The 288,358-nt window shown below is 42.8% G+C and overlaps 5 protein-coding genes, 2 long non-coding RNA genes and 1 pseudogene across 11 annotated transcripts; 5 read left to right on the forward strand and 3 right to left on the reverse strand.

Annotated features, from left to right (window-relative positions):
- The first annotated feature begins 30,480 nt into the window (after positions 1-30,480).
- On the forward strand, positions 30,481-109,418 carry UBE2E1 (ubiquitin conjugating enzyme E2 E1). 2 transcript variants are annotated; one of them, XM_021071421.2, is made up of 6 exons: positions 30,481-30,612; positions 31,690-31,874; positions 35,892-35,942; positions 105,497-105,629; positions 107,486-107,633; positions 108,632-109,418. In XM_021071421.2, the coding sequence occupies exons 2-6, from the start codon at positions 31,723-31,725 to the stop codon at positions 108,727-108,729; spliced, it is 582 nt and encodes a 193-aa protein (XP_020927080.1). In that variant the 5' UTR covers positions 30,481-30,612; positions 31,690-31,722; the 3' UTR covers positions 108,730-109,418. The 2 variants fall into 2 exon arrangements, with proteins under 2 accessions (XP_020927080.1, XP_084843353.1); XM_084987227.1 differs by lacking the exons at positions 105,497-105,629; positions 107,486-107,633; positions 108,632-109,418 and adding an exon at positions 83,159-83,418.
- LOC146397214 (uncharacterized) lies at positions 30,694-31,657 on the forward strand. Its single transcript, XM_084987226.1, has one exon. The coding sequence runs from the start codon at positions 30,779-30,781 to the stop codon at positions 31,508-31,510; it is 732 nt and encodes a 243-aa protein (XP_084843352.1). The 5' UTR covers positions 30,694-30,778; the 3' UTR covers positions 31,511-31,657.
- On the reverse strand, positions 45,084-48,974 carry LOC146397215 (uncharacterized). Its single transcript, XR_014822513.1, has 2 exons — positions 47,995-48,974; positions 45,084-47,840 (listed from the first exon to the last, which is right to left on the reverse strand). It is a non-coding gene; the product is annotated as an uncharacterized LOC146397215 (long non-coding RNA).
- LOC146397216 (uncharacterized) lies at positions 61,079-69,414 on the forward strand. The gene is made up of 3 exons (XR_014822512.1): positions 61,079-64,086; positions 64,368-67,402; positions 68,217-69,414. It is a non-coding gene; the product is annotated as an uncharacterized LOC146397216 (long non-coding RNA).
- Positions 109,419-112,108: 2,690 nt separating the features above from the next.
- Positions 112,109-140,965, reverse strand: NKIRAS1 (NFKB inhibitor interacting Ras like 1). 2 transcript variants are annotated; one of them, XM_021071422.2, is made up of 5 exons: positions 140,863-140,965; positions 135,580-135,684; positions 133,694-133,804; positions 125,921-126,162; positions 112,109-112,618 (listed from the first exon to the last, which is right to left on the reverse strand). In XM_021071422.2, the coding sequence occupies exons 3-5, from the start codon at positions 133,785-133,787 to the stop codon at positions 112,376-112,378; spliced, it is 579 nt and encodes a 192-aa protein (XP_020927081.1). In that variant the 5' UTR covers positions 133,788-133,804; positions 135,580-135,684; positions 140,863-140,965; the 3' UTR covers positions 112,109-112,375. The 2 variants fall into 2 exon arrangements, with proteins under 2 accessions (XP_020927081.1, XP_005669355.1); XM_005669298.4 differs by lacking the exon at positions 135,580-135,684.
- Positions 140,966-141,218: 253 nt separating this feature from the next.
- Positions 141,219-144,835, forward strand: RPL15 (ribosomal protein L15). 2 transcript variants are annotated; one of them, XM_084986847.1, is made up of 4 exons: positions 141,219-141,339; positions 141,829-142,010; positions 142,208-142,344; positions 142,966-144,835. In XM_084986847.1, exons 2-4 carry the CDS (start codon positions 141,839-141,841, stop codon positions 143,269-143,271), a joined length of 615 nt encoding a protein of 204 aa, XP_084842973.1. In that variant the 5' UTR covers positions 141,219-141,339; positions 141,829-141,838; the 3' UTR covers positions 143,272-144,835.
- A 38,765-nt stretch (positions 144,836-183,600) lies between these two features.
- Positions 183,601-217,873, forward strand: NR1D2 (nuclear receptor subfamily 1 group D member 2). 2 transcript variants are annotated; one of them, XM_021071423.2, is made up of 8 exons: positions 183,601-183,902; positions 192,550-192,813; positions 194,352-194,440; positions 196,587-196,731; positions 199,691-200,316; positions 202,614-202,799; positions 204,913-205,123; positions 214,498-217,873. In XM_021071423.2, exons 1-8 carry the CDS (start codon positions 183,887-183,889, stop codon positions 214,692-214,694), a joined length of 1,734 nt encoding a protein of 577 aa, XP_020927082.1. In that variant the 5' UTR covers positions 183,601-183,886; the 3' UTR covers positions 214,695-217,873. The 2 variants fall into 2 exon arrangements, with proteins under 2 accessions (XP_020927082.1, XP_084843350.1); XM_084987224.1 differs by having other exon boundaries at positions 199,691-199,941.
- A 38,923-nt stretch (positions 217,874-256,796) lies between these two features.
- LOC100156011 (glutaredoxin-1 pseudogene) lies at positions 256,797-257,376 on the reverse strand (annotated as a pseudogene).
- Positions 257,377-288,358: the final 30,982 nt, after the last annotated feature.

The following is a 288,358-nucleotide window of genomic DNA, read 5'->3' on the forward strand; positions in this document are numbered from 1 at the left end:
CATCCATGCACAATTATGCTACCAAAATCAGAAATCGCAAGAAGAGGAGGGTACGAATCCAGGACACTGGAGATGCACTTGCAATTAAGAGATCAAGAACTTCAAAAGATCTCGTATGTATATAGACTCATATCAAAACTTCAGAATACCTGCAAACCAAAAATCTACAATTGATACACAAATAAATAAGAAAAATCAACTCAAATACAACACTAAAGATAGTCATCAAACCACAAGAGGAGAGAACAAGAGAAGAAGGGAAGAAAAAAGAGCAACCAAAACAAATCCAAAGCAATTAATAAAATGGCAATAAGAACATACATATCAATAATTACCTTAAATGTTAATGGACTAAACGCCCCAACCAAAAGGCAAAGACTGGCTGAGTGGATATGAAAATAAGATCCATATATATGCTGTCTTCAAAAGACCAACTTCAGTTCTAGGGTCACATACAAATTGAAAGTGAGAGGATGGAAGAAAATATTCCATGCAAACAGGAATCAAAAGAAAGCTGGAGTAGCAATACTCATATCAGACAAAATAGGCTTTAAAATGAAGAATATTTTAAAGGAGAAGGAAGGTCACTACCTAATGATCAAAGGATCAATCCAAGAAGAAGATATAACAATTTTAAATATCTACACACCCAACATAGGTTCACCACAATATATAAGGCAACTGCTAACAACCTTAAAAGGACAAATCAACAATAACACAATAATAGTGGGGGACTTTAACACCCCACTTACAGCAATAGACAGATCATCCAGACAGAAAATCAGTAAGGAAACACAGGCCCTGAATGAAGCATTAGACCAGATGGACTTAACAGACATTTATAGGACATTCCATCCAAAAGCAACAGAATACACATTCTTCTTGTTTTATCTTGGGCCTGGTTAGTATTTGGAAGGGAGAATACACATTCTTCTCAAGTGCACATGGAACAGTCTCTAAAATTGATCACATCCTGGGCTACAAATCAAACCTCAGTAACTTTAAGAAAATTGAAATCATATCAAGCATCTTTTCCAACAACAACACTATACGACTGGAAATCAACAACAAGAAAAAAACTGCAAAAAACACAAACACGTGGAGACTCAACAACATGCTACTAAATAACCAATGCATCATTGAAGAAATCAAAGAGGAAATTAAAAAATACCTAGAAGCAAATGACAACACAGATACGACACTCCAAAACCTATGGGTTGCAGCAAAAGCCATTTTAAGAGGAAAGTTTATAGCAATGCAAGCCCACCTCCAGGAAACAAGAAAAAGCTCAAATAAACAAGCTAACTTTACATCTAAAGCAGCTAGAGAGAGAAGGACAGACAAGAGCTAGAGTTAATAGAAGGAAAGAAATCATAAAGATCAGAGCAAATCAATGAAATAGAAATGAAGAAAACCATAGAAAAGAGCAATGAAACGAAAAGCTGGTTCTTTGAAAAGATCAACAAAATTGATAAACCCTTAGCCAGACTTATCAAGAAAAAAAAGAGAGAGGATTCAAATCAATCAAATTAGAAATGAAAAAGGAAAAAAAAAAGAAATGAAAAAGGAGAAGTAACAACAGACATCACAGAAATACAAAGGATCATAAGAGACTACCATATGCAACTATATACCAATAAAATGGACAACCTAGAAGAAATGGACAAATTCTTAGAAAAGTACAATCTTCCAAGACTAAACCAAGATGTAGAAAAAGATGAATGGACCAATCACAAGAACTGAAATTGAAACTGTGATTAAAAAACTTCCAACAAACAAAAGTCCAGGACCAGATGGCTTCACAGGCAAATTCTATCAAACATTTAGAGAAGAGCTAACATCTACCCTTCTGAAAATATTTCAAAAAATTGCAAAGGAAGAGACACTCCCAAACTCATTCTATGAGGCCATCATCACCCTGATACCAAAACCAGACAGAGATACCACAAAAAAAGAAAACTACAGGCCAATTTCACTGATGAATATAGGTGCAAAAATCCTCAACAAAATACTAGCAAACCGCATCCAACAATACATTAAAAGGACTGTACATCATGATCAAGTGGGATTTATCCCAGTGATACAAGGGTTCTTCAACATCTGCAAATCATTCAGTGTGATACACCACATTAACAAACTTAAGAATAAAAACCATATGATCCTCTCAATAGACACAGGTAAAGCCTTTGACAAAATCCAACACCCATTTCTGATAAAACTCTTCAGAGAGTGGGCATAGAGGGAACCTACCTCAACATGATAAAGGCCATATATGACAAACCCACAGCGAACATCATTCTCAATGGTGAAAAGCTGAAAGAATTCGTGCTGAGATCAGGAACAAGACAATGATGTCTGCTCTCACCACTACCCTTCAACATAGTTTTGGAAGTCCTAGCCACAGCAATCAGAGAAGTAAAAGAGATAAAAGGAATCAAATTGGAAAGGAATAAGTAAAACTACGACTATTTGCAGATGACATGATACTACACCTACTGAATCCTAAAGACTCTACCAGAAAACTGTTAGAGCTTATCCATGAATTTGGCAAAGTTGCAGGATACGAAATTAATACACAGAAATCGATGGCATTTCTATATGCTAACAACGAAAGATCAGAACGAGAAATTAGGGAAGTGATCCCATTTACCATTTCATCCAAAAGAATAATGCATCTAGGAGTAAACCTACCTAAAGAGACAAAAGACCTGTACTTGAAAACTATAAGACGCTGATGAAAGAAATCAAAGATGACACAAATAGATAGAAAAACATACCATGCTCTTGGATTGGAAGAGTCAATATTATCAAAATGTCTATTTTACCAAAGACAATCTACAGATTCAATGCAATCCCTATCAAATTACCAAGGACATTTTTCACAGAACTCGAACAAAATATTTTAAAGTTTGCTTGAAAGCACGAAAGACCCAGAAGAGCCAAAGACATCCTGAAAAAGAAAAATGGAGCTGGAGGAATCAGGCTCCCGGACTTCAGACTATACTGCAAAGCAACTGTCATCAAAACTGTATGGTACTGGCACAAAGACAGAAATAGAGATCAGTGGAACAGGATAGAAAGCCCAGAATTCAACCCATGCACTTACAGCCAACTCATCTATGACAAAGGAGGCAAGACTATACAATGGAGAAAGGACAGCTTGTTCAATAAGTGGTGCTGGGAAAACTGGACAGCCACATGGAAAAGAATGAAATTAGAACACTCCCTAACACCATACACAAAAATAAACTTCAAATGGATGAAAGACCTAGATATAAGACCAGACACTATAAAATCTGTTAGAGAAAAACATAGGCCAAACACTATCTGACATAAATGACAGCAACATCTTCTCAGATCCGCCTCTTAGAGTAGTGACAGTAAAAAGAAAAATAAACAAATGGGACCTAATCAAACTTAACAGTTTCTGCATAGCAAAGGAAACCCTAAACAAGACAAAAAGACAACCCACAGAATGGGAGAAAATCTTTGCAAATGAGTTGACTGACAAGGGATACATCTCCAAAATTTATAAACACCTCCTACTGCTCAATACCAAAAAAACAAACTACCCCATCAAAAAGTGGGCAGAAGATCTGAACAGACGATTCTCCAAAGAAGACATGCAGATGGCCAAAAAACACATGAAAAGATGTTCAGCATCTCTCATTATTAGAGAAATAGCAAATCAAAACCACAATGAGGTACCACCTTATATCAGCCAGAATGGCCATCAACAAAAAGTCTACAAACAATAAGTGCTGGAGAGGGTGTGGAGAAAAAGGAACCCTAGTACACTGTTGGTGGGACTCTCAATTGGTGCAACCACTGTGGAAAACAGTATGGAGATTCCTCAGAAAACTAAACATAGAAGTACCATTGGATCCAGCAATCCCACTCCTGGGCACCTATCCAGAGAAAACCACGACTCGCAAAGACACATGTACTCCGATGTTCATTGCAGCACTATTTACAATAGCCAAGACATGGAAACAACCTAAATGTCCATGGACAGAGGAGTGGATCAAGAAGAAGTGGTACATATACACAATGGAATATTACTCAGCCATTAAAAGGAACGAAATACTGGCATTTTTAGCAACATGGATGGACCTAGAAATTATCATGCTGAGTGAAATGAGTCAGACAATGAGACACCAACATCAAATGCTTTCACTGACATGTGGAAAAAAGGTCAGACTGAACTTTTTTGCAGAACAGATGCTGACTCACAGACATTGAAAAAGTTATGGTTTCCAAAGGAGACAGTTTGGGGGGTGGGGGGATGAGCTGGGTTGTGGAATGGAAATCCTGTGAAATTGGATTGTGATGATCATTGTACAACTATAAATGTAGTAAATTCATTGAGAAATAAAAAATAATAATCAAATTAAATTGAATTTTAAAAAAAGGCTACTGTGAGGATTAAATCAGATCATATAGAAAAAAGTATCCCATCCAGGAGTTCACTGATGGCCTAGTGGGTTAAGCATCTGGCACTGTCATTGCTGTGGCTCTAGTTATAGCTGTGGTGCATGAACTTCCGCATGCCAAGGGTGTGGCTAAAAAAAAAAAAAAAGAAAGAAAAAGAAAGAAAATGAAAAGAAACCCAACTACACTGGAAAAAAATAAAAATCATTTAGGAATGTTAAAAAAGTCAAAATTATAAAAAAAATTTATTTACGAAAAAAAAAAGAAAAGAAAAGAAAGAAAAAACATCCAATCCAATTAAGTAAAAGTAATTGAAGCACTGCAAGCTGAGGCATGCCACTTCTTGGTAATAATGACCACTTCTTTTAAAATATATTTATTTATTTATTTATTTTTGCTTTTTAGGGCCACACCCTCGGCATATGGAGGCTCCCAGGCTAGGGGTCAGATTGGAGCTAGAGCTACTGGCCTACACCACAGCCATAGCAACGCAGGATTCAAGCCACATCTCCTGTCTATACCACAGCTCACGGCATTGCCAGATCCTTAACCCACTGAGCAAGGCCAGGGTTCGAACCCGAAACCTCATCGTTCCTAGTCAGATTCATTTCTGCTGCGCCACAATGGGAACTCCCCTATGACCACTTCTTAATGTTCCCACACTAGGGGGCTAACTCAGCACTGTCCAAGAAAGAGAATGCAAACCACATGTATAAGAAAAATGTCTAGCAACATTAAAAAAATTAAAAAGAAACAGGTAGAACCCACTTTAGGAACGTATTTTTAACCAAATATTATCTACATATAATCAGTACCAAAAATTATTGAGATAGCTTACAATCTTTTTTTCCAAAGGAACCTTCTAAAACCTGGTATGTATTTTATACTAAGAGCATGTCCCAGCTCAGACCAGACATGCGTGGCTGTCGTGCTGGACAGCTTTGGTCCAACATGTATATTTTATTTCTCCACTCTGCAAGATGAAGACTATTACCGCTCCCATTTTACAAATGAGGAAAGTAAGAGCTGTTTAGTAACTTGTCAAAGTGATTAGCAGTGATCAGTGGCTTGATCATTAAACAGGATCCCGTTTGAATTCTGGCTCTGCCACTCCTGATTTCCCTGACCTCTGGTAGCCTGCTTTACGGGTCTCAGCCTCAATTTCCCCATAAATAAAGGCAAAAGGGAAAAAATAACACCTATTATTAGATTTGAAGAGCTAGTTATCTCATATAAGGAGGACTTTCAAGTAGCTGGCACATTAAAAAAATGTTTAATGAATATTGGCTATTTTTTTTTTTTTTTTTTTGGCTGCAGCATGTAGCAGCTTGATGTGGATTGAACCTGGGCTGCAGTGCTGAAGGTGCCGAATCCCAACCATTGGACCACCAGGGAACTTCTGAATGTTGGTTATTCTGATAGAAAGAACCAGGCAGAACATCCCCACTCTGGGAAGTGAGTAACTGCTTCCCTGGGGTCTGTAAGCTGAAAATGGCCACCTCCCCCTCTGTCAATCTTTCCTCTGTGCCCAGAGCCCTCAGCACCCTCATGTACCCACTTGCCTGCTGCAGACCCAGACTGCCCCGCCCACTGGTACCTGCCTCCCAGTCAGTCCCCCATTCCTCTCAGAGGACCCAGGAATCTCTCCCCAACCCTGTCTGTTTTCCTGTGAAACTGGCTTTCTACTGGGTAACCTAATGGAATCTCAATATGTCTAGTCTCATTATGCATTACTGCATAAAAACAATATAAACTTAGTAGCTTAAAACAACATTTATTATGCTCACAAATATGCAACCTGGGCATAAATTCAGCTGCCAAATTCGAGAGGTGTTTGTGTGCCCATTTGATGTCAGGCACTCTGCAGATTCTGTGGACATGGCAATGAGTCGAGTCCCTGCCTCTCCTCTCTGCAGCCAGGAATCTAGCAGAAGGCCTCCCCCAGAGGTGCCTGCCCACATCCCTCTGGTGAGGGCACAGATCAGGAATTCTGAGTCCATTTGTGGGGTGGTGTTTTTAATCCAGGTAGCAGGTGTGTCTGCACTTCTAGAGACTTGAGCCCAGAGTGAGGCGCAAAGCACTGCAGTGTAGAGAGGGTTCAGGTGGGACATCATTTCAGAAATGTACCAAAAGGAATTCCCACTAAGTAATTTCATTTGAATCTCGAAGCTGTGTTTTTGTTTTTGTTTTTTAATGTTTGTTGAAATATAACTGAGGGAGTTCCCTGGTGGCCTTGTGGTTAAGGACTCAGTGTTGTCCCTGCTGTAGCATGTTTGTTTTATTTTGTTTTGTTTTTGTCTTTTTAGGGCTGCACCTGTGGCATATGGAAGTTCCCAGGCTAGGAGTCGAATCGGAGCTGCAGCTGCCAGCCTACACCACAGCCACAGCAATTCGGGGATCTGAGCTGCATCTGCGACCCACAGCACAGCTCAGAGAAACCCTGGATCCTTAACCCACTGAGCAAGGCCAGGGATCAAAACTATGTCCTCATAGATACTAGTCAGGTGAGCCACAGTGGGTTTGAAGCATGGGTTTGATCCCTATACTCGGAACTTCCCCATGCCGCAGGCAGTGCCGAAGTGGCAGGTGCAGGGGATATATGTATACCAAATTATATACATATAGTTGGCAGAGGAGTCCCTATATATATGCATATTCCCAATATATGTAGTTGTAAATCATCTATATATATATATATATGTAGTTGATTTATAATACTGTGTTGTTTTCAGAAGTATAGCAAATATATACATTTTTTCAGTTTTTATATATATATAAATACAAATACTCTTTTTTGCATTCTCTTCCATTATAGGTTATTACAATATATTGAGTATAGTTCCCTGAGCTATATGGTAAGTCCTTGTTGTTTATCTATTGTATATATAGTAGTGTGTATATGTTAATCCCAAACTCCTCATCAACCCCTATCCCTTCCCCCTCCCCTTTCCCCTTTGGTAACCATAGGTTTGTTTTCTATGTCCGTGAGTCTATTTCTATTTTGTAAATAAGTTCAGTTGTTTAGCTGGGATTTTTTTGTTTTAACTTGAGAAATTTTCACTGTGTTTTTGAAAGAGTAAATCCTGAGTGTTCTCATCCCAAATAAAATGATACATAATAAGACAATGACAGATTGTGATGAACTCTGTGAAAGAATAATGAGGGTGGTGAGGAGTTCCCGTCGTGGCTCAGTGATTAACGAATCCGACTAGGAACGATGAGGTTGTGGGTTCGATCCCTGGCCTCCTCCTCAGTGGCTTAAGGATCCGGCGTTGCCGTGAGCTGTGGTGTAGGTGGCAGACGTGGCTCGGATCCCGCGTTGCTGTGGCTCTGGTGTAGGCTGGCAGCTACAGCTCCAATTAGACCCCTAGCCTGGGAACCTCCATATGCCGCGGGAGCGGCCCAAGAAATGGCAAAAAGACAAAAAGACAAAAAATTTTAAAAAAAGAATAATGAGGGTGGTGAAAGAGAGTAACGGAAAGGAAGGCTTCCCGGAAAGTGACATTTTTAAGAGACACTGAAGCAAAGGATAATCCAGTAAAGTGGGGAGCTCTAAGAAGATCCTCTTGGACGAAGAAAAAAAAGCTCAAACACCTGAACATCTGGAGGAGGGAAAGGGCTCAGTATGTCCAAGGAAGAGAAAAAAGCAGCAGAGTAAAAGAAAGCTGGACCAGAGGACCAGAGACGTTGGTCTGAGAGCAGAGTGTCTGAGGTTGACGTTTGATACCTTGACTGGTGTTGCCAAGTCAAAGGGAGGATGGATACTGGGGAGGGGGGACAAGTTACTGGCAGGCTGGGATACTGAGGGACCCTGACGTGGAAATTGACATTACCGGGAATGGGGATGGGGGTCAAAGGAAGAGTAAGACAGGAAACTGAGAGGTTAAATTCTCAACAAATAAAGTTCAGCAGGAAGGCTGCTGGTTGACGGCTGCATGGAGCCATGCCAAGGAGCAGAGTGTGCTGTGAAGACCTTGCAAAGTCATTTAGGGCTTTGAGAGAGAAAAGAGGTGGAATGGAGAGCAAAGTGTACATCTATTCCCCTTCCTGGCCAAAATGGACTTTTTTTTTTTTGTCCTTTTGAGGCTGCACCCGGGGCACATGGAAGTTTCCAGGCTAGGGGTCCAATAGGAGCTATAGCCCCCAGCCTATGCCACAGCCACAGCAACTCAGGACCCAAGCCGCATCTGCAACCTACACCACAGCTCACAGCAATGCCAGATCCTTAACCTACTGAGCAAGGCCAGGATTCGAACCCATGTTCTCATGGATACTAGTCCGGTTCATTAACTTCTGAGCCACAATGGGAATTCCAGGACATTTTTCTTCAGTGCATAAAAAAGGGTCTGGAATGACATGTGCTCACCTGGAAGCAGGGTACTCTGTGTGTGGACCTAGACTAGGGAGGGGATAGGGAGATTTTCTCTTTTGACTCATATACTTGTGTTTCATTTGTTTTGAACAAGGAAGGTATGTGCATGTTTTGTACATTTTTAAAACAATGAAGACAGAAGAGAGGATTAATGAGGAGATTCCGACATAAATATTACACCGCCCCCATCACAACTCTTTTTTTTTTTTTTTTTTTTTTTCCTGCTTTTTAGGGCCACATGTGCAGCATATGGAAGTTCCCAGGCTAGGGGTCGAATCAGAGGTGCAGCCACCAGCCTACACCCCAACCACAGCAATGCTAGATCTGAGCTGCATCTGAGACCTACACTGTAGCTCACAGCAACTCTGGATCTTTAACCCACTGGGCCAGACCAGGGATTGAACCTTCATCCTCATCGATACTAGTCAGGTTCTCAACCCACTGAACCACAACGGGAACTCCCCATCACAACTTAAACGTTTTCCCAGACAATAACAGGTCTCAGGGTACTGGGGTTGGCAATCCTGGTTCCCCAGGTCCTATGAAATCAGCCCCTAGCCATCTCTGATGAGGGAATCTGTGCTTATCTTTGGGTCACTGTTCGAATACCAAGAGTGAGCAGTAAGAAACCATAATGGGTCCAGAGGGGCCACTCTAATTGATTGGGTAGTTCAAGATAGTCTCAAATTTTCAAAGGAGATGTTACTATAAATCTATCATCTGAAAGCTTATCTTAACAACTTTAGCAATTATCTTTGGATAATCTCATAGTATTTTTGGGGGGCTGGAGGGAATGTGGAAGTTCTCCCCCCCCCCAACCACTGGGCCAGGGATCAAACCCATGCCGCAGAAATAACCAGAGCCACAGCACTGGCAATGCCATATCCTTAACCCACTGACCCACAGAACTCCCTTGATAATTTCAAAAGCGAGTTTGCACAACATGAGATGCTTTAATAGTCTTTTTAAAGAGCAGTGTCTTTAAAGTGAGTGTTTGCCTCTCCTAAGTCCCCTATCTTCCCTTCTTTCTGAGGAGAATCCTTTGTTGGGTCCCAGGAGAACATTCAAGAGTTTGTCTCACCTCCAAATCTCTAAGGACCCCACTCTGAGTGGAGTGGTTTAGGGCAATACGGTCCTTGCCTGCAGGTGGTTCACAATCTCTCTGGAGGAGGTGGTATCTCACTCCCAGGGCACTGGCTTTACAAGGTCTCCCTCAGCTTTGCCCCAAATGTAAGGGATCAAAGTCACGGTGGGTGGCACCTGGGAATCCACGAATCTTAAGATTCCCTAGCTGATTCTTCTGCAAAGGAAAGTTTGAGAAATACTGGAGTAGGGGTTTGGCAGAGGTTGTGAAGGGTAATTTCAGAGGCATAACATCAGTTCATGAAATGCCTTCTCTTCTTCTTGAGCTTATAGCTTTACAGATGCCAGTTCTGAAGTTAAATTATATACTTAGTAAATGCAGGGAGTTCCCATCGTGGCCTGGCAGAAATGAATCCGAACTAGTATCCATGAGGATGTGGGTTTGATCCCAGGTCTCAATCAGTGGGTTAAGGATCCAGTGTTGCCGTGAGCTCTGGTGTAGGTCCTAGATTCGGCTCAGATCCTGCATTTCTGTGGCTGTAGTATAGACCTGCAGCTGTAGCTGCAGCTCCAACTCTTAGCCTGGGAACTTCCATAAGCCACAGGTGAGGCCCTAAAAAGAAGAAAAGAAAGAAAAAGAGAGAGAGAGAGAGGAAGGGAGGGAGGGAGGAAGGAAAGTCATCTCTCAAACCCCTGAATGTTTTGAACCCTGGCATTTAAACTTTGGTCCTCACGCACTGTCCTAAAGTCCCGTGGCTAAACCTGAAAAACAATGCCAGATCCTCTCCTGTACACAAACTCAGGATATTTGGTCCTCTTCAAAATTAACCAGGAAACCCAGGCTCAAGGAGCAGAATCAGATCCCTGCTCTTACATACTCTTGTTTGTGGAGCAAATGGAAAAAAAATCATTGCATGTTTTATTACACTTTAGAACCTATTTACAACTGCCTACTCATTCTGAGTTTGGATTTTCCTTTGAAATAAAAAGCACTGTAATTAAAAAATAATAGAGAAGGATACTGAATTGGAAGAATGGTAATGGAACTATAAAAAAAATCATACCATTGTTGTTCTTTAAGATTCATTCAATACTCATTAAAAGAAAAAAAATTTGGGGGATCTAGGCATTGGACCACAGCAATAAAAGAAAATTAAACAAGCATTCTTGTTTTCTGTATTTTGTTTTGTTTTGTTTTGTTTTTATCTTTATAGGGCTGAAATTGCAGTATATGGAAGTTCCCAGGCTAGGGGTCAAATACGAGCTGCAGCCGCTGGCCGGCACCACAGCCACAGCAATAACAGATCCAACCCTAGTCTGCAACCCACACCACTGCTTGTGGCAACGCCAGATCCTTTGACCCACAGAACAAGGCCAGGGATTGAACCTGCATCCTCATGGACACTAGTCAGGTTCTTAACCTTGTTTTCACAGAGCTTTTATTCTAGTTGCAAAGGAGATAAATATATAGCATGTCGTGTGGTGAGAGATGCTATAAAGAAATATAAAGCAGAATTGGGGGTAGAGAGGGAGCAGGGTTGTTTTTTTTTTTTTAGGAGGGGTTACTATTTTTAGGTGGGCCCAGCAGGGCATTTGAGCAGAGCCCTGAAGGAAGTGAGGGAGTGAAGCCAAGCCGAGGGGAATTGGGTGGCCGGGAGGGAGCAGGATGGGTCTGTTCAGGCAACCACTCAGCAAGGCAAGGCCCTGAGGCAGAAGTGTGCTTGGAGCAGCCCAGAGACCAGTGTGGCTGCAGTAGACTGCTCAAGGGGAAAAGCAGCAGGAAATGAGATCAGAAAGGTGGCTGAGAGGGTGTTTCCTGGTGGTTCAGCGAGTTAAGAATCTGGCATTGCCACTGCTGCGGTGTGGGTTCCAACCTTGGCCTGAAAATTTCCACGTGCCATGGGTGCAGCCAGAAAAAAATGTATATATACAGAATGATCCCTACTTGGTAAAAACAGTAATGTTTAATCACAAACACATATATGGAGAGAAAATACGGGGGGAAAAAATGTAACTAAATGTTTCCATGGTTATCTCAGGATAGTAGATTTATGGGAGAATTTTTATGTTGTCTGTATCTTCGTTTTCTTCAGATCTCCTATACTGTGTATTACTTCTACTATCATTCAAAAGTAACTTTTTGAAAATCAGGTTTTAGTGATTGCTATCATTTATGGAGTACCATTGACTCAAAGTTCAAAAAACTCCATAGAGAACTTTAGAAAAATCTTGAGCCCATCTTTTGTTGTTGTTGTTTTAGGGCTGCACCCTTAACATATGGAAATTCCCAGCCTAGGGGTCAAATCAGAGCTGCATCTGAGGGCCTATACCACAGCCACAGCAACGCCGGATCCTTAACCCACTGAGCGAGGCCAGGGATCAAACCTGCATCCTCATGGATACCAGTCAGTTTCATTACTGCTCAACCACAAAGGGAAGTCTTTTTTTTTTTTTGGCTGGGACTATGGCATGCAGAAGTTCCCAGGCCAGGGATTGAATCCTCACCACAGCAGTAACCAGAGCCACAGCAGAGACAATGCCAGATCCTTAAGCCACTGAGTCACCAGGGAACGCCTAAGCCCACCTTCATTTTAGAGATGAGCAACTGAGCCCCAGAAAGGTAAGAAGCAGGGCCCATGAGGGTCAGAATAAGAACTTGTGCCCATGGCTGCCCTGGAAGGTGTACGCAGATTGCCCTGAGATCGCCCTGGGAGGCTTGTGCACATGCAGATGGCAAACACCACTGGTCCAGGGACCCTACACGGGCAGCGGGGCTGGGGTCAGAGACCTCTATCAGGATCCTGGCTCTGAGACTGATGAGCTGGGAGTCTCAGGATCCCTCCTCCTCCCTCTGTGTCTCGGTTTCCTCATTTGTAAATCAGGAATATTCATTTCTACCTAGTCGGGTTGTTATAAAGGTAAAATGAGAAGATGCTGTCTATAGGGCATTTCACACAGTGTGAAGCACCCGTGTGCACTAGATAAATGTGGGATGTTTTTGCAGATCCAGTGCTCCCTGTCCGGGTTACACCATACCCACTTTTCAATACCCGCCGGCCTTACTGGAATCTATCAATGCCTCTCTTATTCCAAGTGTCCCGAGCACAGTCTCGACTCACCCACACGTAGATGTAAATATTGTCTAAGGGGCCTCTGTTTGCGAGAAGGCCCAGGAAAATACTAGGTCTTTTCTCTGCTAGAGGAACTTATTTTACCCTTTTTTAAAAAGGTAAGAGATCTTTGGTTGAAATGTTGGCTTGGGGGATGAGAATTAAAATTTCTGTTCCTGAACTCACCAAAAGAATTTTCTGTGACAATTTCAGTTTTAAAAATTCCTGCAGAGAAACTTGGAGGAAGAAAAGAAGAAAGCTTTGTGGTTTTGTTTGTTTCACAAACGCTTCAAGGTTTGTGCTTCAAAAGACCTCTTATACTGATAGAAGCAAAGGGGGGTGACAGGGAGCAGCACGGGTAGGGGGCGGGTGGGTGAAGGGGGTAAAGAAGGCCCGCCCCTGGGGGAGGCACCAAAAGGCTGTCTCATGTGCTCAGGCAAATCCCAGCCAGCCAGGAGGAAAACAAGTTAGGGTGGGCCAAAGATAATTCCCTTGAGTTTCATTCCCCCCCTTTACGCACTCGTAAAGAAGGATGGGGAGGGGAAGGTGGGACACCGCCTCCTCCAGATTCCTGGACCGCCCTCTTGGGCAGGTGCTGGGCTCAAGCCCAGCATTTCAGTGATGGCTGTCTCCACGGTGATTGCATGGCTTAATTACACAATCGGGTTGTTGGTGATCTGTATAGACAGCCAGGGTGGTTATGGCTGACATGGAGATAAGGAAGATCATGGGGACTCTGGAAGACTCTGGAGCTTCCAGGAGTAGTTTTCTGGATTTCTTCCAGGTGTGAACTGGCTGCTGGCCTTCCTTGCTTCACCGGTCCATGCACGGAGCCCAGCTTCATGAAAGCCCTTGTCTGGTTATAGTGTGTTTTGTTCCAGTAAATGATATCAGGACCCCTGAATTCTCTCTGCAGCACCTCCCTCCTGGTGCACTGCAGAAAAGGTTCCCCACCCCCACCCTCCCACCTAAGGACAAAGGCTGCAAAGAGCAGGGGTCCAGGAAATGAAAAATGATGACAGCATCAGAGCATCACCCCAGTGATCTTATTATATTTTTTTGGCTGTGCCCACGGAATGCAGAAGTTCCTGGGCCAGGGATCAAACCCGCACCACAGCAGTGACAACTCTGGATCTTTAACCCACTGAGTCACCAGGGAACTCCCCTTCAGTTACCTTATTTGATCCTTAGAACAACCCGGGAAAGATAATTTAATGGCAACATTTTATAACTGAGAGAACAAGAATGAGAGATGAAGTGTCTGGATCAACTGCACAGTAAGCGAAGTGTAGAATAATATTGAGGCAGCCAAGTATGAAATGTGAAGTAAATAATATGATGTGGGATAGGGAATAAATAAATGTTCCCCAACTTCATAGGAAGTTTGGTGAAATTTATACTCTGGTCAGGCTGAAGCTCTTTTAGGCCAACAGCTTACTATTTATGTACCTCTATGTACTTTTCCATTCCAAACTGGTTTGACAGCTGTTCATTCATTCACTCGTTTATTCATTCATTCAACAAATTTTGGTTGATTGGCTGCTAGGTGAAACTCCCAGAGGATGGGAAAGGAAGATACCCTGCCCATCTGAGCTTTGAGGTGGAGGCAGGAGGGACACCAACACCAGGTGGCCCTGAATCCTCAGGGAGGAAGCCCATCCCACCCCCACCCCTGGGAGTGCTGAGAATCCTCTGCAGGAAATACGCATCAGACTCCAGCTTCTAAAGCTTTGTCTTAGGACTCAATCCTTGTGTGCAGTTGTTCTCGGTTGCAGCACAAGGCACTCTGCTACAGGATGACTTTGCACCTTCCTAGGGGTTGAAATTTAGTTGATGAAAATGGCAGTCATTGGAGTTCCCGTCATGGCACAGTGGTTAACGAATCCGACTAGGAACCGCGAGGCTGCAGGTTCGATCCCTGGCCTTGCTCAGGGGGTTAAGGATCTGGCGTTGCCGTGAGCTGTGGTGTAGGTCGCAGGTGTGGCTCAGATCTCACGTTGCTGTGGCTCTGGCGTAGGCCGGCAGCTACAGCTCTGATTAGACCCCTAGCCTGTGAAGCTCCATATGCCGTAGGAGCAGCTCAAGAAAAGACCAAAAAAAAAAAAAAAAAAATGGCAGTCATTAACTATCGTCAGGTATAGGTGGCAGGGAGGTTGGGTTCTGGAGTCAGTCTTGAGTTTGAATTCTGGCTCTACCACCTAACTCTGTTCTTTGTCTCCCTAAGCTTCAAAATTCTCACCTGTAAACTGAGGATGATAAATGCAGCTGCCTTAAAGGGCTGTTGGAAAGACTAAGTGAAATAAAGCAGTAAATTGCTTAGGACATAATAAGTAGTACTTCCCAGCTAATACTAATAACACTGTACAACAACCCCTCCCCCCCCAAAAGATCATGTTTAGTAGCTGTAGAGTGGAAATAGGCTATGTGAAATTTACAAGAAACCAAGATATTCAGAGTTCCTGTTGTGGCTCAGCGGAAATGAATCTGACTAGGATCCACGAGGATGCAGGTTCAATCCCTGGCCTTGCTCAGTGAGCTAGGGATCTGGCATTGCCGTGAGCTGGGGTGTAGGCTGCAGATGCAGCTTGGATCTGGCGTCGCTGTGGCTATGCTATAAGCCAGTAGCTACAGCTCTGATTCGACCCCTGAGAATCTCCATATGCCTTGGGTGTGGTCCTAAAAAGACAAGAAAGAAAGAAAGAAAGAAAGAAAGAAAGAAAGAAAGAAAGAAAGAAAGAAAGAAAGAAAGGGAGAGAGAGAGAAAGAAAGAAAGAAAGAAAGAAAAGAAAGGAAGGAAGGAAGGAAGGAAGGAAGGAAGGAAGGAAGGAAGAAACTGAGTTTTTCCTTCTATAACCATCCAGGCATGATCAATGATAATTTTTCAGTTTTGTGTTGCAGTTACCTTCCCACAGCTTGCTGAGATTTTTGATGTCCTCTCATACTAGTTTGGTGTATATATATTTTAAATCTATTTCAAAGATCATACTGGCTTTTATATGTTATAGTAGGTATTTCCAGAATTAGGCTATTAGGATTATTACAGTTACCAAAGTAAACATGTTTTCTTTCTTTCCTTTTTTTTTTGGCAGTGCCATGGCACATGGCAGTTCCTGAGCCAGGGATTGAACCTGAGCCACAACAGTGACAACGCCAGATCCTTAACCCGCTGAGCCACCAGGGAACATTTGTGTTTCTTTTTTTTTTTTTTTTTTTTTTTTTTTGTCTTTTCGCTATTTCTTGGGCCGCTCCCGCGGCATATGGAGGTTCCCAGGCTAGGGGTCAAATCGGAGCTGTAGCCACCGGCCTACGCCAGAGCCACAGCAACGCGGGATCCGAGCCGAGTCTGCAACCTACACCACAGCTCACGGCAACGCTGGATCGTTAACCCACTGAGCAAGGGCAGGGATCGAACCCGCAACCTCATGGTTCCTAGTCGGATTCGTTAACCACTGCGCCACGACGGGAACTCCCCATTTGTGTTTCTGATATGTGAGGCAGAGTGAAAAGGCTGTGGGGAAAATAATCTCTTATTAACTACAGTGGCAAAGATCTTTTGAGGAATGCGTACTGTTTTCACAGCTCTCTTTACTGTATGTGGACATGAAATGTGCTGGCTCTGGCTGAGGGCTCTGGGGGTTTAGATGCCACTTGCCAAGCATGATTTCTCACCTTGGGAAGGACGGGCGCTCATCTGAGAGGTTTAACCCAGAGGACCCACGGTTGGCCGTGCCTCTTTAGATGGCCTTAACCACAACCTTTAAAAAAGAAATTGCTTGGTCGTCGTGTTTGGGTATAACTGACCAATGAATTCTCTTGATTCGAAACTCCTGGGGGGAAAAAACCCAAAACATCTCTTACGGAAACAGCAGAACAGATCCTTCTGGAAACCACATGGTCTGCTGATATTGTTTTAGGACCGAGCGAAGCTATTTGGAAATCAATATTTAAACATTTTTAGGAAGTGAGCCATATGTCAAATGAAACAGGACAAAAGGAGGAGAATTGTAAAGAAGAAAATACAGAGTATCTGTTTATGGCATCACTTCATATGTCTCTTTTCCTCTAGGCAAAGTTTTTTTTTATTATTCTTGATGTGATTCCTTTTATTCTGTTGTTGGTACCATGAGAGCAGGTAAGTAATAAATGATTCTTGTTGGTATTTTATATCCGTGTTGTAAGTCTTCCTCTGTAAATACCTATTCATTTTGTGGTTATTAAAGTAACAGAAAAACATCAGTGAAAGTCTGGAAAAAAAAAAAAAAAAGAAGGAAAAACAGAAAAACATCCTCTCCACCCCTTAATGCAACACCTGGTATTTCTGTGTCAATGCTTTGCTCTTGCAGGATGCTATGTCTGTGATTGCCTGTCTGGGCTGCTTGAGTTTCCGTTGTGACGCTCCTTCTCACCAGCTGTTTGACCTCACCAGATTACTTAAACTTGTTATGGGTTTCTCACCTGTACAATGGAGATGCTAAGAACTAGTGCCTGTCTCTCCTGGTGAGCTGAGGATGAACTGGAGCAGTGAATGGAGAGCTCTGGCATAGGGCTTGACATAGCAATTGCTCAAAGAATGGTTGTTATTGCTGCTACTGTTATTTCTTCCAGTGGTCCTTACCACACCCCCGTGAAGTTACAGAGGTTAGTACAGTCTCCCTTGGCATCCAAAGATTTTGAATCCCGGGAGTCAATCAATCACAGAACAGAAATATCAGGGTGGTGGTGGAGGGTGGGTGTGAGGGAGGATTTCAGAAATTTCTAAAAAGTCAAACTTGAATTTGCTGCATCCTAGCAATTATTTACATAATGCTGACATAGCATTTGCAACATAGTATTTACATTTTATTAGGCATTATAACTGATGATTTCAAGGATATGGGAAGATGTGTAGGTTATATGCATATACTATGACATTTGGCATAAGGGACTTGAACATCTTGGGTTTTGGGGTCCGTGGGGATCCTGGAACCAATCTCACAGACATACCAAGGGCCATTTGTATTGGTTTTGTCTCTTTTTTTTTTTTTTTTTTTTGCCTTTTTGCTATTTCTTGGGCTGCTCTCGCGGCATATGGAGGTTCCCAGGCTAGGGGTCGAATCAGAGCTGTAGCCGCCGGCCTATGCCAGAGCCACAGCAACGAGGGATCCAAGCCGCGTCTGCAACCTACACCACAGCTCACGGCAACGCCGGATCGTTAACCCACTGAGCAAGGGCAGGGACCGAACCCGCAACCTCATGGTTCCTAGTCGGATTCGTTAAACCACTGCGCCACGACGGGAACTCCTGGTTTTGTCTCTTGTAAGAGAACTGAAGATTGCAGAGGCTAAAATCACATTCACAGTTCTGAATTCAGGTTCAGTGGTTGTTTTTTTTTTTTTTTTTTTTTTTTTGTCTTGTTGCCATTTCTTGGGCCGCTCCCGCGGCATATGGAGATTCCCAGACTAGGGGTTCAATCAGAGCTATAGCCGCCGGCCTACGCCAGAGCCACAGCAACGCGGGATCCGAGCCGCGTCTGCGACCTACACCACAGCTCACGGCAACGCTGGATCCTTAACCCACTGAGCAAGGCCAGAGATCAAACCCACAACCTCATCGTTCCTAGTCGGATTCGTTAACCACTGAGCCACGATGGGAACTCCCTGTTTTTTTAAGACACATGGGAAATGGCACTTGCTTCTGCTTCTCAAGAAAAGCCTTGGGAATTTCCTGGTGGCATAGCGGTTAAGGATCATTGCTACTGCTGTGGCTCAGGTTCAGTCCCTGGCCTGGGAACTTCTACATGTCAAGGGCATGGCCAAAAAAAAAGAGACAGAGAGAGAAGATTTTGAGGGAGATGTCATTGCCTCCTGAGGTGATGTAATAAGGAGTGCACAGTGTCACCTAGGACTGGACCATCTTGCCCCAAATGTTTAACTGCCACGAATTAGACCTTTCTATGAAACCTCAAATTTACCGGACATGGAAGAGATGGAGGGTCACATAAACAGTACCATGAAATAAAATAATCAAGCAAATCTAGAACATAGGACATTCTGCCATATAAACTGGCCATGTGTTCTCGATAAATCAGTGCCTCAATTAAAGATAGATAGGAGAGGTGGAACAGCTGGGCCTTGTTCTGGGTTAAAAGAGACAAAACAAATAAAATGCACATGGTCTTTAATAGGATTCTGATTTGAAACTGAAGGAAAATTGGAGAATCAAATACATATGGATTTTTTTAGACAATACTAGGAAATTATTGCTAGTTTTTTCAGGTGTGATGATGGTGTGTGGTTATTTTTTGAAGAAGCACATTGAGAGTTCCCTGGTGGCTCAGCAGGTTAAGGATCTGGTGTTGTCAGTACTGTGGCTCAGGTTGCTACTATGGCAAGGGTTCTATCCCCGGCTCAGGAAATTCCACATCCCAACCAAGGGTGCAGCCAGAAAAAAAGAGAGAGAGAAAAGCATGTTGATGAATTTAGGGATAAATTATCTTGCTATTGGTTTACTTTCAAAGGTTTTACCAGGGAGTTCCTGTTGTGGCACAGCGGAAACAAATCCCACTAGTATCCATGAGGATGCAAGTTCGATCCCTGGCCTTGCTCATTGAGTTAGGTATCCAGCGTTGCCGTGAGCAGCAGTCTGTTTCTCACATGGTTCGGATCCCACGTAGCTGTGGCTGTGGTGTAGGCTGGCAGCCACAGCTCCGATTGGACCCATAGCCTGGGAACTTCCATATGCCGTGGGTGCAGCCCTAAGAAGCAAAAATAAAAATAAAATGTTTTAGCAAGTAAAAATATGACAAATATTCTCAATTCTGGAATGTAGGTGGTAAGGGGAGTTTATAGGGATTCTTGTACTATTCTTTCTACTTTAATGAATGTTTGAAATTTTTCATAATAAAAGACAAACAAAAAAAGAAACTTTGGAAAGCAGAAGCTGTGAACTAAAGTTGTTCTAGAGGTAGTTTAGCACAGAATGCGTCCAGATGTCCACTCAGTGATGGTGACACGCAGCACATGTCTGCCTTACACATCTTCCACGTCATGTCTATGTCATAAGGAAAGGATGCAAAAGTCTCATTTAAAAAACAAAACTACACTAATACACTCTATGCTCCCAAGAAAAACCTCTCTAGCCATTCCTATAAGGGGCCAAACTTAAATTATCTGTGTAGCCTTTAGATGTACAATAAATAAATGATGGGGTGGTATCAATAATAATATTTTTGGCCAAACCTGAGACATGCAGAAGTTCTTTGGGCCTGGGCTCAAACTCGCACCACAGCAGTGACAACGCAAGATCCTTAACCCACTAGGCCACCAGGGAACTCCAGATAATATGCATTTGTAATATAAACATATTGGAGTGCCAAGCAATTTAAAAAAAAAAAAAATAAGAGGGTAGTTGATGATTTCAGTAAAGATTGATCCATAAGCAGAGACAGAGCTAGGAAAAATCTGTAGCATTTAAGCTCCACATTTGGGGCTCTGCTCTAAGCCATTCATTTACAAGTGAGAAAGTTTGAGCAGAGTAAATGTATTCACTTCCAAGTTCATAAAATCTTTATTTTACTTTCGAGCCAAGTTCAAGGAAAATCACAAGTTTTCATTTCATTCTCTAGCAGTTTCCAAAAATAACATCTTAAATACATACCTCTTAGACCAATCCACCATCACAAGGATTTATTTTAAGCTGAGACACAACTGGAACTAAATAAACTCTAAATATTGGAACGTAAATCTCAGTCTTAGAAAGGATCCTTCTAATTTTCCTGCCTCTATCACTCAAGGACAGAGCAGTGCCAAGGAGTGACCCAGAGTTTTGGGTAACTAGCTTTTCCACTGCTGGAGGGTTTCTGAATATAAATATGTACTTTATATAATTATATGAAAAAAATTGTTTTCAAAGAAAAGTTATGGCTCTCAACCTCTGAATATGGCAAATATTAGAACTCTAAGAGGGAAAATATTCCCCTCAATTACCCAGTTTTCTATCTCTTTTTGAGGAGTTCCCGTTGTGGCTCAGTGGTAACAAACCTGACTAGTATCCACGAGGACACAGGTTCGATCCCCGGCCTCAATCAGTGAGTTAAGGATCTGGCCATGCCATGAGCTGTGGTGTAGGTCACAGTTGAGGATGGGATCTGGTGTTGCTGAGGCTGTGGTGTAGGCAGGCAGCTACAGCTCCGATTAGACCACTAGCCTAGGAACTTCCATAATGCTGCAGGTGTGGCCCTAAAAAAGACCAAAAAAAAAAAAAAATCTCTCCCAGATTGGATAGAGCCTAAACAGCTCATAGATGTTGCAAAAAAAAAACAAAAAACAAAAAAACCCACTTTTCAAGCTAAAAGTGCTGATTATTATAGTTTTATTGCCCCTGGGAATCCAATGTGAAAATCTTATAGGTGAGAAAAAGCATGGTAAGGAACTTTTAAACATTTTCACCAACATCTTCCACACTTGTCCATACTGTGATTGACAGACTTCCCATAGAAGTCCTACGCATTTTAAACTTTTTTGAATATTCCAGCTTGCCCACCTCCAGCTTCCTTTCAGACCTCTTGATTGCACACTTTTAAGAGGCTGGACTAGCATGCCATCCAAAGAGAGAGAGGATGAATTCCGTGTAATAGACACAAATCCTCTGAAATGATCCTTCACCTGACAGTTCTGCAAACAATTTAAGCGAGATCATCACACACTTGGGCCATTGTGACTCACTCATGGAGAGAGGAATATTTCTGGGCAAAGCCGGATGATTTCTGACTTTGCCTGTTTGTTCAGGCTTTCAGAGGTTCTTGTCACTGTAACAAACAATCGGCAGTGGCCACTGGGCTCCCTGGGCCTGGCATTGGGCTGGAGTTAGAATGGGATAGGAGTCCCCCCTCAGAATTTTCCCAGCAACAGGACAGAATGCAAAATAGTATACAAGGGGGAGTTCCTGTTGTGGCTCAACAGGTTACAAACCTGACTAGTATCGGTGAGGATGTGGTTAGATCCCTGGCCTTGCTCATTGGGTTAAGGATCTGGCATTGCCGTGAGCTCTGGTGTAGGTAGCAGACCTGGCTTAGATCCTGTGTTGCTGTGGCTGTGGCGTAGGCCCGTGGCTGTGGTGTAGGCCTGCAGCTGCAGCTCCAATTTGAACCCTAGCCTGGGAATTTCCTATGCCATGGGTGTGATCCTAAAAAGCAAAAAAAAAAAAACAAGAAACAAAATAGTATACACGGAAAGGGTTGGCTGCATGTGTGCATCTAATTTATTAACCCTAGAACAGCCAAAGAAACTCCAAGGTCACTGGATTAAGTCTTGAAAAATACTGATTAGATCAGGACAATATTTTGGATTCAACTGATGATAGCTTGGGGCATGCCAGGCCCTGAACTAAGCAGTTTACAAACATTTCTCAATTAACCTTCACAAAATCTTACTTATGAAATGAGTATTCTTAATTTGGGCCATGTAGAAATTTGGGACCAGGGATCGATCCCAAGCCACTGATCCACCAGGGAACTCCCAAAATTAGTTTAATTATCCCACTTTTACCTATGCAGAAGCAAAGGTTCAGCACTTTGAAGAACTTTCCCAAGTTCACTGCTAGTCAGAGGCAGTGTGTGTCTGGAACCAAGTCTGCTCGTCTCCTCACTGCCCTGCCCTGTGCTCTGCACTAAGGTAAAGGAGTCCAGAAGACAAGGTGGTGGGAAAACCGGGCAGGGATCTTTCCCAGAGTTCAGGCCCTCAGAATCTGTGGGGATCCCGCTGGTGATGTGCATGTCCCCAGCTGTAAAGCTGAAGTGGTTATGGCCCATCATTTTCCTGTTTTTCTACCTTACCAAGATGGTCTAAAGAGACCTCTCTCTCTCTCTCTTTTTTTTGCCTTGCCTGCAGCATGCAGCAGTTCCTGGCCCAGGGATCCAACCCACGTTACAGCAGCGATGGAAGCCCCTCAGTGACAACACTGGATCCTTAATCTACTGCACCACCAGGGAACTCCTAAAGAAACTTCTTAAGGTGACTAAGTCAGGAATGAGGGTGGGCATGTGGAATCTTTGTGTCTATCCTCAGTCATGTGGGCATTTATGTGTCCCCACTTAATCGTGAGATTAAGGATTGCCTTCAATTCAGTGAGTGTAATTAAGGTGGCAAGGGTTGTGAGTGTGTATGCGTGTGTGTGTGTGCTGGAGAGGGAATCTGTGTCCAGCCTGATGTCCACTACTGAGAGGATGTGGAAGACCATGCTGTAGCCCAGCTCCAGGGTAGACAGAACAAGGGCACACTCGCTTCCTTGGAGGTCCCCTCTGGCTGCTATAGTCCCTGCTGCCACTCCATGTTTGAGGTGTGGAGATGTGGATTCCACAGGTCCCCAGAGTCCACTTTGATTCCTCCAAGGGCAAGGTCTTGGTTCTGCTGCTATCTGGTCACCTGACCTCAGAAACCTCACCTTGCACAGGGACCTGAGCTTCCTCGTCTGTTAATAAAACAGGGCACATTCGATGATAATCTGTAGGGCTCTTCCAATTTGGAACTCTCCAACACCAATGTCAAGGCTGGGATTCCCTTCTATGTTGCAGGGCTAGGAGCGGCTTCCAGCCTCATCCTGGGGTCATTCATGCTTGCCCTGGGGACAGTAACACAGACCCCACATGTCCCTCATCAATGGCTCGATGATGTATCATGCACAGGTGAATGATGTGGGAAAGGGGAAAATGGCACGGTTGAACACAAGAATGATGTCATTCCTTGCCTTCTTTAATCGTTTATTGCATGCCTGCTCAATGCCAAGCACTGTTGTAGTTCTCGAAGAGGTCTAAGCAGACATGTTCTCTGCTATCACGGGATTTAAATTCCCAGCGCTTCAGCATTACACAGTGATTCATTAAAATGAGCGTGGAGAATTAGGAATTAGGAACTGCTTCCCTAAGCCCAGACTCCTCCAGTGGCTTCCTCCTGGCTTCCTGACTTCTTCCTCTCTTTCCCAGCTTTCCTATCAAACTAATCTTCTGAAAATACCCCGTAGGCTAAAATGCCTCTAATGTCTTTTTCTTGTACTTTTATCCTGTAATGAAATCCAGGCTTCTCAGCCCTCTGCAAACTCAAGATGCCCACTTTCCCCACGTCCAGCTGCTACTCGCTTTTCTTAGTCCTTCAAACAAATTCATCTATGCCTGGTCTCTCTAATCACTTCTTGCTTCCATATTTTTGTTGCTTGTTCTTTACAGCTTTAGCGGTTAGATTTTTAAAACATAATCAGGGAAGGCACAGGTGTTTTAAGAAGTGAAACAATGCAGAGACAGGCGATGGGTTCACACTGCCTCCTCCATCTCCTCCGTTTCACTCCCTCTGAGTCACCACACGTTTTTCCTCCAAATGTACAGGAAAGTCACAGGAATGACTGATGTAGCCAACATCCATCCATCCATCCTTTACCCAGATTCACCATTTGTAACATATAGGCACATTCCTTATCTTCCTTTCCCTCTTTCCCTCCCTCTCCCCACCCCCACATATTGTTAGCTATTTCTCTGAGCTATTACAATAGTCAGATATCATGCCTCTTTACCCCTTAATGTTTTTCATGGTGTATGTCCTAAAAACAAGAATATCCTCAGAACAGTTGTCAACCTCAGGACATTGAACATAGTAGATACAATACATTTATCTAATCTATCACCCATACTCTAATTTTTTCAATTGACCCAATTAATGTCTTTATAATTTTTTTTTTCTCATCCAGTGCAAGATCTGTTCCAGGATCATATATTATTACATTTAGTTCTTGTGCTTCTGTAGTAGCCTTTAATCTGGAATCTCCATTTGTCTTTGTCTTTCATGCCAGTGACATTTTTGAAGAACAAAGCCCAGTTTCTTTCTTTTATTTTTTATTTATTTATTTTTTTTGGCCACACCTGTGGCATGTGGAAATTTCCAGGTCAGGGATCAAACCCTCGCCACAGCAGTGACCCAAACCACAATGGTTACAACGCTGGGTCCTTAACTGCTAAGCCACCAGGGAAATCCTCTTAATTTTTAGCAAAATAAAAAGATTTTAATAAACAAAATTTCTGTTTGTTAACACATATATTTATTTATTTATTTATTTTGTTTATTTGTCTTTTGTCTTTTTAGGTCCATACCTGAGGCATATAGAGGTTCCCAGGCTAGGGGCTGAATTGGAGCTGTAGCTGCTGGCCTACACCACAGCCACAGCAACACCAGATGCGTAACCCACTGAGCAAGGCCGGGGAGCAAACCCAGGGCCTCATGGATTCTAGTCAGGTTTGTTAACCACTGAGCCACAACAGGAACTCCTACACATATATTTATGTTTTAAAATAATAGTAATAAATAAAATGCCTGACATTTTCAATATCTTTTAAAATGTCATTTCAATGCCTTATAAAGCTTTTCCTTCAATCCAAATCCTACTTGTTTGAGGCTCAGCTATATAACCTCCTCTCCCCTGACCTTTGCTGGAGGCCAGAGAGTACGCCTCAGACTTTACTTCTGCCACAGCACCCCGCACTGTGCTTAGTATACACAGTACACTTAATACATATTTGTTGATTAATTACTTTGGGGCTGAGACAAGAGTACTATCTGCTGCAAAGACAGAACTCATCAAGTAGGCTTAGCAAGTTGAGAATGGTCTCATTCCTGCCCATTGCTTCTGGGGTTTGCAATTATGGAGGTGAATTTTGGATTCGAAACTGAATCCTCAACTATAGATTTGTCACATCATGGAACTGTGGGAAGTTGATACTTTTTTTTTCAAGTTTCCCAATAGATAATTAAGAGTCTGAAAAAGGAGTTTTCATGTGGCTTAGCAGGTTGCTGATCTGGTGTTGTCACTGCTGTGGCTTGCTATGATGAGGGTTCAATCCCTGGCCCTGGAATTTCTGTGTACTGTAAGTGCAGCTAAAAAAAAAAAAAGCGTGAAATAAAAGTAATTTTCCCTACTATTTCATTCCTCCCAATTTCAGTAACCTGAAAAAGTGTTAAGTTCAAGAAAAGTTTTCGGATGAATTCCCTGGTGGCCTAGGGGTTAAGGACCCAGAGCTGTTACTGCTTCGGCTGGGGTTCAATCCCTGGCCCTAGGAACTTCCGCATGCAGAAGGTGTGGCCAAAAAGAAAGAAAGAAAAAGTTTCGGAGACAATGAACCAAACTACTCAAGCTGCAATCTATTATTTGAATGCAGTTTTGTCCTTTTGTTATCAATGTATAGGAGGCTGAAGGCTAGTTTAGAGAATAGGCCCCTCAGAGGAGATGCTGATTTACAAATGGAGAATGCTTTCCTCCATGTGTTGACATCAAACCACCTTTTTGCCCTTGCCGGAGAGAAAGCTTTAGACTCTTATCACATCTTGGTAAATTTTGAAAATCACATGGTTGTTCAATGCCTCCATGTGGTAGAAAAAATAAGTTAGCTCTGTCCTAGCTTCGTGATAGCAACATTCAGAACCAAAACAGTCTGACAATGCTTAGGGTCCTTCAAAGGGATCAATGTTTTTTGTTTTTCTATTTTTTTGTTTGTTGGAAAAACCACCTGAATTGAAGATCAAAGCCCCAGATCTCATTAGGCTTCATGGAATTGCCCCTTCTTTGTTAAACCTTCCTTATCCTTCTGTATAAGGAATGGCTTTTTCAGGCAAAGGCGCATCGTAAAATAAAACAAGTGGACTGAAATCCACAGTGAGCCCATCTTTTCAGAAAAGCTTTATAGAAATTCTTTCTACATTCCAAACTTAAGGGTCAAAAAAAAAAAAAAAAAAAAAGGAATTCCTTTCTATCCAGCCGTAAGGTAACTTTTTAAAAACCGAATTAACAAATGTTCGTTTGCTTGACAATTCTTTGGATGTGAACTTGGCCAAAGAGAATGGCCACCCTTACGAAATATTTGAAGTGCAGTGTAAGCAACAGGCCAAAAAATTGGGTGCTCAAAGTTTAGACGGGGTCTCTTTCTCTTCAATCAACTGTGTCATTTCACCTCCTAGGAACAGGTCAACACCTTGATCTTCGAGAGCTTTTACTGAAATGTACTTGATATTTTAAAGAGGGCTTGAGGGAGAAAATTGGATCATCCAGCAAGTCAGGAATAGGCATTAACCCAAACTGGAGCCCACGGGTGGGTTCCGAAGCCCAGGGAAGTCACAGTGTCGCGTCACATGGGCTGGGTGGCTGAAAGTGTCTTTTAAATGTAGATTGAACATTCCTATCAAAGCAGCCACTATATATGCGCATTTGCTTGTCCTCTACCACAGAGTTGGGGGAGGGGCAGAGGGCTATTTTCGTGGCTTACACTTGGGTTTCTTCAGGATAATGTAGTGCCAGAATGTATTACGTACTTAAAATAGACCCATAAATATGAAATAATAAGAATTATTTTCAGAATGGGGAGTAGAAAACTTCAATAGTGGTCATTAAGTGGTTCAAGTAAATGCTACAAAATCAGTGATTTCTTTCACTTGCTTCCGTTTTCTCCACTTTTCTGTCTTGATTGTTAAAATGCTCTTGAAAACATTACCAGAGTTCTTTTCTATTTAACATATTTTCTTCAGTGTAACTGAGATTTTTCCCCATACCCCGATAAATCTCAAACTGGCAAAATCCTCTGTGGGCATCATGGGCCACAGCTACAGTTCTGCCACTGACTTACTGCTTGACCTTGGACAAGACACACTGGCTTTCTTTATTTATCTTTTTTATTTTTTGTCTTTTGGGCCAAACCCTCGGCATATGAAATTTCCAGGGCTAGAGGGTCGAATTGGAGCTACTGCTGCCGGCCTACACCACAGCCACAGCAACTCGGGATCCCAGCCCCAGCCACATCTGTGACCTACACCACAGCTCTTGGCAACGCTAGATCCTTAACCCACTGAGCAAGGCCAGAGATCAAACCTGAGTCCTCATGGATACTAGTCGGGTTCGTTAACCTGCTGAGCAGAGATGGGAACTCCCACAGTGGCTTTCTTTGCCTTAATTTTTTCACCTGTAAAATGAGGCATTTGATATCTTAGGCCCTTTCTAGTAACTAAAATCCTTTGATTCTTTGACCCTATCTTTCTCTTAGGAGGCTTCTTATATTGTCCTCAATTCTAGCCATAAACATGCTGTGTCCTAATAAAATTCCTGAGAATTGGGATCAGGGTGGGATGATTAATACTTGACTTTGCATAACAGTTAATAAACCATATTATAGATATACATTTGATCCTCCTTAAAACCGGCCAGTCAGCGCAGGTATTGCCCTTCACAGATGAGGAAAGTGAGGCTTAGGTCAGTTTAGCTCCTTAGGCCTTGTAGCTAATAACCAGAAGAAGATTAGAAAGGAATTATTATTTCTTTATAACTGAGACAACTGTATATTTAAAATAATCTGACATAAGGAATAGTCTTTTGAGAGCAGTGGATGCTTTTCTAAACATTTTGAAGTTTTTATTTCCCCTTCAGTAGGTCATTCCCAAACCATAAAGCACTAACCAGGGTTAGAGATAAGAAAGAACTAGTACACAAAAGAGGGGTAGTGTCCCTCCAGACTGGTGGTTGGGAAAGCACTTCCCTATAGAGGGGGAGCCCTTGCCTCGTGTGATTTATTTCTTCAGGGACCAGTCCAATCCAAGCATCAAGGATGAAACACAACATACTATGTTCAATTTTTAAAAAAGATTTATTTTAATTAGTATCCAAGTGTACGATTTATGCAAACCAAAATTAAAGAAAAAAATTCGCCCACCGTCCCAGTCACATCAGCAAATTTAACCTTTTATTTTCCTGTATTCTCTGCCAGCTCTTGTCTTCATCATACATGAATTTTTCCTGGTTGTGCTCATCCTGTAGAAAAGTATTTGTAAGTATCAGGAACCCAAATTTTTGTAAGAGGAAGTCTCCATTTTTATAACAGTCTTTAGATTATTTTTGTCGTCCCATCTGAGTTTATTTCAGGCTTGCTTGTTGTTTTCTCTTGAATTTATGTCTTTATCATCAGAAGGACAAAAAGTATACAACCTGGTTTAAGGAGGTTTTTTTTGTTTGTTTTGTATTGTCTACCAGGATTCTTGAAATCAAACTCTCACCTCCAGGATCTTTTCAAAATTTCTAGACATTTGAGTGATTGAGGGATAGCTCTGTCTGGAGGTAGGAGGCTGGAGGCTGAAATGATGACTGAAGTGGTTTTTTCCCAGTTTTTGGACCCCTCAGGTCTATGACAATTTCTGCAAGTAGACAGATACAGGTTTCCCGGAAAGGACTGAGCAAGAAGTCTGCACGATTACTTTATGACTCTTAAAAAAGTTGGAGTTTCATGTTGAGGACTAGAAGAGGTTTAGGTGGGTGGTAAGAATGCTTGTTTTCCTGGTTAGTTGGATATGCCACTGGCTTTATGTCTTCTGTTGTCCGGTGGTAAATGAAGCCACACTGTTGCTATGGAAAAGGATGGCAGTTTGGGATAATTTAGAGTGGCCCAGGGAAATCTGGGCAGTTGCTTAGTGTACCACACCTAGTATATGTTACACTACACATATCTCTTCAGTTTCCTGCAACTGAAATGACAAATAAGTGAGAAACTGAATTGTAATTTGATGGCTTAACTAAAAAAAATTAATCTTGGTAAACACGATAAATAAAGAAGAGTTCCGAAGAATTAGAGGGATTATTATTAAAATCTTATGATTTGAATAGCATTTATATTGTCGCTGAAGAAGCTGCAGCCGTCCTCAAAACTTTTAATATAATTTCCGACAGCAAAAATTCTAAATCCAGTCTAATTCAGTAGTAGAGGGTTTATTCCCATTGATTTCTCACATTAGAAAGCCTCTTAGACGTTGGTTGGTTTTACCTGTCACGAAATCCACTGTATCACTTTTATAAAACACTTCTTTCTATAAAAAGTGACTGGAAGAATCGAAAATTGTAAAATTGCACGTGCCTGAGCAGAAAACTCCAATCTTGGGATTTTCTCACAGGCGTGCCTAAACCGACCTCTGCTCCTAGCAGGTAAATTGCCAGAGGGGGAAGCCAGGGTCAGCCCAAAGGAAACCCTGTTGTGGGATTTCTTTCTTTCTCCCTTAAACTGATCACTTTTTAGGAGGAGTTCCCTCGGTATTCACTAGTCCAAAGTCCTGGCACCAGATTACCATCTTTTTTACCAAACTGCCCCCGCTTTCCCAAAGCCCTTTTGGTAAGAACTTCCCCTCGCGGTCGCCCTATTCCCGACAGTTCCCAGCGCCCCCAGTCTCGGGACGGCTTCCCCTCTTCAGCCCAGGATCCAGGGGTCCCCCAGACTCCTCCGGAGAAAATTCACAGCCCTTGCCCCCTGGCCCCGCGTCCCGACGAGGCGCCGGGGTGGGGGTGGGGCGGGGAGGGGCCGGGCTTCCCGGGGTCCCCGGGTGCTCCTGGCGCCCCCCCGGAGGTGTGCCCGGGGAGGGGAGCGCGGGTGGGTGGGACCGGCCGGACGGGGTGGGGGAGGGGGAGGAGGAGTGTGTGTGCGAGCGTGTGTGGCTGGGGGAAGCCATTGCCTGTTTAATAGTTGCTGTTGCTGCACTTCCGCTTCTCTCCCAGCGAGAGAGACACGAGTGGCCAGGCCCAGCCGCAGCCGCAGCAGCAGCCGCCGCGGCGGCACGGAGCAGCCAGACACAAAGAGAGGTACGGGGATCCCCCCCGCCGCCTGCCGCCCCCCGGCCGCGCCGCCGGGCTTCGGGGACACCCCTCGCCGCCGCCCCCGACCCGCGCCGCCCGGGCCGCCGGGCACGGGGCCGGGGGCGCGGAGAGGGGCTAGGGAGCTCCGGGGGTCCGGGCCCGCCCGCGGGGGATGGGCAGGGCCCCCGGGCCGCGTGGGGTGCGGGGCCGCCCGCGTCGGGGGCGGGGGGGCACTAGGGCTCGAACTGTCAGCGCTGCCCCGGGAGCCCCCCGCTGGCCGCCGAGGGGCCGGGAACGGGGGAGGGGAGGCGGGGAGCCCCGTTTTCCCCTGGGGCGGGGGCCCGTGGGGATTAACCCCTCCGGGGCGCACGGGCTCATTGTTATTCCTCAGCAGAGGAGGCCGAGTCCCCCCCTCACCCCCGCCCCCACCCGGGGTGCCGATCGGGCGTGTGCCTGGGACCCCCGCCCGGGCCGCGCAGACCCGACCCGCACGGTCCGGGGGCTGGCTGGCAAGGGGCGTCGGGGCGCGGCGGGGGCCTCGGGCCTCGTCGCTCCTACCCCCCTCCGGCCTCTCCCTTCCCCCACGCGGGCCCCCGCTGCCCGCCTCCGTCCCCCCGTTTCGGCTTCCTCTCTTACTCCTCTCCGCCCTCCTCTCCTCCTGACCTCGCCAAACTCGGCGGCTGGCCCCCAGCTCCCCTACGACCCCCGGAAAGCCGCCGAAAACAGCCCGAGGCCGGCTGGCCGCCGGGACCTTCCCTGCCCGCCCCGGCCGGGCGCCCCGCACCCCCGCCCGCCGGCTGCTCCTCTCCCCGCCCGGAGGGGAGCCCCGGGGGGCGAGGGAGGGGCTGCTCTCTGCCCTCCCAACCGTTTTCCCACCACGTCCCCCACATGGGGCCCCGAATAAACAAACAAGCCGCGTCCAATTTGCAAAAGCCATGATGGGCCCGAAGACTTTGAAAAGCGAGTGGAGGGCGGTGGGCGGCTGGGTGCACCCCCGGCCGAAGCCCTCCTGACAGCGCCCGAGTTCCTTATTTACACTGGCTGCATGGTTTGTGTTTCTGTTTTGTTTCCCTCCCCCTGCAGGGGCTGTTTGCGGGGTGGGGTGGGGGGTTCGCTATGTCGGATGACGATTCGAGGGCCAGCACCAGCTCCTCCTCATCTTCGTCCTCCAACCAGCAAACCGAGAAAGAAACAAACACCCCCAAGAAGAAGGAGAGTAAAGTCAGCATGAGCAAAAACTCCAAACTCCTCTCCACCAGCGCCAAGAGGTACGGTACCCCCTCCCCACCCCCACCCCCAGCAGGCTTCCTATTTCCCAAACTGCCTCTTGCTGCATTTGGTCTGCCTCCATGAGGGTAGCTTAACCGCTCCTCATGGTTTATATGTTCTTAAAGAGGAGAAAAGGGGCCTTGGAGGCCCTAATTGTTTTTCTCGGTGCCTTCTTCTGTTTTTTCTTTTAATCACTGTCCACATGCAGCTGTTGTGGCTTGCCTCTCCCATATCTTGCTGAAGTTTGTAAGAATTTTCATTACTATTATTAGTGACCACCGAATCTGATTTCACATTACTTGTCCTGTTAATCACTAATCTGTGACCCTTCTCAAGGCTGTCATCCCACTTCTTACTAATACCTACCCAGACAGTTCTATCACAATGAATTCTATTACCGTCTTACTTCTCACCTGTTGCACTTATGAACTGTTTTGAATAGAGCTTTCTCCACAGATTGCATGAGGAATAAATAACTCATTTTGGCAGAGTAAAAACTCTAATGGGTAGAGATAGATGTTTTCGGATGGAATTTAAAGAGATTTTTTAGATTTAGAGAGTTGAGGCAAGTGAATGAATCAATAGGTGATGTAAAATGGCTATTCTAGGCTATTTTGGGGATTCTTTGTTGTTCTCTTTGAGAACCTCAATTTACCAAATTTCAGGGAAACTCAAATTTTTTTCATGGTATTTCATTGTTGATTTTTAAGTTGAATTCAAGCAGTGGTTCTTTTTCTTTGCTCTCTTCCTCTTATGTCTCTGGAAGAAGCTACTTTTTAACCTCCATTATCCTTCAGTAGTGTCCTCTGATTCCCATGACCCTTAAAGTAATCTATAGTAGATTCCTGGGAACCCCTATAGTTTATAAATCCTGCTGTCGGTTGTAGAGTCATTAAACTTTAAGGTGGCAAACCAGAAAGACAGTAAGGAATCCAAATGGTGGGTTAGCTGGAGATACCTTTCTTTTTTTCTTTTTACTGTTCTTTCTTTTTTTTTTTTTTAGGGCCCCACCCTTGGCATATGGAGGTTCCTAGGCTAGGGGTCCATTCACCATAGCCACAGGAAGGAGGGAACGGAGCAGGTCCTTAATGAACTGAAGGAGGCCAGGGATTAGACCTGTGTCCTCATGGATGCTAGTCAGATATGATTCCGCTGAGCCCCTGAGGGGAACGCCGAGATACCTTTATTAAAACAATGTAAAGTAAAAGGGAACTTGATGCTTTAAATCTCTTCACTGAGTAGTGTGCCAAATAGAGTTTGAAAGTTTGTCCTGTTACTCTCCCTGACTTGAAATTTGGAAGGTTGGTACGGTGTTTTGGTGACCTCACCCTAGGAGGATGAAGGGATGACTTGCGCTTATTTTAAATAGTGGAGAGGTGTAGAGTTAAGTGGCAAGATCCTTTGGTAAGATTGTTCTTGGTTTCAGGGGTTAGTTTGATTGCACCTCAACTTTATGGAAGTCCTAACTGGTCCTTTTTGTTTAGCCCTGTGCTGTGTCTTTCAGAACCTGGCATCTACTCCTGCCCACTTTGGATGGGGCCTTCCTTAATCTTCCTCCCAACTCCTTCCCAGCATCTAAACTCCTTATCCAAGCTGACCTAAGGTGGAATATTTGCTTTTAGGTCATTAGTATTTTTATATTTTGCTGGATATCTCTGGTGTACATGAATATATTTGGGGATGATGCACAGGTGTCAAATATTAGTCTGCTTTGTGTCAGCAAATTACAGAGGGGGATTTATCATTAGATACAATTTGTCCATTTACTCTAGGGGGGTTAAAAACTCATTTGGAAATGCAGGGGAAAGAGATGGTAGGTGGAAAAAAAAAAAGGTGAGAAGCTGCCGACCGACCGTAATTGTACCTATAAAGTTAACATCAGCTTTACTTTCCTGGGAATCTGAAAGAGTGGCTGTTAATGTAAAGTTAGTGTAATGGTTAATAGTGAGGTGAAAAATGGAGAGGGATGGTGTATCCTGGAATGAATAAGGGGAAAAGGGATCCTACCGACCCTGCTCTGGGAATTAGACTGATTTGGAAGGTAGGCGTTCCCCATAGAATTTGAAAAGGCACATGTTTCAGGAGATGGGATGAAAAAGAAGCCTCAGCTGGCAGATGGAAGATTACCTAACTGCATATTGGAAACTGCATATTGGTTTCTAGTCCATGGGTAGAGGAAAGCCACTTTTGTGGGTGGTCTGGACAAGGATTACTCTGTGGAACATATGTGTGGGTTACTCTTAAAAATTTTGTACCAGTTCTCTAGAAATGCAAATCTTAGTTGTAGAGATGAAGTGGATAAAGCTCTCTGGTATTACACTTTTTAGGTATTAAAGAAGCAACTACCTTTACAGTGAACACTTTATAGGAGAGCTTGGGTTAAGAAGGAGACGTGAAGTCAGTATGTATTTTTATACAGGTTGCTCAGGGGGAGGATATTTTTGCCCATGTAGGTACATAGGTCTTAACATACAAAGTCATTCTAGTAGGTGCAGGTTAAGTATCAGGAAACCAGTGTCCAAACTTTTAGTCTAACACACAGTAATGAGGTGAACAGTAGGGATTCGAATATTTCAGACTGAAAATAGAATTGAGCAGGACATAGATAAGTAGATGTCAGTGAGCAAACCCCATTCTAAAGTTGACCAGGTTTGTATGGGACAGGAGATGTCCTCTGATACGAAAGTTTAAAGAGCTTCCTGAATCACTACCGCAATCTTAGTAAATTTATCTTAAAAATGGAAAAAACAGTGCCTCCTAAAACCTATTCCCCATCCTATCCTGTCAGCCTGTCTTCCTAATCCAGAAAACCTTTGGAAAGAGAAAAGCTTCCATTGCGATCGATTGCTTTTAGGATGTATGTGTGTACGTGATGGTTTTTTTTTTTTTTTTTTTTTAAACTACCGTGCTGCCTCTGTGAGATTTTTAAGTTGTAACATAGCCCTTTAGGGCTTAATATGATAAGAGCAGGAAAGGTTATAAAAATAGAAGGCACCGTTTAGAAGGTGGAAGAGGTTTAAAGGCCTCAAACTTTGTCGTATTAATCGATGCTCTAAGCGCCTAGGTAAGCTGAAGACAAAGGCCAGGGCTTGGTGTGAACTGCCTGGTGGCGTCGGCCTAGGGGTGGGGGATGGGCGCTTTGTGAAGCCGTGGGTTGGTGCGGAGATAGGAAATGGGGAGGGGGGTGGATCCCGCGTTCTGTGTCAGTGTGGGGTGCAGAAGGCTGGGGCAGACCCGAGGGAAGAGAGAGGGGGTGCTGGAGAGAGCAGGTCGGGCAGGTGGGCCGGGAGTCCGAGCCGAGCGGGCGGCTGGTGCACCTGTGCGGGCCGCTGGCGCGGGTGTCCGGGCCGGACGCGGAGGGGCTGGCTGCGGGGTCCGGGTCCCGGAGCCGGCCTGCTGGAAACTTCGGCGCGGGGTGGGGCGGGGGCCAGATGGCGGCCCGGGGCGACCCGCCTGCTCCGCTCCTACTCCGACGGCGGCAGATCCTCAGCGTCCGCGGGGCCCCGCGGGGAGCGGCCATGTTGGCTTCGTCCCCCGGGACGCGGGCTGCCGGTGGGGGGGGGTACTCTTCGCGGGGGGTGCGGACGGACGTCCAAGGTAGCGGGGTGGCCTGGGGAAGGGCTCGGCCGTGGGGGGTGTGGCGGGAGCGGACAACCCTAGGTGCGGGGGTGGGGCTGGGGAGGGTGCGACTTCCCCACCCCAGGTTCTGAGTCCTCCGTACGAGGTGGACGGCGCGCGCCCCACCCTTCTGATACAATTTGGGAAACTAGCGGCGAGTGAGGAGCTTCAAAATGATTTGCTCAATGGAAAACTTAGAGAAACACCAGTGCCCTCATGTGCGAGTCGGGATTCGAACCTATGCCTGGAGGTTGACGAGGCCCAGGGCGGGAGGCGGGACTCTTCCTGGGTGGGGTAGTGGGAAGGTTCTTTCTTCCTGGTTGCGGGCGGCTGGGCTCATCTGCCTGCGGGTGGAGGCCGCCCACGTCTTAATGTCTTTCCCTGTCCTCTCTCTGCAGGATTCAGAAGGAATTGGCAGACATCACTTTAGACCCGCCTCCTAACTGCAGGTGAGGTCCCTTTCCTTTTTTTTTTTTTTTTTTTTCCTTTCTTTTTAAACTTTTAGTGTTTTTCTTATTATAAACTTTGGTTTTTGTTCTTCGGTTAATGCTTGTTTGGGTGCTAACGTAAGTTAACAGCTGACGTTTGATAACTTGAGTATGGTGTTTTGCTGAGCCTCTGACCATTTCAGTAATGTGTTGGAGAGAAGTAATGGATTTTATTTGGAGTGGACACTTTTACATACACGAAACAAAACTATAAAATGAATTCAAAGGTGTATCCCCCCTAGTCATGGATCTTTGATAGGACATTAAGCATAATGTTAAAACCTTTTAAAAGATACTTAGGCACGTTTTAGTTTAGAAAGTTGCTTCATTAACTTAATCTGTTATTCAGGCTCTCTACTAAACTAGTAGAGCATAGAGTCAAACATATTTTGTATATATTTTGTGTTGGACTTTGGGCAGACCAGTTCAGGAAATAATTTGTGGTTTTGATAAAAAGGTTTTGCTTTAGATTATTTTACAGATTTATGCTCTTCCATAGGGATGTTTCTCCTTGAAATTGCTTTACTCAGACTGTATACACACGTGTGTTTCAGCTTCAGAATAAATTGATACCAACGTTTGAAAGATTTGTTGATGATTTTATTTAATTGGCTGCTGTTGAGTCAAGGTGGAAAACTTGATGATTTTACTAAATCAACAATGAAGTGAGGATGGACTTGTATGTTACAATAGAGCCTTTTGCTAGAGATTAATTGTTCAGTTCTATTACTCCCATAGTTGTACAATAGTTAACCTAATTCTCACTTCTCAGGATTGACATTGGAATGGGATGTGAGATTTTAGAAGTGAACTAAACTTAGAAGTAGAGGTAGAAGTTCTTAGTGACAAAAGGGTATTCATTCAGTGGTTATACCCAGAATTTAAAATGAGCCTGTGGAAATACTCAGGTTGAAAAGCTAAATGAAATATTTTGCTTATTAACACTGAACTTTCAAAACTTTTGAAACTTTAATATTGCCGTCTTAATGTCGGTCAGTTGTGGGATGCTCTTTGGTAAAGTTTTGTCCTGCTTGTAAAAAAAAGTCAATCATTTTTCGTTTGAAATGCTCTTAAACCGTAGTTAGTAACCACTTAATCATTCTGGAGGATTTCTCTCATGGATGCTAAGAATCTTTTCAGATTGTTTTTCTGGGCAGTGGAGAAATGACTAAGGCTTAGGGCTGTGATGTTTTCCTTTTTTATTTTAGTGGAGTCATGGTTCTGATGGAGGCCTGTTCTTCCCCTGGTTGGTTGTGTAGAGGGCATGGGTCCTCCCTGGGGTAGATCTGTGTGCTGTGTAGTTGTTGCCCCGTTCACTGTAGTGTCTCTTCTATGTGAGTCTCTTGTGAGTTCAGGCATCTTTAGCTTATCAAATTACCAAGTTTTTTTGTTTTTTGTTTTTTGTCTTTTTGTGTTTTCTAGGGCCACACCCACGGCATATGGAGATTCCTAGGCTAGGGGTCTAATTGGAGCTGTAGCCCCTGGCCTATACCACAACCACAGCAACGTGGCATCTGAGCTGCTTCTGCAACCTTACACCACAGCTCACGGCAACGCGGGATCCTGACCCACTGAGCAAAGCCAGGGATCGAACCGCAATCTCATGGTTCCTAGTTGGATTCGTTAACCACTGAGCCACAACAGGAACTCCTCAAATTACCAAGTTTTTAAAGCACAGTTTCAAAACTAATAACATTGATCAAAACATAACTGCCTTATTTGTAAGTGCAGTCAAATTTAAAATTGTAAACAATTTGGAGGTTTTCATGGGATTAATCACTTTTTAAAAATCAGATAAGTACACTTTGCTTTCATACCATTTTAGCCGAGTTCATGTGTCACAGATTTGTGTTGCTGAACATGTAGAACTTCTTATTCCTGAAAAATCCCGTGGGTCAGGTGAAGCGCTAACCTGGATGGATACTGAGTGGTTGGTGGTAGGGAGACAAACTTGGACATACTTAAAACATTTTGAAAAAATACATCAATTTCAGAGGAAACACCAGGCATTTTTATCTTCCATGAGGAATGTATATCATATTGGCTTTTAAAAGAAAAATCTGCTTTATTTTCTAAAGGCAATTTTTTTTTTCAGTAGAGCTGCTTAAGTAGTACAACCTGCAGTTTCTACTTTTGGCTGGCTTACTAGTGTTACTGACAGTAGCCGCAGTATTGAGCTAACTTAAATGAGTTTAATGTTTTGTGTTGGTACCTTATAGGAGTGGATTTTTTAATATTTTAATGTGTATTATCATTTGAGATGGAAATGGATAATTTGGGGATACTTTTTAAAGTTAGCTTCCAATTAAAATGTGTAAATTAAATGATATATTGAATGTATGCATGTTTACTTTTAATAATTTTTTAATGTTACCAGCATGAAAGCGTGATAGCTTGGTTCTTATGAAATTGTAATTTCATTAACTATAAATTATGTTTTGAGTTAAATAATTGTCTTTCGGAGATCCTTTCGTGGCACAGTGGTTAATGAATCCGACTAGGAACCATGAGGTTTTGGGTTCGATCCCTGGCCTCACTCAGTGGGTTAAGGATCCGGCGATGCTGTGGCTGTGGTGTAGGCCGGCGACTACAGCTCCAATTAGACCCCTAGCCTGGGAACCTCCATGTGCCATGGGTGCAGCCTTAGAAAAGACAAGGAAACAAAGAAATTGGCTTTCAATTAATGTATCTTAAGTATTAATATTTTGTAGAACTGCCTTCAATCAGTATTCAGTGTGTAGTTTTAAATTTAAACACATTATTTTATTAAAATAGAGCAGTTGACACATAGTAACCTCTCACATCATTGATTATTGAAAATCAGTGGGGGAATTGCTTCTCTTGAAGGCTCACTGGGTGTGTTCAGTAATTTTAGTGCTTGGCAAAATATTTGAATTTGAAGTTATTGAACTTCATAGTTTGTGTGAAATTCAATTGCTCAGTTAGAATGTATGAGCACATCAAGTTAAATCCTTAGTGTTTTATGTTTTTTGAGCAGACTTTTTTAGGACAAAGGCAGAATACATTCAATAACCAGGTCAAAAGTATTTTAAGTGAATTTTAAAAGTTGCTTTATATTGCCATTTAAATTAAATTTCTTGGTATCTCTGAATTCTTTGGTTGTATACAGATGAAATAATCTCCTAACTCACGCACTGTGCGGGCATTTGGTTAGGCTTTTCCCTTTCATTTTGTCTTTTATTTAGGAAAAAGTGCTGTCTTAACTATTGTAATGATTTCCTAAAGCATTGGATTGTAAAATTATGTCTTTTAGATAGCTGGTGAGCTCTGGGCCACTAGAGTCAGTTTTGTAGCTGTTATTTATAGCCTGAGGCTCAAGCTTAGCTAAATTGACTAGTTATAGCTATATAACTAACCCGTACCCATAAATGTCTGTAGGCAGTATGTCTGCATGTAATAAATGACATATTTTGCCCAAGTCCTTTAAACTTCAGATTTTACTTAATAGATATGTTGGAATTATGAGTAGATACTCATTTAGTCCCTTGAAACATAAAAATTAAGGTTTTTTTTGGCGGGGGTGCTCTTTTAGGACGAAATGTCTTTGAGAAGTCATTAGACAATCCAAATATGGTGGAGAATAATAAAAGTAAAATTTCCTTTTATATGACTTTACTACATCTTGACCATTTTTTTTGTTTCCTAAATATGTAAATCCAACTTAGTGAATGCTTTTTATTTTGGGGGGAGAACTATTATGTAATCAGATATAGTGGATTGTAAAGTTTTATAGCCAAATCTCACTTTCTTGAAGATGATATATATCAAGGCTAACATGAAGAGAGCATTATAAAGAATGAAATGCAGTTATCTAAGAGGTTTTCTCAACCTTCTTTTCTTTTTTTTTTTTTAATCTTTTTGTCTTTGTTGTTGTTGTTGTTGTTGTTGCTATTTCTTGGGCCGCTCCCGCGGCATATGGAGGTTCCCAGGCTAGGGGTTGAATCGGAGCTGTAGCCACCGGCCTACGCCAGAGCCACAGCAACGCGGGATCCGAGCCGCGTCTGCAACCTACACCACAGCTCACGGCAACGCCGGATCCTCAACCCACTGAGCAAGGGCGGGGATCGAACCCGCAACCTCATGGTTCCTAGTCGGATTCGTTAACCACTGCGCCACGACGGGAACTCCTCAACCTTCTTTTCTTCATTTACTAAAATGCCTACCTCATAGTGTTGTAAAGTTCAAGCGAGATTAGAGTTCTCTGATTGTGTTAGATGGTGATATTATTAGAACTGCCTGTGTAGCTCCTTTTAATAGCTTATCTTTTTTCCTTACCTGGCCTTTTATTGCTTTATTTTAAATACAATTTTAGGCCATTACACAATTACATAAGGATGCATATTTTTGAAAAGTATTTGAAATGCAGGAGTTGAATAAAAAGTAAAAATATCCTCCTCCTGACTTCTTCTGATCCTGCCCTTTGCACTGAGGTGCTCCAAGTTAGAAATGTTCCAAGTTAGCACACATCATTTCTCTGAATTTACATTGTTGTATTTTGTAGTTTTATAAGACCTCTTGGCATTGGGGGTAATAATGTCAGTTTAGAAATCCCAGGCTGCTAACCTTGGAATGAAAAGAGATCCTTCCCTTACAACAGTAAAGGCTTATACATCTTGTCCAAGTTTAGCATGCTTTAAATGTTCGTCTGGGTTTAAGAAATGGGTTCAGGAGAAGTCATCCTTTATAAAAACCCTTTATCATCTTACCTGTTCAAAAATACCCTTCCTCTTATGTAACTTTCACTCATCTGATGTTATTAGATACATTAAGAATATGAATGTGACTTCAATATCTGAATGATGTTTATTTTCATCATAATGTTCATTTGGAGAGTTACTACTACAGGGTACTTGCCTTTATGTGGAAAAAATAGCGTGGAAAAATTGTGAGAACTGGGAAACTGGAGTGCCAGGACAGTCAAAGTAGCACCCAAACCAGAGTCAGGTTCCTCGAAATAAGGTGATCACTTGGGGTGTGAGTACCCCAAGGAAGGAAATCTCTCCAAAAGTGAATTGTTTCCTAAATGCATAGGAACTCTTGTGGCTGTTGTGCATACCAGAAGACCACATATGTGGACTGTAAAACTATACTGCTGTTGTTTCTCATTAAACATAAGGATGTTCATATGACCCAGCAGTTCTCCTTTTGGGTGTAGTCTCAAAAGGATTGAAAACAAGGACTCAAACAAAAATCAAGTCAGTGTTCCAAAAAGCGGAAACAGCCATGTGTCCATCAGCACATGAATAGATAAACAGGATATGGTCAATACAAACAATGGAATATTATTCAGCCCTGAAAAGGAATGAAGTTCTGATACATGGTACACCATGAATGAACTTGAAAATGCTAAGAAAAATGAGCTAGACACAAAAGGACAAATATAGTAGAATTCCACATACATGAAATATCTAGAATAGACAAATTCATAGAGACAGAAAGATTAGAGGTTTCCAGGGTCTGGAGAGGGAGCAGAGAATAGGTAGTTATTTCTCAATGGGTACAGCGTTTCTGTTTGGGGAGATGAAAATTTTGCAGTGTTGCACAACATTGTCAGTATAATGAATAGCACTATATTTTACACTCTAAAATGGTTGAAAATGGGAGTTCCCGTCACGCCTCAGTAGTTAATGAATCTGACTAGGAGCCATGAGGTTTCGGGTTCGATCCCTGGCCTTGCTCAGTGGGTTAAGGATCCGGCATTGCCGTGAGCTGTGGTATAGGTTGCAGACGCAGCTTGGATCCCATGTTGCTGTGGCTCTGGCGTAGGTCCAATTAGACCCCTAGCCTGGGAACCTCCATATGCCGTGGGAGGCGGCCCTGGAAAAGGCAAAAAGACAAAAAAAAAAAAAAAGGTTAAAAATGGCAAAATTTATGTTATATGCTTTACCACACCAAAAAAAAAAAAAAAAAAAGCTTAAAAAAAATAAGACTATACCACTGTTAAAACATTACTAGTATTTTGAGGGAAAATTGCTTATAGTTTAGGAGGCACCACTTCAGTCATCAGGGATTTCTGTAAAGGAGTGAGTACGCCCTGTGGCGGAAGAGTAAGAGAGAGGGAGAATGAACAACGTGTGTTCCCCAGTGTTGGGCCTTGGCTTTGAATATGTTTTACAGATAATGGAGAATTATTGAAATGCTTTTGCTTGTAGTATAATTCAGTTAGAGCTGAGTCTCTGGGCTCCTTGGGCACCAGGAGACTTGGAGGTAGTTCACTCCAGGTGGGAGGCCAAGTGGGCCTTTTTGGGAACAGGGGGTAGCCAACAAAGTGGAAAGGTGAGAGAGGAGGGAAGCAGTGGAAGATGGTGGTGCCTGTGACAGAAGTAACCGAGGCAGGAAAAAAAAAATAAAAATTAAAAAAAAAAAAAAAAGAGTTCCCATTGTGGTATAGCAGAAATGAACCTGACTAGGAACCATGAAGTTTCTCGGGTTGATCCCTGGCCTCGCTCAGTGGGTTAAGGACCTGGTGTTGCCGTGAGCTGTGGTGTAGGTCGCAGACATAGCTCAGATCTGGTGTTGCTATGGCTGTGGCGTAGGCCAGCAGCTACAGCTCCGATTCGACCCCTGGGACCCTGGGAACCTCCATATGCCACGGGTGTGGCCCTAAAAAAAAAAAAAAAAGTAACTGAGGCAGGTATATAGACTGGATGGACTGGCTTGAGTGAGATGGGGTCCTGCTTCCAAGGTTTAATGTTCTGCTTTGTTAACCACATACGGTGCCTAACATATTGCTACCACTTAGTAGGCCCTCAGTAAATATTTGCATTTTGATTACACAGTTAAGCTGATTATTAATGCCATTGAACTCTCAGAGCTACCCAGCCAACTTTTAGATTAGACAAATTAGATTATAAACTCCCTAAAAGCCACGGACCATTATTTCTGTCTTTGATTCTGATCCTACATTGTTTTTTCCTTCCAACAATTTTTTTTTCTTTTCTTTTTATGGCGTCACCTGTGGCATATGGAAGTTCCCAGGCCAGGGGTTGAATCAAAGCCGTAGCTGCAGGCCTAGACCACAGCCACAGCGATGTTGGATCTGAGCCGCATCTGCATCTGTGACCTACACCACAGCTTATGGCAACACCTGATCCTTAACCTCCTGATCAAGGCCAGGGATGGAACCTGAGTCTTCATGGATACTGGTCAGATTCATTACCGCTGAGCCCCAACAGAAACTCCTCTCCCAACAACTTTTTGTTTATTTGTTTTCTTTTTTTGGCTGCCCCATTGCACATGAAGTTCCTCGGCCAGGGATCAGATCCGAGCTGCAGTTGCAGACCTCCCCACACACAGCTGCAGCAATGCTGGATCCTTAACCCACTGTGCTGAGGGTTAAGCTTTGTCCCAGTGCTGCAGAGATGCCACCAATCCCATTGTGCCACAGTGGGAACTCCTGTTTGAAAATTTTCAAACTACAGAGGAAGTGAAAGAATACAACAGGGACCTCCTAGCCTTCGCCTTGATTCATCAGCTGTTAAAGTTTCATCATGTTTGCTTTGTCTGTCTTATCTTATATGTTTACTTTGTGGAACCATTTGAAAGTGTGCTTCAGGTGTCATGACGCTCATGTGTTTAGGTTTCTACACATTGAGTCAGAGCTGGTCTGGCAGGGTCCTGAGGCTGGAATTGGCCTTGAGTGTCTCTGTTAGATTGGAAAGTGGGTGATAAAGTACACCCCATTGGTGAGGGGAAGGGAATTGACAGTTGTGCTCTGAGGATGCTACAGATGAAGCCTGGGAAAGCTGAGAGGACCTAGAAAAAGACACAAAGTGGGAGGAGAGTGGCAAGCCCTAGGGAGAGTCAAGGGAGTTTTTCCTGTGGGCTTTAAAGTGTAAAGTTAAGAGTGCTTGTAGACTGAGAGGAAACAAGTGGAAAGGCAAGAAAGGGAGATGTGTTTTTTGAACATGGTTGTAGAGAAAGGTGATAGAGCTGAGGTCCTAAGTGGAGTGCGTGCATTTTGGAAGCCTGGTAGCCTGAACTTGACGATGGAATGAACAGTTTCTAGAAGATTGGAGTCATTTGTGGTCCTTGAGTAACACTCCAGCTACTTGAAAAGAAGCAGCATCTGTCCCCAGTGTCCTTCGGTTTGTTCTTTCTGGGTAGACTTTAAGTTCCTTGAGAGCAGGGATTATGTCTTGCATCTCTACCTTGTCCAAGAGACGGGAGATAAACAATACATGTGTGTTAAAATACAAACACAGAAACCTAATTTGGTTTGCTAGTTTAACAGAACATCCTCATTACCCTCTTCAGAAAAAAAATGGAAAGAGCTGAGGCAGTTTCTGTTGCATTTTAGGGCTGTCCATTGCTGGCGGTCTTTCTGAGTTGTTGCCCAAGCGCATTTGGCAATTTTTACCTTCCTGGAGTCATAGCGAAGCTCTGGACTGCAGTATGATACAAAAGAGTGCTGCGGGCAAGACTGAGAAGATGTATACAGAACATAGCAATGCTTTCGAATCACGTGTTTTGGCTTTCTAAGATTATTGTTTGCCCACAATTGGTAGTGGATCCGGGGGCACTAAGTAAATTGGGTTTCCTGGAGATGTTCCCCCACATCCCAGAGCTGTTCCAGAGAGGGGGTTATGTTGGTGATGCTGGCACCCGCCTGAGACATCTGACACATTCCCCATCACCAGTGGAGTGAAGCTGGCTTTCATAATAAGCCCATTCTTATTCAGCCTCCCTTACACAGCCATGCTCTAAAGTGAAACAAAACCCCTAGTAACTGGTGTCAGAATATGCTTCTAATCCTTTGGGAAACTTCCTGCCCTATAGGCTGAGAAGCTCATCAAAGCTCCTTGTCTGAGCTCTGTAATCCAGGAACTGCTGTATGCTAATGGCTCCTTTCTTGAAAAGTACATGCAAGTGATTCTGGATTGTGTAGCGTGCATGCCACACAGCATAGATGATATACTTGTGGGAAGACCACGGTGACGGCTCACTCGGGAAAGTCCTACAAGGCCAAAGTTTCATATGCCAAACACAATTAAAAGTTATCACCTGGTTTTACTACCTGGAGCAATATACTGCTCCCTAATACTTTTTTGTTTTTTAGGGCCGCATTCTAGGCATATGGAGGTTCCCAGGCTAGGGGTCGAATCAGAGCTACAGCTGCTGGCCTGTGCCATGGCCACAGCAATGCTATGCAGGATCCAAGCCACATCTGTGACTACACCTTAACCCACTGAGCGAGGCCAGGGATCGAACTTGCAACCTCAGGGTTACTTGTCAAATCCATTTCAGCTGTGCTACAATGGGAACTCCCTCCCTAATAATTAACAATGTAGCAAAAACTGATTTCTATCTGCCTTCTAAAGAACCTGTACCTAACAAAGTGAAATACCAGGTCAAAATAAAGGGATGATATTACCCACCTCTCACATGGCATTCAGCATTGTGTTTACCACAGGTGTCACATCTGACTTGCCTGTAGTGACCTGTGTCAGTACTAAATTTTAAAAGGACAGAGTCAATGAGAAGTCCAAGTGGGATCTACCAGCGTTGAATCATGGCCGTTTATGTATAAGATCTGGACATTGGGTGTTTGTATCTGTTTAAATTGATAGATGGAAAACTAATGTGGGATGGAACCAAGTAAGTTCTGTAGAAAAAGACATTGAAGCACATTTGCAAATAGATAGAGCCGCATGGAATGACTTTACTTAGAGAAAAGTTTTAGAGAGGACACAGTTCAAAAAGAATTATCATCAGGAAGCAGTGCTGTACAAGAGTGACAGCAGATGAGTGAATCTGATCACATTCATTTAAAATGCGCACAGACTTTTTATTGTGCTTCTTCTTGATTATGATCCACAGATAGCATGATTTTTGCGGATCGAAGATTTGTGGCAACTCTGCATTGTCAGGTGATAGCCTTTTTTAGCAATAGTTATTGTTTAAGGTGTGTACATGACTTTTTTGTAGACATGATGCTGTTGCACAGTTTGACTGCAGTATAGCATAAAGGTAACTTATATATGCTCTGGGAAACCAAAAAATAAAATGTGTGTGGCTCGCTGTGTTATGATATTTGCTTTACAAAGGTGGTCTGGATATGAACTGGCAATATCTCCAAGGTGTGTCTTTAGTGTGCTAGGCTCTGTGGGCAGCGGAAACAGACCTGGCCTCGGGCTTGTATAGCCTGAGTTTTAGTAGGCAGTATAGACAGTAACCAGGTTAGAGGACTAGTAAGTACAGGTTGTATTGGTTCGAAGGAGAGAAATTAACAGTGCTGTACTGGAGAACACTTAGGTGAGGGGAACTTAAAGAAGACTTAAAAGGACATTTAAGCAAAGGCGAGAAAGTGAAAATCACAACACATCCCTGGAAAGAGCAGCACAGACAGAGCAGCAGGAACACAGGCTGTGCGCTGGGGAGATCCACATGTTGTGGGGTCATGTCAACTATGGTAGAGTTTGGATTTCATTCTAGGAGCAAGGAGGAGCCATTCAGGGTTTTGGAGCAAGGAAGTGACATTATTTCAGTAATGATTTGAAAGTCTTTTCCCACCCTCCTTGCTATGTGGAGGCATTATGTGTTACTTGCTATGTGGATACAGTTCTTTCTCTCCCTCCACCAGAAAAAGTTAACTTCTGCCTTACTAGATTTAAGTCGTTATTACAAACGACTTTTTTATTTTATTTACTTTTGGCTGTGCGTGTTGCATGTAGACACTCCCAGGCCAGGGATGGAACCCACACCATAGCGGTGACAACACTGAGTCCTTAACCTCTAGGCCACCATGAAACTCCCATTTGTAATCTTTATGGCTAACAATGTAGTATGGATACCATGTGTAAATAGTGTGCAGTTCATGTATTACATCTTTACTTTTTTTTAATCTTCTTAGTGCCACACTCAAGGCATATGGAGGTTCCCAGGTTAAGGGTCGAATTGGAGCTGTAGCCTCTGGCCACAGCCACAGCAAAGCCAGGTCTGAGCCACTTCTTCAACATACACCGCAGTTCATGGCAAGGCTGGATCCTTAACCCACTGATCGAGGCCAGGGATCGAACCAGCAACCTCATCGTTCCTAGTCAGATTCGTTAACCACTGAGCCACGATGGGAACTCCATCAAATTTTTTCATCCTTTTAAGGTTGACTGTTATGTTAATGTTTTACAGTGACTGTATGTGGAACTCTTAAAGCATCATATGAGTATCATCTTTCCAGTCATCTACCCATCACGTTTTATTAATTTGTCAGATTATCCCAGGTACTCTTGGTCCTATGTACTTTGATAATTGAGATTGTCCCTTTTTCTGAGATTGGTTCTCAAGACACATCCTTGTAAATTACACGCAGTAGGCCAGGCACTTAGAGTTATTGCTGAATGTGGTTAACAATTTCATAGAGAATGTCCCACAATGAAAATGTTTATTTTAGTTCTTCCCATCAGAGCACTAAGTTTACATAGCAGCTTTGTAGAAAAATTCAGATGCCACATTCCCATTCAGATTTAGAGCGGGTGGGGGAGTTGGGGAAGTGCACAAATATCTTGAGTGATCTAGTTTGTGTCTTTATTTCACATCACAAAAGTTGCTGTCAAGGCACTACATTTTTAGTCTCAAAAATATGGTATATTTCTTTTCTTTCTTTTTTTTTTTTCAAGGGCTCCATGCGTGGCACATGGAAGTTCCCAGGCTGGAGTTGAATTAGAGCTGTAGCTGCTGACCTACGCCACAGCCACACCAGATCCGAGCCCTGTCTGCGACCTACACCACAGCTCACGACAACACTAGATCCTTCACCCACTGAACGAGGCTAGGGATCGAACCCGAATTCTTATGGTAAATAGTCAGATTTGTTTCCAACTGTACTACAACAGGAACTCCCTGGTGTATTTCATTGATATTAGCTTTGTTTAAAAGTGGGTTTTTTGGGATATGATTGATATTTTCCACATTTTAAAACAATTAGAAGTTATCTTGTAATAGTAAATAAATATTTGGAGGAGAAATTATTTATGCGATCTCTTACTCCAGTAACTTTGACAGATTTCTAAATTAAAATTGACAACAAAGAGAGTTCCCATTGTGGCTCAGTGGGTTAAGAATCCAATGCAGTGTCTTTGAGGATATGGGTTTGATCCCTGGCCTTGCTCAGTGGGTTGAGGATCCAGAGTTGCCATGAGCCGGGGTATAGGTTGCAGATGTTTCTGTGGCTGTGCTGTACGCTCTGCCTGCATCCGAATTCAACCAGGAAGTTCTGTATGCTGTAGGTATGGCTGTAAAAAGGGAAAAAAAAAAAAATTAACGACACAGAGAAATCATTTTTTTTTATGTAACGTTATGGTTCAGACTGGTGCTAGGTCACTTGATGAGATAGAAGAGCCAGTAAATTGATTGTATTGTTTGCATCAGTGATGCAGACTGTCTGGAAAATGAGAGCAGACTTCTGGGAGCATTGATGGTAGAATTAGGGAATTTTCAGGATGGGGAAACATTCTGCTAATTCAAAAAAAAAAGCATTAGGTACTGCCAGAGGGTAGTAAATGGTCTCTTGTAGAACCACAAATGTTTAGGCTCCATGGAACTTTGCTCTCACCACACATAGCACTTCCTCCTTTATGGGAATAATGCCTCAGTTTTTTAAGGTATTTGTTGGAATTTGCTGTAAAAAATTTTATTTCTTGCTAGAACACATTTATCCTGAAAAAAACAAGAGATCATTGAATTGGTATACATCAAAGACTCTAAAACATTTATTTTATAATAAGCACCCAGGAGGATTCTTTTATGTAAACTTGAAAGATAATTTTACTCGAACCTAAGTAAATATTTCAACAAATGTATGTAAGTGATTATAGTAATGTGTGAGCAGAGACTGGCAGTAAAGATAGCAGTGCCATATATCACTTAATAGTGCGTGAGACTGCTTTGGTCTTGGTCTTTTTTCTGAGGAACCGTTTCTATGAAAGCCCTCAGAATGTGTAGCGTTCTTTGGCTAGACTGGCAGCTCCTGACCCTCCGGCAAAGTGTTTCTTCTTAGTAGCTTAGTATTCTGAGATGTTTTTACATCCAAAATGTATTTATTACATAATAAGCATTGTCAAGTGGTATGGACCAACCCTAAAATAAACCATATGTTAAGGACACAGTTCTCGTTAGAAGTGAAATTTGAAATTGGTTTTCAATTCTCTCTGGCCATACTGCTGGATTCTGTGTAGATTTCTTCTACTACATTCTACTGAAACTATGTACATTTAGATATACTGGGAGGAAATGCTGCACTGTGGTACCTGTAAGTTAAAGCACATGACTATTAAAAAAACTAAAAAGCTATGGCTTGGAACCCAAGTTGATTGCTGTGGTGGAAATGTTTTAGCTTAAAGGGTTGGATGCTCCCTTCTCTGTCTCTCTGTCTTGTTTACTGTGAGATGTGTATAGGCGAGTAAATTTTCACCCACAGATGACGGGTGTCTTTTCCTTTTCCAGAGCCACTCTTGAAACCTTTCTGCATTTAATGGTTTGTTATAGTCCAATTCTCATTGCTTTCCAAAGATTTAAACCTTCCAGCCTGGTAGTAAGCCCCTCCAGAGCAGTCAGCTTACAGTTGTGAAGCTTCTCTGATACCTGACAAGCCCCCAATGTAGTGTAAGGTTTGAGGATGGTAACCTTTCCTAATCGCCATTTGACCTGAAGTGCTGTCTTGTTTAATGGGGCTAAGTCAGATCTCAGATGCCTAATGACATTTCTGCAGGCTTAATTTGCGTTTTCCTTTCTGGTTGAGAGGAAAGCAGGGCTGTGTTTCTTCCCTGTCCCTTTAGGAACAAAAGAGCCAGTTGGGTGAAGTTTTCTCAAAAGTTTTTTCTGAATATATGCAGTTGAGCCAGAAAATACAGTTTGTGACACCTGACTTTTTGAGTAAGAGATATGATTGTGTGTATCCCAGAATATATATATATGTGTGTGTGTGTGTGTGTATATATATATATATATATATATATATATGAATTCCTGTTGGCCTAAACTTTGAATGATTCATTCCCTAGCAGGTATTTACCAAGCCCAGTAGATTAGTAATTTTATTCCTTGAATGAATTTTTAAAATATATAACATACTGAACACACCATTTGCCTCATATAGTAAACAGATTTTTGTTTGTTCCATTTAAATCTTATTACTAGTTTTGCAAGTGTATTGAGGCCTGACACATTATCAGTGACTCAGCTGGGGTGGGCAGGGCCGTCTCCTGCCTGCCCCACCTGTGTTCCTCTCACGTGTTTTACCGTGACCAAGACTGAGCAATTTATCTTTTTTGGGGGGGGGGTTGGGACACACCTGTGGCATATGGAGGTTCCCAGGCCAGGGCTCGAATCGGAGCTGTAGCCACGGGCCTACACCACAGCCACAGTAATGCCGGATCCGAGCTGCATCTGTAGTCTACACCACAACTCACAGCAACACCAGATCCTTATCCCACTAAGCAAGGCCGGGGGTTGAACCTGTGTCCTCATGATGCTAGTCAGATTCACTTCCACTGAGCCACGACAGGAACTCCCTGGGTTGAGCAATTTAAATCGCTGACAACACTGCTAATACCTTGGTCTGCACCTGCCCTGGCTTATCCATTGCGTGGCCCTTTGATTTAAGATACTCAGCCCTTCATTCCAACGTTTATTGGGCATTTCCTCTTGTGCCAGGTACTGAAGATAGAGCAGTGTGCGAGCCCTCATGGAGGTTACATTCATAGGGAGGGAGGGACAATTTAAAAATGTATAAAACAATTCTCATCATGAGAAAAAACTTTTTTTCTGTTTAGTTTTGTATCTGTTACGAGATAATGAATGTTGACTAAACTTACATGGTAATCATTTCATGGTATATGTAAATCAAATAAATATGCTATACGCTTTAAACTTATACAGTGCTATATGTCAGTTATCTCTCAATAAAATGGGAAGAAAAATGTACAAAAGGTAATTTCAGTTAACAATACTGAGAAATTAAAACAGGATAATGGCATAGTGAGTGACTGGGCAGGTTGGGGCATTGGTTAATGCCATTTTGGGGAGATGGCCCTGAATGATGACAAGGACCCAGCCATAACGAGGGCATTTTTAGTCCACAAGGACAACAAACAGATGCCTGGACATAATGAGTGAGGATTGAGAGTAGTGGGAGACAGGCAGGCAGGAAGGAGTCAGATTTTATGATTTCAGTAGAAAGCCATCCATCAGAGTAGAGGAGTGATTGACCACCCTGCCTGGCCTCTATTCACACAAGATTCTAACTCATCAAATGGGTTTGCTCTTTGTAATCCCCTTCCTCCCACTTTGGACTTATGAATAGGTACACTGACATTTCTTTGTATAGCGTTTCAATTATATAGGGTATAATCAATAGATCTAGCATGGCTATTATATTTAGATATCGTATATCTATAACATCTATACATTTTATAAAAATTAAAGGGATGGTACCCCAAATTTGTGTCTGAACCTGTGAGGGGAAGTATAACTATGCTCAGCTTGTCTTGGCATACTGATGAGGTGGAAGCGTGAGTGCTTTGTGATTCCCATGGAGCATTCTGAGCCAGTGAAAGCAGCCTCTTCACTTGTCTGTAGTCTGCTTGCCTGTCTGTGGCTGAAGTGCAGGTAGCCTGAGTGCCTGTGTGGGCGCATCAAGAATGGTTTCTGCCTTTTCAGGGCAGAAACAACAGGTGAGAGAGCTGGGGAAGCCATGCGGGACTCTCAGGGTCTGGGGGGCAGCTTGCTGGATCTCCCTTCAGCCCCCACTTGGTTACCTGTGACAGTAACCAAGACTAACTTCCGCAGCGTGAAGCCCCACCTCCATGTGATCAGACTGTGTAGCATGCTTTGTGGTTCCCTTGATTTGGTAGATTCTCTTGTGGAGTAATAATTTTGCCAGTTTTTTTAGTTATAATAGCTGAAATATTTGGACTAAAAGGGGACAGCTAGGCCTAACACAGGCTAGTAAACAGATTTGAGTAGTGATGTAATCGTTCTTAGGTGTTTATTTGAAACTAGAGTTACTAAAACTTGGAGTTCTTGTTGTGGCACAGTGGGTTAAGAATCCGATGTAGTCTTTGTGAGGATGTCAGTTCAGTCCCTGGCCTCAGTGGCTTAAGGATCTGGTGTTGCCTCAAGCTGCAGCGTAGGTCATAGATGTGGCTTGGATCAGGGCATAGACTGGCAGCTGTAGCTCCAATTCCACACCAGCCTGGGACCTTCCATATGCTGCAGGTGTGACCCTAAGAAGAAAAGAAAAAGTTACTAAAATTCTGTTTTGAATTGTCCTTTATGCTATAGAAGTAATTTGTAAAGTGAAAAGTAATTCCAGCATATCTAAATAAATGATTACAGGAGGTTTGGAGCTGCATTGATAAGAAATTACATCATTGCTTACAGAAAGGTGCTTTACTAACTGAAGGACTAGTTCTTATGATTTTTTTCCACTGAACTAATAGGAAGTAACTAAGAGCTCCCTAGGACATTTTTTTTTTCCACTTACCATTACAGAAAAAATTACACATGTCATTCTAAATTCTTAAGGAAACAGAATTTCATTGCAAACATAACATGGGTATTTTCTCAAAGGGAAACCACACCAATAATACAAAATAATCAAAATACAAAAAAAAAAAAAACTGCAAGTCATTTATGTTTGACTTTGAAATGAATTTTGGTAGTTATGTTTTAAATGATATGTGCCCAATATTCTGAGTACTCACATTATGCAAAATAATGAAGGAACAGTGGGAAGCCTGATTTATGATATTCTGGACCATTCTTTAGCTCCTTTTTGCTTCGTATTCTATGCTGTGGGGATTTAAAAAATAGAATGAAACTTAAATAATGATCATAGAAGCTAACACTTATGTCAGTATGACTGTTATTCTCATTTTCCAGATGAGGACATAGAATCTTAAAATGGTTGAGTAGTTTGCCCAAGGTCACCTGGCTCCTACTGGGAGAGCTGGTGTTTAGGCCCTAGCCTGCAAAGCCTGCTTGCCCCAAACATTGTGCTCTCTCAGAACCTCTGAATTGTAGACCTTGCTTCACGTTATTGCCTGTTGTTCAGTTTTTACCCAGCAGAACTGTGTTTAGATTTAGGCTTATTTCGTAGCTTAGCCACTGACATTGTTTCCTCAGCCTGGCCCATTTACCCCTCACTATGTACTCCAACGAAGGTTTGATCACCATGGCACTTCTCTTTCTAAAATCGACAGATTCTAATTGCCCTTAGAATTAAGGTACCCCAAATACTTTATTTTCTTTTTTGGCATGAGGAAGTTTTCGGGCCAGGGATTGGACCCATGTCACAGCAGTGACACCACCAGATCCTTAACCTGCTAGGCTACCACAGAACTCCTGAAATTCTTTGTACGATGTAGAAATCCTTTACTGCCTGATTCCAGTCGACAAGATGCCCATCTTGTTACTTCTAACCCCCTGGAACTTAACTATATTCAGTCTATTTCTGGAATGTCCCTTTCCCAGTTTCTATCCTTAATACTCTTCAAAGCTTAGACAAAATGATTCACCTCACACAGCTCTCTAATCTGTGCCCCATGGCACTTAATATATACCACTTTACAACATTTAACACTCAGGGTCCTTTGTATTTTCTTTCAGATCTTGTGCCTAACACAAGGAGATGCCTAAAACGTTTGAATGATTAGTGAAACAAGTTACAGTATTTTTTTTTCATCCTTAACCATATTATTATTTATTAATGTATTTATTTATTTTTGCTTCTTAGGGCCGCACCTGCAGCATGTGGAAGTTCGCAGGCTAGGGGTTTAATCAGAACTGCAGTTCCTGTCCTGCACCAGAGCCATGGCAATGCCAGATCCAAGCCGAGTCTGCGACCTACACCACAGCTCACGGCAATGCTGGATCCTTAACCCACTGAGCGAGGCCAGGGATCCAACCTGCAACCTCATGGTTCCTAGTTGGATTCGTTAACCACTGAGCCACAACAGGAACTCATGTATAAATGTTTCTTTAGATGATAACATTGGTCACTAAGAAATTATAGTCGAGTTGAAGTGATTAAACCACAAAATCAGTGTTAATCTTTCATTGGTAAAAACAAAACTATTTCTGCTACTTTATGTAAATTTATCCTTAAGATTTTAAATATAGATTTAATTTTTAAGGAAATACTGTGTTATACCTAGTGATTTAAGATTTAGGTCAGTTTTGGGGTTTTTTGGGGGTCATTCCCATGGCATATATGGAAGTTCATGGGCCAGGAATCCAACCTGTGCCACAGCTGTAGCCAGAGCCGCAGCAGTGACAATGCCAGATACTTAACCTGAAGAGCCTCACAGGAACTCCTAGATCAGTTTTACAATAGGAGAAAATGGGGTCATCATTTGGTTGTATACCAATGCTCGTTGAAGCATTTGTGGCACAGGGATTGACATTGCTGCATTCTAGATAAATGTAAGTTACTTTTGCAATAAAATGTTAGAGGAACAGCCACCATCAGAAAAAAAGACTTGAAAAATTTTTGACTGAAATTTGTAAGTTGAGCATTTATGTGTGTCTGCGCTTGTGTATAGCACAATGAATTGGATTGTGTGGAGATGCAAAAGTGATAGGTGCGCTCAACATAAAATGACATACAACAGGTAGTGAACAAGACACCCTATGTCAAGGTCATTAGTGACCTAAGATATAATTGTGTTTGACTCTGTCATGTGATTGCCGTGGTTCCCAATCCTACCTCATCCCAGCACACGGGAAGAGAGGAGAGCCCACCTGTAACCGGCTTGCTTTCGGGGCTGGGGGCAGAGGAGAGAAAGACCAAGCAGTTTGCCAGGGGTGCTGTGGAAGAAGTGAAAGATCGGAGCCTTAGAGATAGGAGAGTAGTAGCCTGAGAGGCAGCCCCTCCTTTTCTTCCTTGGGGTGAAATGAGGGAAGGAGGTGCTCAAGTGGAGGGTTGCAGACTGAGGGAGCAGAGGGAAAGGTCGAGGCCTTTGAGGGGAGAGGGGGCTAGAAGGGATGACGCACTTCTCTTGAGGTTAGAAAATGGGGTCTTGCTTGTGTTTCCCCACAGGCTGCTTTTACAACCCCACATTTGTTATTTTATACAAATAAGATACATGTGAAAGAGAAGCAAAAAAAAGCAGAGGAGGAACCATGGATTGATTGGCTCTGCTGGACCTGGGTTCCTAGGAAGAGAAGCGCCAGAGCTTGCCATATTTTCAGAATTTCTAGAGAAGCCTTGGTGTTGTAAGAATGTGGATATGCTACATGGCTTCCTGTCTCCCCTCTCCTTTTTACTAACTTACTGACTACATACACACCTGGAATAATTTAAAAGACATTTTTGCCAAGAAAATACCTTTGGAAAAAATCATGTATATATATATATTTTTTTAAACTGCTTCCTGGCCCTTCAGAATCCTCCTTCCTTCCTTCCTGCATATAATTGACATATTAATTAGTTTCAGGTGTATGGTGTGATGATTGGATATTTGTTTATATTGTGAAATGATCACCACAATAAGTTCATTTAGCATTTGTCACCATACATGGTTACAGAATTTTTTTTTATAATGAGAACTTTTAAGATCTATTCTCTTAGCAGCTTTCAGGATGCAGTACAGTGCCAGTTGTAGTGTCCATGCTGTGTATGACATTCCTATGGCTTATTTATTTTATTGTTGAAAGTTTGTGCTTTTTGACTACTCTTAGCTCTCTTCCGTCCCCACCCAATCACAATCACCAGTGAGCTTGGTTTTGATTTTTGTTTGTTTTGTTTTATGGATTTCACATATAAATGAGATGTATAGTATTTGTCTTTCTCTGTCTTATTTCATTAAGCATAATGCTCTCAAGGTCCATCCACATTGTTGCAAATGGAAGATTTCATTCTTTTTTGTAGCAGAATAATATTCCTCTGTGTGTGTGTGGGCGTGTACCCCTGTGTCCCTCTTGCCACACCACATCTTCAGTCATCTGTCCACTGATACATACTTTGTTTCTGTATTTTGGCTATTATGTTGCAATTAATGTGAGCCTGCAGAAAGCTTTTTCAGTTGGTGTTTTCATTTTCTTTGGGTACATAACTAGAGGTGGAATTAATCAGATCATATGATAGTGCTATTTTTAGTTTTTTTGAGGACCCTCCATTCTCACCAACTGTTTTCATTTTCACCAACAGTATACACACGGTAGAACCCTTATTATTTTTAAATGGAAGTATGGTTGATGCATGATATTCTAGTTTCAGATACACAACATGGTAACTCAACATTTTTATAACTTATAGTGTATTTAAAGTTTTTACAAAGTAATGGCTGTATTCCCTGTATTGTATAATATATTGTTATTATCTGTTTTATACACAGTAGTCCTCGTCCCCTATCTTGCCCCTCCCTGTTTCCTTCTCACTGATGTCCACTAGTTTGTTCTCTGTATCTGTCAGTCTGTTTCTGTTTTGATTATATATAGTGATTTGTTTTATTTTTTAGGTTCCATACATAAGTGATAACATAGAGTATTTGTCTTTGACTTATTTCCCTAGACATGGCACCCTCTAGATCCATCCATGTTGTTGCAGATGGAAGAATTTTGTTCTTTTTTTATGGCTCAGTAATATTCTGTTGTACATATACTACATCTTTATCCATTCATCTGTTGATGGGCACTTAGTTTGTTGCCATACCTTGGCTATTGTAAATGATTTTGCAGTGAACACGGGGGTGGAGGTTGGGGGGGGTGCATGTAGTTTTTCCAATTGATGTTTATTTTCCTTAAATAAATACCTGGGAGTGGAATTGCTGGATCATACGGTAGCTCTATTTTTAGTTTTCTGAGGGATGTTCATACTGTTTTCCATGGTGGCTGCACCAAATTTACATTCCCACGAACAATGCAGGAGATACCCTTTTCTCCACATCCTCTCCAGTATTCATTATTTACAGACTTTCTGATGGTAGTCATTCTGAGAGATGTGAGTTCATAATCTCACTGTGGGTTTTGGGGGAGGGGTGTCTTTTTTTTTTTTAAGGGCCACACGCATGGCATATGAAGGTTCCCAGGCTAGGGGTCGAATCGTAGCAGTAGCTGCTGACCTACGCCACAGCCACAGCAGTGCCAGATCCTACCCATGTCTGCAACCTCCACCACAGCCCACTGTAATGCCAGATCCTTAACCCACTGAGCGAGGCCAGGGATGGAACCTGCATCCTTATGGATATTAGTCAGAATCATTTCCGCTGATCCATGACAGGAACTCACTCTGTGGGTTTTGATTTGCATTTTTTTTGATGGTTGGGTATGTTGAGCACCTTTTCATGTCCCTCTTGACAATCAGTATGTCTTCTTTGGAAAAATGTCTGTTTAGGTCATCTTTCCTTTTTTTTTTTTTTTTTTTTTGTCTTTTTGCCTTTTCTATGGCCACACCAGCGGCATATGGAGGTTCCCAGGCTAGGGGTCCAATCTGAGCTGTAGCTGCTGGCCTACGCCAGGGCCACAGCAATGCTAGATCCAAGCTGAGTCTTCGACCTACACCACAGCTCACGGCAACGCCGGATCCTTAACCCACTGAGTGAGGCCAGGGATCGAACCTGCAACCTCATGGTTCCTAGTCAGATTTGTTAACCACTGAGCCACAATGGGAACTCCTCCATTTTTTAATGGAGTTATTTTTGTTTTGTTGTTTTGTTTTGGGTTTTTTTGGTGGGGGGTTTTTTCTTTTTTGGTGACATAGAGAGTTCCTGGGCCAGGAATCAGATCCAAGCTGAAGTTGCTACCTAAACCACAGCTGCAGCAATGCTGGATCTCCACTGTGCCAGATCAGGGATTGAACCTGTGTCCCAGCACTCCCAAGACGCTGTTAATCCTGTTGCACCACAGCAGGAGCTCCAATGGGGTGGTTTTTTTGATACTGAGTTTTGTCAGCTGTTTATATATTAGAACCCTCTTTCTTAAATGCAGGTGCTTTATCTCTGGGCCATGCTTAGTCCTAGTTCAATAAGCTGTTCAGGATGGTATTCAAATTTATTTTAAACTTTTTACGTGAAGTCTTCTACTGTGTCCTTCACAGGACCGTGGGTGTATAGAGTGTCTCGGTTGTTACATGTTATAAATAGATTAATGTTTCACACATGTCAGTAGCCTAATTGTCCAGTTCCCATTACATGTAAGAATAAAAGTCACAAATAATGAAGAATTGAAAGGTTTATATTAGTCGGGTAATTTTTTTGGCAAGCTGAAATCGTCTGTTGACTCTGAAAACATGCAGAAATCTTTAGGTTTAGAAAACCAACAGAACAGAAGGAAGAGCAGTGTGACTAAATGTTGGAGTGGGGGCAGTTTGGGATTCTGATTGTGTGGTGCCTGGAGCACTGCTGCTCTTCTCCTCCAGTCTCCTCCATTAACCCAGATGTGATCCCGTCATTCCGAAGGGAATGTCTGGAGCCAAGTGACTGGTCACAGAGCATTAGCTCCCCATCGAGTTGTGCTAATGGAACAACAAAAGCAGTAACTCCTCTTAGGTAGTTACTCTGGGGAAAGCTTTGCTTTAAGTGTAGAAACTCATTTAACATATAAACCATCCCTGTTGGTCAGTACTGTTGTGCCCATTTTACAGATGATGAAATCAAGGCACAGGCTCTATAGAATTAGTAAGTGAAGGAGCCAGAAGAGGAACCCAGGCAGTCTGACTCCAGGGCCCATGTTCTCAACCACTCCACTTTGAGGAGTTTAGGGAGTTTGATCTGATACCACTTTTGTTATTAGTTGACTCTGATTTTTGGAGGAGGGGGCTTTTTAGGGCCACACCAAGTGTATGTGGAGGTTCCCAGGCTAGGCATCCAGTCGGTGCTGAAGCTGCTGGCCTATGCCATAGCCATAGCAACTTGTGATCTGAGCCGCATCTGGGACCTACATCACAGCTTACGGCAATGCCGGATCCTTAACCCGCTGGGTGAGGCCAGGGGTAGAACCCGAATCCTCATGGATGGATGCTAGTTGGGTTTGCTAACCCCTGAGTTACGACAGGAACTCCCAGACTTTTTTTTGTTTGTTTTTTGTTTTCTCTTTTTAAGGCTGCACCCACAACATATGGAAGTTCCCAGGCTAGGGGTCCATTTGGAGCTTCACCTGCCAGCCTACGCCACAGCCACATCAACTCCACATCTGAGCCACATCTGGGACACATCTGGGACACATCTGCGACCAACACTGCAGCTCAGGGCAACGTTGGATCCTTAACCCACTGAACGAAGCCAGGGATCAAACTTACATCCTCATGGATCCTAGTCGGGTTCTTAACCCACTGAGACTCAACGGGGACTCCCTAGTTAAGACTGTGTTGCAAGTAACGCAAGTCCACTTTCTAACTCATTTAAATTAAAAGATGATTGTAAGGATATGAAGGTATGTGACTTTATCAGTCTGATAACTGAGATGTTCTGGGTAACAAATAGCAGAAGCCAGGGAGTCTCTGTGTATCGCCATCTCTGCCTCTCTCTGCAGGTGTACCTTGTTTTTCTCATAGTGCATGTTGCTACTGGCTGCTCACAGCCTCCCTGGAGGAACAAGACCACAGCACTCAGAGAAGCTAACACCCCCTTCCCCCACCCTGAATTCTAAAATTCTGGCTGAGGACCATTTAGTGCATTTTGATTGACTTCTGGACCAAACAACTCATTTGGTAACCGGTCCAAATGACACCGGTTTTGATAGTTAATTTCACAGAATCGAAGAAACCTGTTCATTTGGCTCTTCATAACTCACCATTGAGTTTTCTCTGTGCTCAAAGCTCTCTGTGGAAGGGACCCTGCCTGCCACCTAGCAGCACAATGCTTGGAAAATGGGTAACTGCTGAGATGTTTAATGAATGAACGAAGGAATAAATGAATAATTTTCCTGAAAAAGGAACACTTCTGAAAATAGAACCAGTCAGTTTTCTGATGGTTGTCCAGGGAATGGCATAGATACAAATAGTCGGAACATTTTTAGCAAGAGAGAAAAAACTGTTTTTCCTGGGTTGTGAAATATTAATGTTTATTTTAACTCTATAGCGCTGAACCTCCTGTTTCTTTCCTCTTCCTCCCCTTTTTCCTCAGTATATGTTCGTCTCTCAGTACTGCCTTTTATTCTCCTTACCTCCTTTATCTCTCAGCAGAGCATAAAATGGAGATACTTATTTTGTGTTTTTTGCTTTTTTAGGGCCGCACCTGCGGCATATGGAAGTTCCCAGACTAGGGGTTGAATTGGAGCTGCAGCTGCTGGCCTATACCACAACCACAGCAACGTGGGATCCAAGTCACGTCTGCAACTTACACCACAGCTCATGGCAAGGCTGGATCGCTGACCCACTGATTGAGTCCAGGGATCGAACGCACATCCTCATGGATACTGGTTGGATTTGTTTCCGCTGCACCACAAATGGAACTCCTGTTTTTTTCTTTTTGTCTTTTTAGGGCCGCACCTGCGGCATATGGAAGTTCCCAGGCTAGGGGTCAAATCAGAGCTATAGCTGCCGGCCGCAGCCACAGCAACAGAGGATCTGAGCTGAATCTGCGACCTACACCACAGTCTTGGCAATGCTGGAACCTTAACCCACTAAGCAAGGTCAGGCATTGAACCTGCATCCTCATGGATACTAGTCAGGTTCGTTAACCACTGAGCCACTACAGGATCTCCATTGTTTTTTATTTTTTTAAACGGAAGATTTTGTTGCCTTTTCCTAACCCAAAAATAAGTAGTGGGTGTGCCTCCCTTGAGAACGATCCATTTGGTAGTCATGTATTAAAAAATAAGAATTTAATAGACTATCCCAGCAGGAGAGATTTGTTTCCTAGACACCTTAGGAAGCAGCTACACTAATTAATTAATTTACATGTAATACATAATTTAATTTGGTTTATTATTTTAGACAATAATTTGTTTTCCCCTGTTTTTAGATTAACACAGTGATTCCAAAAGCCACATGTGGTCCGAATGCCATCTTGAACCAGTAGATAAAATAGTCAATTTAATGCAGTAAAGAAGGGTGTTAGGGAGTTTCCCTTGTGGCTCAGCAGGTTAAGAATCCAACTAGTATCCATGAGGATGTAGGTTGGATCCCTGGCCCCACTCAGTGGGTTAAGGATCCAGCATTGCTGTAGAGCTGTGGCAGCTGCAGCTCTGATTCAACCCCTGGCCTGGGAACTTTCATATGCTGTGGGTGTGGCTCTAAAAAGACAGGAAAAAAAAAAAGAAGAAGGGTGTTAGAAAGCAGTGGCAGTGTTTGCAAAGCTAGAGGGAGGGTTCATTTTGGTTTTTTACAGCAAATTTTGTTGCCTATGTAAAGAAAACCATAGGGATGACTAAAGAAAGGCTGACTTAAGATACCAAAAGTGTTTTTTTTGTTGTTGTTGGTTTTTTTTTTTTTTTTGCTTTTTTTAGGACCACATCTGCGGCATATGAAGCTTCCCAGACGGGGTCAAATCGGAGCTACAGCTGCTGACCTACACCACAGCTCACAGCAACTCTGGATCCTTAACCCACTGAGCGAGGCCAGGGATTGAACCCACAACCTCATGATTCCCAGTCGGATTCGTTAACCACTGAGCCACGACAGGAGCTCCTCCTCCTTCTCTTTCTGATTTACTTCACTTAGCATGAGAGTCTGTAGTTCCATCCATGTTGCTGCAAATGGCTTTATTGTTCTTTTTTTATGGCTGAGTGGTATTCCATTGTGTATATGTACCACCTCTCCTTAATCCATTCATCTGTTGATGGATGTTTAGGTTGTTTCCATGTCTTGGCTATTGGGAATAGGGCTGCAGTGAACATAGGGTTGCATGTATCTTTTTGAATGAAAGTTTTGTCTGGATACATTCCCGGGAGTGGGATTGCTGGGTCATATGGTAGTTGTATATTTAGTTTTCTGAGATACCTCCATGCTGCTTTACACAGTGGTCGTACCAATTTACGTTCCCACCAACAGTGTAGGAGGGTTGCCTTTTCTCCACACCCTCTCCAGCATTTCTTATTTGTGGACTGATGAATGATGGCCATTCTGACTGGAGTGAGGTGGTACCTCATTGTAGTTTTGATTTGCATTTCTCTAAAAATTAGTGAAAGAAAATTTCAGCTTTTGATAGATGACTTAACAGATTAACTCTTGGTCATGTGCAGACATTTGTGGAAATAGCTTTGGACAAGGTCCATACTGCTTCATTATGATGTAGTCACGCGGTTTCCTTTGCTTTAAGAAGACCCTGGTTTTGAGTCTCACGGTGCTTGTTCAAATCTTAACACTGCCTCTTAGCAGCACTGTAACCTTGAGCAGATGACTGAACCCCTTGCTACTTGATGTTGTCATCTATAAATTGGAGATAATAACCCCTATCAAATTCTTCTTCAGAGAGCAGATGTTTTTTACCAATTAGGGCAGGTTTTCTAAAGCATGTCGGGTTATTTTCCTTTCTCTCGTCACGTCCTCCCTCTCCTTTTTAGGAGCCTCTGTGTTGTGTCTCCGTTCTGTCCATCCTCCTCTTCTGAATCCACTGCTACCCTCCCTCCCTCTGCTTTACTCTTCCATTTGGAATTGGAAATTGGATTCCTTTTTCCCTTACAGTTGTACTTTATAAATATTTCAACTGAAGATATTTATATGATGGGAGAATTCACTTTGTGGACAGTTTCTTCAAATAGGATCCTGTCTATGAGCTCACGGCCTTGCAGTGCTCATAGCCTTTCTTTCCATTGTGAGTCAGTATGTCTACCCAGTACATAAGCAGAAAAACAGGCTAGGCGTCGAGCCTGTTTCTTTTCTAACTTTGTGATGTATGAGGAGGACATACTTCAGAAACTTAGTTGTAGGGATAATTATGGCCAGGTATGGTTAGTTAGCTTTGGGTTTCCTAAAGCTGTTGACTTCTGTCTTGTCTGTTCGGAGCTTTATAAAGGAGATAACCCACTCCCTTTCTCTTCTTTTAAGTGAGGGGATTTCTTTTTAAAGTTAAAGTCAACTTATATTGAATTTTGTTTTTAGATTTGTGGCATTTCCTGAAATGTATACAAATCAGTGTGAGGAATCACTGCTCCGATTGATAATACTTAAAATTTAGGAAAAGATACTGAGTTACTTACTTAACTTGAGGTAGTTGCTTAAGGCAGTCTAGCATTACCAGTGTTGTATGTTTAGTGTAGTAGTTCTCAATCCTGCTGCTGCCTCAGTTATATGTCATTTTTATTTTTTTGTGTTTTTAGGGCTGTACCCGCAGCATATGGAAGTTTCCAGGCTAGGGGTCAAATTGGAGCTGTAGCTTCCGGCCTACACCACAGCCACAGCAATGCCAGATCTTTAACATTCTGAGTGAGGCCAGGGATCAAACCCGCATCCTCATGGATCCTAGTTGGGTTCATTATGACGGCATAACGAAAACTATGAGCTATGACGGCAACTGCAAAAGATTCATAAATAATTGTTTAAAGAACTGTGGTGAGTTTAGACGGTTAAATTCCAGTACGTGGCGCTATGTATCATCTACAGAAATAATCTTCAAATAAATGGTTTTTTTCAGCATACAATAGCATTATATTTAAAGGCGTTAGGAAGGGGAGGGGTTCAGTGTCTGTTCCTCTGAGATGAAACTGTTTCTGATGACGTTTTAGCTACTGCTTTTATCGTCTAGTTGTAGCACAGATAAGATATATGTATTTCAGAAAAAAGTTTTGAGCATGTACTATTGTGAATATTACTTTTTATGTTCCATGGGCCTTTTGGAACAAAAGCTGTTCATATATAGGTGAAATATGTTGAAACAGCAAGGACTAAAGCATTGTAGAATCTTGTGAACACGTCTTTAAAGCACAGCATTTGGGTTTGTGTGGTTTTTTTGTTTTTTTTTTTTTTTTGGCTACACCTGCGGCATGTGGAAAGTTCCCTGGCCAGGGATCAGACATGAGCTACAGCAGTGACCCACGCTGCTGGAGTGACAACTGCTGGTTCCTTAACCAGCTGCACCACAAGAGAATACCACACAGTTTTTGTAACTAAAGCAAATAAGTAAATCTAAAAGGAATGTCCAGCTAATTAAATTAGCCATCCATTTATGGAATTTAGAAAACAACTGATTAGAGTGCTGCATTAAAAAGAGTTCCTCGGAGTTCCCGTCGTGGCGCAGTGGTTAACGAATCCGACTAGGAACCATGAGGTTGCGGGTTCGGTCCCTGCCCTTGCTCAGTGGGTTAAGGATCCGGCGGTGCCGTGAGCTGTGGTGTAGGTTGCAGACGCGGCTCGGATCCCGCGTTGCTGTGGCTCTGGCGTAGGCCGGTGGCTACAGCTCCGATTTGACCCCTAGCCTGGGAACCTCCATATGCCGCGAGAGCGGCCCAAGAAATAGCAAAAAGACAAAAAAAAAAAAAAAAAAAAAAAAGAGTTCCTCATTTTACTTATTGCTCGTAAGTTTTCATCTGTAATGCATTCACTCATCAAACAGTAGATGTCGGGAGTTCCCATTGTGGCTCAGCGGAAACAAATCTGACTACTATCCATGAGGACACGAGTTCAATCCCTGGCCTCGATCAGCAGGTTAAGTATCTGGTCTTGCCATGAGCTGTGGTGTAGGTTGCAGACGAGGCTTGAATCCTGTGTTGCTGTGGCTGTGGTGTAGGCCAGCAGCTGCAGCTCTGATTCAACCCCTAGCCTGGGACTTCCATATGCCACAGGTGCTGCCCTTAAAAAAAAGAAAAAAGAAAACGAAGTTAAAAAAAAAAAAAAAAGAAGTTCCCTCTGTGGTGCAGCAGTAGAATTGACGGCTTCTTGGGAGCACTGAAACACAGGTTTAATCCCCAGCCCGGCACAGTGGGTTAAGGATCCTGCATTGCTGCACCTTCGGCTTAGGTTGCAATTGCGGCTCAGATCTGATCCCTGGCTCTGTAATTCCATATGCCGTGGGTGGGGGGGCAGCCAAAAAAAAAAAAAGGACTCTAAATGTTATTCTGAAAATTTCGAGGTTCTTCCACTCACCTAGTCAGGGGCGACTCTTTTTCTTCCGAAGAACAATATTGGCTTTTCTTGGAAATTTTTGAGTTGAAAGGCTACTTAGATCTAGTTCAATTCCTCATTTTACAAATGAGGACACTCAGATCTAGGGAGGTGATGTGACTTAGCTGAAGACTGGTGTGGTTGGGAGAGAACACCAGACTTCTGATTCCTACCCATGCACGAGTAACTGATGTATAGACAAACAGGACCATGCCAGAATTCATTCAGCAACTTCCATTGATATGTTTTATGCTCTTTGTGCTAGAAGCTGGGATTACTCAAAATGAAGAGGATAAAGCTCTTATCACTAAATAGTTCATAGTATGTAAATTTGGGGGAAATGTAAATCTCTCCCACCTCGGTTTCCTTATCTATAAAATTGAGATGAAAATGCTTGTTACCTCATAGGTTTTTTAGGCTTTAAATATATACTTACATACAGCCCTGAGAGTAGTGCTCTGCTCAGAGGGAACTCTCAATATATAATAGCAATTATTACTATAAAAAGTATTCGTCAAAAAAAATTACACTGTTCTGTTTTTCCTCTGTTTTACTACAGATGAGGAAGTTGAAGCATAAAGTTAAGTAATTGACCATGATCATACCAGGAGCCAGAATTTAAAAACAGGGAGTCTAATCAGCGTCTCTTTAGATTTAGGGGGACTGAGCTAGACTTATCACAGTATTAGAAAATCTCTCAGAATTCCAGGATATTGGTGTCCCAGAATGATAGTAATGTGTTAACTGTGAAATATTAAGTGATAGATTTGCTTTTTTCTGAAGAGCAGGGACTAAATTTGGGGACTGTTGCCTGCTTTACCCAAGTCCAGCTTACCATATATTTATTTTTAGCCATGGTGGATCCCAACTTGAAATTCAAAGGATTTCTGGTGTGTTGAAAATCACGTGTCTTGTTGCATTTTATAAAGCATGGACATAGTATTTGGTTGCTTTTTGTTTTGTTTTTTAATAGAAGGAGTAGCCTCCGTCTGATCTGAATGAGAATAGTTTATTGGATAAGCAGCTTTTTTTTTTTTTTTTGGCTATACCCATGGCCTGTGGAAGTTCCCAGGTCAGGAATCAAACCCATCCCACAGCAGTGACCTGAGCCACTGCAGTGATAACACCAGGTCCTTAACCCAGAGTGCTGCAAGGTTATCTATAATTCTGATAAACTGCATTTTTACCAATCCCTGGTTTTTTTTGTGTTTTTTTTTTTTTTTTTAGGGCTGCACTCACGGCATCTGGACGTTTCCAGGTGAGGGTCGAATGGGAGATGCAGCTGCTAGCCACAGCCACAGCAACGGGGGATCCAAGCCGTGTCTGTGAACTACACCACAGCTCAGTCAACACCGGATCCCTAACCCAATGAGCGAGGCCAGGGATGGAACCCAAGTCCTCATGGATACTGGTTGTATTCATTTCCATTGCACCACAATGGGAACTCCCCAACCCCAGACTTTTGAGAAGAGAGCTTTTGCCATAAAGAGGAGTAAATAGAATTTGATATATACAGACTCCAGTAATGTGGAGAATTGAAACTTAATAAATCTTTATCATTCTCTTGTATATTTCCCTTTCTCTCCACCTGTCCATGAATCTTTGTTGCTTTGTACTACACATTGATACTTTTAAGTCCCTGCAGGACAAGTTTTTTGTACTGATTAGTGTCTTAACAAGCGATAGCTGGTACATGACTTTAAAAATATTTAATATGGGTTTATTTTAAGCAGCATATAGTTGGGACTTCTTTCCCAATCTGACAATCATTGTATGTATGTATGTATTTTGTCTTTTTTAGGGCCGCACCCGTGGCATATGGAGATTCCCAGGCTAGGGGTCTGATTGGAGTTGTAGGTGCTGGCCTACGCCACAACCACAGAAACTTGGGATCTAAGCCACGTCTGTGACCTATACCTCAGCTCATGGCAACGCCAGATCCTTAACCCACTGAGCAAGGCCAGGGATTGAACCTGCAACCTCATGGTTCTTAGTCAGATTCATTAACCGCTGAGCCGTGCACGACAGGAACTCCCAGTCTTTGTATTTGAATTGGAATGTTTGGACCATTTACATTTAATGTTATTGTTGATGTGATTGGGTTTACATTTGTTGTCTTATTACTATTTGTTTCCTAATTTGCCTCACCTGTTCCTTATTCCCTATTTTCTTTTTTCATGCTTTCTTTTGGGTTGAGTTTATTTGGTCATCTTTAGTGATCATATACTCTGTTGGATTACTGGCTATGCTTTTGTTTATTAGTGGTTTCTTTAGAGCTTATAAAATACATCTTTAGCATTTACAGTCTGCCTTCAAGTGATATTATGCCCCTTCTTTGTGGTACAGGATCCTTCAACATTTCATCCTAGTTGATAGGCTATTTTTGTCAAAAAATTTTATTTCTGGGAGTTCCCGTCGTGGCGCAGTGGTTAACGAAGTGGTTAACGAATCCGACTAGGAACCATGAGGTTGCGGGTTCAGTCCCTGCCCTTGCTCAGTGGGTTAACGATCCGGCGTTGCCGTGAGCTGTGGTGTAGGTTGCAGATGCGGCTCGGATCCCGCGTTGCTGTGGCTCTGGCGTAGGCCGGTGGCTACAGCTCCGATTCAACCCCTAGCCTGGGGAACCTCCATATGTTGCGGGAGCGGCCCAAGGAATAGCAACAACAACAACAACAAAAGACAAAAAAAAAAAAATTTATTTCTATAATAAAGTATTTCCATAATACTTTATTATTTTTGCTTTAAATACTTATCTTTTAGAGAGATTTAAGAAGTAAGACATTTATTTTTTCCAAGTATATTACTTTTTCTGGTGTTTTTTATTCTTTTGTATAATTCGATACACACCTATTATCATTTCCTTCCACCTGAAAGACTGCCTTTTGACATTTCTTAACAGGTCTGCTGGTGATGAATCTTTCAGTTTTTGTAATCTGAAAAAAAATCTTTATTTTGCCTTTGTTTTTGAAGCATTTTTGCTGGGTGTAGAATTTTGTGATAACAATTTTTTTTTTTTTTTTTTTTTTTGTCTTTTTGCTATTTCTTGGGCCGCTCTCGCGGCATATGGAGGTTCCCAGGCTAGGGGTCGAATCGGAGCTGCAGCCACCAGCCTACGCCAGAGCCACAGCAATGCGGGATCCGAGCCGCGTCTGCAACCTACACCACAGCTCACGGCAACGCCGGATCGTTAACCCACTGAGCGAGGGCAGGGACCGAACCCGCAACCTCATGGTTCCTAGTCGGATTCGTTAACCACTGTGCCACGACGGGAACTCCAACAATTTTTTTATTCAGTATTGGAGGATGTTAATAAATTCATTGAGTAATAAAAAAATTTTAAAAAAAATACTGGAGGATGTTGTTCAGCTGTCCTGTGGCTTGCATTGTTTCCTAGGAGAAGTCTGCCACCATCCTTGTCTTTGATCTTGTGTATATTGTCTCCCCCCGCTTGGCTGCTTTTAGAATGTACTGTTTATTTCTGGTTTTATGCAGTTTAATTATGATTTGCCTTGTAGTTTTTTTCATATTTCTTGTGCTTGGGGGTTGTTGTGAGTTTATAGTTTTCAATATATTTGGAAAATTTGGGGGCCGTTAATTTTTTCAAATATTTTTTCTGCCCCTTTCCCCTTTGTATATTAGGTTATCAAAGTCATTCCACAGCTCACTGATGTTCTGTTCAAAGTCTTTTATTTTTTTACTTTTGTTTCATTTTGAAAATTTCTAGTGCTATGTTTTCATGTATATTTATCTTTTGCAATATTTAATATACCATTAATCCTATCCAGTGTATTTTCCAGATACTCAGGTATTATATTTTTTATATTTAGAAGTTTGGTTTGAGTTCTATAATTGCCATGACTCCACCTAACACACTTAGGTATTTGCCATTCATTTAGAACTTACAGAAAAGACAACATTTATTGTCTTTGTCAATTTTATTATCTGTGTCCCTTTCTGCGTCTGTTTTTGTTGATTATTTTTCCCCATCACATTTCCAAACTTTTTTTTTCTTTTATTGAATACTAGATGTGAATTTCACCTTTTTTTGGGTACTTTTGTATTCTCAAATATATTCTTGAGCTTTGTGGTTGAGATGCAGTTCAAGTTCCTTGGAAGAAGTCTGATCCTTTGGAGACTTGCTTTTAAGCTTTGTCAAGAGTAATCAGAGGGGAGTTCCCATTGTGGCTCAGCAGAAACAAATCTGACTAGTATCCATGAGGATGCAGGTTGGATCCCCAGCCTCACTCAATGGGTTAAGGATCTGGTGTTGCTGTGAGCTGTGGTGTAGGTAGCAGACGTGGCTCAGACCCCTCATTGCTGTGGCGTAGGCCAGAGGCCGGAGGCTCCAGCTTCTGTTCGACCCCTAGCCTTGGAACATCCATACATCCATATGCTGAAAGTGTGGCCCTAAAAAGCAAAAAAAAAAAAAGAAAAAAAGTGATCAGGGCAGCTCGGAAGGCTTACCTTTCCCCTTTGCAGCAGCAATACCATTCTTAGTATTTTGCCCAATGCCCTGGGAATAGAAGATTTTCTTCTCTAACAAGTGGGAACACTTTTAACGGGAGCCCTGGCTGCTCCTTCTCTCCCTTGTGGGTGTTCTTCTCTTGCCATTGGGTTGCATTTGGTGTCTTTCCCTGCATGTGCTGATAAGCACTCAATCAGGACTCTGGAGTTCTCTCCCTGAGCAGCACTTTCTTTTCAGTACTTGTGAGCTCTGGCCACTTTACTTCTCTCTCTCTCTGCACCACAGGGGCCTTCCTGTGTGCATTTTTTTCTCAAGGAATCACTGTCCTGAGCTGTCTGGTGATGTCTAGTGGTTAGAAATTCATGTTTCATGTATTTTGTTATTATTATTTTTTTCCACCTGTTTAAAGTGGTAGGGTAAATTTGGTCCCTCTTATCTGTCTTGTCCAGAAGCTGAAGTGACTTTAAAAGGCCAGGACATTTTTTTGTAAATAAAAATTAGTTATAAGAAAGTGGTACTTTATTTTTTAGTTTTTAGCTGCACCTGGGGCATGTAGAAGTTCCCAGGCCAGGGATCAAACCCATGCCACAATAATGACCTGAGCCACTACAGTAATGGTGCCAGGTTCTTAACCTGCCATGCTACCGTGGAACTCTAAAAAGCAGTACTTTTATGTGATTCCAGTTTTTATACATTTGTTATAACTGCTTTTAGAAATACGAGTGAACTGTTTGAAAAGATTGAAAATATATAGTTATTGGATTCTTGTCATAATGACCAGGGGATAGGAATTAAGGTCATCTTAAATGGCTTGTGTTTTCAAATTTTATCTGCTTTAAATAGATTTTATTAAAAATTCATCTTGATATTTGGATACTGGTATTATTTCTCTCCAACTGTACTTTGTAATTAGAATTTTTTGTTGTTTTAGACTTTATTTTTTACTCTTCTAGTCTTACTGATTTAGGATTAAGTGTACTTTGGTACATACTATTTCTAATATGATTATAAGTCAGGCCACATCTGAAAATTATATGTGTATGATTGTAATAGGACTTAAATGGCCACATTGTTACAGATTACACTTCCGTTTTCCACAAATTTCTATTGGATTTGCAAATGAAATATTTTGAATCTGATAGGGAGAAAATGTAATTGCCACATTCCCATCACTTGTACATTTTTATTTTTAAAAATTGTCTTTTCTAAACCAGTGCCATTGAATTGTGGGATTCTTGAGCTACATTTGTAGTTACCATTAGCCAGAAAACCCACACCACTACTGTTTTGAACACAGAATGGTGCTGTGTTGTTCTGACAGAAATTTGAAATCCGACAGGTTGGTGAATGAAAGAGCCACATGCAGCTGAGAGTCCCAGTTTTATATCACTGTCCTAGATCTTTTTGTTTTGTGGAAGTGTGTTTGGGTGGTAGTGGTTTGGAGTTCCGGGAGGAGAGGGCTGCAAGCATTCTGGGTGGGTGGTGAGGGTAACTGTTGTAGGGGGCAAAAAAATAAGAGTCTCTGTTCAAGGCTTGAGACACAGGATTTAGTACCAGAAAATTAATTTACCTGAAAACGTATATTGTGAGTAGATAAAAGTAATAAACACGGTATAATTTTTAGTTTTACTGCAATCAGTGGTAAACCTCAGATTTAATAGGCTTTGTTAGGATTGGGTACGAAGGTAGATTTGAACTATTTCATAGCCCATTGAGGCATTTTTGGTTTGGGATGAACAGCAGTTTTTGTGACATGAAGTCACAAAAATTCTAAGTATATTTTTAGATTTTTAAAATTTTGATTCTTCAAGTCATACATAAAATTTTACACTTTTTCAGGGAATGGAGATTCCTTACTGAAGAGGATCACTCAGAATAGACATTTACAACTTAAGACTTTCCCCTGGAATAGGGGCTCAAAAGCTTTACTTTTTCCTTACTTGATGTCTAATTATGACCTCTGAGGAATACAATGGCTTATTTTACTTAAGTAAAAAAGTGAAGAACTTTGTGGCAGTATAGTTACAGTAAAACTACCATAAAACATGCTGTGTATGACTATAACACGGTGTGTATGTGTGTATATATAAAATATATATAAAACTATATAATGTATATGTTTAATACTGTGTATAGTACTACTTATTACTGTTACATACCATAGTATGTCTATTACATATTTTCTATATAAATATGTATTTTTAAAACTATAGGAATATAAAGCATGGCATAAAACTTTTTCTGGCAGGAGTTTAGTTTGAGGACAACTTTCTTCAGATTTCTAAGATTAAAATTGACTTTCTGTCACCCCAGAGGACGTTTTGCAGGGAGTAGAGAGAGGGACAGTGGGGAGGCTGTTAAGTTGCCATAATACCTTGACTTAGTCTCTGTAATTATGAGTTTAATGCCAGTCTTGGTAACCACAGGGTGTGCAATCCTAACATACTGTCTAGCACATAGTAGATGTGAAATGTTTATTGATTGACATTCTGAACTGTGCATAGTGTTTACTGTTAATAAAAGTGAGTCAGGCCCCTGAATTGTACTGCTCTCTGCGTGGAGCACCATTCACATAATGACACTCTATAGTTTCTTAATTCTTTGCTTGCAGAAATTTGTCTTAAATGTTTGGTGCCTACTGCTACTGTTTGGTGGCATATGTAAACAAAGTTGCATGTTTAATTTTTAGTTTACTATCTAAGGTATCAAAAAGAACTTCAATAGAAGAGTGGGGAGTTCCCGTTTGGCCCAGTGGAAAGGAATCCGACTAGGACCCATGAGGTTTGCAGGTTTAATCCCTGGCCTCGCTCAGTGGGTTAAGGATCTGGTTTGCTGTGAGCTGTGGTGTAGGTTGCAGACGCAGCTCGGATCCCACGTTGCTGTGGCTGTGGCGTAGGGCGGCAGCTGTAGCTCCATCCGACCCCTAGCTTGGGAACCCGTATATGCCAAGGTGCAGCCCTAAAAAGCAAAAAAAAAAAAGAAAAAAACAAAAGTGGACAAATGATTAGGCAGTACACAGAACAAGATACACAAAAATCTAACAAGTATATGACAAGGCTAACAAGTGGTATAATCCAGGAACTGCATATTAGACCATAAGAACCAACCTCATGCTTGTACACTGGCAAAAACTAGAAAATCAGAATATGCCAAGGGGCTGTTGAGATGAGAGAAGTCCCATGTCCTGTTATTGGTGGGCACGGAGACGGGTACAGCCTTTCTGGAAAGCTACCTGGCACAACTTAAATTTAAGCAAACTAAGACCCCCTGCGATTTGGATAAATCTTTACAGAGGTTCATAGAAGGATACATACTAGAAAGCTTGCTGTTGCTCTGCCAGTGGTGATAGAGCTGGAAGCAGCCTGGACTTGTGCAGGTGGAATGGGTATACCCTATGGAATACTGTGAAGCAGACCCAAGGCAGTGACTTAGCCCTTTATGCCTAGCAACAGCAAGAGAGCTTACAACACTGTGCTTAGTAAAGAAGTAGGAGAGAAAATGAGATATCGTTTGTATAAGTTAAAAATACAAGCACACTAAATGCATTGGCAGGAGCACTTACTGATGATAGACTGAAACACATTAGAATGGTCCTCTGGGAGTTAATAGGGGTGGAAAATGAGGATAAAATAAAATAAGAAGGAAAGGAGAAAAAGGAACCTAGGTTATACAAACTTTTGACTGTTTGGAGGGGGTAGAGGGAGCACTGACAAACACCACACTAGCTATGTAGCCTGCACCTTAGGGAGATCACCCCAACCACAACACACACGTGCACACACACCTCGGTGCTACCGCTGATGCTTGTTACATACTCTAGTTTTACATCTAACAGATTATTACTTTTTATTCCATCACCCTCTGAGCCACCAGGGAACTCCCGATTTTTTAAAAGATCACTTCTTAAACATTCACGAATGGTGGTGGAAAGGGAAACTGGAGTGTTTAAGCTGTATTACTATGTCCTAAAGTGTACCATCTAAGATACATTTGTTAGAAATGAATGAGAATAGAAATAGCCTTTTTTTTTTAAATCTGAAGTAGTGATAATGATGTGCCTATTTTTTTTTCTTTAAAAATTGATTTATCAGGATGAATAAATAACTGCTACCTTGAAATATTCTAAGGACAGAGACCAGGTGCGCTTTGTGGGGTCAAATGTTAAACCACGTTGTAATACACTTGAAGCTTTCAAGAGAGAAATTTACTATGCAAAATTGTCATACATAATTTCTCCCTTAGCTTGGTGGACTGGTCTTTCTGATTAATGTTACAAGAAGAAAAAATTTCTCCTCCATTCATCAGTAGGGTGACCATATAGCTCTTATTGTTAGTTATAGCGGGGCAATAGGTATAAACTAGGATTATCCTGGGCAAACCAGGATGTGTAGTGTGACCTAGTTCACCAGACACATACAGTACTATTGAAGGATGAATGGGCCTTTTAACCTAGATGAAAAGATGTCCATTAATACCGTGTTTCAGTAGTACATGGTGATGTCAAAACGATTAAGGATGGTGATGAATATCAGCAAGGTAACTACAACTGAAATGAAGTTTCTTTTTTCCCTCAAGGGTAGAAACACTCTGTGGCTTTAGTATTTTAAAGAATATATTTCATGCATCTGTGTGTTTGTGGGTATGTACACATAGAATTTTTTAAAATTTTATTTTGGAGGTAGACATTATAGACAATTCAAACAGTAGAAAAGGAGAAAGAAGTTTTCCCTTGTCCAGCCCCCAAAGCAGTTGCTATTGTCAATTTCCTATGCATCCTGTACAGGTTACTTTCTTTAGGTATGTTTAACCTATAGATAGACACACACATGTTCCTTACCTCCATTTTTTTATAAATGCAAATTGTAATATATTACAGACACTGTTCCATACCTTGCTTTTTTCACTTAAGATATCTTGGACTTGTCCCACTTTTTGCAACAGGCATTAGTGGTAGTATCCTGATCTATAAGTGAAAAAATCCAGGCTCTATTTTAAAGGTAGTGTGTATTAAGTGTTTAGCTAAGCAGATATTTAATAAATGTTGGGTCCCATCACATTCCCTTGGCCAGATATGTCCTTATCATTAAGGAGCTTGGAGGGAGGTAATCATAGCACAACTTTAGGAAAAACAGTAAGACTATTAATTAAAATAGCCAAATATGATATGATAGGATCAGTAACTGTCCTGGCAGATCAGACTTGGGAGAAGTCAGAGGGTAGTGAGGGAAATTTTTCAGAAAAATGTAGTAAAATAGGGGAAGGCCAAAGCTGGGCCCCCTTCCCTGGGTGGCGGGGGGCAGGGTGGGAAGCAGGGAGCTACATTTAAAGGGAGAGAGAAAGAGCAAAAAAGTTATCACTGGAACCAGAGTGGGAGGTGTTGGTAAGCTGGTGGACTAATAGGTAGTGGGATGCCTGCAGTGCCATGTGGCCTTTTGTAACTGGTTTCCTTCACTTAGCACAGGGTGCTCCAAGTTCATCCATGTTTCTGTATGTATCCGTACCTCATTCCTTTTTATGGCTAAGTAATACTCCACTGTGAGGAAACACCACATTTGTTTATCCACTCATCATCTGACGGATATTTAGGTTATACCTACCTTTGACTATTATGAATAATGTTGCTATGAACATTTTTTGTGTTGTGTGTACAAGGTTTTGTGTGGACATGCGTGATTTCTCTTGAGTAAATATTCCACTAAGTGGAATAGGCAAGTCATAAAGTAACTCAACATTTTGAGGAAATACAAAACTTTTCCCAAGTGGTTGTTCTGTTTTACCTTCTCATCTAGCCAATACTTATTGTTATCTGTGTTTTATTATAGCCAATCTAGAGTGGGTATGGAGTAGTATATCATTGTAGCTTTGAGTTGCATTTTTTTTATTAAAGTATAGTTGATTTGTAACATTAATTTCAAGTGTACAGCATAGTGATTTAGTAATTTTGATCTGCATTTTTCTAATGGCTAATGATGTTTAGCATCTTTTCATGTGCCTGTTGGTCATCTGTGTATCCTCTTTGAAGAAATGTCTGTTTAGGTCTTCTGCCCATATTTTGATTGGGTTTTTTTTTTTTTTTAATTGAACTGTATGAGCTATTTGTATATTCTGGAGATTAATCCCTTGTTGGTCACATCATTTGCAGATATTTTCTCCCATTCTATAGTTGTCTTTTCATTTTGTTTATGGTTTTCTTTGCTGTGCAAAAGCTTTCTAAGCTTAATTAGGTCCAACTTGTTCATTTCACTTTTATTTCCATTCTCTAGGAGATAGATTCAAAAAAACATTGGCTGTGATTTTATGCCAAAGAGTGTTCTACCTATGTTTTTGTCTAGGAGTTTTATAGTATCCAGGACTTAAATTTAAGTCCTTAATCCATTTTGAGTTTATTTTTGTATATGGTATAAGATAATGTTCTAATTCTTTTGCATGTAGCTGTCCAGTTTCCCCCCAGAACCACTTATTGAAGAGACTGTCTTTTCCTCATTGTCTATTCTTGCCTCCTTTGTTGAAGATTAATTGACCATATGCATGTGGGTTTATTTCTGGGCTCTCTGTTCTGTTCCATTGACCCATACATCTGTCTTTGTGCCACTACCACACAGTTTTGATTACTGTAGCTTTGTAGGATTGTCTGAAGTCTGAGAGGGTTATGCCTCTTGCTTTGTTATTTTTCCACAGAATTGCTTCGATCATTCTGGGTCTTTTGTGGTTCCATATAGATTTTAGGATTGCTTGTTCTAGTTCTGTGAAAAATGTTATGGGCAATTTGATAGGGATTGTATTAAATCTATAGATTGCTTTGGCCTTTTAAACTATATTTAATTCTTTCAATCCAAGATCATGGGATCATCTTCAGTTTCCTTTATCAATGTTTTATACTTCTCAGCACGTTTAAGTCTTTCATCAGTAGTATCTTTTTAAGAGCCACAGTTTTAAATTGATGAAGTCCAGTCTGTTAGTTTTTCTTGGGTTCATGCTTTTTGTGTCCTGGGAATTCTTTACCTACCCCAGAATTATAAAGATTTCTCCTATGCTTCCTCTAGAAGTGTCAGAGTTTTAACTCTTAATTTTAGGTCTGTTCAGTTTTTAAGATTAAATGCATATCAAAGAGTTGACAGGGGGAGGGAGATACTTGTTGCTAATTATTTGTTTCTTGGTAATGAGTAAATTGATGAGATAACTAAATGCACATAAACTGCTTTTACAGTTTTTGCATTTGATAGTCTGCCAGTGGTCCTTAGAAAACCCTGGTGATGTTTTTTGAGAAACACTACCCGTGACCATCATAGATGGTCATGTAGGAGTTCCCATTGTGGCACAGCAGAAACGAATCTGACTAGGAACCATGAGATTGAGGGTTTGATGCCTGGCCTTGCTCAGTGGGTTACGGATCCGGCATTGCCGTGAGCTGTGGTGTAAGTCGTAGACGTGGCTTGAATCCGGCATTGCTGTGGCTCTGGCGTAGGCCGGCAGCAGCAGCTCCTATTAGACCCCTAGCCTGGGAACCGCCATATGCCGTGGGTGGGGCCCTTAAAAAAAAAAAAAGGCAAAAGACAAGAAATAGATGGTCATGTCATTTGTCCACCTGACATCCCTTTGGGATACCAACACCTCTCGTTTTATAATAATCCTTTTTGTTCCGCCCAGTCTCCCCTTGCCCAGTAGTGGTTGGTGCATTACTTAAGCCCCATCCTCCAGAGCTCTGAATCCTAACAGCAGTGATGTCTTCAGAGTGGGGTGTTTGACCAGATCTGAACTGATTGGAGCTGTGGCAGAAATATTGGGGAGGGCTATGTTTTTTCTTTTTACAGCCTCACCTGGTGATAGAGAGGGCTGTTTTAAAAGGTTGTCCCTTTTCCTCTGGTAGCTGTCTTAAGCTTCTCGTGTCTGTCTTTGCCAAGCCATCATGTGTGGGGAGCTTGTCTCCAAATGAAGTCACCCAGAGTTGAGGTGAGATGCTCTTGTTGACTCTGTTTACGTGGGTCTGCTCTTGTCCGACGCCCTCCCTTATCCTTTTCAGTTATGTCAGCCAGTGAATTCTCCTTTTGGCTCAGGCTCATATAAGTCGGGTATTTGTTTTTATAACTGAAAAAACCCCAACTAATAAAATAATAATCTTCTCAAGTAAATGTTTAATATGTAGGGATTTCAAGTAAGTTGGGATATATCTTATTAGCAGATGTGTAGTAGAGGAGCAGTAATTTCTGTGTGTGTGTGCTGTGGGCAAAAGCAATTCCTTGTGGTTTTTAAAGAAGCTAGGAGATCACACTAAATACCTAGGATCATGATACTGCTTTTGTGAAAGACTGAATTTAAGTATGAAGGCTAATTGAGAATTAACTGAGAAGTATATCTTTTAAGTGTCTGCTTTCAATGAATATATGGATCAATTATTCATTTGACCAACTTTTGATATTTTATGGGAGAATTAAATGCATAATAAAGGCTTCACATTTATAAAGGTGGATTGTTCCCTCAACAGGTGAGGATTTTCCAGGATAATTTTTATTACTTTAGAATAATTATTGTGTAAGACAGTAGCTTGAAATTAAAGTGAGAAATATTTTTCAATTTACAGATTCATAGAGCAGTTATTTTGGGGTATGTACCTGATGCAGAAATAGAGTTAATTGTAATAAAAGCAAAAATAAACCAATGGGACCTAATCAAACTAACAAGCTTTTGGACAGCAAAGGAAACCATAAAAAAAAAACCCCACACATACACACAAAAAGACAACCTACAGAATGGGAGAAAATAGTTTCAAATGATGCAGTCGACAAGGGCTTAATCTCTAAAATATACAAACAATATATACAACCCAACAGCCCAATTGAAAAATGGACAGAAGACCTGAGTAGATATTTCTCCAGAGAAGATATACAAATGGCCAACAAGCACATGAATAAATGCTCAACATCCCTGATTATTAGAGAAATGCAAATCAAAACTACAATGAGGTACCTCCTCACAGCAGTCAGAATGGCCACCATTAATAAGTCCACAAATAACAAATGCTGTAGAAGGTGTGGAGAAAAGGGGACCCTCCTGCACTGTTGGTGGGAATGTAAATTGGTACAACCTCTGTGGAAAACAGTATGGAGGTACCTCAGAAAACTAAATACACAGCTACCATATGATCCAGCATTCCCACTCCTGGGTGTATATATCCGGACAAAACTTTTCATTCAGAAAGATATATGCACCCTTATGTTCATTGTGGCACTATTCAAAATAGCCAAAACATGGAAACAACCTGAATGTCCATTGACAGATGAATGGGTTAAGGAGATGTGGTACATATACACAACAGAATACTACTCAGCCATAAAAAGCAACAAAATAATGCCATTTGTGCAACGTGGATGGGACTCGAGATTCTTATACTATGTGAAGTAAGAAAGAGAAAGACAAAGACCATGTGATACCACTTATATCTGGAATCTAATATATAGCACAAATGAATCTATCTACAGAAAAGAAACCAACTCATGGACATGGAGAACAGACTTGTGGTTGCCGGGGGTGGGTGGGGGGTAGTGGGATGGACAGGGAGATGCAAACGATTGCATTTGGAGTGGATAAGCAATGAGATCTTGCTGTATAGCATAGGAAACTATATCTGGTCACTTGTGATGGAACATGATGGAGGATAATGTGAGAAAAAAATATATGTGTGTGTGTGTATATATATATATATATATATACACACACATGTATATGTATGACTAGGTCACTTTATTGTACAGCAGAAGTTGACAGAACATTGCAAATCAGCTATAATAGAAAAAATAGAAATCTTAGATAATTGTGTGCATGCTTAAAGCAGTCTTAGGGATTAAAAAGATCTCTGAAACATCCTTTTGCCCATATTTGGTTAACTAAGGGTTGCAAATGTGCAACCTTCAGTAGGACTCAACTTCTGCCATCCTTACTAGTGTTTTTTATTTTTAATTGTATTGAATTAGTACATATACCATAATAATTGATGTGGTGGAAGTTAACTTCTGTGTTACTTGATTTCGGTAAAAAATCTTCATTAATTATGTAGAATTTTACTCGAATTTTGACCTTCGAAGTGAAAAGATTAACTTGGTTATTAGAAAGCCAAAATGTAGCCGTAAATTTTTGTGACAGCTGTTATTGATCCTCAAGCAGCACTATATATATGGAATTTTTATCACTTACTGCTTTTAAAATAATTGTGTGTGTCTTAATAGTGCTTCAAGGTTCAGAGTGCCTTGTGTATATAACTTCCTTTACTTCTCAAAGTTCAAGTCAGTGACATGGGGTTTACAGTATCATTGGCCACGTTCAGATGAGGAAGCTGACAGTTGAACTGGGATTTACATGCTGTTGTGATTTTCAGGTTTCCTGTGTGTTTAATTATACTATTAAGCGTATTTTTAAAGCTTTTGAAAGCAGTGCAACTCTTTCTTAAAACCACTTTCAGGGAATTGAAACATTTAAAGCCTTCTCTCCATTTGGAGTATGGTTTGGTCTTTGGTGCTTTGTAGTAGATGTTATTTTTCTAGTGTGTTACCAAGGCCCAGTTAAGAGTGAGCTGAGATTTCTTACTAAATTTGTAACAGATTCTGACTTGCTTTCCCCCTTTCTCCTTTTGATGCCCATTAAAGCTGCCCCAAATCTTTCCCTGAAATGCGTGTCTCTCTTTATACTATCACAAAGTGAGCTCCTATAGGCTTTGTCCCTGTGCCTTGACAGATTAACAGGGAGATGGGACTTTAGAAGGGGGAGTGGAGAGTTTTAGAAGTAAGAGAGAATCAGAAAACGAATGTCATGATTGGCAAAGAAAGTTTGAAGGCAGGGCTAATTGGTTCTTGACAAAAAGGCTGATGAAAGTGGGAAATGCAATTTAATTTTGAGACTGAAAGGTCATTGTTAATCTTTAAAAGAATAGTTCATTGTAGGTTATTGAGGTAAAGAAGGACTCAACTTCAGGTAGAAAGGTGTGTGTGTGTAGGTGTAGGTAGGATTAGAAAATTGTTATTAAAGGGCAGGAGAAAGCTGGACTGGTAGCTTGAAGCGGGGAGTTGAGATGTTTAGGGGTCTTTTTTAGGCGTTGTTGAGTTTTTGCTTGGGAAAGTTTGAACTTTTTGTAACTAAGTGTTAGATTTATTGATAAAGTGAGAGAGAAACTCGATAGACCTCATTTTTGGGAAAGAAGCACATAATTCTGAAACAAAAGGGAGAAAGAAGTGAAGATAGAAATTTTCATGTGGAAGAATTAAAAGTTTGAGGCAGCAGGAGACTCCGAGAGATGTGAGAAATCCTTATAAACTACCTGTTCAGTACGACCTTTTGGTTGCCTGTCAGACTGAAGATGAGTACCAGCCAAGACAAAGTCACACTGACTTTATCTAGGACGGGGTCTGGCACACAGAGGCCCCACTTCCTCTGCTGTCAGCCTGTTGGTGGTCTGGGAGCACCTCATGCCAGGGGAAACCGCTTCCTGTGCGCTTTCCTCTGAGGCTTCCTCTGAGTCCACCGGGGGCGGAGGTGCCAATGGCTGTGAGCAGAGATGGTGGACTTGGCTGGGCTCTGAGGCTGCAGTCTGAGGACACCTGAGTGGGAGGTGCTGGGCTGACACAGGCCTCTCCTGCGTGGAGACTGCTGTGCTGTGCAGGGGCTTTTAGGACAGTTAGAGAACTTGGAGTTTCATTTATCTTGTCCTGAAAGGACACTTAAAAACAAAATCATGGAGTTCTCTTTGTGGCTCAGCGGTTAACAAACCCAACTAGCATCCATGAGGACTTGGGTTCGATCCCCGGCCTTGCTCAGTGGATTAATAATCCAGCATTGCCATGAGCTGTGGTATAGGTCACAGATGCGGCTCGGATCCCGAGTTGGTGTGGCTGTGGTGTAGGCCGCCGGCTACAGTTCTAATTCGACCCCCAGCCTGGGAACCTCCATATGCCATGGGTGCAGCCCTAAAATAGTAAAACAGAAACAATCAGAATAGGAACAACTTGGAGTTCCCTGGTGGCCTAGCACTTAAGGATCCACTATTGTTACTGCTATGGCACGGGTTTGATCCCCAACCTGGGAATTTCTGTGTGCTATGGGCACAGCCAATAAAAAAAATGAAAATACGAAGAACTTGACATCAGAACCAAAAAGAAACCTTTAATTGAATAAATTAACATTTATGAAAAATATAATACTTGATCCCTTTCCCCTTAGTCTTTACCCTTTGGTGAAAACTTTGTCTTGGACTTGTGTGTAAGAACCACTGATCTATGTCAAGGAGGATGCTTGTTTGGGGAACCTTGTTCCAAGTACTTGTCCTCCTTTTCCCCTCTTAACCTCACAAGTGAGAGTAAAGGAGCTCTTGTTGGAAGCGGGAATGTCTGCATGTGTGAGTGGAAGGCCATGTGAAATGTGGGTGTTGGGCCTGCCCCGAGCCCCCTCACCTGAGCTTGCACACCACTTTCCTTTTACCCATCTTCCAACAGTTTTACCTTATATTTATTTCTTTGTTTTTTCATTTTTTAAAGCTTTATTGAAGTATAGTATTTTCAAGGTTGTGATAATTTTTGATGTACAACAGTGATTCAGTTATACATATATACACATCCATCCGTTTTTCAGAATTTTTCCCCATGTAGATTATCACATAATATTCCTGATGCTATATATATATATAGCAGGCCCCCATTGGCAGGTCATTCCTTATACACTTCAGTGTGCAAAGGCCAGTCCCAAACCCCCTGTTCATCCCCCCACACCTGTCCTCTTTGGTAACCGTAAGTTTGTTTTCAGAGTCTGAGTCTGTTTCTGTTCTGTAAACAAGTTCATTTGTATCCTTTTTTAAAATACCACATACAAGTAATATCATAGGATGTTTGTCTTTTACTGTCTGACCAACTTCACTTAGTAGGATAGATAATCTCTGGGTCCATCCGTATTGTTGCAAATGGCATTATTTCATTTTTATGGTTGAATAATACTCCATTGTATATATGTACCACATCTTCTACCCATTCCTCCATCGACAGACATTTAGATTGTTCCCAAGTCTTAGCTGTTTTGTAAATAGAGCTTCAGTGAACAGAGTAATGAAAATAAAAACAAACAAAAAAACAAATGGGACCTAATTTAGAAGTTTTTGCACAGCAAAGGAAACCATAAACAGACAGCCTACAGAATGAGAGAAAATGTTTGCAAATGAAGCAACTGACAAGGGATTAACTCCAAAGTATATAAATAGCTCATGCAGCTCAATATCAAAAATCAAACAATCCAGTCAATAAATTGGCAGAAGAGCTAAATAGACATTTCTCCAAAGAAGACATAGATGGCAAAAAACCCCATGAAAACCTGCTAAACACTGCTAATTATTAGAAAAATGCAAATCAAAACTACAATGAGGTAGCATTTTACACCAGCTAGAGTGGCCATCATCAAAAAGTATATAAACAGTAAGTGCTGGAGAGGGTGGTGGGAATGTAAATTGGTACAACCACTATGGAAAACCCAGTGGAGGTTCCTCAAAAAACTTTATGATCCAGCAATCCCACTCCTGGGCGTCTATCAAGAGAAAAACATAATTTGAAAAGATACTTTGTATTTCAATCATTTGTTGTTGACCCCTCTTTTCATTGGCAGTTTCATAGAAGTGGGTGCCAACTTGTCTATTTTTTTCAATCCTGTGAGACCTCACACAATACTGAACAAGTATTAATGTCCAACCAGGTATTTTAAATTGGATTCTCCTTAAAGCACGTTGGGATTTACCTTATGTTACACTTCCATGTCGGATACCAGCAGCCCTGCCTGCCAGAGCCTCAACTTTGCCCTGACTTCCTTCAGAGGAACACTGACGAATCCCTAACCCACTGAGCGAGGCCAGGGATCAAACCTGAAATCTCATGGTTCCTGGTTGGATTCGTTAACTACTGAGCTACAACAGGAACTCCTATTCCTGGTTCTTAAAGCACAGCCCAAACTGCCAGGTAAACTGATCAAAAATATCCATTTTGCTTAAATTTGTTTCCTTCCAGTATTGTTCTACCTTTATTTGCTGTAAGGCATAAATCCATTTAAGTAGGGTTTTTGAAAGAATTTTAAATGATATTTTTTAACTTCTTTGAAATAAACATAGACAATGCCTAAAATAGCATGTGCACTATATTTTTAAACTATTACATGTGATGCTAAACAAATCAGTCAAGAATATAGCTAATCTCCGAACTAAAATTAAGGTATATGGTTTGATCATCTTTTGAAATGTTAGTGTATTAACATACAAAATTATGTACATAAACTCAACAGTTTGTTTATTTAGCAAATAGCAAGTAAGTGCTATATGGTAGTGTTGGGAAAGATGCTTAGGATTTCTGGTCAACAATACTGCTGAGAAACTGGGCAAGCCAGGTAGAGACAGTTGAGTTCCAAATTTGTGTGCGTTGATGTATTCAGAGGGTCTGTTCTTTATTGATAACTCTTTAGGATAGTTACCATGAAATACTTGCAGTTTCCCCAGAAAGAATTTTGTTCTGTCATTGCTCTAATTCAGGTTGTTAGATTCCCATATCCTTTTTGGGGGCGGGGTTTGGGGGGAGTTTAGAGCCACATCTGGAAGTTCCCGGGCTAGGGGTCAAGTCAGAGTTGTAGCTGTCACCTACAGCACAGCTACAGCAATGCCAGATCCGAGCTGTGTCTGCAACCTACACCATAGCTCATGGCAACGCTGGATCAGTAACCCACTGAGCAAGGCCAGTGTCCTCATGGATACCACTCAGGTTCCTTACCACTGAACCACAATGAGAACTCCTCTGTGTCCTCTTTTTTATTTAAATTGTTATTTGGGATATAGTCGATTTACAATATTGCATTAGTTTCAGGTGTACAGCAAAGCGAATCAATTATACATATACCCATTCTTTTTCAGATTCTTTGCTGTTATAGGTTATTATATAGATTCTTGAGTAGAGTTCTCTATATAGTAGGTCCTTGTTGATTATCTGTGTTATATATAGTGATATGCATTCCAGAGCCTCTTTTTTTTTTTTTTTGGTCTTTTTAAGGGCCGCCCACATGGCATATGGAGATTCCCAGGCTAGGGGTTGATTCAGAGCTGTAGCCACTGGTCTATGCTACAGCCACAGCAATGCCAGATCCAAACCACATCTGGGACCTACACCACAGCTCATGGCAATGCCGGATCTTCAACCCACTGAGCAAGGCCAGGGATCGAACCTATGTCCTCATGGATATTAGTCATATTTGTTTCTGCTGAGCCACTGTGGGAACTTCTCCATAGCCTCCTAATCAGGGTCTCTGCTTTGTTCATTGAAGGTTGAATGTGTAGCTTCATATTTCTGAATAGCTTGATGTTTTTAGTGTTTGGGGTTTTCCACTTCTTAAAACAATGACTGTTTTCTCACTACACTTCTGTAGGCAGTGCAAAGCTACTAAAATCTAAATTGCTTGGTAGGCATTTAAGGTCCTCTGTGATCTGTTCTCATTTGGTTTTTCCAGTTCCATTTTCAACTACTTTCTTGCAGGAAACACATCACACACATCTCTGTACCAAAAGTTCTCCATTTTGGTCACCCCTCCCCTGAAAAAAGCCTATTGGGCTCTCTAAGCATAACTTACACACCATTACGCTATGAAACCAGCCCAGTTCTCCTTAGAATAAACTTCTGTACCATCTCTGTCCCTGTTTTGTATTTTTTATTACCATTTTAGTTTGCATTACACTATATGTGGTACAGTGTGTCATGAATCCATAATATTAGGCCAGTATTTATGCTTAGTTTCTGGGAGCCAAGTAGATGATGGGAAAAATAGCTAACACACATACTTTGGTACTTGGAGGAACTTGAATTGGTAAAAAGGAGCTGTTCCACATGGCTTTAGGATACTGTCTTTGTTTTCCCATTCCATCTTTTCTTAGGTTTTTTTTTTTGTTTTTGTCTTTTTGCTATTTCTTTGGGCCGCTTCTGCGGCATATGGAGGTTCCCAGGCTAGGGGTCCAATCGGAGCTGTAGCCACCGGCCTACGCCAGAGCCACAGCAACACGGGATCCGAGCCGCGTCTGCAACCTACACCACAGCTCACGGCAACGCCGGATCCTCAACCCACTGAGCAAGGGCAGGGACCGAACCCGCAACCTCATGGTTCCTAGTTGGATTCGTTAACCACTGCGCCACAACGGGAACTCCCTTAGTTTTTATTTTTATTAAAATTATACACTGGAGTTCCCTGGTGGCCTAGTGGTTAAGGATCCAGCATTGTCATTACTGTGGCTCAGGTTTGATCCCTGGCCCAGGATAAAAAAAAAATTAGGCACCAATATGGTTTAAAGAATCTAATATTTCTTTTAAGTTTTATTTCAAAGAAACAAGTGTTCTGGCAGCCTTTCTCATGTTTTGCTTTCCAGAGGCAACTGCTTGCACCTCTTCGAGCTGATTATTTTGCCGTTTACCTCCCTGTTTTTAGGTAATAAGTCCGAATCTACTTGCTGTTTTCAGTCTTTGGCAATAACTTCTACTTACAATGAATGATGTGAACATTTAGGTATTTCCTCCCATCTACCCCCATGCTAACTTTGTTTATATCACTGTTGTTACATCACCATGCCCTGGAGCATGGTAGCAAACTGGGATTCCTTTTGTTTCCTATAGAACTCTTTCTCCTCTGCTGGAGTGGATTTTTCTCTCTCCTCTTCCCCTCTCCCTGCTGCGGTCTCCCTCCCTACCCACCCCAGAGCTTTCCATACTTACAACCTCACATGCTTTCACCATTGTCCAAACCTCCTCAAAAGACGGACAAATGCATTGGGTATTAAATGAATTTCATATTTTTTGAAGTCTCCCTGGAGCCTCTGACCTGCTCTAGCCTAGACAGAGGACACTAAGTCTGCATTAGGCTGTCATGCCAGGCTCTTCACATAGTGTATAGGGAGATTCTATCTTCTGTCGAGTCTACTCTCCACTGAATCTTGTTTCTTTTCTCTTTTTCACTCCCATTGTTACTGTTGAAATCCAGTCGAGCTGTTCGATTCCTTGTACGTTTTCTCTTTTTTTTCTCCCTGAAAACTTGTGTCCTGGGAAGTTTTCTTAAGTTACCTTTTGACCTCTCTGTTTACCCCTTCAAATCTAGCACCACACATAGTGACTTTTTTTTTTTTTTCCGGCGGCATGTGGAAGTTCCCAGGCTAGGGGTCCAATTGGAGCTGCAGCTGCCAGCCTACACCGCAGCCACAGCAACGCTAGATCTGAGCCACGTCTACAACCTGCACCACAGCTCGAGGCAAGGCCGGATCCTTAACCCTCTGAACAAGGCCAGGGATCACACCCCTAACCTCATGGATACTCTTTGGATTTGTTACCTCTGAGCCATGATGGGAACTCCCTGATGAGATTTTTTAAGATCTACCCTTAGCAGCTCTCAGGTACTCAGTATTGTTAACTGTAGTCACCATGCTGTATATGACATCCCCATGACTTATTATTTAAAGTTTGTACTTTTTGACTACCTTCACCCATTATCCCATCCCACCCCCTTTATCTTTTCTGAATATTGTTTCATTTTAACCATATTCTTATTTCATTGATGTATCTTCTTTCTCCCTGGATATTAATGGTGTTTATTTTGAAGTTTTCTTTGTAATTGCTCTTTTCTCAAATTGGCCATCTTCCACTTTTGTTTTGATCCTTTGCCATGTTCCTGCCTTATCCATTACTTGGGAGAGATTTTGTTTGTTTTTTAGGGCTGCACCCAAAGCATATGGAGGTTCCCAGGCTAGGGGTCGAATGGGAGTTGTAGCTGCTGGCCTATTCCACAGCCACAGCAACACCAGATCTAAGCCTTGTCTGTGACCTACACGACAGCTCACGGCAGCACTGGATCCTTAACCCACTGAGCAAGGCCGGGGATCAGACCCGCAACCTCATGGTTCCTAGTCAGATTCGTTTCTGCTGTGCCATGATGGGAATAACTTGGGGGAGCCTTTGATGTCAGTTTTGGAGGTCTTCCCCTGGGCTCTTCCTGTCCCCAGGAGAAGTCTGACTGGGGCTGGAGGAGGCTGTGTTCTGGGCTCCAGGTGGCTGGATGGGCATGGCCCCCCATCAGCATCTTGGCCACATCCCATCAGCATCCTGGTTTCAGAGATGCCCACTTATACCCTCTCCAGGAAATAGGCCTCAGTCTGGAAGCATTTCTGTTGCCACAGTGCCATGCTGGCCGTTCAAAACAATGCACACATTTAGTACTACAGTGAGTGGGGGCCTGAGTTCAGGGCACAGGGTAGTGGGTCCTGAGGGTACCCAGGGTCTTTTTCCTGGCTCCTTGGTCAAGACTGAAGTCGCTGCTCCTAGTGGGCACCACTCCGTAGAGGCCGGCAGGGGGGCTTGCTCTGGTTAGCAGAGACTCAGCGTCATAGAACACTTTATGGAAGCATTCCAGACTGGACAGTGACATCCCATCAATGCAGCCTCATCTCATGCAGTGATGGCGGGCTTGGGGGTGTGGGTGCCAGTCTTCAGGGTCTCAGAGCTCAGGTGCTTCTTATGTCTGCCTTCCCCAGTCCTTGTTTCAGTACCTGTCCCCTGCCTCACTCTAACTTCTACAGGGACCTAGGGAGTTTATGAGGTATAATAACCCATGTTACTGTGGATTTCTTGGCTTGATCTTAGCTTTCCTGGCAGCCAGTTTTGGCCATGTTAAACCCTTCACCATGTCTGCCTTCTAGCCTCTGAACTTCTGTTAACTTTGTCTCCTTTCCTGTTCTCCCATCTTTGTAGGTTTTTGCCCTTTTGGGGTAATTTTTTTAGGTTGACTGTATATACACATACGTATATCTTGATAACAAAAAATTAGATTTCAGCCTTTTATAAAATATTACGCATATCCTACATACTCAAAACATTTGACATTTAACCAAACTATAAACAATGTTTTACTTTACCACTCATACTTTTTTCACAGTTACTAATTATTTAATGTCTATAGTTTATTAACTTGTCTCCTATTTCTGTATTATCCATACACTTTTAGATACCAGAGATTTTTTTTCAATTATTCTTTTCTATTCTGGTTTAAGTTTTTGCCTTTTTAGAAAATTCCTTTACTGTCATGTTGGTGAAGCTTGGAGAAGGAGTAAAATTTGATACATTGTATTCAATCTACTGTCTTTTTTTTGGGGGGGACACACTTGTGACATGTGGAAGGAAGTTCTTAGGGTAGGGGTCAAATCGGAGCTGGAGCCTACACTATAGGCCACAGCAACACCAGATCCGAGCCCTGTCTGCGACCTACACCACACCTCGTGGCAACACTGGATCCTTAACCCACTGAGCAAGGCCAGGGATCAAACCTGCGTCCTCAAGGATACTGGTCAGTTTGTTACCACTGAGCCACAATGGAAACTCCTTCAATCTACTATCTTCATGTATGTGTTCCGAGATAGCTTTTTTCCTCCTCTGGTTCAATACTTAGGAGTTTGTTTTTTTGTTTGATTTTTTTTTTTTTTCTACAAAGAAGAGAAAAAATGAGAAGTTAAAAAGTTCCCACTTCATTTTTTATACTTTTCTATCCTTTAACCTTATTTCCCAGTGCTGTATGTGGGCTCTCAGCCTCATTATGTACCTTGAGCCAAGCTCCTTGCCTTGGGGCTGGAGCAACTGCCTCCTCCTCTTTTAATCAGAACTATCCTTGCCTTTCAGCTTTTTTAAAAATAAAACTTATCCTGTATAGGTATATGCTTCAGCAGTTAGTTCTCTGAGACTATGTTTCATATAAAATTGGAAATCACTAGGTGGCATTTTTTGTTAGGGTCCTTTCCAGTTTGGGGTAATGCTTTGTACTCCCTTTGGTACTGCATAATTAGAATCACTTTAGGAAGTGACTGACTTTAGCATCAGTTAGCATGTGCATGCACTTTGTTAACTTTCGAACCAGAACCGTCGCTAGCCAGTGGCCACTGGTAAGACTCCTGTGTATCTGCTCTCCAGTCCCCGTACTAGCCTTGTGAGACGTGGGCAGCTCTGAAATGTCACATAAAGACCTAGACCTGGGCCTCTTTAGCAACACCTAACTTTGTTAAAGCTTTTGTCTCTACTACTCAGCTAGAAGGGTGTGAGATTTGGTGAGATTTGGTGCTGAGATTTCTCAGCGAGAAAGAAGCCAGACCCTCCCCTCCGAGCTTCTGCCCTGTATATGACACACAGAGCATAGCCTCACTCATTCAGTCACTCAGTCCTTTGCAAATATAAACAGCCTTCCCCTCTCTCTCCTGGCCAGCTGGGGCCAAGAAAGAAGCCAGTGACCCTCCAAGTGCAATAAATAGCTCTGCTTACCTCCTGACCCTGTGATTTCCTGGAGGTTCTGAATTGTAGATCCTGAAGTGGAGAGGGAGGGAACAAAGAGGTTGCAGAGGCTGCAGCTTCACCGAGCACTGAGCAGTGGGTGATACTGTGTCCTCAGGCAGGAGCTGACCTCCATTTCAGCTCAGGTCATTTCAATGATTGCTTGGCCTCCCAGTGCCAGCCACTGTGACTAGAATGGAGTGGATCTGAATTCTGGACTGTCTGGGACTAAACTAACTCCTGAGCTGCAAAAGTAGGTGTCATGTTCTATACCTGCTTTTTTAGTCTTTTTTACCCCTAATGAAAAAAAAAAAAGTATTTCTTTTTCTCTGCAATTTAGGAGCATAGCATTTGGATTATTACTTGATTGAACTAATGCTTGTTTCCCAAAACCATCTTTGGTTTTCATTAAGCTGGAGAGTCTCATCATTTTTGGAATTGTTACGTTATTAACAAAATCCCTTCTCCTCCACACTAAATACATACTGTGTGATATGTATTTTCAGTTAATTCATTTCTTCAAATAAAGTGAAGCAGTTTGTGTTTTAAGAAATTTTAATAACACTTCTTAGCAGATCACAAGATTTTCTTGGTCCTATTTTAGTTCGTCTCCATCTAAATGTGAAAGAGATGAATTAATAAGGTGGAAAAGGTAAACTAGTAAATGTGATTAAATGAAATTGGCGGTATTAGAAGGATGAGATTAACATATATGTAGCACTGTGTATAAAATAACTGACAAGGGCCTACTGTATAGCACAGAGGGGTCTACTTAGTGATCTGTAATAACCTATATGGGAAAAAGAAGGGATATATGTATATATTGATTGGTTCGTTTCTTGGTTACTAAGACAATGGTAAACTATACGCCAATGAAATTTTTAAAAAAATAAATTGGTGTGAGTACAAAGATAATTTTATTAGAAGCTCTGTGGATATTGTGGAAAGAGAATCAGTGTAGTAAAGAGTTTCAGTGTAGGCCTGGATTTTGTTGGTCAGAACTGTGACTTTTTAGCTTTAAGGACTTTGTACAAACATATTACTTAACCTCCTGAATCTATTCCCCTGTCTTTAAAATGAAGGTAATGTTACCTCTCCTGATACAAGGATTGAGCAAAGTCAAAATTTGTGAAAGAATTATGGAAATGATTTGTTTCTTTTGAAATGTTGGATTTTTTCTGCTTTTGATTTATGTTGTTCCTTGGAATGGTATTTTATTTAATTAATTTTTTATTTAAAGTTTTTTGTTTTCTTTTTATGGTGTGTATGGAAGTTCTTGGGCCAGGGGTCAAATTGGAGCTGCTGCTGTGGCCTACACCACAGCCACAGCAGCTTAGGATCCAAGCTGCATGTATAACCTATGCCAAAGCTTGTGACACTGAGGGAGGGAGGCCAGGGATCGAACGCGCATCCTCACAGACACTGTAGTATCAGGTTCTTTTTAATTTTTTTAGGGCTGCACCCGAAGCATATGAAGGTTCTCTGACTAGGGGGTTGAATCAGAGCTGTAGCTGTAGCTGCTGGCCTACACCACAGCCACAGCAATGCCAGATCCTTAACCCACTGAGTGAGGCCAGGGATTGAGCCTGCATCTTTATGGATACTAGTTGGATTTGTTTCCTCTGAGCCACAATGGGAACTCCTATATCGGGTTTGTAAGCCACTGAGCTACAGTGGGAACTCGGAATGGTATTTTAATGTATGTGTATTAGGTCAGAACAAGCTGATACCTAATAAATTCTGGAAAATTGAATTCAAACTTCATTTTGCTTATGATTGGATAAGTTTAAATTCACCTACTTCAAAGTCTCTCATATTTTGACTCTTTAGATAATTGACTATTTAGGTAGATTCTTTAGCCAAGTTAAGCAGATCATCTTAGGTGAGAGCTGGTATTTGATAGATGTATCTGCTGAGTAGTCTGTCAGATCCTCCTGCCTTGTTTTGAAAAGTGTGCCTCCTGCTGTTGGCGTAAACGTGAGCCTCTTCTGTTTACACTGTTGGAGGGTTTGTAGTCTCTCCCTGACTTCTGTGTCTCAGCTCCACCTAGGGAACACAGTAGAAGGAAGGGGTTAAGGAAAACCCCTGAATGGAGGCGAGGCAGAACAGGGCCATGCTGCCCGTTTGGCTGGATAGATCCAGCTTTTCAAATAAATGTCAACAGCAGCCTTTATCAAGGGCTGTAAGTTGGAGACAGAGGCAGTCACAGGTACGTCCTATGAATGACTATTTTAGATCTTCATCCAGAGGTGCCATAAATCACCCTGTGGTTCCCTGTGGAAAATGTATTTGGGCCCTGACAAGCAGGAATGAACATGCCAAAAGCATCCCACCGCTCCTGAACAACTCTGTCTATGAAAACTGGGCATGAATAGCCCAGGTTGGGTAACCATCATCCCCCTAAACCCTTAAAGGGCTGGCTTGCTAGTCAGAAACCCTCTTCACCCCAGGGTAACCGCAGTTCCTTTACTTTTTCAGTCACTTTCTCTATTACCCCCATGGGGTAGATTCCATTTCTTTTATCCTTTGTAGAAGGGTAATACATTGTTGCTATGAAAGTTAAACATGATCATTTTTTTAAAATCCCAGTAATTTTGGAGTTCCCGTCGTGGTGCAGTGGTTAACGAATCCGACTAGGAACCATGAGGTTGCGGGTTCGGTCTCTGCCCTTGCTCAGTGGGTTAAGGATCTGGCGTTGCCGTGAGCTGTGGTGTAGGTTGCAGACGCGGCTCGGATCCCGCGTTGCTGTGGCTCTGGCGTAGGCTGGTGGCTACAGCTCCAATTAGACCCCTAGCCTGGGAACCTCCATATGCCGCGGAAGCGGCCCAAAGAAATAGCAAAAAGACCAAAAAAAACACAAACCCAGTAATTTAGGTCTGTTTAAAGGAGAAAATAAAACCCCCTGCATCTCATCCTGCATGTATAACCGCTATCAACAGTTTGGTTGTAAGATATGTCCTCTACATACTGTCATGGAAGCTGCTTTTTCAGTTAACTGCCCATTATGGATTTCTTTTTGTTCAGTACACATCCTTCACCAATGAGCTGCATGGTGTGCCATTATATGGTTGTTGTACACAATTTATTTAACCTGTCTCCTGGTGATAATTTACCTTGTTCTAAAATTTTTTTATCGTGCGTAAGGTTCTTAAAAATATCCTAATATTATAGCTGTGTGCACATGTCCAATTATTTCCTTAGGTTAATTTCTGAGAAGCAGAATTTCTGTGTCAAAGGGTATGCTGGATTTATATTTGAATGCTACACCTAATCACAATCTAAAAGGGCTATTAATTTATTTTCCCACAAACAATGGAAGAAAGAGCCTGTTTCCTCATACCATTAACACAGAAGACTTTCAGTTTTGGCCAGTCCTTTAGGTAAATGTGCCTCAATATAAATGTCTAATTTACATTTCTTTTGAGTCTGAGTAAGACTGAGAATTTGTTTATTGGCCATACGGATTTCTTTTGGGAAGTGCCTGTGTGCTTGTATTCATGGCTATTAGTATGTTTACTGTTTTTCCAGAGTCAAGATGTTAACCCTCAGTCCTGTACTGCAAATATCTCCCCCCCCCCCTTTGATAAACCGTTCATGAAACCTTTCTCTTAAGGATCTTCACTTTTTATGTAGTCACATATTCATTGTTTCGAGGTGTACATAATAACCACCATGCTACGGAAGTGCCTGTTTTTCTGTGTATGTAACTTTGTTGGTGTCTCAGCTTTGGTTTCCCCAGAAGGAGACTCTTAAGATGAGAATTGAGTACAAGTATTTTTTGTAGTGTAAGGAGAAAAAGGCAGAAGAGGAAAGGAACACGGGAGAGAGAGGTGGTCAATAAGGGCTGCCTTCCTAGCCAGCTCCACAGGGCTGGTGCCCCAGGGGCAGCTCTGGGGGACTGGGTAAAGTACTGGCCTCAGAACTGCCCCACCCACAGTCAGCGCTGGGTGAAGGCTGCTTTTAAGAAGTGTTCCAGTAAGGTACTTCTGCCTTACAAGAACATCCTAAACAGTGTAAAACTACCGCCCCCGTTTATTGCAGCCTCGGATGTCTGGGGCTCACTGGGGCTGACGTTGTCTGAAGGCTTCCTCCCTCATGCCCTAGGTGCTCTGCCCACGGGGTCTCTTGAGTAGGCTCAGGATTCACTCGTGCATAGAGGCAGACAGCTGCATGGGGAGCTGGGCATCTCACCTTTTTAAAAAAGGACCTCGCATGGGAAATCACACTGTATCACCTTAGATGTCCCTCCGACTGGCCCATATTTAAAGGGAGGGGAGTTAGACTTTACCTCCTGGAGGAGTATCAGATAATTTGTGGACTGTGTTATAAAATCACCTCAGGGAGTTAATGAACCTGCGCTTCCTGACTGAGCAGCTTTTAGGCCCAGAGGTGCATCTGGGAGCTGATGAAGCCTTCCAGAACCCTGAGGCCTGAGGGGGTGTGGAGGAGGCCCTGGCAGCCTCTGCTACTGGTGTCAAGATAAGACTTCCCCACCCCAAAGATTAACCTATTCACTTACTTTTCCTTCTAGTTCCTTTTTATACTTTTCTTAAAATATAAGAGTAAGTCAAACACTTATTTTATTGGTTAGCCAATTGTGCTAATATTATTTTAAAATAATCTGCACAGCAGTTCTCAAACTTTTTAAAAAGTTTCAAGATCTGATTACACTCTTAAAAAATTATTACAAACACCAAAGAACTTTTGTTTATGTGGTTGATAATTATGTTTTTACTGCATTTAAAATTAAAGCAGACATATTTTAAAATATTAATAATTCATTTAAAAATAACAAAAGATGTGTTAACATTTAATTCTATTTCCCAAATCTAAAAAACCTAGAAGAGTGGTGCTGTTTTACATAATTGCCAATTGCTCTAAAGTCTGACTTAAAATAGCTGGATTATCCTATCTGCTTTTGCATCCAACCCTTCCCAGACCATCTATCCCTCATGGAGCCTCAGGAAAACATCACAGTACAAATGTGATAGTTTCATAGCCAGAGGTGTTCTTAGATGTGAACCTAATAAGTTCTCTCTTGAGAATTTTGGTGTCCTTTAAATAGCTTTTCTTTGTGACACTATTGCTTTTGAGGTCAGCGCTAAATGTGTGGAGGGTACAAGTGTTAGGACGTGCGCCTTCACCTCCCAAAATGTCTCTTTCCCCCATGTTTCTCATTTACCTGCAATACAGTTATCATCCAGGTGGAAGAGCTGGTCATGCTTAGTAGACTCTGTGGACTGATTTCTGTCAGAACCAGATTAATAACTGATTTCTATTTACAGTTGACCTTAGAACAATGCAGGGGTTAGGGGGGGTCCCAGGTGTAACTTTTCACTCCCCCAAACGTAAATACTAATAGTCTGCTGTTGACCAAAAGTCTTACCAATAACATAAACATCGATGAACACATTTTGTGTGTTGTATGTATATCTATATTTTATGCATTCATGACATACCTTTTTCTTTTTTAAATATTTTTATTTTTTCCATTATAGTTGGTTTGCAGTGTCTGTCAGTTTTCTACTGTACAGCAAAGCGACAGTCACACATACATATATACATTCTTTTTCTCACATAATCCTCCATCGTGCTTTATCACAAGTGACTAGATATAGTTCCCAGTGCTATACAGTAGGATCTCATTGCTTATCCATTCCAAATGCAGTTGTTTGCATCTTTTAACCCCAGATTCCCAGTCCATCACTCCTTCCCACAGTCTGTTCTCCAAGTCAGTGAGTTTCTTTTTTGTGGAAAGGTTTATTTTTGCCGTGTATTAGGTTCCAGATAAAAGTGATATCGTATGGTTTTTGTCTTTCTCTTCCTGACTTACTTCACTTAGTATGAGAGTCTCTAGTTCCCTCCATGTTGCTGTAAATGTCGTTCTTTTTTATGGCTGAGTAATGTTCCATTGTGTATGTATACCACATCTTCTTAATCCATTCATCTGTCAGTGGACATTTAGGTTGTTTCCATGTCTTGGCTATTGTGAATAGTGCTGCAATGAATATAGAGGTACATGTACCTTTTTCAAGGGAAGTTTTGTCCAGATATATGCCCAAGAGTGGGATTGCTGGGTCATATGGTAGTTCTGTATTTAGTTTTCTGAGGGACCTCTGTACTGTTTTCCACAGTGGTTGTACCAGTTTACATTCCCACAGCAGTGTAGGAGGGTTGCCTTTTCTCCACACCCTCTCCAGCATTTCTTATTTGTGGACTGATGAATGATGGCCATTCTGACTGGAGTGAGGTGGTACCTCATTGTAGTTTTGATTTGCATTTCTCTAATAATCAGTGATGTTGAGCATTTATTCATGTGCTTGTTGGCCATCTATATATCTTCTTTGGAGAAATATCTATTCAGGTCTTCTGTCCATTTTTCAATTGGGCTGTTGGTTTTTTTGGTGTTGGGTTGTATAAATTGTTTGTTTAATTTAGAGATTAAGCCCTTATCAGTTGCATCATTTGAAACTACTTTCTCCCATTCTGTAGGTTGTCTTTTTGTTTTTTTATGGTTTCCTTTGCTGTGCAAAAGCTTGTAAGTTTGATTAGGTCTCATTGGTTTATTTTTGCTTCTATTTCTGTTGCCTTGGGAGAGTGACCTAAGAAAACATTTGTAAGGTCGATGTCAGAGAATATTTCGCATGTGTTCTCTTTTCTAGGAGTTTGATGATACCTTATGTTTAAGTCTTTAAGCCATTTTGAGTTTATTTTTGTGTATGGTGTGAGGGGTCATACCTTTTTCTTAACTTTTTCTGTGCAGTTTTTTCAAATCGTTGCAAATCCCCCCAAATTATCCAATGTTTATTGAAAAAAATCCACACATAAGTGGACCCTCACAGTTCAAACTCATGTTGTTCAAGGGTCACCTGTACTAGGGTAGCAGTTTTATATGTGCTAATAATATAAGCACTGCACCTAAAAAAATCAGGACTTGACCACTTGACTCAAAGGCAATACCCTGGCTCAGGCTTTTTTTAGTGGGACTAGAGGAGTAACGGCCTTAGAACTTGACCTGAATTGTTCCAAGTCAGGCTTGTGTAGTTCTGTCAGAGAAAAGAGCTACTGTCTGATCCACCTTAATCCTGAATGGCTACCTGTTTAACTTTGTGTAGGAAAAGGGCTTCTGAGACACAGGACGTGCTGATCTTTTAATTCTCTGTTATCTTTCCTATGTGTTGTCCCCCTCACCACCTGATTTTTTTAGGCCCTTGACTTGGGACTAGTTTGTCATTCCACTTGCTTGATACCTACCCCCTACTTCTGTACCCAGTAATTCAGAAGTTAAAGCATGAGCCTTAACTCAGTTAACTAAAAACTTTCATTACTCAGCCATCCCTAGTTGAGATTAAGGAACCTCTGATGGCCTTGGCTTTTTAGGTCTGCAGTTCTTTCACTGGCTCTACTGGAGTCTCTTTCAATATCTTGAAAATAGCGCTCCTTCCCCCCCCCCCCCCCCCGCTTCCTTTTTCAGCTACACCTGTGGCATATGGAAGTTTTGATATGCCAGGGATCAAATCCGAGCTACATCTGTGACCTACGCCACAGCTATGGCAACGGACCTTTAACTCACTGCATCAGGCCAAGTATTGAAACCAGCAATGCCACAGAGATGAGCCGGATCATTAACCCACTGTTCCTGAAAATAGTTTTCTTTTAAACGTTTTGCATCTGATTTTTTTTTTTTTTTCCAGTATTGGAATGTGAATTTCCAGAAGGATTGGATTGTTGCTTCTTTCTAAAGCAGTAGCATGTAAGATAAAACTGCATTTGAATGACTAGCCGGCAAGATGGAGCTTTTCTGTTCTGTTATTTCACCTAATTTGGAAACATTGTCATGTAATCCTAAACAGTAGTACATATTTTAACCAGCTAATTAAATATTGTTAATTATGGCATTTCTATTGTGGCTCAGTGGAAACTAACCCAACTAGTATCCATGAGGATACGGTTTGATCTCTGGCCCCAAGTGGGTTAAAGGATCCGGCATTGCCATGAGCTGTGATGCAGGCCAGCAGCTGTAGCTCCAATTTGACCCCTAGCCTGGAACTTACATATGCCGTGGGTGTTGCCCTAAAAAGCAAAAAAAAAAAAAAAAAAAAAAAAAAAGAAAGCAAAAAAAAAGGGGGTGGCTATTATCAGGCCTAGTATGTGTGGAAAATACTACTCTCTGGAGGCTTAAAATCTGGTGTAAGATAGATTGTGTACCATGTAGCTGTAGCATTCTGTGTAAAAAATCTATAGGCAAATCTCTCCTGATTTGGGGCACCTTTGAAAAATGAACTCTCTAGCTTCCATAGGCCTCACATTAGCCTTGCACATCATAAACTCCTTTGAAGGTTTGTATGCTTCTGGAGGAAGACACAAGGTACCAGTGTGGGTATGACAGGGCTCTTGGGGCTTGTGGGAAGGTTTTTAATGGACAGTGGATCATGTTCTGTTTCTAAGGTTTGTCTGAGTTAGTCTCCCTCCCATGTGTAGAAAATGTGCCCCATGTTTGGAGCCACTCTATTCTCGAGTAACTGCTTAGATACACAGAACACCAGGACCACTGAGGTGAGTCCTTTAGGTTGGCTCTTGTCTGAAAATTCTTTCCAAGAGATGGTAACCAGAATGCTACATGCCGAGCAGCACTGCCTGGTGTTTGTCTGAGGAGGCCAGAGCCAAGTTAGTAGGAAGGACTGGAGGTCTTGCCCACTTTCCAGTAGCGCTGCCCAAGCCATGTCACTAGCCTGCTGGTTCCTTCAGTGAGGTTTTCTCATTTTTCAAGTTCCTTCTGCCACTCACTTTTAGGTTACAGATGATTACTGTTTTATGAAGGGATGCTGAGGACAACAGGTTTTTGTTTTTTGAAGCTCCTCTGGATGTGTTAAGTAGATCTCCTGGAGGAGGCGGCCCTCCTTCCCTAGAGAGTAGTACGTCTATCAGGAGATAATTGTGGGAGGTGAGGATTCTTCTGGTGGAGAATAGATTCATGCTATCATGTTGTTGAACTAGCAAAGGAAGAGTAAGTTAAGATTTTGAGTGGTATGTTTTTTGTTGCAGGGAACGTAGATTTGATTGTGGATGTCTTCCTATCAGCATTTTTAAGTTCCCTATACGGTATTGATTTTACAGTCTTTTTTTTCCCCCCCCTGTGTAGGGCCGCACCCAAGGCATATGGAATTTCCCAGGCTAGGGGTCAAATTGGAGCTGCAGCTGCAGCCATAGCCACATGGAATCTGAACCGTGTCTGCGACCTACACCACAGCTCATGGCGACACTGAATCTCCTACTCACTGGGCAAGGGCAGGGATGGAACCTGCATCCTCGTGGATACTAGTCTGATTCCTTTCCACTGCACCACAGTGGTAACTCCCTGATGGTACAGTCTTAACAGACACATAGACAGTAAAGGAGAGAGCTAGATAATACAAATGGTCGTTTAAATCTAGAAGATTAGGAGTTCCCATAGTGGCTCAGTGGTTAATGAACCTGACTAGTATCATGAGGACGCAGATTTGATCCCTGGCCTCGCTCAGTGGGTTAAGGATCTGGCATTGCTGTGGCGGTGGCATATGCTGGCAGCTGCAGCTCCAATTCAACCCCTAGCGTGGGACTCTCCATATGCTGTGGGTGTGGCCCTAAAAAGACAATAAATAAATCTAGAAGATTAGAAAGTAAACGTGGCATTCACTGCCACTTATTGTCCTCCGTAGCTGGCTTCTCAAACTTTAATGTGCTTAGAAATCATTTGGAGATCTTGTTAAAAATGCAAATTCTGATGAATTAGGTCTGGGGTGAACTCTGAGGGTCTGTAGTTCTAACAAACACCCAGAGGATGCTATTGTTGCTTTGTCCAGGGACCACACTTTGAGTAGCTTTGGTCTGTAGAACACTATGGCATATGCAGATCTACGTTTTAATAATAACAACCATAAATATTGAATGTTTTTCTCCACCAGTCACGGAGCAGTAAAATAGATCAGAGGATGGGCACTGGAGTCTGACAGTAGGGATTCACACCGAAGCTTTTCTCTTTACTAATTTAACTTAGAGCAGATTTTTCTCTTAGGAAGGAGTCTCACCTTCGGCACCGTTAACATTTGGGCCAAGAGAACTCTTTGCTGTGGGGCCTGTCTGGTGCATTGTAGGGTATGTAGCCGCGTCCCTGGCTACATGTCCTACACCCATGTCCTCCATCTACGAGGTGCCGGGAGCACCCTCTGTCCTTGTTGCAGCATTGCAGAATGCCTCCTTGGAGGTGACATCATCCCCGATTGAGAACCACTGCTCTAAGGCTTCTGTTGAAAGGTGGTGGGTGTTTGGGGGATTTTGTGATACGAGTGATACACTTGATATAAGCAGCCAGTTTGCCTTATCATGATGGTTCTACAAAGAGGAGGGAGAAAATAAAGACAGGGACTAGCCGATCACCTGTGTGCCACATCTGGTTTCCTGGGATAATGAAGTATACTCCAAGTGCCAGTCTTTATTTTCATGCAGCTTTTTATTTTGGGGGCTGTGGGATAATATCAGATATTGTTTGGGATTTTTTAGATGGGAAGAACTGAGCTGCTTTTTTTAAAAATTTTTTTCAATGAATTTTATTACATTTATAGTTGTACAACGATCATCACAACCCAGTTTTATAGCATTTCCATCCCAAACCCCCAAGAACTGAGTTTCTAATTCAGTTGATCCTGAGCTCAACCCTTTTTTGGAATATGCTGTCACACTTGATAATCTGCCCTTTTTTCCATTTTACCTTCCTGCTGCCACCCAGATGCTTGTTTGTGGCATATTTGTTTATCTTCCCAGCCTCTCATCCCTCACTTAGACCAGATAACTAAGCTTTTTAGGATTATGCTAAAATGGTTTTCTTTGTTTTATAAGCAAGGATCATCTTCCCCTGTTAAAAAAAAATTTTTTTTTAATTGATCAGGCTCAGCAGTTAACAAATCTAACTAGCATCCCTGGCCTTGCTCAGTGGGTTAAGGATCTGGCATTTCCATGAGCTGTAGTGTAAGTCTCAGACTCAGCTTGGATCCCGAGATGCTGTGGCTGTGGTGTAGGCCAGTGGCTACAGCTCCAATTTGACTCCTAGCCTGGGGACATCCATAGGCCTCGGGTGTGGCCCTAAAAAGCAAAAAGAAGAAAAAAAAAAAAAAAAGGAAGGAAGAAATTAATCAGAAATATTTTTTAAAACTTATTATTTTTGCCTTGCTTTCAGGGTGTTCTTAGTGAGAAATCAGTGATACCTTTTGAATTTGAAATGCAACTTTGATTTCTGACGGTTGAAATGGAAGGATAGAATAGTGTGTAGTAAATTAATATTGAGGATGGGAATAGGGGATGCCTGAGAAAAACATGATTTTAAAACAAAACAAAATGAAGCTTATAGAATTGGCTTATGTGGTTATCTTGGAAATGTTGAAGTTAATCCGGAGTACACCTCAGATTCTAGTAGTAATAAAACTGCTCTAATGACAGGTTTTAAAAATTAGTTTTATTAATGTCTTAGGATTATACCTTTAAATGACTTATTTATTTTATACTGCTCAACTTCTATTTAGAACCGTATGTATTAAGCCAAAGTTATACTTGTTGATAGCTCTTTGCTTTGTATAATTCCCAAGATAGTATTAATGAGACATAAGCACTGCAGCTGCCCTGTCCAGTGGTCACTGGCAAGAAGATGGGTCTCTAGGATTGTAGGAGAAGGCCAGCAGAGGGGAGAGGCCTTGGCCTCCGGAGTGCCTCTTGGTCAGCAGGCCACCCTTCCTATCACAGCTGGGTTCCAGTATCTTCAAATAGGAGTATGTATATATATATATATATATATATATATATATATATATATATATGTATGTATTTTGGTCCCATCTTTTCTTAATACCTTATATTCAACCCCCCTCCATCTCCCAGTTCAGAACTTTCCATACCTTGGAATGACTTAGACTGAGTAGTATGCTTCAACCACCGTTTAAAATTGGAGTTATATTTCTTCTGTGAAACCAAAAGGGAGGGGACACACCCTGAACTGAGGTTACCCCAGTCAGTGGTCTTGTAGAGAAGTGAGGGGTGCTTGCAGATGTTACATGTAAAGATCCTCTTTGACAGTGGCTTCTGATAGCTGTAAATTTTTGCCTTCCTCTTCCACCCCAACACTGTGACCAGTAGAGCCAGTGAGAATTGAAAAGGCAAAAGTTCCGCAGGCCCCTGATCATAATTTTTGTTTTATTCTGTGATTACGAAAATACATATGACAGAGAGCTATGTGAATTCATCCAATGACAGCCTTAAAATGAGTACCTAAAGTTTTTGTTGAGGTAGCCTTGCTTGGTCTTTCTGGTGGACTCTCAGACCTTCACAGTAATTTCTAAGGATCCACAGGTTAGAAATCTATGCTGTTGAGTCTTTGCCAAAGCTCCTGTTTTATGCTTTATGATTACAACTGCACTTGACATTATTTCACTTATTATAACCCACCTTCATTCTGCATTTTTGAAGTATTATATTGTACCTGATTCTTGAACTCTTTTCTCCATACTTTTTTCTGAACTTCAGAAAAATTTACACCCAAACCAAAAACTAATTCAAACAAGTAGCAATCTTGATTTGGATTTCTAGTTATATCACGGGTGACAAGCTGTAAAATGTTAGAGTTCATGTTCTGAACTGGTTGTCCTACTCCTAGTGACCTGTACAGGTGGTTCCCAAATGCAGACCACCTGCCTAAAGATCACCAGAGTTTTTTAAATGTGTAGATTCTTGGGCCCTTCTAGATATTCTATATTCCGTAAGCCTAGGATGTAAGGTCAAGAAGCTTTGCTTTTTTTTTTTGATCTTTTTGTCTTTTTGTTGTTGTTGCTGTTGTTGCTATCTCTTGGGCCGCTTCCGCGGCATATGAAGGTTCCCAGGCTAGGGGTCCAATCGGAGCTGTAGCCACCGGCCTACGCCAGAGCCACAGCAACGCGGGATCCGAGCCGCGTCTGCAACCTACACCACAGCTCACGGCAACGCCGGATCCTTAACCCACTGAGCAAGGGCAGGGACCGAACCCGCAACCTCATGGTTCCTAGTCGGATTCGTTAACCACTGCGCCACGACGGGAACTCCAAGAAGCTTTGCTTTTTAAAGTTCCATAGATTTTTTTTTTTTTTTTTTTTTTTTTTTTTTTTTTTGTCTTTTTGCCATTTCCTGGGCCGCTCCCACGGCATATGGAGGTTCCCAGGCTAGGGGTTGAATCGGAGCTGTAGCCACCAGCCTACGCCAGAGCCACAGCAACGCGGGATCCGAGCCGCGTCTGCAACCTATACCACAGCTCACGGCAACACCGGATCGTTAACCCACTGAGCAAGGGCAGGGATCGAACCTGCAACCTCATGGTTCCTAGTCGGATTCGTTAACCACTGCGCCATGACGGGAACTCCCCATAGATTATTTTGATGATGAAATTTGAAAGCCACCAATTTTTTGTACAATCCATAAAATCTGCTTATCATGGCATGTTGTTAAACGTTTGTTCTTTGTATTTGTTTTTTTTTTTACGCTAAGGGGCCAGCAGAATTGGGCCCACACGCACATGTCACCACTAGGGTTAGACCGACTTGACTACTGTTTTTTTCTGGGTCTCTCAGCATCACCAAGCTGCCTGTGAGGAAAACAGTATGGCTACTGATGCCCTGGTGTTTTAGATGGCCTGGCTTTGTCCCTTGGCCTTGGTTCCTCATCTGTTTAAAAAAAAAAGAAAAAAAGAGGTTAGAGTGAATGATAGCCTTTTGCTTTTAGGTCTGAGGTGTTGGCACACTAGCCAGAGACACTGTTGGTCTTTCCACCTGCAGCGTCTGTGTTAGTGCTGTCTTCATCCACTTAGGCCGCTCAGTTACCTCCATCTGGTAAACAGGGTCAGAGCTGGATCAGCCAGGAGCTGCAGACTTCTGCCCAAGGACATGCTGGATGCAGACATGGGCAGGAAACTGAGGAGGCCCTGGGGGCCGGTTTTGATCTCATGATGTGAAGCAGTCATCCGGGTGGTGCCCTTTCACTTGGAGGGGTCGCTCACTGCAGGTTTGTAGAGGGGTAAGGCTGATTAAGCGCTCTCCTGACATCCCAGCCTTGTGGAAATCGGGGGCAGATGTCGTGCAAAATCACAGGCAGTCTTTCTTTTTTTTAACTCGAAGATGGTCCGTGCATGTAAGTGTGACTTAGTAAGAGTTAATAAAGATGTTGTTGTTGTTACTGCTGTTGTTACATGGCCTTACCTATGGCATATGACCCGAGACACAGCAGTGACAACGCTTGGTCCTTAACCCACTGAGCCACAAGGGAACTCCTGAAACATAAACAATCTATTTTTCCACATGTCCATTGTAAAGCATGTTCTTAATAGTTCTTGGGAATACTCAACCACATGGAGATATAAGGGACCAAATAGAGCCAGTGGGACTAGGAAGATGCTTGGTAACCGTGGTGATCAGACCTCTTAAGAGATTCCTGTGTTGTTCCTCAGAAGTAGTCATCGCATGCGTGTGCGCGCGCACACACACACATGCCATTATATTGATTCTCAGACATTCCTGTGAGATGGCTGGTTTGAGTGAATAGTTAGTAAGTGCTCAAATCAGTGTTTCAGTTCTTTCTGCTTCTTGACCAGTTTGGGCCCTAACTCTCCCAGAGTACAACACTTGTGTGGACTGGTGTGTTAAGCTTTCACAGGTCATGGAGTTAGAGAATAAGTATTTTTTACATTTTTGTTTATTAATGTGGGGTTGACTAGAGAACACTCTATAAGCCAGCACAATGCTTTGGGGAAGGGTATTGTGGCCATTACAGCATAAAGTAACAGCTAGGTAGCAGGTAAGGGATGGGTTAACATCCCAACTGTAACATGTAGAGAACCTAAGATATGCTGAAATGAGGAGTTCCTGTTGTGGCTCAGGGGTTAAAAACCTGACATAGTGTCTGTGAGGATGCGGGTTTGATCCCTGGCCTCACTCAGTGGGTTGAGGATCTGGCATTGGCTGTAAGCTGTGGCGTAGGTTGCAGGCGCGGCTCGGATCTGGCTTTGTTGTGGCTGTGGGGTAGGCCAGCAGCTGCAGCTCTGATTTAACCTCTAGCCTGGGAACTTCCATAAGCTGCAGGTGTGGCCCTAAAAAGAAACATATATGATATATATGTTGATATGAAACCTGTCACTTGTCATCCTTCTTCTTCCCCCACCCAACATGGTTTATACAGTAAAGAGAACTGCAATCTCTTGGACTCCTTTTAGGGTAAGATCACAGAGAAACAACAAGGGAGAACCCCAGTCAGTGGGTCAGAGATGAAGCTTTGGTGCTTAATGTGGTCATCAGAAGTAATATAGCTGTGAGGAAAATTTTGTTGCTAACTTACTATAATTCTGTGTGCTGAGAGGTGCTTCTCTTTTTTTTTTAGGTATTTGTTTGCATTTTATTATATCAAGGCAAGGGTTTGAAAATTTAGGGGTTTCTTGCTTCTTCACAGCTACGTAGTCTGTGGTTTTTGCCTTCTTTTAACACATCTTTGATCTGAGGCTGATGGGTTGTTAGAGTCCTGCATCAGGGTGTGTCTGAAAGATAACTTCTGTTTTTTGGAGAGAATCCACACATTAAACAAAAAGGGAGAGGCAAACTTTTCCTCTTTGGGGGATAACACTGTAAAAATTGGGATGTGCCACCACCTGCTCATCTTCTGATATATTACTTCACAGTGCTGGCCCCAAAGGCGATAACATCTATGAATGGAGATCAACCATTCTAGGGCCTCCAGGGTCCGTGTATGAGGGTGGTGTATTCTTCCTTGATATCACTTTTACACCAGAGTATCCCTTCAAGCCTCCAAAGGTAAGAAATTCCCCATGATTTATGCTAAAATTTACATATTCCCATGAAAGATAATTGAAGCTTTTAAAATTGTTTTTAATCACAAAAAAGTAGAATTCTGTTATCTCTCTCATTCATTCATTCATTTATTTACTTATTTTTGTTGTTTTAGGGCTGCATTTGCAGCAAATGGAGGTTCCCAGGCTAGGGGTCTAATTGGAGCTGCAGCTGCCAGCCTACGCCACTGTCACAGCAACGCCAGATCCAAGCTGTGTCTGCAACTTACACCACAAGGTCACGGCAATGCTGGATCCTTAACCTACTGAGCAAGGGCAGGGATTACACTGGCATCCTCATGGATTTTAGTTGGGTTCATTACCCATGAGCCACGACAGGAACTCCCAAGTTCTCTTATCTCTTGACAAATCTCTAAATACATTTGAACATACACAAAACGCTTCTTTGGGTTGACTTTGCCTCATTTGGCAGAGACCATTAAGACTAAGTGCTTTGTTTAAAATCCTGCTCATAGTCAGCAACCCACAAATAATCCCCTTTCCTTTGCAAAAGACATTTTTTGAACAGATGAAAATGTTGTCAGAATATCCATGCACTAAAATAGAGAATCAGAAACTCCTGGCAGACAAAGCCTTGGATTCTGTTCCTCATCATTTTCCTGTCTCATGAAATCCTTACCCAGCTTTGAGTTTCTCATCTAGGTTAGGAGGGGACTGCTCCAGTCACTCTTCTGCAGCACACTGTGATTCTCACAGTCAGAAGGAAAACCTCCTCTTGGGGATAGGGTACCCCTGAATAAAGGTGAAGTGGCAGCTGCAAGAAGTGATTAAAAGTCTGCCATTTTTTAAAAAGTGGTAATGTTTTAGGTTACTTTTACTTTGGAATGATTCAGTGTATCACAAATAACAGTTGGAAGACCATACGAAATAACCCAGGCTCATGTGCCTTTATGTTGATTTGCCCATTGCTGTCTGTGGTCCTTACCATTTCTGGTTCCTCACCTGTGGAGATGCCAGTAGAGTGAATTCTGTGCTTTGAGTCAGGCAAGATAGCTGCATGGTCTGATTTAAAGGTGAGAAAAAGAAGAAACACCTCTTCAAGTGGATATTTCAGCTTTTAGGGTATGTGATCATTGTTTGCTAAGCACTTTGTCTTTATGGACCCACTGGGTTGTTCTTCTTTTGGATTATGACTTTAAAGCTTGCTTTGGAGCCATGTAGTACTACCAGCTAACACTAGAGGTCAGCAAACAATTAGCTATTCAAACTGGAAGCATTAGGAAGATATTTAAAACATTAAAACCGCTAAAGATGAAATCCAGAAATACTGAAGTTACCTTGCCTTTTGTTGATGGATATTATTTTTAAATGAAATTGAAAATCCCTGAGAGTGTTATCAATGCACACTTGGTAATCTCAATTTTAATAGTCTCTGTTGTGGCTCAGCAGAAACAAACCCTGCTAGTATCCATAAGGATGCAGGTTCAATCTCTGGCCTTGCTTTAGTGGGCCAGGGATCCGGCATTGCCTCGCGCTGTAGCTCTCAAGACATGGCTCAGATCCCACGTTGCTGTGGCTGTGGTGTAGGCCAGTGGCCACAGCTCTGATTCAACCCCTAGCCTGAGAACTTCCATATGCCACGCAGGTGCAGCCCTAAAAAGAAAAAAAAGGAAAAAAGTCTCTAACTTGTTTCTTATCAGCCTTAATTAGTTAAACTGTTAACTGTGTTTACTTTTTTAAAAATTAAGCGTGTATTTCTTTAGAAGTTTTAATCAGGGCAATTTAAACTGAAAAGGTAATTTAGTAAAAAGTTACGTTGCTGGCTGTTTAAATTTTATTTAACAGTGCCTTATATTTTAGGTTACATTTCGGACAAGAATCTATCACTGTAATATTAACAGTCAAGGAGTTATTTGCTTGGACATATTGAAAGATAATTGGAGCCCAGCCCTCACCATCTCTAAAGTTCTTCTTTCTATCTGCTCACTTCTTACAGACTGTAATCCTGGTAAGGTTAATAATTCTTTACCTTATTTTACTCCTCCTCAAGAAAAAGTTCAGATTTTATTTTTGTACAAGCTTTCAAAGGACAAAACCTGGTTGGTTTTCAAAGGAATGTGTAATCCAGAGTTCAGTCTAAGCTGAGGACTTAATATAAGACCTATAATGTTAGGTTTTAACATTTTCAGTCTTTCACTCTCCTCCCCCCTCTTTTGCCTGTTTCCCAAAGAGTTCTCTTAAAACAACCGCATACTTGGAAATGTTGAGTTACCTGCCCCAGTAGCCTCACCACTGCCTGTGAGTCGATAGCTGCTCACTAAAGTGGCGGTCAGTTCTGAGATTTTTTCTCTGCTATAAACTTAGACAGTGGGAGGTGGGGGCGGGGGGCAGAGTGGCAGGGAGGCTTAATTTCCTCTTACTAAAACTTTTTCCCCTAGATAAACCAAATATAAATTATTAAAATTCTGTTGAGTTTTCAGAGAAATACTAAACTTAGTGAAAGTTTGGCCCTTTCTAGGCAAATAGCATAGAGGTAGCTAGTGTTGTATTGCAATAGCCTTGAGGACATCGCAGTATTCAGTGTCATAATTGATGCCATTCAGCAAAAGGTCACGTGAATACAGCTGATGTTCACCGTAGTCTAGGGCCTCGAACATTCCGTACCCTAACATGTAAGAGCAAAAACCCTCCAGTGTGGGGGTGCAGGTTGGGGAGTCATTGTTGCACACGAAATGGAGTGAGGTAAGGAGATGAACCCAGACCAGTGCTGAAGCGTGTACACTCTGTTTGGATTAGGATAGCCCCCTGCACACATGCTGGGCTTTTTTGTGTGCTTTTTTCTCCCCACATGCTGGTTTTTAAAGTCTAGAAGGAAAACTATCCAGAATGGAGTGGTTTGATCACAACTGCTTTTACATTTCTTCCCGAGCATGTCGCTAACTTATTTGCTAAAACTTAAAGTGTTCTTGCTCTTTCTTCAAAGTAATCTACATTCTTTTCTTCCAGCCGACCCCTTGGTGGGAAGTATTGCCACTCAGTATATGACCAACAGAGCAGAACATGACAGAATGGCCAGACAGTGGACCAAGAGATACGCTACATAAATTGGGTTTTCACAATTCTTTACATTATTTGTCTGTCACAGAGAGCTGCTTATGATTTTGAAGGGGTGGGGGAGGGTGGGAGTTGGTAAAGAGTAGGGTATTTCTATAACAGATATTATTCAGTTTTATTTCCTAAGATTTTGTTGTAACTTAAGGTATCTTGCTACAGTAGACAGAATTGGTAATAGCAACTTTTAAAACTGTCATTAGTTCTGCAATATTAGCTGAAATGCAATACAGAGAATAGATATTTGGGTTCAGTTGCTTGTAGTCTGTAAATTTAAAAACAGCTTAATTTTTTACAGGTTACACACACAGGGCCATTTATGTAAAGTCCTTCAAGACTACACACGTTTTTGTTTAAAAAAAATTGGAATCTGTTTTCCCTTCTTGTAAGGGAACGTTGATATTTAACAGCTTTTAGAGACTGTCATCTCATATATAGAAAATGGACGTGTAACTCTAAGACACCACGTAGGAAATGAGTAGTTATATATTTTATTTTATATGCCAATCTACTTTATTGTGAAAAGGTAGAGGTTTGAATCAGGACCTGTAAAACCTGTAGTAAAATACCTTAAGCTGTTAACTGTAAGGCGTGGACTAGGAGTTGCCCAGTGGATTGGTTATATGTTGTGGACTACTTAAGTCTGCATTTGTTACTGTGCTAATAAACAATATTAAAACGACCACCTAACACTGTCTTCTTTTACTTTCTATTTCTTACTTTGTACTTTCTTTTTCTTTTTTTTTTTTTTTTTTTTTTTTTTTTTTTTTTTGCTTTTTATGGCCACATCTGCAACACATGGAAGTTACCAGGTTAGGGGTCAAATCAGAGCTATAGCCGCCATCCTGCACCACAGCCACAGCAAGGCCAGATCCAAGCTGCATCTTCAACCTCCCGCAGCTCACTGCAATGCCGGATCCTTAACCCACTGAGCAAGGCCAGGGATGGAACCTGCATCCTCATGGATACTAGTCGGGTCCGTTATCACTGCACCACAACGGGAACTCCTGTAGTTTTTCTTCTTGATAGGTCTTTGCTACTAAAGCAATAGAGAGGTAATGCAGACTGAATACTCTGGTACTGTTTATCCAGCACCTGTGTTAGGATTGGTACTCTTAGTTTATCCAGTAGCCCTGCAGGGTAGATTTTGAGGTGTCTTAGAAGAAGTTTAATAATCTAACTCACTGTCTTTCAAAGACAGAGTTCTATTGCATCTTTTTAAAAGCATTTTCCAGTGTGCAGATGCTGTGGTGGTAGTACACAGGAAGTGAGTTCTCTTGGAGAAGTACTACAGCCCCATCAGAGGGCATTCAGGCAGTAGCTCCATGTATATGCCTGTCCACTCACCCCAGGCCAGTGTGAGGGTGCATACACATTCACTGAGCATTTAAAAAGAATATGGGAGGAGTTGCCGTCATGGTGCAGCAGAAACGAATCCGACCAGGAACCGTGAGGTTGCAGGTTAGATCCCTGGCCTTGCTCAGTGGGTTAAGGATCTGGCCATGAGGTGAGCTGTGGTGTAAGTCACAGACGTGACTCGGGTCTGGCCTTGCTGTGGCTGTGGTGTAGGCTGGCAGCTTGTAGCTCTGATGAGACTCCTACCTGGGAACCTCCATATGATGCCGGTGCAGCCCTAAAAAGCAAAAAAATAGAATATGGGCATTCCCGTCGTGGCTCAGTGGAAATGAATCTGACTAGCATCTGTGAGGACACAACTTCGATCCCTGGCCTCACTCATTGGGTTAAGGACCCAGTGTTCCATGAGCTGTGGTGTAGGTTGAAGACCTGGCTCAGATCTGGCGTTGCTGTCGCTGTGGTGTAGGTCACAGATGTGGCTTGGATCTGGTGTTGCTGTGACTGGTGGCTACAGCTCCAATTTGACCCCTAGCCTGGAAACCTCCATATGCTTCAGGTGGGGCCCTAAAATTAATTAATAAAAAGAATATGGTCTAGGCTGCATTCAGTAGAGGAGCAGACTGCAAGATCTAGTCTATTATTTTCTAATAATTGTAAAACTATCCATGTTAAAAACCTAAAAGATAAATACTCAGTAACTGGGTGAAAGCAGGGGATGACTTAACCATATCTTCTGAGTGACTTTTTTTTTTTTTAACTAAAAAATGTACCTGTGATGAGAAATTTTATTTTGTGGTCACACCCTCGGCATGGGGATGTTCTTAGGCCAGGGATCAAACCCAAGCCACTGCAGTAACACCACCAGATCCTTAACCAGCTGAGCCACAAGAGAAACAGAAATTTTAAATTACTATAAATCAACTAGTACTGCCACTATGTAAGTTTTATATCTTTTATATGCAAGTGGTTCTTGGCTTGAACTCACTGAACTGAGCCAATTGAGTTTAAATTTACTGAACCTTGCCATAAAAAGTATTTGAGATACTACTATTTACCAGATTTTTTTTAACCTTTCTTGGTGGGACAGTTTATCTCATATTTTATATTTAAAACCAATAGTTAACTGCTTCCACAGTTGAAACTGCTAAGTAGCTTGCATCCTACTTTTAAAATTAGTTAAAACATTATCAACCTGCTTAAATACAGTTAGCCCCATTACTCAAATCCTGCCAAAATCTTCAGAGAACCGTAGCACAAACTCAGATATCTAACCTGAAAATTTTTCCAGGAGTTCTCTGTGGTACAGCAGGTTAAGGATCCAGTGTTGTCACTGCTACAGTGCAAGTTCGATCCCTGGCCCAGGAATTTGCACATGCTTCAGACACAGGCAGGAAAAAAAATCTTCCAGAAGGTGTTAGTATGTCTTGTGGAAAATGGATGCTTAACTGTCCTTAAGTGTTTAGTGGGTTCCTAAAAGAAACCTACTACTCAATTCATGCTACATGTAATTTGAACAAAGCTGAATTGTTTATCAAGATCTCTACCAGATACAATTTAGCTTAACTTAGTGTCCACATTGTTTACTGTTCATGATCTATGTCAATATATAATCCTACATGTTAGATTATTAGTGAACTTGGCGTTCCTGTCGTGGCTCAGCAGTTAACAAACCCAGCTAGCATCCATGAGGATGTGGGTTCGATTCCTGGCCTTGCTCAGTGGGTTAAAGACCCGGCATTGACATGAGCTGTGGTATAGGTCAGAGATGTGGCTCAGATCCCGTTTTGCTGTGGCTGTGGCATAGGCCAGCAGCTTTAGCTCCAATTAGACCCCCTAGCCTGGGAACCTCCATAAGCTGCAGATGTGGCCCTAAAAAGACAAAAAGACCCCCCCCCCCCAAAAAAAAAAAAATTCGTGAACTTGTAAAAAACAAAGCTGTATTGGAGCTAAGTTTCCACAGTTAGTTATACAAAATGACAGCTTCTGAAACAGGTTAAAGAGAGCTACTCAAGTATATTTGCATACCACTCAAACTTTATTCTTTTGACAAGTTCAACATAAATGTAACAAAGGTGCTGGTTTCAGGGACAAGTTTCAAACAATGAGAATGCTAGTATAGTATTTCATATCAGGCAATAATAACTTAATTAGCTAAAGTGCATTAAATTAATTCCCTAGGGATTTTCTAAAGACCAAAGGTAGACATGTCCTGTTTTAAATATGTTTGTTCACAGATACCTAAAGGCAGTCACTATTCAGCAAATGATTGTGACATTCCACTTTTTAGTTCTCAGAGCTGGAGTTCCCTTTGTTCTTCCTCCCAGGCAGAGGGAAGCTTGATTTGCTCTGGGGCTGGGAGAGTTTGCTGGCTAACAGAGTGAACGGCTCGATCAGAGTTTTCCGGTCCGTGACTGTCACCTCCCACAGCCGCACCTTCTCGCTCCTGGCCCACTGTTGTGCCACTTCTGCGTCCACCTGTCTTTGCTCAGAAAGATCAATTTTGTTTCCTAATACAACAATTGCCACCTGAAAGGAAAGTGGATAAAAAGATCACACTTTGCCAGATTAGTTCCTAGGTGAAATGAAGAAATAAAATTGGCCATTTAATAACTGCTTCATCAAAACTGATACTCAGATGTGACCTGAATGGTAAGACAGTATGACATTACCTTCACTCCTTCCTCAATTCATGTTTATTAAAACTGCAGACAGGAGTTCCCATTGTGGTTCAGTGAGTTACATACCCGACTACTATCCGTGAGGATGCAGGTTTGATCCCTGGCCTTGCTCAGTGGGTTAAGGGTCTGGTGTGGCTGTGGCATAGGCTGGCAGCTGCTGCTCCAAGCAGCCCCTAGCCTGAGAACTTCCATATGTTGCAGGCCTAGCTCTAAAAAGCAAAAACAAAAAATAAAAGTAGACAGATGCCCTATGGGGTGCTTACTGTGAAACTTAAAAGTTAACACAAGTGAGGTCACTCAACTCAGGTACACACGCAGGGAGACTTGAAGAATCACTATCTAGGGTACAGATGATTTGGTTGAAATGGCTGCATTTCAGTGTGGCTCCACCTGCTATTTGGGAAATTTGCAATGCATACTTGAAAATACAACAGCAGGACTTCCAGAGCTGTGAGTGTTCAGCACTCCTGGGACCCGAGTTCCACCAGCACAGGAATCTTTCTGTTCACATGACTCCTAATCATAGCCAAGTACCTGATTAAATTTACAGATTGAATGTGATCCCAATCAAATTACCTGTGACATTTTTCACAGAGCTAAAACAAGTAATCCTAAAATTTATATGGAACCATAAAAGACCCAAAATTGCCAAAACAATCCTAAAGAAAAAGAATAACCCGGATGGGATTAAGATGGCAGAACGGAAGAACTGGAGCTTAACTTCTCTCCTAAAATCAACAAAATTCACAACTAAAGGCTGAACAATCTCCAACCAAACGGACCGGAAACCCTAAAAAAGATATCCTACTCCAGAAGACAAAGAGGAGGCCACATCAAGAGGTAGGGGGGTGATTATGTGATATAAGCAACCCAAGCCTCCCAGGTGGGAAGCCCCACAGACTGTGGAAACTAACTCGTTCACAGAGACTCGCCTACAGGAGTGAGAGTTCTGAGCCCCACATCAAACTCTCACATGTGGGGATCTGGCACTGGGAGAAAGAGCCCCTGGAGCATCTGGCATTGAAGGCCAGTGGAGCTTGTGCACAGGAACTCCACAGGACTGAGGGAAACAGAGACCCCATTCTTAAAAGGTACATACAGACTCACGTGCACTGGGTCCCAGGGTAAAGCAGTCTCCATAGGAATCTGGGTCAAACCTGACTGCAGTTTTTGGAGGACATCCTGGGAAAACGGGTGAATATGGCTTATTGTGAGGGAAGGACACTGGAAGCAAAGCTCTCAGGAGTATTCAGCAGTCTGCCTTTCTCTGGAGGTGGCCATTTTGGGAAAATCTGGCCCCACCCATCAGTCTGTGCTGAGAAGCCCCAGGGCAAACAACAATCCCTGTGGGATCACAGCCCTGCCCCTCAGTAAACAGGCTGCCTAAAGACCCCCAGGCACACAGCTGCCTCTAATCCCATCCGGAGACAAAGCCCCACCCACCAGAGGGATTAGAATCAGCTCCACCTACCAGTGGGCAGGCACCAGCCCCTCCCATCAGGAAATCTACAGCAAGCCCCCATACTGACTTCAGCCACAAGTGGAGCAGACACCAGAAGTATGAGAGGCTACGAGACTCTAGTATCCTCTAGTATCCGTAAAAAGGTCACCACACCAAAAACCTATAAAAATGAAAAGACAGGGAACTATAACTCAGATGAGGGGGAAAGGAAAAACCCCAGAAAATCAGCTAAGTGATCATAAGATTCTCAGCCTCCAGGAAAAAGACTTTAGACTATTGATGCTGAAGATGATACAAGACATTGGAAATAAACTGGAGGCAAAGATGAATAATTTACAGGAAACACTGAGCAAAGAGATACAAGATATAAGACAATAACTGAAATTAAAAATTTATTAGAAGCAGCCAACAGCAGAATACAGAAGGCAGAAGAACGAATAAGCGAGGTAGAGGACAGATAAGTTGAAATTACAGATGCAAAACAGAAAAGAGAAAAAAGACTGAAAATAAATGAATAGAGTCTCAGAGAACTCTGGGACTACGTTAAACACACCAACCTCCATATTATAGGGGTGCCAGAGGAAAAGAGAGAAGAGGACAGAAAAAATACTCCAAGAAATAATAGCTGAAAGCTTCCCTAACATGGGAAAGGAACCACTCACTCAAATCCAGGAAGCACAAGTACTATATAAAATAAACCCAAGGAGGAACACCCCAAGACATATTAATCAAACTGACCAAAATTAAAGACAAAGAAAATCTTGAAAGCAGCTAGGGAAAAGAAACAAATAACGTACATGGGAAGGATAAGGTTATCATCAGATTTTTCAGCAGAAACTCTACAGGCCAGAAGGGAGTGGCATGATGTACTTAATGTGATGAAAGGAAAAAACCTCCAACCAAGATTATTTTACCCAGCAAGGCTCTCATTCAGATTTGAAGGAGAAATCAAAAGCTTCACAGATAAGCAAAAGCTAAGAGAATTCAGCAACACTAAACCAGCCTTACAACAAATCATAAAGGAACTTCTCTAGGCAGAAGACAGCAACAGGAAACAAAAAATCCCACAAATGACAAGGCTCACCAGTAAAAATATATATACAGTAAAGATACAAAATCATCCATGCACAATTATGCCACCAAAATCAGAAATTGTGAGAAGAGGTGGGTACAAATGCAGGACACTGGAGATGAACTTGCAATTGAGAGACCAACAACTTAAAACAATCCCGTATACATATAGACTCATCAAAACTTCAGAATAACTGCAAACAAAAAATCTACAATTGATACACAAATATGAAAAACACCTATTCAGATCTTCTGCCCATTTTTTCTTCATGTTGTTCTTTTGGAGTTGTATGAGCTGTTGGTGAATTTTGGACATTGAACCGTTATAGTTTGTATCATTTGCAAATATTTTCTCCCAGTCAGTAGATTGTCTTCCCATGTTGTTGCTGGTTTCCTTTGCTACGCAAAAGCTATTAAATTTAATTAGGTCCCTTTTGGTGTGTTCAGACAGATGCAAAAAGATGTTGCTATGATTTATGTCATGCTATGATTTATGTCAGACTGTTCTGCCTATGTTCACTTCAAGGAGTTTTGTGGTTTCCAATCCCTAAGACTTTAATCCATTTTGAGTTTATTTTTGTATATGCTATGAGGGAATGTTCTAATTTCATTCTTCTATATGTGGCTATTCAGTCTTCCTAGCACCACTTATTGAAGAGACTCTTTTCTTCACTGTACCTTCTCACCTCCTTTGTCATAGATTAATTGACTAGTAGTGTGTGGATTTATTTCTGGACTCTTGTTATATTGATCTGTGTATCTTTGTGCAAATACCACAGTTTTGATTATAGTAGCTTTGTAGTATAGCCTGAAGTCTGGCAGCATAACTCCAGTCTGTTCTACCTCAAAATTGTTTTGGCTATTTGGGGTCTTTTGTGTTTTCATAAAAATTTAAAAATTCTTTGTTCTAGTTCTGGAATGTTAGTGGCATTTTGATAGTTATTGCACTGTAGACTGCCTTGCGTAGAATGGTCATTTTAACACTATTTGTGGAAACCATGAACACAGTATCTTTTCATCTGTTTGAAGATGATACCATTTTTTATCAGTGTCTTAGTTTTCTGACTACAGATTTTTTGCCTCATTAGGTTTATTCCTAGGTATATTCTTTTTGATATAATGGTGAATGGGACTGTTTCCTTAACTTCTTTCTGATACTTCGTCATTAGTGTATAGAGATAGAACAGATTTTGTATCCTGCAACTTTACCAAATGTATCAGGATCTAATAAAGGTTTTTTTGGTAGCATCTTGGGGATTCTCTCCAGTATTATGCCATCTGCAAAGAGTGACAGTTTTACTTCTTTCCAATTTGTGTTATTTTTCTTGAATGATAGCTGTGGCTAGAATTTTGTTGAATAAAAAAGAAAAAGAATAACCCTCCCAGACTTCAAACAGTACTACAAAGCTAAGGTAAGCAAAATTGCATGGTATTGTCACAAAAACAAACATAGATTAAGGAAACAAGATAGACCTAGAAATTAATCCATATGTCACCTATAGTCAATTAATCATTGATAAAGAAGGCAAGAATATACAATGGGGAAAAAAACAGTCTCTTTAACAAATGGTGCTGATAAAACTGGACAGCTACATGTAAATCAAAGATGTTAGAATACTCCTTCACACCATACACAATAATAAACTCCAAATAGCTTAAACAAGACATGACACAGTAAAACTACCAGAAGAGAACATCAGCAAAATATGCTGACATAAATCATACCAGCATTTCTTAGGTCAGTCTACCAAGGCCATAGAAATAAAAGCAAAAATAAATAGGACTCAACCAAGCTTTTGCACCACAAAGGAAACCATAAACAAAACAAAGATATGAACTGAAAATATTTGTAAATGATACGCCCAAAAAGGGATTGATTTCCAAAATATACAAACAGCTCATACTACTCAACAACAACAAAACAATCAAAAAATGGGCAGAAGGCTTAATAAACATTTCTTCAAAGAACACATACAGATGGCCAACAGGCGTATGAAAGGATGCTCATCCTTAATTATTAGAGAAATGCAAATCAAAACTAGAGTGAGAAATCAAAACTACCAGTCAGAACGCCATTCAGAAAGTCTACAAATAAGGGAGTTCCCGTTGTCATTCAGTGGGTTAAGAATCTGACATCTCCAAGAGGATGCACATTTGATCCCTGGCCTTGCTCAGCTGCCGTATACTTCGGTGTAGGTCGCAGGTGCAGACCTGGATCCAGTGTTGCTGTAGTTGTGGTGTAGGTCCGCCGATGCAGCTCCAGTTTGACGCCTAGCCCGGGAACTTCCACATGCCACAGGTGAGACCATTAAAAAAAAAAAAAAAAAATGCTGCAGAGGGTCAAGGGAACCCTTGTATGCTGTTCACGAGAATGTAAGTTGGTGCAGCCACTATGGAAAACAGTATAGAGGTTCCTCAAGAAAACTAAAACTAGAGATGCCATATGATCAGCAATTCCACTCCTGGGCATATATCCAGACAAAACTCTAGTTGAAAAGATATATGTACTCCTGTGTTCCTAACACTATCTACAATAGCCAAGACATGGAAACAACCTAAATGTCCATCAGCAGATGAATGGATCAAGAAGTTGTAGTATATGTATGCAATGGAATATTATTCAGCCATAAAAAGAATGAAATAATGCCATCTGGAGCAACACAGATGGACCTAGAGACTATCATACTAAGTGATGTTAGAGAAAGACAAATATCACATATCACATGTAGAATCTAAAATATGACACAAATGAAGTTATTTACAAATCAGCGATGAGACTTGTGGTTGCCAAGGGGGAGGGGTTTGGAGAAGAGGGACTGGGAGTTTGGGATTAGCAGATGCAAAATTTTATATGTAGCATAGATAAACAAGTCCCACTGTACAGCACAGGGAACTATGTTCAATATCTTGTGATAAACCATAATGGAAAAGAATATGAAAAAGAATATATAACTGTGCTTTGCTGTATAGCAGAAATTAACATTGTAAATAAACTATATTTCAATAAAATTTTAAAAGGGGGTAGAGTATCATTAGGAACAGCTTTGACCTAGGTTACCTTTGGGCTGTTGCTGTGTTCCTGCCTTAAGTTGAGCTCTCTATGACCCAGTTAAGGCCCTGCCTTCCTGGCAGGTGAAAAGCAGTCATCAGAGCTCTGGTTTTCCTGGCAAATCTCGTCATCCTCCATTCTTCTCAGCAGGAACTGTCCCTCCCAGCCCTCCTAGCATTCTTCACCGTGATAACGTGTCCATCCCCTAGTCTGACCTTCATCTCTCTCTTCCCTAATTGCAGAAGCTGCTCCACTTTGCCCCAAGACATCAACAAAATCCCTTGACACCCCCCATCTCTGTACTGAGACAGGGCTGGACCTGGCTCAGCCTGCAGCCTGAGTGGGTGGTGGAGGCAAGGTGTCCTCATCTTGAGGTCACCTCCAATGCCCTTCCCCCAATCCGCTCACACGGGAGGCTGCTGGCTGCTGCTCTGCTCTCTGCTGCCTGCCTCCACCCCCACCTGCTGTTGCTCACCCCAGACTTGGTTCGTGGTCACCCCACATACTGCCTCCATCCCAACACCTAGTGATTTCACTGGCCATACGGACCCTGCCGGGAACCTCATCCTCTGTTCCTTGACTCCCCTAGATACTGTAATTATCCTACAGACCTCGATCCAGATCCCAGGGACACGTCTTCATTCCTGCCATTATACCTGCCCCCTCTACGATCTTTCTTTTTTTTTTTCTTTTTTTTTTTAGGGTCGCACCTGAAGTATATGGAAGTTCCCAGACTAGGGGTCAAACTGGAGCTATAGCTGCTGACCTACGTCACAGCCACAGCAACATGGGACCTGAGCTGCATCTACAACCTATACCACAGCTCATAGCTTGTAGCAATAGCAGATCTTTTTTTTTTTTTTGTCTTTTTTTTGCCATTTCTTGGGCCGCTCCCGCGGCATATGGAAGTTCCCAGGCTAGGGGTCGAATTGGAGCTGTAGCCACCGGCCTACACCAGAGCCACAGCAATGCGGGATCCGAGCCGCATCTGCAACCTACACCACAGCTCACGGCAACGCCGGATCGTTAACCCACTGAGCAAGGGCAGGGACCGAACCCGCAACCTCATGGTTCCTAGTCGGATTCGTTAACCACTGCGCCACGACGGGAACTCCCCCCTCTACGATCTTAACTCCAGAACGGACCTCTTCCTCGTTCATTACCCACACCCCCACTGCAGCAATTCTAAACACCACAAGGACGCACAACCCAGAGCTCTACAACCTTATCACTATCTTCCAGCCCTTCTCGTGTCCTCGGCTCGGATGCTTTTAGCCCACCCCGTTGACATCCTGACCACATGGTACTCACTCCCTGCCTTGGTTACATTTAACACTTAACTGTACGTTTTGCCTACACCACTGACTGGAGAACACAACCCTGCTGGCTGGTCCCAACGTGTAACCACAGACCTCAAGGGAAGTGATGTTCTCCAGCAAGTGAATTACATGTCCTCTGCTCACTCTCTAACTGGACATGTCTACTGTGGTCCTCCTTCGCCAGCCTCCAAAGTTTCCGCTCCCTTCCCTCACCTCTCAGCCGAGGTGCAGACGACGGCAGCAAGAACACAGAAGCAATTCAAGAACTTCCACGAGCTTCCCCCAGCACATCTAACAGCCCTACATGTCCCCATCCTCTTTAACCTGGACAAGGACGTCACGCCAACTATTATCCGCTCCCTCCGGCATCGCTAATCTTCTAACGAATCATTGCCATTAGCATACAAAACGTAATGCTATCTCTCACCTGAAAAACAAACAAATCCTTTTAACTCAAAATCCGTTTGACTCAAAATTCTTTCCAAGAGCTGTTTTCTCTACTCACCTGTCTCATATCCAGTACAGACTGTCTCACTGCTTTTACTAACACTGATCTCAAGAATCTTGAGATCTCTTCACGGCTACTTCTTGGTTTTGATCTTCAGCATCTGACATAGTTTGGTCACTCCCTACTTTTTTTTTTTTTTTTTTTGGCTGCATCCAGAGCATGTGGAAATTCCTAGGCCTGGGAATGAACCTGCACCATGGCAGCGAACCAAGCCACTGCAGTGACAACAGCAGATCCTTAACCTGCTGCACCACAGGCAACTCTGCTCCCTACTTTTTAAAGTGTCGACATGCCTTCTGGGACACCCTTATCTCTTAGTTTTCCTCCTGCTTCATCTGCCACTTCACAGGCTCCTTGGCTGGTTTCTCCTGATTCTCCAGTTGATGAATGTTAATGTGCTCCAGGGGCAAGAGCGTTTCAACTCTGCTTCTCCCCTTGTCCCTCAACTGTCTGCTGTCAGCACAACATCCAAAGTGATCATTTTAAAACAAGTCAGAGTTCCCTTTGTGGCTCAGTGGTTAATGAACCCAACTAGGATCCACAAGGATGAGGGTTCAATCCCTGGCCTCGCTCAGTGGGTTAAGGAACCCGAGTTGCTGTGACATATGATATAGGTCGCAGATGTGGCTCGGATCCTGCATTGCTGTGGCTGCGGCATAGGCTGGCAGCTACAGCTCTGATTCGACCCCTAGCCTGGGAACTTCACATGCCGTGGGTATGGTCATAAAAAACAAACAAAAAAAACACAAGTCAATAATACTCAACTTCATTATGGCAACACCAAACTACAAAAACATTGTTTCACCCAGAAGAGTCACAACATCCAAAAATTTAACCACATGTTGTTGTCAAGCCTGAAGAAACAGGTACTTTCACACCATTTCTGTGACTGGCAACTTGGCAATATATTTATCTTTGACTCAAGAACCCTATTTCTGCTGATTGATCTTACTATACTATACACTAAAACGTACAAAATAATAACTATAAGATTATTCACTGTGGGATAGTTCATAAGATCAAGTAACTGGAGAGAACCTAAATGTCCATCAATTTGAGGCTGGTTAAATAAGCGTGACACATCTATACACACACACAATGAAATTATGCATCAGTTCTTTCTTTTGTTTTTTATTCTTTTAGGACCGCACCTATAGCATATGGAGGTTCACAGGCTAGGGGTCAAATTGGAGCTGTAGCCACAGCAATGTGGGATCCAAACTGAGTCTGCAACCTACACCACAGCTCATGGCAATGCTGGATCCTTAACCCACTGAGGAAGTCCAGGGATTGAACCTGTGTCTTCATGGATCCTAGCCAGATTCATTTTCTTATTTATTCTTTTTTTTTTTTTTTTTTTTTTTTTTTGTCTTTTTGCTATTTCTTGGGCCACTCCTGCGGCATATGGAGGTTCCCAGGCTAGGGGTTGAATCAGAGCTGCAGCCGCCAGCCTACACCAGAGCCACAGCAACACGGGATCCGAGCCGCGTCTGCAACCTACACCACAGTTCACGGCAATGCCAGATCATTAACCCACTGAGCAAGGGCAGGGACTGAACCCGAAACCTCATGGTTCCTAGTCAGATTTGTTAACCACTGCGCCACGATGGGAACTCCCAGATTCATTTTCACTATGTCACGATGGGAACTCCAGTTCTTTTTTTGAAAAAAAAAAAAAAAAAAAAAGGAAACTGAGGAGTTCCCATCGTGGCTCAGTGGTTAACAAATCGGACTAAGAACCATGAGGTTGCAGGTTCGATCCCTGGCCTTGCTCAGTGCGTTAAGGATCCAGCGTTGCCGTGAGCTGTAGTGTAGGTCGCAGATGCAGCTCAGATCCGGCATTGATGTACCTCTGGCATAGGCTGGTGGCTATGGCTCTGATTAGATCCCTAGCCTGGGAACCTCCATATGCCACGGAAGGGGCCCAAGAAATGGCAAAAAGACAGAAAAAAAAAAAAAGGAAGTTGAGTACTCCTATGGAAAGGACTCTAGGATATAGTACCTGAAAAATACAACGTGTAGAACAATATGCTACCTCTGGTATAACAAAGAGAAAAGAATATGTGTATTTCTGCTTGCTTGTATTCATATAAAGAAACTTTGTAATGTAAGGATGCACCAAACTAGTAAAGTGGTAAAATGTAAAAAAGGCTTTTTTTTTTTTTTTTTTTTTTGCCACAGTGTGCAGTGGCTTGATGTGGGATCTCAGTTCCCAGACCAGAGACTGAACCTAAGCCACATCAGTGAAAGTGCTGGGTCCTAACCACTAGACCACCAGGGAACTCTCAAAAAAGGCATGTTTGAGGTATTGGAACTTGATGGTTGAAGACTAGAGTTCAGTGGCATCCTTTTTACAAATAATTTTCTTTCTGTTTTATTTTATCTTTTCAGGGCTGCACCTGAAGCATATGGGAGTTCCCAGGTTAGGGGTTGAATCAGAGCTGCAGCTGCTGACCTAAGCCACAGCCACAGCAATGCCAGATCCTTAACCCACTAAGTGAGACCAGGGATCCAACCCAGATCCTCGCAGATACTATGTCAGGTTCTTAACTCGCTGAGCCATAGCAGGAACTTCACTTTTTTTTTTTTTTTTTTTTTTTAATTTTCTACAAACTTGAAAATAAGGGAGTTCCCCGTCGTGGCTCAGTGGTTAGCAAATCTGACTGGGAACCATGAGGTTGCAGGTTCAATCCCTGGCCTCGCTCAGTGGGTTAAGGATCCGGCATTGCCATGAGCTGTGATGTAGGTCAGACGTGGCTCCGATCCTGTATTGCTGTGGCTATGGTGTAGGCCGGCGGCTACAGCTCCGATTAGACCCCTAGCCTGGGAACCTTCATGGGTGCAGACCTAGAAAAGACAAAAAGACAAAATAAATAAATGAATGCATAAATAAATACATGCATAAATAAATACATGCTAGGTCCTGTCGTTTCTTTGCTTCCAGTCCCACATGGCCCGAATCTCCCACACTCCTCCCAGCCCACTCTGGCCTCCATGCTGTTCCCAAGTGTGCCAGGCTCCTGCCTCTACCCCTACTGCAGCTAGTGCAACCACCTGGAGCCCCACGACCCCGGACATCAGCTTGACTTCCTCTTTCACATCCTTCAAATCTCTGGGAAAAGTTACCATGTTAGGGAGGCCTTCCGGCATCACCTATAGAAGAATCTCCTGCCTCCTCACTCTGCTTGACTTTTCTTCCTACATTGCATCACTCTTCACAATATACATACATTATTGTCTCGCCCTCTGCCACCTCCCAACTAGAAGCGTTACAAGAATAGGGCCTCCTTTACTGCCTGTAGTATTCTCTTTGCCTCACCCAGAATAGGACGGGCACGTGGCTCAACAAGCATTTGCTGGGTGAACGTGCTTCTTCCATCTTCACAACAACCATGTGAAAGAGGTACTACGATTTCATTTTTTGGTTAGGCCCAAGGCACCTGGAGGTTTCCGAGGCACAGATCGAACCCATAGCCCAGCAGTGACCTGAGCCATAGCAGTAACAGTGCCAGATCCTTAACCCACTGAGCCACCAGAGAACTCCAAAAGGTATTATTATTATCCTTATTTTACAGATAAGGAAACTGAGGCAGAAAGGTTGAGAAGCAGAGCCAAGATTCAAGCCCTGAGGATACGAGTGTCCATTGAACTTTTCCTTCAATTTTGGGCGGCAGGGATGTGGAGGGAGCTCCCCCAAATAGTAAGGGCACTTCTCTGTCGGGGTGGGAAAGATGGGAAATAGGTGGAAAGGACCCGTCATTACTTTCCTTTTCATAGTTTCCGAGGATTGAAATGTTCAAACGTTATCTTGTGAATGGTTAAATAAATTTTTAATGATTGAATAAACACACCATGGGACACCCACCACCCAGCACTAAAAAGGAATGGAAGACTGGAGTTCCCGTCATGGTGCAGTGGTTAACGAATCCGACTAGGAACCATGAGGTTGCGGGTTCGGTCCCTGCCCTTGCTCAGTGGGTTAACGATCCGGCGTTGCCGTGAGCTGTGGTGTATGTAGGTTGCAGACGCGGCTCGGATCCCGCGTGGCTGTGGCTCTGGCGTAGGCCGGTGGCTACAGCTCCGATTGGACCCCTAGCCTGGGAACCTCCATATGCCGCGGGAGCGGCCCAAGAAATAGCAACAACAACAACAACAACAAAAAGACAAAAGACACAAAAAATAAAAAAAAAAAAAAAAAGGAATGGAAGACTGATCCACACATTAACTTGGATGATTCTCCAGAGAATCACACTGAGTGCAAAAAGGTGGTAGCAAAAGCTTACGAACTAATTCCATTTATGCTGAAGTGACAAAGTCATAGAAATGGAGAACAGATTAGTGTTTGTCAAAGGCTGGGGGGGATGGGAGGGAAATGTGTGTGGCCATAAAAGGTCATCTGAGGGACCCTGCAGTGATGGAAATATCCCCCCACCCCCATCCCAGACTATGTACATTTCAGTGTTGGTTGTGTTACTGGACTACAGTTTTGCACAATGTCAGCATCAGATAATGGGTAAGGGATCTCTATTATTAAAAGCATGTAACTGGGTCACTTTGCTGTAGAGCAGAAACTGACAGAATTTTGTCAATCAACTATGCTAAAAAAATTTTTTTAAAGCATGTAAATCTACAATTATCTCAACATTAAAAATGTAACATAAAAAATATAAAAACTAGGTTACGGATATCGAGCCAGTGCTGGTAACTGGTTCATTATACGGTTCCCAAGACACTGAGGAGTCAGCCATTCAGACCTGGAGAAAGATCTGTGATAAGAAAGTTCCAGGCAGGAGAATCAGCAACTGGGAGGGACTTGATCGGGGAACAAAACTATCACGCTGGAAAAACAAAGTGGACCCGTGTCACTGGAGTACAGTGACAGAGGAACCGAATGCTCAAGGTGAGGTGGACAGACCATCCCCGACTTTTTAGGGCATAGGAAGAATCTTATTTTCAAATGGTAAATGGATAGAATCCAGTAATTAATGAGTAGTATTCTTCATTTCTTTGCCTTCTTCTTTTTTTTTTTTTTTAAGGACTGAAGACAACCCTTTTTATCCAAGGAGACAATAAAAAGCCTAGGAGGAGTTCCCTGGTGGCTCAGCTGGTGAAGAATCCAGCATTGTCACTACTGTGACACAGGTCAATCCCTGGCCCAGCAACTTTCACCTGCTGCGAATGTGGTTAAAAAAAAAAAAAAAAAAAAGCCCTAGGAAACAGTGACCCCAAATAATATGAGATGAACTAGGTGGTGTTTAAGATATGGAGTCAGTAAGATTCAACTTGCACATGCGAACGAGCAAAGGCACCAAGTCAAACACTGGTCCTGGTTGAACTCAGGTCAGCCCTGTATTTCCTGGGCTAAGAAAAAAAAGATCATATGATGATCAGAGTTCCAGTCATGGCTCAGTGGTTAACAAACCCAATTAGCATCCAGGAGGATGTGGGTTCAATCCCTGGTTAAGGATCTGGCGTTGCCATTATCTATGGCGTAGGGTTGCAGACGAGGCTTGGACCCCATGTGGCTGTGGCGTAGGCTGGCGGCCACAGCTCTGATTCAACCCTAGCCTGGGAATCTCCACATGCCATGGGTGCAGCCCTAAAAAGACAAGAAATCATGATGATCCCAGATACTGCGAATACAATTTAATGCTTTTAAAACTACTTAACTGCCAAAAGTCTATGCTACAAGGTAAACAATGTTACCATTCACAGGTGGCATTTTTAACATATCCACTTACCTCTTTTTTGTCTTTGAACTTATCAATTTCTTTCTTCAGAAGCTCTACTCTTTGAAAGGATTCAAGGTTATTCACGCTGTACACAAGAACAAAGCCATCAGCAAATGAAAAATAATGCTTTGGCAGCTCCACACCCTCCTGTAGGCCTCTGGTGTCATAAAGATGTAACTGCTCCTTTACTCCGCGATCCGTTTCCACTGAGGCCATATACACATCTTCCATTGTTTCACAGTCTTCCATTCCTGGGAGTAAAAAGAATTTTACATATACAAATATCAAATTGTTAACACTATTCACCTTAAACTAATATAATGTTATGTCAATTTTTTTAAGAAGCTATTACTAATGCTCAGTGGGTTAAGGATCTGGTGTTGCTGCGAGTTGTGGTATAGGCCACAGAAAATAAATAAGGCCATAAAAAAATAAGTAAATAAAAAGCTATTACTGGAGTTCCCTGGTCATTCGGCAGGTTAAGAATTCGGTGTTGTCACTGCTGTGGTCCGGGTTCAAATCCCTGGCCCAGAATTTCCACATGTAGCAAGAGCAGCCAAAAATAAAGTAAAAATAAATAAAACTAAAAGACTCTTATTCTACTACTCTTCTTGGATAACTCAACGTCAATCTTTGAGTGTTTTCTTATCATTTAGCAGTTGACTGGAATTCCCCAGTGGCTCAACAGGTTAAGGATTCAGTGTTGTCACTGCTGTGGCGCAGGTTCGATCCCTGGCTCCGGAACTTCAGGCAAGCCAGAGACTCAGCTGAAAAAATAAAAAAAATAAGATGCATTTCATTTTGCTCCATTTGTGCAAGTTTTGTCTCTTTAACTCATCTATAACTTCCTCGAGAGAAACAACCATTCTGTGTACCCAGCAAGTTTCCAATAACCATGTGTTGATAAAGGGATTAAGGTGAAAAGATGAACTTTATTTGTCTTTTTAGGGTTGCATCCACAGCATATGGAGGTTCCCAGGCTAGGGGTTAGAATGGGAGCTGTAGCTGCCAGCCTACACCACAGCCATAGCAACAGCAACGAGGGATCCGAGCCACATCTGCAACCTATACCACAGCTCATAGTGACACCGGATCCTTAACCCACTGAGCAAGGCCAGGAATCGAACCTGTATCCTCATGGCTGCTCATCAGATTAGTTTCTACTGAGTCAGGATGGGAACTCCAAGATGAACACTTTAGATTTCAATGAGTAGTGTCCATGAATATAGAAGCTTCTTGGGCTTTGATTACAAAAAAATTTAAAGGTAAAAACTATGACGACTTTTGTCACGGTGGATGTTTTATCCACCAAAAGCCCATCTGGTGGGCTTCCTTCCCCCATTAAGCTTAGCTGTTTTGAGATTTTGTCACTCTAAAAATCAAGTGAAGTTATGACTCCTTATTGGCTCCCTGACCTGCCCCATTCCATGCTGCCTGGCAACTACCCCTCCTCCGTACCAGCAGGAGACTAAGGCTGCAATCCCTGGAAACTGTAGAACAGAGGCTGCTTGCAATGTGGGACAAGAGGGTAAGAGTTCCATAGTGAACACTGGGCAATTAAGTGACACGCTCTCTCTGCTCCCCAAACTCTGGCAGCCAGCTCTTTATCCCCTAACCAGGGGAAATCTGGGGAAACTGGCTAGTGAAGAAGGAAAAATCTTAAATATGCTAACTTCACATTTAACCAGCAAATGCCCCACTCAGATCACCTTATAATGATGCGCAAAGTCATGAACTTTATTCACATGCTTAGAGATTTAAATGAGCATTTCAGGAGTTCCCGCTGTAGCACAGTAGGTTAAGAATCTGAGTAGTAATCATGAGTTGCCGGTTCAATCCCTGGCCTCACTCAATGGGTTAAGGATCCAGCATTGCCATGAGCTGTGGTGTAGGTCGCAGATGCGGCTCGGATCTGGCGTTGCTGTGGCTCTGGCGTAAGCCGGCAGCAACAGCTCCAATTGGACCCCTAGCCTGGGAACCTCCATATGCCGCAGGTGCGGCCCTAAAAAAGACAAAAGGCAAAAAATTAAAAAAAAAAGAACACACATTTCCATTCTGAAAGGGCCCAGCAGGTACCCCACACCATGCATGGACACAGACTGCTCCTATGATACATGACTATGAAATTTCAGAACATGCAATAGAGAAAAGCCTACAAAAGCTTCCACATCCAAAGCATCAAGAGTCATAATGACTTCTGGCTTCTCAGAAGCACCACTAGAAGATACTTGCAACAGCCAAGACATGGAAGCAACCTAAGTATCCACTGACAGATGAATGGATAAAGATGTGGTACATATATACAATGGAGTATTACCCAGCCATAAAAAAGAATGAAATAATGCCACTTGCAGCAACATGGATGGACATAGAGATGATCATACTAAGTGAAAACAGAGAGACAAAAATCACAGGATATCACTTATATGTGCAACCTAAAAAATGATACAAATGATCTTAGTCACAAAACAGAAATAGGCTCGCAGGAGTTCCCATCGTGGCTCAGCAGTTAATGAATCCGGCTAGCATCCATGAGGATGTGGGTTTGATCCCTGGCCTCACTCAGTAGGTTAAGGATCTGGCATTGCTGTGAGCGGTGGTGTAGGTCACAGACGCAGCTCAGATCCCTGTTGCTGTGACTGTGGCATAGGACAGCAGATACAGCTCTGAGTCAAGCCCTATCCTGGAAACCTCCATATGCAGCAGGTGTGGCCCCAAAAAGACCCCCCCCAAAAAAAGGAGAGATAAATTGAGGTATAGTCATACAATAGAATACTATAAGGCAATGAAAATTAAACCACACCTATCTAAAACAACATGAATGAGTCTTACAAATATAGCACTGAATGAAAAAAGCCAAATGCTGAAATATTTATACAGTGTGATTCCACTGATATAAAGTCAACAATGGGCAAAAGTAAACTATATCATTTAGAGCTACATACATAGGTGGCAAAACTATAAAGGAAAGAAGGCATTAACTAAAGGTCAAGGGAAGGGCTGAGTATTGACTGAAGAGAGGACCATGGGGGGAGTTCTCGTCCTGGCTCAGCAGTTAACGAACCTGACTAGTATCCACGAGGATTCGGGTTCAATCCCTGGCATCCCTCAGTAGGTTAAGGATTCAGCGTTGCTGTGAGCTGTGGCATAGGGTGGGAGCTGCAGCTCTGATTCGACCCCTAACCCGGGAACGTAGATGCGACCCTAAAAAGACAAAAAGACCAAAAAAAAAAAAAAAAAAAAAAAAAGAGAGAGAGAGAGAGAGGGGACCATGGGGAACTAAAAAGAGTACACACAATCTTCTACTTTGGGACCCGTGTGGAGATTACGCAAAGGTTTTATAATTATTCATTAAACCATATATGTGTTTATGCACTTTTCCCTTTGTCTGGTGCCTTTTACAATAAAAGGAGACAAGATGACAATGGACCAATGCTTTCAAAATTCTGGAAGGAAATTAATCTCCATCTAGAATTCTACACCCATCAAAACTACAATTCAATTGTGGATGACAGTAACGACATTTTCAAACACATGAAGCATTAGAATGTGTACCATGCATATTTTCTCAGGAAACTATGGGAGGGAGGCCCTCCGCAAAATTAGCACTTAATCACAGAAGAAGGCAGATACGGAATGCAGAAAACAGAATCACACACTAGAGTAAAAGGAATCACAGGGACAGTAGTAAATATCTGTATCAGAAGCTCCAGGATTACTGCCCCGTGCCAGGGACAGGGCATCTGAGGGCTGTCAGCACCTGCCACCCCATCTCATTACACCACCTTCTCAACCCCACAAAGTACTCCAAGATGCGCTCCACCAGGAGGCGGCTGTACACAAAAGATGGCAAGAGACCTAGGAAATCACACTCAGGAAGAAAGAAAAAGAAAGGGAAGTTCATGGTGACAGCTGTGCAATAGGCCTAGACAAGAGGATACCAGCATGTGGAAGAATATCTCAAAAAGGGGCCGGGGGAGGGGGGGGGAGGCAGGGAGAAGAGGGGTTACTGGATATAGCGGACCTCATGGAAAACTGAGAAACATCCGGAAATGTAGAAGAATTAGCAAAAGATCTAAACAAAACTAAGAAATGATAGCGTGTTCCTGCTGTGGTTCAGATGGTTAAGAACCCAACTAGTATCCATGAGGATGAGGGTTCGATCCCTGGCCTCGTTCAGTGGGTTGCGGATCTGGCACTGCTATGAGCTGTGGCGTAGGTTGCAGATGAGGCTCAGATTTGGTGTGGCTGTGGCTGGCAGTTCTGCAGTTCTGATTCAACCCCTAGCCTGGGAACTTCCAAGTGCTGCAGGTGTGGCTGTAGAAGAAAAAAAAAAAAAAAAAAAACCTGAAGAAATGACAAATGAAGCAAATACTAGCCTCCGTAAAAAGAAAAAAAAGGAGTTCCTTTCATGGCTCAGCAGACATAGAACTCGACTAGGATCCATGAGGACATGGGTTTGATCCCTGGCCTTGCTCAGTGGGTGTTGCCATGAGCCATGGTGTAGGTCACAGACTCGGCGTGAATGCTGCGTTGCTGTGGCTATGGTGTAGGCAGGCAGCTGTAGCTCCAATTCAACCTCTAGCCTGGGAACCTCCATATGCTGTGGGTATGGCCCTAAAAAGAAAAAAAGAAAGAAAGAAAAAAGAAAAGAAACAATCATAGCACATAATGCCCCTCAGCTGAGAATATTTTCATGTGCCAGCAATTCTCAAAGTGCGCTCTATCTGCAGATCCCTTGAGGTCTTCTTTCAGGGAACCCATGTGGGCATGTGGACAAAACTATTTTCACAACAACACTTCACAAAAAGATAAACATTCTTTTCCCCTGTGTTGACACTTGCACTGATAATGCAAAAGTAATGGTGGTTAAAACTGTTGGTGCCTTAGTACAAATTAATGCAGCGGTACCAACCGTATTAGAGACTGAATTCTTCACCACCTCATACTTGCAGTTAAAAAAAAAAAAAAAAAAGCCACTTTCACTTAAGCAATGTCCTTGATGAGGAGTTCCCATTGTGGCTCAGCGGTAACAACCTGACTAGTATTCATGAGGATATGGGTTCGATCCCTGGCTCCGCTCAGTGGGTTGAACATTCAGCATTGCCATGAGATGAGGTGTAGGTCACAGATGTGGCTCAGATCCTGTGTTGCTGTGGCTGTGATGTAAGCTGGCAGCTGCAGCTCCGATTCAACCCCTAGCCTGGGAATTTCCATATGCTGTGAGCGAGGACCTTAAAAAAATGTCCTTGATGAAGCAGGAAAAATTACCAAATGTATTGAATCCCAATCCTTGAGTATCTATCTTTACATCTTTTTAATATTCTCTGTGATTAATGGGATGTATGCATAAAGTATTTCTGCTTAAAGAATAATAGTAATTGTCTGGAAGAAAAGCTCTTGTGTTTGAGTTACAAACTGAACTACTCATTTCCAAAAACATGGAATGACAAAAAATGCTTATTCAGGATATTTGACAAACATTTTCTCAAAGGGAAATAAAGGAAGCCTATCATTTCAAGGGAAACGACTGACTATATCTGTTATTAATATAAAATTTGAGGTTTCAAGAAACATCAGAATCAGTACCCATCACCATAAACTTGATAGCTTTCCAAGACTAATGAGGTTGGTGATGATGTTAACAAATGTCCTTTGGAAGAGCTGCTCGTCTCAGTTAAGCAGTATTTTCCTAATGACCAATTCATAAGGTTTAAAAAAGCCATGAAAGAGTAAAAACTCCATCCAAAGTGCAAGACAGATCAATGAGATCTTAATGTAACAAAATAGGATTCACTGATGCGGCTTCATAGTCCACGCTGCAATCATTTTTAAATAATTAAGCTGAAAACTGAGTTTTACTGAAATACCAAAGAAGAAAATCCACAATCGCCTGCAAAGCTATTAAAATACTTCCACCTCTTTCAGCAACATAGCTGTGTGAGGTCAGATTTTCTTCACATAGTTCAACTAAAACAACATGTAACAACAGATTGACTCCAAAGCAAGCAGATATGATAATCCAGCCATTAGACTGGATATTTGATTTCCAAAAATGTGAATCAATGCTCATCTTCTCACTAAATTTTATTTATTTGTTTATTTATTTATTTGTCTTTTCCAGGGCTGCACCCTCGGCATATGGAGGTTCCCAGGCTAGGGGTCTAACTGGAGCTACAGCTGCTGGCCTACACCACAGCCACAGCAACACCAGATCCGAGCTGCATCTGTGACCTACACCACAACTCACAGCAACGCCGGATCCTTAATCCACTGAGCGAGGCCAGGGATCAAACCTGCAACCTCATGGTTCCTGTCAGATTCATTAACCACTGAGCCACGATGGGAACTCCATAAATTTTTTTTGAAAAAATAATTATTTTTCAATTATATTTCTATAATAAAAAATCAAAAGATATAGCCTACATAAACAAAAGTTGTTGGGGTTTTAAAAAGGTAAAGGCATCCTTTTTTTCCCCTTGAGCATAATTTATTTTTTGCATAGGCATGAAATAGACTCTGAAGGTAAAAAACTAAGAACCAATAGTGCAGCATTTGTGAGAGGAGGAAACTGTGTTTTGGGGGGGTGCAGTTTGGCCTCGCCTGCAGCATGCAAGTTCCCAAGGTAGGGACTGAACCTGTACCACAGCAGTGACAACACTGGGTCCTGAACTCGCTGGGCTACCTGAGGGAACTCTGAGGGATGGTTTTTTTTTTTTGAAACCAAAAAGGTTTTAGAACTTCCGGCACAGGCATCATAATAAAAACCAAATATGAACTTAACCAAAACTGTTAAATATTATTTTGGAAAGGTGGGAGAGAAGCAGAGCTCATCACAATGGTTCATAAAAGACAGAAATGTGCCCCAAGGCTCTTGCCAGAGATGAATACTTCAAAGACCTATGATTCTATTTCACCCTCTCAGATAAGCCTCATTCCATTGTATCTGCTTATGTCTGTCCTTCCTGACTAGACTGTGACTGCCGTAAAGCCAGAGATGCTGTCTTCACCTCTGAATCCTCCCCATGTCTCATCACAGCCTGTATCACAGAGAAAGTATTCAGGAGTTCCCATGGTGGCTCAGTGGTTAACGAACTCGACCAGTATCCATGAGGACTCAGGTTCAATCCCTGGCCTTGCTCAGTGGGTTAAGGATCTGGCGTTGTCGTGAGCTGTGGTGTAGACTGCAGATGCAGCTCGGATCCCATGTTGCTATGGCAGTGGTGTAGGCCAGCAGCTACAGCTCTGATTGCCCCCTAGCCTGGGAACCTTCATATGCCAAGGGTGTGGCCCTAAAAAGACAAAAAAAGACACACGCACAAAATAAGAGAAAGTACTCAACAAGTATTTAACTTGATGAATGAACCAATGAATGAGAGAATCTAATTCACAAAATTAGGTCATCCTGCAGCAAACACCTGTTTCTTCCATTATTAAAACCTGCAGAACTGTATCGGCAAGTCATGCGTGACACGAAAACGAGAGATGATTCAAATGTCTTAAGTCAGTTACTCTGATGCCATTCATTATGTAAATACGCTGGAAACCACATACTTTTTCCTTACCTGTTGTAACTGACAGCAAGCACTCTTGAATTTCACAACATAAAGATGTTTTTTTCCTTGCCCCTATTTTCCACCCCTCAGTCTCTGTTGACTTCTATGACCCTTCCTGTCCCTCTCAATTACACCTCACTTTGGGGCGCCATCACTCATCTTCAGGTTAGCATGACCAACAAACTAGCCCGAGCACGTCCCAGAACCTAGAGAAAAAGAATCTTACCAACAGTATGATTCCCATAAAGGAGCTGCTCCAAAATTGCTGTTTTTCCCACAGATAACAAGCCACAAACCACAACTTTACAGCCCTTTCCCATCTTCTCTTAGGCTACCACTGTGAAGAGAAAAGAAAAGCTTTAAAATTGTGTACTGTCGGAGTTCCCATCGTGGCGCAGTGGTTAACGAATCCGACTAGGAACCATGAGGTTGGGGGTTCGGTCCCTGCCCTTGCTCAGTGGGTTAACGATCCGGCGTTGCCGTGAGCTGTGGTGTAGGTTGCAGACGCGGCTCGGATCCCGCGTTGCTGTGGCTCTGGCGTAGGCCGGTGGCTACAGCTCCGATTCAACCCCTGGCCTGGGAATCTCCATATGCCACGGGAGTGGCCCAAGAAATAGCAACAACAACAAAAAGACAAAAGACAAAAAAAAATAATAATAATAATAAATAAATAAATAAAAAATAAAATTGTGTACTGTCAAAAATCAGCCTTTTCTTCTTCTTTCTATGTTTAAATTCAATTAGCAATACAAACATAGGGGGAAATTTCAAATATAAAAAAGCTAGGAGTTCCCCTTGTGGCTTAGTGGAAAAGAACCCAATTAGTATCTGTGAGGATGCAGGGTCTATCCCTGGCCTCACTCAATGGGTTAATGATCCGACGTTGTCACAAGGTGTGGCGTAGGTTGCAGACGCAACTCAGATCCAATGTGGCAGTGGCTGTGGCGTAGGCCTACAGCGGCAGTTCTGATTCCACTCCTAGCCTGGGAACTCCCACATGCTGCAGGTGAGGGTTAAAAAAAAGAAAAGAAAAGAAAAAAGAATCCAGGAGTTCCCGTCTTGGTGCAGTGGAAACAAATCTGACTAGGAACCTTGAGGTTTCAGGTTTGATCCCTGGCCCCGCTCAGTGGGTTAAGGATCCGGCGTTGCCATGAGCTGCGGTGTAGGTCACAGACCCAGCTCAGATCTGGGGTTGCTGTGGCTGTGGTGTAGGCCGGCAGCTGCAGCTCCGATTCTACTCCCAGTCTGGGAACCTCCATATGCCGTGGGTGCAGCCTTAAAAAGCAAAAAAAAAAGAGAGAGAGAGAAAAAAGAAAAAGAATCTAACTGCAGCAGTATGGGTTGCTGCAGAGGTGTGGGTTTGATACACGACTTGGTGTAATGGGTTAAAGGATCCAGCATTGCCACAGCTCACAACTGTGGCTCGGATTCAATCCCTGGCCTGAGAACTTCCATATGCCATGCGTATGGCCACAATATTAAAAAAAAGAAATATTCTTTGTATAAAATGTGTTTATTCTTTTTGAAAACAAACAAACCTATACAGGTATTCTTATACCTCTGCAGAGATACAGCAAACTCGTAACATGATTGCTCTAAAGGAACAAATGAGAGGCCAGGGATGGATAAGAAAGGCCAGAGGATAAGAAAGAAGTCTGCTGGAGGATAAGGATGACAGCAGCACAGAACAAATATGCCAAGAGAAAAGGTTGCTGTTGGAATCTAAATTCTGATTTTTTCTAATGTTATTTCCCTTCCTCTGAAAATATCTTAGGCTCGGGAGAATTCCTACATACCAACCCATACACCTTGTCCCGTTCGATCAAAAAAATAAGTCCCTTTACACTGCAGAGAGCATCCTGGAAGAAGCATGCCAGAACTTCCAGCATAGCTACCAGTTCCCCTTTGCCATCCCAGTCTCTGCCTCTCACACCCCAAGTGCCTCCTTGTAATGATTTCATTCTGACGGTGAGAGAGCCTGCTAACCAGGCCTGCAAAGAATCAAGTTAAATGGGGCCAATTTCAAGAATACATATATTGTACCATTATATATACATATTATACCAATCTTCAAAAAACAAACTCAAGTCCTTTAAAAGGGCAGGTACCTACTGTAGTTGAGTGAAGCAGCAGTTTTAAGAAAAAACACCCAATGATTAACGGCAATAGGTCCTCTGTGAAAGTGGGGCAAATGTGAGTGCTGGGGACTGCAGCAAACTGAAAAAACAAAGATTTCAACAGAATCCTGAGAAACTGAGAAATCAAAACATTCCTGAGAGCCTTTGGAAATAGTCTTAATATATCTGCTTTGGAAGTGGTACCTAACAATCGTACTTTAATTGTAATGTTAGGATTAGCAGATAAAGTTTGTTAAAACATGCATTTTTTTTTTCTTTTGGTCTTTTTAGGGCCATACCCTAGGCATATGGAAGTTCCCAGCCCACGCCATAGCCACAGCCACACAGGATCCGAGCCGTGCCTGCAACCTACACCACAGTTCATGGCAACGCTGGATCCTTAGCCCACGAGTGAGGCCAGGGATCAGTCTTGAGTCCTCGTGGATACTAGTCGGGTTTGTTACCGTTGAGCCACAATGGGAACTCCAAAATATGCATTATTTTTAATGCATTTGTATTTGTGTGTCTATAAAATAAACTGAGGGATGTGTCTCAGTATTTTAGAGAAGACGTCATCAAAGGCAAAAAGTAAAAGTAAAAGGAAAGAGGTAACTCAAACAGTAGGTAAAGAGTAGGTAAAGATTTTCAAGTCTTTTAAGAAGGAGAGAGAAGGAAAGGAATAAGGAAATAAGACAGAAGAGATCACGTTAAATATTTTATACCATTAAAAAGAAAATAAAGATGAGAGGGTAAATGTGATTAATCAAAGTATATCTTAAAAAAATAAATAAAGGAGTTCCCTTGTGGGAGAGCAAGTTAAAGATCCAGCATTATCACTGCAGTGGCTCTGGTCACTGCTTTCGCTGCTGTGGTGTGGGTTCAATACCCAGCCTAGGAACTTCCACATCCCACAGGCGCCTCCCAACCCCCCCCCCCCAAATCCAGCATACCTAGATTCCTAGTTGTCTTCAATTGGGAAATAATAGTACTACATAAAACTGAAGATCAATGACCTGCTTTACCATCAATTCAAAAGTATTCTTGAGGTACAAACTACTGCATATAAAATAAATAAGCTACAAGGTTATACTGTACAGCACAGGGAATATGGCCAGTATTTCATAATAAATATAAAAAAGAATTTTTTTTCTTTTTTTTGTCTTATAAGGGCCACACCAGCAGCATATGGAAGTGCCCAGGCTATGGGTCAAATGGAGCTGTAGCTGCAGGCCTACCCCAGAGCCACAGCATCGGAGGATCCGAGCCGGATCTGCGACCTACACCACAGCTCACAGCAACATGGGATCAATCCTTAACCCACTGAGCGAGGCCAGGAATCGAACCTGTGTCCTCATGGATGCTAGTCAGATTTGTTTCCACTGCGCCACAATGAGAACTCCAGTATAAACAGAATATAATTAAAAATTTTGGGAGTTCCTGTCGTGGCACAGCGGAAACGAATCCGACTGGGAACCACGAGGTTTTAATACAATTAAAAATCCCAAACCGGGATTTACACAAGAAAAAAAAAATTCTGAATCACTGTTGTTGCATTTGAAACTCATATCACACTATACATCAACTATACCTCCATAAAATTAATTTTTTGAAGTATGACTTCTTAAAAAAATATCTAATGTAAGATTCAGAATCGATAATGTTAAATACACATACAAAATAGTTTATTCTCTATATATGATCACAATGGTAGGGACCCTCACTATGTAGAAGGAAGTCGTTCTCACACTTTTATATATATATAATATATATATATATATTCAGATTCACAAGTAAAACTTCCTAAAAGCTTAATTCTATGAGCACTATGATATTTCACAACACCTCATAACAATAAACACCATTTCCTTCCAAATATAAAAGAAGGTCAACTGCAGCAGTTTGAAAGGGCAGGAAATCACAGGAATAGATCCTGGCCTCTTACGTAAATCCAGGTTTGGAGCATGTGAAAGGCTCCAGTGTAGTCGGATAATCTTTAAGGTGCAATACTATGAAAGCGGAAAATTCTTATCCAGAAACTACATCAACATGAGGTTAATGCAAAAAGCAGTCACTAAGGCTATATGTCCGTCCCTATCCTAGGAAACTGCTGGACAATAAAATTCAATCTGCGACCTATTAATTCCTGACGTCCCAAAGTAAATGATTAAAAGAACGTGCTTAACAGGCAAAATCCAATGCAGTCTTAAGTACATACTGCTTTGCTTTCCAGGCTAATCAATAGGGTTGCTAGAGGATAAAAATATGATCTGACCTATTTGGTAGAAAGACTGAGCTTCATCAATATGCTCTTGGAAGAGCCATCAAAACAGGTGTCTCAAGGAGTTCCCTTCGTGGCTCAGCAGCTAACAAACCCAACTAGCATCCATGAGGACGCGGGTTTGATCTCTGGCCTCGCTCAGTGGGTTAAGGACCTGGCATTGTCATGAGCTGCGGTGTAGGTCACAGACATGGCTCAGATCCCATGTTGCTGTGGCTGTGGCACAGGCCGGTGGCTACAGCTTCGATTAGACCCCTAGCCTGGAAACGTCCACATGCCATGAGTGTGGCCTAGAAAAGACAAAAAAATAAAAATAAAAAGGACACCCCAAAAAACACAGGTGTTTCAAATTATTAGTACGTATTAGTATTATTAGTACTTCTGTTCCTTTTGATCTTCTAAGGACATCATTCTAGTTTTAAAGTAAAACACGGGATTCCCGTTGTGGTGCAGTGGAAACGAATCCAACTAAAAACCATGAGGTGCGGTCCCAAAAAGCAAAAAAAAAAAAACCAAAAGTAAAACACAACTTTCTTATGCATCCAGAAAAATATTAATATGAAATACTGCTAATTTCATAAAGAGATGCTATAGATCTTACATAAGCATTACCTGAGGAAAGCTTCCACATGGTCTATTTGTTTATGTAAACATGGAGTGTGTGCAATATACATGAATACACTTTACATATATTAAAAGAGTTTTGCAAGCAACCATTATATAATAAGGTACAAAAAGCAGATTCCAGCTTACCATTCTTTTATTCATTCAGTAAACATTTACTGAGGGCTGACCCCAATATCAGGCATTAGGGACAACTCTGGGGCAAAACCAGAAATGATCCCTGCCCTCAGGCACCTCCAAATCAATTGAAAATACCAATCCAAATCTTGCAAAATTGCTAAAGGAGAAACTGCAAACTGCACATTCAGAAACAAAGCTGGAAAAGCTAATTAAGAAATTAACAGTGATTTAATCACATTGCCAAAATCTTCTTTCTAAACGATTTCTCTAACTCTGTGGTCAATCATTCTTGACTAATTTTTCTCACATCCCACATGCGGTCCATCAATAATTCCTCTATTTTTTTTAGCCTTGCCCAAGGCATGCAGAAGTTCCCAGGCTAGGGATCAAACCTGCGCTACAGCAGGGACCTGAGCCACAGTAGTCTTTAACCTGCTAGGCCACCAGGGAACTCCAAAATCCACTACTTTTGAAACACATCCATTGCTGGACCACTTACCACCTCCATCACTACTGAAGTAATAATCTAAGACACCATCTTTTCTCACCTGATCTCTCAAAGAGGTTCACATCATAAGCCCCCAAACCCATGAATATTGTACTTTACATAGTAAAAAGGACTTTGTGATTGTGACTAAATTAAGAACCTTGAGATGGGGTGATTATCCTGAATTACCTGAGTAGACCCAATTTAATCACAGGTGTCTTTATAAGGAGGAGACAAGAGTGTCAGAAAGTGAGAGACAGACTCTGAAGATGCTATGTTGTTGGCTTTAAAGATAAAGGTGTCAGAAGCCAAGGAATGCAGGAGGCCTCCAGAGGCTGCTAAAGGTAAGGAAATGGATTCTCTCCCAGTGCCTCCCAGCCTAGTGAGATTCCTCACCCACAGAATAAGACAATAAAAATGCACTGTCTTGAGCCAGTAAATATTTTTTATTTCTTGTCTTTTTGCCTTTTCTAGGGCCGCTCCCTCGGCACATGGAGGTTCCCAGGCTAGGGGTCCAACCAGAGCTGTAGCTGCCGGCCTACATCACAGCCACAGCAACGCAGGATCCGAGCCGAGTCTGCAACCTACACCACAGATCACAGCAATGCCGGATCCTTAGGCCACTGAGGAGGAGGCCAGGGATCAAACCCGCAACCTCATGATTCCTAGTCGGATTCGTTAACCACTGCACCACGACAGGAACTCCTTGAGCCAGGAAATATGCTGTGATTTCTTAGAGCAGCAACTGGAAACTAATGCAACCTCCTAACCAGTCTCTCTGCTGTTCCCTTTTCCTTTCTTCCTTTTAGCCTCCAAGTTGCAATTCAAATGATCCTTTAAAATGTAGGCTACACAGAGTCACCCTTCTGCTCAAAATCTCCCAATGGTTTCCAACCTCGGAAAGTTTGAAAACCCAAAGTCCTCATAAGACCCTTCCCCTCTTGTGATGACCATTATACAACTACAGATGTGATAAATTCATTTGAGTAATTCAAACAAACAAACAAACATACCAAAAAAACCCTCCCCTCTTTGATGTCATCTGCCAGGTTCCCTTCTGGCTAGAAATTCTGGACCGACCAAGGCTACCTTCCCTATAGCTGGGCCACAACCTGGTACATATAAGGCCCTGACGGACAACACTAAGGTTTGCTGAATGGATCAATGAACCGCAGGAGGGCTTTTACAATGGTAAGGCTGCGATTTAAAAAAAAAAAAAAAAAAGGATATGAGGTTTAAAAAATCCACTAATTTAGAAGATAAATAAATGATTCTCTAAGACCCTTACTACACTTAAAATTTGCAAGAGAACTAAACCATATGATTTATCAAAAACGAAAATATTCTGGAAAAGCACAAAAGCGAGTAAACTGTTCGTCAATAAAGAAACCAACAGAAAATGCTTCCATATTCTCGGCTTCCCCGCCTGCTCCCCACCGAAATACTCGCACCAGCCGACCAGATTTTGGCACATAAAATTTTGCTTTTCTAAAAAACCCTGGTTCTGACGTAGCAAATCTAGGACCAAATCTTTACGCAGGGGAGGCTCGGACCAAGAAAGACGCTGAGCCGCCTACGCACCCTTCCGCCCCCCAACCCTTCTGGGGGCAAAATTTCTGGGAGCTGGGCCCCAGCCGCAAAGCCCCGCACCACGAGCGCCCTGTTTAGCGACGGGGGCAGCGCCACGCCAGGAAAGCGGCGCGCAGCAGCTCCACAGGGGAGGAGGCTGCAGCGAGCGCAGAGACCCCGCCGCACGCCCCCCGACAGACCTGCACGCCCCTCCGAGCCCGAGGAGAGCAGCGCAACTGCACCGCTCCACGGCGGCTGCACAGCCCCACTGCAAGACTCGCCCCGAGAGCCCCGCCCCCAGCTGCCTTCTCCCCACGGCTGGAGGTCCAGACGCTGCGCCCGGCCGCGAAACTCCGCCTTCGCCTCGCCCCTGCCTCCCAATAGCGAATCTCGAGGAGCAGGGGGCGGGATTCTAGGGGAGGTTGGGCCCAATCCCGGCCGAACTCCTCCCGCCAGCTCCTGACCAGAACTACATGTCCCATGAGGCTCTGAGGGGCCGCCGCTTCCCACCGGAACGAGGCTCGCCGAAGTGGGGGAGGAGCGCAAAAGGGATTGTGGGAGAAAGCGTCTTCCTTTCCGTCTGTCGGCAGCCATCAGGTAGGCTGTGTTGTGTTATTCCGTACTCCATCCGCCGCTGATCTCTCTTCTCCTCGGCCATCCAGGCTCGGGAACCCTGCGTACTCTGAGCTCCTTCTGCCTCTTGTGCGGGGCGGGTGCAAGCGAGATGCGGGGCAGCGCGGGCGTGGAGAGGAGGCCCCCAGAACGGGTTGGGGGATGCTGTGATGGCGGCGGGAATTCGAGTGGGCCCCAAACGAAAAGGAAAGGGAGGCACGGGGGTCGAGGGATGGGGACCCGGGCCTGGGGCGTCCTCAGGCGAAGCGGGCGGGGGGAGCACTACCACCACCACCCTCCCCTGAGGTCTCTGGGACGTTGTCTGCTTCGGTCCTCCTCCACCTTGGTTCCCGAGGCAGCTTCGCTAATTGGTCCCGCAGACGATTGCGGAGCGCCGCCTTTTCTGGGCGCATAGGTGCCCTGCAGTGGGTGCAGAGCCAAGTCACCAGCGGTGCCTCTTCGTGGTCGGTGGGGAACGAAGATGGACGGGCGGCCGGGGTATCCTCATTCCACTTGAAAAGGATGGTGCATTTAACACCCGGTTCATTTTGAAGGTAAGCCAAGATGGGCGCGTACAAGTACATCCAGGAGCTATGGAGGAAGAAGCAGTCCGACGTCATGCGCTTTCTCCTCCGGGTGCGCTGCTGGCAGTACCGCCAGCTCTCCGCTCTCCACAGGGCCCCCCGCCCCACCCGGCCCGATAAGGCGCGCAGGCTGGGATACAAGGCCAAGCAAGGTGAGTGTTCTCCGCCTGGAGGCTTAGATATAGTTAATTGTCCGGGTCCTCAAGGAGCCTTTCTCACATAGGGCTTTGGCAGAATCCGACCAATGGTCTGAAATACATTTGATGTACGAACATTAGTGACAAGTCATTGAGTCTAATGCTCACACTTCCGGATTCTCTTTTTTTTCTTTCTATAAAAAAATAAATAGGTTATGTCATATATCGGATTCGTGTGCGCCGCGGTGGCCGCAAACGCCCAGTTCCTAAGGGTGCCACCTACGGCAAGCCTGTCCACCATGGTGTCAACCAGCTAAAGTTTGCTCGAAGCCTTCAGTCTGTTGCCGAGGTAAGTGGTTTTTGAGAAGCACTTGTATTGGTCTCCTGGAGATGGTGGAGGAGAACTTGAGCAACTTTTCTGATCGTTTGTACCAAAGTGAGCCCTATTGTGTTTAAGATGGGGTTGATGTTTTTAGTTTATTAGTCTGAACAGTTGATACTATTTTTCAGCTTTCATTAGGAACCTGTGCCCTTAAAGGGGTGTGTTTTGAGTTAATGTGAACCCGTGGAACCTAAGCTTTCAAGTGGCAGTAAACACTGTCTTGAAGAGCACATTTCCCCAGGTGTCAAAAAAGTTATGTTTGTTCATGTCACTAATTTCCTGTGGTCAGTAGTAAGTTGTCTGTCTTAGCAAGTAAGTTAAATTGTGCTTTGTAGTAGAGGTTGGCAGACAAGGGCCTGGTGCCCTCCATGAGCTAAAAGTGTATTTAAGGATATTTACATTTGTTACAGTATGTCTACCTTATCCTACTTGGTCCCATCCTCTGGGGAGATGCTTGATGAGTATTTGAGTAGTTTTAAATGAGCAACCTTAGTCTCTCCTCTAGATCACAACTAAAGAGAATTCTTGCCTCCTAATTTGCTACCAGTGTATGTGAGAGGCTGACCTTGGGCCATTTTTCCCTCCTAGGAGCGAGCTGGACGCCACTGTGGGGCTCTGAGAGTCCTGAATTCTTACTGGGTTGGTGAAGATTCTACATACAAATTCTTTGAGGTTATCCTCATTGATCCATTCCATAAAGCTATCAGAAGAAATCCTGACACCCAGTGGATCACCAAACCAGTCCACAAGCATAGGGAGATGCGAGGGCTGACTTCTGCAGGCAGAAAGAGCCGCGGCCTTGGAAAGGGCCACAAGTTCCACCACACTATTGGTGGTTCCCGCCGTGCAGCTTGGAGAAGGCGCAATACTCTCCAGCTCCACCGTTACCGCTAATAAGTAATGTTTGTAAAATTCTTACCTAATAAACAATTTAGGACATTCATGTCTGCTTAAAAGTGTTTTTTAATTTGTCTGTTAAAACTAGTTGTCTGCAGATTGTTTCATTGAATGCATTGTCAAATTTTGAAAGTTAAAAGTGCAATAATGTTTGAAGATCTTAAGTGATGGTGTATCTTGTTTCTAATAAGGGAAATGCCTTGCTTTTATTAGGGAGTTGATATGTCTGTTTAAAATGCTGTTTGGAACAATAGGTGTAAAATTCTGTAAAAGAGGCAGAAACTAGCCGTGTAGATTTGTTGGTGCATGTGATGAAACCTACAGCTTTATTGGGGGTGATGCAATGCTCTGCTGGTTTACTCTAAAAGTGGCTGATTTATGGAGTTTGGCAAGGAGAAACTAAATTTTGAATTCTCCTTTAAAATGTGAAGGATGTCCTGATCCTTTATCATGGTCATATGCAGAAAAATAATGAAAGTTGAGTGGGGCCCACGTTTCTTAGGCTTGATCTAATCTGTTTATATAACTGCTGCTTCAAAAGGGAGAAATGTAAAAGAATGCAAGCATTTTTAAGAGAATTGAATAAACCTGTTGCGAGAGGATTCTCTTAAAAATGAAAGGAATCCTGGTAAACTTAAACTGCCTTGGCCTCCATGGCAACCATTGAAGTTCACATAAAAGGTGGGGTTTGTGGTTTAATCCCATGACTCCGATCTGTAGCATACTGCAAAGTAGTCATGGTATTTACACTGGTGTACATTGAAACTGATGGAAATTGAACATGAAATGAGATTGGGGTTACTAGCCTTAAGATTTGTAAGCTAGTAATGCTAGGTAGGATTGGGGAATTGGTGTCCATGAGCTATCTTTCAAATGTTGGAGGACAGGAAAAAACTTATATCAAAATTTTAAGTGTTCTATCTGTAGTATTAGTTTGTGACTATTATGAGCTCTCTCTAAGCCACCTGGGGGGGGGGGATAACTGCTAAATCTAATCAGTGTTAAAGTTTTCTTTGGTAAAGCCACTATCCATTCCCAAAAGGCTACTGAGAAAAGTCATGTAGTTGATGTCAATACAAGTTCATGGTTTCCAATCTAACTTTATGTGTTGTCTACAGTTATTTTTCTAATTCCTGCTCAAACTCCCCTTAAGATCCTCACCATTCCACACACTAGCCAGGCCATTAATTGTGCCCACCTTAGTGTTTGGCATACCACAACATCCTGTTGGCATTTTGTCTTCTAGTGGACTAGGCCTCTGTCTCCCAGGGTGGATTTGAGTGTGTAGGAAATATGGAAGAGGAATCACCCCAATTCTGTCCAGTTCTTGGTTTGCTCTCAGTAGGTAATTTTGAAATATAATGGCTGGTTTCCCTGAACCAATTTCTCTCATCATTTCTTCAAGAGTCTTTTAAAAGTCCCATTTCAATGGTTTCCAGAAAACAAAGCTTGCAAAACATCTTGACATCAAAACTCTCCCAATCAAAGACAAAAAAAAGTGAAGCCATGTTTTGTGTAGAGGTTCAGGTATATAAGAATAAATGTCTTACACTAAAACAAATGGACCTTTTGTTATCTTTTGTCATCTAGTGTGCTTTAAAAGCAAGTCAAATCTACAAAAAGGTAACAGGGCAGAAAAAATTTCAGGGAAAACAAGGTGTGTGGTGCTTAGTCTTCAGTTTTTCTCTCTTGGTTCTTGGTCCTTAATGTGAATTAGAAAAGTTCATTTTAAGGTTTTCTTCCAAATAAACATGCTGATTTGGGGAGAGAAGGGAGGATTCAGGCCAAGGTCAGCATTACCCATATCACCTGCCTCTTCCCTTGCTACGCTATTTAGTCTTAACACAGCATCTGGAGGACTCACAGGAAACTAAAAAGTCTTAACCAACAGCTTCCATGACCTTCCTCTCCCACCAAATGATCTCATGCCCTACAGTGTCCTCATTCTGTCAGCCTAGGCTCCTCAGATCTCAGACACCAAGCATACTAATGTAATGCCTTTATGATGGGAAAACAGCAGATACTGTCACCTGAGGGGCTTTCCCTGACCACCTAGCATCTCCTGCTTAACATTTCTAGGTCAGCAGGTGTTTGCAATGTACTCCAATTAATTACTGGAATTTTCTTCAGAAGCAGAGCAGTCTGTTTCTTGCAGCCTCACAAGACGGAGGTTCTAATTTTAACTCCTCCGTTTTATCAATGAGTAGGCATAGAGATGGAGTCATTTGTTCAACATCACAGTGGCAGTCTGAATTCATATCCCATATAAACTTAGGTTTTGACTAGGTAATACATAGATATGGCTAAACATTCAAAGGATAAAATGGGGTCTACAGTAAAAGTCTCCCTGCCCCTTAATTCTCTGGAGGCAGTCAGTGTGATCAGTTTGGTTTTTTCTGCCCAATTAGAAGCTATTTTCATAAATGTACAAACATAATACAGGTTTTCTTTTTTACTGAAACAATTCAGCACACTTATTTTTTCATGTAGTTATGTATTTCAGAGCTTACTCTATATCAGGTCAGGAAGTGTCCTTGTTCTTTTTTATGACTGCATGTTATTCCATCATATGGATGTACCATAGTTTGTTTAATGTGGCCCGTACTGATGAATATTTAAGACTTTTTTTCAATCTTTGCTTTTACAAAAAGTTTGCATATATCTTAATTTGTCAGTAGGATAAATTCCTAGAAGTATCACTCTTCAAGCTGCACCAACACCCTCCAAATCTCAGTAGTTTAAAATAATAAAGGTTTGGGAGTTCACATCGTGGCGCAGCAGAAATGAATCCAACTAGGAACCATGAGGTTGTGAGTTCTGTCCATGGCCTCGCTCAGTGGGTTAAGGATCTGGCGTTGCCATGAGCTGTGGTGTAAGTCGAAGACTTAGCTTGGATCCCACATTGCTGTGGCTATAGGGTGTAGGCTGGCAGCTGTAGCTCTGATTTGACCCCTAGCCTGGGAATCTCCATATGCTGCGGGTGCGCCCCTAAAAAGCAAAAGAAATAAAAAATAAAAAATAAAAATAATAAAGGTTAGGAGACCCCTGGTGGCCTAGTGGTTAAGGGTCCAGCATTATCCCTGCTGTAGCTCAGATTCCATCCCTGGTCTGGGAACTTTTACTTGAAGGGGGGCAGAGACAGCAACAACAACAATAATAATAAAGTTTTATTTTTTTTAATTTTATGGTCACACCCACAACATATGCAAGTTCTCTGCTCAGGGACTCAATCAGAGTTGCAGCTGCAGCAACAATTCCAGATCCTTAACCGGCTATGCTGGCTCTAGCAGAGGATCAACGCCTGAGCCCCATCCCCAACTGTGCAGTGTGACCTGAGCTGCTGCAGTAGTTCTTAACTCACTATGAATCCATTGTGGATCCACGGTGGGAACTCCTAAAGGTTTTCTTTGGGTTTTTTTTGGGGGGGGGGCCACGAACAGGGGGCATATGGAGATTCCCAGACTAGGGGTTGAATTGGAGCTATAGCTGCTGGCCTACACCTCAGCCACAGCAACGCCAGATCCAAGCTGCATGTGCGGCCTACACCACAGCTCACGGCAACGCCAGATCCTTAACCTGCTGAGCAAGGCCAGGGATTGAACTTTCGACCTCATGGATACTAGTCAGATTCATCTCTGCTGAGCCACAACAGGAACTGTGAATGTTTACTTCTTGAACATACTACATGTTCAACCCTCAGGGTTGGTCATGGTTCTCATTCCAGAAATTAGGCTATGGGACGAGCCACTATCTGAAACATTGCCAGCCATCCATGGCAAATGACAAGTGGAGCATGGTACGGCATGCCCTGGCATTTAGAGCTTTTGCTCAGAAAACTGTCTGAAGCAAGTCCCATGGCTATATCTGAATTCAAAGTGTAGAGAAGTGAAATCTCACTATGTGAGAGGGAGAAGCAAATACCTGTGAACATCCCTAATAGCTAATCCATTTGATTTCCTTCTATTCCTGTGCACACTTGAGATGTTATGGAGAATCGTTTGTATACCAAGGAGGGACAGGGAACCGGTACTTTCCACACTGGCAGAGAAGACTTCATCACTGATATTGCTTAGAACTGTCAGCATATGACAAAATTTAAAAACAGATCTTTAGTCCACTTTTGTCTTTAAATTCTCTATAGGCAACCCTTTGTTCAGTTGACTCATTAGGCAAAATGGGATTATCTGTACACAACTCTGCGACCAGTTTATCTGCTACTTGGTTATGTGACAGCTTCTTTCCTATAAACCACACAGCTGTTTACTGAAAAATACTATAGAATTGCACTATTCATTGTGGTAGCCACTAATCACCTGCAACTAAATTTACATTAAAAATAACTTAGGAGTTAGTCTTTCAGTCACATTAGCCACATTTCAAGTGTTCAATGGCCACTCTGGCCGCCACACTGGACAGCACAGAAAACATGACAGCCATCACAGAAAGTTCTATTGCTTTAAACCCTTAACATTCTTTTCTCCCTTTTCTTGTGGTATTTCTCAGTATATAAAGAAGAGGCAGGGGAGTTCCTGTCATGGCTCAGTGGTTAACAAACCTGACTAGTATCCATGAGGATGCGGGTTTGATCCCTGGCCTTGCTCAGTAGGTTAAGGATCCAGCGTTGCTGTGAGCTGTGGTGTAGATCGAAGATGCAACTTGGATCCTATGTTGCTGTGGCTGTGGATCCTATGTTGCTGTGGCCTGCAGCTGAAGCTCTGATTGGACCCCTAGCCTGGGAATCTCCATATGCCACGGGTGTGGCCCTAAAAAGATAAATAAATAAATAAATAAAATAGAGGCATCTGAAGTCTGGTTTTCCCATACAAAACTTTTGATTTCGTATTCGAATAATATTTGTTGCTACAGAATTTTAAAGTGTATGATTACCACTTCCTTTCGCGTTGGTCATGGGTTTTTAGAAGTTTTTAACAGGAGTTTTATCCCAACAGTATTAACTGTAAAAAAAAAAAGAAAAGAAAAGAAGGAACTAGAGTTGTTTTGTGGAATAGCAGGTTAAGGATCCGGCATTGTTGCTGCAGCAGCTTTCTTGGGTCTATGCTGTGTTGAAGGTTAGATTCCTGGCCCAGGAACTTCCATATGCATGGTCAAGGCCAGGGGGAAAAAAAACAAAAAACAAAACAAAACAAAAACGGAAGAAGGAACTGCTACAAGGCATTTTCTAAGAATAAAGCTTTTGGTCTAAAAAGACCTAGTTTTCCACTGGCTTCAATTTGGCCCTGCTGGATACTCAAGTTTTATAAATATTCATTTGGAGAAAAAACAGTTCTTTGGATTTGTCCTGGAAGTGTCAAGCTGCCTGACATTCCAGTAATGAGATGACATGCAGCCACAAGCTACAGGTTGGCCAGCCCACGGATAGTTTTTACCCAGCACCCTGTTTCCCACAGCCCATCATCTTCCAGATCAGCCTTGGGAATGTTGACTGGACATTTAGATTGTTCGTAGATTCTTTTTTTTTTTTTTTTTTTTTTTTTTTGTCTTTTTAGGGTCACAACCTTGGCTCAGGGTCCAATTAGAGCTGCAGCCACCAGGCTAGGCCAAAGCCACAGCAACACAAGATTTGAGCTGTGACTGATCTACCCCACAGCTCACAGCAATGCAAGACCCTTAACCCACTGAGCGAGGCCAGGGATCAAACCCGAGTCCTCATGGATACTAGTCAGGTTCATTAACCGCTGAGCCATGACAGGAATTCCTGGATTGTTCATAGATTTTAGCTATTGTTATTAATGCTGCAGTGAATATGATTGCTATAGTTGTAGTTTGCAACCACTTTTTAAAAAATATGGGACCAAAACTTTTTTGGGGAGGATTCACACCCATGGCATGTGGAAGTTGCCAGGTGAGGGAGACCGAACCCATGCCACAGCAATGACCTGAGCCACAGCAGTGACAACACAGAATCCTTCACCCACTATGCCACCAGGGAACTCCTCAACCATCTTTTTTTTTTTTTTTTTTTTTTTGTCTTTTTTTTTGCTACTTCTTGGGCCGCTCCCGCAGCATGTGGAGATTCCCAGGCTAGGGGTCCAATCAGAGCTGTAGCCACCGGCCTACGCCAGAGCCACAGCAACGCGGGATCCGAGCCGCCTCTGCAACCTACACCACAGCTCACGGCAACGCCAGATCGTTAACCCACTGAGCAAGGGCAGGGACCGAACCCGCAACCTCATGGTTCCTAGTCGGATTCGTTAACCACTGCGCCATGACGGGAACTCCTCAACCATCTTTATATAGGAAAAATAGACTTAAAATAGAGGCCGTTAGTAAGAAACACTAATCAAGTTTCTTTTAAAAGAATCTTCAGAAGTAGCATAGTTAGCCTGTACCTTTCTTTTTTTTTCGGGGGTGGGGAGGCTTGCCTGCAGCATTCGGAAGTTCCCAGGCCAGGGATTGAACCCTCGCCACAGCAGTGCCAACACTGTATCCTTAACCACTTGGCCACCAGGGAACTCTAGCCAGTACCTTTAAAACTCGCTATCAAAGAACTCAAATATAATTAAAGCATCTAGAACACACACTTCAGAGCTCACTCTCAAATCCTGGTAAAGGGCAACTCACCATCCCCCTGACACTGATAAATTATTTAATTGGCATGCTATGACCACCTGAATTTGTTTTCTTGCAGTTGGCTTTGTCATTTTGACAAGTTCCCTATTTGGCAGTCCTAGCTGGTTTAGAAACAATAATTGATGAGTAACATAATTATCAGTCATCTAATCATGAAATCTTTTTGAGATTGTAAGCATACATTTATTTATTTATTTGAAATTTTATTTATTTATTTTTATGGCCACACCCACAGCATATTGAAGTTCCAGGGGCCAGGGATTGAATCCAAGCTGCAGCTGCAGCAATGCCTGATTTTTTCTTTTTCTTTCTTTTTGTTTTTTGCCATTTTTTGGGCCACTCCCACGGCATATGGAGGTTCCCAGGCTAGGGGTCAAATTGGAGCTATAGCCACCAGCCCACACCAGAGCCACAGCAACGGGGATCCAAGCCGCATCTGCGACCTATACCACAGCCCACGGCAATGCCAGATCCTTAACCCACTGAACAAGGCCAGGGATCGAACCCAAAACCTAATGGTTCCTAGTTCGGACTCGTTAACCACTGAGCCACGATGGGAACTCCAGCAATGCCTGATTCTTTAACCCACAGCCCCAGGCCAGGGATGGAACCTGCTCCTCCGAATCAACCTGGGGCACTGCAATCAGATTCTTAACCCACTGCACCACAGCAGGAAGTCCCATAAACATATTATTTAGGTTCCAGAGGTTTATTATTAACTAAGCCAGGAGGTTTCACTTATCAGAAAGGAAAATTTAAAAAATGATTGTCCAGGAGCTCTTCTGAGAGGCAACAGGATCAGTGGTGTCTTGAAATTGCTGGGACGGAGGTTCAATCCCTGACCCAGGACAGTGGGTTAAGGATCCAGTGTTGCTATAGGTGCGGCTTGGGTTACAACTGTGGCTCAGATCTGATCATTGGCCAGGGAGTTCCATATGCCATCGGTTGGCCAAAAATAAAAAAACTTTTTTTAAAAAAAGGTCACCCACATTAAAGAATTCAGTCCATTGGCTCCCTGCTGGTTTCTGTGGGGAAGATTCTCTTAGAAGCCATTGCTGTAAACACATCCAGTATTAATACTGCAGTTAGAATGAAAAAAGATTAAATGCTCTGCCCCTCTCCCAATTTAGTAGTTCTCTAATTTATTCACCCTGGTTTTTGCATGTGATATGTTGGTATAATGACTGCTCATAGATTTACTCCTTTATGTCCCCCCTCTGTTCTCAGTATTCCCTCTTCTTCCAGTCAGTCAGTCACTCCAGGAGAACTGGAGGCCCCTGGGTCACATCAACAGCAAAGCCTAGGACAAGCCTCAGAAGGGCCAACCCCAAAGATAGAAACCACCACGAAAGCCTGAGCTGCCAAGTGAAAAGCTTTCCTAATGAAACCCATCCTACAATGTAACAGTAGAAACTAATACATCTAAGGCCACCATATCATTGATTGTTTTTGTGTGATTTGTAAAGTACTTCTGAAGTATTTGCATTGAGCAACAGCATTCTCGTTTCAAAATGGTTTTCTTCCTCTCACTATTCTTGGGAGTATCACCAGGTGTTAGAAAGGCCACCGTTGCCTTTTTTAAAATAAAATAAAACTCTCGGAGTTCCTGTCATGGTGCAGTGGAAACAAATCCAACTAGGAACCTTGAGGTTGTGGGTTCGATCCCTGGCCTTGCTCATTGGGTTAAGGATCCCATTTTACTGTGACTGTGGTGTAGGCTGGCAGCTACAGCTCCAATTAGACCCCTGGCCTGGGAACCTCCATATGCCTCAGGTGTGGCCCTAAAAAGCAAAAAATAAAATAAAACAAAATAAAACTTTCATATCAGGGTCTGGCAGATTTGGAACAAGCTCCAAGTGGGGTTGGGGAGCTAGACTAGTCAAGACTCCTTTGCCTTTTCACCGCCACCACCAATGACCTCTCCTTAAAGCTCTTTAGTGGGGCTGGGGCCAGGAGAAATTATTTAAAGAGGATTTGATTGAGTCTAGAGAGTAACAGGAAGGAAAGAACAAGGCATACATCCAACTATCCAATAATCTAGTTCTGCAAGAGAAGGAAAACTCTTTGGGACCCACTCTTTTTTTTTTTTTTTTTTTTTACATTTTAAGGCTGCCCACATGGAAGCTCCCCAGTTAGGGGTCAAATTGGAGCTATAGCTGAGGCCTACACCACAGCCACAGCAACACCAGATCTGAGCTGTATGTGCAACCCATGCTGTAGCTTGCAGCAACACTGAATCCTTAACCCATTGAGTGAGGCCCAGGATCAAAACTGCATCCTCACAGACACTATATCAGGTTCTTAACCTGCTGAGCAACAACAGGAACTCCTAGGACCCACTCTGATGCCTCAGACAAGACTCTTTGTCTTGTGCCTGTACCTCCCATGATAAACACTAGAGACAAAGCTGTGCATTAGTGGGGCAGCAGCTAAGGGCAGGGATGCTGGATGTGCAAACACCTGTACTCTCATTTCCTGGACAAACCATCTTGGGCAAGTGGCTTCAAGCCTTTATGTGCAAATTTTGTCATTTTGTAAAGCAGGTAAAACAATACACTCAGGGTTTGTCAATATTTTTCCTGTTCTACCCAGGGATAAGGAATATTCCAAGGAGTTCCCGTCGAGGCTCAGTGGTTAACGAATCCGGCTAGGAACCATGAGGTTGCGGGTTCGGTCCCTGCCCTTGCTCAGTGGGTTAACGATCTGGCGTTGCCGTGAGCTGTGGTGTAGGTTGCAGACTTGGCTCGGATCCTGCGTTGCTGTGGCTCTGGCGTAGGCCGGTGGCTACAGCTCCGATTGAACCCCTAGCCTGGGAACCTCCATATGCCGTGGGAGTGGCCCAAGAAATAGCAAAAAAAAAGACAAAAAAAAAAAAAGGAATATTCCAAGAACTTAGATGTCTAGGTCAGACTTTGTACAGAGAAATATTTCTATAATGGAACAAAGAGATCTATTAGGTTATGATGGCTTGAGTGAAATTTCTCTTAAGAGCCAATTCCCTTCCCTCTAATTCTGAATCTCCCCAAGCAACCACTTAACAATTTCATCTTCTGGAGTTCCCTTTGTGGTGCAGCGGAAACGAATTCAATTCGTATCCATGAGGATGAGGGTTCAATCCCCGCTCTCTATTACTGGGTTAGGGATCCAGTGCTTCAGTGAGCTATGGTATAGGGTGAAGATGAGGCTTGGATCTCGCATTGCTATAGTTGTGGTGTAGGCCAGCAGCTACAGTTTCAATTCAACCCCTAGCCTGGGAACTTCCATATGCCATGGGTGCAGCCCTAAAAGAAAAAAAAATCAATTTGGTCTTCTAACTGGACCAGGAATAACTCTTTTTCTGCAGACCGTAGATCTGGATTGTCAGTTTAAATATTTATCACTGATATAAAATGCTTTTTCTGGAGTTCTCTGGTGGCTCAGCAAGTTAAGGACCCAGCATTGTCACAGCTGTGGCTCAGGTCACTGCTGTGGCTTGGGTTTGATCCCTGGCTGTAGACAAGCCATGGGTGCAACCAAAAAAATTTTTCTTTTTTGCAGGGCCACACCTGTGGCATATGGAAGTTCTTGGGTTAGGGGTTGAATCAGAGCTGCAGCTGCCAGCCTGTGCCACAGCCACAGCAACGGTAGATCCAAGCTGTGTCTGCAACCCAGACCAAACTCATTGCAACACCACATCCTTAACAGATTGAGTGGGGCCAGGGATCGAACCTGCATCCTCATGGATACTAGTTGGGTTCTTAACCCACTGAGACACACTGGGAACTCCAAAAAGATTTTTTTTAGTAAATAAAAAATAAAATGCTCTTGTTTGAATATTTTAAGTTTTCACTGACCCTCCGGTCCCTAATAATTCCTTAGTGAACTACCATTAAGTTGCCAAATATGTGAAATGTTTTTAATTTCAATATATTTCATAATTGACTTCTATAGGAAACAAATCCTCTTGCATCCTGATATGATGAGAAAAAAATTTTTAGGTTTTTTAAATTAAAGTATAGTTGATTTACAATGTGCCAATTTCCACTGTATAGCAGTGACCCAGTCATACATATACACACATTCTTTTTCTTATATTATCTTCCGTCATGTTCTATCCCAAGAGAGTGGATACAGCTCCCGGTGCTGTACCATAGGACCTCATTGCTTATCCATTCTTTTTTTTTTTTTTGTCTTTTGTCTTTTGTCTTTTTGTCGTTGTTGTTGTTGTTGCTATTTCCTGGGCCGCTCCCGCGGCATATGGAGGTTCCCAGGCTAGGGGTCCAATCGGAGCTGTAGCCACCGGCCTACGCCAGAGCCACAGCAGCTCGGGATCCGAGCCGCGTCTGCGACCTACACCACAGCTCACGGCAACGCCAGATCATTAACCCTCTGAGCAAGGGCAGGGACCGAACCCGCAACCTCATGGTTCCTAGTCGGATTCGTTAACCACTGCGCCACGACGGGAACTCCTGCTTATCCATTCTAAATGCAGTAGATTGCAAGTACTAACCCCAAACTTCCCATCCATCCCACCAGAAAAAATAATTATATGAATATATTTCCCTAGGGAAGTTGAAATATGAGATAAAAGTGGATTCCAAATCGGGGATTCCTGTGCTAGAAGTTTATCACCGAAGTGCTCTCAGGGGAAGTCGACAGGGAAAGAGAAGCTGAGTCCCAGTGTGGTTTCAGAATTACTGGGGGTCCTTTCAGTATTGATCCCACAGGGAACACTGGAGTGGAAGTTATGCCTCAGAGATTGTCTCAACACATGGTGAGCAAATTGGGCTTTCACACTCCTGCCCCGGCCAGTCATGTGCTGGGGCTGCCCCCAGGAGAATGTAAACCAGCTGAAAAAGTGGCCCCTGTGACTCCAGGGTGTTCTCCCATGAGACTCACAGGCTCACTGAAGCTGTGGATGGCAACACAGAAGCAATGACAAGATCTAAAGACATCTGGCTGGAGTTCCCATTGTGGCTCATTGTTAAAGATCCCAACTAGTATCCATGAAGATGTGGGTTTGATCCCTGGCCTTGCTCAATGGGTTAAGGATCCAGTGTTGCCGTGAGCTCTGGTGTAGGTCGCAGACGTGGCTTGGATCCCATGTGGTGTAGGCTGGCAGCCACAGCTCTGAATTGACCCCTAGCCTGGGAACTTCCATATGCCATGCGTACACGCCAAAAAAATATACAGAAATAAATAAATAAAGACATTTGGCTTCTACCACCAACGTCTGTCTCACAAAAACACAGCAATTTCACTATTTCTCTAACTGGGTTTTGTTTTTTAAATGAAAGCATTGTCCTTGTCCCTAATTTCTTTGGCCAACATTTTAAGTGTAAGAAAGTCAGTAAGCAGTCTTGCATGAATTGTAGTTTAATTGGGGAGTTCCCATCGTGGCTTAGCAGTTAATGAACCTGACTAGTATCCATGAGGATGAAGATTCAATCCCTGGCCTTGTTCAGTGGGTTACAGATCCGGTGTTGCTGTGAGTTGTGTGCAGACGTAGCTTGGATCTGGCATTGCTGTGGCTGTGGTGTAGGCTGGTGGCTACAGCTCTGATTAGACCCCTAGCCTGGGAATCTCCATATGCCCAGGTTCAAGCCTTAAAAAAGACAATCAATCAATAAATAAAGCAGGAATAAAAATAACTTAGAAAAAAACTAGCCTTTGATGTTTTGGAACTGCTCTTAAAACTTAATCAGTTTTAGGAGTTCCCACTGTGGCACAGTGGGTTAAGAGTCTAACTGTAGCAGCTTGGGTTACCGTGAAGGGGTAGGTTTGATCCCCAGCCTCACACAGTGGGTTAAAGGATACGGAGTCCTGAAGCTGCAGCTCAGATTCAATCCCTGTCCCGGGAAATTCTATATATGGTCATTAAAAAAAACTAACCAGTTTTAGATAAATATTTAAGTATGGTGGTTCAAAATACATTTGAGCCTCAAGTGGGGGCATAATTTTCTTTTCTTTTTTTTGGTCTTTTTGCCATTTCTTGGGGCACTCCCGCGGCATATGGAGATTCCCAGGCTAGGGGTCGAATCGGAGCTGTAGCCCTAGGCCTATGCCAGAGCCACAGCAACGCGGGATCCGAGCCGCATCTGCGACCTACACCACAGCTCACGGCAACGCCGGATCCTTAACCCACTGAGCAAGGGCAGGGATCGAACCCACAATCTCATGGTTCCTAGTCGGATTCGTTAAGAACTGAGCCACGACGGGAACTCCGATAATTATTTAATTAGATGTAGTCTTTCCTATATATAATGATTTTCTAATAATCAACCACATTTTCTTTTTTTTTTTTTTAGGGCCGCACCTGCAGCATGTGGAAGTTCCCAGGCTAGGGGTCAAATCAGAGCTACTGCTGCTGGCCTACACCACAGCCACAGCCACGTGGGTTCCGAGCCACATCTGCAACCTATGCCACAGCTCATGGCAACACTGGATCCTTAACCCACTAATTGAGGACAGGGGTCAAACCTGCAACCTCATGGTTCCTAGTCAGGCTTGTTAACCACTGAGCCACAAAGGGAACTCCCCAAATATTTTAATTTATAGGCTGAGGATGTTCCAAAAAATCTCATATATCTTAAAATGAGTGAGAATGTTCTTAACAAGCTTACCCTAAATCACCTTTAATTTCAAATAAGCGGTAAACATATGTTTGACTCACTGGCTAATCAAGTGCAGAGAGTATTGGAAGGAATAGTAAACTGCTTTAAATTTTTCACAATGTTATTTAGGGGAATATTTAAAATGTAGATTAAAATTAACTCTAAAAACCATGTTCTAGATTATCTGTAAAATTATCTCCATTTTTATTATTTATTTATTTATTTATTTTGTCTTTTTAGCGCCGCACCCGGGGCATATGGAGGTTCCTAGGCTAGGGGTCAAATCGGAGCTGCAGCTGCCAGCCTATATGCCACAGCCACAGCATTGCCAGATCCAAGCCACGTCTGCGACCTACCCCACAGCTCAAGGCAACTCTGGATCCTTAACCCACTGATTGAGGCCAGGGATCGAACAAGCATCCTCATGGATACTAGTCAGATTCGCTTCCTCTGAGCCAGGACAGGGACACCTCCATTTTTAAATATGCTTACAATATGCAAGACTCTCAGTCTTTTTGAACATGATAACTTCTTTTTTATTTTATTTATTTATTTATTTATTTTTGACTTTTTGCTTTTTCTAGGGCCGCTCCCGCGGCACATGGAGGTTCCCAGGCTAGGGGTTGAATCGGAGCTGTAGCCACCCTACGCCAGAGCCACAGCAACGTGGGATCCGAGCCACATCTGCAACCTACACCACAGCTCAAGGCAACACCGGATCGTTAACCCACTGAGCAAGGGCAGGGACCGAACCCGCAACCTCATGGTTCCTAGTCGGATTCGTTAACCACTGCGCCACGACGGGAACTCCAAACATGATAACTTCTTAAACATGCTAACTATAATCTTTTTTAATTACCAAAAATTTGAAAAATACTGAAAATCAAAATTATCTCTGAATTCCACTCTTCAGAACCATGCTATTTTGGTTTCTTTTCTTCCAGTTTCTTTTTTTTTTTTAATTAAAAAACATTATAGAATTTCCACCTTTCATAATAGTGGAATCAATAATTGGTGGAGGAGCTCCTACTGTGGTGCAATGGGTTCGGCAGTGTCTTGGGACGCAGGTTCGATCCCTGCCTGGCACGGTATGTTAAAGATCTGGTGTTGCTGCAGGTGAGGCTTAGATGACAACTGTGGCTCAGATCTGATCTCTGGCCCTGGAGCGCCACATGCCAAAAAAGAAAAAAAAAATTGGTGGAATAGGTAACTTGGACAAGCTCTCCCTGCAAGGACAATTAGAAAGGAAGAACACAATTTACATATATATAAAGTACTATTTATATACTAATTCACACATATAAGTATATACAGTAAATATAAGTATATAGAATACAGTGTATGCGTGTGTGTGTGTGTGTGTGTGTAAAAAACAAGAAGTAGAGAATCACAGAACCCAGATCTAGGCTAACACAGGGGAATCCAGAAAGGAGGGAGCATTCAGAACCACTTCTGGAAGGAGTAGCTGAGAGGCAGAGAGGCTTAGTCACACTGATAGCCTGGGTGGGCTGCAGGGATAAAAACGTAAGAATACAATTCCAACAAGCAGTACAGGATGAGGGTCCTGATAAACTCTCTATACTAGGACTGGGGTTCCCCCAAGTCTAGTCTCCACAAGGCAGCAAGAGTTACATTTCTGAAACTAACCAGATCATAGCATTCTTTTGCTCAGAACTCTGCAGTGACTTTCAGTCTCAGAGTAAAAGATAAGAAAATTTTTTTTTTTTGTCTTTTGTCTTTTTGTCTTTTGTTGTTGTTGCTATTTTTTGGGCTGCTCCCGCGGCGTATGGAGGTTCCCAGGCTAGGGGTTGAATCGGAGCTGTAGCCACAGGCCTACACCAGAGCCACAGCAACGCAGGATCCGAGCTGCGTCTGCAACCTACACTACAGCTCACGGCAACGCCGGATCGTTAACCCACTGAGCAAGGGCAGGGACCGAACCCGCAACCTCATGGTTCCTAGTTGGATTCGTTAACCACTGCGCCACGACGGGAACTCCAGAAAAAAAATTTTTTGTAAAGAGCAGAAGGAGCATAAGACCCCTACACTAGCTGTTTTCAACCCTATTTTTGTGTTGAAAGGACCCAACACCCTCTTTTTATAATTGGAATTGATAATGCCCTCTTTACTATCATTGATAAAAAGTTTATATACAACTAATCTACAAATATATTTTCAGAAAAATCAATGCCCAAACTGTAATATGATGGAAAAATAAAAATAATCTTCAAACAATTGAGCTGCAATATGTAAATTTCTGCATACCACTAGATCAGAAGGTATTATGAAGAGGGTATTTATAGCTTTATATAGAACGGTGGGAGTTCTCATCTTGGCACAGCGGAAATGAATCCAACTAGGAACCATGAGGCTGTGGGTTTGATCCCTGGCCTAGCTCAGTGGGTTAAGGATCCAGTGTTGGCTGTGAGCTGTGGTGTAGGTTGCAGACGCATCTTGGATCTGGGGTTGCTGTGGCTGTGGCTGTGGCGTAGGCTGGCAGCTGCAGCTCTGATCTGACTTCTAGCCTAGAAGCCTCCATACGCCACAAGTGGGGCCCTAAAAAGCAACAACAAAAACCAAAAAAACCGAAACTAAATCCAACCTGATACATTGTGTGTTTGGGATTAGCCACTCAAATACCATAAAGAGCGTTGCCTTCAGTGATCCAATTTCTGAAAGGTTTAAACACTTGGTAAATTTCCAAACAAAACCAGCAACAAGTTTCCCTTCATTTATAAGGCAGGTATACTCCTGGGAAACAGAGTCTATATTAAAACTGTGCAAAAAAAGTAGTTTGTGCTTATATGTGAAATGAAGTTCTGGGCTCATATGATAAAACAGATTTTTTCCTCCTCTGAAAATGTAGCAAGATATTTGAAAGCTGTTAAGCGTATGACAGTTTCCTAGGGAGTGGGACTGTCCTAAACACTGGCAGGGTTTCTGGCATCACTGGCCCCCACCCCTAACATGCCGGGAGCACCTTTGCCATCGTTGTGACAATCAAAAACACCGCCACCAATTTTCAAAATGCCCCTGAGATGGAGGGACCACTCCCTTTGAGAATCGCTCTGACCCATGGATCAAAGTTGCCTCCCTGATGTCACTTCCGGCTACATTTTCCCTTGCTCTCGCCCCTGCAGCCCACACTTACCTCCTTGCTCTTCCTCAGATTGGCTTGTATACACTCCAGCTTAGGATCTTTGTAGTGGCTGTCTCTCTACCTGGAATTCTCTCCCCTCAAATACAGACAATGACCCACCCCTTCACCTCCCTCAGAACTTTGCTGAAACATCACCTTCTCAGGGAGGACTTCCTAGACCCTTTATATTTAAAATTAAAAATTCCCTCATCCTCGACCTTGGCATTCCCTCTTCTTTCCTCGATTTGTTTTTCCCCATAGCATCCCCATCTGACATTCTCTGTTTTATTTATTTATTGTTTATCTGGCCACTCTCCACCCCCAGAGGCTTTAAGCCCGGAACAGTCAGGTGCTTGTCTGTTTTGTCCACTGCAATGCTCAGTAAATATTAAGGAAGAGAGAGAAGGGCAAGGGGACAGGGACAGCAAAGGGGAAGGAAGTGGGTAGGGATGGGGAGAAGGGCGGGGCTTCAGGAAGTAGCAAGGGGTCATGAGACCCAGATTCATCTTCTTACCCTCAGTGAGTTCAAAAACATATTGGGCAAATACCATATGACATTTCTTACATGTGGAATTGAAAACAGGATACAAATGAACTTATTTACGAAACAGAAACAGGAGTTCCCTGGCAGTTCACTGGGTTAAGGATCAGGCATTGTCACTGCTATTGTACATGTTTGATCCCTGGCCTGGGAAGCTGCTGTGAGTGCAGCCCAAAACAAAACCGGAAACAGACTCACAGACATATAAAACAAACTTTACAGAACCAAAAAAAAGCCAACAACAACAACAACAAAAAAAGGAGTTCCCATTGTGGCTCAGTGGTAAAAAACTCGACTAGAATCCATGAGGATGGGGGTTTGATCCCTGGCCTTGCTCAGGGGGTTAAGGATCTGGCATTGCCATGAGCTGTGGTGTAGGTCACAAATGCAACTTGGATCCGGCATTGCTGTGGCTGTGGTGTAGGCCAGTAGGTTCAACTCTGATTGGACCACTAGCCTGAGCAGCAGGTGCGGCCCTAAAAAGAAAAAAAGAAAAAAAAAAAAGAAAACAAATTTATGGTTACCAAAGGGGTAAGAGGATTTGGAAAGGAAAAATTAGGTATTTGTGATTAGCAGATACACACTACTATATATAAAATAGATAAACAAGGTCCTACTGTAGAGCACAGGGAACTATGTTCAACATCCTGTAATAAACCCATAATGGAAACGAATATGACAAAACTGTATATATGTAAAAGCGAATCACTTTGCTGAAAACTAGAAACTGACGCAACATTGTAAATCAATATAGTATGCTTCACTAAATTAAATTAAATTAAATGTAAAAAAGAAAAAAGGAACACATTGGGTGTTAGTTCCTGGCCCCAAAGACTCTCATATGTCTGGGAAATGGGTGGAGACAGGGCATTCTACCTAGTCTTTGCCTGGCACGGTGATGTTTATTCTTGGTCAGTGGGGCCTGCCACTGGTTTTTGAAGCTTTTGTGAATTGAGAAGTTAATTTTGAGGAGAGAGATATGTAGGAACCTCCATAAATTCTAACACCCCAAAGCCAATTGATTACAGATGGTTAGAAATAGCACAGCTCACAGATTTTGATTCTCTTTATAATGTGAGGCATTTATGGACTCCAAACCTCACAAATAAATGGAAGTGTCCGAAGTGATTATAGATAATGGCAGAACTGTTGAGGAGTGTTTTGAGTTAGTCACAGGTGGCAGCCTTTAAATAATAGCTATTGGAGTTCCCATCGTGGCACAGTGGTTAACGAATCTGACTAGGAACCATGAGGTTGCGGGTCTGATCTCTGGCCTTGCTCAGTGGGTTGAGGATCCGGCGTTGTTGTGGGCTGTGGTGTAGGTTGCAGACGCAGCTCAGATCCCACGTTGCTGTGGCTCTGGCATAGGCCAGCGGCTATGGCTCCGATTTGACCCCTAGCCTGGGAACCTCCATATGCCACGAGAGTGCCCCAAGAAATGGCAAAAAGACAAATAAACAAATAAATAAATAGATAATAGCTATTGTTGAATGTCTATAAAATTGACTCTTCAGGAGTTCCTGTCATGGCTCAGTGGTTAACGAATCCAACTAGGAACCATGAGGTTGCGAGTTCGATCCCTGACCTTGCTCAGTGGGTTAAGGATCCAGCGTTGCCCATGAGCTGTGGTGTCGGTCACAGACAAGGCTCAGATCTGGCGTTGCTATGGCCATGGCGTAGGCCAGTGGCTACAGCTCTGATTCAACCCCTAGCCTGGGAACCTCCATATGCCACAGGAGTGGCCCTAGAAATGGCAAAAAGACAAAAAAAAAAAAAAAGTATTCAATAAACAGAAATTACACAATTTCCATACGCTACTAAATTATATCTGGAGGTCCATGTTTTTTTTTTTGTTTGTTTGTTTTTTGTTTTTTGTTTTTTTTGTTGTTTTTTTTGGGCCATGCCCATGGCATGCAGAACTTCCTGGACCACAAAGATCAAACCCATGCCACAGCAGTAACCAGAGCCACAGCAGTGACAATACCTGATTCTTAACCCACTGAGCTACTGGGGAACGCCAAGGAGGTTCCTGTCTTTATCTGAGATTTCATCCTCAGAGTACACCCTTAATGAAACAATTTACAGTCCAATGAGGACAATATATTATCATCTGCCAAAAAATAACTTGTCTTGTTTTACAGAGAAAGGGGCCAAAAGGATTACAGGTGCCTCTCATTGGGAATAGCAGGAACTAGCGCGTTCCACTTTTACTTCTTCCTCAATAACGGGGGGCTTTTTCTATAATGCCACTGTTCATGGGCTAAGTCTGTACTTCTTGGTGGTTCCATACTTTCACTTCTTGGTGGAAGGCAGAATAGCATCCTCTCCTAAAGATGTCCCATCCCAACAACCGAAAGTTGTGAATATGTTACATTACAAAGCAAAGGGGGATGAAAGTTGCAGATGGAATAAGGTTGCTAACCAGCTGACCTTGTGTAATGGGGAGGGTCTGATCACAAGGATCCTTTAAATATGAGAGGGAGGCAGAGGAGTGTGAGTATCAGAGAGAGGGCACAGTGAGAAGGACTTGGGCTGGCACTGTTTGCGGGGGGTCGTTTGAGTTTTGTGGGGGTTTTTTGACCATGCCCTCGACATGCGGAAGTTCTGGGGCCAAGGATTGACCCTCGCCACAGCAATGACAACACTGGATCCTTAATCACTAGGCCACCGTGGAACTCCTGGCTTGACCTTGTTGGTTCTGGAGATGGAAAAGGAGCACAAGCCAAAGACTTGTGGGAGCCTCTGCAAGCTGGCAGAGGCAAGCAAGCAGATTCCTCCCTGGAGGCCTCGGAAAGGAACTGCAGCCCTGCTGATACCTTGATTTGCACCCAGAGAGAGAGGAGTTAGACCTCTGACCTATAGAACTGTCAGGTGGTAAATGTATTTTGTTGAGCCACTAAGTTTGTGGTCACAGGTTGCAGCGGCACTCAGACACTCTTGCAGTACATTGCTCTGCTGTCTGTATGCGTCATCATCCTCGATCCCACCCTCCACCTCCTGAACCCGGCTTCTCCCCACTGTGGCCACTTGGTGAATCACTCTAGGTCAGTGGTTCTCCATGAAGTCAATTTTGTCCTCCAGGGGGACATGTGGCAATGACTAGAGAGATTTTTGCCACAACTGGGGGGGTTGGGAGGTTTGCTGATGGCATCTCTAGATAGAAACCTGGGGTGCTGCTAATTGTCCTTTAATGCACAGGACAACGCCCCCTCCCCAAAGAATAACCCAGACCCAACTGCCAATAGCACCACTCCAGCAGAAAAGCCTACTCACTGTATACATCGGCTTATTTGTATACTATACAGGGTTGAGGGTATAAGGGCCTGAATTCAAAATATTCTGTGTCTTTCCCCCCCTTCTCCCTCTCTCTCCCTGCCTTCTTTCTTTTTTTTTTTTTTTTTGGAGGGGGGAGTCTTACTTTATGTATCCCATGCATTCTCTCTCTCTCTTTTTTTTTTTTTTTTTGAGGGCTGCCCCTGGGGCATGTGGAAGTTCCCAGGCTAGGGGTCAAATCAGAGCTGCAGCTGCCAGCCCAAACACAGACATAGAAAAGCAAGATCTGAGCTGTACCTGCAACCTAGGCTGCAGCTTTCAGCAATGCTAGATGCCTAACTCACATCCTCATGGATACCATTCGGGTTCTTAACCTGCTGAGCCACAATGAGAACACCTATCCCACGCATTCTCAAAGGGGTACGATAATATTGCTCCCAAGGGGATGAAAATTGGTTCTTGAGGGGGGGAGAAATACAGATATTACAATAGTTTCTGGTCCTCTGAAACTCAACCCCCTGACAAAAATTTTATTCCTTGGTACTTCATTTCTCCCATTATAGAAAATTTAAATGATATTTAACTTTTTTCTCCTTAAGTGAAGGACAATGAAAAAAGTTTGAGAAACACTGCCTTATACTAACATGTAACATCAATCCCTTCCAATAATGATCTGTTTTTTCTAATATTTTTTTGCTAAGGTTTCAGGGAAACTTACCCATAAACTATTAGAGTAGTTGTATTGTGAAGCAAAGGACAGATAATGAATAAATGTTTTTGTAAGCTAGTAAATTAATGTTTAAATGTGCATGCTTGGAGTTCCCACTGTGATGCAATGGGATTGGTAGCCTCTCTGCAGGGCCAGGACACAGGTTCAATCCCTGGCCCAGCACAGTGGGTTAAAGGATCTGGCATTGCCACAGCTGTGGCATAGGCAGCAGCTGTGACTCACATTCAACCCTTGGCCTGGGAACTCTACATCCTGCAGGGAAGCCAGAACATTTTTTAAAAAAGTGCATGCTTGTGAATTTTTAAAAATGTACATAAAGATGATGTAAGTTTCCTTTGTGGCTCAGCAGGTTATGAACCTGACTAGTATCCATGAGGATTTGGGTTTGATCACTGGGGTGGCGTTGTTGTGAGCTGTGGTGTAGGTCGTAGACTCAGCTCGGATCTGGCGTTGCTGTGGCTGTGACGTGGGCCAGCAGCTGCATCTCCAATTCAACCCCTAACCCAGGAACTTCCATTTGCTGCAGGTGCGGCCCTAAAAAGCAAAAAACAAAAACAAGATGATGTACAAATTTAATGTTCATCGGCTAACCTCTAATTTAAGACGTTTTTCTCTTGTTTTTGTCTCTTCTTCATTTTTCTTAGGGTAGGCCATTAATTTGAAGAAGGAAAATCCAGCAGAATGCCACAGTAATGAATATAGAACCACAAATACCTAAAATTCTAAAAGAATATTTTCAGTTTCACCCCACATAATACTTTTTGTTTTCTGTTAAGCAATACTTCAAAATGCACTTATATATATAATAGTAACAATGCTTAAGAGAGATTTTTAAAGTTAGCTCAAAAAATGGCGAAGTAATGACCTTTATATATTAGTCCAAAAGAAAAGGGGAGCGTTTGTGTGTGTGTACTAGGGAATGACAAGCCTGACTCCATATTGGATCCATTTCTCTTACAAGTTAATCACTAAAGGGATGTTGCTTATAAGCTTAAATTATACATAATGGCCCATCTCTAGGAAACTTGCCTCCAGGGTAATGAGCTTTAAGCTAAAATATCTTTGTTTAGCTCACAGGAAATATCCTGACCAGGTCCACTTGTGAATGAATGCAGGAAGGAAGAAATTAACACATCCCCTCTGGAGACTGAGTGAACAGGGAAAAGTTTTTGACTTTACACTCTGAAAAAAAGAAGCCTGAATTCTAACTCAGGCAAGATGGTTCTTTGGGACACTAGTCCACTATCATCTTGGTTGCCGGCTTTCCGAATAAATTTCATTGCCCCATCAAATCATCTTTCTATTTATTTGGGCTGTGTGGGGCAAGTATGAACTTGGACTTGATATCATGTGTGTATCATTTGTTCTTTCCTCCCGTCCATCACTTATGCGAAGAAGTTTTTTTCGAAGAAAAATGAACATCTTAACTTTCCTCACCTCCAAACAAACCACTCCAACAAACCCAAACCAAACACTAGACATAATTGTATCCTTATGTCTTGTCATGGGTATTAACAAAGAAGCATGTGTCTTAGGCAGCTCTGGGCCATGCTGTCATAATGACACTTGCGATACTGATTTTTTGAATGATTAAAAGATTATTTAGTTATTTAAGTGATGTCATTCTGTTGCAGTTCCTCTGGCTATTTTGCTTTCATACTGCAAATGTGCTAAAAATTTAAGTCCCAGCTTGAACTTTTATTTATGCTGAGATCAGCCCTGTGGATTGCCTCATTATACGGTGCCTGCAGGGGTGGCACTTCTGGGCAGACAGCCAGCACTCTCTTGGGTCAGCAGGACCGATTTCAGCTCAATTTACAACGCAAAAGAAAGGGATCCGATTGACCTATAACGACCAACTCTGCAAGAATTAGTGCTTACCAAAATGGTGATTATTCACAGCTTGCCTATCTTCCTGAGCAAATAAAACATTCTTTAGCGATTTTATTCCCCTTTTTTCAACAAAATCATCTATTTTTGCTTTCTTTTAAAAAAAAATCAGAATATCAGAAGACATTTTCTAACAAATTTTCTAAAAATCAATAAGGGATTGCTTATACATGTAATAAATGATTTCTAAGTCTTGGAAGGTAAAATAGTGCTGAGTGTCCAGCAGGACCCACTCCAATCTAATTCTTTAACTTTTTTTTTGGCTGTGCCCTTGGCATGTGGAAGTTCCTGGGCCAGGGATTGAACCCACACCACAGCAGCCACCCAAGCCGCTGTAGAGGCAATACCGGATCTTTAACCCACTGTGCCACAAGAGAGCTCCCAAATTCGTTCACTTTTTCTTTTGTACCTTGAAGGTGCTCTTCAAGATTTCTCCGTCCTCCGTGTTGTTCTTAGAAATTATGCAAGCCAAGATGAGCTGGGTGAAGTCAGCACTCTGAGAATGGAACCTAGCCTCTTTGCTGCTTATCAAAGCCTTTCTATCCACCAGAACGAAAACTCAAGCTGTGAGCTTTGCTTTTCCTTTTCTCATCTTATTGGAGTGACCTTTTGGTGCCTGTATTTGTTCTCTGTTACTTCTGTGACAAGTTACCACAAATTTAGTGTTATAACACAATACAAATGGATTATTTTACAGTTCTGGAGGTCAGTAATCTACAGTGGGTCTTGCTGGCATAAAATCCAGGTATTGGAGAGCAGCCGTTTCCTCTGGAGCATCAAGAGGAAGATCTGGTTTTTGTCTTTTCCAGTTTTTGGAGGTTGCCCTCATTCCTTGTCTTGTGGCTCCCGGCATCTTCAAAGCCAGCAATGGCGGATCTGGTCTTTCTCAGCCTGCCTCATGAGGACACTAACTTTCTGCCCCCCTCTTTCTCATTTAAAGGACCCTCGTGATTACACTGGGTTCACCTAGATAATCCAGGCTGATCTCCTTAAGGTCAGTTGATGAAAACCTGAATTCCGTCTGAGACAGTCTGGGACCTGGGACCTGGGACCCTTTGCTGCAATGGTTGCAGTCCTTGCACCTGGACAAACAGCTCCACAATCAACAAAATACAAAGAAACCCTAATATAAGAGACTAAAAATAAGTGCATACAGGGTTCATGCTGTTGAGGCAAATTATGGGCAAGGAGTTACAAAAAACCTAAAAACCCAACTGCCACTTCTGAAGAACCCAAAGCAGAAGCAGGGTGTTGGGGGCAAAAGCAGGGTACTATGCCTACCCCCTGCACACAACACCACCTAAGGGGTGGGCTGACCCCCTGAGCTAACCATCACGCCTGAAACCATTTAAGTGTCAACCATATTGCACTCTCTCCACTCAATAAGCTGCTCCCTTCTTTCTCATTTAGACAACTTTGCACAGACTATCTTCAAGGATCACTTGTACCTTTCTTTCATCTCTGTTCTCCCATTCGGCCCGCTTCTCAACTGCCCGGCCCCCACCATCTAAATTTCTACTCACCATGCAACCACAGGATGCCTCTGGCGATGGCATTTCTGACCCTTCCATGACATTTGTTTCATTCTTCCATTATAGCTCTTTCTACACATCATCCATTTATCTATCCATCCCTCAAAACTTGGGACACTTGAAGCCACAGGAAAGCTTTGAAGCCATGGCACAGACTTTCAATTTTGTTCTGTGTGAACTGAAGAGCTATTGGAGGGTTTTAAGCAGGGAAGGGACATAGTTTGATTTAGGTTATTTATTTATTTATTATTATTTTTTAGGGCCATACTTGCAGCATCTGGAAGTTCCCAGGTTAGGGGTCAAATAGGAACTGCAGCTGCCAGCCTGTGCCTGGTCCGAGCTGCCTCTGTGACCTACATCACAGCTCACGGCAACGCAGGATCCTTAACGCACTCACTGAGCAAGGCCAGGGATTGAACCTGCATCCTCGTGGATACTAGTCAGGTTTGTAACTGCTGAACCACAGTGGGAACTCCTGATTTAGATTTTTAAAAGATCACTGAGAATGAATTGTTGAGGAGCAAGAGTAGAGGCAGAGAGTTCAACTAGGAAGCTGTTGTCAGGACAGAGAAAATCGTGGTAGACCAGGGAAGTGGTTCTGTTACCAACCTCGGTTCTTGGCCTTCCTTAATAAATAGAAATTGTTAACAGGCCAGCCAAGAAATTCTGGCAAGGCTTTATTGGGGCCCCTGCTGCAGCAAGGGGAATGAAAACAAGCAAGCTTCCCTTGCTTGCTTGCTGGCTGAGGGGGCATTGGCAAGAGGGTGCCTTACAAGGGGTGAGGGTATGGGTGGGTCCAGGGGTGGCATGGGTTGTTTGTCCACTTCTTTGGTGGTGATGTGGGAAGGGAGCAGGCATAATACCCTGCTTCCTGCTTTTGCTCTCTGGTTCCTCAGAAGTTGCAGACGGGTTTTTGCGCTTTTTGTGTCTTCCTGCCCATAATTTGCCCAAATGCACATGCACACAGTTATTCTTAGTCCCTTATAGTTTCTGTGTATTTTGTTGCTTGAGGAGCTGTTTGTCCAGGTGCAAGTATTGCAGCCATTGCAGCAAAAGGTCCCAGGTCTCAGGTCCCAGCCTGTCTCAGTTAGAGGGGATGGCACACTGTAAATTGTCTTTTTGGTTTCCTTTGCGGTGCAAAAGCTTGTCAGTTTGATTAGTTCCCATTGGTTTATTTTTGCCTTTATTTCTGTTGCTTTAGGAGATTGATCTGTGAAAACATTTGTAAGGTTGATGTCAGAGAATGTTTTGCCTATATTTTCTTCCAGGAGTTTGATGGTGTCTTGTCTTATATTTAAGTCTTTCAGCCATTTTGAGTTTATTTTTGTGCATGGTGTAAGGGTGTGTTCTAGTTTCATTGAATTGCACACAGCTGCCCAGGTTTCCCAGCAATTCTTGCTGAAAAGATTGTCTTTTTCTCATTTTACGTTCTTGCCTCCTTTGTCAAAGATTAATTGACCATAGGTGTCTGGGTTTATTTCTGGGTTCTCTACTCTGTTCCATTGGTCTGTATGTCTGTTTTGGTACCAGTACCACACTGTCTTGATGACTGTGGCTTTGTAATATTGCCTGAAGTCTGGGAGAGTTATGCCTCCTGTTTGGTTTTTGTTCTTTAGAATTGCTTTGGCAATTCTGGGTCTTTTGTGTTTAAAGAAGACACATGCACCCCCATGTTCATTGCAGCATTATTCACAATAGCCAGGACATGGAAACAACCCAAATGTCCATCGACAGACAATTGGATTAGGAAGATGAGGTATATATACACACAATGGAGTACTACTCAGCCATAAAAAATAATGCCATTTGCCGCAACATGGATAGAACTAGAGACTCTTACACTAAGTGAAATAAGTCAGAAAGAGAAAGACAAGTATCATCTGGTATCACTGATAACTGGAATCTAATATACAGCACAAATCAACCTTTCCATAGAAAAGAAAATCATGGATTTGTAGAATAGACTTGTGGTTGCCTAGGGGGAGGGTGGGGAGTAGGATGGATTGGGGGCTTGGGGTTAATGGATGCAAACTATTGCTTTTGGAGTGGATTAGCAATGACATCCTGCTGTTAAGCATTGAGAACTATGTCTAGTCATTTATGACAGAGCATGATAATGAGAGAAAAAAATGTAAGCATACATGTGTAACTGGGTCACTATGCGGTACAGTAGGGGAAAAACTGTATTGGGGAAATATGATAATAAAAAACAATGTGATGAAAAAAATAAAACAACAACAACAAAAAACATTAGATCATCAACATTTTTACATGATTACCTCATCTTCATAAACACTCTTTTTAAAGGCTAATGGGAATTATGTTTTCTTTTGGTAAGGCAGTTAAGAATTTGCCAATTCGGAGTTCCCGTCGTGGCGCAGTGGTTAACGAATCCGACTAGGAACCATGAGGTTGCGGGTTCGGTCCCTGCCCTTGCTCAGTGGGTTAATGATCCGGCGTTGCCGTGAGCTGTGGTGTAGGTTGCAGACACGGCTCGGATCCCACGTTGCTGTGGCTCTGGCGTAGGCCAGTAGCTACAGCTCCGATTAGACCCCTAGCCTGGGAACCTCCATGTGCCGCGGGAGCGGCCCAAGAAATAGCAAAAAAGACAAAAAAAAAAAAAAAAAAAAAAAAAAAGAATTTGCCAATTTGGTAACATATGAACAGCTCTATATATCATTTTGCATAACAAATTTTCTACATTTAAGATTATTTTGTTAGGATTGAGTCCCAGAAATGGAATTATAGGAACAAAGGATTTTTTTATTCTTTTAATATGGAAGAAAGAGCCTGATTTTCACCAGTGATACCCTGACCAGAATGAGAACAGTGAGAAAGCAACACCTGTGGTCCTTTTGTTTGTCCTGTGTTCATGGATGCCCTATCCTCTCTTACCTCTCCAAAAATGAAGAGTCCTTTTCTTGCTCCTTACAGTGTTTCATAATTCCTATTTTCTTTCCATATGATAGAATCTTCCCTCAAAAGTCTAGTGATCTATTGCTGTTTCTATTTGAGTGAAGCATTAAAAAGCCAGACACTCTGTGTGGGGGTGTGCATGGGGGTGTGTGGGGTGTGTGTGTGTGTGTGTGTGTGTGTGTGCGGTAGGCAGCTCTAGGGAGCTACATGGACTGTAAAGCCTCACTGTAGTGTGGGACTAGGAAGGACCTGCTGATTCACTGATGTAAACTTTCAACCAGTCTCACTGTTTTCAGTCTCACTACTCACTTTGGACCCCAAGAAAATGTTCTTCCCAGGTGTTTAGCCTACTAGGTGGTGTTTATTTTTTCACCTGCTAGGTCCCTGGAACTTCAGGGGAATCTGGACATGTTTGAATTTTTAATGTCCTTGACTTGCAGATTGCCCCTTTTATTAGTAATAGTCATCAATTGCTGTGTAGCCAATTACCCCAAAACGTAGTGGCTTAGAACCTCAATGTTTAGTATCTCCTATTTCTGTGGGTCAGGAATCTGCCTGAAGTTTAGCTGGGTTCTCTGCCTCAGGGTCTCCAGGGACTGCAGTCAAGGTGTTGGGTGTGGCTGAAGTTACCTCCAGGCTCTGCTGGGAAAATCTGCTGAGCTCACGCACTGCTGCTTGGCAGGAACCAGTTCCTTGTTGGCTGTGGTTCTCGGCCAGCAAGTTCTGTATCTCATGAGTCTCTCCCTAGGGCAGCTCCCAATGTTGCTGTTTGCTTTATCAGGGTAAACAGGTAAGAGCCGGAAACAGAGAGTGTGAGGGAGATAAGTCTTAGTCTTTTATAACATAATCTCAGAAGTGACATCTGTCACTTTTGCCATATTCTATTTTATTTTTTGGGGGGGATTAGGGCTACATCCACAGCATATGGAAGGCTAGGGGTCACACAAGAGCTATAGATGGTGGTCCACGCCACGGCCACAGCAACACAGGATCCAAGCCGAGTCTGCGACCTACACCACAGCTCACGGCAATGCCAGATACTTAACCCACTGAGTGAGGCCAGGGATCGAACCTGCGTCCTCATGGATACTAGTCAGGTTCATTACTTCTGGGCCATGATGGGAACTCCTGCCATATTCTGTTTTTAGAAGCAAATTGCTATGTTCAATTTACACTCAAGGGGAGGGGATTACACAAGGGTGTAAATATCAGGAGGTGGGGATTGTCGGGGACCACCTTAGTTCCCCACCACATCCTTCCAGGGAGCACTCCTGCTGCAAAGCCTGTCTTCCTGTGGAGTAGAGCTAGGCTTCTCAGACTTCAATATGCATACATGCCACCTGGAGCTCTCTCTCTCTTTTTTTTTTTTTGGCCACACTTGTGGCATTAGGAATTTCCTGAGAAGGAGAATGAACCTGACAAGTTCAAGTCCTTAACTCACTGAGCCACGAGGGAACTCCACCTGGAGCTCTTGTTAGCACGAAGATTCTTTTTTTTTTTTTTTTTTTGCTTTTTAGGGCTGCACCCGAGGCATATGGAGCTTCCACAGCAACATAGGATCTGAGCCGAGTCTGCAACCTACACCATAGCTCATGGCAACACCGGATCCTTAACCCACTGAGCAAGGCCAGGGGTTGAACCTGCGTCCTCATGGATGCTAATCAGACTTGTTAACCACTGAGCCACGATGGGAACTCCAGCATGCAGATTCTGATCTGGGAGTGGGGCTTGATCTGATCTGGGTTCTTACTGGCTCCCAGGTCATGCCAGTGCCGCTGGTCCAGGATCATACTTTGATCTTGTCTTTGTTTTTGGCCACACCAGCAGCATATGGAAGTTCCCGGGCCAGGGATCAAACCTGTGCCACAGCAGTGACAACCCTGGATCCTTAGCCCACTGTGCCACAAGGGAATCAGGACCACACTTTGAACAGAGAGGTATTAGAAGACCAACATGCCCCATGGCTCAATATGAAGAGACTACATTTGGTCTATTTTCTATAATTCTATGATAAGACTTTCTTCCCATACACAACAGATCAATACTAATCCAAAAGCCCAATATATCAGTCACAGATTATAAAGTCTTTGGACCTCCCAGTGCTTATCTACATTATCTTAAAACAATGGAATCTAGACATATAATCAGTATGCAGTCGGTGGGTTAAATGAAAGGAATTTCATCTCCACTTTTCTTTTTATAGAACTGTATCTTTAGGAGGAAGAATGAGTTTTTATATGAATTTCGAAGCAAGAGATGGTCCTGCATATTGACTGAGATTTAAATGGTCCTTTTATTCTTCTTTATTTATTTTTTTATTTTCCCACTGTACAGCAAGGGGATCAAGTTATCCTTACATGTATATATTACAATTACATTTTTTCCCCACCCTTTGTTCTGTTGCAACATGAGTAACTAGACAAAGTTCTCAATGCTACTCAGCAGGATCTCCTTGTAAATCTATTCTAAATTGTGTCTGATAAGCCCAAGCTCCCAATCCCTCCCACTCCCTCCCCCTCCCATCAGGCAGCCACAAGTCTCTTCTCCAAGTCCATGATTTTCTTTTCTGAGGAGATGTTCATTTGTGCTGGATATTAGATTCCAGTTATAAGTGATATCATATGGTATTTGTCTTTGTCTTTCTGGCTCATTTCACTCAGGATGAGATTCTCTAGCTCCATCCATGTTGCTGCAAATGGCATTATGTCATTCTTTTTTATGGCTGAGTAGTATTCCATTGTGTATTTATACCACATCTTCCGAATCTAATCATCTGTTGATGGACATTTGGGTTGTTTCCATGTCCTGGCTATTGGGAATAGTGCTGCAATGAACATGCGGGTGCACGTGTCTCTTTTAAGTAGAGTTTTGTCTGGATATATGCTCAAGAGTGGGATTGCGGGGTCATATGGAAGTTCTATGTATAGATTTCTAAGGTATCTCCAAACTGTTCTCCATAGTGGCTGTACCAGTTTACATTCCCACCACCAGTGCAGGAGGGTTCCCTTTTCTCCACAGCCGCTCCAGCACTTGTTATTTGTGGATTTATGAATTATGGCCATTCTGACTGGTGTGAGGTGGTATCTCATGGTAGTTTTGATTTGCATTTCTCTTGTAATCAGCGATGTTGAGCATTTTTTCATGTGTTTGCTGGCCATCTGTATATCTTCTTTGGAGAAATGTCTATTCAGGTCTTTTGCCCATTTTTCCATTGATTGATTGGCTTTTTTGCTGTTGGGTTGTATAAGTTGTTTATATATTCTAGAGATTAAGCCCTTGTCGGTTGCATCATTTGAAACTATCTTTTATTATTCTTACTACTATTAAAACATTTTGTTTTTCCTACACAGCCAGAAAGGAGATGGGTCTGAGCCTTAGAAATAAATTTGTTTTCTTAGAATGTAGATAGAGGAGTTCCCATCGTGGCTCAGTGGTTAACGAATCCCACTAGGAACCATGAGGTTGCAGGTTCGATCCCTGGCCTCGCTCAGTGGGTTAAGGATCCGGCGTTGCTGTGAGCTGTGGTATAGGTTGCAGACGCGGCTCGGATCCCGCGTTGCTGTGGCTCTGGCGTAGGCTAGCAGCTATAGCTCTGATTCGACCCCCAGCCTGGGAACCTCCACATGCCAAGGGAGCTGCCCAAGAAATGGCAAAAAGACAAAAAAAAAAAAAAAAGAATGTAGATAGATAAATTCATAGATAATTAGTAAATGCTCATAGATGATAAGCTGAACTAATTAATTAGAAGAGCAGGTTTCTCCTATAGTCTGTGGGCAAAACTGCATCCAGTCCTGGAGAAAGAACTGTAGTCAGAAGCTCAGACATTGCAGGCTTTGCATTGATGCAAACAACTCTTGCATGAATTAATATGAAGAAATCTTTGCATTTAGAAGTCTATTTTTTTTTGGCCATGGCGGCAGCCTGTGGAAGTTCCTGGGCCAGGGATCAAACCCGAGCCACAGCAGTGACAATACCAGATCCTTAACTATAAGGCTACCAAGGAACTCTCAAAATATTGAGTTTCTAACAGCATCTAACAGTGACACTGATGCTACTGATTCAGGGACCACACTTTGCAGATTATCTTCCCAGGAAGGAAAGGAAGCCTTGAAGAATCTGCCAGCTGAGAAGAGTTGCTGCTAGGCTGAGGTAGAGGGGAGAGGAGTTAATTGCTGGAAGAGGAGACACATGGGCCTCTAGGTCCCTTCTGAGTGTTGGTGAGAATTTGGGTGTGAGAATTTGGGTTGGAGAATTTGGGAGAATGGTCACTTAGTGGAGTCACACCCGGACAGATTCCACTACTGGGGGGGATTCTCAGATGAGTTTTCAAAAGACAAAGTGGGAAGATTGGATGGGAAAATCAATGAGAGGGTCAGCAATATGTATTGTTCCTTTAGTGAGATAACATGCCCTGTCATTAGAGCTAGCTTTTGACTTGATGTTTTTGTTTTCTTCAAACCCCTCCTCCCAAGAAAAATTATTGTAGGTTTTTTTTCAAACCACGATAGAGAGGATTCAAGATAATCAGGCATTTCTTACAGCATTTAAATCTATTGAACTACCACGAAATTTTTTCTTCCTTATTTCTACTCTTTTTAAAAATTGGTTTATTATGTTGTTAAATCAGTGCAGCACTTTAAAAAATTCAACCAGGGTATCCAGGTGGCATTAGATATTTTCCCACTCTATTCAATAAAGCATCTTGGCCAGATGGTTTCTGTTGTGGATAGTCTTGGATTTTGGACTCATAATATGTAGACATAACCCTGAGGGGGCGCTCCCATTCCATTGCCATCAGACATTCTTTTTTTTTTTTTTTTTTTTGCTATTTCTTGGTCTTGGGCCGCTCCTGCGGCATATGGAGGTTCCCAGGCTAGGGGTTGAATCGGAGCTGTAGCCACCGGCCTACGCCAGAGCCACAGCAACGCGGGATCCGAGCCGCGTCCGCAACCTACACCACAGCTAATGGCAACGCCGGATCGTTAACCCACTGAGCAAGGGCAGGGATCGAACCCGCAAACTCATGGTTCCTAGTCGGATTCGTTAACCACTGCGCCACGACGGGAACTCCTCTTTTTTTTTTTTTTTTAATCTTTTTAGGAATGCACACCTGCTGCATTTGGAAGTTCCTGGGTTAGGGATTGAATTGGAGCTGCAGCTGCCAGCCTACGCCACAGCCATGGCCACACTGGATCTGAGTAGCATCTGTGACCTACACCATAGCTCACAGCAATGCCTGATCCTTAACCCACTCTCAAGGCCAGAGACTGAGACTGAACCCGCATCCTCATGGATATTAGTTGGATTCATTTCTGCTACAACACAGCAGGAACTCCCACCAGCAGATACTCTTGAAGTTGGACAATAAAGGGTTCAAAATAGGAAAGAGACTATGTCTCTATTTGAAATGTCATTCTACTGACCTTCAGTTCCACAGAAAACAACCTCAAAAACAGAACCATAGAAGGGTGGAGCCTTTCTGTACCCACTTGTTACCTGATTTCTTTCTTTCTCTGGATCATCCTTTCTCCTTATACTAACCTTTAGAAAATGCCACCAGGTAAAGGGGATGAAAATGTTCACATTGAGAAGTACAACATCTTAAAGCTGACATGACAACGTGGTCCTCAAATCAAGGTGGACTGTGTGTTAGTTGCTCTTTAAAATTGTCCCCGGAGGAGTTCCTGTCATGGCTCAGCGGAAACAAATCTGACTAGCAGGGTGCAGGTTTGATCCCTGGCCTTGCCCAGTGGGTTAAAGATCTGGCTTTGCCATGAGCTCTGGTGTAGGTCACAAATGAGGCTCCTATCTTGCATTGCTGTGGCTGTGGTGTAAGCTGGCAGCTACAACTCCGATTCAACGCCTAGCCTAGGAACCTCCATATGCCTCTGGTGCAGCCCAAAGAGACCAAAAAAAAAAAAAAATCCCCTGGAGTTCCCTGGTGGCTCAGTGGGTTAAGGACCTGGCGTTGTCATTGCTGTGGTTCAGATTTAATCCCTGGCCCAGGAATTTCCGCATGCTGCAGGTGCAGCTGAAAAAGAAAAAAGAGAGAGAGAGAAATTGTTCCTTGTTTGAATGATGATCTCTGCTATTCCCACTATGCCCTTGGCAATCCTCTGATGAAGAGATGAAGTCTGTGCGCTCCGCTCTCAAATCTGGGTGTGCATGTGACCTCCTTTGTTAGCAATAATACAGCAAAATTAATGCTTCATGACTTCTGAGGCTTGGTCAGAAAAGGTGATGGTTCCCTGGCATACTTGCACTGGAGAGCTGAACTGCCCAGTCCTACACTGTCTGAGGCCGTTGTGCTGTGAGGGAGCCCCAAACAGCCCACATAAAGAGAAACCCTGAAGAGACAGAAAGGCTGCACTGGCCTGGAGAGCTCCAGATCCTGTTCTTTGGGCTCTGCCTACTATCTGACTGCCACCAATGAAGGACTTTGAGCCAGAAATGCCCAGCCAGGAGCCAACCTCCCTCCCCTCCACAAAATGCCTGACGAATAGGAACCACCAGAGGCAATAAAATGATTGCTCCACTTAAAACCACTAAGTTCCAAAGGGTTTTGTTACACTGCAGTAGTACCAGGTATACTCCCTGTAAGAGGTGAAGATGAGTTAAAGCTGTATTAGAGAGGGGTGCTGGGTCACTAATAGAAAACACGGATTCTGGCCAACTGAAGCAAATTTAATGAGATACAGGTACAAGTTAAGAAGCTAGAGGAGTTCTCCTGCGGCACAGAGGGTTAAAGATATGGTGTCGTCACTGCAGTGGCTTGGGTCAATGCTGTGGGCGGGTTCGAGTCCTGAGCCAGGAACTTCTGCATGCCAAAGGTACAGCCCCTCCAAAAAAAGAAGATAGAAAAATCAGATTAAAAGAGAACAGAAAGAGGGCGATCAAGCTAAAGAACAGAAATCAGTAGAACAGGAGTTCCCATCGTGGATCAGTGGATAACGAATCTGACTAGGAATGATGGGGTTTCGGGTTCGGTCCCTGCCCTTGCTCAGTGGGTTAACGATCCGGCGTTGCCGTGAGCTGTGGTGTAGGTTGCAGACGCGGCTCGGATCCCATGTTGCTGTGGTTCTGGCGTAGGCCGGCAGCTGCAGTTCTGACTGGACCCCTAGCCTGGGAACCTACATGTGTGGCGGGATCGGCCCCAGAAAAGGCAAAAAAAAAGACAAAAAAAAAAAAAAAAGAAAAGAAAAAAGAAATCAGTGGAACTGTAGACAAATATTGCATAGTGAATTAATAAAGCCAAAAAATTGAGACTTTGAAAAGGTAATAAAGTAGATACAACTCTAGTAGAACTGATAAATGGGAAAAAAAAAAGCACGAATAAACAAAATAAATAAACCATAATGGAGAAAAATATTTTTAAAAGCATATATATATACACATATATATAAAACTGAATCACTTTATTGTACAGCAGAAATTAACACAACAGTGTAAATAAACTATATTTCACTGAAAAAACAAATCGAAGGAAATCATAGATCTAGGGCAAAGAAAGATTTTTTTTGCTCTGTTTAAAATGAGTGGGCCACCTCCATCCACAATAAAATAAAATAAAAATAAAACCATAAGTTTAAAAAGAATACAACTCAAAAGAAAATCTATGAACGATCTCATAGTAAATTCAGGAAAAAGTACCTCCCAGGGCCTGCCCATACCAAGTCTGCGATGCAAACATGCACTTAACTTTTGGCTGATAAAAGATATTTTTATTGTTTATTTTATTTATTTTATTTTTTGCCTAAGGTTGCACCCAAGGCATATGGAGGTTCCCAGGCTAGGGGGTGAATTGGAGCTGTAGCTGCTGGCCTACACCAAAGCCAGAGCAATGAGGGATCTGAGCTGTGTCTACAACCTACACCAGAGCTCACGGCAACGACGGGTCCTTAACTCACTGAACAAGGCCAGGGATTGAACCTGCGTCTTCATGGATGCTAGTCAGATTTGTTTTGGCTAAGGGTCTAATTGGATTTATAGCAGCCGGCCTATGCCACAGCCACAGCCATGCCACAGCCACAACCATGCCCGATCCAAGCCTCATCTTTGACTTAGACCACAGCTCACGGCCAGGCCGGATCCTTATCCCACTGAGTGAGGCCAGGGATTGAACCCACAACCTCATGGTTCCTAGTCAGATTCCTTTCTGCTGCGCCATCATGGGAACTCCAGAACTCCCAAGATATTTTTAAATGAGAAAGAAAGAAATATCTTGATAAATAAAGTTTGGTTATTAGTACTAAAAACACCCCATACAATTAAGAATGAGAAACTATAGACCTGAGAGAGATTAAAGAAATAAGAGAATTAAACATTATTCTGATAAATTTGAAAACATCGCAAATTCCTAGAATAATGATTTATCACACTGGCTCAGGAAATGTAAAAAAGTCTCTAAATCTGTAATGATGACTTTGGTTTCCATTAGTTATATGTGGTTTTTGACCCTTGAAACACAGCTAGTGCAACTGAGTAAAAAATTTTACTTTTTTTCTTTTCGTTTTCAGCCATACCTGTGGCATATGGAAGTTCCTGGGCTAGGGGCCACAGATACAAAGCTGTAGCAAGGCTGGATCCTTAACCCACTGAGCCAACTCTCAAATTTGCATCAAATTTTTTTTTTTTTTCCTTTTTTGGCTGCACCCGCAGCATATGGAAATTACTGGGTCAGGCAGGGATTGAACCAGAGTCAAGCAGTGACAATGCTGCATCCTGATAGGCCTCCAAGAAACACCCCAAATTTGCATTTTTTTTAAACAGGTGATTTTTGAAGACACAGTCACTTCATTCAGCAGGGTTATTAGCAGAATGAGGAAGGAGGAGTAGGTAGAGTAGTCTGAGAATTCCTACTGACTGAGCCACAGGCTGCAGAAGGTTAATAACGGAGCTCCTTAGAAAGGCCATTTCCACTACAGCTTTAGCACAGTGGGGACCATCCAACCCAGATACCACTCGGCATCCTTCTTTGGCACTGATGAGCCAATGTGTGCACAGTGGCCAGTGGTGTGGCTGGTGACTGACTTGGGCTACAGCTTTATGGCCTCTGATAGTTACCCACAAAGCCTCACAGGATGAAGGTGGCCTTTAAAAGATGTGAGGCTTGACAGAGGAGTGGATCCAGAAGATGTGGTACATATACACAATGGAATATTACTCAGCCATCAAAAAGAATGAAATACCAGCATTTTTAGCAACATGGATGGACTTAGAAACTATCATGCTAAGTGAAGTCAGCCGTACAATGAGACACCAACATCAAATCTTTCACTGACATGTGGAATCTGAAAAAAGGACAGACGGAACTTCTTTGCAGAACAAATGCTGACTCACAGACATTGAAAAACTTATGGTCTCCGGAGGAGACAGTTTGGGGGGTGGGGGGATGTGCTTGGACTATGGGATGGAAATCCTGTGAAATCAGATTGTTATGATCATTATACAACTACAGATGTGATAAATTCATTTGAGTAATAAAAAAAAAATGAAAAAAAAAATAAATAAAAGATGTGAGGCTCACAGATACAAATTTTACTTCATAGGCATTATCATGGAAGAGTTATTTTCTTTGTAATGGCATATTTTCCCTTCCACTCTTCTCCTTTGCAAATATAAATGGCAGTATCTTCTCTCTTTCTCTCTCTAAAATAGACTTTACTTTTTAAAGCAGTTTTAGGTTCTTGGCAAAATTGAATGGAAAGTAGAGGTCCCATATACATTCTGTCCCCTGAAAGACAAGCAGCCTTCCCAACAATGAACATTTTTTACCACTGTTGAATCTATATTGACACATCATCATCATCCAAAGCCCATAGCTCATATTATGGTTCCCTCTGGGTGTTGTACATGTGGCCTGTCTCTCCCATTGTGCTGTCATACAGAATGCTTTCACTGCCCTAAAAACTGCTCTGCTTTTTCATCCCTCTCTCCCCTCCAACCTTTGGAAATCAATGATATTTTAACTCTCTCTTTAGTTTTTTGTTTTTGTTTTTCTTTTCACGGCTGTACCTTCAGCATATAGAAGTTCCTGGGCTGAGGGTGGAATCGGAGCTAGATCCAGTTCTGGATCCGAAATGCATCTGTGACCTACTCCACAGCTTATGATCCTTAACCCACTGGATGAGGCCAAGGATCGAATCCACACCATCTTGGATACTGTCAGGTCCTTAAACCTGCCGAGCCACAACAGGAACTTCCTATCGTCACAGTTTTGCCTTTTCCAGAATGTCATACAGAGTTGGCCCTCTATCCAGAGGTTATACATCTGTGGATTCAATCAACTACAGATGGAAATTCTGTACTACATGTTTACAGAGGGTTCGTCATGGTCCTCATTGCAGAAACCAGGCTATTGGAATAGCAACTATCTGGAACACCGGCAAAGGGCGAGGAGAGCATGGTCCAGCATGCTCATATGTATGTATGTATGTATGTATGTATGTATGTATGTATTTATTTTTTGTCTTTTTGTCTTTTCTAGGGCTGCTCCCAGGCTAAGGGCCTAGTCGGAGCTGTAGCCACTGGCCTACGCCACAGCCACAGCAACTCGGGATCCGAGCCGTGTTTGCGACCTGCACCACAGCTCACAGCAACACTGGATCCTTGACCCACTGAGCAAGGCCAGGGATCGAACCTGAAACCTCATGGTTCCTAGTCGGATTCGGGAACTCCTATTTATTTATTTATTTATTTATTTTATTTTTTTTGCTTTTTAGTGCTGCATATGCAGCACACAGAGGTTCCCAGGCTACGGGGCGAATTGGAGCTACAGCTGCTGGCCCACACCACAGTCACAGCAACGCCTGATCCTTAACCCACTGAGCAAGGCCAGGGATGGAACTCGTGTCCTCATGGATTCAGGTTCATTTCCACTGAGCCACGATGGGAACTCCCAGCATGCTTTTATTTTTTAATTTTTTTTTTTTTTTTTACTTTTTTAAGGGCTGTACCCGAGGCACATGGAAGTTCTCAGGCTAGGGGTTGAATTAGAGCTGCAGCAGCTGGCCTATGCCACAGCAACACCAGATCCCTGACGCACTGAGCGAGGCCAGGGATTGAACCCGAATCCTCATGGATACTAGTCAGATGTTTCCACTGTGCAACAATGGGAACTCCCCCAGCATGCTTTTAGAGGTTGCCAGAAGCAAGTCCCACAGCTGTACAGTTGGCTCTCTGTATCTGCAGCTCTCACATCCACAGATTCAGCCAACCTTGCATGGAAAATATTTAGAAAAAAAATTCCAGAAAGTTTTTAAAAGAACACTGGCAAGTATTTACCTAGCATTTACATTGTATTACATATTATGAGTAATCTAGAAATGATTTAAAGTATAAGGGAGGATGTTCGTAGGTTATATGCAAAAATTACACCATTTTATATAAGGAACTTGAGCATTCACGGATTTTGCAATTCGCAGAGGTCCTGGAACCGATGCCCCAAGGACACTGAGAGAACCATACCGTATGGCCTTTTCAGAGTAGAGTCCTCTTTATGACCCCTGCCTTCTACACTGTTCATATTCACCCCATTTTACCAGCGCAGAAGCAGATGGCGCTTGAGATATAAAATGAAAAAGCAAGCTACGAAGTGTAGCCTGGGGAATTCTTGCTTCAGCATCACAGAAGGTGATCAGGCCCTGATGTAGGGAAGCAATGAGGACCACATTGTGTAGAGAGCTGTGTAGATGGTGCTCGAAGGCCTAGGAGAGAAGCAGGGCCCAAAGTTTGTGCAGAGCTTTGCAGGGCAGCTTCAAGTACTGGATTTTAAAAAAAGCAATAGGAAGCGATTGGAGGGTTTTGAGTAATTAGATCTCATTAACATTTAAAAACATAACACTGGGTAGAAGTGATTGTAGGTGGTTCCAGGCACAGTTTCCCCTGTTAGGGATCTATTAGAGTAGCCCAGGCAAGAGAAGATGGTGGTTTGATCTACAGTAATGACAATGCTGATGGTGAAAAACTGAAAGATCAAAGATGTATTATGAAGGTAGAATAGCTCAGATCTGTTAATGGGTTGAACCAGGTATAAAAGCAGTGAGAGGGAGAAAGACAGGAAGAGAGAGAGAGAGAAGTGAAACTCAATTTGTTGGTTTTAGGAACTGGCAGATTTATCAAAAAGTAGATGTTGATGGGGTAGAGTGTGTATGTGTGTGTGATGGGGCAGTGGGTGATGGGGGGGCGAAGGGATGCAGCACATGTAAAAATGTCTTATGAATTATATTTCCCTCAATATTTCATATTGAAAAATTTCAAAGAGCAACTTAGAATTTTACAGTGAATACCCACATAAAACATCTACAACTACTACATAATTTACATAGTAAGATTATTATGCTTCTAACCGTCCATCCTGGCCTCCATCCCTCAGACCATCTTGCTTTCATAATGCACTTAAATTTGCAGGCATCAGTGCACTGCCCTCTTCATACCTCGGCACACGTCATTGGTCTCCCCCCTTTTTTCCTTTTGATGTAAAATGTACACACAAGGTGAAATGCACAAATCTTCGGTGTGCATTTGCTGAGTTTTGACACAAGCATACGCCTGCCTACACCTTAAATTTGAGATGCCAAAAGGATATCAAGGTGGCATAATCAAACGGGCTGCTGAATGCAGGAATCTGGGGCTCAGAGGAGACGTTGGAAATGTACATTCGGCAATCATCAGAACACAAGCCTACTTGAGCTGTTGGACTGAATGAAGTTACCCGGGGGTGCAGAGGGAAGGGATGTGGGCTGTATCTGCAGAGCCTGGTCTTTAGAGGTGGGTAAGTCGGAGAGCCGACTTGAGGCGCCGTCAAGGGTTGGGGCCAGCCCTGGATCCTGCAAAGCACGTCTGCTTGGCGCCACCGGGCGGGCCTAGGTAAACGTCCGAGGAGACCTAAGGTGTCACTAGGCGGGGGTGGGGCAGGTTCGGGGAAGGAAGCCTGGGGGGCTCCCAGCGGAGGCGGGAAGGTCAGCAGCAAGAAAGGAAGGAGGGGAGGAGGAGGGGCCCGAGGGTGAGGGAGAGCGGGCGGTGGCTTGGGGAGGAGGGGGAGGGGAGCCGGCGGCGGGAGGGGCGGAGTCGCCGCAGCGGCCGGCCGAGGGGCGGGCGGAGGGAGGGGGTGTGCGCGGGTCACATGGTCGCGGCTGCCCTCCCCATCAGCCGCCCTCGCCGCCGCGGTGCGCTGGCTGCAGGAAGCCGCCGCGCCGCCGCTTTGTTGTCAGGGACCCCGCGAAGAGGGCCGCTCGCCGCCGCCGCCGCCCTCTCTCCCCGCAGCCCGCTCTCCGGCCGCGGGGCCGGGTCCGGGCGTCCCGCCCGCCCTGCCCATGAGGGGGCCCCGGGCGGCGCGGTGCTGAGGCGGCGGCGGCGCTGCCCCTTCTGCGGGAAGCGGGCGGCCTCGGCCCCCTCCCCGAGGGCACCATGGAGGTGAATGCGGGTAAGAGCCCACTGGGCGGGGTAGCGCGGCGGAGGGGCGCTTGGATCCCGGCGGGCACTCGGAGGGCTGCGGCGGGGCTGCGGGCTGGCGGGGCCGCGGGCTGGCGGGGAGGGCTGCTGTGCGCCGCGGGCTCGCCTCGGGCTCTGAGCTCGTCGCCCCGGGGCCGCCCTCTCGGCTCCCCGCACCGCCGCAGCGCGGCCCGCGGCGCCGGCCGGGCGCCCCCCTCACATGGCCTGGCCGCGCGAGCCACGTGCGCGCTGTGTTTACGTTCGGCGGCGCGCGGGCGCCGGTTGGCTGGGCGGGCTCATGACGCGGCATTACATAATGGGCGCTGGGGCGGCGGCGGCGGGCGGGGACACGTGAGGCCGCTCGGCTCGGTGACCCACATTCCCGGGGGCCGCAGGGACACGTGGGGGCGGGTGCGCGCGCGCCAGCCGGGAGCGCCGCAGCCCCGCGGAGGCCCCGCCTCTCCGGAACCCTCGGGCTGTGACGTGGCGCGGTTCCCTCCTCCCCCGCGGGGTTGCTCTTTGCGGAGGAGGCCGCGCGTGCGCGCCGCGGAGACCCGCGCTCGGCGGCCGGGAGCTGAGCCTACGCGGGAGCCGCGGCCTGGCTGCGGGCAGGGAGAGGAAGGCGCCCGGCGTGGGCGCTCGTGGCGCTGAAGGCAGTGCGGCCGGACAACCTGGGGCTTCCCCGACGCATGACCCTCCGCGGGGCCTGGAGGTGCTTGGCTTCCCAGCGACGCCCGGCGGAGGGGCCGGGGAACGCCCAGGTTGTGGTGCTACTTCGTATTAAAAAAAAAAAAAAAAAAAAAGACTGTTTTAGCGATCTCTTCTGGGAAGCCTTCTACCTCACCACCTTCCTCTATGGGCGGGTCCACCCTTGGCTCAGCCTTCAGCTCTATTGGGCGGTGACCGAGGTGACCCCAGTGACTCCCAGGCCTCCTGTAAGGCTGGTCGTTTTTCGCTTAATTTCTTTAAACCCTTGGGTTGCTGACCTTTTCTGATTCTGATAACAGAATTTGACTCTATCACGCCCTTTCTTGTTATCTTTCACCTTGTCTGATTCTGATTCTGATAACAGAATTTGACTCTATCACCCCTTTTCTTGTTACCTTTCCTGCCTTGACATCCCAGCACAATACCCGGCTACCTTCTGCCCTTTTGTTTGCCTCCCTCCCCCCCCAATCAAAGGATGGACCGTTACCTGAAGACAGTGAGGTTGCAGAAGCAGCCAGTGATTATGTTTTAAGTTACCCGTTCAAAAAACCATGGCTTGATAACAAAGTGTTGTGAAATTTCCACCAGCAGTAAAAAATAAAGTCATTCTCGTGTGTTTTAATTACCTATGGGCCTGTTTAACCTGTGAGTGTAGTTAAAAAAAGTTCAGTAACTATTATGGAATTAAACTTACTTGGTATGGATTTAGAAGTATAAAGTTCAGCCTCATCTAACCTAGCATGGATGAATAAAGCCAGCTTTTGTGTTTGAATAAAGTGGGCTGGCTCAGTGGTTAGGTTTTTTTTTTCTAGTTTGAACCTTCCTGGAACATTTTCACTGATCTTAATTTTGATTTTATTTTTATTTTTTTGTCTTTTCTAGGGCCGCACCCGTGGCATATGGAGGTTCCCAGGCTAGGGGTCTAACCAGAGCTGTAGCCACCCGCCCTAAGCCAGAGCCGCAGCAACATGGGATCCGAGCTGCATCTGCGACCTACACCACAGCTCACAGCAATGCGGGATCCTTAACTCACTGAGTGAGGCCAGGGATTGAACCCACAACCTCATGGTTCCTAGTGGGATTCGTTAACCACTGAGCCACGATCCCTGATTTTAAATTGGCTACAAATTATAAAATTTCCTTGGGATGATTGTTGACGACCCGATTTCCCCCCTCCCCCCTGGCCAGTTCACATCCCATCCCTTGGTCCTTGCTCTGCTGTATTTTCTGATCGTTATCCTTGTTGCCCTTTGGGATGTGGGACTGGGAAATGAACAGGCTCCTGTGGAAGTTATTGGACAGCTGCCGAGCTCCAAGCTCGGGATTCTGATGTACATGAATTTGTGGCAGGCTTGGCATTTGTGGCTTGCTGCTTTGCTGACTCACAGTAACCTTGCAGTCAACTAGAACCTTTTCATGTGAACTATTCTGAAGCTAGGTTTCATCCTTCGTGCAGATAATTGTTTGACCTGAGCTGTAGGACCTTGTAATTATCTTTCTTAAATTTTCTCCTATTCCTTTTGGCTCCAGTTTCAAGCTGTCACAAACTGTTATGTAGTATACTAACAATTTCTGCCATGCCCCAATTTTTGCCAAGGGGGGCTTTGATAAGCATCCCCTTTAACTTGTTCATATTGTAAATGTAGCCCAGGGTGGGGCCAAATTCATTGCTGTGTGGCATGTCTCTGACACCTCACTTTGGGTTGATATCATTTTATTAGTCAATACATACTCAACCAGTGATCGTTTCTAACTCTGCTGTAAATAATGACACATTGTGTCTCTACCCTGTCTGTAATACCCATGCAAAGTAGTAAAGTCGTGGAAATTGACTATGCGTTTTTGTCACAGACTTTGACTATACCAAGCTCTTAAAATATTACAGAGACTTCATAACCATGGCTGTAAATGCACATTTTAAAAATTAGGAAAACATTCCCGTGTATTTCATTCTTATCTTTACAATCTCTTTTTTACTGTGTTTCTCCAAACTTGGAAAGAAAACATCAGAGGGAGGAAAGAGTAAAGAAATTTTAACTTGGAAAGAGAAACAGCAAGATAATGCGAAGAATGTAGAAGTGAAGTAGGAAGTTGCTTGTTTAGTCATTGGAGTTAGGGGATTCAGAAAGTGGCATGGCTCCCTAATTGAAGGAAAGAGAATAGGGAGGGTCACATGTGTTTGAACTATGCTGATCGAATGCTTCCTTTATATGATGGCAGCAAGAATAATCATGGATGTCTGTTGAGCGTTTATGTGCCAGGCTCTTTGCATGTGTTACCACTTTGCTACCTCACATTTACTCTATGAAGCAAAGTACTGTTACCACCATTTGAAGATGAGGGTCTGTGTAAATTGAAGTTACTAATAAGCGAGTGGTAGTATAGAGCCAGATTTTGAGAGCAAGAAGTCCACTTGGGAAGCACAAACTAACTGCTAGGCTGTACTAGGTTTAAGCCCATGTGACATCTGAAAGTATATGCAAAACTTGGTGGGCCTGTCTTCTTGGGGATGAAGGGGGTACTGAATGGATCCACACAGTTTGAAGTGGTATAGGGTCGGAGCTGGTGGAAAAGTGCAGGGGGTCAGCACAGCCTCCCAGTGTCAGTATTCTTTTTAAATCTTGTTGCTAGTCAGTGTGTTCTTTTTCCAGACACTAGATTACATTTGCCCTCTCTCTCCCTCTCCTGCTTTCCAGCAATTTACTTTTGTTTTTCAAAAGGAGACCTATTTTTTGTCACACCATTTTGTATTTTTTCCTTTTCTTTTTTGGCTGCCCTGTGACATATGGAGTTCCTCTGCCAGGGATCGGATCTGAGCCATAGTTGTGACCTAAGCCATAGCTGCGACAACGCAGGACCCTTAACCCAGTGTCCTGGGCAAGAGATTGAACCTGTGGCCCAGCACTGCTAAGATGCCGCTGACCCCATTGCGCCACGGCAGGAACTCCTTGTCACCCCATTTAAAATTTTCTTTTTTCTTTTTGGCCCTCCCCCAGGCATTTGGAAGTTCCCAGGCCAGGAATGGAACCCATGCCACAGCAGTGACAATGCCAGATAATTAACTGCTAGGCCGCTAGGGAATTTCTTTTTTTCTTAAATAATCTCTTACATGGCACGTCATTTAATAGTTGACATATCCTTTAAGACCCCACTTATTATCACCTTGGATGTATTTACCCCTCTTGATCTCTGCCCTCTGTAGTGCTCTTGTGCTGTCAGCAGGTCACAGTAGTTTGTATGAAACTTTGCTCATGTTGCACTGGAATGAGTGGTTATCATAGCTGTCTCGCCAGTTGGCCTGTAAAGCCTTTTAGGAAAGGAACTGTGTTCTCTGGAGCCCTGACACTGGGACACAATTGGAAGTTTAGTGCTTCATTGGATCTACTCCGTCATCCTGTGAGTAGAAATTAATAACTGACTTTTAAAATGAGAAAATTAAAGCTTCTTAGTGGTAAACATGTTTTGTTCTAAGCCACAAGGCACCGGGTAGAGCCATGATTTGAACTCAGGCATATCTCCCAGGATGATGGGCAGTGGGAGTGGGGTAGGGGGTTGATGGTGGGCAGGCCTAGACTTAGGGTAAGAAAGCCCCAGCATGCGGGCAGACAGTCAATGCTTCCCTACAGCTCAGAACTAGATATTGATTTCTGGCTTGTCTGAAGTTGACCACTGGGTAAGCCCTAGCCTGGGAACCTGGCCCAGCTCCAGGCTCCTCTTCAACTAAAAATAGAGAAGACTCGTCTCTCCTAATTTTAGCTTGAGGCATCTAAGAAGTACATGCTGCCTGTTTATGAAGGTGTTGTGACTTGTTGATTCAGGGATTTTACCTTTCTTGCTTTATCATTAAAAACTGAGTGTGTAAAAAGCCCTTATTTTAATAATCCCCTTTAATGAACACTGTTTCATTTCAATCTTATAATAATGGTGGGAGATATTCCTGTTCTATAGAAGATGATTCTGGTTTAGAGAGATTGAAAGTAAGTTGCTTGCCCATGTCTTCTCAGTAAGAAATAATGGTCTGTCCTCTGGAATTAGGCAGTCTTGACTTTCAGCCCTGGCCCTGCCACTTAGTAGCTGTGTTACTTAACCTCTCTGAACTCTTGAGTTCCTGTTCAGTAAAATGGGATAATGGAAGTGAATTTATAGGATTCTTGTGAGGATGCAGTGTGATGTGAAATTGTATCATTTTATTCTTGGCATTCTTGGTGACTTGTGTTTTTCACTTCCCTTTCTTTATGGGGTTGAGGAACTGCTAGATGTACTCCTTACCTCCCAGGAAATTAAAACGTAACTTGTTTAGGTTGCTAACCATCAGGCCAGTAGATTGGTGTCTGGTAGATTCTAAAACAGCTAGATCGTGTTGAAGGTCTTGCTAAGAGAATGTAGCTGCTTCCTGGTGGGTCGTCTTTGGTTCTGGGGTTCCTGGCACAAAGACATGTTGTAAATGACTGTTAAACTCCCTAAAGTTCCAAAATAACATTGTAGAAAAGGTACTGGGCTATCATCAATCTAGTTAAGATGCAGTTCCTGGGAAGGTCTAATTTTCTCATCTTTTATCTTCTTGAGCTGTTAGAGAATTTACTACCTAAGGTAGTACTTTAGAAAAGACAAAGAGCAGTGAATTGGGGGGGGGCATTAATTGAGGAATAAGGATATTACTTTTCTTTGTATTATCCTATTCTGAGTGGAGACAAGTGTTAAAGAAGTAATAGTTTGCTACCACCTGGAATTTCTAACATGACTTCCAGGTCTCTAAAGTTTTATTAAAACAGATGGCACAGGAGTTCCTGTCGTGGCTCAGTGGTTAACGAATCCAACTAGGAACCACGAGGTTGTGGGTTGAGTCCCTGGCCTCGCTCAGTGGGTTAAGGATCCACCGTTGCCATCAGCTGTTGTGTAGGTTGCAGATGTGGCTCGGATCTGTCATTACTGTGGTGTAGGCCAGCAGCTACAGCTCTGATTAGACCCCTAGTCTGGGAACCTCCATATGCTGTGGGTGCGGCCCTACAAGATACAAAAAGACAAATAAAACAAAAAACCAGATGGCACAGTCGTTTTTACTCTGTAACAACCTTTTTTAGGTTTCCAAGTTAAAATCATTTCTCTTTTGATTCACAGTGTATTAGAGATACATTGTATCAGGCAGTTATAGTAATGAGCAAAATCAACTATAAAAACTATGGGCCAGTTTGTGCTTGAATTCACTGATTTGTAGCCACTGTTAGACTGGAGTAGGCAGAGAATGGCCTGGAGAATTTGTTCAGAATGCTCATTCCTTCTCTACTTTGGGCAGGGCCTCTGAAATGTGTACTTTGTAAAAAGCACAAAGTGGTTCTGATGATATGTTATTTTGCATAATCTCTGGATGGTTAGAATAAACTCAAAGTTAGGAATTCATTTCTTGTGTTTGGAGTGTTAGGAGCTTTTAGAGTTGAAAATAAGTGGTAGATGAAATTCTTATTATTAAAATTGCCCTTGGTTGTTTTTTTCCTCCTTGAGCACAGACGAAGTAGTTGGCTTATGACAGTGGTTCTCAGACTTCACTGTGCATCAGAATCACCAAGAACATGATTAAAGTTTCTAATTGAGTAGATCTGGAGTGGGGCCTGAGAATGTGCACTTGTAATAGAGTTCTGGATGATGCTGAAGCTGCTGGTCCAGGACCACACTTTGAAGATGACTGGTTTATATAGGTAGGTACCACACTGTAAGACAGATATCAATCATAAAACTCTGGCTTCGCTCTGGGCAGGTGATAAGTATTGTCAAGGGCATTTGGAAGAAGGTTGGACTATAGAAAGAGGAAATTCACATCTCTAGTCTCAATACTGATGCCAGGCATGTGTTTCAGGAATGGAAAAGTTGATGGAATTGTCTACATTATTTATATTTGTTTGTCTCTAAGGCTCAAGTGCATTTAGTCGCATTTATATATATTAAGTTTGTATATGATGAACACTTGTGTTTCTCTTGGCAAGTAGGCATCTATCTTAACTTTTGTGGGGGCTCGTAATCAACTCCCTGAGAGTTGTGCTTTACTTCTCAGGGGCTTCCAAGCCTGGATGTATGTTTTTGGTACTTACATACTTATCTGGTTCCTAATGTAAACATGACAGACTGAAAAGTGACTTAAAACTTCTCTGCCTTTTTTTTTTTTCTTTTCTGTAAACAGAAATGTATTTCTGTTCCTTGAAATTGATTTGACTTCACCATTTTACTTGTTGGTTTGTGTGTGTGTGTACTTGAATGACTTATAAAGTTTGGCTGTTATCTAAAAATAGATTGGGGAGTCTTTTCCCTTTAGTGGAGAAAGTTTTTATTTCAGAGTAAATGCTTAAATTGCAGTTCTTTCTTTGGGAACGTGCAGATTCTCCCCTTACTATTCAGACTAGTCATCTAGGTTGTTCTCAGAAATGTCTGTTTTACTTGTGACTTCCTAGTAATGTTTTATGCTGTTTGAGATCTGTCCATATTATTAGATTTGGGCTTCACAAAGGCAGAGAAGTAGGTCCTAGAAATATTTATGGCAGACTTATTACCTGTAAAGCATGTACAGAGAATTGAGAGACACTGTGTACCTAGGTCTTACTATCTCTCTTTTGGGAAGTAGCTGGAAACAGGTAAACATTAGGTTTAAATAAGAGTTCAGGACAGTGATAGAAGAGAGGTAATTAATCGTTGTATCTGATACACAGTGGAAAAGCCAGTAAATGTTTGCTGGTGATGAAGGAGAGAGGAAAAGAAACCACAATAGACATTGGCAGAGAAGATGAGAATTACTTGTTTGGCCTGGGATTTGAAAAAATAACACATTTAACCATGAGGTTACTCTTGCAACATTTTATCGCTCTGAGAGAAGTTTGAAATTATACACTAAGGGTAATTTTAAGCGTTTCTTCTAAACTTGGGAGGCTTATAGGTTCTTAGAGATCAAGGCCAGTTTTCAGGGGAATTTTGGAGGTTATATTAATGAAGTTGTGAAAAGTATTTTGAGAATCCCTCTGTGAAGAGGGAGTTAGCTTATAGCATGCTTGCTTCCTTCCAGCCTCTTTGACATTTACTATAATAGTGGGTCAGGAAAACAAGCTGCTTAGAGATAAGTGTGTCTGCAAGTCCTATGGCAGAAATGGGCGGAGAAGGGAGAGTGTAGAACTGGATTTAGTGGATAGTCATAGTCCTCAGGGAGCATCAAAACAGATTCTAGGAGCAGTAGCTGTAAAAGGTTTTCTGTTTCCAGATAAATTACTTTATCTGGAGCTCCAGATAAATTATCTGGAGTTCCAAATGTTGCATGTTTATTTGTTTTTTAAGTTTTATTGAAGTATAGTTAATTTACTGTAATAACTTCTACTATACAACGAAGTGACCCAGTCATACATACACAATTATCCATTCTCTCTCAGATTCTTTTCCCAAATAGATTATCACAGACTACTGGGTAGAATTCTCTGTGCTATGTAGCATTTACGTCTGTTCTTGATTGACCTGTGTTTTTGCCAGGTGCTGCGGGAGGTAAATGAACTCATTGTCCTGGGATTGTGTCATATAATGAAGGAAGCAATGAGAGGGCCAGAACCAGATTTCTTCACAGCCAAAACCCCTTGATGACTCTAAACTGTGTTGTCACTCAGGAAGGTTTCTCATTCATTTTAGGAATATATTGGAAAATGAACTATTCTGCATGAGTTCAGAATAACTAAGCCAGTGAGAGCTTCTCACTGTTTAAATCAGTGAGAATTATATGGCTTTGAACTTTGTGGAAGCAGGAAGAATAGTGGGATATAAGGAAGAAGATAAGTTATTTTTCCTTTTGGGGTAATTTTAATCATTAACCTTTTCCTGAAGTTAGTGACTTTACTGTTGAGATTTGCAAAAATAGAAAATATATAGTATCATGTATCTAATTATCTAATTTCCCCTTTCTTTTCTAGGAGGTGTGATTGCCTATATCAGTTCTTCCAGCTCAGCCTCTAGCCCTGCCTCTTGTCACAGTGAGGGCTCCGAGAATAGTTTCCAGTCCTCCTCCTCTGTCCCATCTTCTCCAAATAGCACTAATTCTGATAACAACGGTAACCCCAAAAGTGGTGATCTCTCCAATATTGAAGGCATCCTGAAGAATGATCGAATAGACTGTTCTGTGAAGACAAGCAAATCCAGTGCACCTGGGATGACAAAGAGTCATAGTGGAGTGACAAGTAAGTTTTCTAAAGGCTGGCGCCACTATTTGGGGGACTGTTTTATTTTGGGATATAATTTTCACTCCCTTTGGGTAGTCACAGCTCAGTAATTAGATAAGAAATAAGTGATGATCTTAAAAGGTATAGCCCAGGTGCTGTCATGATTGATTTTTTTTGTGCAGAGCAAGAGCTGTGGTTCTATACTCTCTGACCATGTTTCCTCTCAAGTACTCTCTTACCCCACTTCACAGTTCTCTTTCTTCTGCACTCCTCGTGCTAAATCTTTCCTTTTTTTAGGGCTGCACCTGAGCCATATGGAAGGTCCCAGGCTAGGGGCTGAATTGGAGCTGTAGCCGCCTGCCTGCGTCACAGAACAGCAATGTCAGATCCGAGCCGAATCTGTGACCTACATCACAGCTCATGGCCACGCCGGATCCTTAACCCCTTACCCCACTGAGTGAGGCCAGGGATGGAACCTGCAACCTCATGGTTCCCAGTTGGATTTGTTTCTGCTGAGCCATGGCGGGAACTCCCTCCTAGTGCTGAATCTGGTGTCTAGGACAGAGCACTTACTTGCGGAAAAGGGTTTGCTTTCATGCAGTTGGAGCTAGAAACATTTGGGATTAGGAAACAATGGAGGACTGTGATATCCAATTGAGTAGTGGGAATTTGGAGCCCTGAGTGCGTGTGGAGGTGAGATGGGCTGGTAGAGGGCAGGATTAGGAAGGAATGGGACCTGTCTGGTGCCTGCACGTGAGTTGAACTGAGTATCCATAAAATAGTTTGTGAAGACATCCCTTTGCCCCTTTTATTGATTGACTCTTAGTCTGACTCTATTTCTATTTCTTTTTTTTTTTTTTTTGTCTTTTTAGGGCCGCACACACGGCATATAGAAGTTCCCAGGCTAGGGGTGGAATCGAAGCAGCAGCTGCTGACCTAGGCCACAGGCACAACAACACCAGATCTGGGCCACGTCTGTGACCTACACCACAGCTCATGGAAACGCCGGCTCCTTAACCTGCTAAGTGAGGCCAGGGATCAGACCTGCATCCTCGTGGATGCTAGTTGTCTCCTTCACCCTCACTTCTTAATTCTTGCCCAGCAGAATTGTTTTCTTAGTTCTAATTGACTATCTGATGTAAAGTAATTCTAGATTTACAGAATTTCAGTGTATGTTTAAAATTATCAGGAAGGGAAAAACTCTTTGAGATATTTTTGATAGTACCGTAAACTGCCTTTTTTGTTGTTGTTGCGTCCTTAGCATGTGGAGGTTCCCAGACTGGGGATACAACTCAAGCCACAGCAGTAACCTGAGCCCTGGCAGTGACATGCCTAGGCCACCAGAGAACTCTACCAATAAACTATTTAAAAGAAAACCATGATTTCTTTTGATTTGTTAATTCGGTGTAAAGATTTTTCTTTTACATTATAAAAATAGATTTGTGTATTTTAAAAGTATTTACTGGTTGACCAAAATAAAATACTCATTTGGAAAGAAAACAAACAATTGTAGTTTTTCTTTCAGCTTTTTGCTTTTGTGTCTGTTTGTGCCTTAGAATTTAGTGGCATGGTTCTGCTGTGTAAAGTCTGTGGGGATGTGGCGTCAGGATTCCACTATGGAGTTCACGCTTGTGAAGGCTGTAAGGTAAAGCATGCTTTTGTTTCTTTAAGCTGCTGATTCTGGGATTAAAGAAATTACAGTTAGGTTTGCCAGTTTCAGTCGATAATTAACAATTGATAATCTGGGAGAAGGAAAGAAGTCACCTGCTCCTCTTAAAAGTATTAAGCATTTTATGTGGCGTATAAACATAACTCATTTTGAAAAAAATATTGTAGGTTTGGCGAAAGTACTTTTTTAAGATTTTGATCAAAATAATTTACTGTCTCAAACTTATATATGGTATGAAATGTTTATTCGTAGTGTGTAAGGCACTGATCTAGGTAGTGGTGGGATAGCAAGGAGCAAATCAGACAAAATGCTACTGCCTTTTGGAATTTAGTTTAAACCAAACTTTGCATAGGTCTGATTAGATGCTTTTTTTTTGTTTTTTTTTTTTTTTTTTGGTCTTTTTAGGATCGCACCCACAGTATGTGGAAGTTCCCAGGCTAGGGGTCAGATTGGAGCTACAGCTGCCAGCCTGAACCACAGCCACAGCAACTTGGGATCCAGGCCACGTCTTTGACCTACACCACAGCTCATGGCAATGCAGGATCCTTAACCCACTGAGCAAGGCCAGGGATCCAACCTGTGGCCTCATTGGTACTAGTTGGGTTCATTACCGCTGAGCCATGACAGGAACTCCCTCATTAGATACTTTGACATTCTGATCTGTCAGGTACTAGGAGTTCAGAATAATTCCTAGATCCTTGTAGAAATGTGGCATCTTCTGAAGTGATGCCAAGTGAGTAAAAGAATGTTGAATAAAAATTGAGCCCTTGGGAAAGCTCGTTTTATTTATAAGTTTAATTTAATTGAATATTCCTGAGTCAAGATAATTCCAAGTGAGATAGTCTGTACCTCCTACTTATATCTAGGGAACCTCTCTCTCTCTTTTTTAATCTGGCACAGTCCTTTCTCCTGAGTATCTAAAATTAACATGGCCAAGACATGTGCTCTTGCTGTTCTCTGACTAAAGTCAGAAGCAGGAATCCAGTTTGCAGGATATAGTGGGTGAGCAAAATAATGAATATACATGGTGAAGATTTCTTTTCTAGGGTGGCTGTGAATGTATTGTGAGCTTGCTAGCTCTTAGTGGCTGGGACACTTTACAGGACTATTCTGTATCTTGCACAGATGTAGCACTTTTCCACTGTTTTAAAATTCTATAAATAGTTTTTTTTCCTTACAAAAATGTGAAGTAAGTGGAACAGGCATTATTCTCACTTTATAGCTAGAGAAACAAAAGCACAGGCAAATGAGATTAATTGTGTATTCTTGGTAAATACCGCACGTAATTGCTCTTAAGGATGTGTCTAGCTCGGATATTGTAGTGCCTAAGTATGATATGGAAATAACAAAGTAAAAAAATTTTTTCTCCCATAATTACTAATATAGATTTATCAAATATGTGGTTAGTTAAGATATTCAAGAACACTGCATTTTAAAATAACTTTGTTCTTGATTTTCCTAAAAAAGTCAAGGGAACCATTAAGCTGGAGATCTTTGAAGACCACTCACAGCATGAATTTAAGTTGTTTGTGTGGTAAAGGCAGTTATTTGTAGCCATCTGCCTGGGAATTGTCTTTCCTTGTTCCTTAGTTGGTCTGTGGGCTTGTGAGACACTTACCTATTGCTGATAAATAGCCAGGAATACCTGGCACATATGAGTAGGTCCTGCTGGTGTCACCAGGTAATAATCCAGGAAAGACCAAATTCTGCTAATGTAATCCTTAGTTCTAGTGAGGGAATTACGGCCGTGGAACATACCTCTCTGTCAACTTATTGAAAATGTCATTCATATTTCAAGAGTTTTGGAATTTGTATATGATTAAAGTATGACCTGGAAAGTGTGGCCTCAGGCGGGGCTGGTGAAGTGCAGTACAAGAGAGCTTTGGCAGCATAAGATTCCCCAAAAGGAAGAGTTTTGCTTGACCACTAGGCGCAGGTACTTACTGACAGTGGTAAGAACCCAGCTGAATCTCTGTGTCAATGTTGTATTTCCTTCTGTTCTCAGCCAGAATTGCTCCCCTGGTAGCTAGTAATATACTGGATAGTTAGGTGTGGGGGGATGCTTACAAGGAGTTTATCTGGAGGTTTTTAAATGGATTGGTACATTTTCCTTTGTTCTTAGGGTTTTTTTCGGAGAAGCATTCAGCAAAACATTCAGTACAAGAAGTGCCTGAAGAATGAAAACTGTTCTATAATGAGAATGAATAGGAACAGATGTCAGCAGTGTCGCTTCAAAAAGTGTCTGTCTGTTGGAATGTCGAGAGATGGTATGTTCTCAGTTTAAAGAGTGTTCTTAAAGCATACAGAGCTTGGCTTTTATTTCCCAGCATAAACCGGAGCTGTATAAGCCAGTTACCAACGGCCCCCTTGTGCTTAGGGTGAAACAGGTTTTAGAAACCACGTTTTGGTGCCTTGTGGGATGCCAGATTCATTAAAGTCAAATTTTAGCATCATCACCCAGAAACAGCTTTTGGCTCACTTCTTTTTTTTGCTGTTTGCTTGTGAAAAGACCCATTTTTGAATACTTTATCTTTTTCCTTTAAAAAAAAAAAATTTTTTTTTTTAAGTTTTTCTTTTCTTTTTTTTTTTTTTGGCCCTGCCTGTGGCATGCAGAAATTGCCAGGCCAGGGATTGAACCTGCATCACAGCAGTGGCTTAAACCACAGCAGCGACAGTGCCTTTTTTCTTGAGTTCTCTCTATATGAATTATCTCTATACTTTCCCAGTCCTGTGATGACAATGTGCTTTTAGGGCACAGATTCTGAACACCCCGAAAGGAGATGCAAAATTGAAAGAAACTTAGGATCTGAAGTGGAGGTGATTGCTCAATTCTGGCGTGATCCTTTCCCATAGAAAACCAAAGTTGTGGTAATTTGTGGGACATTTAGTATTTTTTTTTTTTTTTTTTGTCTTTTTGCCTTTTCTAGGGCCACTCCTGCGGCATATGGAGGTTTCCAGGCTAGGGTTCCAATCGGAGCTGTAGCTGCCGGCCTATGCCAGAGCCACGGCAACTCAGGGTCCGAGCCACATATGCAACCTACACCACAGCTCAGGGCAACGCCGGATCCTTAACCCACTGAGCAAGGCCAGGGATCGAACCTGCAACCTCATGGTTCCTAGTCAGATTCGTTAACCACTGTGCCACTACGGGAACTCCAGGACATTTAGTATTATTTGTGGATGACATCACTGGAAGATTTAACTTTTCTGTTGTGCTTTGTGAAATCATTTTTGGATAGCCTCATTCTGTTCTAAGTAACATAACAGGAGTGTGAGGTTTTCAGAGGGATTAGTTTAGTAGAGTTAATTAAGAATTGCTAAGCATGAACCTTGTATTTATCAAGGGAAGGGTCATTTAAGCAATCCTTTAGATTACTGTTCATGTCTGCTGACACAGAAATACTGTATTGTAGTAATAGTAATGATGGTGGGTTTTTTTGTCTGTGCCCATGGTATATGAAAGTTCCCAGGCCAGGAGTCGAACCTGGGCCACAGCAGTGATTGGAGCTGCTGCAGTGACAAAGCGGTCTCCTTAACCTGCTGTGCCACAAGGGAACTCTGGGAAGTTCTTGAATGATAGATTTCAGCAATTGATGTTTTGTATTTTCGATTGCTTGAATTTTTTTTTAATAGCACTAGAAATACTCATCTATAGTTGAGGGATATTGTGATTATCCCCAAAGAATAAAAACTTCAGTCAGTTATGAAGGAAGGAGCAGAGATTGAATATGCAGCATGATAAAGTTGTTTGCCTGTGGGAGGGATAATGTCAGAGGCTGCAGTTAGATTAGTAAGGCTCTCTGCTGGGTGGGTATATTGAATTTTTATTATCTCTGTATAAGTACTAGAATAGAAAGAAGCTTTTATTTCCTTTTCCTTAGGGTAGGAATGTTGGCGACAGGACACATTCTAAGACTAGTCTGAAAGATAATGCAAGATGAATGATTTTATTTTTATGTCATTTTAATTAAAACCCAGCAAGTTTATTTTTCAATAACTACATTTCTGTTGACTGGTTTTCCTTTTTCTTTTCTTTCCTTTTTTTTTTGAATTTTCTCTTTTAAGATTTTGGAAAAAGAGCACATCACTTGATGGTTCTTGAGAATAAGTTTACAGAAATGAAAAATGAATGGACAGTGGTCAGATGTTCATGGAGTGATTGTACATACTAGGTGCTGTTGATGTTGATGATGTAGGTAGCCAAACCACTCAGGCCTTCTTGAGAGCTTGTTTGGCGGTTCTAGCAGGGGAGCGTAGCTGCTCATATACCCTTGACCAAAGAATGGTCCTCCTCTGTTGGGATGGTCATCCTCTTTGACCGAGTGAGCAGCTTCCAGAGGGATGCACATGGAGTGGTGAGGGGGGATGGGGACACCTGCCTAGCCAGCCAGGTCAGATGATCAACCCTGCCGATCAGTGAAGTGGGGTGACAGATGTTGAAGCCAGATCGCCCTCACATCCACTTGTGCCTTCTTCTGCTTTTTAGGGCCACGTTTGCGGCATATGGAGGTTCCCAGGCTAAGGGTCCAGTTGGAGCTGTAGCTGCTGGCTTATGCCACAGACACAGCAATGCAGGATCCAAGCCACATCTGTGACCTACACCACAGCTCAGGGCAACACCAGATCCTTAACCCACCGAGGGAGGCCAGGGATGGAACCTGAAATCTCATGGTTCCTAGTATTTGTTTCTGCTGCGCCACAGTGGGAACTCCCCACTTGTGCCTTCTTAAGAGCAGAGCCTTCAGCTTTCTTAAGGTGCCGTATAGTAATGCTGGTCTGCTTCATCTGTGATTTTCAGTAGTTAACTTCAAATTTCTTTCTTAGACTTTGCTTATAAAATACCCAGGAGATCTTCTCCTTAGCCATTTATTTATTTATTTTGCTGTGGCATGCAGCAGCTTGATGTGGGATCTAGGTTCCCAGACTGAGGATTGAAGTCATGCTTCAGTGATAAAAGTGCCAAGTCCTAAACACTAGGCCACCAGGGACACCCCCCCCCCCTCAGCTTTGTTTTGAGAGAAAAATAAAAAATTTTCTTGCCACTCCTGCTGCCTGTGGTACATAAAAAACAACCAGCAGGTTTAGAATAATTTGGGTCAGACGCAAGTAGATGTTCCTCACTTGTATGACTAGAGGCCATAGCTGTCAGGGCAAATTTTGTGTTATTATTTTGTGTAACCGTGTCTTACTTGGAATGTAAATGTTAAATATCCTTTTCTTCAATAGCTGTTCGGTTTGGTCGTATTCCTAAGCGTGAAAAACAGAGGATGCTAATTGAGATGCAGAGTGCGATGAAGACCATGATGAACAGCCAGTTTAGTGGTCATTTGCAGAGCGACGCTTTAGTAGAACACCATGAACAGACAGCCTTACCAGTCCAGGAACAGCTGCGACCCAAGCCCCAGCTGGAGCAAGAAAACATCAAAAGCTCTTCTCCTCCCTCTTCTGATTTTGCAAAGGAAGAAGTGATTGGCATGGTAACCAGAGCCCACAAGGATACCTTTATGTATAATCAGGAGCAGCGAGAAAACTCAGCAGAGACCATGCAGCCTCAGAGAGAACGGATTCCTCAGAACATAGAGCAATATAATTTAAATCATGACCATTGTGGCAGTGGGCTTGGCAGCCACTTTCCTTGTAGTGAGAGCCAGCAGCATCTCAATGGACAGTACAAAGGGAGGAACATAATGCATTACCCAAATGGGCATGCCATTTGTATTGCAAATGGACATTGTATGAACTTCTCCAATGCTTATACTCAAAGAGTATGTGATAGAGTTTCGATAGATGGATTTTCTCAGAATGAGAACAAGAATAGTTACCTGTGCAACACTGGAGGGAGAATGCATCTGGTATAGTGAAATTATTTTTCTTGTTCACCTTATGTTGAGAAAAGCTTTGAAGGCTTTTTTTTTATTTGGAGGATATGGGGGCAGGGGTGGAGATGTCAGAAAACCTAAAGACATTTATAGAATTAATTTTGTGTAGTGTTTTAGGTCAGATATTTTTGATAAATTTAATTTGCTGAATGATTGGATTTCACACATAACTAGGTACAAGCATGTATTTGATTGATACTGTGATTGGGATTAGGATTTTATGTAAAATGTGAATCCTGAAGAATTGGTCCTTTAATTCTTAGAAATCCCTTTCAAATTTAAGGTTCTTTTTTTTTTAATTTTATTTTTTTTAGGGCTGTAGCTGAGGCATATGGAAATTCCCAGGCTAAGTGTCAAATCGGAGCTGTTGCTGCCAGCCTGTGCTACAGCCGCAGCAAAGTTGGGATCTGAGCCTGGTCTATTTCCTACACCACAGCTCATGGCAATGCCAGACCCTTAACCCACTGAGCGAGGCCATAGATTGAACCTGCATCCTTGTGGATGCTAATCGGGTTCTTAACCTGCTGAGCCATAACGGGAACTCCAGAATTTAAGGTTCTGATTAATCATTACGCTTTGGGATTTTTCTCAAAGGGCTAATCTTTGAGTTTGCCACAGTCAGTAATTCCATGATTTTAGATGGAAAGTGTTTTCATTAACCATTATAATGCAGAAAAGTCTTTGGATATAGAACATGAATGTTTCATTTTTTTGAAAATACAGGAATAGTTGAATATAATAGGCTGATTTTTAAGGATTTTCCTACAAACTTCATCCTAAGGGAATGAGTTAATGTTATTCATATCATTTAAGTGTTTTCATTAAGTATAGTAGTCTGCTAGAAAGTATATTGTTTATATTCAGCTACAGTTTCATCCAGAACAATAGTACCAGCACTTCTCTTCATACCATGAGTCCTTTAATAGTGCTTGGTATGTTTGTAGCCCGCTAATTGAAGTCGTCTTCATTTCAAAATGACTCTATCCCGATCCTAATATTAGGGGTTTTGTTTTGTTTGTTTTTTTGGTCTCTTGCAAGTATTTGATTCCATGGATCTGGAAGGTAACCTTATATTTTATTAGACTTAGTGGCTGCCTTAAGGAGGGAAAAATCTGTGAGCTTGTAGGTTCTGATTTGTGATATTCTTCATGGTTGTAGAATCATCCCATTCCTGGATCTCCTATGGATTTAGTGAAAATTGAAAGGCTGATTTTACTAATAGAGTATATAGTGTATGTTTCATAATCTTTTTAGTCTTCTAATACGTTTTTTTGGCTATTTTTTTCCTCCCTAGTCCTCATTTAGAAGGTACACCTTGTATGTCCAGTCATTGTGTCTTAATTGGACAGTTCGAGGTCAGTGGTCACACCATTGTATATGAAATAAATGGGTAGTTTTTTTTTTTTTAAAGAGGTATCTCACCATCTTTTCCTCTTTGAAATTGCAGCATTGTAATTGTGCCTATTTTATTTTTTATTTTTTAATTTTTATTTTTTTGCTTTTTAGGGCCGCACTTGCGGCATATGGAGGTTCCCAGGCTAGGGATCCAATTGGAGCTACAGCTTCTGGCCTGTGTCACAGCCACAGTAGTGCAGGATCTGAGCCATGTCTGTGACCTACACCATAGCTCACAGCAACGGCAGATCCTTAACCCATTGAGCTAGGCCAAGAATCAAACCCGCAGCCTCATGGTTCCTAGTCAGATTTGTTTCCACTGTGCCACAATGGAAACTCCAAATTGTGCCTATTTATTAAAAAAAGTGAGTTTCGAAATATCAACTAAGTGTGGGGTTGAGTTCTAGGCCTGAGACTAGCTGTATTCGGATGTCACTAAACCTCTTAAAGTCTCATTTCCTTATCTAAGAAATGGTCATTATAATGTCTGCCATAACTAACTAGCAGGGTTGAGAATCAAGTAAATGTGTATGAATTTGTTTGAAGACCATGAAACCAGTGTAAGGTGGCAACAGTATTAACGCAATAAACTCTTAATCCTGTGCAACAGGTTTTCGAAATAGCTTGTTATAGATGCCCTTTTTTTTTTTTTGCTGAGGCCACCTCTTAGTATGATAAATCAATTGCTGTTTAAGTTAGGTTGCTCTGAGGCTTTCTGTCACAAGGCAAGTAGCAAATAGAAAGTGCTGGTATCAGTAGATTTTACTGGTGTTGGAGGGTATTTTCATGTTGGAGTTTCCATTGATTGATACGCCACCTTTGAGCTTTCTTTACCATCTCACAATTTAAGAGTTTTTCTGTATTGTGTGTATTAGGTTTGTCCAATGAGTAAATCTCCATACGTGGATCCTCATAAATCGGGGCATGAAATCTGGGAAGAATTTTCGATGAGCTTCACCCCAGCAGTGAAAGAAGTGGTGGAATTTGCAAAGCGCATTCCTGGGTTCAGAGACCTCTCGCAGCATGACCAGGTCAACCTTTTAAAGGCTGGGACTTTTGAGGTAGGTTTTATTTATTTTGAATATTGATGCAAGACATGTAGTATTTTCATTCTCTTCTAAGTATTTATGGTTTAGAGGCCGAAACTACCAACAAAAGAATGACCATCCCAGGATCTTGGGAAAAGGCAAGGTAAATCCAGACTTAGTTAGGACTTGAAGTACAAATGCGCTGTATTCACAGCATATGAACTCCAAGTTCTAGAATTGCTTTCAAGTGTGGACTTGGCAGGTTCTTCAGAGTGTTAGACATCTACTGAAAGCCTCACCTAGCGTTCACTATGTGAACACGAAGAGTAGGCAGAATGTGGGTTTTGTCTTTTAAGGGGGTGGTAGAATATTTGGGGGACCTATTAGACATCTCTTAGGTACCACCTTGAATAGTGTTGGCCTCACCTCACTTCAGACTCCTTGGCTACTTTTTCTTCTCACCTTCTGCTGTGATGCATTCTGTCTGGGCTTGGGGCAGCCCCTGTTGCCAACTTCAGTAGGACGGAGACAGTGCCTCTCACCTGTCTGCCCCAGGGCTTCCCTGCTGCTGAGGAGGTGGGAGAAATCTCAGGACTTGTTCTGAAATGCAGAGTGGTGGGTGGAAAGTGGGTGTTGGGTGGGCCCAGTCTTTGATCACTGGGGGAAGGGAGCCAGCGGATATGTCTTCACGTCCCCTGGATGGTCCCACAGGATTGAGCTCCCTGGTATTCTTGAGGTCAGGTGGTGTCCACCTTAGTAATACATCCTCTGAGACGGACTCTCTTTCCTTCCCACCTCATTTCCTTTTTCTAACTCCTCTTTTCACATGCGCCAGTGCATATCTGACATAACTTTTTGCTTTCAGCTCTATTTTCTGGGGCCCCTGTACTGCAACAGAGAAGATGATGTTTTCGTAAAAAAAACAGCTGTGGTGTAATTCCAAAGCAACACATACAGGTTAAGATTTTTAGTTTAAAGGAAAACGTTAGACATGAGATTTAAAGGTAGAAGGGATGTCAGATCAAGTTCAGTTCAGCCGTTTCTGAGGTTAGGTGACTACAGCCCAGACAGGTGAAGAGACTTTTCTTTGATTACCAATAAATTTGTGACAGTCAGGACTAGAGTGTGGATCTCATACTCCAGGACTTGTGTTCTTTTCACCTGTGATTTGTCTTGGGATTTTTACGTTAGAGTTAGTACCATCTTCTTAGAAGGCTCACTGTCTTTTGGGTTGTCTTGTATAAAATAAGCCTTTTTTGGGGAAGCATTGCAAAGGGAAAATGTCCAGTGTTCCTCTGGTTAAAAGAGAAATGGGTGACACGGACGTCACCGTTTACTGTAGTGGAGGGAGTGCTGTAGTTAGGCAGTTGCTGACTGGTCTGGCTTGGATTTCAATAATAACTGGACATCTAGAACACCTACCATAATCATTTTTTCTGTGTACAGTCACTTTGCGTTATGGTTTATGAGATAGACTGATTAGAGTTGATCTGATGCATTTGGTGTTTGAATGTTTCCAAGTGTTGTTGCAGTGAAATACTCTTTTTTTACTTAGGGCTTTGAGGCTCTGTGATGTACTTGGGGCCTAAAGAGTTGCTTTTGGCCAAGGCCCAGTTTCATGGTTCTTGGCATTATTGCCTGCTTTAATTTTGACTTTGCATTTTAGAATCTTTATTAATAGTTTCAGAGCATATCATAGGACTTGAGTATTTTGCCACTGGTGGCTGGAATTTCTTTTTTTTTTTTTTTTTTTTTTTTTTTGGTCTTTTTGCCTTTTCTAGGGCTGTTTCCCGTGGCATATGGAGGTTCCCAGGCTAGGGACCTAATCAGAGCCGCAGATGCTGGCCTACATCACAGCTCACAGCAACGCTGGATCCTTACCCCGATGAGCAAGGCCAGGGATCGAACCGGCAACCTCACGGTTCCTAGTCGGATTCATTAAACACTGCACCACGAGGGGAACTCCTGGCAGCTGGAATTTTTGATGCTCTTCCTGGAATATTATTGCTTTAGGCAAGTGGTTCTGGGTGAAAGTAAATTCTGTTTTTCTTCGTAGGATGTCTCTTAATGGACTTGACTACTGAGTTATTTTTTAGTATTACTGTTGATCTTCTCCAAATACATTTAAGTCTTTTTCTTTTTCCAGGTTTTAATGGTACGATTTGCATCATTATTTGATGCAAAGGAACGTACTGTCACCTTTTTAAGTGGAAAGAAGTATAGTGTGGATGATTTACACTCAATGGGAGCAGGGGATCTGCTAAACTCTATGTTTGAATTTAGTGAGAAGCTAAATGCCCTGCAACTTAGTGATGAAGAGATGAGTTTGTTTACAGCAGTTGTCCTGGTATCTGCAGGTAAGCAAGCTGGTTCAACACTGTGGTACGCATGGAATATAGTGTGACTAGCTGGGGAAGGTGGCAGTTGACCAGGTTTTGGCAAACTGTGTAAAGGAGAGGCCTTAAGGAAGATGCCGAAATATGAATCTCTTGTTTTTGATAATTAATTTTTAAAAAATCTTGACAGTAAAAGTCAAAAGTAAAAGTCAAATAGTGATAAAAGGATGTGCCTTATATTTACTACTCTTTGTTTTTAGCTTTTGTTCATAATTTTTAAGAGTCTAAATCATTGTTTTATGGACTTATCTTTTGAAATGTTTTTTATCTCCAGGTAGGTGATTCTAATATGAATCTAAATTTTAATTAAAGTATTATATGGGTTACTTAAACAAGTTAAAAGTATCAAGATGTATTACTGTATTTTGTTAGAAAAATCAGTGAATTATGAATTGTGGGCTTTCACTTAAAGCTACTGAATTTTCTGTGACTGGGAGTAATTTTATCTTTTGGTGTCTCGGTTTCCTCATCCTGTGAAAGGAAGGAATTGTACCATGGGAGCCTAGCCTGGGGTTGGCACAGAATAAATAACTCAGTCACTGGATGAGTGACCAAGATTGTTGAAGCCTAACATTTACTCTTTGTTTATATGAGTCATTCATTGATGATATTTACCAATTTCCTGCCGCCTTTCATTATATTGCAGTTATTTCTTTTTCTTTTTTTTTAAGGGCCACACCCACAGCATATGGAGATTCCCAGGCTAGGTGTCGAATCAGAGCTGTACCTGCTGGCCTACATACACCACAGCCACAGCAATGCCGGATCCGATCTGCGTCTGTGACCTACACCACAGCTCGTGGCAACGCCGGATCCTTAACCCACTGAGCGAGGTCAGGGATCGAACCTGCATCCTCATGGATGCTAGTCGGATTTGTTAACTGCTGAGCCAGGACGGGAACTCCTGCAGTTATTTCTGACCAAAGTATTTCAATTCAGACAATAGCTGTTAAGGTAGGAATTACTCCCAATAGCGACTTGGAAATTGAGACAGTGACTGTTTTGGGGACATGTAAGTGCCAGTCATTTTTGGGTATTGCTAACTTTATTTTAAAACATTTGTTGAGGGAGTTCCTGTCGTGGCGCAGTGGTTAATGAATCCGACTAGGAACCATGAGGTTGCGGGTTCGGTCCCTGCGCTTGCTCGGTGGGTTAACGATCCGGCGTTGCCGTGAGCTGTGGTGTAGGTTGCAGACGCGGCTTAGATCCCGCGTTGCTGTGGCTCTGGTGTAGGCTGGTGGCTACAGCTCCGATTCGACCCCTAGCCTGGGAACCTCCATATGCCGCGGGAGCGGCCCAAGAAATAGCAAAAAGACAAAAAAAAAAAAAAAAAAAAAACAACATTTGTTGAGGAGTTCCTGTCTTGGCTCAGTGGAATCTGACTAGGAACCATGAAGTTTTGATCCCTGGCGTCGCTCAGTGGGTTAAGGATCCGGTGTTGCCATTATCTGTGGTGTAGGTTGCAGACGTGGCTTGGATCTGGTGTTGCACTGGCTCTGGCGTAGACAGCAGTACAGCTCAGATTAGACCCCTAGCCTGGGAATCTCCACATGCTGCAGGTGCAGCCCTCAAAAAAAGACAAAAGACAAAAAAATAATAATAATAATAAATAAATAAAATATTTGTTGAGAATTGTACAGTTTGTGGGTTTGTTTGTTGGTTTTTGATTTTTTAGGGCTGCCCCTGTGGCATATGGAGGTTCCCATCCCAGGCTAGGGGTCAAATCGGAGCTATTGCTGCTGGCCTAAGCCAAAGCCACAGCAACACAGGATCTGAGCTGTGTCTGTGACCTACACTACAGCTCACAGCAACGCCGGATTCTTAACCCACTGATCGAAGCCAGGGATCAAACCTGCAACCTTATGGTTCCTAGTTGGAATCATTTCTGCTGTGCCACGATGGGAACTCTATACAGTATTTTTATTTGAGTTACTCCAAGTTTCCTGTTTGCTTCCTATTGTATAAAAGACATTGTGCTGAGCGCTGTGAGAGTTGTTACGTATAAGTTATGGCCCCTGGTTATGTGGCTGAACTAGAAATCAGTACATCTTAAATCAGTAATCCTTAAGGAGAGTAAGTTCTTTGTATATCTTTACGGGCCTGTATGTCAGTGGTATAAAAGACCTACAGAATTTGCAGGCATCATTTAGCTACCTTTCCTGGGTAGCTCTACCTGGGTAGCTAAAAATGTACTTATAGGAAAGTATGGATGGCCTGTCAGTGAGGGAAGCCTATTTTCTTAGTAACCTTGTAGTGCTTTCTTGTACTTACTTACCATTTTGCAGAGTCTCTCCCTCTCTCTCTTTCTCTCTTTTTTTTTTGGCCACACCCATGGCATGCAGAAGTTCCTAGGCCAGGGATTGAACCTGCGCCACAGCAGTGATTCAAGCCACTGCAGTGATGACACTGGATACTTAACCCACTGCATTACAAGGGAACTTCCATTTTGTAGAGTCTCTTGATGAGTAATTAGTAATGGTTTGAGTTGGCATCAGATTACTAAATCTATATTTGGGAAACTAAAGGTAATCCATACTTGTTAACTTCTTTATCTGTTGAATGTACCTTAAGTGCTAGGTGTGAGGGTGAGACAGAACAAGCATTAAGACACAAGCTTGCTCTCCAGGTATTTATGTTCTGTTTGAAGAGACAGAACTAATACACAAAGCTTTGTGTTACTAAACCATGTGCTTCTGCCTGAGGTAAGTAGGAGTTATAGGAAGGAAGATGAAATCATCTTGAGAAGGCTTTGTGGGAGAATGAGAAGTGGAGCTGGAATGTGAAGGATGAATTATTAGGTCTTCCCAGTGAAAGGTGATGGGATAGCATGGGAGAATGAGGGCATAAGATAGGGCAGGGGAAGGAAGGGGTGGGTGGCCAAAGCTTGGCGTGTTCCCTAAAGGGGAGGGAGAGAGAGAAAGGTGGAAGTTAGGGGAGCACCAGGTTTTAGAGTGACAACTATCAGAACTAAACAGGTTTTGACTGAAATAAGGGGCAGTGGGAAGTCAGGCATGAACAAAGAGATGCTTTAAGAGTAGTTCTGGGAGTTTCTGTTGTGGCGCAGTGGGTTAAGGATCTGGCGTTGCCAGGGTGGCATAGGTCGCAGCTGAAGCTCACGTTCAACCGCTGGCTGGGAACTTCCATATGCCATGGGTGCAGCCAAAAAGAAAAAAAAAAAAAAGAGAGAAAGAGTAGTTCTGCATCTTTCTTCTGGGTGGACTAGACAGTTGAGTCATCAGAGCTAGAGAGCCAGGTTGAGAGGCTGTCGAAGAAACTTAAGGTTTGTGGCAGTGGTGTGAGCGCTCCTGAAGTAGGTAGTGGCAGAGGAGGTGGGGAAGGAGGGACTACATCCCAGAGGTACGTAGGAGAAGAAATGAAGGCAGAGAGATGAAGGAAAGGGGAGCTTTTTGCCAGGAACCATGCTACTTCATTTATATTTTCCACCAGGAGTATGATTTTTTTGTTGTTTTAAATTTAAATTTTGATTAAAAAATTTTTAATTGTTCTGATCATGAGAATGAAATGAATACATTAGAAAATTTAAGATGAGAATAAAGATGCTATCACTACCAAAAAAGATCACTAGTAACATTAGGGGTTTCTCTATCCATTCAAATATACATCCATTTGTCCATTTGCCTACTTATTGAGAGATGATATATAAAGAAATGTTTGACGTACTAAATGGAAAAGACTGCTATAAAAGAACATAAGGCAGGAGTTCCTGTCTTGGTGCAGTGGTAACGAATCCTACTAGGATTCCATGTTGCTGTGGCTCTGGCATAGGCTAGTGGCTACAGCTCCGATTCGACCCCTAGCCTGGGAAGCTCCATATGCCGAGGGTGCAGCCCTAAAAAGACAAAAAAAAAAAAAAAAAGGCATTCTTATTTTTGTTATGTTTATATATGAAGATAATACAAACAACACGAAAGTACATGAACAGTTCCATGCAGTTTATTTTTAGCTTTTTTTTTTTTTTTTTTTTTTTTGTCTTTTTGCCATTTCTTGGGCCGCTCCCGTGGCATATGGAGGTTCCCAGGCTAGGGGTCCAGTCGGAGCTGTAGCCGCCGGCCTACACGACAGCCACAGCAACGCGGGATCCGAGCCACGTCTGCGACCTACACCACAGCTCACGGCAACGCCGGATCCTTAACCCACTGAGCAAGGGCAGGGATCGAACCCGCAACCTCATGGTTCCTAGCCGGATTCGTTAACCACTGCGCCACGACGGGAACTCCTATTTTTAGCTTTTTTAAGGCCACACCCACAGCATATGAAGTTCCCAGACTGGGAGTCAAATTGGAGCTACAGTTGCCGGGCTACACTACAGCCACAGCAACGCCAGATCTGAGCTGTGGCTGTGACCTCCACCACAGCTCATGGCAATGCTGTATCCTCAACCCACTGAGCAAGGCCAGGGATCAAACCTATGTCCTCATGGTTACTAGTCAGGTTTGTTACTGCTGAGCCACGATGGGAACTCTCTTCCCGCATTTTAAATTAGTATCTTGTTTTACTTTATGATAGTGTTCCTGTCAAATTTAAATTTTTATCACTTAAAAAGAATTATTTTAAAATCAGTATCTGGGTTGGAATAGAAGAGTATAAAATGGCAAGTCTCTCCTGTTCCTAGCCTGTTCTTCAGATGACCAGATTTCTAACCGTCTTTCTTTTTAATTTTTTGGTGGTTGCCCAGCCAACTCTAAATATTATGTTCATTTTTTATTTTGTCACTTTTCCCTCTCAGTTTTTGTGTTTTATTTTTTAAGTTGCTTTATTTATTTATAAATTTAATACCCTCACATTCTTTGAAGATTCACTTTTACTTTTTTATTTTTTCTGGCCACCTCGTGCTGTGCCTTGATGTGGGATCTCAGTTCCCAGACCAAAGATTGAACCCGGGCTGCAATGGTGAAAGCACAGAGTCCTAACCACTAGACCACCAGGGAACTCCATGATCTTTCACTTTTACCATAACCTGTCAAGTGGTTTAGGTAGCATATTCTTACTATCCAGGGAGACAGAATTCTCCTTTCTCCATATAATGGCTTCTTTTGCTCTGCTATTTCTTCTACCTTATCAAGAATTAAAACATTTATTTTCTGTCCTATAATTGTGACTATTTTACATGCTTTATCAGTTGATTCTGAAGGTTAAAAGTAGGAGTTCCCTTCATGGCTCAATGGAAATGAATCTTACTAGTAACTGTGAGGACACAGGTTCGATCCCTGCCCTTTCTCAGTGGGTTAAGGATCCAGCATTGCTGTGAGCTGTGGTGTAGAGTGGCAGCTGCAGCTCCAATTCGACCCCTACCCTGGGAACTTCCATGTACAAAAGACCAAAAAAAAAAGTAGGATTTCCCACTGTGGCGCAGTTGGTTAAAAATCTCACTGCAGTGGCTCAGGTTGCTGCAGAGGTACAAATTCAGTCCCTGGCCTGATGAGTGGGTTAAAGCATCCAGCATTGCTGCAGCTGCAGCTCGGGTTGCAGCTGCACCTGGAATTCAATCCCTGGCCTGAGAACTTCCATATGCCAGATGTGTGGCTTTAAAAAAAAAAGACTGAAATGTAAAACATAAGCATTGTACAGTGTTTTGATTGCATAATAGTGTTCATGGTATGATTGCAAATGAGAAGCCAGTGTCGATCTCTCTCCAACTCTGTGCTTCCTGAAGGGAATGTTTGAAGTGTCAGATAACAAATGGATTATTTATTTATATTCTCTATTAATTGCTTAGAATTAAGCAGCATTCTAGTTTGCTCTATATTCAAAATTGCTTTCATTTTTCTTGGAATCTACACTTGCTTTCTGGTTTTGTTTTGGTTGTTGTGAGAAGAAATGCTGGTTAATGATCTTGTTTTATAATTTTGTCCTCACAGTAGACCTTTGATGTGAACTGGGACATGTTTCCTCAGTTACACAGGCAAGGAATTTGAGGGACAAGGTCACACTTTTAATAATTGGCATTTGATCTCCTACTAGTCTAGCTTCAAAAGCCTTCCCATTCTACTGCTGGTTAACAGAATAGCTTTAGCTGCTAAGGGAGAGAGAAATCTCAAATGTGGTACCATGGAGAGAAGAGGAATGATACCTGGAAGGTAAATCCTTCTTCAGGTCATGTGAAACGAAAGCAGTCACTTCCAGTTGAGGATCAGAAAATAGCATTTAGGTGTGAGGCCAAGGCTTATCTAGATGTGGATTTTAGTTGTTCTCATAGAGGGTTTCACTTATAGGACGTGAACATGTGTAGGAAGGACAGGTGGTACAAACTTGGGAGAGGAACGAAGAACCATATAGTTAAGGAAATAGGAGATAGCGTTAGCATGAATTAAATTATGCAAGAAATAGCGCAGCGCTTAGTGCGTCATTTGGAAGATGAATTTCCATTTCAATCTGTGCATTCTAGTGTTGCGTTTCCTAGGGAATTGTTGTTTATGATTGTTAGATGTGTAATTAGGATCTTTGGCCTTGAAATCATGAAACCATGGCTTTCCAAATTGAGGTTTTAGAAAAGCTTAATGTGATTTACATTTTTAGGTATAAGCGTCTCATTTTCCTAAGGGAATTAAATAGAGAAGCATATGTCATCCAAACACAGGATATTCACTGGGGGACCAATCACGTATAATACTAATTAAAATATCCTTTCTTACTTACTGTTTCTTTGCCACCTAGATTATTTTATTTGTGGAGATTACTGTCACTGTCATTCTTTCCCAGTTGGTATTGTAAATTTCTGATGATACAATGTAAACCAGTTATTTTTTTCCTGTCAAAATATGAGCTCTCTAAGGAAGGAATTTTGGTTGGTTAGGCTAATTCCCTAGCACTGGTCATGGTAACCACACATATTCAGTAGGTGTTTGGGTGAATGGATTCATAAGTTTGCAAAGATGCTCAAGGAAACAGTTACTTGAATATTAAAGGCAAGGGAGGGTCTTGGGAGCATTGTCGAAAGCTTTTAGTAGTTTTGCACAGATTACCCTTAGATTTTATGGCCAAAGTCAAGTGTCAAGAGAAGAGAGATCTTTTGTCCAGCTCACAATTTTGTCTGAAAAATTATGATCCCCTCTCCGCAAACCGGTAGTCAACATTCAGTTTGTTTCTTTTTCCATAAGGATTAGTACATAATTGGAGTTCCCGTCATGGTGCAGTGGTTAACAAATCCGACTAGGAACCATGAGGTTGAGGGTTCGATCCCTGGCCTTGCTCAGTGGGTTAATGATCCGGCGTTGCCCTGAGCTGTGGTGTAGGTCGCAGACGCTGCTCGGATCCCGTGTTGCTGTGGCTCTGGTGTAGACTGGCGGCTACAGCTCTGACTAGACCCCTAGCCTGGGAACCTCCATATGCCGCGGGAGCAGCCCAAGAAATAGGAAAAAAAAAAAAAAAAGAGTACATAATTGTAGTAATAATCCAAATTTTAAAATGTCAGATAAACATATTTTCATCATTTTTTCCTGCATTTAGAGTTAATTACCCACCTTTACTATTACATTTTAGTCCTTGTCTGAGTGTTTATATTGCAAGTGGCCTTTTTTCAGGTACCAGTTAGAATAGAAGGCCTAATTTCCTTGTTAGAAAAAAAAAAAGAAAAGTAAGTGGCCAGAGAATTTTTTTTCTTTGGAGAAGTCTTTTTCTTATTAATTAAAACTCCCTGTACTTGGAGCCATTGACTATTTCTTGTGCACTACTGTCTTCTGTTGTCAAGGGAAGAAATAGCCCTTCCTGATGAAAAAAGTTGCTAGGCAAACAACAAAGGTTTGGCTTATTTTAAGATACTTTTCTTGGGAGGTCCCATGGTGGCTCAGTTGGTAGCAAACCCAAATAGTATCCAGGAGGACCGAGGTTTGATACCTGGCCTTAATCAGTGGGTTGGGGATCTGGTATGGTGTAGGTTGCAGGTCTGGCTTGGATCCTGAATTGCTGTGGCTGTGGCATAGGTGCCTACCTGCAGCTGCAGCTTCAATTTAACCCCTAGCCTGGGAACTTCTCTGTGCCACAGATGTAGCCCTAAAAAGCAAAAACAAAACAAAACAAAACAAAAAAAAACCCTTTTCTTTATTATTAAGTCACTAATTTATTAATGTTTTTGTATGATGAATTTCATAAGCATGATATGCTAAATGAAAGTGAATGCAAGTTAATATAACTAGGTAATAAAGTTGCATACTGTATTAGTTATCTGTTACTGCATAGCAAATTACCCTAAAACTCTGTGGCATAAACACGCATACATTTGGAGTTCCCATTGTGGCTCAGTGGAAACAAACTCGACTAGGATCCATGAGGATGCGGGTTTGATCCTTGGCCTTGGTCAGTGGGTTAAGGATCTGGAGCTGGTGCTGCCATGAACTGCGGTGTAAGTTGCAGATGTGGCTTGGATCTGGCATTGCTTTGGCTATGGTGTAAGCTGGCAGCTGCAGCTCCAATTCGACCCCTAGCCCATATGCTGCAAGTGCAGGCCCCCACCCCAGCCCCGCAAAAGGCATATATTTGTTATCTCTCAGCTTCTGTGGGTTAGGATATGGGTATGGCTTAGATGTGTGCCTCTGGCTCAGGGTTTCTAAGGAGGCTATGGTCAAGCCATGGGCAGGTTGTAGTCTCATGTGAAGGCTCTGCTAGGGCAAGACCCACCTCCAGGCTTGTTCATGTAGTGTTTGTGGGATTCTTTTCCTTGCAAATCGTTAGACTGCGCACTTCAGTTTTTGGCTGGCTGTTGGCTAGAGACCACCCTCAATTCTTAGCACATGCACCATTTCACAGGGCATAAAACATGGCATCTGGGTTTCCTCAGAGCGAGTGACAGAGAGAATACCTAAGATAGGACCTGCGGTTGTTTCTATAATATTTTCTCCAGTAGTAGTGAGTAAGTCTGGCCCATTCAAGGGGAGAGGGACACACACACAGATGCCAGGATGAGGGGTCATTCATCGGAGTCCGTTTTAGAGGCTGCCTGCCCCAAGTGGTAATACGCAAATGTGGATTTATTCCATATGAGTTGAAAATAATATTTCTCATCCACATCATTTATTTTGTTTTGCCAATTATAAGAAGTGAAATTAGATGGCATCTAATTTTAAAAATCATAACTTCTAGATCTTTGTGAACAAAAATTCCTAAATACTATAAAGAATTTTGATTTATCAAGTATACTGTGAGATACGGTTTTATGATTAATTGCTACAAAAATTTACAATTGGGATTTAAAAAATTTTGTCAGTTCCAACGTACAAAACCTTTGTTTTGAATTCATTAATGAGACTGATGAGAAAGAATTCTATTTGTATTTTATGTTAATAATGTGTCTTCTCCGCCATCTCCTGACTCTCCCTCAGATCGATCTGGAATAGAAAACGTCAACTCTGTGGAGGCGTTGCAGGAAACGCTCATCCGTGCACTAAGGACCTTAATAATGAAAAACCATCCAAATGAGGCCTCTATTTTTACAAAACTTCTTCTAAAGTTGCCAGATCTTCGATCTTTAAACAACATGCACTCTGAGGAGCTCTTGGCCTTTAAAGTTCACCCCTAAGGCCTTTATTTGTTGAAACATGAACTGGTTCATGCTGACTGTACCCGTTGTGCTAAAATGCTTATTTATATGTGTATGCCGTACGTGGAATAGGAGAGATCTTTGAGACAACATGAGACTGCACGCTGTCTCTGTATCATGAGTAGCTATTTGGATTGAGATTTCTTCGGCCATGATTAGACATTGACTGCAGTTCCCCAATAGACCAGTCAGCTGTGTTGCACTTAAACTGGAGAAGTTACACTGAATTATAGTCACACTGAATGTTAGACTTTTTCATCTGCCAAAACCAAAAACCATTTTGATCTCCCTGTGGTATAAATATAATGCACAATTACAAGTAGATGAGGACTTAAAAGTTAATCCTTTGTGGTGGAAGTTCTCTTATAAGATGGAAACTTGATTTCACCACAGACTGTCTGATTTGGTGATTGGAGACTTCGCAAGTTAGGAGTTCTCCTTGTCTGTGTTTCACTCGGCCACCGTGAACGCGCATGGTCCCGGGCAGGTTCACTGATTGCGGACAGTGAGAGTTGATCGTGTTCCCAAGGCCTCACCTCACAGAGATAATAAAAAATGTCTGTAAGGCATATTTACCTCTTGGGAGATAGGCACTATGTAAATAAGGTAAAGTTTTTGTTATTATAATTATTCATAGTAGTGTTTTTTTATTTCTACATGTTTCTGAGAAGTCATTTCACAGTCCACACCAATCTATTATTCAGGGTTCCTCCATACGTGTGGGGTATCCTTCTGGCACCCACATATTCAAAGTTTATGGGTACATCAAATACATAGTATGTGTACATAATCTGTATGTGAATATAGTTATACATAAATATATTTCTTCACAATATTTTAAACTGTGAAGAACTTTATCATACAGTAAACTTAAAACAAGAGGTGTCAGAAGACCCAAACTAGGTGCATTTTACCTGTTGATAACATTACCATTGCTTTAAATGTTTAGACAATAGAGAATTGAATTTATGCTCTCTTTTTTGTTTATTTAAGCAACACTTAATGTAAGAAGCGCAATAGGCAGTTGAATCCAAATTTCAAAAAATACGTATTTTAATCTTTGGTAAAAAATTTTGGTTCAGGTACTAGTTGTTTAAAATTTCAAATTCTTTGTGCTAAAAAAGGTTGCATTGCTGCCCCTTACACACATGCTGCAGCTTGATGATAAATATTTTGATTCTTTCTGGAGAACCAATCAATGTTTAAGAAAATGGTTTATATGTTGATGTGTGCCTGGGAGTGTATGAGTGTGGGTGTGCAAATGTGTTCTGAATCCACTTATTTTTTTCTCCTAAATAACACTACAGGGATTTTGTCAAATTAAATTTAATCTATAATTTGAAAACTCATTTAGTGTATGACCTACAGGCTTACAAATGGTATAGTCAGAGACATTTCATCCACCTATCTGATATTGGGCTTTATTAAGTAGATAAGATCAGCCTCTGTTTATGGCTGTCGGAGAAAATTGACAAAAAGTTGAGAATTTTATGTATGTTTTTCTGGTGCCCTGGTAGATAGCAATTAAATGGATTTTTCGGTAAAGATTGCCTTCTATATAATTTTTGGATTATATACAGTTGCAAAAATGAAAGATCCCACTTTATTCAGCCTGTTACTTTAATGACATGTGAGCAGAATGCCTTATTTTGTAACCTTGTTTAACTTGTTGCTACTGGGACTTGAATTTCTGTGGCACTAGTTAAGTAAGTTAGAAAAGAGTTAAAACCCTCTCATTATTAAAGAGGAAAGGTGATGGCGATGTCTGTAATACAATATAAACCATAATTGTGATTTACCTTAAATAGGTATGACTCTTATGGGATATACATTATAGTTTTTGTGAATTCTTTACATGATAGCATTATCTTTTTATAATTTTTTTTTTCCTAAGATGCATAGTTTTCTTCTATGGGGAATAGAAACGGCTTTTTGAAGTAATACTGAAAACCTCAAAGATCATGTTGTTTCTTAATTTTTGCCTTTGCATAAGCCTCTTTATAACATATATCTTTAAAACAATTACTAAGTCTTTAGGAATGTGTAACCAGAACTATGTTAGTATTGCTTATAAAACTTTAGTTAGGTTCAATATATACATGTATACATCTATATATAGGTATAGGGATTTGCATTTTGTCTTGTAAAATTTTATTTGAACAAATTCTTCCTGTAGGTAATGGGAAACAATAGTTCATATGCCACTCATAGCATTTCTATATTTGAAGATAGCCCAAGATTGAAACTTCTAATTCTAAAATTAAACCAGCAGCCTATTACAAGCACATTCTTCGATTGAGTCATTGGTTATAAACCTACTAAATGTGGAGAAGACAACCAGTTTAGGGAACTTCTGAGTTGGTGGGACACTGTTGATTAATTAATAATGTACTGTATGAATTAAGTGATGCTTTAACTCTGATTTTACATTTTAAAGTTAAAATATGGGCATTATGTCAGCAAACTTAAGGGCATTATGTCAGCAAGCTAAAACATTTTTTTCCTGTGCTTTTAATGTGTCTCTTTACATGATCTGAGAGCGGATTCAAGCTTTTAGAGAAGTAGCTGAGGGAAAAGGGAAACATCCTCTTGGGATGAAGCTTTTCCTTATGGCGATGGTTTAATTACAGACTCAGACATTAGAAGGAAATTTCATTGGATTAATTGTATAGCTTTCGTAATTACATTTCAAGAAATTACCATTGTAACTTGATAAGATATGGTTTATTTTATGTAAACATCATTGCAAAGCCAGGTGTAGAAGCTCAGCTAGGTTTATTACTGTGCACGAGAGTAAGTACCTATCTCAAGTATCCTTTTTCCTTTCCAATATAAAGTTTGCTGAATGTACAAGAAGAGTTTATCACTTAGGATATAGAATTTTTTTAGGGGTTGGGGGGAGGGGCCCTGTCAGGAAATTACCTTTAAACACAGATTGTCTTGATTTGATCCGAAGCATAAAACTTGAAGCTATTCTTGAACATGGAAAAATAAAATGGCTATTGTTTTAAAAAGAAATGATAGAAATATATTGTTGACATGATATGAATTACATTTATTTTCTACAAACTGTTATTGATGACATGGATAATATCTTCATGTTTCTGAAAAGTAATCTGTACATGGGGGGAGGGGATAATAAATATTATTTCTAACCAGGTGTGGTTTTGGGTGTCTTCCTATCCTGACTTTTTTTGTGCGACCGTCTATAATTTTACTGCTTTTCCCCGAGCATAGCAGGATCTCTCATGTAGACCTCTGGTTCCGCATAGGGGAGATATGTACACAGGGCTTCTGTCTTTTTTTACCTTTTATTTATTTATTTTTCTACAGTACAGCATGGTGACCCAGTTACACATACATGTATACATTCTTTTTTCTCACATTACATGTTCCATCATAAGTGACTAGACAGAGTTCCCAGTGCCACACAGCAGGATCTCAGTTGCTAATCCATTCCAAAGGCAATAGTCTGCATCTATTAACCCCAAGCTCCCAGTCCCTCCCACTCCCTCCCCTGCTCCCTTGGCAACCACAAGTTTATTCTCCAAGTCCATGATTTTCTTTTCTGTGGAAAGTTTCCTTTGTGCCGTATATCGGATTCCAGATATAAGTGATACGGTATTTGTCTTTTTTTTTCCTGACTTACTTCACTTAGTATGAGAGTCTCTAGTTCCATCCATGTTGCTGCAAATGGCATTATTTTGTTCTTTTTTATGGCTGAGTGATATTCCATTGTGTATATATCACATTTTACTAATCCAATCATCTGTAAGCAGACATTTGGGTTGATTCCATGTCTTGGCTATTGTGAATAGTGCTGCAATGAACATGCGTGTACATGTATCTTTTTCAAGGGAAGTTTTGTCCAGATATATGCCCAAGAGTGGGATTGCGGGGTCATATGGAAGTTCTATGTATAGATTTCTAAGGTTATCGCCAAACTGTTCTCCATAGTGGTTGTACCAGCTTACATTCCCACCAACAGTGCAGGAGGGTTCCCTTTTCTCCACACCTCCTCCAGCACTTGTTATTTGTGGACTTATTGATGATGGCCATTCTGACTGGTGTGAGGTGGTATCTCGTGGTAGTTTTGATTTGCATTTCTCTAATAATCAGGGATGTTGGCATTTTTTCATGTGCTTGTTGGCCATCCATATATCTTCCTTGGAGAAATGTCTACTCAGGTCTTTTGCCCGTTTTTGGGTTGTTGGCTTTTTTGCCGTCGAGTTGTATAAGCTGCTTGTTTATTTTGGAGATTAGGCCCTTATCAGTTGCATCATTTGAAACTCTTTTCCCATTCTGTAAGTTGTCTTTTGTTTTCTTTTTGGTTTCTGTTGCTATGCAAAAGCTTGTCAATTTGATTAGGTCCCATTGGTTTATTTTTGCTTTTATTTCTGTTGCTTTGGGAGACTGACCTGAGAAAACATTTGTAAGGTTGATATCAGAGAATGTGGTCATTTCAGTAGATGCAGAAAAAGCATTTGACAAAATCCAACATCCATTCATGATAAAAACTCTTACTGGAGTTCCCGTCATGGCTCAGTGGTTAACGAATCCGATTAGGAACCATGAGGTTGCGGGTTCAATCCCTGGCCTCGCTCAGTGGGTAAGGATCCGGTGTTGCCATGAGCTGTGGTATAGATCTCAGACTAGGCTTGGATCTGGCGTTGCTGTGGCTCTGGCGTAGGCCGGTGGCTACAGCTCCGATTAGACCCCTAGCCTGGGAACTTCCATGTGCCGTGGGTGTGGCCCTGGAAAAAGACAAAAAGACAAACAAACAAAAACCTCTTACCAAAGTGGATATAGAGGGAACATTCCTTAACATAATCAAAGCCATTTATGACAGACTCACAGCAAATATAATACACTCAATGGAGAAAAGCTTAAAGCCTTCCCACTAAAATCTGGAATAAGACAAGGATGCCCACTCTCACCACTGTTATTCCACATAGTATTGGAAGTCCTAGCCACAGCAATCAGACAAACAAAAGCAATAAAAGGCATCCAAAGAGGAAGAGAAGAGAGATGACATGATACTATATATAGAAAATCCTAAGAATTCAACCCAAAAACTACTTGAACTGATCAACAAATTCAGCAAAGTAGTAGGATACAAGATTAACATTTAGAAATCAGTTGCATTTCTATATACTAACAATGAGATATATTAGAATAGGAATTCAAAAGTATAATACCCTTTAAAATTGCAGCCCAAAAAACCAAATACCTGGGTATACACCTGACCAAGGAGGTGAAAGACTTATATGCTGATAACTATAAAACATTAATCAAGGAAATTAAAGAAGATGTAAAGAAATGGAAAGATATTCCATGTTCCTGGGTTGGAAAAATTAATATTGTAAAAATGGCTATACTATCCAAAGCAACCTACAGGCTCAATGCAATCCCTGTCAAATTACCCATGACATTTTTCACAGAACTAGAACAAACAATCCAAACATTTATATGGAACCACAAAAGACCCAGAATTGCCAAAGCAATTCTGAGGAACAAAAACCAAGCAGGAGGCATCACTCTCCCAGACATCAGGCAATATTACAAAGCCACAGTCATCAAGATGGTGTGGTACTGGTACCAAAACAGACATACAGAACAATGGAACAGAATGGAGAACCCAGAAACAAACTCAGACACCTTTGGTCAATCTTCGACAAAGGAGGCAAGAACATAAAATGGGAAAAAGACAGTCTATTCAGCAAGTATTGCTCGGAAACCTGGACAGCTGCCTGCAAATTAATGAAACTAGAACACACCCTCACACCATGCACAAAAATAAACTCAAATGGCTGAAAGACTTAAAGACAAGACACCATCAAACTCCTGAAAGAGAACATACACAGGGCTTTTTTTAAAAAAAGAAGACTTAGGGAGTTCCCTTTGTGGCTCAGCGGAAACAAATCTGACTAGTAATCACGAGGATATGGCTTCAACCCCTGGCCTCTCTCAGTGAGCTGTGGTGTAGTTAGTTTGAGGGCATGGCTTGGATTTGGCGTTGCTGTGGCTGTGGTGTAGGCCAGTGGTTACATCTCCAATTCAACCCTTAGCCTGGGGAACCTCCATATGCCTCGGGTGTGGCCCTAAAAAAAAAAAATAGAAATGAAAAGAAGACTTAAGAGTTTTAGAGATTCCAGCAAGAATTGTTAGTGTTTCTGTAATGCCAGCTGAATGGTGGTTTGCTGTATTTGTTAAGGTAGTCTTTCTGGGAAGGAGATGATGAGAGAGGAAGGGGGCGGGGTAGGGCACCTGGTGTAGCTGAGATCCAGCCTTGGCTGTGAATGGGAGAAGGAGCCCCAGCAAGAGCATCGCCTCCTTTTTCCTTTCCTTTTCCTGGTGGTTGTAGCCATGCTGGCACAGTTATTTAAACCAGTGTTCCTTGCAGTTGTTTCCAGGACCAATAGTATCTACTAATTTTCTGTGAATATTAATTGATGTTAGGAGGGGAAAATGGGCTTCTTGCTTAAATAAATTGGGAATGCTGGATTAGCCAAAGCTATGTCCTTCCTGTTCTCTAAAGTGCAAATGTGAGTCTTTTAGGAAAGGGTTTAGTGGGATGTTTTTCCCAAACTTTTTCCACCAAGTTAAACACCCCCCCCCCCTTTTTCTGTGCTGAGTTTTTGTTGTTGTTTTTGGTCTTTTTTGTCACTTTAGGACTGCACCCGTGGCACATGGAGGTTTCCAGGCTAGGGGTCCAGTCGGAGCTGTAGCTGCCAGCCTACCCTACAACCATAGAAATGCAGGATCCGAGCCATGTCTGCAGCCTATGCCACAGCTCATGGCAATGCTGGATCCTTAACCCACTGAGCAAGGCCAGGGATCAAATCTGTGTCCTCATGGATACTAGATGGGTTCGTTAACCAATGAGCCACAACGGGAATGCCTGTGCTGAATTCTTGGGGCTCCTTTGAAAGTGCACTTTCAGGAGAAAAAACCCTGTTAACCCACTTAGGGTTTTGATCATATTCTGTGGGTTATTGTACAAATTTCATCATATTTTGTCTGTTTCCTTGAATGGTATGAGAAACTAAATATGTGGTTGATGGAAGACAAAATAGATTAAAATCTTTCTCAAATTCTGGAACACTGCAACCAAGTAAATGCTTTACTCATTAGTAAAGACAGTTCACAGATCTGGTTTTAGTGTTTATACTAAGTTGGGCCTGTTAAAATGTGTTACATTTGCTTTTGTTAATTCTTTGTCTAAAAGTTGAGGAGCAACGAGAGTTGCCTGTGTTCTAGGAGCCTCATCACAGTTGCTCTTCACCATGTGAAGGCTGTGCTGTGATTTTTAGACACGAGAGTAGGTCCACTTAGAACAACACTTGGAGTTGAGTTGGGGTAGGAGCCATCCGGGCTTCTGGGAGGAAGCTCAGAGCCTCTGTCAGGATGCTGTGTATGGGGCTCATCCTCCAGAATGTAAACATGCTCTCAAAATTAGCACATCCCTTCCCTTTTATTATAAATTACTAAAGACGGTTAAATCAGTGTTTTAAAGAAAATGCCAATAAAAAATACTCGAGATGAGTACGGTGTTTCTAAGTTCTACACAGAACTGAATATGATCCTCAAAGGTCTCTAAGGTAAGTTGTTTCCTTTGCTATTTTTTCATTTTTCTTTGAACTCTCCTTATCTGTAACCTCTACAGTTTTCCCCCCATTGTCTTGTTGCTTTGCTTGTACATTTTCATCTATTTCCCCCTCCTGCAATATGCCTTTCATTTCCTGTCCAGATTCTGCAGCTAAACACAAGGGTAGTTTCCAAAGTGGAAAGCACCTATACTCGTCATTGTCTCTTGATCATTTTTTTGCCCCCACAGTGGTTTTTTTTTCCTAAGCTGTTTTATCTGACAGGATTTTTGAGGAATCAGCTGTTGGTTTAATCATTCATAACTTAACACATTTATTGAACATCTATGTCTCAGGACTTTTTTTTTTTTTTTTTTTTTAAATCTATATGCAAGATGAGGTTCCAGGAAAATCCAGGGCACTAATCTGGACAGTTGTGTCGTGGAAGTTGTGTACACAAGGAGCAGATGGCCGCAGTCACAGCATCTAGATTGCTGGTTGCCAGCAACTGCTGTTCTACCCATGCTATGCCAGGCTGGCTTGGGGTGGGGGTGGGGGCATTCCTGCAGTCTCCCGCAACACTTTCAGGAATTTAGGGAGCTCTCATGGTTACACACACAACCATTATTAAATGTTAAATTGTATGAGCTTGCAATTGTGTTATATTTGAAAAGATAATACTCAGAGTTCCCATTGTGGCTCAGCAGTAACAAACCCATCGAGTATCCATGAGGATGGGGGTTCAATCCCTAGCCTCGCTCAGTGGGTTAAAGATCTGGTGTTGCCCCGAGCTTTGGTGTAGGTCATGGATGTGGCTTGGATACGCGTTGCTGTGGCTGTGGTGTAGGCCGGCAGCTGCAGCTTGGATTCCGCTCCTAGCCTGGGAACTTCCATATGCCAAGGGTGTGGCCCTATAAAGACAAAAAACAAAAACAAAAACAAAAAAACCAGGAAAGTGATAGAGAAAATGTAAGTAACACAGATTAAATTTAAACGTGTCTCATTTCTGTTGCCATTAACTATTGCAAATAGCACAGAAAACTGAAGAAATAGTCCAGTAGTTGAAAACATATCTAATTCAGTGAAGAAGTGTCTCACGTCACTGGTTAAAAATCAAGTTCTGACATGGTTTTTATTGTTTATTTTATTGTATTAATATACTTAAAATATCAATCAACATTGGGAAAAATAAGGGAATGCTTTCTGCAGGAATTGTTCACATGGAATTTACAGTAGAGTACTTTATATTTTATATATTGTGTACTGAGTATCTTTCAGTAAAAATACATACACACTCATACATGTGCTTTTTCCTCTCCCATGGAGCTAGTTGTTAAACATCACAAGCACACTACTGTGACTCAACCCAAAGAGGTGATTCTCTCATCTAGATAAAGGAAACCAAGGCTCAGAGAGGTAAGTAACTTACTCAAGGTCACACAGCTACTGAGCAGAGAGTCAGATTGCAAAACCAGGTATTTAGGGCCCAGAGTCTACTCTCAGCTGTTACATGTAACAGAGCAGCACTGGGCTTGAGGTCTCCTTGGTAGAGTAGTTTTTAGTAACTCTTCTTTGATCTGTGAAGACTCAGATCTGTTACTCGTGGGGTTCTTTGGGATTGGGTAAAGGGGAAGCTCTCAGTTCAAGTTCAGTACCCAATAGTCTCACATTATTACCCACCCCCACCCCCTAAACAAATTTTCCTTTCATCTGTAGAAAGAATAAACTATGTAAAGTGGTTGCAAGACTGAATGAGATGTATTAAAAATTCTTTGCAGGAGTTCCCGTCGTGGCGCAGTGGTTAACGAATCCGACTAGGAACCATGAGGTTGCGGGTTCGGTCCCTGCCCTTGCTCAGTGGGTTAACGATCCGGCGTTGCCGTGAGCTGTGGTGTAGGTTGCAGACGCGGCTCGGATCCAGCATTGCTGTGGCTCTGGTGTAGGCCGGTGGCTACAGCTCTGATTCAACCCCTAGCCTGGGAATCTCCATATGCCGTGGGGAGCGGCCCAAAGAAATAGCAAAAAAAGACAAAAAACAAACAAACAAAACAAAACAACAACAACAACAACAAAAATTCTTTGCAAACAGTGAAGCCTGTACAGACACTAGATCATTGTTATTCCTTAGGAAACACCTGTTAGGCAGAAAGGAGAAAAAGCAGTCCCTGGGGCAAGGCGGGGAGGGCGCTCTCCTGCTCAGCCTGGGTGGCTGGTCTCAAAGCCCTGGGGCTGAAGTGAGGAGACCTGAGGTAGTGCTTCCTGATTGAGGCCTTTTCAGCTGGAACTTGCACTATCAGTTAGGACTAACCCAGTGATGACCTCAACCTTCAGATACTGCTGATGTCCAGTAACTTCCCCAGGAGAATCTAAAACAAGTGGCAGGGAGTTCCCGTTGTGGCTCAGCGGGTTAAATATCCACCTAGTATCCATGAGGATGTGGGTTTGATCCCTGGCCTCGCTCAATGGGTTAAGGATCTGGTGTTGGCCATGAGCTGTGGTGTAGGTAGGTCTTGGATGTGGCTCGGATCCTGTGTTGCCGTGGCTGTGGTGTAGGCTGGCAGCTGCAGCTCCGATTTGACCCCTAGCCTGGGAACCTCCATATGCTGAGGGTGTGGCCCTAAAAAGACAATAAATAAATAAATAAATAAAATAAAATAAAATAAAATAAAACAAGTTGCAGAAGACGACAAAGTCCATATCCCATTCCCATCCCTCGGATGAGACCTTGGTGTTCCAGTGGGTGCTGTCATCGTTCAAGGTGACCTTCTTTCTCAGAGGGCAGGAGTCATTGGCTTAATGCTTCTTAACAGTAAACATAACTGGTGTATCCCGAAAGGGAAGGCACATTTCATGTCTTTTAGTTTTGAATATTCTCAGCACTTACTGATGATGGAGGATACCTTTCTAGTCATGATTCTGCTCTTCAATAGTCTCGAGAAGATCCCTTCCTGTCCTGGGTTCCTCTCTCTGTGAAGTGAGGGCACTGAACTATGCCTCCCAGCATTCCCCTCCAGGGTGATGTTTGTGACATGATGATATGTAAACCACACAATTAAAAGAGCAAAAGAAAGAGTTCCCTTCTGGCTCAGCAGTGACGCACCCAACTAGGATCCATGAGGATGCGGGTTCGATCTCTGGCCTCGCTCAGTGGGTTAAGGATCCGGCATTGTCATGAGCTGTGGTGTAGGTCACAGATGCAGCTCGGATTCCACGTTGCTGTGGCTGTGGCGTAGGCCATCCGCTACAGCCCTGATTGGACCCCTAGCCTGGGAACTTCCATATACTGCACCTATGACCTTAAAAAGCAAAAGCCAGTGTGGAGAATGTGTTGGGAAGTTGGTAGGCAGAGACACCATAGCTGAAGTTTGACACCTCAGCCTGCCTTAACCTGCTGTGACACTGTGCCCTGCCAGCCTCTGTCCACAGCCTTCCTTCACCAGCCTCGGCCTAGAGCTCACAACCCCTTTAGCTTCTCATCACCTCTTGAGGCCCAGGGACATGAAGTGTGCCAGGGAAGAGGGGCTATGTCTAGAAGTTTCACTTGCCCCAGGGGTCTAGTGAAACAGGAGAAGGGCCTAGCAGCTCTAGGTGAACAGCTGGTGCCGAAACCTTTCCTGAACAGTAGCACTTTTAGTTGTGTGTGTGTGTCCACAGCCACAGTATGTGGAAGTTCCTGGGCCAGGGATTGAACCTGAGCCACAGCAGTGACAACGCTGAGTCCTTAATTTGGTTAGGCCATGAAGGAACTCTCACTTTCCAGTTTTTGACCCTAACAAAAATGTAGGTTTTTGTAGTAAAAAAATTTTTTTAGTTGATTCTCATCTCCCCTAAATTCTTTTAATTTTATTCCAATCTTCAAGGAAGTCAGGGAAATTTTTTTACCATGTCACTTTCCAACACTCTTAGCAGATAAAGTCAAAAGAATTTTACACTGAACACCCACACGCCTACCACCTGTTTTATATTTTGTTGTACTTGTTTACTATATCTATCCATCCTTCCATTCAAAAATCCATCTTGGGTTTTTAAAAAAAAATTAATAAAGCAAATGCAGTCATCAGTAAACTGCCCACTAAAATTTCCAGCTTGCATATAGTTTGCTAGAGTTGAATATATATATACATATGTATATATATGTGTGTGTGTATATATATATAAATACTGTTTTTTATCTTTTGTCTTTTTAGGGCTGTACCCGCGGCACATGGTGGTTCCCAGGCTAGGGGTCAAATCAGAGCTACAGCTGCCGGTCTATGCCACAGCCACAGCAACCAGGATCCGAGCCTCATCTGCAACCCACACCGCAGCTCACAGCAATGCTGGGCCCTTAACCCACTGAGCAATGCCAGGGATCGAACCCACAACCTCATGGTTACTAGTAGAATTCCTTTTTGCTGCTCCACAACGGGAACTCCTAGAGTTGAATATTAATTACAGTTTGTTCTTTTGTTCTTTTTTCTTTTCTTTTCTTTTCTGCTAAGCCTGCAGCATGCAGAAATTCCTGGCCAGGTATCGAATCCACACCACAGTAGTGACAACACTGGATCCTTAACCCACTAGGCCACCAGGAAATCTAATAGTTTGTTCTTTGGATGTAAAATTTATAGAAAACGAAATGTACACATCTTAGGTTCACTCACCACGCTGTTTTGACAAATGCCTTCTCCCCATGAAACCCCAAACAAACTGAGATATGGAACATTATTCTCAACCCCCCAAAATCCCCTCATACCCACTTCCAGGCAATCACACCTCTACAGAGACAATAACTATAGCTCTGATTTCTTCCACCATAGATGAGATTGACCTGTTCTAAAACTGTATGAATGGAACGACTGCAGTATGATTCTTTGTATAAGGCTTCTTCATTCAGTATAACGTTCTGTGATTTATCCATGTTGCACACATATCAGTAGTTTGTTCCTTTTAATTGCTAAATAGTATTCCTTTGTACAGATTTTTCCTATGGATAGATATCTGGGCTGTTTCCAGTTTGGGGTTATCATGGGTAAAGCTGTCAGGAACACTCCTTTGTGTCTGCAGTAGCTCTCTAGTGCGACTTGACCCTGGGGTAGAATTAGTTTTATGTTCCAAACAGCGTATAATGAAAAGTATGAGAAACAGAGAATCATGAAAAGAATTAATCCTTTCTCGTTGGGGTCTTATAGAAAAAGCAGTGCATCAATAAGTAGATGCTTAAGGCCCACTGAAAAGGGAGTAAAACAATAAGGATATTTACTGCTCATTTCCTGTACAAGATCTCTGGAGGCAGAGCAATTCCAGGCTCCAAATGCCATCATGTTCCCCTCACACCCATTAGACTGGCTGTCATCAAACAAGCAGACAAACAAAAAAAGGAAGTGAGTGTTGGTGAGAAGGTGGAAGCATTAGAACCACTGTGCACTGTTGGTGGGGAGGTAAAATAGCACAGCTGCTGTGGAAACAGGACGGCCATCCTAAATTTTTTTAAAAAATAGAATTATCATATGACCCAACATATGATTGTACACAAAAGAATTGAAAGCAGTGTCCTGAAAAGATATTTACACATCCATGTTAGAGCAGCACTAGTCATACATGATAGCCAATTGGTGGGAGCAACCCAAGTGTGCACTACTTGTCTGTGTCCAAAATTTCTTCTTCAGGAAATTCCCCTTGTGGCGAAATGGAAACATGTCTGACTAGTATCCATGAGGACTTGGGTTCGATCCCTGGCCTTGCTCAGTGGGTTAAGGATTTGGCGTTGCTGTGAGCTGTGGTGTAGGTTGCAGACGCGGCTTGGATCACCCGTGTTGCTGTGGCTGTGGTGTAGGCTGGCAGCTGCAGCTCCCATTCAACCCCCTAGTCTGGGAACCTCCATATGCCATGGGTGCGGCCCTAAAAAGCAAAAAAATAAAAGCAAAATTTCTTCTTCATATAAACCTACCAGCCAGATTGAATAGAATTAGAGTCTACCCTAATGATCTTGTTTTAATTTAATCACCTCTCGAAGGACTTTCTCTTCAAATATGGTTACATTTTGAGGTACTGGGGGTAGGGACTTTGAGGGGGACACAGTTTGGCCCGGAACACTTGGGAACCCTGGTCTTATCATTTATGCTTCTGTTCCCCCCTACCTGCCCCCTTCCCCCAGTGGGAGCTTACAGAGGTCAGAGACTTGGTCTTCTTATAGCTTTCGTTTTTACAAAATGCTCCAATAGTCTTCTTTTTTTAAATTTACTTTTTATTTTTATTTTTTTTCTTTTTAGGGCCACGCTTGTGGCATATGGAGGTTCCTAGGCTAGGGGTTGAATCCAAGCTACAGCTGCCTGCCTACACCACAGCCACAGCAACGTGGGATCCAAGCTGCATCTGTGACCTACACCACAGCTCATGGCAATGCTGGATCCTTAACCCACTAAGCTTGGACAGGGATCGAACGGGAAACCTCATGGATTCTAGTCAGGTTCGTTAACTGCTGAGCCACAAAGGGAACTCCTCTTTTTTATTTTATTGAATAGCTTTTTTCCCCTTCTTCCCTTCCTCCCTCCCCCCTTCTTTCCTTCCTTCCCTCCTTCCTTCCTTCCTATTATATTATAGTTGATTCCCAACAGTCTTTCAATAAATGTTATTTAAATTGATTGGTGGAGGAGCTTTTGTTTTATCTTTCTATGTATGGCCTCACGGCATGCAGAATTTCCTGGCCCAGGGATCAAACTCACACCATAGCAGCGACCTGAACCACAGCAGTGACAATGCCGGATCCTTAACCGCTAGGCCACCAGGGAACTCTTGATGTTTCACTGGTGTTATAATTAAAAAAAACTTCTTTTGGGTTGCAGAGCACACAACTTGAAGCTTTGTATGGTCTCAGGACTTTCTTCAAGGAAGTCTGATCTAGGACACGTACTGGTGGAGGTCTGGCCCCTTCCTGTTGACATAGATTTCAGCATTGCCTAATCCTGCTTGCTTCTTTTGTGCAGTGTGTGTGTGTGTACAGTGGGAGCATTCTTCTGGGTCCTTAGGAGAGGCTTGACAGCTAAACTCTCTCAAAAACTTGTTTGTTTGTTTTCTTCTTTTCTGAGAGCTTTTTGAAAGAATAAAGAAAAAAATAGCCCTGCTTCATTCACACATGGCAAAGGATTCTAGGTGTCTGTGTTTTCAGCACTCAAAGTCAGGCTGTAATAAACAGATAATTGTCATTGAGAGGTAGCACACTTTATTTGCTAGAGATTTTCTGTTGTTGCTTTTCAATTGAGTTGATGGTAGAAGTTGATGGTTGCCATGGCAACCTATTCATTGCTCAAGCTCCCTGGGCCTTAAAGACACAGACACCACATTTGGTTTTATTTGGTAGAGCTAACATTGTTATAAAACAGAGCAGAGCAAAGCAAATGCGGAATTAGAGCAGACCTTCAGCTGCTCCGCCTCTCTTTCCTTCCCTTCCCTCTTGTGGTTTTCTGTGTTTACCAGGTCCCTGAATAGCCCAGTGTTGGAAATTGTATAATTTGGTCTCTGGAGTTCTTTCAAGAAAACAACCAAGTTGCTGTTTCCCAGGCAGTTGTGTTACCTCTGTTGGTAGCCAACTGTGAGAGTTAAGGAGCTTTGGTGGTGGCTGGCATGGATGTATTAAACTCTGCTCCACTCCAAGGTTAGGCAAATGATAAACTCCTGTTGCTTCTGTGACCACACTTTTTTCATTCAGGTAGGACATAAAAGAAGCCTCCCAGGACCTGTAGATGGGTTCTCCAGGCATTTCCAACTTAAGGGGAGCCAGAAAGACCTGGCAGATCTGGGGACCCATTCTTGGTTATGCCAAGAAGTTGAGTCAGCCAGTTAAGCTTGAGAAAACACTGGAATTTCATGGATTTTTCTCACTCTTCTGAGCTTTGCCCACAGCCACTTGCATTGTTATAAAGCTAATTATAAAAGATCTTGAGAGCCAAGGAAAGGTTGATTCATCTGATAAGCTTATCCTTCCAGAAGGCAAGGTTGAAAAATGAAAAAATAAACAAAATCCATCCATAAAACCCACCCTTGGGAGTTTCTGTTGTGGCTCAGCAGTGACGAACCCAACTAGTGTCCATGAGGACATGGGTTTGATCCCTGGCCTCACTCAGTGCGTTAAGGATCTGGTGTTGCCATGAGCTGTGGTATAGGTCGCAGATGTGGCTCTGATCTGGTGTTGCTATGGCTGTCGTGTAGGTCTGCAGCGACAGCTCTGATTGACCTCTAGCCTGGGAAATTCCATATGTGGTGGCTGTGGCCCTAAAAAGACAAAACAAACGAAAACCCCTCCAAAACCAAAAAACTCACTCTTGGCTGCAGAAATTACGATTGCCTGAAGTTTGTTGGTAAATTTATTTTCGGTCTTGCTTAATTTTTTTTTTTTTTTTTTTTTTTTTTTTTTTTTTTTTGCTGCACCCATGGATGGAATGTGGAAGTTCCCAGGCCAGGGATCAAACCTGAACCACAGCAGCAACCCCAGCTGCTGCAGTGACAACACCGGATCCTTAACCCTGCTGTGCCACAAGGGAACGCACTTGCTTAATTTCTTTTCAGGCTTTAGGTCCTTGTAGAGTGCCAACTTTTATGGCTGCTTTCAGGGAGGAGGGATTCCCTTTTTTGGCGCAAGAAGGGCTTTATTTAATTTGAAAAGTGGGATCTGCTAATGGAAACTTGGTCGTCTCCCCCTGGCACGGGGGCAGTTTGGGCTTTACCCTGTGACTTATTTGAGAATGCTGGGCAGTCTCAGACCTTCTCATCCTTTCATGAAACAGATGACAACAATGCCAAGAATTTGGGTCCTTCCAGACCATCTGTTGCAACAGTGCTCAGCGTTTTCTCTCACCTAGACACACATAATGGGGGTTTTAGTTTGTGTCCTCCCCAAAGCAGACTGGAGGGCAGGAAGTTGGGTGTTGGGAAGGGATACCAGGAAGCAGAAGTGGGAAGGGAGAGCTGGAAAGGGGCAGGGAGGAAAGCCAGTATAGGGTGTGCTCATGAGCTGGCCATGCAGGGGCTCTGTCATGTTGGGGACCATCTGAATATGCTTCCGACTTGGAGAATAGACTTGTGGTTACCAAGGCAGAGGGGGAGGGAGTGGGATAGACTGGGAGCTTGGGGTTAACAGATGCAAACTATTGCCTTTGGAATGGATTTGCAATGAGATCCTGCTGTGTAGCACTGGGAACTATGTCTGGTCACTTATGATGGATTATGATAATGTGAGAAAAAAGAATGTATACATGTATGTGTAACTGGGTCACCATGCTGTACAGTAGAAAAAAATTGTATTGGGGAAATAACTACTAAAAAATAATAATGAATATGCCTCTGAGCTGTTCCATCAAGGGACAGGGAGTTGGTTATTTACCCACTGACTCTGGCTCTTATTGGTTAGGGGTTGCCCCTTAGGGCTGAGCTCCTTCCCACTCACTGGAGAAGCCCTCAGTCTGAAAGAGCAGCCTGAGCCCCTGCAGTGGGTCACTGTCAGCCATCAGGTGAACTGCCCTCTGCACTTGGACATAGACCCAGACCTGGGCCAGGGCAGCAGGTGTTGGCCTAAGGGGTAACTTTCAGTTACACAACAGATTTTGGTGGGAGTATCTCAGTGATTGTGGTGGTTTTAAAGTTCCTTTTGCAAATTCTTGGGACTCCGTGGATTCTTTCCCTTGAATCTAGGCAGGCTTGTGAGTGCTTTAGCCAGTAGAATATGATAAATGATCTCTGTGACTTCCAAGGTTAAGTCATCAAAAGCCATGCCGTCTAAAATATGACACACACGAACTTATCTATGAAACAGAAACACTCACAGACATAAAGACTTGTGGTTGTCAAGGGGGAGGGAAGTGGGAGGGAGGGATGGACTGGGAGTTTGGGATTAGCAGATGAAAACTATTACATATAGGTTGGATAAACAACAGGGTCCTACTTGTATAGCACAGGGAACTATATTCAATATCCTATGATAAACCATAATGGAAAAGAATACAACAAAGAATATATATGTATGTGTAACTCAATCACTTTGGTGTGCAGCAGAAATTAACACAACAATGTAAATCAGGAGTTCCCATCGTGGCGCAGTGGTTAACGAATCCGACTAGGAACTGTGAGGTTGCAGGTTCGATCCCTGGCCTTGCTCAGTGGGTTAACGATCCGGCATTGCCGTGAGCTATGGTGTTGGTCGCAGATGTGGCTGGGATCTTGAGTTGCTGTGGCTCCAGGTAGGCCAGCAGCTACAGCTCCGATTAGACCTCTAGCCTGGGAAGCTCCACATGCTGCAGGAGCGGCCCTAGAAAAGACAAACAAACAAACAATGTAAATTAACTATACTTCAATTAAATAATTTTTTTTTTTTTTAAGGGCAGAATCTGTAGCATATGGAAGTTCCCGGGCTAGGGGATGAATCAGAGCTGCAGCTGCCGGCCTACGCCACAGCCACAGCAATGCCAGATCCGAGCTGTACCTTTGACCTACACTGCAGCTTGTGGCAACACTGGATCCTTAACCCACTGAGTGAGACCAGGGATCAAAACCAAGTCTTCATGGATACTACTTGGGTTCGTAACCTGCTGAGCCACAACGGGAACTCCCAATAAAATAAAAATTTAAAAAGCCATGTCACTTCCACCTTGGATGCTGGGATTCTTGCATTTGGAGTTTGAGCTATGTAAGAAGTCCAGCTACCCCAGGCAGTCATGGCGGAGAGGCCACTAGGAAGCTCTTTGGTCTACGGTCCCCACTGAGCGCCCCACCAACAGCTAGTGTCAGCTGCCAGCTGTGTGACTGAACCATCTCGAAGCGGGTAGCCCAGCTGAACCTTCAGATATCTGCAATTTCAGCCAATGTCTGGCTGCAACCTCTTGAGTGAACCCCGGTGGAAACTTCCCAGTCAAGCTCCGCCTGAATTCCTGACCCAGAGAACCTGGGAGCAAACTAGAATGATTGTTGTTTTCCAGGTTTCTGTTTGAAGGACTTCCTTATGCAATGACGGTAACTAGAATAATGCTCATGGAGCACCTTCTGGGGCCAGGGTAGCCTGTCATTTCCCAGAGAAGGCTGTGGAAGCAGAAGGAGGTGGAGCACACCTTGACAGGCGTTGCCAGCTGCGCAATGAACAGTTCCCCATCTGCCTTCTGTGGAGGCTGCAGTAAAAGGAGATGATATTTTGAAAAAGGCTTTGTGCAGAATCTGGTAACACTTTGCATTCATATGGTGCCTCTTCTTTCCTTACTCTGGAATTTGCCAATGTCATCCTGTTCCATTCAGCTGTGGAGAGGGTTGCAAGGTTGTACTGACTGCTGTTTCAGGAAGAAACTGTTTCAAAAACAAACCAAAAGACCCATTTCATTCTCTTTATCCAAAGCAACTAGAATCAAAGACAAAGGAGAGAGGGAGGAGGACTTGTTTTACTAATCTGGGACCCTCTCCCTCAGATGCATATTAAACTTGATCCAGTCTTGTTAAAAACCTGATGATCTAGTGAAGGGTCGAGAGTATGGTTCACAAATCCCAGGACCCTTTGAGGGGCCGAGACAAGAAAGCTCTCTAAAATTTTAGCCTCAGAATCAATGGAGCCTTGAGAGTTCCCGCTGTGGCTCCCGGGTTAAGATCTTGATGTGGTGTCCGTGAGGATGCTTAGTGGGTTAAGGATCCATTGCTGCTGCAAGTTGGAGATGGGGCTCAGAGCCAGTGTTGCTCTGGCCACAGCTGCAGTTCCGATTGGACCAAAAACTTCCATGTGCCACAGGTTCGGCCTTAAAAAGAAAAGAAAAACAAAAAAAAGGAATCATTTGCTCCTTGAAATAACTTCTACAGAAGAGAATGGTAGTGTCATACAATGTAAAACGTATAACGAATGGAGCGTAAATACTTTCAGCAGCACAGGGTTCCATTTCCCTTGATAATATACTTGGGTTTGGAAAGGAAGGAGGAAATCCTTAAGAAAATAGGTTTTGGGTTTTTAAAAAATGTATACTATGAATTCAAAAGAATTTCAAAACTCCAAACCATTCCTGCCGTCAGATGAACCTGAACTCCATTTATTTATCCATTTCTGGCTCAGCCCCCCTAGGGCTGATTTATTACCTGCGTTGTGCAGAAGTTGATCATAAATTCTTCTTTATGTCAATGAGAAGAAAAATTCTGAGATGAAAAGTGGTCAGTCTGATGGTTTTCCCTGACTCTATGGGAGTCATAAACACTGCAGGGCTGGGCTTCAGAAGCTGACTTAAAATGGTCCTAAAAGAGATCTGAGACATGATCAATTCGGAGACTGCTGATATAGATAAACTTTTGTCATAGCTTCTAAAGTGGCTAGACTTCAGCGTTTTCAGGATCCCTGAAACACAGCTGTACATCTTCTGTCTATAGAACACTGTAACTACCACTGCTGGGACACTGGTTTGATTTTTTTTTTTTTTAAAGACGAATTTAGGTTTGAGGCACAAGTAAGAAGTGTGGGAAAAATCTCCACAAAAATTCTCAGGGTATTCTTTTTTTTTTTTTTTTTTTTTTTTTTTTGGTCTTTTTGCCATTTCTTGGGTCGCTCCCGTGGCATATGGAGGTTCCCAGGCTAGGGGTCGAATCAGAGCTGTAGCCACTGGCCTACGCCAGAGCCACAGCAATTCGGGATCCGAGCCGCGTCCACAACCTACACCACAGCTCACGGCAACGCCAGATCCTTAACCCACTGAGCAAGGGCAGGGATCGAACCCACAACCTCATGGTTCCTAGTCGGATTCGTTAACCACTGCGCCACGACGGGAACTCCTCAGGGTATTCTTTAACTTAAAACACTCAAGTAAGAGTGTAACTTGATGTATATGTAGAGTGTGCATATGTGTCTTCATTTATGTATACCTGACTCATCCCCAAACAAAAGTTAGCTTGTTCCTTTACCCTGAATATTTCCTGCAAACTGGAAATTAGATCCCAAGACTTGATTAATTTGTGTCTCCAATACCCGGTAGGTGACTGCTGTGGTGCAGTGGGTTGGTAATCCGGCTTGTCTCCGTAGCTTTGCTGGTTTGAGCCCCATCCTGGTGCAGTGCGTTAAGGATCCACTGTTGCCGCAGCTGTGGTGCAGGTTACAGATGCAGCTTGGATTTGATCCCTAGCCCTGGGGACTTCCACATACCATGGGTGTGGCAGAAAAAGGAAAAAAATAGTCATCACATTATGGGGTAGGTGATGCTGTGGCTTCGTATAGCATCATAGCTAGTTATTTAGCACGTGATTCTGAAGTTAGTCTTCAGTTTGGGCTGAGCGCCCCCAGAAAGATCTGGTCTTGGTTGAGCTTGGTTGATCTTGGCTGGGTTCACTCACTATCTCTGGTCAACTGGTGGTTTGGTGAGTTACCTGGCTTATGATGGGTTTGGCTTGGGGGCTCAGGTGACTGATCCATATGATGCTAGTATGAGCTCAGTCACCTGGTAGTCAGTGTTCCAAGAGCAAGAGCAAAAGCACACAAGGCCTTGTGAGGTCCAAGTGCTGAACCAGGACAGTATCACTCTGTCAAAGAAAATCTTAAGGCCAGACCAGAGGTGGAGAAATAGACTCTACTCCCCACCCCTTTTTTTAAAAAGAAGTTCCCAGGCTAGGGGTCAAACTGGAGCTGCAGCCACTGGCCTATACCACAGCCCCAGCAATGCAGGATCTGAGCTGCATCTGCAACCTACACCACAGCTCACAGCAACTGGATCCTTACCCCACTGAGCAAGGCCAGGGATCAAACCCACATCCTCATGGACACTAGTTGGGTTCGCAACCCTCTGAGCCACAATGGGAACTTCCAAAAGGACTCCACTTCCTAATGGAAGGAGCTACAGTGTCACATTCCTAGGATGTAGGTACAAGGAGGGAAAGAATGAGAGGCCAGGTTTCCAGTCTGGCACGTTGCGCTTGTAATTTTTGTCAGTGTGTGTTTTTCTCAACTTGTGTATAGGCACCTGCAGGAAAATGTCCCAGACTACTGTTGAAAATGTAAGTTTCTGAGAAACCAGGTATATGAATGTGTCAGAGTTAGAGAAGCCCGGAACCTGAGGATTGTGAGTTCAGCGGAGATGGCAAGTAAGGAGTTGGTGAGGCGCTTTTTAAAAAACCATTGTGGCAGAGTTCCCGCTGTGGCTCAGTGGGTTAAGAACTTAACATAGTGTCCATGAGGATGGGGGTTTGACCTCTGGCCTCACTCAGTGGGTTAAGGATCTGGCGTTGCTGTGACTGTGGTGTAGGCCGGCAGCTGCAGATCCGATTCGACTCCTAGTCTGGGAACTTCCATATGCCACAGGTGTGGCCCTAAAAAGAAAAAAAAAAAAAAAAAAAAAGCATTGTGGCAAAAGCTTGCTGTGTCATTTGCCTTTGAGAGGTTATAAGTACAACTTCTGCCTTAGAGATTATGTCTTTAGTATCTGAGCTAAACAGATACTGTATCAGTATCTGAGCTAACACGAATGTCCAGTTAGCTGACTTGAAAATGTAACTACCAGGAAAGAAAACCTGTATAGAATATACTGTGGATAACTGTAAGACATAAAAGTGCTATGTAGAGGTGGGTCACTTGATAACAAGGTACCACAGGCTGCCTTAAACAGCATGGTCCAGAGGCTACGAGGTCTGAGATGGGGGTGCCTGCCTGGTTGGGTTCTGGTAAAGGCCCTTTTCCTGGCTTGCAGACACTGCCTTCTGGCTGTGTCCTCACCTGGTTGGGGACAGGGTGAGACTGAGGGCGAGAAGTAGGGGCGGGGAGAGGAAGCTCTCCAGTCTCTTGTTATAAGGGCTCCAATCCCATCTTTTTTTTTTTGTCTTTTTGTCTCTTTTTTTTTGTTGTTGTTGTTGCTGTTGTTGCTATTTCTTGGGCCGCTCCCACGGCATATGGAGGTTCCCAGGCTAGGGGTGGAATCGGAGCTGTAGCCACCGGCCTACGCCAGAGCCACAGCAACGCGGGATCCGAGCCGCATCTGCAACCTACACCACAGCTCACGGCAACGCCGGCTCGTTAACCCACTGAGCAAGGGCAGGGACCGAACCCGCAACCTCATGGTTCCTAGTCGGATTCGTTAACCACTGCGCCACGTCGGGAACTCCCTCCAATCCCATCTTGAGGAAGCCACCCTCACGACTGCATCTTAAACCTGCTTACCTCTCAAAGGCCTACTGCCCAAATAACTATCACACCAGCAGGGGCGAGCAGGACTTCAACCTATGAACCTGAGGGGATACAAGCATTCAGTCTATCACAAGTTGCACACAAAAACAGATTTTCTGCTTTATATGTATTGGAGGAGGGAGAAGTATTTTAAATGTTTAAGGGGATACAGTATCACATTTCAAATATCTAAAGGGCTCACCTGTGGAAAAGTAAACCTTGCAGTGTCTCAGAAGAGGAATTGAAAGTTAGAGCTGAAAGCTATGACTATGATAGAAAGCTGAGTGCAGTTAATTGTAGGCACGACTTTTGGAATCATCTGGCTACCCTGCCATAGGAGGTCTCAGGTTCCTTATCATTAGCTGGTTCAGAGAAGGGCCCCACCCCTCTGGTTGCCCAGTCTAGTCTATGGGGGTATTTTGCTGAGTATTTAGTAGATGGTGGTAAAAGAAAATATATAGTTTTATCATACTATGGTGTAGTTCTGTTGGGGATCATGTGACTTCTGCAGGAAGAGGAGGGGCTATATCAAGAATATTACACCTCAGGAGTTCCTATTGTGGCGCAGTGGTTAATGAACCCGACTAGGAACCATGAGGTTGCGGGTTTGATCCCTGGCCTTGCTCAGTGGGTTAAGGATCCGGTGTTGCTGTGAGCTGTGGTGTAGGTTGCAGACACAGCTTGGATCATGTGTTGCTGTGGCTGTGGTGTAGGCCAGTGGCTACAGCTCCGATTGGACCCCTAGCGTGGGAACCTCCATATGCCTCAGGAGCGGCCCTAGAAAAGACAAAAAGACAAAAAAAAAAAAAAAAAAAGAATATTACACCTCAGAGTTCCTGATGAGGCACAGCGGTAATGAAACTGACTAGTAGCCACGAGGACACGGGTTTGATTCCTGGCCCCGCTCAGTGGGTTTAGGATCCGGTGTTGCTGTGGCTGTGGTGTAGGCTGGAAGCTACAGCTTCGATTCACCACTAGCCTAGGAACTAGTGGTGTAGCCCTAAAAAAAAGAAATTGTACCCAGGATGAGAACATGGCCACCCAAATTCAAGGATTTCATCCTTTGCAGATAAAGGTGGGATGACCTGCGAAATCTCACTTACCCAGCAGGGGGAGCTCTAGCACCAGGGATTGCTGAGAAAGTATCACTAGCAGAAACAAGGGCTTTTTGGTTAATGTTTGTTTTTCAGGCAAAAACGGAAAGCTGTTAGGAAAAATAAACAGTTTATCAAGCATTGCTACAAAGACACTTGAGGGGAAAGACAAGCTGTCGCTTCAAGGATAGAAAGAAAAATCCCTGCATTTGTAGAGGCTTCAGATGCTGTGTGAGTGCCTAGTAAGGAAAAAACCCCCATGAAATGAGGCAGGAAAGAAAAACAGCGGAGATAAAAGAGAAGATTAAGAAAATAGAAAACAATCGAAATCATCATCTGCAGGGGAGGATGGATGAGTGCAGTCTTGGGAAAGGGATGAGGAGGAGGACTGCACAATTGGAAAAAATTAAAACTACTGAAATATAACTGAGAATCATCCTAAGTATTCAGATGTGCCATTTACTTTAGATGCCACATTTCCTGTGTAATTGGTTTCAGCTGCCCAGCCCACATCCAGTTTTTGTTCTGCAGCTTTCAATATTTTGAGGTCTTCAGCACATCAGCATTTGCACCTAATGACAAATGCCTGGTTTCTGGATCAAAAATTGCTCTTCCCTGTTTTCCAAATTTTTAGGTTAGGAAAATGCAACAGCTGAATTAGGAACTAAGTTTTATAGTTAAAAGGGATCATGGCAGGAATAGTTCAATTAAAAGAGCATTCACTGTGTAAACGGCTGGAGTTTTGAGGTGTCTCTTGCAGGAATTAGGAAAGATGCTCCCAACTGAGTCTCCACTTCTTCCCTCGCACCATTCACTTGTCTAGGTTTTGTTTTTCTTCTTGTATCAAATCAATAGTTTTCGTGAATATCTATTTACGAGGCTTTCCATGCAACATAATTTCCCGTGGGTTACTCTTCTTTCCTGCAGAGAGATTCAATCAGCAGAATTCATGGAAGTAATCTGAAAACAATCCATAAAAGACGAAAGGATGAACAATAGTTAGATTGGTTATTAGGAACTAACCACAGTCTATGCACTATTTTAATTAAACTAACACAAAGGTGAAAGTATTCTGCATGTGGTTCTGACATCACAATCGCTTGAGGGCTCTTTAAAATATAGGTTGCTGGGTTCATTCCCAGAATTTCTGATTCAGTAGCCTTGGGGTGGGCTCAGAGAATGTGCATTTCTTTTTTTGTGTGTGTGTGTGTGTTTTTGCCATTTCTTGGGCCACTCTCACGGCATATGGAGGTTCCCAGGCTAGGGGTCTCATCGGAGCTGTAGCCACCGGCCCACGCCAGAGCCACAGCAACGCGGGATCCGAGCCGCGTCTGCAACCTACACCACAGCTCATGGCAACGCCAGATCGTCAACCCACTGAGCAAGGGCAGGGACCGAACCCGTAACCTCATGGTTCCTAGTTGGATTCGTTAACCACTGCGCCACGACGGGAACTCCGAGAATGTGCATTTCTAAGAAATTCCAGGTGAAGCTGACGTGCCTGGTCCAGGGACCTCACTTTGAGAACCAACTGATGGATACACTTGCTGGAAAACACATATGATTTAGCTATGGCTTTGTGATTCACCCTGCTACCAATGATGTAAGATCTACCAGTGTTGGAGGATAGAATATGCAGGTATTTATTGAACACCTACTGTGTGCCTGGTTCTATTCTGGGCTCTTTACATTCTTTGTCTTTTCACTTAATCTTCCCTGTGTTTAACTCTTCCCACTCAACATATGCAGAGCCTGAGTTTTTTAAGAGTAGGGGAACTTGCCAAAGACAAATAGCCGGCAAGTGGCTGAACTGGATTTGGATGCAGGTGTGCCTGACTGCAAAGTCTTCCACCCACAAGAGGACTTCAAAACATTCATCAAGCTTGATTTGTCGAGTTTTTGCAGATTGCATTTCAAGCTGACCTTGCATGAATGACTGCGAGCAAACTCCTTAATTTATGGATTTAAGTGTTTCCATTTCTAAGGAGGTAAGTGTCTCTCAGGCTAGAAGACTTAAGTGACTCAATGTTATGTTGCATTGTGTCTGGCACATAGTAGGTGCTTGTTAAAGCTAACTCCCTTTTCTTTCCTTAGAAACACAAATATTTAATCCAACTTAATTTTAGAAATAAGTCAGAAGGAGTTCCCGTCGTGGCGCAGTGGTTAACGAATCCGACTAGGAACCATGAGGTTACGGGTTCGGTCCCTGCCCTTGCTCAGTGGGTTGACGATCCGGCGTTGCCGTGAGCTGTGGTGTAGGTTGCAGATGCGGCTCGGATCCTGCGTTGCTGTGGCTCTGGCGTGGGCCGGTGGCTACAGCTCCGATTAGACCCCTAGCCTGGGAACTTCCATATGCCACGGGAGCGGCCCAAGAATTGCAAAAAGACAAAAAAAAAAAAAAAAAAAAAAGTCAGAAGCTATAACGAGACTAGAGACACTTGGATTCTGTCTGGCTTGTTCCAGGAAACTTGGCACCTTAGTGGGAAGGAAGGCAGCCATTCTCTATCAGTTGACAAGACCTGCGTGAGCCTTCTACATTTGCCTCATGTCACCTGGTCCTCTAATGATAGAGGGTGTTTGTCCTGAACAAACTATTCTCACAGTGAGAACAAAAGGAACTCAACACCCTCCAGCCCAGAAGCCCCGTGTATTCCAGCTACGGACTTGGTTTGGAATTGCATCTCTTCCTACTCACCTTCACTTGGTAATTGAATTATCTCTTTTATTTCTTTTTTCTTTTTTTGTCTTTGTGCCTTTTCTAGCACCGCTCCTACAGCATATGGAGGTTCCCAGGCTAGGGGTCCAATTGGAGCTGTAGCCACCGGCCTACACCACAGCCACAGCAATACAGGATCCGAGCCGCATCTGCAACCTACACCACAGCTCACGGCAATGCCAGATCCTTAACCCACTGAGCAAGGCCAGGGATCGAACCCGAAACCTCATGGTTCCTAGTCAGATTCCTTAACCACTGTGCTACGATGGGAACTCCTATCTCTTTTATTTCTGAGTCTGTTCCTTTCTGACTCATCTTTCTCCTGGATGTGGATCACATCTTCCTGTTTCTTCGCATGTCTACTCATTTTTTTTTTTTTTTTTGGAGTGCATTTTTTTTTAAACTTTATTGAGATGTAATTTACAAATTATAAAGCTAACCCACTTTAAGTAATTCAGTTAGTTCTTTGTATATTATGGACATAAATCCTTTTAAGACACATGACATGCAAATATTTTCTCACAATCTATGACTTATCTTTTTACTTTCTTTTTTGGCCACCTTGCAGAATATGGAGTTCTTGGGCCAGGGATCAGATCTGAGCCACAGCTGCAAGTGCCGAAACAGGAGCAATGCCGGATCCTTATCCCACTGTTTGGGGCCGGGCCCAGGGATTGAACCTGTGTTCCACCCCTGCAGAGATACTACTGCCTGTTGTGCCACAGAGGGAACTCCTTCTTTTTCTTTTCTTTTTTAGTCGAGGTATAGTTGACTTAGAATGTTGTGTTAGTTTCAGGGGTAGAGCAAAGTGATTTGGTTATACATTATCTATTCTTTTTCAGATTCTTTCCCCTTATAGGTTATTACAAAATACTGAGTATAGTTCCCTGTGCTGAACAGTAGTTGATGTTTGTTTTGGTAGGCAGTAAACTCACAGCTTAGCTTGATCCTTTCTAGACTTGTTTTTAAGCTTTCTGAGGTCTGGTCCACTCCACTACTAAGGCACGACAATTCTGGGATTGCTCTAAATGCCCTCACATTCAATGAGTCCTCTCCACTTCTGGCCCCAGGAACTCAAAACATCTCCTACGCCTAAATTGGCTCTGGGAACTGTTCAGCTTTTAGCCACCTGGCAGCTGTCCTATTTTTGGCTTTGTGGAGCTTTAGCTAAGTGTTTACAGATAAATACTCCATCACAGACTTCAGAAGAACTCAGAGAGATTTCTGGAAAACTTTGTCTGTACAGCTCCCTCCTCTCTGATACCAGCTCTGCTCCATGAATTCCAGCTGCCTCAGCCTCCCCAAGTGCATCTTTGTCTCTTCAACTCTGCCAGACTCCCAGATTCTCTCTGGGTTCATTTCCCTGTGCTAAAGTCTAGCAATTGCTGCAGGTAGAAATCCAGGACAACGGTAGGGAGGACTCACCTAGCTCATTTCCTTTCCCTCAGAGGTCACAGCACTGCCCTGTTGTTATCAAAGGATTCATGCATTTTCTCCAGTTTGCTTGCTGCTTATACTGGGAGGGTGCGACCTGAACCACTTACTACTTAATCCGCAGGTGGATTTCTACTTGCCTGGTTTCCAAGGCTCAGTTCAGCCAGCATCTCCCCTGGGAAACCTTTTGGTTCCAGCATTTTTTTGTAAGGGCTGCGCTGTCATCTACTCATTTAGGCTCTTGATGCTCCTTTTACACCCACTCCGGGACTGCGAGGTACTTAGGGTGTGAATTGCAATAGCTTGGTGTCTTTCATTCCTACCGCAACACTTGGGACATAGCAGCTGCTCAGTAATTGTTCACTGATAAAATGAGTAAATTGCACGGCTTTAAGGTTTGCCAAGAGCGCTCTCCACTCATCCCCTAAGTCTTCTCCCTGGTCTCTCAAACTCTGGAACAACTTAACTGTAAACCCTCTTTGCCCGCTGGACTTCGCTGCAACGAAACTGGCTGGCGGCCATGCAGTGGTAGACCCTCCTGCCTTGGTGGTACCTGGCGAAGCAGTGCGTGGGGTGCAGGGTGTGATGCGTCACTTCCGGCGAGGGTGGGGCAGCAGTGTGTTCAGTATCCTCAATTTCCGCTTCTGCATGGACGTGGAGGCGCAGGTACACGTGGGCCCGAATTGCTCGCCACTGCCGTGGAGGCTCCGCTAGGGCCATACCTGTTTGGGAGGTGTAAGTCAGTACAGCCGTGGGGTTCACTTGCGATAGCAGCTAATGTTGCTCCGTCTCATGTCTCTTTGAAAAAGGGGGGTGAATTTTCATTTTCCTTACTGCGCACTTGGTAGCCCCAGTGTGCATCTGAGGATGCTTCAAAGCCCACACGTCCAAGCCTGAGCTGTTTTCCCGGGCAAAACTGTTTTCCTGTGCTCTTTATCCCGGCCGGTGGGTAATTATCCATCTATTCCTAACAACCTCCTTCTCTCCCCCTCAGCATCCAATCGCCTATCAGCTTAGTCCGTTTTACTTTTTAAATATGCCTTTGATCTGTCCACCTCTTTCTGTTCTCACTGCAACCACACTAAACCAAGTTGTTCATATCTTTCATGAGGACCAGTGCTGCAGCCGCATTCTGTTTATTCCCTGGCCCAAGACTGCCTCTTAATCAATACATTTTTCAGACTTGATTTTTTCAAAGCCAGTGACTCCTAAACCAATTCCCACTCCCTACTCTTGAGATCTCATAACAGAAAGTAACACTTTTTAGTAGCTCTGGCCACGGTAATCATTTTTATTTACCTATGTGATTCTTTAATATGTTTTCTCACACAGAGCTAACAGAAACATCTTTTAAAAAATTAATTAATTCAGTTCTATTTACTTATTTTTGGCTGCATACTTAAGGTGCTTGATGTGGGGGTCTCAGTTCCCAGGAATGAAGGATTGAACTGAGGCTGCAGCAGTGTAAGGGCCAAGTTCCAACCACTAGACCACCAGGGGACTCCCAGGAAATGTCTCTCTCTTTTTTTGGTGCTTATCACTGGATCTTCGATAGGTCTTTGTGTACAACTTAAATGTTTTCTAAATGAGTATCTGATTTTCCCTAAAATATTTCTTGGACAATCCTTCCTTTCTCTACTTTAAATACTTTTTTCTCAGGAGTTTCCCTCGTGGTGCAGGGGAAATGAATCTGACTAGTATCCATGAGGATGTGTGGGTTTGATCCCTGGCCTTGTTCAGTGGGTCAGCAATCTGGTGTTGCCGTGAACTGTGGTGTAGGCCACAGATAGAACTTGGATCCCGTGTTGCTGTGGCTGAGATACAGGCCGGCAGCTGTAGTTTGGATTAGACTGCCAGTCTGGGAACTTCCATATACTGTGCGTGCGGACCTAAAGCAAAAAAAAAAAAAAAAAAAAAAAAACTACAAAATTTTTTCTGTATCCAGGATATTTATAATCAGTTGGTCAAATTTCATTAAAGAATCATATTGGGACTTTGGGTGCATTTGCACTGAGAATTTATGGATTAATTTGGAAAGGAAATGATGTCATTACAAGAATGAGCTTTCACATTTGGGGCATGAAATATATTTCCCTTTATTTAGGCTACCTTTAAAATTCTGGAATAAGTTTTTATTGTTTTATTCATATAAGTCTTATATATTTCTTTTCAAGTATATTCTTAGACATTTAATAATTTTTTTTGCTACAGTGAATTGAATTTTTAAAATTACAATTTCTAATTGCATTTTGCTGGTATATAAGAATGTGGGTTTTTTCTGCTTTCTAGGACCAAGCCTGAGGCATATGGAGGTTCCCAGTCTAGGGGTCAAATCAGATCTATAGCTGCCGGCCTACACCACAGCAATAGCAATGCCAGATCCGAGCTTCCCCTGGGACCTACACCAGAGCTCATACCAATGCCGGGTCATTGACCCTCTCATCGAGGCCAGGGATTGAACCTGCATCCTAGTCAGATTTGTCTCTGCTGTGCCACAATGGGAACTCCAAGAATGTGTTTTTTAAAATTTATTTTTTATTGAAGTATACTTTATTACAGTGTTGTGTTAGTTTCTGATGTACAGCAAAGTGATTCAGTTATATATATATATTTTTCATATTCTTTTCTATTATGGTTTTACAGGATATTGAGTATAATTCCTTATGTTATGCAGTAAGACTTTGTTGTTTATCTATTCTATATATAATAGTTTGCATCTGCTAATTCCAAATTCCCAATCCTTTCCTCTCCCACCCCCACTCTTCCTTGACAACTACAAGTTTGTTCTCTGTGTCGCTGAGTCTGTTGCTGTTTCATAAATAAGTTCATTTGTGTCATATTTCAGATTCCACATATAAGTGATATATGATATCTGTCTTTGGCTTATTTCACTTATGATAATCTCTAGGTCATTTATGTTGCTGCAAATGGCATTATTTCACTTTTTTTTAATGGCTGAGTAGTATTTCATTGTGTGTGTGTGTATTTATTCCACATCTTTATCCATTCATCTGTCAATGGACATTTAGGTGGCTTCCATTTCTTGGCTATTGTAAGTAGTGCTGCTGTGAACCTAAGGGTGCAAGTATCTTTTTGAATTATAGTTTTGTCCAGATATATACCCAGGAGTGGGATTGCTAGATCATCTGGAAATTCTATTTTTATTTTTTTGAGGAACCTTCATACTGTTCTTCATAGTGGCTGCACCAACTTATATTCCCACCAACAGTGTAGGAGGGTTCTCTTTCTCCAAGATTGTGTTTGTTTTTTTATGTGCTGTTTATTTAACTGAATAAGTTACTGAATTCAGACATTTTCATAGTTTTTTAGTTGCTGTGTTTGGGTTTTCTAGGTTGCGTTCTGGAATATTTTCTTCTAGATGTTCTATCCTTCTTTATTTCCACTGTTTGTACATTTTTCGTTTTTTTTCTTGTTTTATTAAATTGGCTACCATCTCCAGCCTCACAATGTTTAAAAATAGAGGGGGTAAGGGGAGTCAACTCCAGTGTGGCAGATATTTCTTGATGTAGTGAAGCTTATAGCATATGCAGTAGAGAGACATGTCCTTTCTCTTCACCTCTTTCCTGTTTTCAGCTTCTCTGGTATCTCTTCCTTTTCATTGTTGTACTAGCATGAATTTGTCTTGGTTTGCTGGGAGTTTCCCCATTTTTATCACTAAAAGTTCCATGATCTGGAAAACCCCTCAGTCCTAGGCAGCCTGGGACATTTGATCCTCCTAGCTCTTAGTTTATATAATTTCAAAAGCTTAGCCTGAGACAATGACTAGATACAGGTAGTTTAGAAGATACTGCCAAGAGCAGAAGTGAGGGGCAGAGGTGAGCAAGAGAAGGGAAAATGTGTGTTAATGAGGTCAACAGTGAGAGCAACTGGGATTGGAGCCTGCCTGGAGCCTTTTGACTAGTGTTTCAAATGCCTTCCAGAATAGTCTACCTGAGGAGTGACTGAATTATTTATCCATTAGCTCCTATTCCCCATTAGTTGAGGCTTGGCCCGAGGGTTGATAATGGCCCCATGTAAGTGCTTGATGAAGCCTCTGGGGTTTGGAACATTGAAGTCCCAGAGCTTGCTTGAGGCCAGAAACTTTGTGTGTGAGGTGGGTAGAAGCCTGTAACAGTCTGAAATGAAAGGGAGGCTGAACAGTGTGAGTTGGGGTGAGTGGGGTGTCTGTACATGCCCTAACCTCTGGGTCCGTCTTGAACCTGGCCGTTTATAATTCTGTCTCTAACATCAGTTTTTCTTCTCTTTTTCTTCCTCCTCCCCTCTCCTCCCCTCCCTTCCCCTTTCCCCTCCCCTCCCTCTCTCCTTCCCTCCCCTGGGGATGTCTGTACATGCCCTAACCTCTGGGTCTGTCTTGAACCTGGCTGTTTATAATTCTGTTTCTAACATTAGTTCTTCTCCTTCTCCTCCTCCTTCTCCCCCTTCTCCTCTCCCCTTTCCTTCCCCTCCTCTTCTTTCTCCTTCTCCTTCTTCTTTTTCTTCTTTATCCCCTCCTTCTCCTCCTTTTCCTTCTTCACCGTGCCCATGGCATGCACAAGTTCTGGGGCAAGGGATCGAATCCGTGCCACAGCATTGACAGCGCCAGATTCTTAACTCATTGAGCCACCAGGGAACTCCTAATGCCCATTCTTCTTGTGTATGCATGTGTGTGTGTGATAAGCCCTAAGATGTCCTCTGAAAGTGGAGCCCAGGAAAATAGTTGTCTGACTTGCCCACTCCAGCCTGTTGGCTTTCTGTCAATCAAAATGTGATTTAGATAGACGAGGCCTTCACCTTGAGGCAAGAAGCCGGCTGATGCATTGCTTCCTTTCCTCTTCTTTGCAGGGTAGAAGTAAATATACAAGTATATTGAGAACCAGAGAGTCAATTTTTGTCCAGAGAAGGCAAACTAAATCATTCTGAAAGATGAGATTGTGAAATTCAAGTGCAACAGACAGTGTCATTAATTAATTCGGGACTGAACTTGGAGGAACTGTGTGAATGCAGGTGTGTGCCATCACAGTCATTAATCTGAGGCTAGGCTTATTTTAAAGGGAAGGTGTTGGTGTCCAAGCCCCCCCCAGAGGAGTGGTTCATAATTGGGTTGCCTTGATCCTATCCTCCAGGCTCTGTTGGGTTGAACTGGGACAGTGGTGCCTTTTTTCTTTTTAAAGAACTTTTTCTTTATTCCATTCCTTGTTAAAAATTAAATTTATTTCATTACTGAAGAACGTCAAATAGGACACAAAGGCTTAAATAATGATTCCCTGTCTTATCCCACCCCCTGCTCCTGCTGCTGGAAGGGAGCCACTTTCTGTGGTTGCTTCTGGGATTCCTAACTATTCGTATTCCTAAATACTGTCTTTATGCATTTGTCTCTTGATTAATTGGGTTTAGTCATTAACTTTTTTTTCTTTTTTTTGGCTGTACCTGTGGCATATGGAAGTCCCCAGGCCAGGGATTGAACCCAAGCCACAGCGGCGACCTGAGCCACAGCAGTGATAATGCTGGATCCTTAACCCACTGAGCCACACAGGAGCTCCAGTTGTTAACTTACTGATTTACTGATTTCCCCTTAGGGTAGGTGAGCATTTAGTTCTGGGAGCTAATTACTTCTGTCCCATCCTGTCATCCAACTACTCTGCTTTTCTGTTCTCCCAATACAGTCTAGTCAGTGTTTCTGTTTGTAGTAATACCGTTTTTGAATGATCATGCCTATGCAAATATTGTTTACATGTACACATTTTTTCCTGCTACACCAAGTATTGCACTAAGATTACAATTCCTTTAGGTTTACTTTTTCCAGAGTTGTTAATTGCCTCAATTTATTTTAAGTTCCCTTCTTTCCTTCCTTTCTTTCCTTCTTTTTTTTTCTTTTCTTTTCTTTTCTTTTTTTTAATGGCTGTACCCATGGTACATGGAAGTTTCCAGGTCAGGGGTCTAGTCAGAGCTGCAGCTGAGGCCTTTGCCACAACCATGGCAACACCGGATCCAAGGCGCATTTGTGACCTGTACTGCAGCTTGTGGCCACGTTGGATCCTTAACTCACTGAATGAGGCCAGGGATGGAACCCACATCCTCAGAGAGACAGCGTCAGATTTTTAACCCACGGAGCCACAGCAGGAATTCCTTGCTAAGTTTTCTTTATACCTATTGCAGATCTGCCCCACACACAGCAGCAGACAACCCACCAATCCCACCTCCCTCCTGAAGCCTCCATCTTTCTGCTCCAGCCTGGACTGTATCATCCTGGGACTTCTTTTTGTTCTAGAAGTTTCCCTCCTCTCTTCTCTGTTGGGTCCTCTATTTCTTGGATTCTCTACCTTCCTCTGCCTTGACCATGTCCTTCCATTTCTCTCTGGAAGCTTTTATAATCTCTTCTTTATTCCTGGTGTTCTGAAATTCCACAGTGGTGTACTGTGGAGTATGTCTTTTTTTTCATTTATTGGGCTGGGTTATAAATAACTGTCTTCTATCAAAAAATTCAACACGCTCCAGTTCTGGAAGTCATCATCTTCTTCTTCTTCTTCTTTTTTTTTTTTTTTCTCCAATTTCTTTCTTCCATTTTTTTCTGGCCTTCGTTTCTAAAACTCCACACATTTGGACCTCACAGGCAAGCCTCTAATTCTTTTACTCCTTTCATTTTGCTTATTTTATTATCCTTTCCTTTTATTTATCATTGGGGCCATCTCCCTGGTTGACTTTTCTAAGCTTACTATGAAATTTTCAATTTTGACTATTGTAGTGTGTTTCCAAAGGCTCTCTCGTTCTTGTTCCTTGTTGCTTCTTAAAACTAGCAGCCTGCCTTTGGTTTATGGATGTGACAGTGTCTCTTCTGACTCTGTATGGCATCATTTTAAGTTTCCTTTTTGCAAGCAGCCTTTCTAATGTCTTAATAGCTCAGTTTTTTTCCAGCTTCTTTTTCTGTTTCTTTGCTTTGCTCTCTGCATTGTGTGTTGGAGGCTTCCTTTAAATGTTAGGTACTGCTGAGCCAGAGGTCTGTTGGAGTGAAGATTGAGGCTCTGAAAACTGGTTGGGGTCCCTGAGTGCTGTAGCAAGCTTGTTTCTTGGTAGCCTCCATTGCAGGGTGCTTGGGGGTGAGCTGATTTTCTACTGGGAGGCATTGAGATTGTGGTATCTATATGTATGTCTCTCTGCTGGAGCTGTTCAGTTTCTCCCAAGAAGGCTCTTTCCACCCTTGACTTGGACACCCTCCTTGGCTATGGGACTTCTGGGAGCTGGTCTGGGAGAGGGAGCTGGGAAGGAGCCCTCATCATTCAGGACGCAGAATTTCACCACACCCTCCACTGCTAACCAGCAGCTCCCTTGACCTCCCCCCTGTCCCTGGCCTTTCTGAGTCTGTGCCTCTTTGGGGCATTTCTCCAGAGGAGAAAGTTCTTCCCCTGCAGGGGTTAGGGAGGGCTAGGACTCTAAGCTGTAACTGTCTCATATGTAGTGTTTCAATCAAAACCTTTCATTCAGTCTGTTATGTACCTGCTGATGCACCACCCACATCCCCTTCAGGGAAGGACCTGTTGCTTCAGCTACAGTGGGTGGGTCAGCCTTCATCCCCTTTATATCCCTTTTATAGATTGTCTGCTTAAGGTCATGCCCTTCCCTGGTGGTCCACATCCAGTGACAGAGGAGAGACAGGAAGTGCTTGCTACACTAGCTCCAGGTGGGGTGGCTCTGATGGGCTGTTTTAGGTCCCCATGGGATGGTCCGATGGGCTCCTAGGTCCCTGTGGGACTGCTCTGATGGGCAGTCTTAGTCCCAGAGCTCACATCAGGGTTGGCAGGCTGCCTTTGGGCCTCATCTTGGGCTTGACATTCTTCTCTGCCGCAGATCTTCCACTGCTCTTGATCCCAAAGATGCTCCCTAGTGTACACCCCGCCGTCTAAACTCCATCTTGGACTCTTGCCTCCTGTGGAGGCAAGCTGGTGAAAAAGGCCCAGGCTCCTCCATGTCCTTCTCTGTGACCCTGTGTTGCAGCTAAGGCCATCCCTACAGGGCTGCAGCTCAAGGTACTCGCTGCCATGGGGAGGCAAGTCCCTCCTTGAGAGGCATCTGGAGGCACATCATCCATCCATGCAGCCCATTAGGTTCTCTCCACTGGGAGAGAGAACCATTGGCCTGGGGGCAATTTAACTAAGGATCTTTGTTCTCAGTGGTCAAGCAGGAAGTAGCCTTTTATGGGAGGAGTGGAACAGGCTTTGGAAATCAAAGAGCCAAGGTTTTTTTTTGCACATTAAAAAAAAAAGTACAGTTGATTTACAATATTGTGCCGATTTCTGATGTACAGCAAGGTGATGCAGTCATATGTGTATATACATGGTTTTTCTCATATTATCTTCCATCATGTTCTGTTCCAAGAGCCTGGATATAGTTCTCTGTGCTATACAGCAGGACCTCATTGCTTATGCATTCTAAATGTACTAGTTTTATCTACTAAGCCCAAACTCCCAGTCCATCCCACTCCCTCCCCTTTCCCCTTAGCAACCACAAGTCTGTTCTCTGTGCCTGTGAGTCTGTTTCTGTTTTGTAGGTAGGTTCATTTGTACCATATTTTAGATTCCACATGCAAGTGATATCATTAGTATATGTTTTTCTGTTTCTGACTTACTTCACTTAGTATGAGAATCTCTGGTTGCATCCATGTTTCTGCAAATGGCAATATTTTCTTCTTTTTAATGGCTGAATAGTATTCCTTTGTGTGTACGTACCACATCTTCTTAATCCATTCATCTCTTGATGGACATTTAGTTTGTTTCCATGTGTTGGCTAATGTAAATAGTGCTACAGTGAACATAGGGGTGCATGTATCTTTCTGAATAAAAGCTTTGTCCTGATATATATCCAGGAGTGGGATTGCTGGATCATTTGTTAGTTCTATATTTAGTTTTCTCAGGAACCTCCATACTGTTTCCTATGGTTGTACCAATTTACATTCCCACCAACAGTGTAGGAAGGTTCTTTTTTCACCACACCCTCTCCAGATTTTGTTATTTGTGGACTTATTGATGATGGCCATTCTAACTGGTGTGAGATGGCACCTCATTATAATTTCGATTTTCATTTCTCTAATAATTAGTGTTGAGCATCTTTTCATGTGCCTGCTGGTTGTCTATATGCTTCTTAGAGAAATGTCTCTTTAGGTCTTCTGCCCATTTTTCAATTGGGTTGTTTCTTTATTGTTGAGTTGTATGAGTTGTTTGTATATTTTGGAGTTTAAGCTCCTGTCAGTTGCATCATTTGCAACTATTTTCTCCCATTCTGTAGGTTGATCTTTTTGTCTTTTTTTAAAATGATTTTTATTTTTTCCATTATAGTTGGCTTACAGTGTTCTGTCAGTTTTCTGTTGTACAGCAAAGTGACCCAGTCACACATACGTTCTTTTGTTTTGTTTTGTTTTTTGTCTTTTTAGGGCCACACCCGCAGCATATGGAGGTTCCCAGGCTAGGGGTCTAATTGGAGCTACAGCTGCCGGCCTACACCACAGCCACAGCAATGCCAGATCCAAGCTGCGGCTGCCACCTACACCACCGCTCTTGGCAACACCAGATCCTTAACCCATTGAGAGAGGCTAGGGATCGAACCTGAAACCTCATGGTTCCTAGTCGCATTTGTTTCCACTGCATCACAATAGGAACTCCGTATACATTCTTTTCCTCATACATTCTTTTTGTCTTTTTTATGGTTTACTTTGCTGTGTAAAAGCTTGTAAGTTTGATTAGGTCCCATTGGTTTATTTTTGTTTTTATTTCTATTGCTTTGAGAGACTAACCTGAGAAAACATTTGTGTGGTTGATATCAAAGAATGCTTTGCCTACATTCTCTTCTGGAAGTTTTGTGGTGTCTTTTATTTAAGTCTTTAAGCTGTTTTGAATTTATTTTTTTGCATGGTGTGAGGGTGTATTCTAGTTTCATTGACTTGCATGCAGCTGTCCAGGTTTCCCAGCACCACTTGCTGAAGAGATTGTCTTTTCCCCCATTTTATATTCTTGCCTCCTTTGTTGAAGATTAATTGACCATATGTATCTGGGTTTATTTCTTGGCTCTCCATTCTGTTCCATTGATCTGTGTATCTGCTTTTGTACCAGTATAACACTGTCTTGATTACTATAGCTTTATAGTATTATTGTCTGAGGTCTGGGAGCCTTATATATATCCTGCTTTTTTCTTTTCCCCCTCAGGATTGCTTTGGCAATTCTGGGTCTTTCATGGTACCGTATAAATTTTTAGGTTATTTGTTCCAGTTCTGTGAAAAACGTCATGGGTATTTGATAAGGATTACATTAAAGCTGTAGATTGCTTTGGGTAGTATGGCCATTTTAAGAATATTAATTCTTCCAATCCAGGACCATGGGTTATCTTTCCATTTCTTTGAATCCTATTTAACTTCCTTGATTAATATTTTATAGTGCTCAGCATATACGTCTTTCACCTCCTTGGCGAGGTTTATTCCTAGGTATTTAATTTTTGGGGGTGCAATTTTATTTTTTAATTTTTGTTTTATTTATTTATTTATTTTTGTCTTTTTAGGGCTGCACCTATGGCACATGGAGTTTCCCAGGATTGGGATCAAATCGGAGTGGTAGCTGCTGGCCTGTACCACAGCCACAGCAGTGCCAGACCTGAGCTGTGCCTGTGAACTATACCACAGCTCATGGCAATGCCAGATCCTTAACTCACTGAGCAGGGCCAGGGATCAAACCCGTGTCCTCGTGGGTACTAGTTGGGTTTATTAACCACTGAGCCATGACGGGAATTCTAAATCTGCCATATTGTTATGTTTTGTGTACTTTATTTGTAGATTTCTGAGTGGGATATATAAAAGGCTTTTGTTGAATTGTGTTTTCTTTGAGCCCCTCCCCCCAATATCTTGGAACTTAGCTATACCACTTCAGTTCTGGAGGTTATCTTTACATTGAAAACAATCAATTTAATTTAATTTTTTTAGAGATACAACCCAGATGGCCCAGAACTATCTTTAGAGCCAGGTACCCTGGCTCTCTGTACTCTTGATAATTGATAACTCAGGAGTAATTTAATTCCACAAACATTTAGCCAGCCCCTGCTATGTGCTAGAATCCAAGACAGCCCTGTGGATGTGGAAGATAAGTGAAACAGGTTTTGCTTCCATGAGATTTAGAGTCTAGGGGGGAGGCTGACAAGTTACCAAATGATAACATCACATGAGGACTGATAGCAGAGGTACATACAGAGTCGGGGGAATGTGGAAGGGTGGATGTCACAATGATGCACCTAGTGGGCAGTCCCTTCCAGTCTTGTGTGGTTCCCTCCCCTTGACTTTGGGCTTATTAGCTAACCTGTGATTCATCTCTTATCAGTAGAATGCAGCAGAAAATAACACTGGCACTTGATTTTCATATTTTTGATCTCTGAAAATTTGGGCTCCTTTCTTTTTCTTTTTTTTTGGCTTTTGTTTTCATAGAGCCACTCCTGCGGCATATGGAGGTTCCCAGGTGAGAGGTCTAATTGGAGCTGTAGCCGCTGGCCTACGCCAGAGCCACAGCAACGGCACATCTGAGCCTCGTCTGCGACCTACACCACAGCTCATGACAATGCCAGATCCTTAACCCACTGAGCAAGGCCAGGGATTGAACCCGCAACCTCATGGTTCCTAGTCAGATTTGTTTCCACTGCGCCACTGCGGGAACTCCTGGGCTGCTTTCTGAGAGAATTTCTTCATTTGTTAATTGCTCCTCAGCTGTATCCATTGTGGTGTTTATTTTTATGTTTTTTCCAAGATCTCTAGTTGGTTCTTTTCCCAGTACTCCTTTTAATGTTTCTGTTTGTTCCATTAACTGTCTCCTTAGGTGTTACTTCTGTTTGTTGAATTTAGTTCCTCTTTTTCCTGATGCTCGCTTCCTACAAATATTAGAACATTATTGTGTCTGTACTTATCTGAATATTTGAGGTTTCCTGTCTCATTTTGTCCTATTTTTTTTTTTTCACTTTTTAGGACCACACCCGTGGCATATGGAAGTTCCCAGGCTAGGGATTGAATTGGAGCAGCAGCTGTCATCCACAGCTACAGCAACACAGGATCTGAGCTGCATCTGTGACCTACACCACAGTTCATGGCAATGCTGGATACTTGACCTCCTGAGTGAGGCCAGGGATCGGACCCACATCCTCATGGTTACTAGTCAGGTTTGTTACTATTGAGCTACAGTGGGAACTCCTGTGTCCTATTGTCTTTAGTGGAGATGTGATGCTGGTGGGATGCTGGTACTCAGTTATCTGATGGTGAGAGACCATGATGCTTCTGGGTCTCTCCAGCTACTCTAGTCAGTATGTGGTCTTTTTTTTTTTTTTTTAATGGCCGCACCCATGGCATATGGAAGTTCCCAGGCTAGAGGTCAAATCGGAGCTGTAGCTGCTGGCCTATGCCACAGCCACAGCAACAAGAGATCTGAGTTGTGTCTGCAACCTACACCACAGCTCATGGCAGTGCAAGATCCTTAATCCACTGAGTGAGGCCAGGGATCAAACCCGTGCCCTCATGGATACTAGTTGGGTTTGTTAGTGCTGAGCCATGATGGGAACTCCTATGTGGTCTCTTTCATCCAAGCCTCCATCTCTCTTCCACGCTGCTTAGCACAGGTGGTATGTGATGAACCATCTGGCTGCCTTATCTGTTAACCTCACCAGGCATGTGGTCAGTTGCCCCTCCTCCGGCTTCCAACTTTGCTTACCTTTTTTGGTCACTTCCAAGTTTCTCCTGGGGCAGCTCCCACCTTGACAGAAGCCCTCTCCCATTCATGAATTGTGCTGGGGTTTCCTTTGATCTGATTGCATCTGCTTTCTTTGTTTCTGAGATGTTCATCTTTAAGAAAAATGACTTGGGATAAAAACATAACCTGGAATTGAGAGCTGGCACGACAGATAGGAAATTTTGATTGTTAATTTCAGCCCAGAATTCAGACATGTTAAGATCATTTTGAAACTTGAGTGTAATAGAAATAAATGTAGGCTCTGGAATTTAGGTTTTTTTTTTCTTTTTTTTTTGACCTGTGGGTACTTCTTTATTAGGAAAGAAATTAACCATTTTCAGACTAGAGACTGCAGAAGGGAACTAATTCGATCCTGCAGTTCTAGAACAAACTGCGTGATAAGGGATTCTTGAGTTTTCACAGAGTGGGGGGTGGAGGAGAGAAAATCTCTTAAACAGTGTTCCCCAAATTTGGCTACTTTCACAAACATATGCTTGGGGGAGGGGGTTACAAGTTTTCCACGGTAACATTTACATCTAAACCAATTAATACACTTGATGGCCTGACAACTATCTTATATAGCAGAAGGTTACCACGTGACCGCAGCACCTGCTCTTGTACCTCTGACCCCGTAGCATCAAGTAAAGACCAGCAGGGCTTCACTTTTCATGTGGCATCTCTCACATTGGGTGCTCAGACCCTTCACACCATTGCTGAACATTTTCTATGAGACCTGTGTGTTGTCTGGGTTCAGGACACTGGGTCACATCCATGATTCTCCAAGTGGGGTAGTGTGGTGTGTGGATGGTGGCCAGCGAGACACATGAAGTATGAAAAGGCACATTCAAACTACCTATTGACTTTATCATACAAAAGTCTGTAACAAACTTGACAAAATAACTTTCGGGCAGTAGCAGAAACACAACTAGAGATTTCACCCAAGGGGGCCTGGGATCTTGGCTGAGAAACACTGGCATAGAGGTAGAGGAGTCCCAGCACATGGAGAACAGTTTAGCTAAGAACATGTGCCAAGAGTTCCCATTGTGGCTCAGGGGAAACAAACCCAACTCGTATCCATACGGATGCTGGTTCGATCCCTGGTCTTGCTCAGTGGGTTAAGGATCAGGCCTTGCTGTCATTGTGGCATAGACTGGCCGCTGGCTGCAGCTCCAATTCTACGCCTAGCCTGGGAACTTCTATGTCTCAGGTACGGCCCTAAAAAGCAAAAAACAAAACACATAATACCAAAACATTTGCCAAATGTGTGTGTAAGGAACATCTTTGGGAAATGAGTGAATCCTAAGCCATAACTTATCATGGTCTTTTGGACCCAAAGGGCCAATCCACAAGAAACCCAAGACATCCATCAAACTTCTCAGACCTGTTTAGGACAAGTTGATCCACTTTTAATACGGAGTCAGAAGAAAAATCTGGTTTTGCCCCCCAAAACTCACTCCCCCCAATTATTTGGGTTAACACATTTCAGAATTTTAAGTAAACAGTAGTTTCAGCTGAGTGAAGGTAGCCTGGCATCCACCCACCAGGAAGCACTGTCATTATCTGCACTGCCATCCAGCTCTCAAGGGAGCTATCAGCTTGGGTCTGTTCTGTAGTTATTTCAGAGCTCCAATTTGCTCCAGGTGGGTCAAGAGCTCCCCTCTCTCGTGCATACTTTCTAGATCAGTGCATCCACCTATACACTCTTTACCGATAAAGACCTGAGGTACCGTTCTGGCTCCCGTGAGCTGTTGCAGATAATCTTGAATCTCGGTGGTGTCACTGGTGGCTGTGATATTGACAAATTCCAGAAGCCCTTCTTTGAAGGGCAGTTGGCTGAGGAGATCCTGGGTCTTTCTGCAGAAGGGGCAGGTGGGCTTGATGAAAACTACCACCTTCCCAGGCTGGATTTTGCTGTTCACAAATGCTTGAGCCATGTTGACAGGTGGCTGCCTCCCCGGAGGAAACCTCAATGGCAGGTATTGCTCGGGTGTAAAACCTGGAATTTAGCTTTAAAAGAGCAGTTATACCAGCATAAAATGAAGAAAATCCGGTTTGGTAGCCCATGAAGAAAAAAAAAAACTTAGAGCATTTAGTTCATTACAAGTGTTGAAAGGTGTGCTACAAGCCTGTGAATGTGATAAATAAAAAAGGCAATGCAAGACATCATTAAGATGGCGAAGTTGGGACCCCAGCCTCTGTCCCCCAGCAAAGGCTAACAATTAGACAGCTCTCCACCAGCAAAAATAGCTCTGGGAGAGATCAGGGGTCCTCTTAAGAAATTTTAGCAACACAGTGGAGCAAAAAAACCTGAGAAGAACTGCGCAAAAAGAAAAGGAAGAGCAGCTTCATTTAGCCTGCATCATCCCATCCTTCAGGTTGGAACTGCTTAGTTCTGAGAGCATATTCCCCACCCCCAAAGAGACACCCTTGCCAGGAAAGGGAGAGCAGGGTGAGCCTCTAGCTTCCCCAGGTTTCGCAGGCACCATGTGAAGGACCCACTTTAGTTTCATCCTATTCAGAGATCAGCAAAGCTGAACTGTATAGAGATGGCTGGGAATAAGGAAGAAGAGCAGAAGCCACCAGTATCAGTCACACCATGGGAGCCACTGAGGTTCCCAGTGCCCTGTCCTATATAGAACACCACATGTTTGACACTGAGGAAACCAATCACTGGCTCAGCTGCCATAGGCCCCTGAAGATTTCACCAGTTTTCTCCCAACAGCCACCTGGCGTCTTCCACTGCCCCTTCCTTGCCTCCCCCTGCCACTGGAGCCTGGGATCTGCACTGACAGTTCACTCAGGCCCCTGTGGTGGCACAAGTGCAAGGTGCCAGCCCAAACCCTGAGGCTGATCTTCACTTACTGCTGTGGGCACTTGTGGGGCTAGCCTCTTCAGCTATGTGCCTGCATGCTGCTGGCCTGACTCTGTCACCAGCCTCCATGCCGTGGGTGTGCCCATGGTGAGATCCTGCCGCCCTGGAAGTGTGCACTGAAAGCCAAGGCCTCCACAGCTGCTGTGGGCCTGGATTTGGCTCTGTCTCCAGTGGTCTGCACCGCTGGGCTCACCTGTAGTCATCAGCCAGCCAAGGCCCCTGTCGTTGCCAACAGGTCCACAGTTGGCTCTGGACGTTGCTGCTGACCCTGACTTCACCATGTCATGTGTGTCTCTGCATGCACCTGTAGCTGGCCCCCAGAGCTAAATGAATGCACATCACTGGCTCTGTCTACCCTGGTCCTGATCTCTGGACCTGGAAGTGCCAGTGAGGACCCAATACCCTGTGCAGCCATTGCAGACCCCCCACTGTGCTTTCCAAGGACTGTGTAGTTGTCAGTGCCGTGAACCCCAGTGAACTGAGCTTGAGACAACAGGCCCCCTTGATCTGGAGCTACTATAATTGGCATACCACTCTAATTGGCATACCACTTCATACCACTATAATTGGCACCCTGCACCACTAGACCCAGGGTCTGGAATAGGTGATGTCCTCTTCAGATGTACAGATACCTACACAAGGGTACAGGGATCACAGAGAATCAGGGAAACTTGACTCCACCAAAGGGGCACAGTAACTGTGACCCCAAAGAAATAGAGATAGATGATTTGCATGACAAAGAATTCAAAACTACTGCCTAAAGATTCTCAGCAAGCTAAATGAGAACGTTGGTAAACAATTTAATGAAGTCAGGAAAATAATACAAGAACAAAATGAGAATTTCAACAAAAAGATTGAAAACAAAAAGAACCAAACTAATTTTGGAGCTGCTTGGCCGCTAGGGAACTCTGGTAATTTTATACTGAAATCTTTTATCCCCTTGAACTTTATTTTCACTTGTGTAATATGAGATTCTATCTGTATCCTTTTCTGAATGAGTAACCAGCTACTCGAATGTCGTGAGGATTTTTGTGCCTGTATGCCTTTTGAGGTTCTTTGGTTCTCCCTGTTTGTGTGTTCCTTTGTCAGATACGCTAAGGGGATTGTGGTAGCCTTGAAAAATGAGTGGGGAGGATTTTTATGGGAAAAATAAAAGGAAATATGCTCCGGGACGGAGTGATATGATGTACCTGTCTCATGCCTCCTCTGCTTATGATCCCTCAGTAACAGTCCCAGGTTCTCGAGATAAGCCAGACTTTCCTGGCTGCACGTCAGGGCCCTTTATCTCTGGCCCCCTTTTCTCTGATGCCTCATTCTCACCCTGCCTCACCTCCTCCCTTCCATGCTCTCTTCCTACTGTGTGAGGGTCAGGATTTTTGTGGTGTCTGGCTTTCTGCTGTGTCTCCAGACCTAGAACCATGCTTGGCACATTGGAGGTGCCAGTGATTATTTGTTGCAGGAAAAATGTGCAACTCCTGGGGGAAAAAAAAAACCACTCTGTCCACATGCGCTCTTCTCTCTCCTAAACACCTTACCTCACTCTGTGGTTAGATAAACCTATTGTCCTTTAGGACTCAACTTGGTCTCACCTGCTCTGGGGAAGCCCTCTCAAAGCCTGGGGTAGGTACCCGCAGAACTCACCTGTTATGGTGCCAGCCCTGCTGCTATTAGTGAGTGTTGACCTGAGTGATGGGAAGCTGGGGTGGTATCAACAGGGTCAACCTGGGCTTGAAAGTGATGCTAATTCTTTCACAGCCCTGGGAGAGCTGCCAACAACTGGGCCTCAGAGGCTCTCCAGGGCTTGTGGAGGGATTGCTCACTGGAAATGCTACTACCAGGAAAGTGGTTTAAAGTTTTGAATGACCTGGGAGGCCAGAGGGGGGTCACTTTTAGGCACATGCTTGTCAGCCAGTGGAGGTGCCATGGCCATGGGAAAAGATTCCGCTGAGATGAAATCTAACTAGTATCCAGAGGATGTAGATTCGACCCCTGGTCTTGCTCAGTGGGTTAAGGATCTGGCGTTGCTGTGAGCTGTAGCGTAGGTTGTAGACATGGCTCGGATCCCGCATTGCTGTGGCTGCGGTGTAGGCTTGCAGCTATAGCTCTGATCCAACCTCCAGCCTGAGAACTTCCATATGCCATGGGTGCAGCCCTAAAAAGATTAAAAAAAAAAAAAGGAATACTGCTAAGGCAGTGGGTTAAGGTTTGGGCCTACCCAAGCAGGGGAAAGGAGACCAGGAGAGAGATGGTGGTGTGGCTTGAACAACTTGCTGGTGTCCAGGGAAAGGGGAGTGCATCTGGGCAGTGGGGCTCCAGCAGTAGGCTGCTGCTGTGGGGCAGTGTGGGGGCAAGGGGTGGGCGGGGGTCCAGAAGAGGGCGAGCTACGGCTGGATCTCCCATCAGGAGCCCTGCACTGCAGAGGCCCTTGCATCCTGAAGGATGTGCTCCAAGAGACACAGAGCATCCGTTATAAGAGATATTTTTCTTGTCTTTCTTCATCCTCTTCATCCCTGCAGGTAGGTAGGAGAGAAAGAAGGGGCCCCAGAGCTAACCATGCCACCTGCCTCCGCCACTCACAGTCCAGCCTGACCCTGGAGAGAAGAGACACCATGTATATTGGAGTCTTTTTTTTTTTTTTTCTTTTTAGCCCTACACCTGTGGCATATGGACATTCCTGGGCTAGGGGTTGAATTGGAGCTGTGGCTGCCAGCCTACACCACAGCCATGGCAATACTGGATTTGAGTCACATCTGCAGCCTATGCCACAGCTTGCAGCAACGCCAGATTCTTAACCTGCTGAGCGAGACCAGGATTGACTCTGTATCCTCTTGGACACTATGTCAGGCTCTTAACCTGGTGAGCTACAATGGGCACTCCTATATTGGAGTCCTAAAATGGTATTTTTTTGTTGTTGTTTTTGCTATTTTAGGGCCCACCTTGCAGCATATGGAGGTTCCCAGGCTAGGGGTCGAATCGGAGCTACAGATGCCAGCCTATGCCACAGCCACAGCAATGACGAGGGATCCAAGCCTTGCCTGTGACCTACACCACAGCTCACGGCAGCGCTGGATCCTTAACCCACTGAGCAAGGCCAGAGATTAAACCCTCATCCCCATGGATCCTAGTTGGGTTCAGTAACTGCTGAGCCACGAAGGGAACTCCTAAAAATGGTATTTTAATAGCTGAGATGATTGGGAAGCTGTAAGATCTGCCCAAGATGTTGCGATGGGAGAGAACCATACAGTGTAACACAATGGGGGAAGAGTATGGGGAGAAAAAGAAAACCGTCTCATCCATCTTTGTACTCTGCTTCTTTCACACTGTTCAGTGAACTGATCATACTTGGTGTCACACTTGTGTCTGTCTTGCTTTGGTTTGTCAGCTCCTGGAGGGTGACACCAGGGACGGCAGGGAGCCATTCACTATAGGACCTGCTATGTAGTAAGTCTTCAGTATGTATTTGTTGAAGGAGTGGATAACTAAATGAATGCATGAATGAATATATTCATTCCCAGTGTGAATAAGGGAAGTCAGCAATCCCATATAGTTAATTTTACATAATGATATTATAGAACTTATTATTGAGGGGTGGATCGATTTGGATCCAATCAAGAGAGAGGAACCATACAGCAATTTGAAGTGGGAAACTGTAGTATAAAGAATCATTGGGGAGTTCCCTGGTGGTTGAGTGGTTAGGACTTGGCGCCATCCCTGCTGCAGCCTGGGTTCAATCCCTGGTCTGGGAACTGAGATCCCACATCAAGCTGCTGCACGCTACGGCCAAAAAAAAGAAATTAATTACTATAACAGAGGATTGTATGCATTGGTTAGTAAGAAGTAAAGAGATCTCTGAACAATATCAGAAGACGGGCAGATATATGGAGCAGCCACTGCTCCTGGGCTGAGGTCCTGTGCCTGACCTCTCCCAGGTCTAAGCTCAAGACTTTGTTGGAAAGGAGTTGAGCAGTTGCTATGGGGCCTAAGTAATGGAACTTGCTGGAAATCCACCCTTAGGTGCCAGGGAAGGCTGCTCAGGAAGGTTCTCAGAAGGCGCACATCTAAGAACCGCCTCAGGGGAGCTCCTGCTGTGGCACAGTGGGTTAAAATCGACTGCAGTGGTTCAGTTTGCTTCAGAGGCATGGGTTTGATCCCTGGCCCCGTGCAGTGGGTTAAAGGATCGGGAATTGCTGCAGCTGCAGTGTGGGCCACAGCTGTGGCTTGGATTCAATCCCTGGCCCAGGGAACTTCCATATGCAGTGGGTGTGGCCATTAAAAAAAAAAAAAAAAACTACCTTGGGGGTGCTGGGGGAGCTGGCTGCCCTGCTCTGCAGGGAGTCACTCACTATAGGAGTTGGACACTGGGGGAGTCACTTGTACTGCAGGAACTAGAGGCTGGCAAAGCTGCCTGTGCAACAGGAGCCAGACACTGGAGCCTCACCAGAACCAAGAAGAAGACTCCTTCCTCAGATCTCTCCACGGCCCTCTAGAGACAAAACTTTAAAAATGAATATTTAGGAGTTCCTGTTGTGGCTCGGCAGTAATGAACCTGACTAGTATCCATGAGGATGTGGATTCAATCCCTAGCCGCACTCAGTGGGTTAAAGATCCAGCATTGCTGTGAGCTATGGCTTTATGCAACTCAGATCTGGCATTGTTGTGGCTGTGGTATAGGCCAGCAGCTGCAGTTCCAGTTTGACCCCTAGCCTGGAAACTTTCATATGCTGCAGGTATGGCCCTTAAAAAAAAAAATAAATAAAGGTGCCAGATTCATTTTCAAAGAGCAGGAAGGGAAGAATGCACTTCTATCTGAGAAGCAAGAAATTGATAATAAAGGCAAGTTTACATATATGCATTTTGCTGACTCGCCCTCTGAAGCAGAGCATTACATTTTTTCCTTTGTAGTTAAAATCATCAACACTTTTTTTGCAATGTCCACACTTCCTAATTTCCTGAATTTTTTTTTTTTTTTTTTGTCTTTTTTAGGGCTGCATCCATGGCATAGCTAGGCTCCCAGGCTAGGGGTCAAATCTGAGCTGCAGCTGCCAGCCACAGCCACAGCCACAGTGACGTGGGTTCTAAGCCAAATCTGCGACCTACACCACAGCCCATGGCAATGCAGGATCCTTAACCCACTGAGTGAGGCCAGGGATTGAACCTGAATCCTCATGGATGCAAGTCGGGTTCGTCAACCTTTGAGCCATGACAAGAACTCCCAAATTTCCTGAATTCTAAAGGCAGCTTTCTCTTACCTTCATTCCTCCACCTCCTCCAGTGTTTCTGCAAGCTTCTAACCTCTACTATTCAGTCCCTTCCTGTTCAAAATACCTAGAGTGACTTTTCCTTTTCCTGAATGAAATCATTATTGACAAATGCATAGCTCTACTTTTGTTAATTACTTAAAATTGTGGCTAGAAGTGCACATTTTGAGGCAGTAGTAAATTCTGTAGTTAACGCTTAAAATTTTACATCTTTCCCTTAAGGTCAGGCTATCAGCTCTCTCTCTCTCTCTCTCTCTTTTTTTTGCCATTTCTTGGGCCACTTCCTCGGCACATGGAGGTTCCCAGGCTAGGGGCTGAATTGGAGCTGTAGCGGCCGGCCTACGCCAGAGCCACAGCAACTTGGGATCCGAGCCGCGTCTGTGACCTACACCACAGCTCACAGCAATGCCGGATCCTTAACCCACTGAGCAAGGCCAGGGATCGAATCCGCAACCTCATGGTTCTTAGTCGGATTCCTTAACCACTGAGCCACGACGGGAACTCCAGCTCTCTCTTTTCTTGCCTCGAAAACCCTCCCATCCTTTTCCTGTAGACTGAGAAAATCACAACAGTTCATTGAGCTCTTTTGAAACTCTGTAATTTCCAAATCATGTTCACATGTTATCTACATGTTTTGATCCTCAAAACAGCCCTATGACAGAGATGGGAAGGCAACAATTCATGTGTCCATCCATCCTGTTGACTGAAAAAAATCTACAACATGAGAGTTCACTGTGAGTTAAATTTTATTTGGAAAAGGGAACCCTCCTGCACTGTTGCTGGGAATGTAAACTGGTACAGCCACTATGGAGAACAGTTTGGAGATACCTTAGAAATCTATACATAGAACTTCCATATGACCCCGCAATCCCACTCTTGGGCATCTATCTAGACAAAACTCTACTTAAAAGAGACACATGCACCCGCATGTTCATTGCAGCCCTATTCCCAATAGCCAGGACATGGAAACAACCCAAATGTCCATCGACAGATGATTGGATTCGGAAGAGGTGGTATATATACACAATGGAATACTACTCAGCCATAAAAAAGAATGACATAATGCCATTTGCAGCAACATGGATGGAACTAGAGACTCTCATACTGAGTGAAATGAGTCAGAAAGACAAATACCATATGATATCACTTATAACTGGAATCTAATATCCAGCACAAATGAACATCTCCACAGAAAAGAAAATCATGGACTTGGAGCTGCCTGATGGGAGAGGGAGGGAGTGGGAGTGATCAGGAGTTTGGGCTTATCAGATACAACTTAGAATAGATTTACAAGGAGATCCTGCTGAGTAGCATTGAGAACTTTGTCTAGATACTCATGTTGCAACAGAACAAAGGGTGGGGGAAAAATGTATACATGTAAGAATAACTTGATCCCCATGCTGTACAGCGGGAAAAAAAAAGAAAAAAAATTTTATTTGGGGCAAAATGAGGACTGTGGTCCAGGAGATAGCATCTCAGCTCTGAGGAACCTCTCCAAAGAGGGGGAGGGCGGGTCAGTATGTACGTGATCATAGTGAAAGAGGACACGTGCAGTCAAGCACACATTTTGGCAGAGCCTGGCTGCCAGTCGCAAGGAGCAAATGTCTTCGCTGATGATTTTAGTGCTTTTCTAGATACAGGCATATGCAAGGATCTTGGTTCATATAATCTTCTCCTTCTAACTATCTGATGGCTGCTTCTGCCAGTTTTCCCAGAGCACAGGGTGCCTGATTCCTGATGTCTACCCTGAGCTCTTTCAGGGTGTGTCGAAAGTCCGTGACGAGAGTGGCTAGTGACTTCATTCTTGTAGAGCCAGATGGCAAGTGCCAGTTTTTAGTGGCAGTGTGTATATCTGTTCCGTAATTACTTCTTGAGCACTATGGATATGCCAGTTCCTATGCTGGGTTAGTATTATGGAAGTAAAATATAACATCTTTGCCCTCCAGCATGTGTTGTCTAAGAGGAAGCTGGACAGACAAGTATGACACAGTAAGTGCTGAGACATGTTCTGGAAGCCTGCAGAACATGGAGACTAGCTTTGTTTCCATCTTCAACTACAAATGAACATTCAGAATACAATGGAAGGTCTGTGTTTTGATGCTATCTTAGATTTTTCAGTGGTCTTCTTTGACCCCCCCCCCCAAGTATATTTTCATTGGTATTCATAGAGACTGATTTAGGCAACATTGAACTTAGAGGAAATTTCGTTGTAAAGCTTTTGTGTTGGTTAAAAAAAAAAAAGAAAAAAAGGCAAGGGGGTTCTTTTTGTGGCTCAGTGGAAGCAAATGCAACTACTATCCACTAGGATTTGGGTTTGATCCCTGGCTCTGTTCGGTGGGTTAAGAATACGGCGTTGCTGTGGCTGTGGCCTAGGCTGGCAGCTGCAACTCCAATTTGACACCTAGCCTGGGAAATGCCACATACTACTCCTGCTGCCCCCTCTCCCCTCCAAAAAGGCAGGTAATCTCATGTAACGCTCACAGTCACCTTGTTATATGGGCATTGTGACGCCCCCCCAATATATTTGGATAAGCTGAGGCTCCAGAGGGATGAAATTTGCTCAGTGGCACACAGCCAGTGGCAAGGCATGGGTTAGAACCTGACTTGCTTCTGTAGGCTTTGAAGACGTGTTCTATGATGCCACGGTAGCTCTTAGATGCTGCAAATTTTTTTCTTTTTCTTTTCTTTTCTTTTTTTTTTTTTTTTTTTTTTTTTGCTTTTTAGGTGTGCACCCATGGCACGTGTAAGTTCGCAGGCTAAGGGTCGAATTGGAGCTACAGCTGCCACAGCAACACAGGATCCGAGCTGCGTCTGTGACCTACACCACAGCTTGCAGCAACGCCGGATCCTTAACCCACTGAGCAAGGCCAGGGATTGAACCTGCAGCCTCATGGATCCTAGTCAGCTTTGTTAACTGCTGAGCCATGAAGGGAACTCCTTGTTTTTAAAATTTTTTTATTTTTTTATTTTGGAGACGGGATTTTGAAAGAGCAAATAAGTGACAAGTGACTTTGGTTTTCTGGTCTTACTTTTTGGTCTCACATTCATTTTTTTCTTATTTCTGGCATGGTTACCGACTCTTGGCTTTGCATCTGTCCACATGAGGTTGGCAGAAAAGACATTACCCCCTTCTTCAGGTTTGACTCGGTTGAGCTGAGATGCCTCTTTGTCAGACTGGTGAGCCTGGCCTGATGGCTGCAAAATACCTTTCTACTTAGGATCCTCTCTCTGGTAGAATTAAAAAAGCTCTGAGCTTGCCTTGAAATATATGCATATGGAACTGCATGGAGATACTTGCTATGCAAGTGAAAAGGAATCGGCATAAATTAGCTTTTACAGGATTATGAGAACAGGAAAACACTTGAGAACAGAATAAACTGTTGTTAATCTAGTGAAACACACAAAGTGTTCTGCTTTCTGAACTAGGCTTTCTCCTTGGTGTCAAGTAGCTACTGAATGCGTTCCTTGTCAAAAAAGTTGCTAAGGAAAGACAAGAACCCTCCCTTTACCCCCGCTGAATGTAAAGTCTGCAGAATGGAATTTTGCCTAATCAGCCTTGCTGTCTATGCCTTCATACAATCAGCAGTGTTGGCTTCTTCCGAGGCCTCATTTTAATCTCCATGGGTGTCTGAAAACTGAAGCTTTGCCCAGGCTGAGACAAGTGACTCTCCCCTTTCAGACACTAATTTATTTCTTATTTTGGGTGGCTGTTTCCAAACATAGACCACTTTCTGTACTGCTTGTCCTCATACAAGGGTTTATAATTCTCTCATAGGGGGGTTTACATGAAAATGTCCGTATGTTGTAGTTTTAGAAAAAAAAATATTTTGAGCAGTGAGATGGGACTGGGTTATAGCCAAGTCCTTGTGCAGCCTGAGAATTCCACTTTTAAAAATATCACTGTTAGAGGCAGTAATCAGAGTGGCTAAAAGTGTGGGTTCTGTTTGTCAAGCCGACTTGAGTCTGAATCTTTTTTTTTTTGTTATTTTTGGCTGCCCCAGACACAATGGAGCTCCTGGGCCAGGGACTAGATCAGAGCCACGGTCACAAACTAAGGCACAGCTGCGGCAATGCTGGATCCCTAACCCACTGTGCTAGGTTGGGAGTTGACCCTTCATCCCAGCAGCTCCCAAGACACCCCCAATCCTGTTGTGACATAGTGGGAACTCCCTAATCTTAATTTTTAAATTAATCTGTACCGAGTGACTTTTCCTCCCTGAGACAGTTTAACTGCCTGGAAAAGAATATAAGTGGCATCTCCTGCTGATCCTGTCAGCCGGTATTTTACCATAGGATAAAGATTCTGTTCCAAATTAAATGGCTTTGAGCACCTTTGCCCCCTCCCTGTGAAAAGGATCCATGGCTTGGGACCTGTTTGCCCTTCTTGATGGATTCTTCATTCTTCCCACTGCTCTGTCCTGCTGGGCTGTCAGTTATGCCCTTGAAGGACTTGGGACTTGGGTTGGGTTCCACCGCTGGGAAGCCTCAGGGAACTTTGCAGGGTGGAGGGAAGTGAGGCTAGGATATTTTTTTCCTGTTCATCTCTCTGGATTCCGATCACAGCTGCCTTCCCTCGCCCCTCTCAAGGTGGTGAAGGTAAATGTCCCCAGCTGATCTAGGCTACTTGACCTTTCTCCGTTTCCCTTAAACACACCTCCATCTTTGTAGACAGTGCCTGAATTCGTCCCCCTTGAAGGGCTCCTGGTTTCCTGCTGGGAGCCTGACTGGTAGAAGGCTCTCCCTTTGCAGTTCCTTAAGGACCCTGGGGGTGGGGATGCTTTCTCAATTCTAGATGTGAGTCCTTCTTGGTATTGCTTGCTCAGTGAGCCACTTCTGCTTGTTGCTGCCACCAGGTGTTGCTCCTGAAACAGGGATCCTCACGCCTTTCTTCTGAGTTCCTCGCTGATGACCTGGAATGGACACCTCAGTCCATCTCTGGTACCTGCTTGTTTAGAGCCTGGTGTGATCCCAGCCTGTGCCTGTGGTGCAGTCCTTCTACAAAGGCCTTCAGCCATGAGAGAGAACGTGCAAATGCTTCCTCAGGACAAGACTAACAGTAGCCATTCTACCTGCCTTGGTCTTTGGCCCTTGGAGGTCAAATGCACATCACCCCAGCTAATCAGCTCATGGAGTTCTCTCATTCACTCTTTCTGTCTCTTCTATCCATCAAGTACAAGCCTGCAGAGCAGGGTGACTCTGTAGCATATGGCCTTTCTAGTTCTCACACTTGCTTTGTGTGGAAACAGCCCAGTTTCTACCAGAAATCCTTCACATGGCCCATGGAGTCCATGGATAGAAGTGTGATGCAGTACAGTTGGTTTCCTTTATTTCATGCATTTCAAAACCTAATTCTAAGATGATGTTTGTAGACTTCCCACGATTGTCAAAAGGAGCCATGGCATAAAAAATGTCACCTGCTATCTTCCCACGATTGTCAAAAGGAGCCATGGCATAAAAAATGTCACCTGCTATCCCCAACTGATGAGAAACACCTTTTTCTGGGGATACGACACAGTAATGTTAATTAATACTCTTGTTGCAGGGCTGTCCAGTGAGGTGACAAATGGAAAGCACTCAAGCTCCATCTGTTCACCATGACAGGTACTGTGACATTACCTAGTACCCCAGAAAATACAAATACCTAAGGTTCTCATCCTTCTCCTTTTCCAGTTTCCCAACCTTCCCCCCTCCACCCTGACAGTCATTTACTCTAGTTAGGGAATTCCTTTGTTTCCAGGAGTGGGGTTGTTACAGAACCAAACTTGGGCCCGCTTGCCTGTGTATGGGCAGTAAAGCCAATCTGCTGAAAGCAGGTTGTGTGAAGGAAAGTGCAGTGTTTATTGCAAAGGCACGAATACAAGGAGAATGGGTGGCTTGTGCACTAAAACCCTCAACTCCCTGAAGGGTTTCAACAAAGCATTTTTACGTTACTCTACCATACTCTATTTTACTCTACCATACTCTACTTTACTTTACATTACTCTACCTTACTTTACTGTACCTTACTTTACTCTACTCTACTTTACCACACTCTACTTCACTCTACTTTACTTCACCTTACTCTACTCTACTCTACTTTACTTTACTCTACTCCACTTCACTTTACCTTACTTCACTTTACTCTACCATACTCTACTTTACTTTACATTACTCTACCTTACTTTACTCTACTTTACCATATACCATATAACATCACTTCCATCTGGAATCTAATATACAGCACAAATTAACCTTTCCACAGAAAAGAAAATCATGGACATGGAGAACAGACTTGTAGTTGCCAAGGGGGAGGGGGAGGGAATGGGATGGACTGGGAATTTAGGGTTAATAGATGCAAACTATTGCCTTTGGAATGGATAAGCAATGAGATCCTGCTATATAGCACTGGGAACTATTTCTAGTCACTTATGATGGAGTATGATACTGTGAGAAAAAAGAATGTATACATCTATGTATAACTGGGTCACCTTGCTGTACAGTAGAAAATTGACAGAACACAGTAAGCCAGCTATAATGGAAAAAATAAAAATCATTATAAAATAAAATAATAAAATAAAATGTAATTTTTTTTTTAAAAGAATAGAGTCTTGGAGTTCCTATTGTGGCACAGCAGAAATGAATCCAACTAATATCCATGAGGATGGCGGTTCAATACCAGTCCTCGCTCAGTGGGTTAAGGATCTGGCATTGCCTTGAGCTGTGGTGTAGGTCACAATCGTGGCTTGGATCCTGCATTGCTGTGCCTGTGGCATAGTCTGGCAGCTAGTTCCAATACCACCTCTAGCCTGGGAACTTCCATATGCTGTGGGTACGGCCTCAAAAAGCAAAAAAAAAAAAAAAAAAAAAAAAGAGGAGTCGAGTCTCTATTTCCCACAGCCCTTCGGATTTCCCAAAAGTCAACCTGCTGGCCTTAAAGCCAAATGTTCTGGGGTTCATCTTTCCAATGCAGGACCCCCCAGCTGTGGAGCCCAATGTGAGGCTCAGAATACTCACTCCTTGGGGAGAATCTCTGAAATTATAATTAGGGTCCCATTTGTGGGCTGCCTGCCCAGGGATATGCATGTTGACTATATCCTGTCTCCACCCCCTCCTGCCTCCTTGTGGTTCTTCTTTACATCTTTGGTCGTGGAAGACCTTTTTTGCTAGTCCTCAGGTCTTTCTTATCAACAGTTGCTTTGTAGATAGTTGTGAGTTTGGTGTTCCCCAGGGGAGAAGGTGAGCTCAGGGCCTTCCTACTCTGACATCTTGGCCACTCCTCTTTTTTCGGCCACCCCTGCAGCCTATGGGAGTTCCCAGGCCAGGGATCGAATCCAAGCCAGAGCTGCAGTAACACCAGATTCTTAACCCACTGCGCCTCCACTGGGGCACACCTCTTAATCTGTTTTTTTAAAATCATCTAAACTAACAGATAATCTCAGAAACCCTAAGCATTTTTGATCATGGCACATTAAAAGCATTGAAAGAATGCAGAGTTTGGGTGCTCTATTGGTTCCAAATTTCAGATGATCTTTGGTGATTTATCATTGTTCATCTCAGAGGCTACGTTAGTCATTTATTGAGTTGCTAGTATGTGTCAGGCATTGTAGACATAAAGATAAATAAATATTAAGAAGAAAAGATTTAGCTCCTTGAGTCCCACAGGGACTTGAGTCCAGACTGAGGTTGCCAGACTCCACAAATAAAAATACAAGAGGCCCAGTTAAATTTGAACTCAGGTAAACAAAAGAGAAAAAAAATTAGTGTAAGTATATCCCAAATATTGCATGAAACATTTATACTAAGAAGTAGTCACTGTTTGCCTGAAATTCAAATTCAACTGGACCCCCTGTATTTTATCTGGCAATTCTAATCCAGGGTTTTGTGGTTTTTTGGTTTGCAGGAAAAGGGCTTTAGCCAGAGAACATCTTCAAAGCAAGCAGGAAAAGAAACAACCACAAACTGTGTTCTGCTTATTTTTGCCAATGATTTGTTTCCATCGGAGGACAGAACCTGTTCATCCTAGCTGGCCCTCTACTAGGTAGTCTTACTACCATATAGCATAGAACACACTGTCTTTTTTTGGCCATGCCCACAGAATGGCTGCAGGCAAAAAAAAAATGAAAAGAGTACATGGGAGGGGGCGATGAGCAATCTCTGCCCAAAGTTATCACTGTGGTCACCAGGTATTATTTGTGTAATTATTAACGTAATGGCTCTGCTGCCCCCTGGAGACTATAAGCTCCCTGAGGGCAAAGACGTCTAACTTCCTTACTCCATTTCCAGGGCCCAGGATGTCATCCACAATTATTCCACAAGTATCTGCGGAAGGGAGAGAGGTAAAGACAGAGGAGGAAAAGGAGAATCATTCCCCCAAGGTCTTTGCCCCACAGCCTGGGCTTCCCCCATGGCTGCTCTGTGCAGCCCTCCCCCATGCCTGCTCACTGGCCCCCTCTGAGGGTCAAGCTCTGTTCTCCACCCTTCTTGGCCAGGCCTGCCTGTCTCTGGGTCCTTTAGGACAGCATCCTTCTGCGCTCAGCCAGGTAGGCCACCAAACGCCCTTCTGCCTGTCTACTTGGCATATCTGTCCATCTGGCCACATGGACACTTGGTTTAGCTCACACTGGACAGGCTCATGACCAGTTTACACCTTTGCTCTAGGGCCCTCCTCCTGCAATGACCACATCTGTCTCACATTTATTCACCTCAGAGGAGTCGCCGTTCCCTCCCCTCCCCTCCCTCAGTAACACATGGGACTCTAATTTTGTCTTGGGCCACTTGAGTAACACAGCCCAGATTCCACCTCCAGACCAGGGGCTGAACATGTCTCAACCTAAGGGCAAAGGACCACATGCTCAAATGAATGTTCCTTGTTTCCAACAGACTGAAAGAATGTCCAAACTGGTGCCTCCCACACTCACATTCTAGACTGGGTGGAATTATCCAGTTGCCTCCAATAGCTGCAACGACTGAGATGTGAGACAAAGTTCAAGCCTTTAAAACACTGTGCAGGAATTCCCCCAACTGAACCAGCAGTGTCTTGCGAGCACTGGGACACAGGTTTGATCCCCAACCCGGCATAGTGGGTTAAGGATCCGGTGTTGTCACAGCTACAGCTTAGGTTAAAACTACGGCTAGCCCAGGGGGTGCCAAGCTCTAGAGGATCAGCTGCATAGGACTGCCACCTACAGGCAGGACCCCCTACAGCCCAGAAAAGCTGCAACAAGCCTGGCTGAGTTGGGAAAAGATCTCAGACGGTTTTTCTGAGTCAGGCTGCCCTGGGGAGGAGCCTCTTGGGTTTCCAGCGGCCCTGCTACCCGCCAAAGCCCCCAGGGGGTGCCCCACTCCCGTGGAATAGCTGCTCAGCACCACCAGCCCCCTGGAAGATCCCCTGCAGCCCAGAAAAGCTACAACAAGCTTGGCCAGACTATGAAAAGATCCGCCTACATTCTCAGGCCATCCTTCTGAGTTGGGCTGCCCTAGGGAAGAGCTTCTTAGGTTCTCAGTGACCCAGATAGCTGCTACAGCCCCCAGGGGGTGCTGCACTCCTGAGGAACAGCTGCCCAACACCGCCAACCCCCTGCAAGAACCCCACAGCCTAAAAACACCAGAGCAAGCTCTGCATGACCAAGTGAAATCTGCTACCATGGTGGTGTGGACCTCCCAGTCCTGTCTGCCCTCAGGAAGTCCTCCTTTGCTTCAAAGAAACACTGTTAGCCCCATCAACACTCCAGAAAAGCCACACTGCCTCAAAAAAGATTGACCAACAATGCCAGCCCTCAAGAAATATTCCACGGCAGTGACAAGGCAAACACTGCCCGATAACGGAGAGTACAACTCCCTCAGGAGAAAGAAAACAACAAGCAAGATGAAGAAGCTGAGAAACCACCCCCAGTCAAACCAACAGGAGAACTCACCTAAAACAGTCAACAATGAAACAGATCTTGGCAGTCTGACAGACCTGGAGTTCAAAAGGGAAATAGTGAAAATACTGAAGGAATTAAGAGAAGATATGAACAGTAATGTAGATACCCTCAGAAAGGAACTAGAAAATATAAGGAGGAGCCAAGAAAAGCTAGAACATTCATTGGCAGAGATGCAAACTGAACTAAGGGCAGTAAAAACCAGAATGAATAATGCAGAAGAACGAATCAGTGATATGGAAGATAGAATAATGGAAATCACTCAATCTGGTCAACAGACAGAAAACTGAATCAAAAAACTGGAAAGCAATATAAGAGACCTATGGGATAATATAAAGTGGGCCAATCTACGCATAATAGGAATTCCAGAAGGAGTAGAAAAAGATAAGGGGATGGAAAATATATTTGAAGAAATTATCGATGGAAACTTCCCAAATCTAAAGGATACTGGGTTCAAGAGACAAGAAGCACAGAGGGCCCCAAACAAACTGAACCCAAACAGCCCCACACCAAGACACATCATAATAAAAATGGCAAAAGTTAGTGATAAAGAGAGGATCCTAAAGGCAGCAAGAGAAAAACAGAATGTTACCTACAAGGGAACCTCCATAAGAATATCAGCTGATTTCTCTACAGAAACACTACAGGCCAGGAGGGAATGGCAAGAGATATTTAAAGTGCTAAAAGGAAAAAATATGCAACCTAGAATACTCTATCCAGCAAGAATATCATTTAAAACAGAAGGGGAAATAAAAACTTTTTCCAACAAACAAAAACTTAAAGAATACAGCAATACAAAACCCAGGTAAAAGGAAATATTGAAAGGGCTTCTCTAAACCAAAAAGAAAGGAAGGAAAGGGAAGAAAAAAGAAAAGAAAAAAAAAAAAGAAGAAGAGGAAGAACTAGGACTGAGGAAACTGCAATCAGAGAGCAGTCACTCAAATAAGCCAGCATACAGATTTAATCATGAACATGCTTCCAACAAAATAAAATTAAAAAGAAAAAAATAAAAAAGAGTCATCAAAACCATAAAATGTGGGCAAGGGATGTTAGGAAATAAATAACCCTTTTTGTTTGTTTGTTTGTTTGTATGTATGTATTAATTTTAATATAGTAATGAAGTGCTTGAACTTACAGGACCATCAGGCTAAAACACACAATTATGGGAAGGAGTTAGCATACTTAAAAAACAGGGCAACCACAAGCCAAAACCAAATTTTGCATTTGCAAAAAATGAAAAAAAAATACACTCAAGCAGATAATAACAGGAGACCATCCAACCAAAGAAAAAAAAAAAAAAAAGGAAAGGAAGAATGGAGAACCATAGAATCAACTGGAACACGAGGTTCAAATGGCAATAAATAATCATCTATCAATTATCACCTTAAATGTCAATGGACTGAATGCCCCAATCAAAAGACACAGAGTGGGCTGAGTGGATAAAAAGGCAAAAGCCTGCAATATGCTGCCTACAAGAAACTCACCTTAGGACAAGAGATACATATAGATTGAAAGTGAAAGGGTGGGGAAAAATATTTCACGCCAATAGACATGACAGAAAAGCAGGAGTCGCAATGCTCATATCAGACAAAATAGACTTTAAAACAAAAGACATAAAGAAAGACAAAGAAGGACACTACGTAATGATTAAGGGATCCATCCAAGGAGAGGATGTTACTATCGTCAACATATATGCCCCAAATACAGGAGCACCCAGATACATACAACAAATATTAACAGACGTAAAGGGAGATATTGATGAGAATACAATCATAGTAGGAGACCTTAATACCCCCCTCACATCAATGGACAGATCCTCTAGACAGAAAACCAATAAAGCAACAGAGATCCTAAAGGAAACAATAGAAAAGTTAGACTTCATTGATATCTTCAGGACACTACATCCAAAAAAAGCAGAATACACATTCTTCTCAAATGCTCATGGAACATTCTCAAGAATCAACCACATATTGGGACACAAAGCGAATCTCAATAAATTTAGGAGCATAGAAATTATCTCAAGTATCTTCACTGACCACAATGCCTTGAAATTAGAAATCAACCATGGGAAAAGCAAAGAGAAAAAACCTACTACATGGAGACTAAACAACATGCTACTAAAAAACCAATGGGTCAATGAGGAAATCAAGAAGGAAATTAAAAACTACCTTGAAACAAATGATAATGAAGACACAACCTCTCAAAATCTATGGGATGCTGCGAAAGCAGTGCTCAGAGGGAAATTCATAGCAATACAGGCCTTTCTCAAAAAAGAAGAAAGATCCCAAATTGACAACTTAACCCTCCACCTAAATGAATTAGAAAAAGAAGAACAAAAAAGTCCTAAAGTCAGCAGAAGGAAGGAAATTATAAAGATCAAAGAAGAAATCAATAAAATAGAGACTCAAAAAAACAATAGAGAAAATTAATAAAACCAAGAGCTGGTTCTTTGAAAAGGTAAACAAAATTGACAACCCTGGCCAGACTCACTAAAAAGAGGAGAGAAAGAACCCAAATCACCAAAATTATAAATGAAAAAGGAGAAATCACAACGGATACAGCAGAAATACAAAAAACCATAAGAGAATACTATGAACAACTATATGGCAACCAGTTTGACAATCTGGAAGAAATGGACAATTTTCTAGAATCTTACAGCCTGCCAAAACTGAATCAAGCAGAAACAGACCAACTGAACAGACCGATCACTAGAAATGAAATTGAAGAGGTCATAAAATCACTCCCTACAAGTAAAAGTCCAGGACCAGATAGCTTCACAGGTGAATTTTATCAAACATATAAAGAGGAATTGGTGCCCATCCTCCTTAAACTCTTTCAAAAGGTTGAAGAAGAAGGAATACTCCCAAAGACATTCTATGAGGCCACCATCACCCTCATTCCAAAACCAGACAGAGATAACACCAAAAAAGAAAACTATCACCCAATATCATTGATGAATATAGATGCAAAAATTCTCAACAAAATCTTAGCCAACCGAATCCAACAACATACCAAAAAAATTATACACCATGACCAGGTTGGGTTCATCCCAGGTTCACAAGGATGGTTCAACATACGCAAATCAATCAGCATCATACACCACATTAACAAAAAAAAAGTCAAAAATCATATGATCATCTCAATAGACGCAGAAAAAGCATTTGACAAAGTCCAACATCCATTCATGATCAAGACCCTCGCCAAAGTGGGTATAGAGGGAACATTCCTGAATATAATCAAAGCCATTTATGAGAAACCCACAGCAAATATAATACTCAATGGGGAAAAACTGAAAGCCTTCTCACTCAAATCTGGAACAATACAGGGATGCCCACTCTCACCACTGCTCTTCAACATCATTTTGGAAGTCCTAGCCACAGCAATTAGACAAACAAAAGAAATAAAAGGCATCCACATAGGAAGAGAAGAGATCAAACGGTCACTGTATGCAGATGACATGATACTATACATAGAAAACCCTAAGGACTCAACCCCAAAACTACTTGAACTAATTCATAAATTCAGCAAAGTAGCAGGATATAAGATTAACATTCAGAAGTCAGTTGCATTTCTGTATACCAGCAATGAAATATTAGAAAAGGAATACAAAAATACGATACCTTTTAAAATTGCACCTCACAAAATCAAACACCTCGGAATACACCTGACCAAGGAGGTAAAGGACCTATACGCCGAGAACTATAAAACTTTAATCAAAGAAATCAAAGAAGATGTAAAGAAATGGAAAGATAGTCCATGTTCCTGGATTGGGAAAATCAATATTGTAAAAATGGCCATCCTACCCAAAGCAATCTACAGATTCAATGCAATCCCTATCAAATTACCCATGACGTTTTTCACAGAACTAGAACAAACAATCCAAACATTTATATGGAACAACAAAAGACCCAGAATCGCCCAAGCAATCCTGAGAAACAAAAACCAAGCAGGAGGCATAACTCTCCCAGACTTCAAGAAATACTACAAAGCCACAGTCATCAAAACAGTGTGGTAGTGGTATCAAAACAGACAGACAGACCAATGGAACAGAATAGAGAATCCGGAAATAAACCCTGACACCTATGGTCAATTAATCTTTGACAAGGGAGGCAAGAACATCAAATGGGAAAAACACAGTCTATTCAGCAAGCATTGCTGGGAAACCTGGACAGCTGCATGCAAAGCAATGAGACTAGAACACACCCTCACACCATGCACAAAAATAAACTCCAAATGGCTGAAAGACTTAAATATACGACAGGACACCATCAAACTCCTAGAAGAGAACATAGGCAAAACACTCTCGGACATCAACATCATGAATATTTTCTCCGGTCAGTCTCCCAAAGCAATAGAAATTAGAGCAAAAATAAACCCATGGGACCTCATCAAACTGAAAAGCTTTTGCACAGCAAAGGAAACCAAAAAGAAAACAAAAAGACAACTTACAGAATGGGAGAAAACAGTTTCAAATGATGCAACCGACAAGGGCTTAATCTCTAGAATATATGAACAACTTATACAACCCAACAGCAAAAAAACCAATCAATCAATGGGAAAATGGGCAAAAGACCTGAAGAGACATTTCTCCAAAGAAGATATACAGATGGCCAGCAAACACATGAAAAAATGCTCAACATCGCTGATTATAAGAGAAATGCAAATCAAAACTACCATGAGATACCACCTCACACCAGTCAGAATGGCCATCATTAATAAATCCACAAATAACAAGTGCTGGAGGGGCTGTGGAGAAAAGGGAACCCTCCTGCACTGTTGGGAATGTAAACTGGTACAGCCACTATGGAGAACAGTTTGGAGCTACCTTAGAAATCTATACATAGAACTTCCATATGACCCCGCAATCCCACTCTTGGGCATCTATCCGGACAAAACTCTACTTAAAAGAAACACATGCACCCGCATGTTCATTGCAGCACTATTCACAATAGCCAGGACATGGAAACAACCCAAATGTCCATCGACAGACAATTGGATTCGACAGATGATTGGATTCGGAAGAGGTGGTATATATACACAATGGAATACTACTCGGCCATAAAAAGAATGACATAATGCCATTTGCAGCAACATGGATGGAACTAGAGAATCTCATCCTGAGTGAAATGAGCCAGAAAGACAAAGACAAATACCATATGATATCACTTATAACTGGAATCTAATATCCAGCACAAATGAACATCTCCTCAGAAAAGAAAATCATGGACTTGGAGAATAGACTTGTGGCTGCCTGATGGGAGGGGGAGGGAGTGGGAGGGATCGGGAGCTTGGGCTTATCAGACACAACTTAGAATAGATTTACAAGGAGATCCTGCTGAATAGCATTGAGAACTATGTCTAGATACTCATGTCGCAACAGAAGAAAGGGTGGGGGAAAAAACTGTAACTGCAATGTATACATCTAAGGATAACCTGACCCCCTTGCTGTACAGTGGGAAAATAAAAAAAATTATAAAAAAAATAAAAAAATAAACAAGAGGCCTGGTTAAAAAAAAAAAAAAAAAGAAAAAAAAACTACGGCTAGGAAATGATCTCTAGCCTAGGAACTCCATGTACTGCAGGGCAGCCAAAAAAGCAAAAAAATAAATAAACAAATAAGCAAACAAAAAAACACTGTGCAATTTAACAGACAGTAAACATTTGGAGACAGTTGTAGGTTCAGATCCCATCTCCACCATCTGCTAGCTGTGTGGCCTAGGTAAAATTACTTAACCTCTCTGAACTTAGATTTCCTATCTATAAAACATGATAATAATAGTACCTACCTCAAAGGGTTTTTGTGAGGATTAATTGTTATATATTTTATGTAATGTCTGATTATTACATGTGCGATTTTCTTTTTTCTTTTCTTTTCTTTTTTTTGCTTTTTTATGGCCACACCCTCAGCATATGGACGTTCCCAGGCTAGGGGTCGAATCAGAGCTATAGCTGCTGGCCACAGCCATAGCCACAGCAACACCAGATCCAAGCTGTGTCTGCAACCTACACCACAGCTCACGGCAACACCAGATCCTTAACCCACCGAGTGAGGCCAGAGATCGAACTTAGATCCCCTTGGATCCTAGTCGGGTTCTGTTACTGCTGAGCCACGATGGGAACTCCTGATTTTTTTTAATGGCGACAAATTCCTTCCCACTCTGCCTGTTAAGAGATCAGGTGCACGTCCTCTCCTGGCAAGCCTGGGTGGACTTCAACCAATGGAGTGCAACAGAAGCACTCCCCACCCCTAAGTCAGAGCCGATGCAGCTTCTGCCTGGTTCTCTTGGGATGCTTGCTCTGGAAAAGGTCAGCTCCCAGGTAGGAAGTCTGACTAACCCAAACTCACCACAATGGAGAGGCCACATTAGAATCTCTGGGTAACAACCAAGCAAAGTTCCAATGGACTGTCAGCCCTGGGAGGGAGCCAGCATGGACACCTAGCCCAGGAAAGCCTTCAGACAACCTCTGACTGCAGCCCAGCTGATCCCCTTCCAGATTCCTGACCCACAAAACCATGAGTGAAGTGGAACCATTTAAACCGTGAAGTGTGACGGGCAATTTACTACACAGCAAAAACCACTGGAACAATGAGCAACAGCAAATGGTAGCAAACATTAATAATGGTGCAGCTTCTAGAATCGAGCAAAAGCCACTGGAACAATGAGCAACAGTAAATGGTAGCAAACATTAATAATGGTGCAGCTTCCAGAATCAGGCTTCCTGCTTTCCAAGGTGTGACACCAGGAGGTGTCACAGTTCAAGCCTCCTGGCTACGCTTAGGGTCCCCTCTCTTCAGAGCCTGGTTCCTTTCACTTCTCTGCTAGGTTTCCTGTCTGACTTCTAGATTAAGAAAGTCTGAATAAACTTTAGATAAACACTTAAAATTATTTCCTGGAAGCTCACCAAACCGAGCATGTGAATCCTCCCCAGGCTGCATAATTGAAAACAAGTTATATAATTTCTGTTTCTCAGGGCGGAAAGGGCTGCAAGACAGAGCACACTGGGACTGCCGCCTGTCGTCTGGAATCGCATTTTAAATAAATAGACCAAGTAAACTGCACAGAAACGATGAATAATGAAATGGTAGGAATAGAAATTAAAGAGCAATGGGGACTACAGATGCTATTTCTGTCTCTCACTGAGAATTCCTCACAGCTTAGGTGTGGTGTTTATTTCTAAGGGAGTGGAGTATTTTTAACACCTCTGAATGTGACACCTCCATGAAGCCCACTATTCCCAAGGCCTGCAACGTACCTCTCAGATCAAAACATCACTGCAGGGTCAAGGTTCACACTGAATGTGTATGTTTTTCCTTCATCTCTTTTCAATGCTCCATCGGCTATCTCAATTATTTATGGAATTCGTCCTCTGATGAGGAAGTTATTTTCTGTAGAAACTGAAGTTATTTTCAGTTCGATCCTTTTTTCTTTTCTGCTTTCTTCACTGGCCAGCACTCTCCAGTCAACCCATTTAAGATGATATCATCTGGAATAGCATTGGAATGTTTCCGAAGATGGATAATAAACAGATCAGACTTGAACCATACAAACATTATATGTGTGGCTGTGCCTTCTTCTCCTACACCATACACTCAGGATGCCTTGGAGCATGTTTAAGAAGGATCTGGAGATGTGGAAGTATTTTTAAAACATTCAGGATTCTGAAATCTTTGTGGCAATCTCTATTCTTTTAAAAATCCATGCAAATATCTAGAAAACTAATTTTTGGTGCCTTAGTGTCCTAGTGCCCACACTTGATTGATTATCAGAACCACACAATGATTTTGTAAAAGCTCAGATTCCTGGATTTTGCCGCAGAAAAATGGAAAAAGAGAATCTGGGAAAGAGGTGTCCAAGAATTCATGTGTATTTTTAAATCTTCCAAGTGATCTGATGGCCAGCCAGTTTCGATAGTTTCAGCCCAACTGCATCCACACCCTGCCATAAAACATCAAGAGGAAGGAGCTGTAAGCAGGCAGACAACGTGGGAGTCATGGGAATGAGGTTCACCCGGAAACTTCCCAGGCCTGGAAGCACCAAAGAGACCCTCCTTCCACTTGTTCAACTAACAAACATTTTTAAAGGATCTATGATGAATGAATTATAAGATAGCAAGGAAGAGAAGAATATGACTTATTGTCTGCCATCAAGACACTCAGAAACTTCCTGTTAAAAACAAAACACTCAGAATCAAATTATGTATTCATTCATTCATTCACCAAATATTCACTGAGCACCTGCTGTGTGCTGGGTAGTGTTGCAGACACTGGTGATACAGTGCCCAATAGACACAGTTCCTGTCCTCATGGGATATGGTACTTATCACAGTTGACATTGATTTTGTGGGAAGGTAAACAGGGAACACATGAGCTTGACTCTGACAATTGCATCAGGCAGTTCATTAGGCAGAGGCAATACAACACCTGCATGAACCTGCCAGTGTTTCCTTAAATTCTACAGCCTGGACTCTCACCTTGCCTTGCCCCCATCCTAATTATGAGATTCAGAGGTATCCTAGATGGAATCACAGCATGTGCAAAGGCAAGAAGATACTAAAGATTATTCAGAAAGCGATCAGGAATCTAAGGTGGCGTGAGTACAGTAAAGTAAAGTAAGGTAAAGTAAGGTAAGGAAAAGTAAAGTAAGGTAAAGTAAAGTAAAGTAAGGTAAGGTAAGGTAAGGTAAAGTAAGGCAAGGTAACGTAAAGTAAGGTAAAGTAAGGTGAAGTAAAGTAAAGTAAGGTAAAGTAAAGTAAGGTAAGGTAAGCTAAATTAAAGTAAGGTAAGTTAAGCTAAATTAAAGTAAGGTAAGGAAAGCTAAAGTAAAGTAAGGTAGAGTAAAGTAAAGTAAGGTAAAGTAAAGTAAAGTAAGGTAACGTAAAGTAAGGTAAGGTAACGTAAAGTAAGGTAAGGTAAGGTAAATTAAAGTAAGGTAAAGTAAAGTAAGGTAAAGTAAAGTAAAGTAAGGTAAGGTAAGGTAAAGTAAGGTGAAGTTGTCACTGCTTTAGTGCAGATTCGATCCCTGCCCTGGGAACTTCCACATGCTGCAGGTATGGCCACAATAAATTTAGTGGAAATGGGAGAATAAAAATGCAGGGTTTTAAAATGAATTTAGATTTGAGGGGTCAGTAACTTAAAAAATCACACACAGGAGTTCCATTGTGGCTCAACAGGTTAAGGACCCGACGCTGTTTCTGAGAATGCGGGTTTGATCCCTGGTCTGGCTCAGTGGATTAAGGATCTTGCATTGCCACAAGTTGTGGTGTGGGTCACAGATGCGGCTTGGATCCGGTGTGGCTGTGGCTGTGACATTGTCTCTGCTGCTGCTCCAATTTGACCCCTGGCCTAGGAACTTCCATGTGCTGCAGGTGCAGCTGTAAAAAGAAAAAAAAAATCCCTCCCCATATTTGCTATATATATATACACTTTAAGATTCTGGTGGGGAGATTCAGAGATTTATTCATCTTGTGGTGCCCAAGACAAGCCCTCTGTGTAAGTTCCCTTGCTTTGGTTCCCTCTTTCTTTGGTCTCTCCTTCCTCTCCGTATATGAGAGGCCAGTATACAAACCAGAAATGGTCTTTTTCCTTGCCCAACTTCCTGACATAAAATTTGGTGATTTTGCATTCTTTTTGGTTGCTCTTTTTCACCCATGAAGCCCCAATTTTGCATTCTGTGTTCCTCTACTCTCCAAGCCCAACTTATCATCATTTGAAATAGATTTACCCCCCAGCATCTAAAACTTAAGCTACCTTACAGCAAAAATGATCACAACATTGTAAATCAACTATACTTCAATAAATCAACAAAAACTTTAAGCTGCCTATTTTCCACTTCTTTCACATCCTCACTTCTGCTGCTTTTTCTTTGCATTCTCGTTTTGATTCCTTCACCTTTGATTCTTTCCTACTTTGCCAGCCCATTACTTTTCCTCCCACTGTACCAAGTCAGCTGTTGCACTGATGTCATAGTGCTCTGACGTGGCTGCCTCCATTACTGGCTTTGCTAGAAAGACACCTGAGACTACACAGGCTGGTCGGACAAATGGCTCTTCCTGTGCTCCGGGGAGCTTACTAGTCCAGCGGTCTTTCATTCCACATCTTCTTCTTCTTCCCCCTTTGTTTTTTCTTTCTAGGGTTGCACCTGCAGCACATAGAAGTTCCCAGGCTAGGGGTTGAATTGTAGCTACAGCTACCAGCCTGTACCACAGCCACAACAACTCTGGATCTGAGCTGCATCTGCGACCTACATCGCAGCTTGTGGCAAGGCCGGATCCTTAACCCACTGACCAAGACCAGGGATTGAACCCGCATCTTTGTGGATAATAGGTTCTTAACCTGCTGAGCCACAGTGGGAACTCCCACTAACATCTTCTTGATGTCACATTGCCTCATGCCTAATGGCTTTCTCAAACCTTTCCTGGTTTCCTGACTCTCTTCTTTCTGTCTTCTACCTCCATTACCTGTGACTCCTCAGTGTCAATTACCATTTCTGAGCAGACAAACCTTACATGTTCTGTCGTTGGTCTCAATCTCTCTTCTAAGACGCAAACTCATTTCCATATATATATATATATTTTTACTCCTGAAGTCGGCTGCTTCCCTTTACTTCCAACTTCTGTTCACTGGTGTGTTGAATGGGTCACATGTGTAGCATATAAACCTGACTTATTTTCACCACTTAGCTGTTTCTTTTAACCCCTTCTGAAGGGGGATCCATCCTGTGCCAGGGCGTCAGGGATGTGAATAACTTCCATTCTTTCTTAGATAATAGAAAGTCCTAAGTTACAAAACACAGTTTTGATGCAGAAATTAGAGTATCTAGTTACTAACACATCTGTGTCCTTTGAATGCTCCTTCCCCAGGCGGGGGGCCAGATCTAGGGGGGCCACGTGCCATGAGGTCGGGGTTATGATGGGTTTCTCCTTTTCTCCCTCACCTCCTCCTAGATGCCAGCTGCTGTTGTGACTTCCTCAGAACTGAAGGAGGCTGGAAAGGTAAAGTCCGGAAACAGATGTATTTTTACTCAATGGGCACTGCCCTGAGGTGGCTTCATGCTTTCTGGGTGAACAGATGTTCAAATGGAGCTCTTTCAAACCCCATTCTGGGCCCCTCGGTTACCTGGGATGGGAATGGTTTCTTCCTAGGTTGGAAGCTGCTAATTCCATCTTGATTTCTGTCTCCAAGGTGCATTTTCCAGCTTCGTATTTCCAGGCTCCTTTGGCCTAGAAAGCTACCTTCTAGGGCACACCCTTTTATGACAACCCCAAGCTCATATTCCTGTGTTGAGTCCACACCTGGTCCCCAGGATTCACATACCTTTGATCAGGGGAAGGTCAATCACTGCCCAGTGGTCGGATGCTCTCCTTTTCTCCTGCAGAATCTGGAACCTGTGTCGTGCGTACCTTTCAGATGCCAGAAGCACATGTCAAAGTTTGAATAGTGACACTCTTAAAGTCCCTGTCACTGGATTTAGGATGAAGGGAAGCCCTTCTATTAGATGGATGTCTATGTTACTCATGGCAGAGTTTTTTTCCTAAATAAATCCTCAAAAAATTCTCAATTTCCACTCTCTTGAGTCTTTTACATATATATTAACTTATACAAGCATTAGCATTTTTTTCTTGTCTTTTTGTGCTCATTCTTTTTGTTTTAAGTTTTATTGAAGTGTAGTTAATTTACAAGGTTGTGAAAATTTCTACTGTACAACAAAGTGACCCAGTTATACATATATGCTCATCCATTATCTCTCAGATTCTTCTCCCACATAGATGATCACAGAATACTGGGTAGAGTTCCCTGTGCTGTACAGCAGGTCCTCTTTGGCCAGTCATTCCATATACCTCAGTGTGCATATGCCAGTCCCAAACCCCAGTCCATCCCTCCCACCCCCAGAGTCTTTTATATTCTTGATCTGAATGATGATCACTAAAAGTTTTTTTTCTTTTGAGTGGCTTTATTTGGGTATAATTGTGATATAATTAATTGTGCATGTATAAATAATTTGATTAGTTTTGATGTATTTATACACCCATGAAAATATCTCCGCAATCCAGATAACCACAGCCATAATCCCCCAAAGTTTTCCCCGGCTCTGCTCTAACCTCTCCCTTCTGATTCTTCCCACCATCCTGGGCAACCATGGAACTGCTTCTTGTCCCAATAGATGTTTGCATTTTCTTGAGTTTTTTAAAAAAAATTTTTATTAAAGTATATTTGATTTACAATGTTGTGTCAATTTCTGCTGTATGGCATAGTGACGCAGCCAGATATATTCCTTTTATCTTCTCTCTTCCATTTCTTTTCTCTTCCATCATGGTCTGTCCCAAGAGACTGGTTATAGTTCCCTGTGCTATGCAGCCTCATTGCTTATCCATTCTAAATGTAGTAGGTGCATCTCCTAACCCCAGTTTCCTCATCCATCCCTCTTCGTCCCCCTTGGCAACCATAAGTCTGTTCTCCATGTCTGTGAGTATTGCCAAGAGTTTTATAATGGATCCCTTGATATTTTCTTTGAAAATTTGTCTTGGCATCTGTCTCACACATCTACCTTTGACATCAATGTATCTCACAGCTCGGGGTCTCAGTTAAAACATCTGGTTTCACATGTTCTCCCCAGCCCTACTGGCTTAGAATCAGAGTCATCTTTGAGTCACTCTTCTTTCTTAACTCCCACATCCAATTAGTGAGTAAGTTATGCCACTTTTACTTCTTAACCCCACCCCCCGCCAACGCTCTCCTTCAGGCTTTTATTGTACCTCACACATCGGCTAGTGGCAAGGTGGCAGGGTGGCCGGTGACTGTTTCTGTTCTGGGCCCAGAAGAACTGTGTTTGAATTCCATCTCTGTCACTTCCCAGCTGAGTCACTTTGGCTAAAGTTATGGAATTTCTCTAAGCTTGAGTTTTCTCATTTGAAAAATGGAGACAATAATAACTACTTCATAGGGATGTGTGAGAATTACATGTGGTCATAAAGGTGGAGTGCCTGGAACATAATAAGGCTCAATACATGTTAGGGAAGGTGAGCCTCAGCATCACGGTCTTTGAATTGCCTCTGCTTTTAGTCTTACCCCTTCAGTTCAACTCAGACATCACTACCTGTGGTAGAATGTTGGAAAAATTGCCAGAGAAATTCCCCTCCCTATGTCTAAGCTGGGAGTGGTCCTGTGCTGCCCTGACTCTGGGGTTGGCTTTGTGACCTGTTTTGGCTAATGAGACAATAAAGCAGATGGGTCATAAGTAGAGACCTGAAAAGGGTTTGCTTATTAGGGCTTGCCCTCTGTTGCTGCTGGGACCCCCTTCTGCTACCATGGAAATAAAGCCTGGTCAGCCTGTGGGAAACACATGATTCACGGACACCCAGCACTGTCTGACTGCCAGCACCAGCCCCCAGAACTAGGCCAACTTAGATTAATCAGCATAGGCAGCTGATTGCAGCCATAGGTGGGAGCCTAGGCCAGAACAGCAGAAGAATGTTCCAGCTGTATGTAATCCAGATTGCCAGTGCACTGAATTTTCAGCTAATAAGTTATTGCTGTTTTAACCCATTAGATTTGGGGGTGGTTTCTTACACAGCAATAGGTAACTGATACAGTACCATGTTAATTATCTTAAAGAACAGCTCTAATACCTTTGTCTTTCTGCTCCAATGACTGTTCTGGTTTGCATGGGATAGCCTTCGTTTATGTCTGCTGTCCTGGTATGGTGATAATACCCTCTTTAACTCAAAGTAGTTTGGATGACAAATTAAGTGGTTACTCTACCTCTGCTGAAAATCATTCCTATTGCCTGTTGTTTAAAATAGACTCTTTGGCTTAGTGTTCCAGAACCTCCATGAACTGGCTTCAACTTATCTTTCATACAAAGCCTCCCTCCTATTCCAAGCTTCAGACAGACTGGGCTATAGTTGAATCTCCAAAACAGGACTTATATTTTCTGTTCCTGAAAAAAGTCCCTTCCTTATATTATTTCCCACATTCGTTGTTTTCTTCATCCATCTTTGCTTTGTTGTTGTTGGTCGAGCCTGCGGCATGTGGCAATTCCTCAGCCAGGAATTGAACTCCCATCGCAGGAATGACCTGAGTCACAGCAGTGACAATGCCAGATCCTTAACTTGCTGAGCCACCAGGGAACTCCTCTTCATCCATTTTAAACTCCTACTCTGTCTTCAAAGCTCCTTGCCCAGCATTGTTTCCATGATACCATGTTAGTTTCCCTCGCTTGGCAGTTGGGCAGCTGAGCCAATCTCCGTTTCTAGTTCCCTTGCCCAAGCTGTCTACAGCGATGATGACAGTGAGTCTTCTAATACCTTGGTTCTAAACTTTAATCTTTTAAAATTTTTTATGAAGACCAAGTCCTTTATTTGTGAAAAGCAAATTCAGAGTTGGAATATTTCTCAGAGAAGGAAAATCTATTATTTGATTAAATATTTATATTTTTAAAATCCAGAGACTGAAATGAGGCTTGCACTTGCTGAAATGGGAACAAATGGGTGTTTTCTGATGAGGTCAGCAATGGTGATGGGGGAGGAGCTTGGAGCTGAAGCGAGCAAATGACCAAGGTTGACACAGATAAGCAGAGCCTGCACAGAAAGGAACTCACAATTCTTTCCATTATGAGGACAATACAATCAGCTTGAAAAATCGATAGCCTATCCTATGTTTGTAGCCACCCTGAAAGGCCACATAGCAGAACTTTGCTGTCTTTAGAATCATTTTCCAAGGTGACTGCCTTTTACAGCTTTGGAACCTCCTGAAGTTTCATGTCTACATAGCTTTGAGGAATAATTTCCAGGCCTTTTTGAGTTGTGCCTCTTTTTTAAAAAATTGAGGCATAATTAACATATTACATTATATTATATGACATATAGCATTATATGTTTCTGATGTATGACATAATGATTCCATGTGTGTAAATGTTGT

This window comes from Sus scrofa, chromosome 13 (assembly GCF_054392235.1).
Source record: "Sus scrofa isolate SSC_HxYL_T2T_F1_AM1 chromosome 13, Sscrofa_HxYL_maternal_Yorkshire_Landrace_v2.0, whole genome shotgun sequence".
NCBI lineage: Eukaryota > Metazoa > Chordata > Mammalia > Artiodactyla > Suidae > Sus > Sus scrofa.

Bases quoted from the DNA above. Each gene is read 5' to 3' on its own strand.
- LOC146397214 (XM_084987226.1), top strand. From the start codon at position 30,779: ATGGGCAGGGCCCCCGGGCCGCGTGGGGTGCGGGGCCGCCCGCGTCGG.
- UBE2E1 (XM_021071421.2), top strand. From the start codon at position 31,723: ATGTCGGATGACGATTCGAGGGCCAGCACCAGCTCCTCCTCATCTTCG. The intron at 35,943-105,496 runs GTGAGGTCCCTT...ATTACTTCACAG, and splicing joins GACCCGCCTCCTAACTGCAG to TGCTGGCCCCAAAGGCGATA. The intron at 105,630-107,485 runs GTAAGAAATTCC...CTTATATTTTAG, and splicing joins ATCCCTTCAAGCCTCCAAAG to GTTACATTTCGGACAAGAAT.
- RPL15 (XM_084986847.1), top strand. From the start codon at position 141,839: ATGGGCGCGTACAAGTACATCCAGGAGCTATGGAGGAAGAAGCAGTCC. The intron at 142,011-142,207 runs GTGAGTGTTCTC...AAAAATAAATAG, and splicing joins GGGATACAAGGCCAAGCAAG to GTTATGTCATATATCGGATT. The intron at 142,345-142,965 runs GTAAGTGGTTTT...TTTCCCTCCTAG, and splicing joins GCCTTCAGTCTGTTGCCGAG to GAGCGAGCTGGACGCCACTG.
- NR1D2 (XM_021071423.2), top strand. The intron at 192,814-194,351 runs GTAAGTTTTCTA...TTTGTGCCTTAG, and splicing joins GAGTCATAGTGGAGTGACAA to AATTTAGTGGCATGGTTCTG. The intron at 200,317-202,613 runs GTATAGTGAAAT...TGTGTGTATTAG, and splicing joins CTGGAGGGAGAATGCATCTG to GTTTGTCCAATGAGTAAATC.
- NKIRAS1 (XM_005669298.4), bottom strand. From the start codon at position 133,787: ATGGGAAAGGGCTGTAAAGTTGTGGTTTGTGGCTTGTTATCTGTGGGA. The intron at 126,163-133,693 runs GTAAGATTCTTT...TTTTACTCCCAG, and splicing joins TTATGGGAATCATACTGTTG to GAATGGAAGACTGTGAAACA. The intron at 112,619-125,920 runs GTAAGTGGATAT...CTTTCCTTTCAG, and splicing joins AGTTCAAAGACAAAAAAGAG to GTGGCAATTGTTGTATTAGG.